General features: G+C 42.3%; 8 protein-coding genes and 1 long non-coding RNA gene across 13 annotated transcripts in view; 4 read left to right on the top strand and 5 right to left on the bottom strand.

Annotated features, from left to right (window-relative positions):
• The first annotated feature begins 72,580 nt into the window (after positions 1–72,580).
• Positions 72,581–73,979, top strand: LOC307091426. The gene is made up of 3 exons (XR_013812735.1): positions 72,581–73,082; positions 73,306–73,447; positions 73,664–73,979. It is a non-coding gene; the product is annotated as an uncharacterized lncRNA (long non-coding RNA).
• Positions 73,980–85,473: 11,494 nt separating this feature from the next.
• On the bottom strand, positions 85,474–219,028 carry clasp1a (cytoplasmic linker associated protein 1a). Its single transcript, XM_079757971.1, has 39 exons — positions 218,940–219,028; positions 215,613–216,313; positions 198,882–198,960; positions 195,154–195,257; positions 194,865–194,956; positions 193,171–193,246; positions 192,091–192,188; positions 190,367–190,437; positions 172,390–172,527; positions 172,112–172,185; positions 171,448–171,540; positions 170,817–170,962; positions 166,531–166,666; positions 163,598–163,668; positions 163,422–163,481; positions 158,348–158,425; positions 157,823–157,990; positions 156,841–156,887; positions 156,436–156,609; positions 153,267–153,377; positions 152,155–152,181; positions 150,408–150,572; positions 147,297–147,455; positions 144,890–144,993; positions 144,369–144,392; positions 142,963–143,207; positions 141,935–141,998; positions 141,421–141,584; positions 137,256–137,334; positions 136,651–136,794; positions 124,062–124,211; positions 123,586–123,692; positions 116,711–116,858; positions 116,174–116,420; positions 103,568–103,758; positions 90,813–90,941; positions 89,424–89,630; positions 88,417–88,533; positions 85,474–87,997 (listed from the first exon to the last, which is right to left on the bottom strand). The coding sequence occupies exons 2-39, from the start codon at positions 215,805–215,807 to the stop codon at positions 87,911–87,913; spliced, it is 4,569 nt and encodes a 1,522-aa protein (XP_079614097.1). The 5' UTR covers positions 215,808–216,313; positions 218,940–219,028; the 3' UTR covers positions 85,474–87,910.
• A 371-nt stretch (positions 219,029–219,399) lies between these two features.
• nifk (nucleolar protein interacting with the FHA domain of MKI67) lies at positions 219,400–225,695 on the bottom strand. The gene is made up of 6 exons (XM_079758456.1): positions 225,458–225,695; positions 225,228–225,356; positions 224,807–224,915; positions 220,918–221,129; positions 220,662–220,718; positions 219,400–220,021 (listed from the first exon to the last, which is right to left on the bottom strand). Exons 1-6 carry the CDS (start codon positions 225,575–225,577, stop codon positions 219,821–219,823), a joined length of 828 nt encoding a protein of 275 aa, XP_079614582.1. The 5' UTR covers positions 225,578–225,695; the 3' UTR covers positions 219,400–219,820.
• Positions 225,696–228,019: 2,324 nt separating this feature from the next.
• On the top strand, positions 228,020–252,408 carry LOC307091274 (high affinity cGMP-specific 3',5'-cyclic phosphodiesterase 9A; the record flags this gene model as incomplete). The annotated part of the gene is made up of 15 exons (XM_079758224.1): positions 228,020–228,107; positions 228,926–229,075; positions 229,246–229,297; positions 229,973–230,075; positions 230,559–230,701; positions 230,895–230,954; positions 233,486–233,663; positions 234,175–234,297; positions 234,649–234,741; positions 235,016–235,083; positions 235,182–235,284; positions 235,376–235,480; positions 235,671–235,817; positions 250,646–250,804; positions 252,214–252,408. The coding sequence occupies 15 exons, from the start codon at positions 228,020–228,022 to the stop codon at positions 252,406–252,408; spliced, it is 1,767 nt and encodes a 588-aa protein (XP_079614350.1).
• On the bottom strand, positions 237,839–242,388 carry LOC307091423 (uncharacterized protein). 2 transcript variants are annotated; one of them, XM_079758397.1, is made up of 14 exons: positions 242,307–242,388; positions 242,038–242,157; positions 241,903–241,950; positions 241,723–241,806; positions 241,425–241,490; positions 240,016–240,067; positions 239,840–239,890; positions 239,666–239,710; positions 239,511–239,575; positions 239,328–239,408; positions 238,853–239,006; positions 238,655–238,765; positions 238,352–238,471; positions 237,839–237,884 (listed from the first exon to the last, which is right to left on the bottom strand). In XM_079758397.1, the coding sequence occupies exons 1-6, from the start codon at positions 242,346–242,348 to the stop codon at positions 240,020–240,022; spliced, it is 408 nt and encodes a 135-aa protein (XP_079614523.1). In that variant the 5' UTR covers positions 242,349–242,388; the 3' UTR covers positions 237,839–237,884; positions 238,352–238,471; positions 238,655–238,765; positions 238,853–239,006; positions 239,328–239,408; positions 239,511–239,575; positions 239,666–239,710; positions 239,840–239,890; positions 240,016–240,019. The 2 variants fall into 2 exon arrangements, with proteins under 2 accessions (XP_079614523.1, XP_079614524.1); XM_079758398.1 differs by lacking the exons at positions 237,839–237,884; positions 238,352–238,471; positions 238,655–238,765; positions 238,853–239,006 and adding an exon at positions 239,123–239,142.
• Positions 252,409–252,671: 263 nt separating the features above from the next.
• Positions 252,672–267,558, top strand: LOC307091009 (glycerol kinase-like). Of its 2 annotated transcripts, XM_079757836.1 has the most exons (19): positions 252,672–252,915; positions 255,778–255,851; positions 257,012–257,118; positions 257,303–257,380; positions 258,509–258,588; positions 258,854–258,991; positions 259,451–259,560; positions 260,209–260,275; positions 261,764–261,799; positions 262,118–262,185; positions 262,617–262,659; positions 263,004–263,084; positions 263,341–263,419; positions 263,741–263,837; positions 264,218–264,302; positions 264,532–264,652; positions 265,130–265,273; positions 265,599–265,685; positions 266,433–267,558. In XM_079757836.1, exons 1-19 carry the CDS (start codon positions 252,844–252,846, stop codon positions 266,444–266,446), a joined length of 1,581 nt encoding a protein of 526 aa, XP_079613962.1. In that variant the 5' UTR covers positions 252,672–252,843; the 3' UTR covers positions 266,447–267,558. The 2 variants fall into 2 exon arrangements, with proteins under 2 accessions (XP_079613962.1, XP_079613961.1); XM_079757835.1 differs by lacking the exon at positions 266,433–267,558 and having other exon boundaries at positions 265,599–265,723.
• Positions 267,559–267,635: 77 nt separating this feature from the next.
• Positions 267,636–279,352, bottom strand: ddx18 (DEAD (Asp-Glu-Ala-Asp) box polypeptide 18). Its single transcript, XM_079757834.1, has 14 exons — positions 279,201–279,352; positions 278,629–278,808; positions 278,301–278,525; positions 277,678–277,813; positions 277,352–277,452; positions 276,880–277,079; positions 275,766–275,880; positions 275,406–275,545; positions 272,569–272,730; positions 271,850–272,002; positions 269,304–269,417; positions 268,721–268,777; positions 268,413–268,590; positions 267,636–268,117 (listed from the first exon to the last, which is right to left on the bottom strand). The coding sequence occupies exons 1-14, from the start codon at positions 279,298–279,300 to the stop codon at positions 267,972–267,974; spliced, it is 2,007 nt and encodes a 668-aa protein (XP_079613960.1). The 5' UTR covers positions 279,301–279,352; the 3' UTR covers positions 267,636–267,971.
• Positions 279,353–281,198: 1,846 nt separating this feature from the next.
• On the bottom strand, positions 281,199–285,014 carry LOC307090993 (uncharacterized protein). Of its 3 annotated transcripts, none has more exons than XM_079757815.1 (4): positions 284,875–285,014; positions 284,516–284,752; positions 281,811–282,173; positions 281,199–281,689 (listed from the first exon to the last, which is right to left on the bottom strand). In XM_079757815.1, exons 2-4 carry the CDS (start codon positions 284,747–284,749, stop codon positions 281,405–281,407), a joined length of 882 nt encoding a protein of 293 aa, XP_079613941.1. In that variant the 5' UTR covers positions 284,750–284,752; positions 284,875–285,014; the 3' UTR covers positions 281,199–281,404. The 3 variants fall into 3 exon arrangements, with proteins under 3 accessions (XP_079613941.1, XP_079613943.1, XP_079613942.1); XM_079757817.1 differs by having other exon boundaries at positions 281,199–281,671; XM_079757816.1 differs by having other exon boundaries at positions 284,866–285,001.
• A 2,266-nt stretch (positions 285,015–287,280) lies between these two features.
• The window catches only part of LOC307091147 (actin-related protein 3), a 14,964-nt gene continuing 13,886 nt past the window's right edge, over positions 287,281–288,358 (top strand). Inside the window, exon 1 of the mRNA XM_079758048.1 lies at positions 287,281–287,439. Within this exon, the coding sequence (XP_079614174.1) occupies positions 287,396–287,439 (44 nt within the window). The 5' untranslated portion in view covers positions 287,281–287,395. The remainder of the gene's footprint in view (positions 287,440–288,358) is intronic.

Below are 288,358 nucleotides of genomic sequence, written 5' to 3'. Positions count from 1 at the left end.
ACATCATTCTGCCCTTCACACAGTGTCAATTAATAAATTGCAACAAATACAAATAACGTGTTAAATGTTCGAATTGCAGGGTTACAAGGCTTCAACTTTTTCAAATCTCAGTAAAGGATCGAAAATACCACAGTGTTTTCCAGTAATCATCAACCTATGCTGAAGGAATAGTGTCAATGAGGCTATAATATTTGAAATGCCGCCTGAACAGGGACTTGAACCCTGGACCCTGAGATTAAAAGTCTGATGCTCTACCGGCTGAGCTACCCAGTCTTCAAAACATTAAAAATATTTGCACAGTAAAAATGGATTTCAATTTTCCATTAAAAGCACCTGTACCAGCTACAGAGTATTGAAGCCATGAGCTATCCTTGTTGCAGGAAAGTGTTTTTTATCTTATGATCAGACTTGCACAAAGGGGAATTAGCTCAAATGGTAGAGCGCTCGCTTAGCATGTGAGAGGTAGCGGGATCGATGCCTGCATTCTCCAATGTCTTGCGATTTTCAAACAATTTCCATTTCAATGATTGTTAATCAGAATGGAACTAGAGTTTTTTGGAGAACATATGGTTCTTTGCCCCCAACTGCTGCAGCTGAGAGGTTAAACCAAATGACACATCATTCTGCCCTTCAGACAGCATCAATTACTAAATTGCAACAAATACAAATAACTTGTTAAATGTTCGATTTGCAGGGGTAGAAGGCTTAGAATTTTTTAAATCTCTGTAAAGAATAGATAATACCACAATGTATTCCAGTAATCATAAACCTATGCAGGAAAGTGTTTTTAATCTCATGAGCAGTCATTCATGCAGGGGAATTAGCTCAAATGGTAGAGTGCTTGCTTAGCATGTGAGAGGTAGCGGGATCGATGCCTGCATTCTCCAATGTCTTGCGATTTTCAAAGAATTTCCATTTCAATGACTGTTAATCAGAATTGAACTAGAGTTTGTTGGAGAACATATGGTTCTTTGCCCCCAACTGCTGCAGCTGAGAGGTTAAACCAAATGACACATCATTCTGCCCTTCACACAGTGTCAATTACTAAATTGCAACAAATACAAATAACTTGTTAAATGTTCGAATTGCAGGGTTACAAGGCTTCAACTTTTGCAAATCTCAGTACAGGATCGAAAATACCATAGTGTTTTCCAGTAATCATCAACCTATGCTGAAGGAATAGTGTAAATGAGGCTTTAATATTTGAAATGCCGCCTGAACAGGGACTTGAACCCTGGACCCTCAGATTAAAAGTCTGATGCTCTACCGGCTGAGCTACCCAGGCTTCAATGTATCACAAATATTTTCACGTAAAAAATGGATTTCAATTTTCCATTAAAAGCACCTGTACCAGCTACAGAGTATTGAAGCCATGAGCTATCCTTGTTGCAGGAAAGTGTTTTTTATCTTATGATCAGACTTGCAGAAAGGGGAATTAGCTCAAATGGTAGAGCGCTCGCTTAGCATGTGAGAGGTAACGGGATCGATGCCTGCATTCTCCAATGTCTTGCGATTTTCAAACAATTTCCATTTCAATGATTGTTAATCAGAATGGAACTAGAGTTTGTTGGAAAACATATGGTTCTTTGCCCCCAACTGCTGCAGCTGAGAGGTTAAACCAAATGACACATCATTCTGCCCTTCACACAGTGTCAATTACTAAATTGCAACAAATACAAATAACGTGTTAAATGTTCGAATTGCAGGGTTACAAGGCTTCAACTTTTGCAAATCTCAGTACAGGATCGAAAATACAGTGTTTTCCAGTAATCATCAACCTATGCTGAAGGAATAGTGTCAATGAGGCTATAATATTTGAAATGCCGCCTGAACAGGGACTTGAACCCTGGACCCTGAGATTAAAAGTCTGATGCTCTACCGGCTGAGCTACCCAGTCTTCAAAACATCGAGAATATTTGCACATTAAAAATGGATTTCAATTTTCCATTAAAAGCACCTGTACCAGCTACAGAGTATTGAAGCCATGAGCTATCCTTGTTGCAGGAAAGTGTTTTTTATCTTATGATCAGACTTGCACAAAGGGGAATTAGCTCATATGGTAGAGTGCTCGCTTAGCATCTGAGAGGTAGCGGGATCGATGCCTGCATTCTCCAATGTCTTGCGATTTTCAAACAATTTCCATTTCAATGATTGTTAATCAGAATGGAACTAGAGTTTTTTGGAGAACATATGGTTCTTTGCCCCCAACTGCTGCAGCTGAGAGGTTAAACCAAATGACACATCATTCTGCCGTTCATACAGCATCAATTACTAAATTGCAACAAATACAAATAACTTGTTAAATGATCCTTTTGCAGGGGTAGAGGGCTTCAAATTTTTTAAATCTCTGTAAAGAATAGATAATACCACAGTGTATTCCAGTAATCATCAACCTATGCAGGAAAGTGTTTTTAATCTCATGATCAGTCCTTCATGCAGGGGAATTAGCTCAAATGGTAGAGTGCTTGCTTAGCATGTGAGAGGTAGCGGGATCGATGCCTGCATTCTCCAATGTCTTGCGATTTTCAAAGAATTTCCATTTCAATGACTGTTAATCAGAATTGAACTAGAGTTTGTTGGAGAACATATGGTTCTTTGCCCCCAACTGCTGCAGCTGAGAGGTTAAACCAAATGACACATCATTCTGCCCTTCAGACAGCATCAAATACTAAATTGCAACAAATACAAATAACGTGTTAAATGTTCGATTTGCAGGGTTACAAGGCTTCAACTTTTTCAAATCTCAGTAAAGGATCGAAAATACCACAGTGTTTTCCAGTAATCATCAACCTATGCTGAAGGAATAGTGTCTATGAGGCTATAATATTTGAAATGCCGCCTGAACAGGGACTTGAACCCTGGACCCTCAGATTAAAAGTCTGATGCTCTACCGGCTGAGCTACCCAGGCTTCAATGTATCAAAAATATTTGCACGTTAAAAATGGATTTCAATTTTCTATTAAAAGCACCTGTACTAGCTACAGAGTATTGAAGCCATGACTTATCCTTGTTGCAGGAAAGTGTTTTTTATCTTATGATCAGACTTTCAGAAAGGGGAATTAGCTCATATGGTAGAGCGCTCGCTTAGCATGTGAGAGGTAGCGGGATCGATGCCTGCATTCTCCAATGTCTTGCGATTTTCAAAGAATTTCCATTTCAATGACTGTTAATCAGAATTGAACTAGAGTTTGTTGGAGAACATATGGTTCTTTGCCCCCAACTGCTGCAGCTGAGAGGTTAAACCAAATGACACATCATTCTGCCCTTCACACAGTGTCAATTACTAAATTGCAACAAATACAAATAACGTGTTAAATGTTCGAATTGCAGGGTTACAAGGCTTCAACTTTTTCAAATCTCAGTAAAGGATCGAAAATACCACAGTGTTTTCCAGTAATCATCAACCTATGCTGAAGGAATAGTGTCAATGAGGCTATAATATTTGAAATGCCGCCTGAACAGGGACTTAAACCATGGACCCTGAGATTAAAGTCTGATGCTCTACCGGCTGAGCTACCCAGTCTTCAAAACATCAAAAATATTTGCACATTAAAAATGGATTTCAATTTTCCATTAAAAGCACCTGTACCAGCTACAGAGTATTGAAGCCATGAGCTATCCTTGTTGCAGGAAAGTGTTTTTTATCTTATGATCAGACTTGCAGAAAGGGGAATTAGCTCAAATGGTAGAGCGCTCGCTTAGCATGTGAGAGGTAGCGGGATCGATGCCTGCATTCTCCAATGTCTTGCGATTTTCAAACAATTTCCATTTCAATGATTGTTAATCAGAATGGAACTAGAGTTTTTTGGAGAACATATGGTTCTTTGCCCCCAACTGCTGCAGCTGAGAGGTTAAACCAAATGACACATCATTCTGCCCTTCAGACAGCATCAATTACTAAATTGCAACAAATACAAATAACTTGTTAAATGTTCGATTTGCAGGGGTAGAAGGCTTAGAATTTTTTAAATCTCTGTAAAGAATAGATAATACCACAATGTATTCCAGTAATCATAAACCTATGCAGGAAAGTGTTTTTAATCTCATGAGCAGTCATTCATGCAGGGGAATTAGCTCAAATGGTAGAGTGCTTGCTTAGCATGAGAGAGGTAGCGGGATCGATGCCTGCATTCTCCAATTTCTTGCGATTTTCAAAGAATTTCCATTTCAATGACTGTTAATCAGAATTGAACTAGAGTTTGTTGGAGAACATATGGTTCTTTGCCCCCAACTGCTGCAGCTGAGAGGTTAAACCAAATGACACATCATTCTGCCCTTCACACAGTGTCAATTACTAAATTGCAACAAATACAAATAACGTGTTAAATGTTCGAATTGCAGGGTTACAAGGCTTCAACTTTCGCAAATCTCAGTACAGGATCGAAAATACCATAGTGTTTTCCAGTAATCATCAACCTATGCTGAAGGAATAGTGTCAATGAGGCTATAATATTTGAAATACCCTGGACCCTCAGATTAAAAGTCTGATGCTCTACCGGCTGAGCTACCCAGGCTTCAATGTATCATAAATATTTGCACGTTAAAAATGGATTTCAATTTTCCATTAAAAGCACCTGTACTAGCTACAGAGTATTGAAGCCATGACCTATCCTTGTTTCAGGAAGGTGTTTTTTATCTTATGATCAATATTTTAGTAATGGGAATTAGCTCAAATGGTACAGCGCTCGCTTTGCATGTGAGAGGTAGCAGAATCGATGCCTGCATTCTCCAATGTCTTTCGATTTTCAAAGAATTTCCATTTCAATGACTGTTAATCAGAATTGAACTAGAGTTTGTTGGAGAACATATGGTTCTTTGCCCCCAACTGCTGCAGCTGAGAGGTTAATCCAAATGACACATCATTCTGCCCTTCACACAGTGTCAATTACTAAATTGCAACAAATACAAATAACGTGTTAAATGTTCGAATTGCAGGGTTACAAGGCTTCAACTTTTGCAAATCTCAGTACAGGATCGAAAATACCATGGTGTTTTCCAGTAACCATCAACCTATGCTGAAGGAATAGTGTCAATGAGGCTATAATATTGGAAATGCCGCCTGAACAGGGACTTGAACCCTGGACCCTCAGAATAAATTTCTGATGCTCTACCGGCTGAGCTACCCAGTCTTCAAAACATCAAAAATATTTGCACATTAAAAATGGATTTCAATTTTCCATTAAAAGCACCTGTACCAGCTACAGAGTATTGAAGCCATTAGCTATCCTTGTTGCAGGAAAGTGTTTTTTATCTTATGATCAGTCTTTCAGAAAGGGGAATTAGCTCAAATGGTAGAGCGCTCGCTTAGCATGTGAGAGTTAGCAGGATCGATTCCTGCATTCTCCAATGTCTTTCGATTTTCAAAGAATTTCCATTTCAATGACTGTTAATCAGTATTGAACTAGAGTTTGTTGGAGAACATATGGTTCTTTGCCCCCAACTGCTGCAGCTGAGAGGTTAAACCAAATGACACATCAATCTGCCCTTCAGACAGCATCAAATACTAAATTGCAACAAATACAAATAACGTGTTAAATGTTCGATCTGCAAGGTTACAAGGCTTCAACTTTTGCAAATCTCAGTACAGGATCGAAAATACCACAGTGTTTTCCAGTAATCACCAACCTATGCTGAAGGAATAGTGTCAATGAGGCTATAATATTTGAAATGCCGCCTGAACAGGGACTTGAACCCTGGACCCTCAGATTAAAAGTCTGATGCTCTACCGGCTGAGCTACCCAGGCTTCAATCTAACAAAAATATTTGCACGTTAAAAATGGATTTCAATTTTCCATTAAAAGCACCTGTACCAGCTACAGAGTATTGAAGCCATGAGCTATCCTTGTTGCAGGAAAGTGTTTTTTATCTTATGATCAGTCCTTCATGCAGGGGAATTAGCTCAAATGGTAGAGCGCTCGCTTTGCATGTGCGAGGTAGCAGAATCGATGCCTGCGTTCTCCAATGTCTTGCGATTTTCAAAGAATTTCCATTTCAATGACTGTTAATCAGAATTGAACTAGAGTTTGTTGGAGAACATATGGTTCTTTGCCCCCAACTGCTGCAGCTGAGAGGTTAAACCAAATGACACATCATTCTGCCCTTCACACAGTGTCAATTACTAAATTGCAACAAATACAAATAACGTGTTAAATGTTCGAATTGCAGGGTTACAAGGCTTCAACTTTTTCAAATCTCAGTAAAGGATCGAAAATACCACAGTGTTTTCCAGTAATCATCAACCTATGCTGAAGGAATAGTGTCAATGAGGCTATAATATTTGAAATGCCGCTTGAACAGGGACTTGAACCCTGGACCCTGAGATTAAAGTCTGATGCTCTACCGGCTGAGCTACCCAGTCTTCAAAACAACAAAAATATTTGCACATTAAAAATGGATTTCAATTTTCCATTAAAAGCACCTGTACCAGCTACAGAGTATTGAAGCCATGAGCTATCCTTGTTGCAGGAAAGTGTTTTTTATCTTATGATCAGACTTGCAGAAAGGGGAATTAGCTCAAATGGTAGAGCGCTCGCTTAGCATGTGAGAGGTAGCGGGATCGATGCCTGCATTCTCCAATGTCTTGCGATTTTCAAACAATTTCCATTTCAATGATTGTTAATCAGAATGGAACTAGAGTTTTTTGGAGAACATATGGTTCTTTGCCCCCAACTGCTGCAGCTGAGAGGTTAAACCAAATGACACATCATTCTGCCCTTCAGACAGCATCAATTACTAAATTGCAACAAATACAAATAACTTGTTAAATGTTCGATTTGCAGGGGTAGAAGGCTTAGAATTTTTTAAATCTCTGTAAAGAATAGATAATACCACAATGTATTCCAGTAATCATAAACCTATGCAGGAAAGTGTTTTTAATCTCATGAGCAGTCATTCATGCAGGGGAATTAGCTCAAATGGTAGAGTGCTTGCTTAGCATGTGAGAGGTAGCGGGATCGATGCCTGCATTCTCCAATTTCTTGCGATTTTCAAAGAATTTCCATTTCAATGACTGTTAATCAGAATTGAACTAGAGTTTGTTGGAGAACTTATGGTTCTTTGCCCCCAACTGCTGCAGCTGAGAGGTTAAACCAAATGACACATCATTCTGCCCTTCAGACAGCATCAAATACTAACTTGCAACAAATACAAATAACGTGTTAAATGTTCGATTTGCAGGGTTACAAGGCTTCAACTTTTTCAAATCTCAGTAAAGGATCGAAAATACCACAGTGTTTTCCAGTAATCATCAACCTATGCTGAAGGAATAGTGTCAATGAGGCTATAATATTTGAAATGTCGCCTGAAGAGGGACTTAAACCCTGGACCCTCAGATTAAAAGTCTGATGCTCTACCGGCTGAGCTACCCATGCTTCAATGTATCAAAAATATTTGCACCTTAAAAATGGATTTCAATTTTCCATTAAAAGCACCTGTACTAGCTACAGAGTATTGAAGCCATGAGCTAGCCTTGTTGCAGGAAGGTGTTTTTTATCTTATGATCAATATTTTAGTAATGGGAATTAGCTCAAATGGTAGAGCGCTCGCTTTGCATGTGAGAGGCAGCAGAATCGATGCCTGCATTCTCCAATGTCTTGCGATTTTCAAAGAATTTCCATTTCAATGACTGTTAATCAGAATTGAACTAGAGTTTGTTGGAGAACATATGGTTCTTTGCCCCCAACTGCTGCAGCTGAGAGGTTAAACCAAATGACACATCATTCTGCCCTTCACACAGTGTCAATTAGTAAATTGCAACAAATACAAATAACGTGTTAAATGTTCGAATTGCAGGGTTACAAGGCTTCAACTTTTTCAAATCTCAGTACAGGATCGGAAATACCACAGTGTTTTCCAGTAATCATCAACCTATGCTGAAGGAATAGTGTCAATGAGGCTATAATATTTGAAATGCCGCCTGAACAGGGACTTGAACCCTGGACCCTCAGAATAAAAGTCTGATGCTCTACCGGCTGAGCTACCCAGTCTTCAAAACATCAAAAATATTTGCACATTAAAAATGGATTTCAATTTTCCATTAAAAGCACCTGTACCAGCTACAGAGTATTGAAGCCATGAGCTATCCTTGTTGCAGGAAAGTGTTTTTTATCTTATGATCAGTCTTTCAGAAAGGGGAATTAGCTCAAATGGTAGAGGGCTCGCTTAGCATGTGAGAGGTAGCGGGATCGATGCCTGCATTCTCCAATGTCTTGCGATTTTCAAAGAATTTCCATTTCAATGACTGTTAATCAGAATGGAACTAGAGTTTGTTGGAGAACATATGGTTCTTTGCCCCCAACTGCTGCAGCTGAGAGGTTAAACCAAATGACACATCATTCTGCCCTTCACACAGTGTCAATTACTAAATTGCAACAAATACAAATAACGTGTTCAATGTTCGAATTGCAGGGTTACAAGGCTTCAACTTTTGCAAATCTCAGTACAGGATCGAAAATACCATAGTGTTTTCCAGTAATCATCAACCTGTGCTGAAGGAATAGTGTAAATGAGGCTATAATATTTGAAATGCCGCCTGAACAGGGACTTGAACCCTGGACCCTCAGATTAAAAGTCTGATGCTCTACCGGCTGACCTACCCAGCCTTCAAAATATCAAAAATATTTGCACATTAAAAATGGATTTCAATTTTCCATTAAAAGCACCTGTACCAGCTACAGAGTATTGAAGCCATGAGCTATCCTTGTTGCAGGAAAGTGTTTTTTATCTGATGATCAGACGTGCAGAAAGGGGAATTAGCTCAAATGGTAGAGCGCTCGCTTAGCATGTGAGAGGTAGCGGGATCGATGCCTGCATTCTCCAATGTCTTGCGATTTTCAAACAATTTCCATTTCAATGATTGTTAATCAGAATGGAACTACAGTTTGTTGGAAAACATATGGTTCTTTGCCCCCAACTGCTGCAGCTGAGAGGTTAAACCAAATGACACATCATTCTGCCCTTCACACAGTGTGAATTACTAAATTGCAACAAATACAAATAACGTGTTAAATGCTCGAATTGCAGGGTTACAAGGCTTCAACTTTTTCAAATCTCAGTAAAGGATCGAAAATACCACAGTGTTTTCCAGTAATCATCAACCTATGCTGAAGGAATAGTGTCAATGAGGCTATAATATTTGAAATGCCGCCTGAACAGGGACTTGAACCCTGGACCCTGAGATTAAAAGTCTGATGCTCTACCGGCTGAGCTACCCAGTCTTCAAAACATTAAAAATATTTGCACATTAAAAATGGATTTCAATTTTCCATTAAAAGCACCTGTACCAGCTACAGAGTATTGAAGCCATGAGCTATCCTTGTTGCAGGAAAGTGTTTTTTATCTGATGATCAGACTTGCAGAAAGGGGAATTAGCTCAAATGGTAGAGCGCTCGCTTAGCATGTGAGAGGTAGCGGGATCGATGCCTGCATTCTCCAATGTCTTGCGATTTTCAAACAATTTCCATTTCAATGATTGTTAATCAGAATGGAACTAGAGTTTGTTGGAAAACATATGGTTCTTTGCCCCCAACTGCTGCAGCTGAGAGGTTGAACCAAATGACACATCATTCTGCCCTTCACACAGTGTCAATTACTAAATTGCAACAAATACAAATAACGTGTTAAATGTTCGAATTGCAGGGTTACAAGGCTTCAACTTTTTCAAATCTCAGTAAAGGATCGAAAATACCACAGTGTTTTCCAGTAATCATCAACCTATGCTGAAGGAATAGTGTCAATGAGGCTATAATATTTGAAATGCCGCCTGAACAGGGACTTGAACCCTGGACCCTCAGATTAAAAGTCTGATACTCTACCGGCTGAGCTACCCAGTCTTCAAAACATCAAAAATATTTGCACATTAAAAATGGATTTCAATTTTCCATTAAAAGCATCTGTACCAGCTACAGAGTATTGAAGCCATGAGCTATCCTTGTTGCAGGAAAGTGTTTTTTATCTTATGATCAGTCCTTCATGCAGGGGAATTAGCTCAAATGGTAGAGCGCTCGCTTTGCATGTGCGAGGTAGCAGAATCGATGCCTGCGTTCTCCAATGTCTTGCGATTTTCAAAGAATTTCCATTTCAATGACTGTTAATCAGAATTGAACTAGAGTTTGTTGGAGAACATATGGTTCTTTGCCCCCAACTGCTGCAGCTGAGAGGTTAAACCAAATGACACATCATTCTGCCCTTCACACAGTGTCAATTACTAAATTGCAACAAATACAAATAACGTGTTAAATGTTCGAATTGCAGGGTTACAAGGCTTCAACTTTTTCAAATCTCAGTAAAGGATCGAAAATACCACAGTGTTTTCCAGTAATCATCAACCTATGCTGAAGGAATAGTGTCAATGAGGCTATAATATTTGAAATGCCGCTTGAACAGGGACTTGAACCCTGGACCCTGAGATTAAAGTCTGATGCTCTACCGGCTGAGCTACCCAGTCTTCAAAACATCAAAAATATTTGCACATTAAAAATGGATTTCAATTTTCCATTAAAAGCACCTGTACCAGCTACAGAGTATTGAAGCCATGAGCTATCCTTGTTGCAGGAAAGTGTTTTTTATCTTATGATCAGACTTGCAGAAAGGGGAATTAGCTCAAATGGTAGAGCGCTCGCTTAGCATGTGAGAGGTAGCGGGATCGATGCCTGCATTCTCCAATGTCTTGCGATTTTCAAACAATTTCCATTTCAATGATTGTTAATCAGAATGGAACTAGAGTTTTTTGGAGAACATATGGTTCTTTGCCCCCAACTGCTGCAGCTGAGAGGTTAAACCAAATGACACATCATTCTGCCCTTCAGACAGCATCAATTACTAAATTGCAACAAATACAAATAACTTGTTAAATGTTCGATTTGCAGGGGTAGAAGGCTTAGAATTTTTTAAATCTCTGTAAAGAATAGATAATACCACAATGTATTCCAGTAATCATAAACCTATGCAGGAAAGTGTTTTTAATCTCATGAGCAGTCATTCATGCAGGGGAATTAGCTCAAATGGTAGAGTGCTTGCTTAGCATGTGAGAGGTAGCGGGATCGATGCCTGCATTCTCCAATTTCTTGCGATTTTCAAAGAATTTCCATTTCAATGACTGTTAATCAGAATTGAACTAGAGTTTGTTGGAGAACTTATGGTTCTTTGCCCCCAACTGCTGCAGCTGAGAGGTTAAACCAAATGACACATCATTCTGCCCTTCAGACAGCATCAAATACTAACTTGCAACAAATACAAATAACGTGTTAAATGTTCGATTTGCAGGGTTACAAGGCTTCAACTTTTTCAAATCTCAGTAAAGGATCGAAAATACCACAGTGTTTTCCAGTAATCATCAACCTATGCTGAAGGAATAGTGTCAATGAGGCTATAATATTTGAAATGTCGCCTGAAGAGGGACTTAAACCCTGGACCCTCAGATTAAAAGTCTGATGCTCTACCGGCTGAGCTACCCATGCTTCAATGTATCAAAAATATTTGCACCTTAAAAATGGATTTCAATTTTCCATTAAAAGCACCTGTACTAGCTACAGAGTATTGAAGCCATGAGCTAGCCTTGTTGCAGGAAGGTGTTTTTTATCTTATGATCAATATTTTAGTAATGGGAATTAGCTCAAATGGTAGAGCGCTCGCTTTGCATGTGAGAGGCAGCAGAATCGATGCCTGCATTCTCCAATGTCTTGCGATTTTCAAAGAATTTCCATTTCAATGACTGTTAATCAGAATTGAACTAGAGTTTGTTGGAGAACATATGGTTCTTTGCCCCCAACTGCTGCAGCTGAGAGGTTAAACCAAATGACACATCATTCTGCCCTTCACACAGTGTCAATTAGTAAATTGCAACAAATACAAATAACGTGTTAAATGTTCGAATTGCAGGGTTACAAGGCTTCAACTTTTTCAAATCTCAGTACAGGATCGGAAATACCACAGTGTTTTCCAGTAATCATCAACCTATGCTGAAGGAATAGTGTCAATGAGGCTATAATATTTGAAATGCCGCCTGAACAGGGACTTGAACCCTGGACCCTCAGAATAAAAGTCTGATGCTCTACCGGCTGAGCTACCCAGTCTTCAAAACATCAAAAATATTTGCACATTAAAAATGGATTTCAATTTTCCATTAAAAGCACCTGTACCAGCTACAGAGTATTGAAGCCATGAGCTATCCTTGTTGCAGGAAAGTGTTTTTTATCTTATGATCAGTCTTTCAGAAAGGGGAATTAGCTCAAATGGTAGAGGGCTCGCTTAGCATGTGAGAGGTAGCGGGATCGATGCCTGCATTCTCCAATGTCTTGCGATTTTCAAAGAATTTCCATTTCAATGACTGTTAATCAGAATGGAACTAGAGTTTGTTGGAGAACATATGGTTCTTTGCCCCCAACTGCTGCAGCTGAGAGGTTAAACCAAATGACACATCATTCTGCCCTTCACACAGTGTCAATTACTAAATTGCAACAAATACAAATAACGTGTTCAATGTTCGAATTGCAGGGTTACAAGGCTTCAACTTTTGCAAATCTCAGTACAGGATCGAAAATACCATAGTGTTTTCCAGTAATCATCAACCTGTGCTGAAGGAATAGTGTAAATGAGGCTATAATATTTGAAATGCCGCCTGAACAGGGACTTGAACCCTGGACCCTCAGATTAAAAGTCTGATGCTCTACCGGCTGACCTACCCAGCCTTCAAAATATCAAAAATATTTGCACATTAAAAATGGATTTCAATTTTCCATTAAAAGCACCTGTACCAGCTACAGAGTATTGAAGCCATGAGCTATCCTTGTTGCAGGAAAGTGTTTTTTATCTGATGATCAGACGTGCAGAAAGGGGAATTAGCTCAAATGGTAGAGCGCTCGCTTAGCATGTGAGAGGTAGCGGGATCGATGCCTGCATTCTCCAATGTCTTGCGATTTTCAAACAATTTCCATTTCAATGATTGTTAATCAGAATGGAACTACAGTTTGTTGGAAAACATATGGTTCTTTGCCCCCAACTGCTGCAGCTGAGAGGTTAAACCAAATGACACATCATTCTGCCCTTCACACAGTGTGAATTACTAAATTGCAACAAATACAAATAACGTGTTAAATGCTCGAATTGCAGGGTTACAAGGCTTCAACTTTTTCAAATCTCAGTAAAGGATCGAAAATACCACAGTGTTTTCCAGTAATCATCAACCTATGCTGAAGGAATAGTGTCAATGAGGCTATAATATTTGAAATGCCGCCTGAACAGGGACTTGAACCCTGGACCCTGAGATTAAAAGTCTGATGCTCTACCGGCTGAGCTACCCAGTCTTCAAAACATTAAAAATATTTGCACATTAAAAATGGATTTCAATTTTCCATTAAAAGCACCTGTACCAGCTACAGAGTATTGAAGCCATGAGCTATCCTTGTTGCAGGAAAGTGTTTTTTATCTGATGATCAGACTTGCAGAAAGGGGAATTAGCTCAAATGGTAGAGCGCTCGCTTAGCATGTGAGAGGTAGCGGGATCGATGCCTGCATTCTCCAATGTCTTGCGATTTTCAAACAATTTCCATTTCAATGATTGTTAATCAGAATGGAACTAGAGTTTGTTGGAAAACATATGGTTCTTTGCCCCCAACTGCTGCAGCTGAGAGGTTGAACCAAATGACACATCATTCTGCCCTTCACACAGTGTCAATTACTAAATTGCAACAAATACAAATAACGTGTTAAATGTTCGAATTGCAGGGTTACAAGGCTTCAACTTTTTCAAATCTCAGTAAAGGATCGAAAATACCACAGTGTTTTCCAGTAATCATCAACCTATGCTGAAGGAATAGTGTCAATGAGGCTATAATATTTGAAATGCCGCCTGAACAGGGACTTGAACCCTGGACCCTCAGATTAAAAGTCTGATGCTCTACCGGCTGAGCTACCCAGTCTTCAAAACATCAAAAATATTTGCACATTAAAAATGGATTTCAATTTTCCATTAAAAGCACCTGTACCAGCTACAGAGTATTGAAGCCATGAGCTATCCTTGTTGCAGGAAAGTGTTTTTTATCTTATGATCAGACTTGCAGAAAGGGGAATTAGCTCAAATGGTAGAGCGCTCGCTTAGCATGTGAGAGGTAGCGGGATCGATGCCTGCATTCTCCAATGTCTTGCGATTTTCAAACAATTTCCATTTCAATGATTGTTAATCAGAATGGAACAAGAGTTTTTTGGAGAACATATGGTTCTTTGCCCCCAACTGCTGCAGCTGAGAGGTTAAACCAAATGACACATCATTCTGCCCTTCAGACAGCATCAATTACTAAATTGCAACAAATACAAATAACTTGTTAAATGTTCGATTTGCAGGGGTAGAAGGCTTAGAATTTTTTAAATCTCTGTAAAGAATAGATAATACCACAATGTATTCCAGTAATCATAAACCTATGCAGGAAAGTGTTTTTAATCTCATGAGCCGTCATTCATGCAGGGGAATTAGCTCAAATGGTAGAGTGCTTGCTTAGCATGTGAGAGGTAGCGGGATCGATGCCTGCATTCTCCAATGTCTTGCGATTTTCAAAGAATTTCCATTTCAATGACTGTTAATCAGAATTGAACTAGAGTTTGTTGGAGAACATATGGTTCTTTGCCCCCAACTGCTGCAGCTGAGAGGTTAAACCAAATGACACATCATTCTGCCCTTCACACAGTGTCAATTACTAAATTGCAACAAATACAAATAACGTATTAAATGTTCGAATTGCAGGGTTACAAGGCTTCAACTTTCGCAAATCTCAGTACAGGATCGAAAATACCATAGTGTTTTCCAGTAATCATCAACCTATGCTGAAGGAATAGTGTCAATGAGGCTATCATATTTGAAATACCGCCTGAACAGGGACTTGAACCCTGGACCCTCAGATTAAAAGTCTGATGCTCTTCCGGCTGAGCTACCCAGGCTTCAATGTATCACAAATATTTGCACGTTAAAAATTGATTTCAATTTTCCATTAAAAGCACCTGTACTAGCTACAGAGTATTGAAGCCATGACCTATCATTGTTGCAGGAAGGTGTTTTTTATCTTATGATCAATATTTTAGTAATGGGAATTAGCTCAAATGGTAGAGCGCTCGCTTTGCATGTGAGAGGTAGCAGAATCGATGCCTGCATTCTCCAATGTCTTGCGATTTTCAAAGAATTTCCATTTCAATGACTGTTAATCAGAATTGAACTAGAGTTTGTTGGAGAACATATGGTTCTTTGCCCCCAACTGCTGCAGCTGAGAGGTTAAACCAAATGACACATCATTCTGCCCTTCACACAGTGTCAATTACTAAATTGCAACAAATACAAATAACGTGTTAAATGTTCGAATTGCAGGGTTACAAGGCTTCAACTTTTTCAAATCTCAGTAAAGGATCGAAAATACCACAGTGTTTTCCAGTAATCATCAACCTATGCTGAAGGAATAGTGTAAATGAGGCTATAATATTTGAAATGCCGCCTGAACAGGGACTTGAACCCTGGACCCTCAGATTAAAAGTCTGATGCTCTACCGGCTGAGCTACCCAGGCTTCAATGTATCAAAAATATTTGCACGTTAAAAATGGATTTCAATTTTCCATTAAAAGCACCTGTACCAGCTACAGAGTATTGAAGCCATGAGCTATCCTTGTTGCAGGAAAGTGTTTTTTATCTGATGATCAGACTTGCAGAAAGGGGAATTAGCTCAAATGGTAGAGCGCTCGCTTAGCATGTGAGAGGTAGCGGGATCGATGCCTGCATTCTCCAATGTCTTGCGATTTTCAAACAATTTCCATTTCAATGATTGTTAATCAGAATGGAACTAGAGTTTGTTGGAAAACATATGGTTCTTTGCCCCCAACTGCTGCAGCTGAGAGGTTGAACCAAATGACACATCATTCTGCCCTTCACACAGTGTCAATTACTAAATTGCAACAAATACAAATAACGTGTTAAATGTTCGAATTGCAGGGTTACAAGGCTTCAACTTTTTCAAATCTCAGTAAAGGATCGAAAATACCACAGTGTTTTCCAGTAATCATCAACCTATGCTGAAGGAATAGTGTCAATGAGGCTATCATATTTGAAATACCGCCTGAACAGGGACTTGAACCCTGGACCCTCAGATTAAAAGTCTGATGCTCTTCCGGCTGAGCTACCCAGGCTTCAATGTATCACAAATATTTGCACGTTAAAAATTGATTTCAATTTTCCATTAAAAGCACCTGTACTAGCTACAGAGTATTGAAGCCATGACCTATCATTGTTGCAGGAAGGTGTTTTTTATCTTATGATCAATATTTTAGTAATGGGAATTAGCTCAAATGGTAGAGCGCTCGCTTTGCATGTGAGAGGTAGCAGAATCGATGCCTGCATTCTCCAATGTCTTGCGATTTTCAAAGAATTTCCATTTCAATGACTGTTAATCAGAATTGAACTAGAGTTTGTTGGAGAACATATGGTTCTTTGCCCCCAACTGCTGCAGCTGAGAGGTTAAACCAAATGACACATCATTCTGCCCTTCACACAGTGTCAATTACTAAATTGCAACAAATACAAATAACGTGTTAAATGTTCGAATTGCAGGGTTACAAGGCTTCAACTTTTTCAAATCTCAGTAAAGGATCGAAAATACCACAGTGTTTTCCAGTAATCATCAACCTATGCTGAAGGAATAGTGTAAATGAGGCTATAATATTTGAAATGCCGCCTGAACAGGGACTTGAACCCTGGACCCTCAGATTAAAAGTCTGATGCTCTACCGGCTGAGCTACCCAGGCTTCAATGTATCAAAAATATTTGCACGTTAAAAATGGATTTCAATTTTCCATTAAAAGCACCTGTACCAGCTACAGAGTATTGAAGCCATGAGCTATCCTTGTTGCAGGAAAGTGTTTTTTATCTGATGATCAGACTTGCAGAAAGGGGAATTAGCTCAAATGGTAGAGCGCTCGCTTAGCATGTGAGAGGTAGCGGGATCGATGCCTGCATTCTCCAATGTCTTGCGATTTTCAAACAATTTCCATTTCAATGATTGTTAATCAGAATGGAACTAGAGTTTGTTGGAAAACATATGGTTCTTTGCCCCCAACTGCTGCAGCTGAGAGGTTGAACCAAATGACACATCATTCTGCCCTTCACACAGTGTCAATTACTAAATTGCAACAAATACAAATAACGTGTTAAATGTTCGAATTGCAGGGTTACAAGGCTTCAACTTTTTCAAATCTCAGTAAAGGATCGAAAATACCACAGTGTTTTCCAGTAATCATCAACCTATGCTGAAGGAATAGTGTCAATGAGGCTATAGTATTTGAAATGCCGCCTGAACAGGGACTTGAACCCTGGACCCTCAGATTAAAAGTCTGATGCTCTACCGGCTGAGCTACCCAGTCTTCAAAACATCAAAAATATTTGCACATTAAAAATGGATTTCAATTTTCCATTAAAAGCACCTGTACCAGCTACAGAGTATTGAAGCCATGAGCTATCCTTGTTGCAGGAAAGTGTTTTTTATCTTATGATCAGACTTGCAGAAAGGGGAATTAGCTCAAATGGTAGAGTGCTTGCTTAGCATGTGAGAGGTAGCGGGATCGATGCCTGCATTCTCCACTGTCTTGCGATTTTCAAACAATTTCCATTTCAATGATTGTTAATCAGAATGGAACAAGAGTTTTTTGGAGAACATATGGTTCTTTGCCCCCAACTGCTGCAGCTGAGAGGTTAAACCAAATGACACATCATTCTGCCCTTCAGACAGCATCAATTACTAAATTGCAACAAATACAAATAACTTGTTAAATGTTCGATTTGCAGGGGTAGAAGGCTTAGAATTTTTTAAATCTCTGTAAAGAATAGATAATACCACAATGTATTCCAGTAATCATAAACCTATGCAGGAAAGTGTTTTTAATCTCATGAGCCGTCATTCATGCAGGGGAATTAGCTCAAATGGTAGAGTGCTTGCTTAGCATGTGAGAGGTAGCGGGATCGATGCCTGCATTCTCCAATGTCTTGCGATTTTCAAAGAATTTCCATTTCAATGACTGTTAATCAGAATTGAACTAGAGTTTGTTGGAGAACTTATGGTTCTTTGCCCCCAACTGCTGCAGCTGAGAGGTTAAACCAAATGACACATCATTCTGCCCTTCACACAGTGTCAATTACTAAATTGCAACAAATACAAATAACGTATTAAATGTTCGAATTGCAGGGTTACAAGGCTTCAACTTTTTCAAATCTCAGTAAAGGATCGAAAATACCACAGTGTTTTCCAGTAATCATCAACCTATGCTGAAGGAATAGTGTCAATGAGGCTATAATATTTGAAATGCCGCTTGAACAGGGCCTAGAACCCTGGACCCTCAGAATAGAAGTCTGATGCTCTACCGGCTGAGCTACCCAGTCTTCAAAACATCAAAAATATTTGCACATTAAAAATGGATTTCAATTTTCCATTAAAAGCACCTGTACCAGCTACAGAGTATTGAAGCCATGAGCTATCCTTGTTGCAGGAAAGTGTTTTTTATCTTATGATCAGACTTGCAGAAAGGGGAATTAGCTCAAGTGGTAGAGCGCTCGCTTAGCATGTGAGAGGTAGCGGGATCGATGCCTGCATTCTCCAATGTCTTGCGATTTTCAAACAATTTCCATTTCAATGATTGTTAATCAGAATGGAACTACAGTTTGTTGGAGAACATATGGTTCTTTGCCCCCAACTGCTGCAGCTGAGAGGTTAAACCAAATGACACATCATTCTGCAATTTTGACAGCGTCAATTACTAAATTGCAACAAATACAAATAACTTGTTAAATGATCGTTTTGCAGGGGTAGAAGGCTTCAAATTTTTTAAATCTCTGTAAAGAATAGATAATACCACAGTGTATTCCAGTAATCATCAACCTATGCAGGAAAGTGTTTTTAATCTCATGATCAGTCATTCATGCAGGGGAATTAGCTCAAATGTTAGAGTGCTTGCTTAGCATGTGAGAGGTAGCGGGATCGATGCCTGCATTCTCCAATGTCTTGCGATTTTCAAAGAATTTCCATTTCAATGACTGTTAATCAGAATTGAACTAGAGTTTGTTGGAGAACTTATGGTTCTTTGCCCCCAACTGCTGCAGCTGAGAGGTTAAACCAAATGACACATCATTCTGCCCTTTAGACAGCATCAGATACTAAATTGCAACAAATACAAATAACGTGTTAAATGTTCGATTTGCAGGGTTACAAGGCTTCAACTTTTTCAAATCTCAGTAAAGGATCGAAAATACCACAGTGTTTTCCAGTAATCATCAACCTATGCTGAAGGAATAATGTCAATGAGGCTATAATATTTGAAAAGTCGCCTGAACAGGGACTTGAACCCTGGACCCTCAGATTAAAAGTCTGATGCTCTACCGGCTGAGCTACCCAGGCTTCAATGTATCAAAAATATTTGCACGTTAAAAATGGATTTCAATTTTCCATTAAAAGCACCTGTACTAGCTACAGAGTATTGAAGCCATGAGCTAGCCTTGTTGCAGGAAGGTGTTTTTTATCTTATGATCAATATTTTAGTAATGGGAATTAGCTCAAATGGTAGAGCGCTCGCTTTGCATGTGAGAGGTAGCAGAATCGATGCCTGCATTCTCCAATGTCTTTGATTTTCAAAGAATTTCCATTTCAATGACTGTTAATCAGAATTGAACTAGAGTTTGTTGGAGAACATATGGTTCTTTGCCCCCAACTGCTGCAGCTGAGAGGTTAAACCAAATGACACATCATTCTGCCCTTCACACAGTGTCAATTAGTAAATTGCAACAAATACAAATAACGTGTTAAATGTTCGAATTGCAGGGTTACAAGGCTTCAACTTTTTCAAATCTCAGTACAGGATCGAAAATACCACAGTGTTTTCCAGTAATCATCAACCTATGCTGAAGGAATAGTGTCAATGAGGCTATAATATTTGAAATGCCGCCTGAACAGGGACTTGAACCCTGGACCCTCAGAATAAAAGTCTGATGCTCTACCGGCTGAGCTACCCAGTCTTCAAAACATCAAAAATATTTGCACATTAAAAATGGATTTCAATTTTCCATTAAAAGCACCTGTACCAGCTACAGAGTATTGAAGCCATGAGCAATCCTTGTTGCAGGAAAGTGTTTTTTATCTTATGATCAGTCTTTCAGAAAGGGGAATTAGCTCAAATGGTAGAGCGGTCGCTTAGCATGTGAGAGGTAGCGGGATCGATGCCTGCATTCTCCAATGTCTTGCGATTTTCAAAGAATTTCCATTTCAATGACTGTTAATCAGAATTGAACTAGAGTTTGTTGGAGAACATATGGTTCTTTGCCCCCAACTGCTGCAGCTGAGAGGTTAATCCAAATGACACATCATTCTGCCCTTCACACATTGTCAATTACTAAATTGCAACAAATACAAATAACGTGTTAAATCTTCGAATTGCAGGGTTACAAGGCTTCAACTTTTGCAAATCTCAGTAAAGGATCGAAAATACCACAGTGTTTTCCAGTAATCATCAACCTATGCTGAAGGAATAGTGTCAATGAGGCTATAATATTTGAAATACCGCCTGAACAGTGACTTGAACCCTGGACCCTCAGATTAAAAGTCTGATGCTCTTCCGGCTGAGCTACCCAGGCTTCAATGTATCAAAAATATTTGCACGTTAAAAATGGATTTCAATTTTCCATTAAAAGCACCTGTACTAGCTACAGAGTATTGAAGCCATGAGCTAGCCTTGTTGCAGGAAGGTGTTTTTTATCTTATGATCAATATTTTAGTAATGGGAATTAGCTCAAATGGTAGAGCGCTCGCTTTGCATGTGAGAGGCAGCAGAATCGATGCCTGCATTCTCCAATGTCTTGCGATTTTCAAAGAATTTCCATTTCAATGACTGTTAATCAGAATTGAACTAGAGTTTGTTGGAGAACATATGGTTCTTTGCCCCCAACTGCTGCAGCTGAGAGGTTAAACCAAATGACACATCATTCTGCCCTTCACACAGTGTCAATTAGTAAATTGCAACAAATACAAATAACGTGTTAAATGTTCGAATTGCAGGGTTACAAGGCTTCAACTTTTTCAAATCTCAGTACAGGATCGGAAATACCACAGTGTTTTCCAGTAATCATCAACCTATGCTGAAGGAATAGTGTCAATGAGGCTATAATATTTGAAATGCCGCCTGAACAGGGACTTGAACCCTGGACCCTCAGAATGAAAGTCTGATGCTCTACCGACTGAGCTACCCAGTCTTTAAAACATCAAAAATATTTGCAGATTAAAAATGGATTTCAATTTTCCATTAAAAGCACCTGTACCAGCTACAGAGTATTGAAGCTATGAGCTATCCTTGTTACAGGAAAGTGTTTTTTATCTTATGATCAGTCTTTCAGAAAGGGGAATTAGCTCAAATGGTAGAGCGCTCGCTTAGCATGTGAGAGGTAGCGGGATCGATGCCTGCATTCTCCATTGTCTTGCGATTTTCAAAGAATTTCCATTTCAATGACTGTTAATCAGAATGGAACTAGAGTTTGTTGGAGAACATATGGTTCTTTGCCCCCAACTGCTGCAGCTGAGAGGTTAAACCAAATGACACATCATTCTGCCCTTCAGACAGCATCAATTACTAAATTGCAACAAATACAAATAACTTGTTTAATGTTCGATTTGCAGGGGTAGAAGGCTTAGATTTTTTTAAATCTCTGTAAAGAATAGATAATACCACAATGTATTCCAGTAATTATCAACCTATGCAGGAAAGTGTTTTTAATCTCATGATCAGTCCTTCATGCAGGGGAATTAGCTCAAATGGTAGAGTGCTTGCTTAGCATGTGAGAGGTAGCGGGATCGATGCCTGCATTCTCCAATGTCTTGCGATTTTCAAAGAATTTCCATTTCAATGACTGTTAATCAGAATTGAACTAGAGTTTGATGGAGAACATATGGTTCTTTGCCCCCAACTGCTGCAGCTGAGAGGTTAAACCAAATGACACATCATTCTGCCCTTCACACAGTGTCAATTACTAAATTGCAACAAATACAAATAACGTGTTAAATGTTCGAATTGCAGGATTACAAGGCTTCAACTTTCGCAAATCTCAGTACAGGATCGAAAATACCATAGTGTTTTCCAGTAATCATCAACCTATGCTGAAGGATTAGTGTCAATGAGGCTATAATATTGGAAATGCCGCATGAACAGGGACTTGAACCCTGGACCCTGAGATTAAAAGTCTGATGCTCTACCGGCTGAGCTACACAGTCTTCAAAATATCAAAAATATTTGCACATTAAAAATGGATTTCAATTTTCCATTAAAAGCACCTGTACCAGCTACAGAGTATTGAAGCCATGAGCTATCCTTGTTGCAGGAAAGTGTTTTTTATCTTATGATCAACATTTAAGTAAGGAGATTTAGCTTAAATGGTAGAGCGCTCGCTTTGCATGTGAGAGGTAGCGGAATCGATGCGTGCATTCTCCAATGTCTTGCGATTTTCAAAGAATTTCCATTTCAATGACTGTTAATCAGAATTGAACTAGAGTTTGTTGGAGAACATATGGTTCTTTGCCCCCAACTGCTGCAGCTGAGAGGTTAAACCAAATGACACATCATTCTGCAATTTTGACAGCGTCAATTACTAAATTGCAACAAATACAAATAACTTGTTAAATGATCGTTTTGCAGGGGTAGAAGGCTTCAAATTTTTTAAATCTCTGTAAAGAATAGATAATACCACAGTGTATTCCAGTAATCATCAACCTATGCACGAAAGTGTTTTTTATCTTATGAACAGCTATTCAAAAAGGGGAATTAGCTCAATTGGTAGAGGGCTCGCTTAGGATGTGAGAGGTAGCAGGATCGATGCCTGCGTTCACCACTGTATTGTGATTTTCAAAGAATTTCCATTTTAATGACTGTTAATCAGAATTAAACTAGAGTTTGTTGGAGAACATGTGGTTGTTTGCCCCAAACTGCTGCAGCTGAGAGGTTAAACCAAATGACACATCATTCTGCCCTTCAGACAGCATCAATTACTAAATTGCAACAAATACAAATAACTTGTTAAATGTTCGATTTACAGGGGTAGAAGGCTTAGAATTTTTTAAATCTCTGTAAAGAATAGATAATACCACAATGTATTCTAGTAATCATCAACCTATGCAGGAAAGTGTTTTTAATCTCATGATCAGTCCTTCATGCAGGGGAATTAGCTCAAATGGTAGAGTGCTTGCTTAGCATGTGAGAGGTAGCGGGATCGATGCCTGCATTCTCCAATGTCTTGCGATTTTCAAAGAATTTCCATTTCAATGACTGTTAATCAGAATTGAACTAGAGTTTGTTGGAGAACTTATGGTTCTTTGCCCCCAACTGCTGCAGCTGAGAGGTTAAACCAAATGACACATCATTCTGCCCTTCACACAGTGTCAATTACTAAATTGCAACAAATACAAATAACGTGTTAAATGTTCGAATTGCAGGATTACAAGGCTTCAACTTTCGCAAATCTCAGTACAGGATCGAAAATACCATAGTGTTTTCCAGTAATCATCAACCTATGCTGAAGGATTAGTGTCAATGAGGCTATAATATTGGAAATGCCGCATGAACAGGGACTTGAACCCTGGACCCTGAGATTAAAAGTCTGATGCTCTACCGGCTGAGCTACACAGTCTTCAAAATATCAAAAATATTTGCACATTAAAAATGGATTTCAATTTTCCATTAAAAGCACCTGTACCAGCTACAGAGTATTGAAGCCATGAGCTATCCTTGTTGCAGGAAAGTGTTTTTTATCTTATGATCAACATTTTAGTAAGGAGATTTAGCTTAAATGGTAGAGCGCTCGCTTTGCATGTGAGAGGTAGCGGAATCGATGCGTGCATTCTCCAATGTCTTGCGATTTTCAAAGAATTTCCATTTCAATGACTGTTAATCAGAATTGAACTAGAGTTTGTTGGAGAACATATGGTTCTTTGCCCCCAACTGCTGCAGCTGAGAGGTTAAACCAAATGACACATCATTCTGCAATTTTGACAGCGTCAATTACTAAATTGCAACAAATACAAATAACTTGTTAAATGATCGTTTTGCAGGGGTAGAAGGCTTCAAATTTTTTAAATCTCTGTAAAGAATAGATAATACCACAGTGTATTCCAGTAATCGTCATCCTATGCACGAAAGTGTTTTTTATCTTATGAACAGCTATTCAAAAAGGGGAATTAGCTCAATTGGTAGAGGGCTCGCTTAGGATGTGAGAGGTAGCAGGATCGATGCCTGCGTTCTCCAATGTCTTGCGATTTTCAAACAATTTCCATTTCAATGATTGTTAATCAGAATGGAACTAGAGTTTGTTGGAAAACATATGGTTCTTTGCCCCCAACTGCTGCAGCTGAGAGGTTAAACCAAATGACACATCATTCTGCCCTTCACACAGTGTCAATTACTAAATTGCAACAAATACAAATAACGTGTTAAATGTTCGAATTGCAGGGTTACAAGGCTTCAACTTTTGCAAATCTCAGTACAGGATCGAAAATACAGTGTTTTCCAGGAATCATCAACCTATGCTGAAGGAATAGTGTCAATGAGGCTATAATATTTGAAATGCCGCCTGAACAGGGACTTGAACCCTGGACCCTGAGATTAAAAGTCTGATGCTCTACCGGCTGAGCTACCCAGTCTTCAAAACATCAAGAATATTTGCACATTAAAAATGGATTTCAATTTTCCATTAAAAGCACCTGTACCAGCTACAGAGTATTGAAGCCATGAGCTATCCTTGTTGCAGGAAAGTGTTTTTTATCTTATGATCAGACTTGCACAAAGGGGAATTAGCTCCTATGGTAGAGTGCTCGCTTAGCATGTGAGAGGTAGCGGGATCGATGCCTGTATTCTCCAATGTCTTGCGATTTTCAAACAATTTCCATTTCAATGATTGTTAATCAGAATGGAACTAGAGTTTTTTGGAGAACATATGGTTCTTTGCCCCCAACTGCTGCAGCTGAGAGGTTAAACCAAATGACACATCATTCTGCCGTTCAGACAGCATCAATTACTAAATTGCAACAAATACAAATAACTTGTTAAATGTTCGATTTGCAGGGGTAGAAGGCTTAGAATTTTTTAAATCTCTGTAAAGAATAGATAATACCACAATGTATTCCAGTAATCATAAACCTATGCAGGAAAGTGTTTTTAATCTCATGAGCAGTCAATCATGCAGGGGAATTAGCTCAAATGGTAGAGTGCTTGCTTAGCATGTGAGAGGTAGCGGGATCGATGCCTGCATGCTCCAATGTCTTGCGATTTTCAAAGAATTTCCATTTCAATGACTGTTAATCAGAATTGAACTAGAGTTTGTTGGAGAACATATGGTTCTTTGCCCCCAACTGCTGCAGCTGAGAGGTTAAACCAAATGACACATCATTCTGCCCTTCAGACAGCATCAAATACTAAATTGCAACAAATACAAATAACGTGTTAAATGTTCGATTTGCAGGGTTACAAGGCTTCAACTTTTTCAAATCTCAGTAAAGGATCGAAAATACCACAGTGTTTTCCAGTAATCATCAACCTATGCTGAAGGAATAGTGTCTATGACGCTATAATATTTGAAATGCCGCCTGAACAGGGACTTGAACCCTGGACCCTCAGATTAAAAGTCTGATGCTCTACCGGCTGAGCTACCCAGGCTTCAATGTATCAAAAATATTTGCACGTTAAAAATGGATTTCAATTTTCCATTAAAAGCACCTGTACTAGCTACAGAGTATTGAAGCCATGACCTATCCTTGTTGCAGGAAGGTGTTTTTTATCTTATGATCAATATTTTAGTAATGGGAATTAGCTCAAATGGTAGAGCGCTCGCTTTGCATGTGAGAGGCAGCAGAATCGATGCCTGCATTCTCCAATGTCTTGCGATTTTCAAAGAATTTCCATTTCAATGACTGTTAATCAGAATTGAACTAGAGTTTGTTGGCGAACATATGGTTCTTTGCCCCCAACTGCTGCAGCTGAGAGGTTAAACCAAATGACACATCATTCTGCCCTTCACACAGTGTCAATTACTAAATTGCAACAAATACAAATAACGTGTTAAATGTTCGAATTGCAGGGTTACAAGGCTTCAACTTTTGCAAATCTCAGTACAGGATCGAAAATACCACAGTGTTTTCCAGTAATCATCAACCTATGCTGAAGGAATAGTGTAAATGAGGCTATAATATTTGAAATGCCGCCTGAACAGGGACTTGAACCCTGGACCCTCAGATTAAAAGTCTGATGCTCTACCGGCTGAGCTACCCAGGCTTCAATATATCAAAAATATTTGCACGTTAAAAATGGATTTCAATTTTCCATTAAAAGCACCTGTACCAGCTACAGAGTATTGAAGCCATGAGCTATCCTTGTTGCAGGAAAGTGTTTTTTATCTGATGATCAGACTTACAGAAAGGGGAATTAGCTCAAATGGTAGAGCGCTCGCTTAGCATGTGAGAGGTAGCGGGATCGATGCCTGCATTCTCCAATGTCTTGCGATTTTCAAACAATTTCCATTTCAATGATTGTTAATCAGAATGGAACTAGAGTTTGTTGGAAAACATATGGTTCTTTGCCCCCAACTGCTGCAGCTGAGAGGTTAAACCAAATGACACATCATTCTGCCCTTCACACAGTGTCAATTACTAAATTGCAACAAATACAAATAACGTGTTAAATGTTCGAATTGCAGGGTTACAAGGCTTCAACTTTTTCAAATCTCAGTAAAGGATCGAAAATACCACAGTGTTTTCCAGTAATCATCAACCTATGCTGAAGGAATAGTGTCAATGAGGCTATAATATTTGAAATGCCGCCTGAACAGGGACTTGAACCCTGGACCCTGAGATTAAAAGTCTGATGCTCTACCGGCTGAGCTACCCAGTCTTCAAAAAATCAAAAATATTTGCACATTAAAAATGGATTTCAATTTTCCATTAAAAGCACCTGTACCAGCTACAGAGTATTGAAGCCATGAGCTATCCTTGTTGCAGGAAAGTGTTTTTTATCTTATGATCAGACTTGCAAAAAGGGGAATTAGCTCAAATGGTAGAGCGCTCGCTTAGCATGTGAGAGGTAGCGGGATCGATGCCTGCATTCTCCAATGTCTTGCGATTTTCAAACAATTTCCATTTCAATGATTGTTAATCAGAATGGAACTAGAGTTTGTTGGAGAACATATGGTTCTTTGCCCCCAACTGCTGCAGCTGAGAGGTTAAACCAAATGACACATCATTCTGCCCTTCACACAGTGTCAATTAGTAAATTGCAACAAATACAAATAACGTGTTAAATGTTCGAATTGCAGGGTTACAAGGCTTCAACTTTTGCAAATCTCAGTACAGGATCGAAAATACCATGGTGTTTTCCAGTAACCATCAACCTATGCTGAAGGAAGTGTCAATGAGGCTATAATATTGGAAATGCCGCCTGAACAGGGACTTGAACCCTGGACCCTCAGATTAAAAGTCTGATGCTCTACCGGCTGAGCTACACAGTCTTCAAAACATCAAAAATATTTGCACATTAAAAATGGATTTCAATTTTCCATTAAAAGCACCTGTCCTAGCTACAGAGTATTGAAGCCATGAGCTAGCCTTGTTGCAGGAAGGTGTTTTTTATCTTATGATCAATATTTTAGTAATGGGAATTAGCTCAAATGGTAGAGCGCTCGCTTTGCATGTGAGAGGCAGCAGAATCGATGCCTGCATTCTCCAATGTCTTGCGATTTTCAAAGAATTTCCATTTCAATGACTGTTAATCAGAATTGAACTAGAGTTTGTTGGAGAACATATGGTTCTTTGCCCCCAACTGCTGCAGCTGAGAGGTTAAACCAAATGACACATCATTCTGCCCTTCACACAGTGTCAATTACTAAATTGCAACAAATACAAATAACGTGTTAAATGTTCGAATTGCAGGGTTACAAGGCTTCAACTTTTTCAAATCTCAGTACAGGATCGGAAATACCACAGTGTTTTCCAGTAATCATCAACCTATGCTGAAGGAATAGTGTCAATGAGGCTATAATATTTGAAATGCCGCCTGAACAGGGACTTGAACCCTGGACCCTGAGATTAAAAGTCTGATGCTCTACCGGCTGAGCTACCCAGTCTTCAAAACATCAAAAATATTTGCACAGTAAAAATGGATTTCAATTTTCCATTAAAAGCACCTGTACCAGCTACAGAGTATTGAAGCCATGAGCTATCCTTGTTGCAGGAAAGTGTTTTTTATCTTATGATCAGACTTGCAGAAAGGGGAATTAGCTCAAATGGTAGAGCGCTCGCTTAGCATGTGAGAGGTAGCGGGATCGATGCCTGCATTCTCCAATGTCTTGCGATTTTCAAACAATTTCCATTTCAATGATTGTTAATCAGAATGGAACTAGAGTTTTTTGGAGAACATATGGTTCTTTGCCCCCAACTGCTGCAGCTGAGAGGTTAAACCAAATGACACATCATTCTGCCCTTCAGACAGCATCAATTACTAAATTGCAACAAATACAAATAACTTGTTAAATGTTCGATTTGCAGGGGTAGAAGGCTTAGAATTTTTTAAATCTCTGTAAAGAATAGATAATACCACAATGTATTCCAGTAATCATAAACCTATGCAGGAAAGTGTTTTTAATCTCATGAGCAGTCATTCATGCAGGGGAATTAGCTCAAATGGTAGAGTGCTTGCTTAGCATGTGAGAGGTAGCGGGATCGATGCCTGCATTCTCCAATGTCTTGCGATTTTCAAAGAATTTCCATTTCAATGATTGTTAATCAGAATTGAACTAGAGTTTGTTGGAGAACATATGGTTCTTTGCCCCCAACTGCTGCAGCTGAGAGGTTAAACCAAATGACACATCATTCTGCCCTTCACACAGTGTCAATTACTAAATTGCAACAAATACAAATAACGTGTTAAATGTTCGAATTGCAGGGTTACAAGGCTTCAACTTTCGCAAATCTCAGTACAGGATCGAAAATACCATAGTGTTTTCCAGTAATCATCAACCTATGCTGAAGGAATAGTGTCAATGAGGCTATAATATTTGAAATACCGCCTGAACAGGGACTTGAACCCTGGACCCTCAGATTAAAAGTCTGATGCTCTTCCGGCTGAGCTACCCAGGCTTCAATGTATCAAAAATATTTGCACGTTAAAAATGGATTTCAATTTTCCATTAAAAGCACCTGTACTAGCTACAGAGTATTGAAGCCATGACCTATCCTTGTTGCAGGAAGGTGTTTTTTATCTTATGATCAATATTTTAGTAATGGGAATTAGCTCAAATGGTAGAGCGCTCGCTTTGCATGTGAGAGGTAGCAGAATCGATGCCTGCATTCTCCAATGTCTTTCGATTTTCAAAGAATTTCCATTTCAATGACTGTTAATCAGAATTGAACTAGAGTTTGTTGGAGAACATATGGTTCTTTGCCCCCAACTGCTGCAGCTGAGAGGTTAATCCAAATGACACATCATTCTGCCCTTCACACAGTGTCAATTACTAAATTGCAACAAATACAAATAACGTGTTAAATGTTCGAATTGCAGGGTTACAAGGCTTCAACTTTTGCAAATCTCAGTAAAGGATCGAAAATACCACAGTGTTTTCCAGTAATCATCAACCTATGCTGAAGGAATAGTGTCAATGAGGCTATAATATTTGACATGTCGCCTGAACAGGGACTTGAACCCTGGACCCTCAGATTAAAAGTCTGATGCTCTACCGGCTGAGCTACCCAGGCTTCAATGTATCACAAATATTTGCACTTTAAAAATGGATTTCAATTTTCCATTAAAAGCACCTGTACTAGCTACAGAGTATTGAAGCCATGAGCTAGCCTTGTTGCAGGAAGGTGTTTTTTATCTTATGATCAAAATTTTAGAAATGGGAATTAGCTCAAATGGTAGAGCGCTCGCTTTGCATGTGAGAGGCAGCAGAATCGATGCCTGCATTCTCCAATGTCTTGCGATTTTCAAAGAATTTCCATTTCAATGACTGTTAATCAGAATTGAACTAGAGTTTGTTGGAGAACATATGGTTCTTTGCCCCCAACTGCTGCAGCTGAGAGGTTAAACCAAATGACACATCATTCTGCCCTTCACACAGTGTCAATTACTAAATTGCAACAAATACAAATAACGTGTTAAATGTTCGAATTGCAGGGTTACAAGGCTTCAACTTTTTCAAATCTCAGTACAGGATCGAAAATACCACAGTGTTTTCCAGTAATCATCAACCTATGCTGAAGGAATAGTGTCAATGAGGCTATAATATTTGAAATGCCGCCTGAACAGGGAGTTGAACCCTGGACCCTCAGATTAAATGTCTGATGCTCTACCGGCTGAGCTACCCAGTCTTCAAAACATCAAAAATATTTGCACATTAAAAATGGATTTCAATTTTCCATTAAAAGCACCTGTACCAGCTACAGAGTATTGAAGCCATGAGCTATCCTTGTTGCAGGAAAGTGTTTTTTATCTTATGATCAGCCTTTCAGAAAGGGGAATTAGCTCAAATGGTAGAGCGCTCGCTTAGCATGTGAGAGGTAGCGGGATCGATGCCTGCATTCTCCAATGTCTTGCGATTTTCAAACAATTTCCATTTCAATGATTGTTAATCAGAATGGAACTAGAGTTTTTTGGAGAAAATATGGTTCTTTGCCCCCAACTGCTGCAGCTGAGAGGTTAAACCAAATGACACATCATTCTGCCCTTCACACAGTGTCAATTACTAAATTGCAACAAATACAAATAACGTGTTAAATGTTCGAATTGCAGGGTTACAAGGCTTCAACTTTCGCAAATCTCAGTACAGGATCGAAAATACCACAGTGTTTTCCAGTAATCATCAACCTATGCTGAAGGAATAGTGTCAATGAGGCTATAATATTTGAAATACCGCCTGAACAGGGACTTGAACCCTGGACCCTCAGATTAAAAGTCTGATGCTCTTCCGGCTGAGCTACCCAGGCTTCAATGTATCAAAAATATTTGCACGTTAAAAATCGATTTCAATTTTCCATTAAAAGCACCTGTACTAGCTACAGAGTATTGAAGCCATGACCTATCCTTGTTGCAGGAAGGTGTTTTTTATCTTATGATCAATATTTTAGTAATGGGAATTAGCTCAAATGGTAGAGCGCTCGCTTTGCATGTGAGAGGTAGCAGAATCGATGCCTGCATTCTCCAATGTCTTTCGATTTTCAAAGAATTTCCATTTCAATGACTGTTAATCAGAATTGAACTAGAGTTTGTTGGAGAACATATGGTTCTTTGCCCCCAACTGCTGCAGCTGAGAGGTTAAACCAAATGACACATCATTCTGCCCTTCACACAGTGTCAATTACTAAATTGCAACTAATACAAATAACATGTTAAATGTTCGAATTGCAGGGTTACAAGGCTTCAACTTTTGCAAATCTCAGTAAAGGATCGAAAATACCACAGTGTTTTCCAGTAATCATCAACCTATGCTGAAGGAATAGTGTCAATGAGGCTATAATATTTGACATGTCGCCTGAACAGGGACTTGAACCCTGGACCCTCAGATTAAAAGTCTGATGCTCTACCGGCTGAGCTACCCAGGCTTCAATGTATCAAAAATATTTGCACTTTAAAAATGGATTTCAATTTTCCATTAAAAGCACCTGTACTAGCTACAGAGTATTGAAGCCATGAGCTAGCCTTGTTGCAGGAAGGTGTTTTTTATCTTATGATCAATATTTTAGTAATGGGAATTAGCTCAAATGGTAGAGCGCTCGCTTTGCATGTGAGAGGCAGCAGAATCGATGCCTGCATTCTCCAATGTCTTGCGATTTTCAAAGAATTTCCATTTCAATGACTGTTAATCAGAATTGAACTAGAGTTTGTTGGAGAACATATGGTTCTTTGCCCCCAACTGCTGCAGCTGAGAGGTTAAACCAAATGACACATCATTCTGCCCTTCACACAGTGTCAATTAGTAAATTGCAACAAATACAAATAACGTGTTAAATGTTCGAATTGCAGGGTTACAAGGCTTCAACTTTTTCAAATCTCAGTACAGGATCGGAAATACCACAGTGTTTTCCAGTAATCATCAACCTATGCTGAAGGAATAGTGTCAATGAGGCTATAATATTTGAAATGCCGCCTGAACAGGGACTTGAACCCTGGACCCTCAGAATAAAAGTCTGATGCTCTACCGACTGAGCTACCCAGTCTTCAAAACATCAAAAATATTTGCACATTAAAAATGGATTTCAATTTTCCATTAAAAGCACCTGTACCAGCTACAGAGTATTGAAGCCATGAGCTATCCTTGTTACAGGAAAGTGTTTTTTATCTTATGATCAGTCTTTCAGAAAGGGGAATTAGCTCAAATGGTAGAGCGCTCACTTAGCATGTGAGAGGTAGCGGGATCGATGCCTGCATTCTCCGTTGTCTTGCGATTTTCAAAGAATTTCCATTTCAATGACTGTTAATCAGAATGGAACTAGAGTTTGTTGGAGAACATATGGTTCTTTGCCCCCAACTGCTGCAGCTGAGAGGTTAAACCAAATGACACATCATTCTGCCCTTCAGACAGCATCAATTACTAAATTGCAACAAATACAAATAACTTGTTTAAAGTTCGATTTGCAGGGGTAGAAGGCTTAGATTTTTTTAAATCTCTGTAAAGAATAGATAATACCACAATGTATTCCAGTAATTATCAACCTATGCAGGAAAGTGTTTTTAATCTCATGATCAGTCCTTCATGCAGGGGAATTAGCTCAAATGGTAGAGTGCTTGCTTAGCCTGTGAGAGGTAGCGGGATCGATGCCTGCATTCTCCAATGTCTTGCGATTTTCAAAGAATTTCCATTTCAATGACTGTTAATCAGAATTGAACTAGAGTTTGTTGGAGAACATATGGTTCTTTGCCCCCAACTGCTGCAGCTGAGAGGTTAAACCAAATGACACATCATTCTGCCCTTCACACAGTGTCAATTACTAAATTGCAACAAATACAAATAACGTGTTAAATGTTCGAATTGCAGGATTACAAGGCTTCAACTTTCGCAAATCTCAGTACAGGATCGAAAATACCATAGTGTTTTCCAGTAATCATCAACCTATGCTGAAGGATTAGTGTCAATGAGGCTATATTATTGGAAATGCCGCCTGAACAGGGACTTGAACCCTGGACCCTCAGATTAAAAGTCTGATGCTCTACCGGCTGAGCTACACAGTCTTCAAAACATCAAAAATATTTGCACATTAAAAATGGATTTCAATTTTCCATTAAAAGCACCTGTACCAGCTACAGAGTATTGAAGCCATGAGCTATCCTTGTTGCAGGAAAGTGTTTTTTATCTTATGATCAACATTTTAGTAAGGAGATTTAGCTTAAATGGTAGAGCGCTCGCTTTGCATGTGAGAGGTAGCGGAATCGATGCGTGCATTCTCCAATGTCTTGCGATTTTCAAAGAATTTCCATTTCAATGACTGTTAATCAGAATTGAACTAGAGTTTGTTGGAGAAGATATGGTTCTTTGCCCCCAACTGCTGCAGCTGAGAGGTTAAACAAAATGACACATCATTCTGCAATTTTGACAGCGTCAATTACTAAATTGCAACAAATACAAATAACTTGTTAAATGATCGTTTTGCAGGGGTAGAAGGCTTCAAATTTTTTAAATCTCTGTAAAGAATAGATAATACCACAGTGTATTCCAGTAATCATCAACCTATGCACGAAAGTGTTTTTTATCTTATGAACAGTTATTCAAAAAGGGGAATTAGCTCAATTGGTAGAGGGCTCGCTTAGGATGTGAGAGGTAGCAGGATCGATGCCTGCGTTCACCACTGTATTGTGATTTTCAAAGAATTTCCATTTTAATGACTGTTAATCAGAATTAAACTAGAGTTTGTTGGAGAACATATGGTTGTTTGCCCCAAACTGCTGCAGCTGAGAGGTTAAACCAAATGACACATCATTCTGCCCTTCAGACAGCATCAATTACTAAATTGCAACAAATACAAATAACTTGTTAAATGTTCGATTTGCAGGGGTAGAAGGCTTCAACTTTTTCAAATCTCAGTAAAGGATCAAAAATACCACAGTGTTTTCCAGTAATCATCAACCTATGCTGAAGGAATAGTGTCAATGAGGCTATAATATTTGAAATGCCGCCTGAACAGGGACTTGAACCCTGGACCCTGAGATTAAAAGTTTGATGCTCTACCGGCTGAGCTACCCAGTCTTCAAAACATCAAAAATATTTGCACAGTAAAAATGGATTTCAATTTTCCATTAAAAGCACCTGTACCAGCTACAGAGTATTGAAGCCATGAGCTATCCTTGTTGCAGGAAAGTGTTTTTTATCTTATGATCAGACTTGCAGAAAGGGGAATTAGCTCAAATGGTAGAGCGCTCGCTTAGCATGTGAGAGGTAGCGGGATCGATGCCTGCATTCTCCAATGTCTTGCGATTTTCAAACAATTTCCATTTCAATGATTGTTAATCAGAATGGAACTAGAGTTTTTTGGAGAACATATGGTTCTTTGCCCCCAACTGCTGCAGCTGAGAGGTTAAACCAAATGACACATCATTCTGCCCTTCAGACAGCATCAATTACTAAATTGCAACAAATACAAATAACTTGTTAAATGTTCGATTTGCAGGGGTAGAAGGCTTAGAATTTTTTAAATCTCTGTAAAGAATAGATAATACCACAATGTATTCCAGTAATCATAAACCTATGCAGGAAAGTGTTTTTAATCTCATGAGCAGTCATTCATGCAGGGGAATTAGCTCAAATGGTAGAGTGCTTGCTTAGCATGTGAGAGGTAGCGGGATCGATGCCTGCATTCTCCAATGTCTTGCGATTTTCAAAGAATTTCCATTTCAATGATTGTTAATCAGAATTGAACTAGAGTTTGTTGGAGAACATATGGTTCTTTGCCCCCAACTGCTGCAGCTGAGAGGTTAAACCAAATGACACATCATTCTGCCCTTCACACAGTGTCAATTACTAAATTGCAACAAATACAAATAACGTGTTAAATGTTCGAATTGCAGGGTTACAAGGCTTCAACTTTCGCAAATCTCAGTACAGGATCGAAAATACCATAGTGTTTTCCAGTAATCATCAACCTATGCTGAAGGAATAGTGTCAATGAGGCTATAATATTTGAAATACCGCCTGAACAGGGACTTGAACCCTGGACCCTCAGATTAAAAGTCTGATGCTCTTCCGGCTGAGCTACCCAGGCTTCAATGTATCAAAAATATTTGCACGTTAAAAATGGATTTCAATTTTCCATTAAAAGCACCTGTACTAGCTACAGAGTATTGAAGCCATGACCTATCCTTGTTGCAGGAAGGTGTTTTTTATCTTATGATCAATATTTTAGTAATGGGAATTAGCTCAAATGGTAGAGCGCTCGCTTTGCATGTGAGAGGCAGCAGAATCGATGCCTGCATTCTCCAATGTCTTTCGATTTTCAAAGAATTTCCATTTCAATGACTGTTAATCAGAATTGAACTAGAGTTTGTTGGAGAACATATGGTTCTTTGCCCCCAACTGCTGCAGCTGAGAGGTTAATCCAAATGACACATCATTCTGCCCTTCACACAGTGTCAATTACTAAATTGCAACAAATACAAATAACGTGTTAAATGTTCGAATTGCAGGGTTACAAGGCTTCAACTTTTGCAAATCTCAGTAAAGGATCGAAAATACCACAGTGTTTTCCAGTAATCATCAACCTATGCTGAAGGAATAGTGTCAATGAGGCTATAATATTTGACATGTCGCCTGAACAGGGACTTGAACCCTGGACCCTCAGATTAAAAGTCTGATGCTCTACCGGCTGAGCTACCCAGGCTTCAATGTATCAAAAATATTTGCACTTTAAAAATGGATTTCAATTTTCCATTAAAAGCACCTGTACTAGCTACAGAGTATTGAAGCCATGAGCTAGCCTTGTTGCAGGAAGGTGTTTTTTATCTTATGATCAATATTTTAGTAATGGGAATTAGCTCAAATGGTAGAGCGCTCGCTTTGCATGTGAGAGGCAGCAGAATCGATGCCTGCATTCTCCAATGTCTTGCGATTTTCAAAGAATTTCCATTTCAATGACTGTTAATCAGAATGGAACTAGAGTTTGTTGGAGAACATATGGTTCTTTGCCCCCAACTGCTGCAGCTGAGAGGTTAAACCAAATGACACATCATTCTGCCCTTCACACAGTGTCAATTAGTAAATTGCAACAAATACAAATAACGTGTTAAATGTTCGAATTGCAGGGTTACAAGGCTTCAACTTTTTCAAATCTCAGTAGAGGATCGGAAATACCACAGTGTTTTCCAGTAATCATCAACCTATGCTGAAGGAATAGTGTCAATGAGGCTATAATATTTGAAATGCCGCCTGAACAGGGACTTGAACCCTGGACCCTCAGAATAAAAGTCTGATGCTCTACCGACTGAGCTACCCAGTCTTCAAAACATCAAAAATATTTGCACATTAAAAATGGATTTCAATTTTCCATTAAAAGCACCTGTACCAGCTACAGAGTATTGAAGCCATGAGCTATCCTTGTTACAGGAAAGTGTTTTTTATCTTATGATCAGTCTTTCAGAAAGGGGAATTAGCTCAAATGGTAGAGCGCTCGCTTAGCATGTGAGAGGTAGCGGGATCGATGCCTGCATTCTCCATTGTCTTGCGATTTTCAAAGAATTTCCATTTCAATGACTGTTAATCAGAATGGAACTAGAGTTTGTTGGAGAACATATGGTTCTTTGCCCCCAACTGCTGCAGCTGAGAGGTTAAACCAAATGACACATCATTCTGCCCTTCAGACAGCATCAATTACTAAATTGCAACAAATACAAATAACTTGTTTAATGTTCGATTTGCAGGGGTAGAAGGCTTAGATTTTTTTAAATCTCTGTAAAGAATAGATAATACCACAATGTATTCCAGTAATTATCAACCTATGCAGGAAAGTGTTTTTAATCTCATGATCAGTCCTTCATGCAGGGGAATTAGCTCAAATGGTAGAGTGCTTGCTTAGCATGTGAGAGGTAGCGGGATCGATGCCTGCATTCTCCAATGTCTTGCGATTTTCAAAGAATTTCCATTTCAATGACTGTTAATCAGAATTGAACTAGAGTTTGTTGGAGAACATATGGTTCTTTGCCCCCAACTGCTGCAGCTGACAGGTTAAACCAAATGACACATCATTCTGCCCTTCACACAGTGTCAATTACTAAATTGCAACAAATACAAATAACGTGTTAAATGTTCGAATTGCAGGATTACAAGGCTTCAACTTTCGCAAATCTCAGTACAGGATCGAAAATACCATAGTGTTTTCCAGTAATCATCAACCTATGCTGAAGGATTAGTGTCAATGAGGCTATATTATTGGAAATGCCGCCTGAACAGGGACTTGAACCCTGGACCCTCAGATTAAAAGTCTGATGCTCTACCGGCTGAGCTACACAGTCTTCAAAACATCAAAAATATTTGCACATTAAAAATGGATTTCAATTTTCCATTAAAAGCACCTGTACCAGCTACAGAGTATTGAAGCCATGAGCTATCCTTGTTGCAGGAAAGTGTTTTTTATCTTATGATCAACATTTTAGTAAGGAGATTTAGCTTAAATGGTAGAGCGCTCGCTTTGCATGTGAGAGGTAGCGGAATCGATGCGTGCATTCTCCAATGTCTTGCGATTTTCAAAGAATTTCCATTTCAATGACTGTTAATCAGAATTGAACTAGAGTTTGTTGGAGAACATATGGTTCTTTGCCCCCAACTGCTGCAGCTGAGAGGTTAAACAAAATGACACATCATTCTGCAATTTTGACAGCGTCAATTACTAAATTGCAACAAATACAAATAACTTGTTAAATGATCGTTTTGCAGGGGTAGAAGGCTTCAAATTTTTTAAATCTCTGTAAAGAATAGATAATACCACAGTGTATTCCAGTAATCATCAACCTATGCACGAAAGTGTTTTTTATCTTATGAACAGCTATTCAAAAAGGGGAATTAGCTCAATTGGTAGAGGGCTCGCTTAGGATGTGAGAGGTAGCAGGATCGATGCCTGCGTTCACCACTGTATTGTGATTTTCAAAGAATTTCCATTTTAATGACTGTTAATCAGAATTAAACTAGAGTTTTTTGGAGAACATATGGTTCTTTGCCCCCAACTGCTGCAGCTGAGAGGTTAAACCAAATGACACATCATTCTGCCGTTCAGACAGCATCAATTACTAAATTGCAACAAATACAAATAACTTGTTAAATGATCCTTTTGCAGGGGTAGAGGGCTTCAAATTTTTTAAATCTCTGTAAAGAATAGATAATACCACAGTGTATTCCAGTAATCATCAACCTATGCAGGAAAGTGTTTTTAATCTCATGATCAGTCCTTCATGCAGGGGAATTAGCTCAAATGGTAGAGTGCTTGCTTAGCATGTGAGAGGTAGCGGGATCGATGCCTGCATTCTCCAATGTCTTGCGATTTTCAAAGAATTTCCATTTCAATGACTGTTAATCAGAATTGAACTAGAGTTTGTTGGAGAACATATGGTTCTTTGCCCCCAACTGCTGCAGCTGAGAGGTTAAACCAAATGACACATCATTCTGCCCTTCAGACAGCATCAAATACTAAATTGCAACAAATACAAATAACGTGTTAAATGTTCGATTTGCAGGGTTACAAGGCTTCAACTTTTTCAAATCTCAGTAAAGGATCGAAAATACCACAGTGTTTTCCAGTAATCATCAACCTATGCTGAAGGAATAGTGTCTATGAGGCTATAATATTTGAAATGCCGCCTGAACAGGGACTTGAACCCTGGACCCTCAGATTAAAAGTCTGATGCTCTACCGGCTGAGCTACCCAGGCTTCAATCTATCAAAAATATTTGCACGTTAAAAATGGATTTCAATTTTCCATTAAAAGCACCTGTACTAGCTACAGAGTATTGAAGCCATGACCTATCCTTGTTGCAGGAAGGTGTTTTTTATCTTATGATCAATATTTCAGTAATGGGAATTAGCTCAAATGGTAGAGCGCTCGCTTTGCATGTGAGAGGTAGCAGAATCGATGCCTGCATTCTCCAATGTCTTGCGATTTTCAAAGAATTTCCATTTCAATGACTGTTAATCAGAATTGAACTAGAGTTTGTTGGAGAACATATGGTTCTTTGCCCCCAACTGCTGCAGCTGAGAGGTTAAACCAAATGACACATCATTCTGCCCTTCACACAGTGTCAATTACTAAATTGCAACAAATACAAATAACGTGTTAAATGTTCGAATTGCAGGGTTGCAAGGCTTCAACTTTTTCAAATCTCAGTACAGGATCGAAAATACCACAGTGTTTTCCAGTAATCAACAACCAATGCTGAAGGAATAGTGTCAATGACGCTATAATATTTGAAATGCCGCCTGAACAGGGACTTGAACCCTGGACCCTCAGAATAAAAGTCTGATGCTCTACCGGCTGAGCTACCCAGTCATCAAATAATCAAAAATATTTGCACATTAAAAATGGATTTCAATTTTCCATTAAAAGCACCTGTACCAGCTACAGAGTATTGAAGCCATGAGCTATCCTTGTTGCAGGAAAGTGTTTTTTATCTAATGATCAGTCTTTCAGAAAGGGGAATTAGCTCAAATGGTAGAGCGGTCGCTTAGCATGTGAGAGGTAGCGGGATCGATGCCTGCATTCTCCAATGTCTTGCGATTTTCAAAGAATTTCCATTTCAATGACTGTTAATCAGAATGGAACTAGAGTTTGTTGGAGAACATATGGTTCTTTGCCCCCAACTGCTGCAGCTGAGAGGTTAAACCAAATGACACATCATTCTGCCCTTCAGACAGCATCAATTACTAAATTGCAACAAATACAAATAACTTGTAAAATGTTCGATTTGCAGGGGTAGAAGGCTTAGAATTTTTTAAATCTCTGTAAAGAATAGATAATACCACAATGTATTCCAGTAATCATCAACCTATGCAGGAAAGTGTTTTTAATCTCATGATTAGTCCTTCATGCAGGGGAATTAGCTCAAATGGTAGAGTGCTTGCTTAGCATGTGAGAGGTAGCGGGATCGATGCCTGCATTCTCCAATGTCTTGCGATTTTCAAAGAATTTCCATTTCAATGACTGTTAATCAGAATTGAACTAGAGTTTGTTGGAGAACATATGGTTCTTTGACCCCAACTGCTGCAGCTGAGAGGTTAATCCAAATGACACATCATTCTGCCCTTCACACAGTGTCAATTACTAAATTGCAACAAATACAAATAACGTGTTAAATGTTCGAATTGCAGGGTTACAAGGCTTCAACTTTTGCAAATCTCAGTACAGGATCGAAAATACCATAGTGTTTTCCAGTAACCATCAACCTATGCTGAAGGAATAGTGTCAATGAGGCTATAATATTTGAAATGCCGCCTGAACAGGGAGTTGAACCCTGGACCCTCAGATTAAAAGTCTAATGCTCTACCGGCTGAGCTACACAGTCTTCAAAAAATAAGAATATTTGCACATTAAAAATGGATTTCAATTTTCCATTAAAAGCACCTGTACCAGCTACAGAGTATTGAAGCCATGAGCTATCCTTGTTGCAGGAAAGTGTTTTTTATCTTATGATCAACATTTTAGTAAGGAGATTTATCTTAAATGGTAGAGCGCTCGCTTTGCATGTGAGAGGTAGCGGAATCGATGCGTGCATTCTCCAATGTCTTGCGATTTTCAAAGAATTTCCATTTCAATGACTGTTAATCAGAATTGAACTAGAGTTTGTTGGAGAACATATGGTTCTTTGCCCCCAACTGCTGCAGCTGAGAGGTTAAACCAAATGACACATCATTCTGCAATTTTGACAGCGTCAATTACTAAATTGCAACAAATACAAATAACTTGTTAAATGATCGTTTTGCAGGGGTAGAAGGCTTCAAATTTTTTAAATCTCTGTAAAGAATAGATAATACCACAGTGTATTCCAGTAATCATCAACCTATGCACGAAAGTGTTTTTTATCTTACGATCAGCCATTCGAAAAGGGGAATTAGCTCAATTGGTAGAGGGCTCACTTAGCATGTGAGAGGTAGCAGGATCGATGCCTGCGTTCACCACTGTCTTGTGATTTTCAAAGAATTTCCATTTTAATGACTGTTAATCAGAATTAAACTAGAGTTTGTTGGAGAACATATGGTTCTTTGCCCCCAACTGCTGCAGCTAATAGGTTAAACCAAATGACACATCATTCTGCACTTCAGACAGCATCAATTACTAAATTGCAACAAATACAAATAACTTGTTAAATGTTCGATTTGCAGGGGTAGAAGGCTTAGAATTTTTTAAATCTCTGTAAAGAATAGATAATACCACAATGTAGTCCAGTAATCATCAACCTATGCAGGAAAGTGTTTTTTATCTCATGATTAGTTCTTCATGCAGGGGAATTAGCTCAAATGGTAGAGTGCTTGCTTAGCATGTGAGAGGTAGCGGGATCGATGCCTGCATTCTCCAATGTCTTGCGATTTTCAAAGAATTTCCATTTCAATGACTGTCAATCAGAATTGAACTAGAGTTTGATGGAGAACATATGGTTCTTTGCCCCCAACTGCTGCAGCTGAGAGGTTAAACCAAATGACACATCATTCTGCCCTTCAGACAGCATCAAATACTAAATTGCAACAAATACGAATAACGTGTTAAATGTTCGATTTGCAGGGTTACAAGGCTTCAACTTTTTGAAATCTCAGTAAAGGATCGAAAATACCACAGTGTTTTCCAGTAATCAACAACCTATGCTGAAGGAATAGTGTCAATGAGGCTATAATATTTGAAATGCCGCCTGAACAGGGACTTGAACCCTGGACCCTCAGAATAAAAGTCTGATGCTCTACCGGCTGAGCTACCCAGTCTTCAAAACATCAAAAATATTTGCACATTGAAAATGGATTTCAATTTTCCATTAAAAGCACCTGTACCAGCTACAGAGTATTGAAGCCATGAGCTATCCTTGTTGCAGGAAAGTGTTTTTTATCTTATGATCAGTCTTTCAGAAAGGGGAATCAGCTCATATGGTAGAGCGGTCGCTTAGCATGTGAGAGGTAGCGGGATCGATGCCTGCATTCTCAAATGTCTTGCGATTTTCAAAGAATTTCCATTTCAATGACTGTTAATCAGAATGGAACTAGAGTTTGTTGGAGAACATATGGTTCTTTGCCCCCAACTGCTGCAGCTGAGAGGTTAAACCAAATGACACATCATTCTGCCCTTCAGACAGCATCAATTACTAAATTGCAACAAATACAAATAACTTGTTAAATGTTCGATTTGCAGGGGTAGAAGGCTTAGAATTTTTTAAATCTCTGTAAAGAATAGATAATACCACAATGTATTCCAGTAATCATCAACCTATGCAGGAAAGTGTTTTTAATCTCATGATCAGTCCTTCATGCAGGGGAATTAGCTCAAATGGTAGAGTGCTTGCTTAGCATGTGGGAGGTAGCGGGATCGATGCCTGCATGCTCCAATGTCTTGCGATTTTCAAAGAATTTCCATTTCAATGACTGTTAATCAGAATTGAACTAGAGTTTGTTGGAGAACATATGGTTCTTTGCCCCCAACTGCTGCAGCTGAGAGGTTAAACCAAATGACACATCAATCTGCCCTTCAGACAGCATCAAATACTAAATTGCAACAAATACAAGTAACGTGTTAAATGTTCGATTTGCAAGGTTACAAGGCTTCAACTTTTTCAAATCTCAGTAAAGGATCGAGAATACCACAGTGTTTTCCAGTAATCATCAACCTATGCTGAAGGAATAGTGTCTATGAGGCTATAATATTTGAAATGCCGCCTGAACAGGGACTTGAACCCTGGACCCTCAGATTAAAAGTCTGATGCTCTACCGGCTGAGCTACCCAGGCTTCAATCTATCAAAAATATTTGCACGTTAAAAATGGATTTCAATTTTCCATTAAAAGCACCTGTACCAGCTACAGAGTATTGAAGCCATGAGCTATCCTTGTTGCAGGAAGGTGTTTTTTATCTTATGATCAATATTTCAGTAATGGGAATTAGCTCAAATGGTAGAGCGCTCGCTTTGCATGTGAGAGGTAGCAGAATCGATGCCTGCATTCTCCAATGTCTTGCGATTTTCAAAGAATTTCCATTTCAATGACTGTTAATCAGAATTGAACTAGAGTTTGTTGGAGAACATATGGTTCTTTGCCCCCAACTGCTGCAGCTGAGAGGTTAAACCAAATGACACATCATTCTGCCCTTCACACAGTGTCAATTACTAAATTGCAACAAATACAAATAACGTGTTAAATGTTCGAATTGCAGGGTTACAAGGCTTCAACTTTTTCAAATCTCAGTACAGGATCGAAAATACCACAGTGTTTTCCAGTAATCAACAACCAATGCTGAAGGAATAGTGTCAATGACGCTATAATATTTGAAATGCCGCCTGAACAGGGACTTGAACCCTGGACCCTCAGAATAAAAGTCTGATGCTCTACCGGCTGAGCTACCCAGTCATCAAATAATCAAAAATATTTGCACATTAAAAATGGATTTCAATTTTCCATTAAAAGCACCTGTACCAGCTACAGAGTATTGAAGCCATGAGCTATCCTTGTTGCAGGAAAGTGTTTTTTATCTTATGATCAACATTTTAGTAAGGAGATTTATCTTAAATGGTAGAGCGCTCGCTTTGCATGTGAGAGGTAGCGGAATCGATGCGTGCATTCTCCAATGTCTTGCGATTTTCAAAGAATTTCCATTTCAATGACTGTTAATCAGAATTGAACTAGAGTTTGTTGGAGAACATATGGTTCTTTGCCCCCAACTGCTGCAGCTGAGAGGTTAAACCAAATGACACATCATTCTGCAATTTTGACAGCGTCAATTACTAAATTGCAACAAATACAAATAACTTGTTAAATGATCGTTTTGCAGGGGTAGAAGGCTTCACATTTTTTAAATCTCTGTAAAGAATAGATAATACCACAGTGTATTCCAGTAATCATCAACCTATGCACGAAAGTGTTTTTTATCTTACGATCAGTCTTTCAGAAAGGGGAATCAGCTCATATGGTAGAGCGGTCGCTTAGCATGTGAGAGGTAGCGGGATCGATGCCTGCATTCTCAAATGTCTTGCGATTTTCAAAGAATTTCCATTTCAATGACTGTTAATCAGAATGGAACTAGAGTTTGTTGGAGAACATATGGTTCTTTGCCCCCAACTGCTGCAGCTGAGAGGTTAAACCAAATGACACATCATTCTGCCCTTCAGACAGCATCAATTACTAAATTGCAACAAATACAAATAACTTGTTAAATGTTCGATTTGCAGGGTTACAAGGCTTCAACTTTTCCAAATCTCAGTAAAGGATCGAAAATACCACAGTGTTTTCCAGTAATCATCAACCTATGCTGCAGGAATGGTGTCAATGAGAATATAGTATTTGAAATGCCGCCTGAACAGTGACTTGATGCCTGGACCCTCAGCTTAAAAGTCTGATGCTCTACCGGCTGAGCTACCCCTGCTTCAATACACCAAAAATATTTGCACATTAAAAATGGATTTCAATTTTCCATTAAAGGCACCTGTGCCAGCTACAGAGTATTGAAGCCATGAGCTATCCTTGTTGCAGGAAAGCATTTTTTAAATTATGATCAATATTTTAGTAAAGGGAATTAGCTTAAATGGTAGAGCGCTCGCTTTGCATGTGAGAGGTAGCGGAATCAATGGCTGCATTCTCCAATGTCTTGCGATTTTCAAAGAATTTCCATTTCTATGACTGTTAATCAGAATTGAACTAGAGTTTGTTGGAGAACATATGGCTCTTTGCCCTCAACTGCTGCAGCTGAGAGGTTAAACCAAATGACACATCATTCTGCCCTTCACACAGTGTCAATTACTAAATTGCAACAAATACAAATAACTTGTTAAATGTTCGATTTGCAGGGGTAGAATTTTTTAAATCTCTGTAAAGAATAGATAATACCACAGTGTATTCCAGTAATCATCAACCAATGCAGGAAAGTGTTTTTTATCTTATGATCAGTCTTTCATGAAGGGGAATTAGCTCAAATGGTAGAGTGCTCGCTTAGCATGTGAGAGGTAGGGGGATTGATTCCTGCATTCTCCAATGTCTTGCGATTTTCAAAGAATTTCCATTTCAATGACTGTTAATCAGAATTGAACTAGAGTTTGTTGGAGAATATATGGTTCTTTGCCCCCAACTGCTGCAGCTGAGAGGTTAAACCAAATGAGACATCATTCTGTCCTTTTGACAGCGTCAATAACTAAATCGCAACAAATAAAAATAACATGTTAAATGTTCGATTTGCATCGGTAGAAGGCTTCAAATTTTTTAAATCTCTGTAAAGAATAGATAATACCACAGTTTATTCGAGTAATCATCAGCCTATGCTGAAGGAATAGTGCCAATGAAGCTATAACATTTGAAATGCCGCCTGAACAGGGACTTGAACACTGGACCCTCAGATTAAAACTCTGATGCTCAACCGGCTGAGCTACCCAGGCATTTATATACCAAAAATATTTGCACATTAAAAATGGATTTCAATTTTCCATTAAAAGCACCTGTACCAGCTACAAAGTATTGAAGCCATGAGCTATGCTTGTTGCAGGAAAGTGATTTTTATCTTATGATCAGTTTTTCAGCAAGGGGAATTAGCTCAAATGGTAGAGCGCTCGCTTAGCATGTGAGAGGTAGCAGGATCGATGCCTGCATTCTCCAATGTCTTGCGATTTTTAAAGAATTTCCATTTCAGTGACTGTTAATCAGAATGGAACTAGAGTTTGTTGGAGAACATATGGTTCTTTGACCCCAACTGCTGCAGCTGAGAGGTTCAACCAAATGACACATCATTCTGCCATTCAGACAGCATCAATTACTAAATTGCAACAAATACAAATAACATGTTAAATGTTCGATTTGCATCGGTAGAAGGCTTCAAATTTTTTAAATCTCTGTAAAGAATAGATAATACCACAGTTTATTCGAGTAATCATCAGCCTATGCTGAAGGAATAGTGCCAATGAAGCTATAACATTTGAAATGCCGCCTGAACAGGGACTTGAACACTGGACCCTCAGATTAAAACTCTGATGCTCAACCGGCTGAGCTACCCAGGCATTTATATACCAAAAATATTTGCACATTAAAAATGGATTTCAATTTTCCATTAAAAGCACCTGTACCAGCTACAAAGTATTGAAGCCATGAGCTATGCTTGTTGCAGGAAAGTGATTTTTATCTTATGATCAGTTTTTCAGCAAGGGGAATTAGCTCAAATGGTAGAGCGCTCGCTTAGCATGTGAGAGGTAGCAGGATCGATGCCTGCATTCTCCAATGTCTTGCGATTTTCAAAGAATTTCCATTTCAGTGACTGTTAATCAGAATGGAACTAGAGTTTGTTGGAGAACATATGGTTCTTTGCCCCCAACTGCTGCAGCTGAGAGGTTCAACCAAATGACACATCATTCTGCCATTCAGACAGCATCAATTACTAAATTGCAACAAATACAAATAACTTGTTAAATGTTCGATTTGCAGGGGTAGAATTTTTTAAATCTCTGTAAAGAATAGATAATACCACAGTGTATTCCAGTAATCATCAACCAATGCAGGAAAGTGTTTTTTATCTTATGATCAGTCTTTCATGAAGGGGAATTAGCTCAAATGGTAGAGTGCTCGCTTAGCATGTGAGAGGTAGGGGGATTGATGCCTGCATTCTCCAATGTCGTGCGATTTTCAAAGACTATCCATTTCATTGACTGTTAATCAGAATTGTACTAGACTTTGTTGGAGAATATATGGTTCTTTGCCCCCAACTGCTGCAGCTGAGAGGTTAAACCAAATGAGACATCATTCTGCCCTTTTGACAGCATCAATAACTTAATCGCAACAAATACAAATAACTTGTTAAATGTTCGATTTGCATGGGTAGAAGGCTTCAAATTATTAAAATCTCTGTAAAGAATAGATAATACCACAGTTTATTCGAGTAATCATCAACCTATGCTGAAGGAATAGTGTCAATGAAGCTATAACATTTGATATGTCGCCTGAACAGGTACTTGAACACTGGACCCTCAGATTAAAACTCTGATGCTCTAACGGCTGAGCTACCCAGGCATCAATAAACCAAAAATATTTAGACATTAAAAATGGATTTCAATTTTCCATTAAAAGCACCTGTACCAGCTACAGAGTATTGAAGCCATGAGCTATCCTTGTTGCAGGAAAGTGTTTTTTATCTTATGATCAGTCTTTCAGATAGGGGAATTAGCTCAAATGGTAGAGCGCTCGCTTAGCATCTGAGAGGTAGCGGGATTGATGCCTGCATTCTCCATTGTCTTGCGATTTTCAAAGAATTTCCATTTCAATGACTGTTAATCAGAATTGAACTAGAGTTTGTTGGAGAACATATGGTTCTTTGCCCCCAACTGCTGCAGCTGAGAGGTTAAACCAAATGACACATTATTCTGCCCTTCAGACAGCATCAATAACTAAATTGCAACAAATACAAATAACTTGTTAAATGTTCGATTTGCAGGGGTAGAAGGCTTCGATTTTTTTAAATCTCTGTAAAGAATAGATAATACCACAATGTATTCCAGTAATTATCAACCTATGCAGGAAAGTGTTTTTAATCTCATGATCAGTCCTTCATGCAGGGGAATTAGCTCAAATGGTAGAGTGCTTGCTTAGCATGTGAGAGGTAGCGGGATCGATGCCTGCATTCTCCAATGTCTTGCGATTTTCAAAGAATTTCCATTTCATTGACTGTTAATCAGTATTGAACTAGAGTTTGTTGGAGAACATATGGTTCTTTGCCCCCAACTGCTGCAGCTGAGAGGTTAAACCAAATGACACATCATTCTGCCCTTCAGACAGCATCAAATACTAAATTGCAACAAACACAAATAACGTGTTAAATGTTCGATTTGCAGGGTTACAAGGCTTCAACTTTTTCAAATCTCAGTAAAGAATAGATAATACCACAGTGTATTCCAGTAATCATCAACCTATGCAGGAAAGTGTTTTTTATCTTATGATCACTCCTTCATGAAGGGGAAGTAGCTCAAATGGTAGAGTGCTCGCTTAGCATGTGAGAGGTAGGGGGATTGATGCCTGCTTTCTCCAATGTCGTGCGATTTTCAAAGAATTTCCATTTCATTGACTGTTAATCAGAATTGAACTAGAGTTTGTTGGAGATCATATGGTTCTTTGCCCCCAACTGCTGCAGCTGAGAGGTTAAACCAAATGAGACATCATTCTGTCCTTTTGACAGCGTCAATAACTAAATCGCAACAAATACAAATAACTTGTAAAATGTTCGATTTGCATGGGTAGAATGCTTCGAATTATTAAAATCTCTGTAAAGAATAGATAATACCACAGTTTATTCGAGTAATCATCAACCTATGCTGAAGGAATAGTGTCAATGAAGCTATAACATTTGAAATGTAGCGTGAACAGGGACTTGAACACTGGACCCTCAGATTAAAAGTCTGATGCTCTACCAGCTGAGCTACCCAGGCTTCAATATACCACAAATATTTGCACTTTCAAAATGGATTTCAATTTTCCATTAAAAGCACCTGTACCAGCTACAGAGTATTGAAGCCATGAGCTATCCTTGTTGCAGGAAAGTGTTTTTTATGTTATGATCAGTATTTCAGAAAGGGGAATTAGCTCAAACGGTGGAGCGCTCGCTTTGCATGTGAGAGGTAGCAGGATCGATGCCTGCATTCTCCAATGTCTTGCGATTTTCAAAGAATTTCCATTTCAATGACTGTTAATCAGAATGGAACTAGAGTTTTTTGGAGAACATATGGTTCTTTGCCCCCAACTGCTGCAGCTGAGAGGTTAAACCAAATGACACATCATTTTGCCCTTCAGACAGCATCAATAACAAAATTGCAACAAATACAAATAACTTGTTAAATGTTCAATTTGCAGGGGTAGAACGCTTAGAATTTTTTAAATCTCTGTAAAGAATAGATAATACCACAGTGTATTCCAGTAATCATCAACCTATGCAGGAAAGTGTTTTTTATCTTATGATCAGTCTTTCATGCAGGGGAATTAGCTCAAATGGTAGAGTGCTAGCTTAGCATGTGAGAGGTAGGGGGATTGATGCCTGCATTCTCCAATGTAGTAAGATTTTCAAAGAATTTCCATTTCAATGAGAGGTTAAACCAAATGAGACATCATTCTGCCCTTTTGACAGCGTCAATAACTAAATCGCAACAAATACAAATAACTTGTTAAATGTTCGATTTGCAGGGGTAGAAGGCTTCAAATTTTTTAAATCTCTGTAAAGAATAGAAAATACCACACTTTATTCGAGTAATCATCAACCTATACTGAAGGAATAGTGCCAATGAAGCTATAACATTTGAAATACCGCATGAACAGGGACTTGAACACTGGACCTGCAGATTAAAACTCTGATGCTTAACCGGCTGAGCTACCCAGGAATTAATATACCAAAAATATTTGCACATTAAAAATGGATTTCAGTTTTCCATTAAAAGCACCTGTACCAGCTACAGAGTATTGAAGACATGAGCTATCCTTGTTGCAGGAAAGTGTTTTTTATCTTATGATCAATATTTTAGTAAGGGGAATTAGCTCAAATGGTAGAGAGCTCGCTTTGCATGTGAGAGGTAGCCGGATCGATGCCTGCATTTTCCAATGTCTTGCGAATTTCAAAGAATTTCCATTTCAATGACTGTTAATCAGAATTGAACTAGAGTTTGTTGGAGAACATATGGTTCTTTGCCCCCAACTGCTGCAGCTGAGAGGTTAAACCAAATGACACATCATTCTGCCCTTCACACAGTGTCAATTACTAAATTGCAACAAATACAAATAACTTGTTAAATGTTCGATTTGCAGGGTTACAAGGCTTCAACTTTTCCAAATCTCAGTAAAGGATGGAAAATACCACAGTGTTTTCCAGTAATCATCAACCTATGCTGAAGGAATAGTGTCAATGAGGCTGTAGTATTTGTATTGCCTCCTGAACAGGGACTTGAATCCTGGACCCTCAGATTAAAAGACTGATGCTCTACCGGCTGAGCTACCCAGGCATAAATGTACCAAAAATATTTGCACGTTAAAAATGGATTTCAATTTTCCATTAAAGGCACCTGTACCAGCTACAGAGTATTGAAGCCATGAGCTATCCTTGTTGCAGGAAAGTGTTTTTTATCTTATGATCAATATTTTAGTTAGGGGAATTAGCTCAAATGGTAGAGCGCTCGCTTTGCCTGTGAGAGGTAGCAGAATCGATGCCTGCATTCTCCAATGTCTTGCGATTTTCAAAGAATTTCCATTTCAATGACTGTTAATCAGAATTGAACTAGAGTTTGTTGGAGAACATATGGTTCTTTACCCCCAACTGCTGCAGCTGAGAGGTTAAACCACATGACACATCATTCTGCCCTTCACACAGTGTCAATTACTAAATTGCAACAAATACAAAAAACTTGTTAAATGTTTGATTTGCAGGGGTAGAAGGCTTAGAATTTTTTAAATCTCTGTAAAGAATAGATATTACCACAGTTTATTCGAGTAATCATCAACCTATGCTGAAGGAATAGTGCCAATGAAGCTACAACATTTGAAATGCCGCCTGAACAGGGACTTGAACATTGGACCCTCAGAGTAAAACTCTGATTCCCTACCGGCTGAGCTACCCAGGCATCAATATACCAAAAATATTTGCACATTAAATATGGATTTCAATTTTCCATTAAAAGCACCTGTACCAGCTACAGAGTATTGAAGCCATGAGCTATCCTTGTTGCAGGAAAGTGTTTTTTATCTTATGATCAGTCTTTCAGAAAGAGGAATTAGCTCAAATGGTAGAGTGCTCGCTTAGCATGTGAGAGGTAGAGCGATCGATGTCTGCATTCTCCAATGTCTTGCGATTTTCAAAGAATTTCCATTTCAATGACTGTTAATCAGAATTGAACTAGAGTTTGTTGGAGAACATATGGTTCTTTGCCCCCAACTGCTGCAGCTGAGAGGTTAAACCAAATGACACATCATTCTGCCCTTCACATAGTGTCAATTACTTAATTGCAACAAATACAAATAACTTGTTAAATGTTCGATTTGCAGGGGTAGAAGGCTTAGAATTTTCCAAATCTCAGTAAAGCATCGAAAATAACAGTGTTTTCCAGTAATCATCAACCTATGCTGAAGGAATAGTGTCAATGAGGCTATAGTATTTGAAATGCCGCCTGAACAGGGACTTGAACCCTGTACCCTCAGATTAAAACTCTGATGCTCAACCGGCTGAGCTACCCAGGCATGAATATAACTAAAATATTTGCACATTAAAAATGGATTTCAATTTTCCATTAAAAGCACCTGTACCAGCTACAGAGTATTGAAGCCATGAGCTATCCTTGTTGCAGGAAAGTGTTTTTTATCTTATGATCAGTATTTCAGTAACGGGAATTAGCTCAAAATGGTAGAGCGCTCGCTTTGCATGTGAGAGGTTGCGGGATCGATGCCTGCATTCTCCAAGGTCTTGCGATTTTCAAAGAATTTCCATTTCAATGACAGTTAATCAGAATTGAACAAGAGTTTGTTGGAGAACATATGGTTCTTTAACCCCAACTGCTGCAACTGAGAGGTTAAACCAAATGACACATCATTCAGCCCTTCAGACAGCGTCAATTACTAAATTGCAACAAATACAAATAACGTGTTAAATGTTCGATTTGCAGGGTTACAAGGCTTCAACTTTTCCAAATCTCAGTAAAGGATCGAAAATACCACAGTGTTTTCCAGAAATCATCAACCTATGCTGAAGGAATAGTGTCAATGAGCCTATAGTATTTGAATTGCCGCCTGAACAGGGACTTGAACCCTGGACCCTCAGATTCAAACTCTGATGCTCTACCGGCTGAGCTACCCAGGCTTCAATACACCAAAAATATTTGCACATTAAAAATGGATTTCAATTTTCCATTAAAGGCACCTGTACCAGCTACAGAGTATTGAAGCCATGAGCTATCCTTGTTGCAGGAAAGTGTTTTTTATCTTATGATCAATATTTTAGTAAGGGGAATTAGCTCAAATGGTAGAGCGCTCGCTTTGCATGTGACAGGTAGGGGAATCGATGCTTGCATTCTCCAATGTCTTGCGATTTTCAAAGAATTTCCATTTCAATGACTGTTAATCAGAATTGAACTAGAGTTTGTTGGAGAACATATGGTTCTTTGCCCCCAACTGCTGCAGCTGAGAGGTTAAACCAAATGACACATCATTCTGCCCTTCACACAGTGTCAATTACTAAATTGCAACAAATACAAATAACTTGTTCAATGTTCGATTTGCAGGGTTAGAAGGCTTAGAATTTTTTAAATCTCTGTAAAGAATAGATAATACCACAGTTTATTCGAGTAATCATCAACCTATGCTGAAGGAATAGTGCCAATGAAGCTACAACATTTGAAATTCCGCCTGAACAGGGACTTGAACACTGGACCCTCAGATTAAAACTCTGATGCCCTACCGGCTGAGCTACCCAGCCATCAATAAAGCAAAAATATTTGCACATTAAAAATGGATTTCAATTTTCCATTAAAAGCACCTGTACCAGCTACAGAGTATTGAAGCCATGAGCTATCCTTGTTGCAGGAAAGTGTTTTTTATCTTATGATCAATATTTTAGTAAGGGGAATTATTTCAAATGGTAGAGCGCTCGCTTTGCATGTGAGAGGTAGCGGGATCGATGCCTGCATTCTCCAATGTCTTGCGATTTTCAAAGAATTTCCATTTCAATGACTGTTAATCAGAATTGAACTAGAGGTTGTTGGAGAACATATGGTTCTTTGCCCCCAACTGCTGCAGCTGAGAGGTTAAACCAAATGACACATCATTCTGCCCTTCACACAGTGTCAATTACTAAATTGCAACTAATACAAATAACGTGTTAAATGTTCGATTTGCAGGGGTAGAAGGCTTCAACTTTTCCAAATCTCAGTAAAGGATCGAAAATACCACAGTGTTTTCCAGTAATCATCAACCTATGCTGAAGGAATAGTGTCAATGAGGCTATAGTATTTGAAATGCTGCCTGAACAGGGACTTGAACCCTGGACCCTCAGATTAATAGGCTGATGCTCTACCGGCTGAGCTACCCAGGGTTCAATAATCCAAAAATATTTGCACATTAAAAATGGATTTCAATTTTCCATTAAAGGCACCTGTACCAGCTACAGAGTATTGAAGCCATGAGCTATCCTTGTTGCAGGAAAGTGTTTTTTATCTTATGATCAGTCTTACAGAAAGGGGAATTAGCTCAAATGGTAGAGTGCTCGCTTAGCATGTGAGAGGTAGCCGGATCGATGCCTGCATTCTCCAATGTCTTGGGATTTTCCATTTCAATGACTGCTAAACAGAATTGAGCAAGAGTTTGTTGGAGAACATATGGTTCTTTGCCCCCAACTGCTGCAGCTGAGAGGTTAAACCAAATGACACATCATTCTGCCCTTCAGACAGTGTCAATTACTAAATTGCAACAAATACAAATAACTTGTTAAATGTTCGATTTACATGGGTAGAAGGCTTTGGGTGGAAGGCTTAGAATTTTTTAAATCTCTGTAAAGAATAGATAATACCACAGTGTATTCCAGTAATCATCAACCTATGCAGGAAAGTGTTTTTTATCTTATGATCAGTCTTTCATGTAGGGGAATTAGCTCAAATGGTAGAGTGCTCGCTTTGCATGTGAGCGGTAGGGGGATTGATGCCTGCATTCTCCAATGTTGTGAGATTTTCAAAGAATTTCCATTTCAATGACTGTTTATCAGAATTGAACTAGACTTTGTTGGAGAACATATGGTTCTTTGCCCCCAACTGCTGCAGCTCAGAGGTTAAACCAAATGAGACATCATTCTGCCCTTTTGACAGCGTCAATAACTAAATCGCAACAAATACAAATAACTTGCTAAATGTTCGATTTACATGGGTAGAAGGCTTCAAATTTTTTAAATCTCCGTAAAGAATAGATAATACAACAGTTTATTCGAGTAATCATCAACCTATGCTGAAGGAATAGTGTCAATGAGGTTATAGTATTTGAAACAGTCCAAGTTCAAGTTCAAGTCCCTGTTCAGCCGCCTGAACAGGGACTTGAACCCTGTACCCTCAGACCCTTAAAACTCTGATGCTCAACCGGCTGAGCTACCCAGGCATGAATATAACTAAAATATTTGCACATTAAAAATTGATTTCAATTTTCCATTAAAAGTAACTGTACCAGCTACAGAGTATTGAAGCCATGAGCTATCCTTGTTGCAGGAAAGTGTTTTTTATCTTATGATCAACATTTTAGTAAGGGGATTTAGCTCAAATGGTAGAGAGCTCGCTTTGCATGTGAGAGGTAGCGGAATCGATGCATGCATTCTCCAATGTCTTGCGATTTTCAAAGAATTTCCATTTCAATGACTGTTAATCAGAATTGAACTAGAGTTTGTTGGAGAACATATGGTTCTTTGCCCCCAACTGCTGCAGCTGAGAGGTTAAACCAAATGACACATCATTCTGCCATTTAGACAGCGTCAATTACTAAATTGCAACAAATACAAATAACTTATTAAATGTTCGTTTTGCAGGGGTAGAAGGTTTCAAATTTTTTAAATCTCTGTAAAGAATAGATAATACCACAGTGTATTCCAGTAATCATCAACCTATGCACGAAAGTGTTTTTTATCTTATGATAAAGCTATGAAAAAGGGGAATTAGCTCAAGTGGTAGAGCGCTCGCTTAGCATGTGAGAGGTAGCAGGATCGATGCCTGCATTCTCCAATGTCTTGCGATTTTCAAAGAATTTCCATTTCAATGACTGTTAATCAGAATTGAACTAGAGTTTGTTGGAGAACATATGGTTCTTTGCCCCCAACTGCTGCAGCTGAGAGGTTAAACCAAATGAGACATCATTCTGCCCTTCAGACAGCGTCAATTACTAAATTGCAACAAATACAAATAACTTGTTAAATGTTCGTTTTGCAGGGGTAGAAGGTTTCAAATTTTTTAAATCTCTGTAAAGAATAGATAATACCACAGTGTATTCCAGTAATCATCAACCTATGCACGAAAGTGTTTTTCATCTTATGATTAAACTTTCCAAAAGGGGAATTAGCTCAAGTGGTAGAGCGCTCGCTTAGCATGTGAGAGGTAGCAGGATCGATGCCTGCATTCTCCATTGTCTTGCGATTTTCAAAGAATTTCCATTTCAATGACTGTTAATCAGAATTGAACTAGAGTTTGTTGGAGAACATATGGTTCTTTGCCCCCAACTGCTGAATGAATAAAGTCAATGAGGCTATAATATTTGAAATGCCGCCTGAACAGGGACTTGAACCCTAGACCCTCAGATTAAAAGTCTGATGCTCTACCGGCTGAGCTACCCAGTCTTCAAAAATCCAAAAAATTTGCACATTAAAAACGGATTTCAATTTTCCATTAAAAGAACCTGTACCAGCTACAGAGTATTGAAGCCATGAGCTATCCTTGTTGCAGGAAAGTGTTTTTTATCTTATGATCAACTTTTTATTAAGGGGATTTAGCTCAAATGGTAGAGAGCTCGCTTTGCATGTGAGAGGTAGCGGAATCGATGCCTGCATTCTCCAATGTCTTGCGATTTTCCAAGAATTTCCATTTCAATGACTGTTAATCAGAATTGAACTAGAGTTTGATGGAGAACATATGGTTCTTTGCCCCCAACTGCTGCAGCTGAGAGGTTAAACCAAATGACACATCATTCTGCCATTTTGACAGCGTCAAGTACTAAATTGCAACAAATACAAATAACTTGGTATTTCAAATACTATAGCCTCATTGACACTATTCCTTCAGCATAGGTTGTTGATTAGTGGAAAACGCTGTGGTATTTTCGATGCTTTACCGAGATTTGGAAAAGTTGAAGCCTTGTAACCCTGCAAATCGAACATTTAACACGTTATTTGTACTAGTTGCAATTTAGTAATTGACGCTGTCTGAAGGGCTGAATGATGTGGCATTAGGTTTAACCTCTCAGCTGCAGCAGTTGGGGGCAAAGAACCATATGTTCTCCAATAAACTGTTAAATTCTGATTAACAGTCATTGAAATGGAAATTCTTTGAAAATCGCAAGACATTGGAGAATGCAGGCATCGATCCCGCTACCTCTCACATGCAAAGCAAGCACTCTACCATTTGAGCTAATTCCCCTTACTAAAATACTGAACATAAGATAAAAAACACTTTCCTGCAACAAGGATAGCTCATGGCTTCAATACTCTGTAGCTGGTACAGGTGCTTTTAATGGAAAATTGAAATCCATTTTTAATGTGCAAATATTTTTGATATATTTATGCCTGAGTAGCTCAGCCGGTAGAGCATCAGAGTTTTAATCTGAGGGTCCAGTGTTCAAGTCCCTGTTCAGGAGGCATTTCAAGTGTTATAGCTTCAATGGCACTATTCCTTCAGCAGAGGTTGATGATTACTCGAATAAACTGTGGTATTATCTATTCTTTACAGAGATTTAAAAAATTTGAAGCCTTCTACCCATGCAAATCGAACATTTTACAAGCTATTTGTATTTGTTGCGATTTAGTTATTGACGCTGTCAAAAGGGTAGAATGATGTCTCATTTGGTTTAACCTCTCAGCTGCAGCAGTTGGGGGCAAAGAACCATATGTTCTCCAACAACCTCTAGTTCAATTCTGATTAACAGTCATTGAAATTGAAATTCTTTGAAAATCGCAAGACATTGGAGAATTTAGGCATCTATCCTGGTACCTCTCACATGCTAAGCGAGCGCTCTACCACTTGAGCTACTTCCCCTTTTTGAAAGCCTGATCATAAGATAAGAAACACTTTCGTGCATAGGTTGATGATTACTGGAACACACTGTGGTATTATCTATTCTTTACAGAGATTTAAAAAATTATAATATAATTATAAGATAATACCACAGTGTATTCCAGTAATCATCAACCTATGCACGAAAGTGTTTCTTATCTTATGATCCGTATTTTAAAAAGGGGAATTAGCTGAAGTGGTAGAGCGCTCGCTTAGCATGTGAGAGGTAGCAGGATCGATGCCTGCATTCTCCAATGTCTTGCGATTTTCAAAGAATTTCCATTTCAATGACTGTTAATCAGAATTGAACTAGAGTTTGTTGGAGAACATATGGTTCTTTGCCCCCAACTGCTGCAGCTGAGAGGTTAAACCAAATGAGACATCATTCTGTCCTTTTGACAGCGTCAATAACTAAATCGCAACAAATACAAATAACTTGTAAAATGTTCGATTTGCATGGGTAGAAGGCTTCAAATTTTTCAAATCTCTGTAAAGAATAGATAATACCACAGTTTATTCGAGTAATCATCAACCTATGCTGAAGGAATAGTGCCATTGAAGCTATAACATTTGAAATGCCTGCTGAACAGGGACTTGAACACTGGACCCTCAGATTAAAACTCTGATGCTCTACCGGCTGAGCTACTCAGGCATAAATATACCAAAAATATTTGCACATTAAAAATGGATTTCAATTTTCCATTAAAAGCACCTGTACCAGCTACAGAGTATTGAAGCCATGAGCTATCCTTGTTGCAGGAAAGTGTTTTTTATCTTATGAACAGTCTTTCAGATAGGGGAATTAGCTCAAATGCTAGAGAGCTCGCTTAGCATGTGAGAGGTAGCGGGATCGATGCCTGCATTCTCCAATGTGTTGCGATTTTCAAAGAATTTCAATTTCAATGACTGTTAATCAGAATGGAACTAGAGTTTGTTGGAGAACATATGGTTCTTTGCCCCCAACTGCTGCAGCTGAGAGGTTAAACCAAATGACACATCATTCTGCCCTTCAGACAGCATCAATTACTAAATTGCAACAAATACCAATAACTTGTTAAATGTTCGATTTGCAGGGGTAGAAGGCTTCAAATTTTTTAAATCTCTGTTAAGAATAAAAAATACCACAGTGTATTCCAGTAATCATCAACCTATGCAGGAAAGTGTTTTTTATCTTATGATCAGTCTTTCAGAAAGGGGAATTAGCTCAAATGCTAGTGCGCTTGCTTAGAATGTGAGAGGTAGCGGGATCGATACCTGCATTCTCCAATGTCTTGCGATTTTCAAAGAATTTCCATTTCAATGACTGTTAGTCAGAATTGAACTAGAGTTTATTGGAGAAAAAATGGTTCTTTGCCCCCAACTGCTGCAGCTGAGAGGTTAAACCAAATGAGACATCATCCTGCCCTTTGGACAGCGTCAATTACTAAATTGCAACAAATACTAATAACGTGTTAAATGTTCGATTTGCAGGGTTACAAGGCTTCAACTTTTTAAAATCTCAGTAAAGAATCGAAAATACCACAGTGTTTTCCAGTAATCATAAACCTAGGCTGAAGGAATAGTGTCAATTAAGCAATAACATTTGAAATGCCGCCTGAACAGGGACTTAAATCCTGGACCCTCAGATTAAAAGTCTGATGCTCTACCGGCTGAGCTACCCAGGCTTTAACATATCAAAAACATTTGCACATTAAAAATGGATTTCAATTTTCCATTAAAACTACCTGTACCAGCTACAGAGAATTGAAGCCATAAGCTATGCTTGCTGCAGGGAAGTGATTTTTATCTTATGATGAGTCTTTCAGAAAGGGGAATTAGCTCAAATGGTAAAGCGCTCGCTTAGCATGTGAGAGGTAGCTGGATAGATGCCTGCATTCTCCAATGTCTTGCGATTTTCCAAGAATTTCCATTTCAATGACTGTTAATCAGAATTGAACTAGAGTTTGTTGGAGAACATATGGTTCTTTGCACCCAACTGCTGCAGCTGAGAGGTTAAACCAAATGAGACATCATCCTGCCCTTTAGACTGCGTCAATTACTAAATTGCAACAAATACAAATAACTTGTTAAATGTTCGATTTGCAGGGGTAGAAGGCTTAGATTTTTTTAAATCTCTGTAAAGAACAGATAATACCACAGTGTATTCCAGTAATCATCAACCTATGCTGAAGGAATAGTGTCAATGAAGCTATAATATTTGAAATGCCGCCTGAACAGGGAGTTAAACCCTGGACCCTCAGATTAAATGTCTGATGATCTACCGGCTGAGCTATCCAGGCTTCAATGTAACTTAAATATTTGCACATTAAAAATGGATTTCAATTTTCCATTAAAAGCACCTGTACCAGCTACAGAGAATTTAAACCATAAGCTATGCTTGCTGTAGGGAAGTGTTTTTTATCTTATGACGAATCTTTCAGTAAGGGGAATTTGCTCAAATGGTAGAATGCTTGCTTAGCATGTTAGAGGTAGCGGGAGCGATGCCTGCATTCTCCAATGTCTTGCGATTTTCAAAGAATTTCCATTTCAATGACTGTTAATCAGAATGGAACTAGAGTTTTTTTGGGGAATATAAAGTTCTTTGCCCCCAACTGCTGCAGCTGAGAGGTTAAACCAAATGAGAAATCATTCTGCCCTTTTGACAGTGTCAATTACTAAATCGCAACAAATAAAAATAACATGTTAAATGTTTGATTTGCAGGGTTACAAGGCTTTAACTTTTTTAAATCTCTCTAAAGAATAGATAATACCACAGTGTATTCCAGTAATCATCAACCTATGCTGAAGGAATAGTGTCAATGAAGCTATAATATTTGAAATACTGCCTGAACAGGGACTTGAGCCCTGGACCCTCAGATTAAAAGTCTGATGCTCTACCGCCTGAGCTACCCAGTCTTCAAAACATCAAAAATATTTGCACATTAAAAATGGATTTCAATTTTCCATTAAAAGTACCTGTACCAGCTACAGAGAATTTAAGCCATAAGCTCTGCTTGCTGTAGGAAAGTGCTTTTTATCTGATGATGAATCTTTCAGTAAGGGGAATTAGCTCAAATGGTAGAGCGCTCGCTTAGCATGTGAGAGGTAGCGGGATCGATGCCTGCATTCTCCAATGTCTTGCGATTTTCAAAGAATCTGCGTTCGTCCAGCCTGTGGCAAGCACAATCTAATAGCAGCAGGACTCTACCAGACAGTTCGCCAGATGTTTGACATTGACGGGTGGTATGACCTTGCCACTGTGTACCTGGAGTGAAAAGGTTGCTCAAAGAAGTATCCTGGTTGGTCCGAGGACATCTTAGGACAGCTGGACATGGGCCATCGCAGCCAGTGTCCAGCTTAGCTGACGTACGGCTAATTCATAATAATGAATGTCAATTATATGGTGCTTCTGTTTGTGTTGTTTGTGTTGCTGTACAAGAAGCTGCGGGAGCCACACAGCGAGGCACGGCTGCAGCGTGTCCTGCAGTCCTTGACGGCTTGTGAGCCTTTCACAAGGATTTCTCTCATGCGCCCCCCTGCCTTCGCTAAGCCTCCCGAGCTCCCTGACCTTCCCAAGCCTAAGTGGCTGTTGGCCGTGTATGCCAGGGATTTTCTTGGCAGACTTCATTTGGTGAAGGCCAAAATTACTTCCTTCTTTGGATCTGTGCTCAAGATTGACTCCACCAAAAAAGTCACCAAGAAACTGGCTGCTGCTGCTGCAGGTACAGCTGCTTGGTGCACAAATGTGAGGAACGAGCACCGTCAGGTTCTTGTCTCCGTTATGACAGCCGGCGAGGGACAAACACTTGACGCCATGGCAGCTGGCCTAGTTAAATTTCATAATCCCTGCTTGCCAGTCAACATAATAGATTTGGAGGAGATTATGAAACAGATAGGGGCACCGGTTATTTGTCTAGGTGACTTTAATAATAATCCTCACTTCCTTTGTGGGGAAGCAGAATGAAAGATACTAGTGAGAGCACAGTGGAGGACTTTATGGACAAATATGGGTTAGTATGTATGAATGATGGCAGGCCAACTAGGTTTGAAATTAAGAAGGGGGCAGTTTCATGCATAGATTTAGCACTAGCATCCAGTGAATACGCAAGAGTAGGAGACTGGGTCAATATGGACAGGTATTCAATGGGTACTGATCACTTTCCAATACTTTTGAAGTTTGGGAAAACATTGTTAACTGATGATCAGACTAGACCAACATACTTTAACTATGGGAAGGCAGACTGTGAGAAGTTTTCTACTAAAGGTGATAGTGGACATGACAGTGTGAATGGAGAGGGAACAATAGATGAGTGGAACAATAGTTTATGTTCAATGATATTAAGAAGTGCATATGAGTGCATCCCTTTAAAGAAAAAACCCTAAAGCTAGAGTAAGTCTGCCATGGTGGAATAGGGCTTGTGATAAAGCTGTTAGGGATAGGAACTGTGCATATTGACTGGTTGCCCGACAGAGAATAATGTAATAGAGTACAAAAGGCTGAGGGCTAAGGCAAGAAGAGTAATTAAGGTTACAAAAAGAGAGTGTTGGAGAAGATATTGTGGAAAATTGGGCGTGGATACATCAGTTGGAGAAATATGGGCAGCAGTTCACCGTATGTCAGGAGTGGTAAGGAAAGGAGAATGCCATTGGAGGAAAGGGGAGTTTTAGCGAAGAGTGATATAGAGAAAGCCCAAATTTACATTTACATTTAGGGCATTTAGCATACGCTTTTATCCAAAGCGACTTACAATGAGTGCATTTGTTACAATAAGTACATTTGTCAAAAGAAGTGAAACAATATATCGCTGTCGGTACAGTAAAGATGTTCATAGAACCAAGTGCAAGTATTACAATCGCTAGGCTAACCCATTCCCCGTGTAAAGAAATGATAGCAGCTACTGTAAATGCTAGACAATGCACTTGCACTTATTCAAGTACCTTGAATAAGTGCAATATACAAGTGCCAGGACGTACAACATTCAATGGTGCCTGTGCATTGGTTTCTATGCAGAGTCGAGGTGAACTCTGAACAGGTGAGTTTTGAGTCTTTTGCGGAAGCTGGTGAGCGACACTGCGATCCTGACATCGGTAGGGAGCTCGTTCCACCACTGAGGTCCCAAAACAGAGAAAAGTTGTGACTTCGCTGAGCGACCTTTGCTTGCTCTTAGCGATGGCGGTACCAGACGTCCAGCTGAGGTAGTTGAGCGGAGGGATCGAGCTGGGGTGTGTGGCTTTACTAATGCTTGGAGGTAGGCAGGGGCAGTGCCATCGACTGCCTTGTATGCCAGTACCATCATCTTGAATCTGATGCGAGCTATTACAGGGAGCCAGTGGAGGTCTCGGAAGAGGGGGGTTACATGTGAGAACTTTGGTAGGTTGAACACGAGGCGCGCTGCCGCATTCTGGATGCGCTGCAAGGGTTTAATCGCAGAGGCAGGGAGTCCAGCCAGGAGCGAGTTGCAGTAGTCGAGGCGGGAGATGACCAGTGATTGGACTAGAAGCTTAGCTGCTTCCCTTGTGAGGAAGGGCTGGATCCTGCGGATGTTGTAAAGTGCAAATCTGCAGGATCGGGCCACCGCAGTGATGTTTGCGGTGCAGCATAACTGATTGTCCAACACTACACCAAGGTTTTTGGCAGTTGGAGAAGGAGATACAGTGATGTTCTCAACAGTGACCAGTAAGTCCATGTGTGGGCAATCTTTCCCTGGTATTAGGAGGAGCTCAGTCTTGTGGAGGTTAAGCCTCAGGTGATGGGCAGTTGTCCAGGTGCTGACTTCTGCCAGACATTCAGATATGCGTGTTGCAATCAGGGCTGATAAGTGCGATCCAAATGTGTGAAAGTAAGTTTAAGGATGTACATAGGGGAGCAAACATTGGGGAGGAGGGTATTAGAAAGAGGAATGAGACACTAGGACAACACATATTTAAACTTGGGGTGAATGACGATAAAACTGATTGTGTTAATTTGTACTTTTCAGTGGAAGAGCTGCGCAGAGCCATTAATAATGGGGGTAAAACAGCACCAGGGAAGGATGGCATTAGCTAACAGCAGTGATGTGTAAAATAATGGAAAGAAAGGTGACGGATAGATAAGTATACAAACTGGAGAAGGAGGGGTGGTTCACGCTAATGCAAAGTGGGTTACGCAGAGGAAGAAATACCATGGATTCTATGATCTTCCTGGATTTGGTTGTAAAGAAAGCCATGGTTAATAAAGAGGGAGTAGTTGCAGTGTTTTTGGATATTGAAAAGGCTTATGACATGTTGTGGAAGGAGGGGCTGATCATTAAGCTGTACAATGCAGGGATTCAAGGGCGTATGCTGAACTGGGTACAGGACTTTTTAAAGAACAGGTTAATTCAGGTTAGGGTAGGGGAGGCGATGTCGAATTCAACATGCATTGAGAATGAAACACCACAGGGAAGTGTAATAAGCAGTGTTGGAACTAACGTGTTATTAAGTAATGCGTTACAGTAACTACGTTACTTTTGCGGTAACGAGCACTGTAACTAATTACTTTGTCCAAATCAGTAACGCGTTTATCATTACTGCAATTTAAACAGGCTCGTTACTCGTTACTTCATGTGCATAACCCAGGACTACAGTTTCCGTGGTGGACGTGAAGCGGACGTGAGTCACATGACGCAGCGACGCGCAAGTAAATGAATTAAAACAATGGCGGCAGTCGACGACGGTCCAGACATTGTATTTCTCTCATGGAAATATGCACATTATTTTTCCTTTCTGACAGTAAAAGACTTAAGGAATATTTTGGTGACCTGTCATCTTTGTGGAGGTTCGAAAACTCTAGCCACATCAAAAACTAGCAATTCTAATCTGATGAAACATCTTCAGAAACAACAGGCATCTACCAAGCTAGTTGAAAAAGACCCTGAAGGTAACACAGGTGATGCTGCTGCTAACGTCAGCTCCGTCGATGCTAAAGGAGAAGCCACTACAGCCAAACAACAAAAGCTTGATTTTACAAAGCCTGTTGCACAGTCTATAACCCAGACACAGCTAAACAAATGATGGAGATGTATGGACAAAGACTGATATAGACATAGACATACTAACATAGACTACTAAAGCACTTTATCCACCATTATTGATTTCATCAGTTGTTTTATTTATCTAAACGGCCAGAGTGGACGAAATATTATTTTTGTTGAACATTAACTATGTTTGTGAGGCTGAAAGTACTTTTTATTTATTTAGTTTCTCTTTGTGAGGCTGAAAATACTTTTAAGTTTGCCCATCATTATTGATGATGAGGTCTCCAGTTGGTGGAGTTTAGCTGCTTTGAGTTAAGGTTAACTTACAAAGATCGGATAAACCTCACAGTGTTTACATTGTAAACATCTATTGTATCAGTTTTGCACTATTTATTCCTACAGTTGCTAAATCTAGCAGTCTGAGGCACAGTTTAATTTTTGCACTGCCAAAACTATACCTCGTACCTGTTTCAATGGCTACAATAAATATGCAAAAGTTTCAAAACATACTGTATGTTGTGTTTTGTTGATCCACTGTTTCATCATAGTGATACTGGGTACAATGATCAAATTTTACTGTTGTTTTGTCGAACACTATGCCACATCAACCCCAAAATAATTTGTGTGTATTTGTAGAGGGTTGGAAACAGTTGGAAACAATGGAAATATTTCATTTATTTGCACTCACACTACTACACTGCTATGGCACGTTAAGGTCACTAGGCGGCGCATTGTGCTTGTGGTAGGATAGGACTTACGTGTAAGCAAGCCAGAGGACTGGCAGCCTCCCTAGCTATCCAGTTAGGGAGGTCCTTTGCCAAATTAACACAATAAGATAATTTAGAAAAAAAAAAAGTTACTTTCCCTAGTAACTAGTTTCCTTGAAAGTAACGAGTAACTTAAAGTAACTGAGTTACTTTTGAAAGAAGTAACTAGTAACTGTAACAAAGTTACTAATTTAAAGTAACTTGCCCAACACTGGTAATAAGTCTGGTTTTATTTAATGTAATGGTCAATGACATTGGTTTCTCATTGTTTGCAGACAACGGAACAGTGTGGAAAAGAGGCAAGAACATCAAACACATAACAGAGAAAATACAGGAGGCATTAAATAAAATAATGGACTGGGGAAGCAGGTGGGGATTCAAGATATCAACGGAAAAAAATAAATAAATTGTATTTGGCAATAAGAAAACTGAGTGTCAAGGTTTATTAATGTATGGGCAAGCAGTAGAGAGGGTAAAATAATTTAAATTATTGGGAGTAGTTTGTGATGAAAGATTGACTTATAAAAAGCATGTAGATAGCATTGTGAGCAAGTGTGAAAAAGTAATTAATGTCATGCAGTCCCTATCAGGAAGTCTTTGGGGTGCTGGCCGGGATACCCAGATAATGATTTACAGGGCAATGGTCAGATCAAGGAAAGATTATGGGTGTTTGTGTTACGGGACGGCAGCAAAATCAATTCTCAAGAGACTCGATGTAGTGCAGGCAAAGGCACTGAGAGTCGTCTGTGGGGCCTTCCGTTCCACCCCAATCTCAGCCTTGTAGAAATGGGGGAGACCCCATTGGGTATCAGAAGGTCTAAGCTGGCAATGTAGTATATCTGTAAATTAAGGGGACATCAAGGGGAGAATGTGGGGCAGCTGGCTTTGGAAGGTGCATGGGAGTGGGGAGTAGCAAGAGTGAAAAGGGAGTGTTTCATTTTTAAAGTCAATGAGGAGATGGGGAGGATGGAGTTTAGGGAGGAGGGGGTGGCCCCTATAGATCACTGGCCAGCTATACAACCATGGATTCTACCAGTGCCAGGGATAGATCTAAGTGTGTTAGCTTATGAGAGAACTGCAACATTTGGGGGCATTGTAAAGGAAAGGCTAAATAACACTTGGGGACAGTACATACAAAATTACACTGATGGGGCTCAAGACCCAAGAACCGGGAAGTCTGGGTTCGCTTTTTGCATCCCAGATTTGGATGTTAGCAAGTATAAGCGACTGTCTGAGGGGGTTTCAGTTTATACTACAGAGCTGCTTGCAATAATCTGGGCTATGCAGTGGGTGGAGGAGGTCAGACCAGGGCCAGTTGTGATATGCTCTGACTCTGCATCAGTGCTGATGACATTGAGGGAGGGAGGGCTTTGAGCCAGGTCAGACCTCATGGTGGAGCTTCTTACCCTGATGTACAGGATTGAGCAGGCGGGAGAGTCAGTGGGGTTCATGTGGGTCCCAGCTCATGTGGGGATAGAGGGGAATGAGCTAGCTGATGGGGCAGCGAAAAGGGCTTTAAGAAGGGAAGAGGTGGATGTAAAAGTGAGGCTGGGGTTAACTGAATGTAGGTCAATCATCAAAAAGAACATCATGGCTGTGTGGCAGGAGGAGTGGGATCGGGAAAAGAAGGGGAGGCATTATTACAGCTTGCAGAAAACAGTCACAAAGAGCCACAAAAACACAAGGAGGCATACAGTCATGATGACCAGACTGAGGCTGGGGCATTCTGGACTACCATGGGACCTACAGAAAATTGGGAAACATGAGGATGGACTGTGTGGGGAGGGAGGCAAAAAGCAAACAGTGGAACATGTCCTGATGGAGTGTGCAGGACTCGCGCTAGAGAGGGAACGGCTGTATGCAGCGGTGGGCACACCACCTGTTACACTGAGGAGCCTTCTGGCTCCCATCGAGAACTAGCCTGGGACTGTAAAAGCTGTTCTGGAATTTATGGCGGCCACTCGACTATTCCTATGGAAATAAAAATGGACTAGGGTTTGGAATATTTATTTATTTATTTAAATTATTTTTTTTGTCCTGTGGGTGGCAGCAATGTGCAGCAAAGGCATACAGGCTGCCGGAAATTAAAGGAAGAAGAAGAAGCGCATAGGGCCTTTTGTGCCATCAAGCAGTCTATGATTGTTTGTGTGTGGGAGCTAGTGATGGAGCGCCGTTGTTGGTGTGATCTTGTGGATTGGGTAGTGAGTTATTGGTTCTGAGTAGTGGAGTGTTCGGTTGGTTTGTAGTTAGTTCCTTTGTTTTGTGCTTTCCTCTTTTGGGAAAGTGGTTCTTAGTTCTTTGGCACATCAATAAACCTTTTTGCTAACCGTTACCTCTGTCTGTGTCTCCTCCTTGTCCCGCTCAGCCTCTAGTTGTAATGAAACCCATAGCAATAATGTGGAAACACCAGTCAATAATGTAACATATTTCTGAGCACATAATATAACACAATTTTGTCATTTTACAACATATTACATTCGTTCACCACAAATGACTTAAAAGCAGTGCAAACATTGAAATATTTTTTAACCATTCAGCGAACAAAAGGCAACAGGCGGATTATCATTTAGAGGGCCACTCAATGACATGCAGAAGCATCATCAACACGCACACTGAAGTGGTGTGAGAAATACTGTTACGTATTTTAAGCACATAAGCTGCCCCCACATAGCCACAGGGAAGCAGGATCGAACATATAAGCTGCAATAACTACTCCAGCCACAGATGGCAGCACCTTTAGACAGGTGAGGAAGCTGGGGCCAATACGTCACATAGGCCACGCCCACTTCACATAGGCCACGCCTACTTGATACGAACAGGGAGCGGGAGTCAGATGAGGTCAGAGACATATGGCAGAGCCGTTGAGAGCCCCGGGGAAAGCCCCCTGGGGCTGGAAGATAGCTCTGCGGTATCTCTCTCCACGCGTGTTAAATACAATTTCCTCCTTTTGCTTCATAGTTACCATATCGAAATACTTTAACAAATAAAGTGAGTTAAAAGCGACCCGGATTGAACTACTTTCTTCAAGAACACGACAATTTGGTGACCCCGTATGTGTTTCTGAGAAAGGCCGAGGCCCGGGGCTCGGAGACGCACGGCCACTGCGACGCTCAACAACTCTTCACAGGTCACACAAATGAATCTGCATAGGATTAGGTGTAAGAGTTTAGAACTTTACTTTTGTGGGAAGATAAAACAACCACGAACGTATTGTTGCGTTCTTCTTCAAGGAAAGTAGTCTAATCAGGATCGCTTTGAACTCACTTTATTTACTTAAGTATTTCGGTATGGTAACTACGAAGCAGAAGGAGGGGAATTGTATTACGCACGTGCGGAGCGACAAACAGCAATCCTCTCTACCTATCTCTCTCTATGGCTTGCCGGATGTTTCTCAAATTCCTCGGGCTTCAATTCTTGCTTTTATACTGAGTATGCGTGGCCTATAAAACGCACCGGTTTCGCTATTCTCACCTTTCTAAAGGTGCTGCCCTCTATGGCTGAAATAGTTATTGCAGCTTATGTGTCCTGCCCCTTGTGGCTATGTATAGTAATTACAGCTTATGTGTTCTGCCCCCTGTGTCTATGTATAGTAATTACAGCTTATGTGTTCTACCCCCTGTGGCTATGTATAGTAATTACAGCTTATGTGTTTAAAATACGTAACAGTATTGTAACGTGAGGAGGTTCCATGTTCCATGCAATTTTTTGTTATTTATTAGTACCGTAACCGGCTTGGGATCAGTGTTGCCAACTCTCGCGAGACAAATAAACAACTCTCACATAAAAAAAAAGCCCAAAAGAAGCTCAATGCCTAAAAAGGCGCCCAAAGCCGCTGTAACCTGTCACAGCCTTAACAGCATAGCCTATTTGTATAATGAGTGAAATAATTACTATTCCAAAGCCAAAACTTATTTTATTTTTCAAGTTTTACAAAAAAAAATCTAAACATCATTGTACAAGACACACATTTGTGTGTGGAGAGAGAGAGAGAGAGAGAGATCCTCCTGTACTACTCAGAATCCAATATCCGTTAATCTTGATGAGAATGGTTTAGCATTCCTTCTATGCTTTTCTGTGCTAGCATGCTGCTTAAGGTCTGCATTGTGTGCTCGAATTTCTGCCTTACAGAACCTGCAAAGAGCCTTACTGTTATCCCCTGTAACGGGACGAATCCAATCCTTGAGCTCTCTCTCCCTCTCCCAGTCAGGATTGTATTTTTTTCCATACTTCGACCACTTTGTGGGCATTACGCCAATTCTCACTATGAACCGCTATCGCTAAAACAAACTCCGTAACTTGCATGCTATGCCAGCCAGCTTGACTTTGTTTGTTGAGATTTACCCGCGTCACGTTAGGTATCATGCACGAGCGAGTTTGCGTGCGCAGTAACGCGCGAATGAGAACTGAATAGATGGATGGATAGATAGATAGATAGATAGATACTTTATTGATCCCCAAGGGATTCAATCCTAATCTAATAAATATGCCTACTGTTCACCAGCCTACAAAAATGTGAAGCACCGAGTTGCGTATTATTTTTGGCTTTAAGCAACCAAGTTTCTAAAAATAAGCCCAAAATACCCCAACCCGCGACTCCACATTTTTCCAAGCGACTTCTTTTAAATACAAGCCCAAAGTCGCGTATTATTAGCGGACTTGGCAACCATGCTTGGGATTCATTTCCCCAGGGGCGGTTAGACATGCTCTATCGGCGGTAAGAGTGCGAATGCAATCGGTGCCCCCAGCACAAAAGTTGGAACACCAATGTACATGAATGGTAACAAACTTTTGTAAATAACCTTATTTCCATAGGCTAGGTGGAGGACTGCGCGTTTTGCCCTAATTGCAGTACACGCCCCACTGACGCTCTGTGGGAGATAACGATTTTTTTCCCCACAGGAATTCAACGCAATGTCTTGTTACGTATTTTAAACACATAAGCTACCTCCACATAGCCACTAGGAAGTATGATCGAACACATAAGCTACCCAAACATAGCCACTAGGAAGTATGATCGAACACATAAGCTGTAATTACGGTACATAGCCACTAGGAAGCAGGATCCGACATAAGTTGCAATAACTATTCCAGCCACAGAGGGCAGCACGTTTAGACAGGTGAGGAGGGCGAAACTAATACGTCACATAGGCCACGCCTACTCGGTACTAAAGCAGGAACTGAAGCCAACGAGATCAGAAACATCCGGCAGTCCATACTAGGGAGTTAGGTAGAGGCCTGCTGTTTGTCGCTCACACGCGTGTCCATACAATTCCCCTCCTTTTGCTTCATAGTTACCATATCGAAATACTTTAACAAATAAAGTGAGTTAAAAGCGATCCGGATTACACTACTTTCTTCAAGAACAGTCTTTATCTAAGTACTAACTAGAAAAGATTTGCAAAGTACTCGGTTTTGTCCATAGGCACCATAATGTTTTCTGTAAAGACTGCATAGTCTGTTGCATGTTGCAGGTGCTCTCTGTGGCTGGAATAGTTATTGCAACTTATATGTCGGATCCTGCTTCCTAGTGGCTATGTGTGGGTAGCTTATGTGTTCGATCATACTTCCTAGTGGCTATGTGTGGGTAGCTTATGTGTTTAAAATACGTAACAAGTCTCTTATCTGGACCAATAGAAACAGACAACCTTGTTGAGGTGTTGATACCCCGACCCCCCCTCTCCCTCTCCCTCTCTCCCTCTCTCTCCCTCCCTCTCAACCTCTCCCTCTCTCACCCCCCCTCTCCCTCTCTCCCTCTCTCTCCCTCCCTCTCAACCTCTCCCTCTCTCACCCCCCCTCTCCCTCTCTCACTCCCCCTCTCCCTCTCTGTGTATAAATGTCTATATAGATATATTCCCCTAAAGGTCCATTGCAGTTTCAAGCCACAGTAATGTGTTGGCAGCAACTTATTAAGCCAAAAGTGCAACTATAATTATCGCATTTGACAAATCAGCAGGTGAACTATCATATTTAATTCGTATATTTCATTCATTCCAATATTTTTTGTGCCAATGTTACCAGATACCTGGTTCCCTACTTTTATGTGTTTGTTATAGGTCGGTTGTATGACATTACCCAGACCACCACTCTTGAGGTCTGGATTAATGACATGGCTGGACTTATGTTAGATGTTAGTGTCCCCCCCCCATCACACCTAAGACCTTGTGAGAGTCATAGTTTATGGCAAGCTCTTACAAAGTTAAATAAAATGTATAAAAAATAAAGATAACAGATAAACTTCAGAGGCAAGAATATCATAACCATATGAATTTAGTTTGAGTTTGCTTTAAATATCAATATTTTGATTATTATCGTGACTACAGTTTCAGCAAGCGCATTGTGCACACTCAACCTCTATTTTTATGTAAACCAATAGCAATAAGTTGGAAACCCCATTCGATAATGTAACACATTTCTGAGCGCCGATGAATTACTAAAGTACGAGTCTCCCCCCACCAGAGCCTTTACGCTCGTAAACCCCCCTCCCCCCTCCTGACCCCATACCCCGTATATCTCCTCTCTCTCCAACCTCTCCTCTCAAACCAAACCCAAGTCGTAAAACTCATCTTCATCTTCTCACCTTAGTCACTTTGTGAACCCACTCCCCTCGCCATCCAGGCATACAACTCTTCTCACCTTCTAACATGATCCCTTTGTGAACCCACTCCCCTCTTCTTGCAGTCTGGTCCCAGACCATAACTCTCCTCTCCACCAATACTTCTTCTCTCAATCCAAACCCAAGTCGTAAATAGGGGTGTGCCAAATAATCGTCATGACGATGCATCGTGATTCTAATTTTCACGATCTACTGCATCGATTGTTGACGCCAAGAATCGATTATTAATTTTAAAAAATGAATAATTAAAAAAAATGAATAATTAAAATTGCATGAATGGTTGGCGAACATCAAGCATTTCCGGCCGCGCGATACTGCGACAAGTCATTCTTAAACAAAACATGGAGGAGACAGAACAAATTCGCCTGGCTCCGTCACATTTCAAGTCTGATGTTTTGAAACATTTTGGCTTTAAAAACAAGGACGGTAAAAACGAAATTGATATGACGAACGCAATTTGCAAACACTGTTACATCGCAATGAAATACTGTGGAAACACAAACTTAAAGGAACACTTGCAGAGGCGCCATCCAGAAAAACAAGAGCCGCCAGCGCCACAACCACTGAACAACGCTAAACAAACAACATTCGATTGCAAGCTAGCCCCAACATCTACACGCGCAAAGAAGATTACAGAGTCAATCACCGAGTTCATTTGCCAGGATTTGCGACCATATAGTGTGGTGGAGAACCGTGGGTCTAAAAAAATGATCAGCACACTGGAGCCTCGCTATGTAATCCCGAGCCGGAAACAGTTCACTGAAGTAATGGTCCCACAGATGTATGGTGAGGTGAAACTACAGGTAAAAGAATCCCTGGACTCCGCCGAATGCATTGCACTAACGTGCGATGGGTGGACTTCGCGAGCCACGGAGTCATACATCACAATTACATCTCATCATATAAACGAGGGCTGGGAGTTAGTTTCCCATGTATTGCAAACCAGGGCTTTGTTCGAGTCTCACACCGGCACCAACATTGCACAAGTGCTTAGGGCAGCACTCGAAGAATGGGATCTGACTGACAAAGACCCTGCAATAGTGACTGACAACGCATCGAACATGACAATCGCCGCTCAGCTGGCAGATATGCCACGTTTCAGGTGTTTTGCTCACACATTAAATTTAGCATCCCAACGTGCCCTGAAACTCCCCGCTGTCAGCAGATTGCTAGGGAGAGTAAGACGGGTGACAACTTTTTTCAGACGCAGCACTGTTGCGTCCCACGTACTGCGTGAGAAGCAAGCTTTGTTGAGCCTCCCTCACCACAAATTGATAACCGACGTCGCCACTCGATGGAACAGCGCGCACGACATGCTGGAGCGCTTTTTAGAGCAACAGCCTGCCATCCACGCTGCGCTCTTGTCTACCGAGGTACGGAAGTCTGAGAAGGAAATCTGCACACTCACCGATTCCGACATAACAACTGCAGAGGAGGTTGTCGCTACCATGAAACCCATGAAAGTGGCTACACTCGCCGTATCAGAGGAGGGCAGTCCAACGCTATCGATTGTAGCACCACTCCATGCCCAACTCGTCCATGAGCTCCAAGACAAACCGAGTGATTCCACCTTCACACGGGAGCTAAAAACCACAATGTGCCAGGATCTTAACAAGAGATACTTAAACGAAAAGGAAGCTCTGTATAAAGCCTCGGCTCTTGATCCCCGTTTTAAGGCCTTGCCTTTCCTTTCCGAGGATGAGAGGGAAGATGTCTACAATGGAGTAACTGCAGAAGCCACCAGGACCAAGTGGGCATTACAGGTAACATTAACAGCAATACAGTTGAAATGTATTATAGAAATATAAAATATGAACGGATGTATTCACAGTTTATAAAGCATAAATAAGTAATAAATACATATCTTTAACTAAATTCATAAATAAATAAATCCATCATAGGTAAATGCAGTTGTCATTTGAAATGTATTGTGCAAGATAAAATAATTCATCATTCTGAAGATTGTGTTGATTTACTATTTTCTAGCAAAGCACAAGTAGACTTCAGGCAGACCCAATGGAGGACAGCAGCCCAAACCCTGACCAAGAAGACATGCCTGCTGCATCTTCATCAAAAACATCTAAACGTTGTTCTCTAGCTGACCTACTTGGACAAACTTATGCAGCAGGTAAGATAAAAAATATGCTACCACAACATACTGAAAGAAATATTCTTAGTGAGTGTTTCCTAATTTGGGGATGCCCCACAAACACATGCATATGGCATTTAATTATAATGTAATGTAACAAATATCATGGTGATGATTTAATGTACTGAGTAATATAGTGTATATATCCATTTTATTTATGTATTTTTATTATGGCCTTGTCCTCCTATACTGCAGGTCCTGCAAAGAAACTGAAAACTGCTGAAGACCAGGCGAAAGACGAGATGGCAAGATACAAGGAGGAAGCATCCCTGGCGCTTAGTGATGATCCTCTTGGCTGGTGGAAAGAACATGAGGGCCAGTATCCTTTTCTGTCTCGAGTAGCTAAAAAACACCTGAGCATTCCAGGTACTAGTGTCCCCTCAGAGAGAGTTTTCTCTACTGCAGGGGACATTATCTCTGCCAAAAGGAGTGTCATTTCCCCTGAGCACCTGGACCAGCTTCTGTTCCTAAACAAAAACATAAAGCACTAAGAATGGCATTATAGCTGTTATTGCTAATTCAACACTTGTTCATTTGTTTTTTGAGTGGATACTGGACACTGGACACATGCAGTTGATGCATTTTGCTGCGAGGGATGTTTGCAATATAAATATATATATATTTTTTATATAGTTTTATAAAGCCTATTCACTTTTTGTGGCATCAGTTTGTCCTCTTATGTTTATGAAAGGATATTGTTGTTATAATGGCAGCTACTTCCAAAAGGGGAAATGTTTGAATGTTTTCATTTCATTGGTTTAAAGGACCACTGAGGCCATGTAAACGGCACTGATTATCCTTATTTTGTTATTTTAAGTTTTATAAATCCTTAGCACTTCTTGTCAGTGTATCCAGTAATAGTCGTTTCAATAAATACAGCTATGTATGAATTGAGTTGCTTTGAGTTATCAATTGAACACACTATCCAGATCATACACAGCCAGTCAGCCACTGGTAATGGCTTAATTTTTTTTTAACAGTGTTCAGTGAAAATTCGCAATGCATCGCAATAATTCAAGTATCGCGATGCATCGTGATAGAATCGCATCGTGGCATGTGAATCGTGATACGAATCGAATCGTGACTTCTTTAACAATACCCACCCCTAGTCGTAAAACACATCTTCATCTTCTCACCTTAGTCCCTTTGGGAACCCACTCCCCTCGCCATCCAGGAGATGTACACACAGTGCAGGGAGCAGATAGTGTGTTGAACGTGTAAATTGTGATTAAGTGGTGGCCGTATGCCATAAAACTACCACATTTTTCAGCCAGACAGATGGAACTCAGAGGAGTTTCTTTTATCGATTGATAAGTCCGTTGATGAAGTTTGTAGTTTCCCCCACCGCCATATTTGGAGTTCTTCGTAGTCTCTGTAGCCAAGCCCCCCCCAACACCTCCCACTATTGGTTGAGAAGAGAACTATTCCCAGTTCTATCTCAACATCTCCCCCTGTACCACAAGAAGAGGACTATTATAAGTCCCAACTAGGTGACCCCCTGCTTTCCAAGAAGCGTACTACTCCCCACACCCTGCCCCAGAATCCCCTTAAGTGTCTGCCCCCACCAGGCGAGCCCGAGTTCGCCTTACAGCAATAGGGTAACCCATGGAACAGCCGTTCAAAACCCCACTTGACTTGTACATACTGGAACAGAACACCCCCCACCCCCAAACACCCCCCACCTGATGGGTTCCCTGCAGATCACACAGGCCTGTGACTAAGGGAGCACCACCCTTACACACCTAGTTTGTACCCTCTAACTCTCTCTCTTGATAATAGTAGTATTCATTAAGTTGAAAGAAGGAGGCCAAACCCCTTGAAGTTGTTAGTCAAACTGAAGGTTTTTTCTTATTGTTCTCTCTTCCCCTCACTCCCTTCCACCCTAAACACCTAGCGTTATGTGTTAGGACCAGATTGTCAGTCTTTGTATTTGTTTGCGTATTTGAGTGACTGTGTGTCTGAGTGCCGAGATAAGGGGAGCCCTTCCCTAGTTAATATCTGCAGAACACGCATGTATTTTGAGTATACCATAATTACTGTGTTTTTGATTCACCAACATTAATTGTTTTAACAATCTGCAAAAGTTTGCAGTTTTTTCTAAATTAATTCTCTTTCCTCTTCAGGAAGTGACAATATAAGCAGTGAAGGATGCCCAACGCTCATCATTTTAATTGTTTACATTATTCTAAATATTCTCTCTCTCTCTTCAGGAAGTGGCGGTATAAGCCTTGAATACCTAACACCCACAAACATTACTTTTTTCCAGATTGCTGGGCCCGTCTGTCTGTTTTCATGTGTTTTGTGTATCATGACACCATGTATGCAGTGCACTAGACACTGGTTGTGTTATGATCATTACTATTAGAGAACCAGAATGGTTAAAAAAGACACGGGGATTAACTACTAAAATAATTAGTTCAATTAATAAATAATGCAAATGATTTTCACCGGTGCACAAGGAGGGAGTTAGGAGCTCAACTACTATAATTCAATTATAATACATTTTTTGAAAATATTTAATCTAATTGGGTAAATTTCAGCACTAATCAGCTGCTACATACAAACATCAGAATAACACTGCATGAAATGTTCACGGGTCAACTATTGCCTCCGTTGGAGCGGTTGCAATAGATACAATATCGTACCACCATGTATGCATGGTCCTGTATTCAATAATTAGAACAGCCGGATTCCAGAACCAGAAGAGGACCTACCAAGGGAGGGACCGACCCAGGGGTAATAAATCAAGGGAGATCCCTGTACTGGAGTATTAGTGGCATGGTGATCACAGGATTTAGGGACAATTATCTAGACTCCATAACATCAACAATTAGCCTTTAAAGTTGTCCATAGCATGCATACCGCTTGTCGACAGAAGTCCAGGGGTAACCAGCGCTGGGGATTCTTGTTAAAGAATTCTGGGGTAATCCCGCCTCACAAAAGAGGGACCGGAAGAACCCCCCCCTTTAGGGGACTCTGAGGAAGCGCGGTAGAAATGCACAGTTCAACAGACCGGACGAGGTTTGAGTACCAATATGACAACACAAATGAGATATTTCCTGAGGGATAACTGTAATAACAGACATTTTATTAAAAGTGATCGTATAATCTAGAGATAATAATCGGCAATATAAAATTAGACTAAGTATGATAAAATGTAATCCAAAATCCATCCTGAGTGTGATGGAGAATCTACATGTTATGTTTTTCTTTATGAACTTAGGTTTTGTATACTATTCCGTGTATGGTCTTGTCACCGTTATTCTGCAGGGTCGTTTAAAAGGAAAACCTTTGTGGTTGGTGATGCAATCTGTTCTCACTCTGTTCCTGTGTTATCTTCTGTTGGTTTGGGCCTGTTTTCCTTTCCCCTGGGGAGCGCAGAGACGCATGTGATAAGGAACGGCCGCGACCACTTATTTATGACATCCTAAGGAACTTAAATTGATAGATTACCATCTGGTTGACAAGGTTTTGGTTTATTGGGGGACAGCTGCCCTCAAGAACCCAAAACTAGTATAAGAACTCCTGACCTTAGCCACTCAGCGGACTTCTCCATGCGAACCTTTAGAGAATGAAGTGAGACGCAGGGCGAACTCCCACCTGAGACCTCCGATTATTGTACAGTATGCCTGTTTTGTTGTTAGTTGATGCATGCTGTGATGTATCTTTGTTCGTACTTTTATTACAAATATATATATAAAAAAAATCAATAAAAAATATATATTAAATAAATAAAATACAAAACACATGGAAGATAAATATACCATGTGTGCATGTCCTCTCGTGGGTGTCAGGGCCACCGAGACAATGGAGGTTACTCCCCTGGTGGACTACACAAGGGGATATTGGAAGCATACTTCAGATAAAACAATAAGGTTAATTAGGAAATAGTCTTTATTATAATTGATTACGATAACATTTGTGTCGACCAATGACTAACATGTGAATTTTTTCTTTAGGTTCAGTTTTTGTTTTGTTTATTGTATATCACCGTACCTTTAATACCCAGATTTATGAGCAAAATTGTTGTGAGTTTGGATGACTCTTTATTCTACCTAGTTTAGATAGATTTGATTGAGCTGGCTCAGAATTCCCCCCACTGACTTGGTGTCAGAAGTAGGATTGCGGCTCTCCTCGGGAGCCTCCGAGCCACAAGTCGACTGACTGATCGTTCCTGCGGGTTCTGGAGAGGTGACGGTGGGGCTCGTGGGGGGCTCCGGGAGAGTGGCCGATCACGGGTTCATACCGTGAGAATTCAAGTCAGTCAGGATTAGAAAATTGAAATGATGTATCGATTTGATGTTGACCAACAAAAAATTAGGTAAATATAATGATAAATACTGTTCATGTAATGGTATAGGCAGGTCAGGGACTTGCATAGCTAAAAAAGCTGTTTTGGAAATAGTAATGAACATGTCGGGGACATGTATAGCTATGAATACGTAAAGATAAAACTTGGTTTTACTTTACTAGATGTTTTGGTGGTCCACCATTAGCAAAAATGTTGATCGGATAAATTACATATACCATAATCAGCAACAGTTTCTACAGTTTTCCACGGATAAGGTTAAAGGGCTATATAGATATGGATATGATATTGGCAGAGCAAGGAGGGGTCTATGGGATGATAGGCACAACATGTACTTTTATCCCCAACAACACAGCTCCGGATGAGTTGGTGGCCAGGGCGTTGGCAAGATTACAGTCCCCCAGGTTTGAATTGGCAGAGAATTCCGGCATTAGCCGGCTGATAGGAAATCCCCGGCTGAAGTAGGGAATGGTGATTGTTGATTGTAGACTGGTGTGTCAGGAGAAGGGCCACTGGCGTGAAGTAGTCGCTAGATGGAGGTATTGGACCGTGTAGCAGGACGCGGTGTGACAGTACCCCCCCCTCTACGGACGCCCAACACCAGACGGATGGTCTCGATGGAAGTCCCGGACGAGCGAGGCTTCCAGGATACTACTCCGGGGAACCCAGGAGCGCTCCTCAGGACCGTACCCCTCCCAGTCAACGAGGTACTGGTGACCCCGGCCGCGGCGTCGTACCTCCAGGAGGCGACGGACTGTCTATGCCGGGTGGTTGTCGATGACCCTGGGTGAAGGTGGGGGCGGAGCGGGGGGAGACAACGGGCTGGTAGAGACGGGCTTGACCTGGGAGACATGGAAGGTCGGATGTACACGGAGGGATGGGGGAAGACGAAGACGAAGGGCACAGGGGTTGATAATAGTCTCAATTTCAAAAGGTCGAATGAAACGGGAGAGATCTTGGGAGAAATACCCTTCAAGGGAAGGTCCTTAGCCCGAAGCCACACCCTCTGTCCGGGATCGCACTGGGGGTAGGTAGACGGCGCCTATTGGCCTGCAGTTGGGAGCGGGAGGATGCGCGGAGCAGCGCAGTGCGTGTGCGCTTCCAAGTGTGCCGGCACCTGCGCATGTGGGCCTGAACCGACGTGACTGAGATCTCCTCCAACTCGGGGAACAGGGGTGGTTGGTAGCCCAGTGAGGCCATGAACGGAGATAAGCTGGAGGAGGCGTTGACCAGCGTGTTGTGGGCATACTCGACCCAGGGAAGCTGAGAGCTCCAGGAGGAGGGACTGGCGTGGGAGATACAGCGGAGCGCTGCCTCCATCTCCTGGTTGGCCTGCTCCGATTGTCCATTGGACTGGGGGTGGAACCGGAGGAAAGGCTGGGTATGGCCCCTAGGACCGCGCAGAATGCGCGCCACACCTGCGAGGTGAACTGAGGGCCCCTGTCAGAAACGATGTCTGCAGGGATGCCATGAAGGCGGAACACGTGCCTGACCAGGAGGTCCGCGGTCTCCCTTGAGGACGGAAGCTTGGGAAGCGCGATGAAGTGTGCGGCTTTGGAAAAACGGTCGATCACGGTGAGGATGGTGGTGTTACCCTCGGACGTGGGCAGACCGGTGACGAAGTCCAGGGCGATGTGAGACCAAGGTCGGCTAGGAATGGGTAGAGGCCGAAGCAGACCGGAACGGGGGCGAGTCGAGGTCTTATTCCGGGCGCAGGTTGCGCACGCTGCAATGAACGCACGGACGTCCGCATCCATGGATGACCACCAGAATCGCCGGTGGAAGTCCAAGATGCGGGTGACTCCTGGGTGGAAGGTAAGCTTGGAGGAGTGGGCCCAAACCAGTACCCTGGACCGTACCGCGTCTGGGACGAACAGGCGATTCGGAGGACCGGAACAAGAGTCTGGCTGCTGCTTCTGTGCCAGGCGTACCGCGGCCTCAATCTCCCAGGTGAGTGTGCCGATCAGACAAGTGGGAGGCAGGATGTTTTCAGGATCAGTACAGGGGTCCTCAGGGGAGTGCAGACGGGACAGGGCATCCGGCTTACCGTTCTGGGAATCGGTACGGTAGGTGAGGGAGAAATTGAATCGACCAAAGAATAAGACCCACCTGGCCTGTCGAGAATTCAATCTCTTAGCCGACTGAATGTAAGCCAGGTTACGGTGGTCGGTCCAGAATATAAACGGATGGTCTGCGCCCTCCAGCCAATGCTGCCACTCCTCCAAGGCGAGCTTGACGGCCAAGAGCTTGCGGTTACCAACGTCGTAGGGAGAAGAAGGCACAGGGGTGGAGCTTGTGGTCGGAGGGAGAGCGCTGGGAGAGGACCGCGCCCACTCCGGTGTCAGAAGCGTCAGCCTCCACCACGAACTGGAGAGCGGGATCTGGTTGCACGAGGATGGGCGCAGATACGAAGCTCTTCTTGAGGTCCCGAAATAGGGTCTCTGCCTCCGGAGTCCACGAGAAAAGGCTCTTGGTAGAGGTCAGGGCTGTGAGGGGTGCCGCGACTTGACTGTAGCCTCGTATGAACAGTCGGTAGAAGTTGGCGAATCCCAAGAACTGCTGCAATCTCTTGCGGGTTGAGGGGGAGGGCCACTCGGCCACCGCAGAGACCTTGGAGGGATCCATCCTTTTCTGGCCCTGACCGATTATGTAGCCCAGGAAGGAGACGGATGGCACGTGGAACTCGCACTTCTCCGCCTTGACATAAAGTCGATTCTCCAGTAATCGCTGTAGAACCTGCCGGACGTGATCCCGGTGCTCCTCCACGGATCTCGAGAAGATCAGGATGTCGTCGATGTATACGAACACGGAGCGGTTCAACATGTCCCGGAGGACATCGTTGACCAGGGACTGGAAGACAGTGGGGGCGTTGGTGAGTCCGAAGGGCATGACCAGGTACTCGAAGTGGCCCAAAGGTGTGTTGAACGCAGTCTTTCACTCGTCTCCCTCCCGGATGCGGACCAAGTGGTATGCGTTACGTAGATCAAGCTTGGTGAAGACCGTGGCTCCGTGGAGGGGGACGAAGGCGGAACTAATGAGGGGCAAGGGGTACTTGTTCTTCACAGTGATGTTGTTCAAACCACGGTAGCCGATGCAGGGACGAAGCGAGCCATCCTTCTTCCCCACAAAGAAGAACCCCGCTCCTACCGGTGAAGAGGGTGGGCGGATGATCCCAGCGGTGAGGGATTCCCCGATGTACTCCTCCATAGACTCGCGCTCGGGACGAGAAAGATTGAACAGGCGACTCCCAGGGAGAGGAGCCCCGGAAAGGAGGTAGATTGCGCAGTCATAAGGACGTGGGGGGGCAAGGAAAAAGCGTGGGCCTTGCTGAACAACTCCCCAAGGTCGTGGTACTCCTCCGGAACGGAGGATAGGTTAGGAGGTGCGGCGGCAGACTCGAGCTCTGGCGCCCGAGGTGACTGAGCGGACCGCAAACACTGGGACAGGCAGTGTGTACTCCAGGTCATTACACAACCTGTTCCCCAATCGATCTGGGGGTTGTGTGTTTTAAACCAGGGGTAACCCAGAACGACCGGGGAGAAGGGGCTGGAAATCACCAGAAGCGAGATGGACTCGTGGTGATTACCTGAGACGAGTAGGTTGACCGGAACGGTACGGTGCTCCACCCGCGTGAGTGTCCTCCCGTCTAGCGCCAGGGTCTCGATTGGGGGGTCAAGCGGAACAGTGTCGATCTTCAAACGAAGAACCAACTCCCGATCAATAAAACTCATCAGCTCCGGAGTCCAGGAGGATAGAGAGCGGGAGGGTTTGATCCTGCCACAGGAGGACAGCTTCCAGGAGGCGACGGAAGACCAAGGGGTTACGGTAGTGGCTCGCCAGGATCCCTCGGGTTACTGGCAAGCCCGTTCTTTTCCCGAAAGCGAGGGGCAGGCTGCCCGGAGATGGCCCGGAAGACCACAGTGAAGGCAGGAACCGGGGCGCATACGGCGTTCCCTCTCCTCGGGGGAGAGATGCATGCGTCCGATTTGCATGGGCTCGGGAGAGAGTCCCCGCTCGGGGCAGGGTGGAGTGGACAACAAAGGACAGGGCTGAGGTGTTGCAGGTGGTCCGAACGGGTGCGCAAAGGACGAGCGTAGACCTCTCTCTCTGCGGCGTTCGCGCAAACGATTGCCCAACCGAATGGAGAGAGCGATCAACTGATCCAGACTTGTGGATTCCTCCCGATAAGTCAGCTGGTCCTTGATGTCCTCGGAGAGCGCATTTAGGAAAACCCCCTGCAGAGCTTCCTCGTTCCAGCCGCTCTCGGCCGCAAGGGTGCGGAACTCAACCGCGAAGGAGGCGACGCCGCGGGATCCCTGGTGAAGACGCTGAGAGGCCTCCTTTCCCCGGACCGGGTGATCGAACACCTTGCGCATCTCTTCGGTGAAGGCAAGGAATAGTCCAAACACACCGCGGAACCACGTTCCCACACGGCTGCCGCCCAGGCGAGGGCCTCACCTCGCAAGGAGCCGATCAGATAGGCGATCCGTGACTTCTCGGTGGGGTAGGTCTGGGGCTGTAGCTCGAAGACCAGAGAGCACTGAAGGAGGAAGGACGGACAGGAACCCAGGTCCCCTTCGTAGCATTCGGGAGCTGGGATAAACGGCTCCCGGGAGGAAGCCGATGGACCAGGGGCAGGGAATGGGGGTTCCGGAGAGACGGGGCGCTGGAAGTGTACTGAGATGGTCAACTCACAGAGGTTGGAAGTGATCTCCTGCAGGATCTGGTCATGCTGACCCAGCGGAGTCCAATGACGGGAGATCACCTGGCGGAATGCCTCTGTGTCTGCTGGGTCCATGTTGGCCAGTTCGTACTGTTATGGGAACAGAACGTGGGGACCCAAGTGCTGAACACGGAGGCAGAGGCGGGGTAAGGGAAACGAGATTTATTGGTAGGCAGGCGGGTAGTCAAGCAGGCAGGGGTCTGGTAACAGGCAGACAGTCAGGCAGAAAGGGGTTCAACGACAGGCGGGTAGTCAGGCAGGCAGGGGTTCGATAGCAGGTAGGCAGTCAGGCAGGCGAGGACGAGACGGTATGCGGGTAGTCAGGCAGGCAGGGGTCCGGTGGCAGGTGGGAAGAGGAGAGATGGTTACCACGGGGACAGGCTACGAAACATGTTCAAGAATGCTGGTAGGACCGATACTAACTGGGTAGACGTAACGACGAACTGGCGCCGGCTGATAGGAAATCCCCGGCTGAAGTAGGGAATGGTGATTGTTGATTGTAGACTGGTGTGTCAGGAGAAGGGCCACTGGCGTCAAGTAGTCGCTAGATGGAGGTATTGGACCGCGTAGCAGGACGCGGCGTGACATTATTGTGTAGTATTGTTTGGTTGCGAGTGCAACCTGTTATTTCTTTATCACTGCACTGATAATGGGACTGTTGAATTTCTTTGAGACAGTTGTTTACATGTTTCTTGCTGCTGACACGACCGAGTAGACGACTGAACGCCTGAAGGAGGCTCACATGATGTGCTAGTAACCTCTCTATGTGAGCCGCGCCCTTGACAAGGAGGGACGAACGTTGGGTTCATGAATAAGAGGTCCTGAGGACGACAGAGGAAACGAGAGCTGTGACTGCAACAATGTCCAAAACCCCCCACATGTACCAGCGCACCAATACATGAAGATCACCTGAGCCATTCCGTTCTGTTCGAGCCTACAGACTATTTTGACTTTTTATGTTGATTGTTATGTCACTATTTTTGTACCTTACACTTTTATAGCGTGTTCAAAATTGATAACTTTGTCACTTTTTTGTACCTTTCACTTTATAGCGTGTTGAGAATTTATAACTTTATGTCACTTATTTTTGTACTTTTCACTTTAATGCATGCTGAAAACCATATGACTTTGTCACATATAACCAGAAGTATTAGTTTGAGTTTCTATGAATGCATTTATCTATGTGCCTTTTTTACTATATGATTGTATGATTACCACGGTATACGTTTATTGTTGTGTTGTTGACAATGACCTGTATTGCCGTTGAGACCCACCAAGGCAAATGCCGTTTCAGAATTAGGGAGACGCGTTGTGGTTTTATCTGCCCTATGGAGTTTTTTCCACCTCGGTCGGTGGTGTTGATGATTTTGACTTCCTATTTTGACTATGTTTTCGGTGTGGTAAATGGTGCTTATGGCTTAAAATCTTATAGAATGTTCATCTGAGATGACCAAGGAGGGATTGTTACGTATTTTAAGTACATAAGCTGCCCCCACATAGCCACAAGGGGAGCAGGACCAACATATAAGCTGCAATAACTACTCCAGCCACAGATGGCAGCACCTTTAGCCAGGTGAGGAAGCCGGAGCCAATACGTCACATAGGCCACGCCCACTTCGCATAGGCCACGCCTACTTGATACAAACAGGGAGCGGAAGTCAGATGAGGTCAGAGACATGGCAGACCCGTTGACATCCCCGGGGAAAGCCCCCCCGGGGCTGGAAGATAGCTCTGTGGTACCTCTCTCCACGCGTGTTCAATACGATTCCCTCCTTTTGCTTCATAGTTACCATATCGAAATACTTTAACAAATAAAGTGAGTTAAAAGCGACCCGGATTGAACTACTTTCTTCAAGAACACGACACTGACAACCCGACATTTCCGACAGTATGGCAGTAAAGCTAGACTACCTTATTCACCCGGATTAATTGTGTATTGTACAAGTAAACCAGGGATATTGAAAAAAAAATTGCTTGTTTGAATGACTTAAAAAAATTAAGTTCTGACTTTATTCTCAGAATTCTGAGAAAAAAGTCAGAAGTAAAGTCAGAATTTGACTTTAAACTCAGAATTCTGACATTAATCTCAGAATTCTGACTTTAGTCTCAGAATACTGAGGAAAAAGTCAGAATTCTGACTTCAAAGTCAGAACTACGGGTACCTTTAAGGACCAACCTCCGTGGGAGAGACACTTTTCTTTATGCAGTAGGAGGAAAGGTGAGTGAAACTGGAATATGTGTTGTTTTGGTGTCAGTTTCACTCACCTTTTGGTCTTCCATTAACGAAATGGCTTCTGGAACCCCTCGAACCCGCAAGAAGTCGCTAAGGGAAGACATCTTAGCACAAGTAGGCTAGGGCTACTGGCTTCGCTGCGTGTGGTTTCCTCCTACTGCATAAAGCAAAGTGTCTCTCCCATGGAGGTTGGTCCTTACAGGTACCCGTAGTTCTGACTTTTTTCTCAGAATTCTGAGATTAATGTCAGAATTGTGGCTGATTGTGGTGAGTTCTGAGTTTAAAAACAGAACTTATTTTTTTTTAATGTGTGGCCCTAATCCTCTTCCGTAAATTGAAGATGCACATACAAAAACCTAAAAAATCTAAAAAGATCCGTAGTAAGCGCCATACTATTTTTTACAAATGGCCTTGTTTCCGAAGGCGTGTGTGTATGGACACCCAGCTGGTAATGTCTACGGTTTAGGTTAAAACGGATCTCAATCCATATGCCTACCGACAAGACTTATGTGTTATTAGTAATATAGCTATTGGTTGAGGCCAATAGCTATGTTAGTATGTTAATGTTAGTATGACTTGTGAGTGTTTTCATAACTCTTTGTGATGTATGCTACTTTGAGATGGTTGCGTATATGTGCAAAGTTAGTATAAGTTAGTTCATTTCAAAGCTACTGTGTGCAAAACGTTTTTGAGTGGCACATAGCCTATTTGAGGCAACAACTGTTTAATTTCTTCGGTCAGTTTAATTCTAAAGCAAACATATTTTTGTACATTGTTGCAAATCAATCACAGGTGGATGTTAACCAAATGCTTCTGTACAGCTGGTCATGAAAAATAATGACCAACAATAAAATAAAATAGAATCAAAATTAAACAAATGTATAAATAAAGATATAAATCTTACATTAAAGGACAACTCATAAAATGCAGTGATCAGCTTGCGAGGAATACCATATTTTTGTTTATATTACAGGGATGTATCAACAGCAGAGAGGTGCTCTGATTGATCATTGTGGGTTTTGTTGGGTGACCCCACCCTGAAGTGAAACAGTCGTTGCCAGCAGGGGGAAAATAGAGAGACATAAAAGGTAGCAATCAATCTACAAAAGAGAAAACGGCCGATAAAACCTGTTCCCTGTTCAGGACTAGGTATTGCCGACAGTCTTTCAACAACCGTATCAATCACTGATGCTTCAAAATAAATACCAACTTGGCAAAAAAAAACATCTTCCTCCTGTTTAACCTGACAGCCTCAATTTTGTGGCACAGCTAGCGAATGAGATTGGGGCCTCTATATTAATATGTATTTCAGTACAAGCCTCCAGGCTCTAAAATAATACAAGAAATTATCAATTAAAGGAATTATAAATATAAATAAATAAAAACCTGAGGATTACTCTTCAGAATTCCTACTAACTCTCACCTTAAATTATATGGCAAAACATTTCAAAGCCCCCTTTAGAAAGGGTTTTTCAACAAAGTAGTATTTCTTTCTGGAGCAGATTGTCATGGACATTAGCTAGCTCAAAGAACAAAAGAGTTTAGTGTTTAGTACATTTCATCATTACATACCTCACCTCACTTAAAGGGGAGGGGGAGGCATTGGGATGGATTTGAGAAGAGGTCTTTGACACAGAAAATACAGAATGACCGGAAGAAAAAGGAAATTGTATGGAACTCTATACAAAGTTATGTTTTAATAACACTCAAACACGTACCCTTAGTTATTCATTTTCAAATACCCAGCCCTGATAGTGCACGTTTGCATTGTGACGGCCCATAGCACAAGGCGGGGACATGGGAAGCGTAGTTTATTAAATTACTTATTACATCTTACTTATTACACCTACTGAAAGAAAACCAGGGATGACTAAATGGATGTTGTCACAGATGCACTTCTACAGTAGAGTCCCCATGGGCCAATCGTCACAGCAGGTTTTAAAAGTGTGTGTGTGTGGCCTAATACCATGCAAGCCAGTGAGTGTGCAAAAGAAACGTTAAAGTAGCCAGACTTTTTTTGTCTTCTTAGTACATCAAGGAAGGCTTTTGCGAAGCGGTTCTAAAAAAACTATGTACAAAAATATCTGTTGACTTGCTGTGTTTTGGGGGTAGAGAAGCCCCTCTTCTATACCTCGAAAACACAGTACAGCACAGAAACCTTATTGTATGAACTAATACTGTGTTTTAGTTAAAGAATCAGTAACACCATCAGTCTTTAATTCCCCTATTTGAAAGAGCGATATACGTTTTCCAGCCAAGATTTGTGTGTGTGTGAAATGTATAAGGCTTTTGACTTGTCTGGGATGGCCACTCACCCGTAGACAGGCATTGGCGGAAAAAAAAACATTCAAAGTATTTACAAAGGAAAATACCTTTTTCTTCCTCGGACTGAGGGGTTCAGCCATTGTTCTTTGACTTAGCAGCATCATCATCCTCACCACAAATGATCCGGACAGACACCATTCTTTGCCACACAACAGCAGGTTGACTGTTAGTTACTGTAAATTGAAATGACACCTCGATCATTAAGGGTCACTCACTGTCTTGACTGAGGACCAACACTTTGGTTGTCCTGTTGTTGGCGGGGGTTTTCTTTTATCAGATTTTGACTTAAAAGGTCAGAATCCTTTGCCGAGGATTGTCTTTTGAAACGCCTCTGTTAGAAAATTAAGATTAGATTGAAACTATTTTTTGTAGATTGTAAATTTTTCTGCAGTTAGAGGGAAGGGAAAAACAGGAATAGGTTGCATTTTTGAAAATTATTTAGCTATAATGGGGTTGAACTTTTATAATTTATAACATAGAATTAAACAATTGAAGCAGTGCTTCTCAAAAGCCTTAATAATGATGACAAACATAAATAAGTAAAACAAACAAAACATCATTTACTTTTTACATAATGTCCCTTACAACGATGTTTATCTATTTTTAAATTACCATGTTTAATTCAAATGTTTAATATTTGGTTTTCCATTGGACTTCCATAAAGAAAACCTCCAGAACCTCCAGAACCAGAAGCTTTCCATCTGCCATCGAAAGCTTTCCCCCTCAAAACAAGTTTGAACCAGCCTTGAAGTGGGAAGCATTGTGACATGCAGGTCTGCAAAACGCAAAAAACGAAATTGTGGAGGGGGGGCGTCATCGGTGTGCAAGGAACAGGGAGGGCCGGGTGGTCCATTAGCTGTGAGAGGAGACATCAGAGGAGCTGCTGCTGTTGCTGTTGGTAGTCTGGGCTCGCTTGATGTACAGGTTCAGCAGCTTCATCTGCAGGCACACAAACAGACCTGTGCTCTATTCTATGTTCAACGCTTCACTACAGGGCTCCCCTTAAAAATAGATATTTGAGTAAATTCAACGACTTCAATAAAGGATTCCAATAAAACAGTTGTGTTGAGTGAGTGTGGGTATGTGGGTGCGTGTACGTTTATGCGTGTGTGTATGTTTACTTGTGTATGTATATTTAAGAGTGCATGTACGTTTATGTGTGTGTGTGTGTGCATGTTTACGTGTGTATGAGTGTGTGTTGGTACGTGTATTGTGCGTGTACATTTACATGTGTGTGTGTGTGTGTGTGTATCTACGTGTGTGAGAGAGAGAGGGAGAGAGAGAGGGAGAGGGAGAGGGAGAGAGAGAGAGAGAGTGAGAGAGTGTGTGTGTGTGTGTTTGTATGTGCATTGGGTCACCTTGCTGCCTGTGAGCTGTGCCAGGTGTGGCTTCAGATCTTCTCCTATCACAGAGTAGATGGCGACCAGGCAGAATACGCTGGCCTTCCGCACGCTGCTCTCTGTGTTGTCATAGCCCTGGACCCAGAGAGAGTAGCATCACACACACACACAGCTGGAGACATCGATACAAACATAAACACACGCACGCACCAACGGATGTATACACACACACATAAAATACAAATCCATGAATACGAGATTAATTTATATACAGATGGAGAATTCTTTTTGGAGAAAGCCCTCTCACACAAAAACCCACACCCATATAATAACAAACTAACAGACTATAACACAGCCACACACACTAACACACTAACACATTAACACACCCACACACTAACACAGCCACACACTAACACACTCAGTATTAGAGCCTAGGAGGTAGAGGTCACAGGTTCAAAGTCCACATAAGGCCTGGAGTCGTCCCTGGTCCTAAAGAACTTCATCTGGACAACGTGTACAACACTCCGTTCAATAACTAACTATTAGGAGTTAACATAGATACATGTTCATGGGACAACAAAAATGTTTGTCTTTATCTCATCAATTTGTTACAGAATACTTTTGTTTTTACATGTATTAATGCTGAGTAGAAAAAAAGTAATTATTTGTACATTATAGGTAAAAAATGTATTCGATTTCCTTTGAAGCACAAAGATAATATGTTAGATATATGATATACTACAAATTTCAAACAAAGTATACGATACTATGATGATATATAGGTGGTATCACACGATATATACATGTAAATTCATACACTGCTCAGGGTTACTTTAGCTCACAGGCCGCCTGCCATCGGAAACGCTGCGCATTACTTTAGAATGCGATGGGAATCTTGCCGTGCTGTTAACTGACAATAATGAACACCTCTCACCCCTAGAATGACCCCGGCCATGGTTAAGGATAAGACGTCTGATGTGAACCATACTGACATGACAGCGGAGGGGCTAGTTCTACTCTACCTGCAGCAGGCCGGGGATGATGTCCACCAGGAGCTGGACCAGGGAGTCCTTGGCGATGCGTTCAATCACCTTGGTCTGCATCTTGATGGCGGCCAGGTTGATGGGGTAGTCGGCCGTCTGCACGATGGGACACAGCACCTTGATGCACTGCTCTGGGTGGATTGAGCCGGCCAGGGTGGCAGACGCCTCCTCGGCCGCCCTCACCACCTGCACACACAGACACCAGACCGTTGAGAGGGAGAGAGAGAGAGCGAGAGACGTATGGGCCCTATTCTAACGCTCTGAAACGCAAGTGAGAAGCGCCAAGCGCAAGTTGCTTTGTGGGCGGTTCTATGGCGAAGTTGCTATTTTACCGGCGGATAAATGACTCTTGCGCCCGGCGCAAATCTGAAAAGGGTTGGTCTGATGTAGCCTAATTACCCGTAGGTGTGGTTTGGGCGTAACGTGCAGTAAACCAATGAGAGTGCCAGCTCCCATCCCCTTTAAGAGCCATGAGCGCATTTGAATCTGACGAGTTGATATTTTGACAGCGCGTCTGCAGTCTCCGATGAGACAGATGCATGACCACATGAATTTCAAACTTCAAATGGCTCAGTTTATGGCCAAATAATATGGCCTAATTCACACATGGAATAGCGTTTTCTTCCACAACGTCCTCAAAAGAATTTCGGCAAAGAAAACTTAACACACATATGATATGCGGTAACTGTGGTTCTATTTAATGATATACGCAATACATTAACAAACATCGTTTCTTACCAGTATTGTATGCATTATCATTGTGTTCCTAGTATGCATGTGTCCCCCCGTTAATATACATTGCCATGGACTGTATTATGCGTTACGTGTTTAGTTTGCGTGTGTTTAAACAGATAGACGCACACACGCGCGCCCGCATTCATTCATTCTTTTACACATACACACACGCGCGCCCGCATTCATTCATTCTTTTTAACACTCACTCGCGGTAAAACATTGTTTTCTCACAATCAAATACTCATCAATCCTAAAAGTTATGGGCTTGTACACGATGTCTGTGTCAAGAAAATGTTTGCTGTATGTTGCTGTTCTTTCCCAAATAATTTAGCAAGAATGTCAGGCTAGGTAGATGAGAGAAGCAAAGTGTATGCGCGAGGTTCACAAGCAACATTATGCATGCGCCCTTAAAATGGAGACGCCTCCTCCTTTCGCCAAAGATCAATTGCCTAATTTACAGACACGTGCAGTGGAGGGAAAAGAACGCTCTGCGCCAGTTGCAAACTAGCAACGACACATGTGGAAAGTCAATTGCGCTGGATGCAAGATAGGGCCCATAGAGAGAGAGAGAGAGAGAGAGAGAGAGAGAGAGACATAGAGAGACAGACAGAGAGACAGAGAGAGCGAGATGACCTCCTTGTGCGAGTCCTTGTGTGCCTCCAGGGTCTTCATGATGGTGAGCTCAGCGTAGTTCTTGAAGCGTGCCGGCTGGTTCCTCAGGATCTCCTTCAGGACACGAAGGGCCAGTGCCCTGATGGTGTGCTACATGGGGGGGAGAAACAGAGTGAGCGAGAGAAAGAGGGAGAGAGGCAGTGTGGGAGAGGAAAAGTAGAATTAACAGGACATAAGGCACACTGGGCTGTGTGCGCATGCTTGTCTGTGTGCATGTGTGTACTGTATGCATGCGTGTTTGTGCGTGTGTGCATGTACTTGTTCTTGCTACTTGGTGGGGACTTGAACCTGATTGCACACCAAACCCGTGGGGACCTCGTGTGCGGTGGGGACCTGAGTCCAGGTCCCCACAGGCACAAGCATTGCAAATGATAGAAAACACTATTTTAACATGCTTGGCAATGTACCCCTCAAAAAAAAAAAGGTCCTCTTCGGGTCGGTTTCACTGGATTTTTGTGTGTATGTGTGTATCTGTGTGTATCGATTTTTTCGGAGTGCACCCCTAGTGGTCATTGCTAGAATAACTGTGTGTGAACTGTGTGTGCACCTGACATATCAGGTCCCCACCACACCCACCCCGCCCCCTTCCACGCCCACCCCTCACCCGCCTCCAAGAGATCATCGAAGGCCTGATGAACTTACTGGAAGTTTTAAGAACTGTGTGTGCACCTGACATACCAGGTCCCCACCACACAAATTTAAATTACACTATACAACATGTTTCTCACTGAAATAATTATTGTTATTATTATTATTATTATTATTATTATTATTATTGAATATATAATATTAATGAAATCCTCATAGTGGAGATATTTTAACGGAAATGTGAGAGTAACGTCACACAGTGTGGCCGGCATTTTAGTTTAGAACATTTTAAGAACTGTGTGTGCACCTGACATACCAGGTCCCCACCACACCAACCCCTCCCCCACCTCCAAGAGATCATCGAAGGCCTGATGAACTTACTGGAAGTTTTAAGAACTGTGTGTGCACCTGACATACCAGGTCCCCACCGCACAAATTTAAATTACACTATACAACATGTTTCTCACTGAAATTATTATTGTTATTATTATTATTATTATTATTGTTATTATTATTATTATTATTATTGAATATATAATATTGGTGAAATCCTCATAGTGGAGATATTTTAACGGAAATGTAAGAGTAACGTCACACAGTGTGGCCGGCATTTTAGTTTAGAAAAAACTTAAGATGAATTGAAGAGCAGAACTGACATACAGCCATTTCGAAGGAGCCAGGACACGTGTGACTTCGTGTAATGGAGGAATGATGGAAGAAATAAGGTAAGATTGGCATCTATTTATTTATATGTCCATACCGCGACAAGCGCCGAACCTATTTTTAGCCTAAATACATATATATATATAAATGCATATATATATATGATATGTCATCCTCGCGTTTGAGTGCAGCAGCACAACGTCACGGGCAGCGGGACAACGTGGCGTGTGAGGCCGAAAGGGTTCACCTGCTCGGACTAGGCCCTAGTCCTACACTACGTGGTCCCGCTGCCCTGGAGGGTCCACCAGACCTCCACACTCGGGGCCACTCACTGCTTACCCTAGTTAATAGGGTAAGGAAACCCCGAGTGTGGAGGTCTTGTGGACCCTCAAGGGCAGCGGGACCACGTCGGGTCTGAGGCCGAAAGGGTTCACCATGTCTGACTAGGGGGAGAAGAGAGTGACCTCGAGTGTGGAGGTCTTTATTTCATGCATTTGCATTTATTTGATTTATATTCATTTATAGAATGAGATGAGTCCCTGTAGCAACCAATAACGTTATAACGGCCAATAATGTAATAACGGCCAAAAAAGCACGACTCCGTCAAAGCATCTGCGTGGTCACGGAGTTTGGAGTAGCCTACTAAAATGGAATGGAACCCTAAAGGTACGGCCACACCAAACGTGTTACTCGCGTTGGATAACGCGCCCAACCCGCCGCTTGATCATTGTGGGTCACAAAAATGGTTCAACGCGCCTAAGCAGCCACCATCGCTGCGCTGTATTTAGGAGTCCGAGGTAGGAAACCCAAACGCCGCCGTGTTTGGGTGCATGATAGAGATTAGATCGGGTTAGATTAAATAATCTCGGATATAATTAACAATAATCGGGTTAAATAACTTCACATGGTATGTCTGGTGTGTTTCCTGCCTTCGTAGTGTTGATCAGCAGAGAAATAGTCCGCCAAAGACGTTGAAGTTGCTTAGCAACCCAAGACGCTGCCCATGCAAGTGAATGGAGCGTTCCCTCTTCGTCATAACTGTTAAACCAAACATCCTACACATTCACAGAGCGAACATTATGAAAGTAAAATGCACATTTCTCGCTAAAAATATTTACATAAACACTTTTAATGGCGTAACTATGTACCATTTCCACCCAGAATAAAGAGTAAGATGTCCGCCATGTGCTTCTGTGCAAGCGTCACGCGTTACTCACGTTAAAAGTTCAATTTTTTTAACTCGGCGCGCTGGTGCGTTTACGTGTGTCATTACGTGCGTCTGCCGCGTCTAACGCCCCTAACGCGTCTACGCGCCTAAACCAATGGTTCCCTATGCAAAAATGCCGTTTTTCGACGCCGCTAACGCGAGTAACGCGTTTGGTGTGGCCGTACCGAGTTAGCTACATATACATCCAAATGGACTCTTTGCTCATTTAAGGCATCCTGTTGAGGGGGTTATGAGAGGGTGGAGGAGCATGTGTTGCAAGATGCAGTATTAACGCGATATTAATACATATTAATATATAATAATGCAGTAGGCTATTAATTAATATTAATATTAGGTGGGACAGTTTCTCTCAAGAAATTTGAAAATAAAGTAATACTTCATTTATTACATTATTGTCAAATGTAAATTATGAAGATTATGCATGTTCCTTCTACTTCAGGTAGATTTAGGTGACAAAGAAGGCTACTTTTAGGTAGGCCTTAATGTCAACTAGCCAGCATTTTGGTTTCTGCTGTAATTAGTCAGGACTAGCTACAATATTTCATGATTTCGTTTAAATTGGACTTGGATGTTTTCACGAATAGCTAATAGTTAACTATGAGAGATTTATTTTGAATGTATTGACCATTGACACGACAGCACACATGCTTTCAATGAAAATGCTAGCTTAAGGTGGCTCAAAGCACATGGGGAGCAGGTGAGGAGCGACGGCGAGAGTGCTCAGGCAGGCTACCCATCTGGCAGGCTCGTTCTGGCGACGTGCTATGAATCGCTTTCAATTTGGATGGGTCATCTGCGCTGCGACATTGCTCCCTTGTAGTTAAAACACGATTACTGTCTGTCATGTTGTCTTTATGTGTAGCCTACATACAATCGTTAATTTATCTTTACATTTTCAATAGACCAAATAAACGCAAGATGACTGGAGGCCTAAGCAAGGAGGCAATGGCGGTTCTACACGGGGGCCCACGGGGGCCCGTGCCCCTGTGGACATGTCCCTGGCCCCCCCTGTGGCCCCACCGTGCTGACCAAATAAAACAATTATGAATTGATTATGATTTTACACGCGAGTGCCAAAAGCGGAACTAATGCGACGCAACGTTCTACACGGGTAAATTAGAGCGGCGCACCCAAACGGCGCACCCAAACATTGTTGCTGCACGTTCTACACGGGTAAATTAGAGCGGTGCACCCAAACGGCGCACCCAAACACTGTGTTGCTGCTGCTCGGTGAATGCGAGCTCAGCAAATACTCCTGGAGAAAGAAAGGAGCTACGATTTCTCCTGTTGCAAAAGTCGAAGGTAAGCAAAACGATTTAATCTTTTATGTGACTTGTTGTTCTTGTTGATCTTCCCGTGTTAAGTAGGGAGAGATGGTTATGCAACGAAGTGTAATGCATGCCCCTACGATTTTTTCTTCTAATAGCAGCTATCATGAAACGAGGAAAGAATATAGCATCCTTTTTTGCCCCAGTAAACAAAAAAGTGAAAGAAACAGCAGTGAGAGAAACAAGTCAAGGTATTGAGAGAGCTGAGGAGCAGGAAGAGGGAGAGTCGGAGGAGGTTGGAGAGAGGGCATGTGATGAACGTGAGGGCTCTGACACAGAGAGGGAAATTTCAGAGAGTGAGAAGGATGAAGAAGAGGGTGAGGAGGAAGAAAACATACAGAGACAGAGAGAGAAACAGCCAGAGGTACAGCAAGTAAATCCATGTGGATCAAGTACTGCAGGTTTGTGATGAAGAAGGTTATTTCTGTTTGCAAAGTAGTGCAATTACAATTTCATTGTAGGTCTACTGTGTATCCTTAAAATTATGCTTTCTGCTGTAAATTCAATTTGTGCCAATATGGCACAAACTTGAACTACATGCAGATATACATGCGTAAGTAAATAAATGTTGTAGTTGTGCTCTATGTTTACTGTACATCTTTCTACAGATATCAGCAAGTCCAAGAATGATGCACCAGTACAGCCAAACTTGAATATATTCCCAACCACTTTGATGGGGGACAGAAGACGGTGCTTCAGGCAAAACTGGTATACTCTTCATCCATGGCTTGAGTATTCTGTCATAATGGACTCTACATATTGCTATGCATGTAGAAATTTTAGCACACCAAAGGCCCCTGACACTGTTTTTGTTTCAACCCCTGGGTTTAGAAACTGGAAAAATGCAACTATGAGAAAGGCAGGGTTTTCAGTTCATGCAAAGTCTGAGCGACACAAGTGTGCGATGATAGCATGGCGGGATTATCAAAGTGCTGTTAAAAATGATGCAACACTAGCAGATATCCTTAACAAAGAACACACTAAACAAGTACAAGAAAATCTGGCATACATTAAAACAATTGGGGAAGTGCTGTTACTTACAGCTACACAAAACATAGCACAAAGAGGGCATGATGAATCTGAAGAGTCCAATAACAAAGGAAACTTTAGGGAAATTCTTAGCACAGTTGCTAACCACGACCCACTTGTTAAGAGAAGATTAACTTCTATTAACAATGCAAAGTACACAAGCAAGATCATCCAGAATGAGGTTTTGGGTTGTTTGGCAGAAATGGTTCGTTCTGAAATCATAGAAGAAGTGAAGAACAGTGAGGTTTTCAGCATCATGGCAGATGAAACAAAGGATGTTTCAAAAAGTGAACAGATTTCTTTCACACTCAGGTACTATTACAATGGGGCCATTAAGGAGAGTTTTCTCCATTTTGAATCTGCAGAGAGGTTAGATGCAGCAAGCCTAACTGGAAAAATAGTGAACTTACTGGAAAGTTACGGCCTGAACTACAAAAATAACCTTGTAGGCCAAGCATACGATGGCGCTGCCGTTATGAGCGGTAAACATTCAGGGGTTCAGGCAAGGATCAAAGAACAGGCTAAATTTGCCTTCTACATTCATTGTAGTGCACACTGTCTCAATTTAGTGTTAGTTGATGTAGTCAAAAATGTCCCAGAAACAGAGGAGTTTTTTTCTTTGTTACAGAGCCTTTATATTTTTACCTCTGGCTCATATGTGCACCCAAAATGGCTGTCTCTCCAAAAAGAAATGTATGGCAAAACAAGAGAGTTGCAACGTTTAAGCGACACATGTTGGGCATGCCGATTTCTAGCACTACGCAACATAATTGACACTCTACCTGCCCTTAAACGACTACTGCAACAGATTGCTCAAGAACGCCACGGTGAAAGAACTGTTGAGGCCCGAGGTCTTCTGCCTCAAATTGACCTACAATTTGTTGTGCACCTTGTCACTCTTAGTAAGTTGTTTGGGGAGACAAAACTACTGTCTGACATGTTACAGTCACAAACTGTTGATCTGGCTAGAGCTGTTGACTTGGTAAATGCTTTAGTCCAGACATTGAAAGACCACAGGCAGGAGTCTTTCTTTGATAAGTTGTGGGATGAAGCATTGACTATTTGTGAGCACTGTGATTCTGCACCATCAGTGGCAAAACGTCAGACAATGCTGAGCACCAGGCTCAGTGGCTACTGCACACTAAGCACTGTTGGTCAGAGGGAGGTAGAACGTGACAAAGCTATGTTTTGCACATCATTTTTCTATCCTGTAATTGACAGCATGCTCAAGGAGTTGAACAGACGTTTCTCCAATACCAACTGTGAGCTCATGACAAGCATACAGTCTCTCAACCCCCAGAGTGATGCCTTTTTAAAGGAGACAAATGTTTTTTCATTTGGCCGTTCGACAATGCAGACATTGATGATTTAGGGCATGAGCTCCATCAATTTAAGAGAGTTTTGGACAGAAAAATACAGAGTGGTGAAATTACAAATAAGTTGAGCTGGTTTGTTTTATTGAGCCATACAGGGAAGTTTTCTTTGAACTCTTTAGACTGTGCAAGATTGCCGTAACCCTTCCTGTAAGCTCAGCCTCTTGCGAACGCAGTTTCTCCACACTGAAACTGATCAAAACCTTCCTGCGGTCCACCACTACTGACATGAGACTCAGTGATCTTGGTGTCCTGAGCATAGAGTCCAGAAGGGCCAAGGCTCTGGATCTGGATGCATTTGTGGACCGTTTTGCCAGACAGCACAACCGCCGTATCCTGTTGTTGTAGTGTAGTGTTTACATTAATAGGTAATGTCACATTTTTATACCCTTTGTTGTACCCTGGAGGTTTGTTCACATTGAATTGAAACACTGTATTTGTACCCTGTACTGTATTTTTCATTTTTCTACGGCCCTACCTCCTTTAGCTTCAGGATTTAGGGCATGAGCTCCATAAATTGAGTGGTTAAGTTAAAAAGCCATGCAGTACAGTTGAGCTGGTTTGTTTTATTGGGCCATACAGGGAAGTTTTCTTTGTATTTTACTGATTTGAAAATAAAATAAATAAATCTTTAAATATCATTTTGTGCCTTTTTTTTGTGCCCCTCTGGTTGAACACCGGCCCCTCTTTGGCCCCCCTAGTAAAATTTGTCTAGAACCGCCACTGCAAGGAGGCCAAAGAAAGGCTTAAATGTCGCATTGAAGGACTCAGGAGACATTCACGACTGAAGGTGATGCACTTTAGGCAGTTTCATGGCATGCTTTCATTTCAGTAGCTTGTTAAGAAACATTCACAAAATCTGGTGGATTAAATTAATATATATAAAAAACAGACAAGGTAAATATCCATATTAAATCTAATATTTCATGCATTACACATTTGTTAAAGCAGAACTATGTATTTCATGTACTTAACACTTGTGTAGCTTAGTTAAGTGAATATAAAGGATTTGTATAACTACATTTACGTTTCAAATTATTTCAGGCAAAGGAAAGTCCAAAGCAATCAAGGTTTGACACCATGACACCTCCGCAGGACCAAGATGCTGAAGCCCCACCTCCCCATGATGAAGACGCCTTTGTTAATGTGCGTTCAGATCTGAATTCTTATGTTTATTTGTGAATGATTTTCTTGCCTTTTTTCAAACTACTTTTACTCTTTATTAATTATGTTAATTGATGTCAGTTTGTTAAAGCAATTAGCTTAACACAAGTAGTAATATTTCAAATTCAATTTTTTTGCACGTTGAGAATGATGATGGTAAATTAATTAATTTTAAGAGGGTATGTAGTCACAATTGGAACAGGCTGGTTGAAAAAAAGTACTTGATATTGGTCGTCTCTTTCCAGGACACAGACAGTGATGCGGATACCATCATTCTGGAATTGCCCGTTTCTTCTGCACCCTCAGGAGCCCAAGAAGTTTCAGAGCTAGAGAGGACTGAGAGTGTATTTGTAAGTGTCACTCTCCCTCTCCCCTTCTCTATCTCTTCCTCTCTCTGTCTCTCTCCTCTCTCCCTCTCTCACTCCTTCTCTCTCTCTCTCTCCCTTTCTCCCTCCCTCTCCATCGCTCTCCCTCTGTCCCTCTCTCTCCTCTTTCTCTCTCTACCTCTGTCCCTCTCTATATCTCTGCTCTCCCTCTGTCCCTCTCTCTGTCTCTCTGTCCCTCTTCCTCTCAGGTAATTTGTTTAACTGTATTGTTCTTTGTATCTTGCTATGGTTAAAACCATTTAAACAGCAGGTCTTTAACAGGTGATGCTGCACAACGTGTTTCATTGTACATTTTCTGTAGGCTTGTTTGGATGTTTAGGAACTTAAACTGAACCCTACATATATCAACTTTTATGTTTTTAAACTGAAGCCAGTTTTTTTATTTACAGCTAACCAGACAATCATTACAGATCAGTTCAGCTTCAGATGACAGCTTTGCAGCAGAAGTTAGCAGCATTGAAAACAGCGACAATGATTTTGTGCCAGATTCAGAAGAATCAGACTGTTCAGAAGAATCTGAAGAGGGGAAAAGCAGACGTCTGTCATCGACCCGTCTCTCATCTCCCAATGTGACCTTAGACAGCAGCGATGATAATTCATCTTCCATGATTGCAGCCCAACAGTCTTCCCCTCCCGAAGATAAGGAGACATCAACTCAGCCAGTAAATGATGACAACAGTGATGTTTCTGTAATGAAGTTGAAGAAGACTGCATATGGCCAAAGGGTGTATAACAAAAAGCAGTATTGCTTTTCCTGCCACAAACCATTCAGCAAAATGGCAAGGCACTTGGCCCAAGTGCATAAGGATGAGCTTGAGGTAGCAAGAGCACTTTCTTTTCGTAAGGGGTCTAAAGAAAGAAAGGTTATTCTTGATCTTTTGAGGAATAAAGGGAACCGTGACCACAACATAGAGGTTCTGAAGGCAGGCAAAGGTGAATTGGTGCCACGTCAACAAACAGCTGCCAAGCATGTGGACGTGAAGGACTACATGCATTGTTTACATTGCCATGGGCTGTTTCGACGAAAGTCTCTTTGGAGGCATATGCAAAGGTGTAATTTGGCCAAGAAGTGCCAGCCCACAAAGCCAGGCAGATCTCAAGTTCAAGCACTCTGCGCCTATGCACAGCCCGTCCCTGAAGGTGTAAGTAAGAAGCTATGGAAGCTCATAAGTGACATGAAGCAAGACGAAATAACACAGGCAGTTAAAAGTGATGTATGCATCATCAAATTTGGAGAACATTTATGCAACAAAATGGGCAGTGACAAAACTAAGCATGAATATATCAGAACTAAAATGCGTGAGGCTGGAAGGCTGTTGCTAAGTGCAAAGAAAATGGGACCGCTTCATGGAATCAAAGACTTTTTCACGCCCTCAAACTTCTGTCATGTAATTCAGGCTGTTAAAGATACAGCAGTATTCCAAGAAGACGAAGAGGTCTACAAAGTCCCCTCTTTGGCATTGAAACTGGGCCACACCCTCAAGAGAATGGCTGATATTGCTGAATGTGAGGCAATGATGGCAGGAGAGGAAGACAACATCAAAAATGTGAAACGGTTCAAGGAAATGTACACCACTAAATGGAATGAATGTGTGTCAGCATCAGCCCTGAAAACACTTAGGGAAGCAAAGTGGAACTGCCCAGAACTTCTCCCTTTTACAGAGGATGTCAAAAAAATGCATGTGCATCTGAACAACAATACTAAACTCTATCAAGAAAAAATAAAATCAGAAAAAAATCAAAAGAACTGGTCACAGCTTGCCAAAGCGACATTATGTGATCTGATCCTTTTCAATCGCCGGAGGCCTGGAGAAGTTTCAAAATTGAAGTTGAACACCTATCTTCTTCGAAACAATTCAGTCGTTCATTCCGATGTCGCTGATGCCTTATCGGAAGTTGAGAAAAAGCTCTGTCAGCATTTTCAACGGATTGAGGTCAGGGGCAAGCGAGACAGAAAGGTCCCAATACTCCTTACTCCAGGCATGCTGGATTCCATGGAGCTCCTTGTAAATACTCGTCAAACATGTGGTGTACTGGATGAAAACATTTTCTTTTTTGCAACGCCCATGACTGAGAAATCCTACTTCCACGGCGCATCCAGCATCAGAAAAGTTGCCCAGGAGTGTGGGGCCAAATTTCCAAAGGCTCTGTCATGCACAAAGCTGCGTAAACATGTGGCTACCGTCTCAAAAGTTCTTAATCTAAAGGACACTGAGATGGACCAGTTAGCTGATTTCATGGGACATGACATCAGAGTACATAGAAAGTTTTACAGGCTGCCTGAAGGGACGCTGCAGCTAGCCAAAATCAGCAAGGTGCTGTTAGCCCTGGAACAGGGAAGAGTTGCAGAATTCAAGGGTAAAAATCTTGATGAGATCAATCTTGAGCCTAATGGTAAGACACAAGACATTGCAGTTGTTATTGTACACTATTCACAGCTGTTTAGTACAGCTACAAGTAAAGCATGCATTTTTCTCCACATTGCAGAGAAGGTGGATTTAGGCAGTAACGTGTCTGAAAGTGACGATGAAGAGAGTGAGAATGAGGCGCCACAGCCAAGGAACGACACCAGTCTCCTTCAACATCTAAAGGTAAGGTAGTCTGGTATGATGAAAATTCACACATTGCAATTCTAGGCCCAATTGAAACTGTCTTGTTCCTGCAGACTTACAAGTATACCATTGTTTATGTATGTCTTTCAGAGGAATGTTTGGTTAACAGCCAGTCGTCAAGGGTGAATGAAAGGCAACAGCCAAAGAAGCAAAGCCAATCCCCTTCAAATTCTACAGGTAATGTAGTGGCTTGAGGATGAACTTGCCTGCTTCATCATTGAAAGCTTAATTGCATTAAATCTCCCTCGTATTATTCCTCTGTTTAGTTGACTGCCAGTCTTCAAGGGTGAGTGAAAGGCACCAGCCAAAGAAGCGAAGCCAATCCCCTTCAACGTCTACAGGTAATGTAGTGGCTTGAGGACGAACTTGCCTGCTTCATCATTGAAAGCTTGATTGCATTAAATCTCCCTCATATTGTTCCTCTGTTGAGTTGACTAAAACAATATTACAACATTTACAACATTACATTTTATCTTTCTTGTTTAATTTTATCAAGGTCTTACTGTGCAACCTTTGTGCGGTATCAATAGGCTACTGTTGCTACGTGTTGAATGCTTTTATTTTTTTATATTTATGTTTTGTGTATGGTGTGCCAAAAATCATGAAGTGTTTCTTTTGATTTGATTTCCAGAGGAACTTCCAAAAGCCCAGATGTCTACAAAAGGAAGAAAGATGCCTTCAAAGTCAGGTAAAGAGTGAAAATCGCTGAACTGAGAACTTGCCTGTGTCGCCATAGTAATGAACTGAAAGATCTTTTAGTAGAATTTTGGCCAAATGTTTATGTGATGTTTTCTGATGCCTAAAACTAAGAAAACTATGAATTTATCTAAAGTTAACATATTCTTTGTCATACAATGCTAACTTACCTTTGCACTTTGATAAACAGGTGCTGAATCTGACAAACATAATCTGAAAATGACATTTTCACTAAGTCCCACAGTGTCTGCATCTGTAATCACGCACCTGAAATTGTAGGTCTCCAGAGTTATGGTGGTTTCTTAGCTTGGTATTAAATGCAGGCCAGCTTAACTATAACAGACAATGCTCAAGCACAGTGTTTCTCAAACTATGGGCCGGGGAACGGCGCCGGTCTGCAACGAGGTGCACACTGGTCCGCAGGGCAAAGAAAAGACAAATATATGTTTCAGGCTAAAGATCTAAAAGGCATGAAAGTCTAAACTAAGGTAATGACCTTTATGGTTTACTGAATTGGTTGGGTTCTTCCCACAGAATCTGCCAAATAGTATGTATGATTCTTTTACATACTGTATAGGCTATATCAAATTGTTTTATATTTTCAATGGGGGGTGGGGGTTTGACGAGAGTGCGACGATGTCCAGGTTGGCCCTGTGACCCTAAATTCTGACATGACTGGGCCCTAGGCCCGAGAAGTTTGAAAAACCCTGCTCTTGCATCAATTGCTTGTATAGCATATACTCAAAATGTTTAAACGATGAGAAAAATTACCATTTTAAAACTAAATGTTGTGATTTTATGTGTAATAAGAAAGTGGACAGAAGAAGAGGTGAAGGCGGTTGAGGACAAACTCTTAGATTGCATCACATCTGGCAGGGTACCAGGGAAAAGACAATGTGAAGACTGCATCAGGTCAGCTCCTTTAGTTCTCAACCATAGAACCTGGGAAACAGTGAAGTTTTTCGTCAAGAACCGAATAACAGCATACCAGAGGGACTTTGGTAAAAGAAAATGAATGTAATTGAATGACTATTTAAAGTGCTTGGAGTTCTTGAAGTCTGTTAAATCGTTTCTGTTGTGATTGCATTCAAGCAAGCACCCATTTCAATGAGTTTCATTGTGGCTTAACTCAAATGTTGGCTGTTACACTTCTGTGTATGTTCAACAGCTATGAGGAATAAAGTTGAGTAAGAACTTATTTTGTCAAATGATTCATTTGAATGTTGCAATGCATTATTATAGCGGCAGCCACAAACACCTGCTGACATGTATATGAATTTGTTTATTTAAAGATTTTGAGGTGAGGTCCACATTGGTAACCTTTGAAACACACACAGTCGTATGTGTGTGTCATATGCTAATACAAATTAGCATATGAAAACATTACGTCACAGGTCCCCTCGAGGGTGTTCTACCTGACGGGGTCCCCAGCAGTTGGTCAAATGTCAGGTCTCACTTCTGAGGGTTATACTGAAGTTTTCAAGTGATGGCTGTTATAACAGCTGCACATGGTGTGTGGATCAGTTTCTGCCTTGTATGTAGACCACTCAGAAAGGGTGGTTCCCACCAGGCTACAATTTGTCATGTGTCCCCACCAGGTAGCAAAAACAGGTATGCATACGTGTGTGTGTGTGTGTGTGTTTGCGTACGTCTCTGTCCCCCAGGGTCTCCAGCAACAGCAGCAGGATGGTCTTGAAGTGCTCGTTCCATAGGGCCAGGCTGTCCTCCCTGGTCAGCTTCAGCAGGTCCACCAGCGCCCCTTTGCGCTCCTCTGTCCGCTCGTTGTGATTGGACAGCTCCTTGAGCAGGTCTGCCACCAGCTCAGAGTGGTCCGGCCCAGCTGAAGGACAGTGGAGACGTGCGTTGGACATTCGTTTCATTTTGTTGCACTTATAAAAATAAATAAGCCTTTCTCAACTGACTGTCTAGCTAGCTCTCTGCTATCTGTCGGTCATGTACAAGGCTGTAGTGTTAAAATCAGAGGTGGGTAAACTATGAATTCTATGATCAGATGGACCACGATGCAGTAAGACAAGGCCGCATGGTGTCCGCACGGCGTAGGCCTATAATTTGTACCATACCGGGCCGGTGTCATCAGTGTCAAAATTGTTGGTTATGGTTATGATGATATTGTGGTTAAGGTTGAATGTTCATTTTGTGAAAAGAAATGGGATACTACCTGCAATAGATTACCCAATGTTTTTATCCAATGCACATGTGTGGCAATTAGAATGTACCAAGGACATCATTGAGTGCTCTCTCATGCCTTCACACAGTCACTATATCCAATTCTGTCCACTGTCCTTCTCTCCTGTCTGTTTCTTATCCTGCTCCATCTCCTCTCTCTGTTTCTTCCCTTCCTGTATCTCCTCTATTTTCTCTGTATCTCCTTTATCCGTCACTTCATTATCTGTTCCTCTTCTCTCTGTTCCTCCTCTCTCCTTTTCTCCACTGACTGGTGCACCTCTTTCTTTATTTCCTGTTGTACTATCCTCCTCTTTTTCTCCTCCCTTTCTTTGACCTCCTGTTCCTCCTTTGAGAATTATGCCCTTGGTACACCTGGTAGGCAGCCTCACACTTTTAGCTTACTGGCTAATCTACCCCTTGCTAAAAGACATACCAAAGCAAGTCTGAATGTCTAATCAGCTGCTACAGCCAAGCTTCACGTTCACAAACGTTTCTGTTTAGAGAAGCATCTTAAGAAGGGCGAAGGGGAGAGGGAGCTTTCTGAGAAAACTTTCTGCCAAAGTAAGCGTGTCTTTTACCTCCCTACGAAGTGATGACATGCACCAACATCATCCACACCTATTAGTTGTGACTTTTAACCTGAGATTGCATTGTAAGAGAAAAATAAGCTTTGTTACACGCTGTACAGCAACGCAATAAACATAACTCAGCAGCAAAGAGCTGTGTACAATTAGTGCTATCCATTTGTATGGTACGCCGGTAAGTCCGATCTGCTCTAGCGAGAACGTGACGTCATTACCTGGCTTGCAGTACTTATAGCTTTCCCGTTTCTCATTGGCTAGTAATTTTTATTGTTAGCTACATTAGCCTCTTTAGCAAACCAGCTTGAAAACAAGCAACACAACTTTACATTGTATTGCACGCACAGCTTGATCTTGCAATGCATAAATTGGTGACCGGAATAAAGTAGCAATGTAATCAAGTGTGTGAGAGCATTTAAAATCTACATCAAAATGACCAAGATGATAGAAATACAAAGAGAATAATGGTGTTATCCATTGGTATGGTACGCCAGTATGTCCTAGTTGTAAGGCGTAAATCTCCCAGCTTTCTTGCGGCATTTCACGGAGGAACTTTTGGTCGGTCCCACTTGCTATTCGGAAAGTAGAGCGAGTTCAGTGAGGCTGACTCTACGACTCGACAACAAAAATGGCTGCGCCCTTGAAGAGATTTATTGTATTTGTATTTGTATCATGATGGTCATTTTAATTTAGATTTGAAATGCTCTTACACATTGCTACTTTATTCCGGTCACCAATGTATGCATTGCACGGTCTTGCTGCGTGTGCAATACAATGTAAAGTTGTGTTGTTTGTTTTCGAGCTGGTTTGCTGAAAAGGCTAATGTAGCTAACAATAACAATGACTAGCCAATGAGAAACGGGAAAGCTCTAAGTGCTGCAAGCCAGGTATGTCACGTTCTCGCTAGAGCAGGTCGGACGTAGCGTCGTACCATACAAATGGATACCACCATAAATCTCTTTATAGGGCGCAGCCATTTTTGTTGTCCAGTCGTATGGTCGGCCTCACTGAACTCGCTCTACTTTCAGAAAAGCGAGTGGGACCGACCAAAAGGGGGCGTTCCTCAGTAAAATGCCGCAAGAAAGCTGCGAGATATACACCTTACGACTAAGACGTTTCGGCGTACCATACAAATGGATAGCGCCATTAGTGGTAACGTTATCTTCACTGACTGAATGCGTCATCTTATGCGAACCAAAACAACCTTAAAAATAACGTGAAGTATTGCTCTTTGGACATACTTTGTAATCGAGGCCTTGTGTTTGCATTTTTTTTAGGAGAGACGCTGCAGGGACACTTCAGAAATCACCTAATATCTAATTTACGACTCAACGTGCCACAAACCGCATCAAGGTGTATCAAGCCACTGATCAATAGAGACAAACTGCCGATTCCTGATAGCCGGCGCAACAGGCACTGATTGATCAAACACACACATGTACCATAATGCAGCGCAAAAATGATACAAATAAATTGTTTGTGCTTGTGTAGGCACGACACATGAAATGTTGCCAATTGTAAAATTACACCAAAATATTTAGAAAGACGTAAAAGGCATGTAAACGTAAACGTGGATAAACTACGCACTAAGGTGTAAACGCTATTTGGAGGTGCGTAAACGCTATTTCCATGAGAAACACTGTTTTTTCTTTATATTTAAAGCTTTCATTGGGAAACAGCCACCTTACGGAACATGCTTGATTGGGACCCAGAGACCTGTTGTACCCTGTCCAGTGAGCTGCTCCTCCTAAAGGTTCCTGAGCTCACTCCAGCCTAGGAATGACTGCCTTTTCATTCAGTGCTCCTAACTCATGGAATACTCTCCAGAGCAACTTAAAAATTACTGCTCTTCCTACTTTTGGTTTAATTAAATCTATGATTTCTGAATTGTACACATCCCGCTGTAATTGTTCTAGCTGATTTAATTCTCATTAAGTATTTCATCCTATTTTATTCCTGCTCTTTTGTATTATATATACATTTAATAGATATATTTTATCGTAATTGTTATATGTTATCCTTGTTGTTACGTTAGGCAAGGGTTAATGAAGTAGACCGAGACGGAGCTGCAAACAACGTGTTTACTCTTGAACCGCAAGACCTCTGTGTCCCCCTAAATGGGTCTGTGCAACAACATACATATAGCTCCGCTATATTCTTTACACAACATCTCCCCCTTAAGTAATAAGTCCCTCCAATAACAAACAGGGTTCACTGTTAACACTCGAACAGTTATCTCAACCTATATAACTATATATTACCTAAAGCTTAATATTGTAGGTTCCTTAGTAACACTCTTGTAAGGTATCACATAAAGCACAAAACTGTAAACATAAACAAAAACTTAAACCCTCTTACAGGTATCACATAAAGCATAGAGCTGTAAACATAAACAGAGAACTTAAATCTAACAAGTGCACAACTTTCCGCTGTTTTTTCTCTTCACCAGCTCATACTACAGTCCAACAGCCCTTAGAGATCTAGACGCCCCGGCGGCAGTGAGACACGACCTGAAGAGGTCACATATGTGTTATTTGCCTCTGTATGTGTGTGGCTCTTTGATTCCCTAGTAGTGTCAGTGGGTGTGTCTGTGTTACCTGGATTTTGGCCTGTATCAGGTGTTTCGTCTGTGTCTGGTGTTGTCTGGGGCTGTGTATTTTGTACTGGGCGCAAGTGGGTGCGATTACGCCTGAGCTGTCCTTCATCAGTGTGAATGAGGTAGGACCTAGGTGTTACCGCCTTCTGAATGACAGTGCCCTGCTTCCTCTCTCTTGTCAGCCACATGTCCTGACCTGGCTGCAGCTGTGGCAGGGAGCGAACTCTGTGACGCAAGTTGTAACGGCGTTGTTGGTCCTCCTTCGCCTGCTTTTCAGACCTTCTGAAACCCTTGATGTTCGGCCACCGAGGATGGAGCGTTGCTGGATGTTGTGGTATGTCGGAGCGAATTTGTCTTCCCATAAGAAGTTGTGCTGGGGAGTAGCCACTCTCCAACGGCGTAGCCCGATATGTCTGTAGCGCTTTTGCTTTGTCACCTCCTCCTTTCCACAATCCTTTAACTGTGGTCACCGCCCGCTCTGCCTCTCCGTTTGCCTGGGGGTATCTGGGGCTACTTGTGACATGAGTAAACCCATACTCCATGGCAAAGGTCTCGAACAGTGAACAACTGTATTGCGGCCCATTGTCAGAAACGACAGTCTCTGGTGTTCCATGGCGACCAAAAACATCCTTGAGGGCAGCTACAACAGTCACAGCTGAAGCTACCTTGAGACGGGCTACCTCTATGTACTGTGAAAAATAGTCCACTACAAGAAGATATGTCTCATTTTCCCAGAAAAACAAGTCTGAGCCAACTCGTTTCCAGGGTCTATCTTGCACAGGTGTGGTCAGCAACGGTTCTCGCTGTTCTGCCCTATGCTGTGAGCACGTGCTGCAGTTTTCCACCATCTGACTGATTTGGACAGATAGTCCTGGCCACCAGACTGACTGGCGGGCCCTCGCTCTGCATTTTATGATCCCTTGGTGCCCACAGTGGAGATTATGAAGAATCGTCTCATGTCACGTGGGATCACAATCCTTTGGCCTCTGAGAAGTAGCTGTCCAGTCAGTGTGATGTTACCCTTTTCAGAAGGGGGCTAGCTCTGGGGGGAGCATATGTCTTTCTGGCCACACCATCTCACAGTACCTGATCAGCTTCGCACAGACCGGGTCAGTTTTCTGTCACTCTATAATTTCTTTCAATCTGGGCTCTGTGGCAGGAAGACTTTGAGTGGGGCCCTTGACAATGTGTCAGCAGTTATCAAGCTTTTACCCGGCACATGTACAATGTCATAAGTAAACCTCAGCAGCCTCAGTCTAAATATCAGCACTCTCGGGGGAAGTTCGTCGAGAGCCTTGGTGCTTAGCAATGGCACTAGTGGCTTGTGGTCTGTCTCTAATCTGAATTTCAGTCCGATGAGATAGGAGGACAGACGCTCACATGCCCACGTAGCTGCCAGAGCTTCTTTCTCTATTTGTGCATAGTGTTTTTCGGTATCAGACATACCTCTCGAGATGAACACAATGGGTCTCCATGTTCCATCTGGCTGCTGTTGAGTTAGGACCCCCCCTAGTCCAAACGATGAGGCGTCCGCCGACACGCATGTTTCAGCTGTCGGTGAGTATGCAGCCAACACCTGTGTGGAACTCAGTTCTGCTTTGAGCCTTTGAAAGGCCTCCTTCTGTGGCTCTTCCAAACACCACTCGTTCTTTCCACATAGCAGGTCTTTGATCGGGCGTGTGTAGGATGCAAGATGGGGCAAAAACTTACTGAGGTAATTGGCCATTCCCATCACTCTCTTCACCCCTTCGATATCTGTTGGTGCAGGCATCTCTTGTATTGCTTTAATCTTCCCTGGGTCAGGTGTCACCCCGTCCACAGTGACACAATGGCCCAGAAACATCATACTGTCTTTTGCAAACTCAAATTTTTCCCCATTTAGTGTCAGTCCCTCTTCCTTGAGTTTTCGTAGGACCTGACGCAGTCTCTCATTGTGCTGGGTCTCGTTCTCGCCATACACAAGTATGTCATCTGCGAGACACACTGCACCTGTGCATCCTTCCAGCACCTGAAACATGCTACGCTGAAAGTGTTCGGGCGCCGAGCTGATTCCAAACGGTAGCCTATTGAACGCATACCGCCCGAACGGGGTAATGAAAGTCGTCAGCAGCTTGCTTTCATCTGACAATGGGATCTGCCAGAAGCCCGACGTGGCATCCAGCTTTGAGAAGATTTTCGCCCCAGCGAGCATTCCCAGAGTATGATCTACGGCTGGGAGAATGTGTCTCTCTCTCAGAACCCACTTATTTAAGTGTGTTAAGTCCACGCTCAGCCGTATTTTTCCATTGGGCTTGGGTAAAACGACAAGGCCAGCACACCATGGTGTAGGTTGTGTCACTTTGGAAACCATCCCCATGCTTTGCATACGGTCAAGCTCTGTTCTCACCTTATCACGCAGTGGGAGAGGCACACGCCGTGGAGAAGACAGGGCGTATGGGACAGCATCCGGCTCCAATGCAATCGTGTAGGGCTCCTTTAATTTTCCCAGACCCGAGAATACAGTGGGGAACTGAGCTTTGAAAACCTCCTGTTGCACTTCCACTGTATGGACACGCTTCACTAGCTTGAGAGCCATAATCGCTGGGAGACCTAAAAGAGGCTTTGTCAGTTCATCAACAACATACACTTTAAGTTGCCTTCTCTTTACTGGTCAGGTACCCTTCAAAACATCCTTTAACGTCCAGTCGGTGATGCCCTGGTCCATACAACACCTTACTAGGCTTTAGTGTTCCACGTATTTTACTGGAATAAGTGCTGCTCGGAATTGCAGTAACTGCAGCTCCTGTATCTAGTTTGAATGCAGTCTCCTCACCGTTCAGCTGCAGCACTCCCAACCATTCTTCCTCTTCACCCGAGCGTACTTCTCCCAAAAACGCAAACTCCTCGTCTTCCGAACTAGTGTGCCCCTGTGTAATGTCATGCACACTCTTGGCTGACCTCGTTTTTTAGCGAAATGTCCTTTTTTATGGCACTTCCTACATTCCTCATTACGGGCAGGGCAGTCTTTCCAGAGGTGTCTCTTGGCATAGCCACAGTTGCCACATTCTGTGGGCTGGCTATCCGCTGTGTCATGAAATCCTTTATGCCCTTTGATGTGTTTTTTGTGTATCGCTTCAACATGCCCTGCTGAAGACTCTGCCCCTCTCAGCACAGGCTGTTGCTTTTTTACCGCTGCACTTTGTCATTGCCTTAGCTAATGTCAGTTCTGCGTCTAGCTGTAGACTCTCCGATAGCTTAGCATCTAGAATGCCGACCACTATTCGATCCCTTATCAGCTCTTCCCTCAGAGCCCCGAACTGACAATGTTCTGCAAGCGTGTGCACCGCTGTGATAAAAGATACCACTCTCTCACCCGGCTGTTGACTTCGGCGATTAAAGCATGCCCTTTCATAGATCACGTTCCTCTTGCTGACGCAGTGCTTTTCAAACGCATCAATCACCGACTCATACGACTTCTTGTCGTTATCAGACAGAGGTAAAACACTGAGGATGTCTTCTGCATCGTCACCAGCTGCATACATAAAAGCGTTCACCTGGAATTCCTCTGACTGTTTGTCCAGCCCTGATGCAATTCTGTAGCGTTCGAACCGCTTCATCCATCTCGGCCAGTCATTTGTATTGGAGAAGTCGAATTTATTGGGCGGGATTAGCTGTGGTGCTGCATGTTGGTGCTGCTGCTGCTGTCGGTCTTGCATCTTGTTTCTTTTTTTTTTTTTATTTCTTCCCCGTATTTCCTTACTGCCCCACTTCTGACACCATGTTACGTTAGGCAAGGGTTAATGAAGTAGACCGAGACGGAGCTGCAAACAACGTGTTTACTCTTGAACCGCAAGACCTCTGTGTCCCCCTAAACGGGTCCGTGCAACAACATACATATAGCTCCGCTATATTCTTTACACAACACTTGTTATTGTGTTTATTGTGTATGCTTGTCGCCACTGTAAATAAGGGAAACCTCATTATGGGATTCCGCATGGGAAGTGTTATCGTTTTACAGAAGCTACCCTGGGAATCCAGAGTTCTCGCGTGAGCACAATTTGAATTTACTCAGAGAGTCACTCTGGGAATGAGTTCAACCCCCCGATTCCACTGGATCCAAACTTTTACCAATCACAGAGGTGTATTTAATATAGGCAGGCCAGAAGCAAGCTAAACAATGACGACAGCGCTGCGAAGGAATCAGTCCAGAATCAGTCAGTAAACATTGCAGTTGGCTACGGATGAACAGCAGTTGTTTGAAACGGCTTTGGCTGCTACAATAAAAGAGTTAGACTTGGCTTTTCCTAGAATAGAGGAACAGAAGATGGCGCTCTGAGCTTTCCTTTGCAAGAATGACGTTTTTGCTGTTTTACCAACCGGTTACGGCAAAAGTCTAATCTATCGGATGGCTCCGCTGGTAGCTTAGCGTATGGGGCTCTGGATACGTCACCTTGTGTATTCTTCTGATTGTTCGTAGTGTTATCCAATTGCGTCAGTGATATTTTCAAATGCATGCTTGGTGCCGCCCCTCAAGTTGGGGCATTTTCATTACTCATTGCCAGCTTTCTAGATGTGGGTCTGGATTTCCAGGCTAGTTCTTCTGGGTGTTAAAGTTATTCTTGTTGCTCCATGACTGTATTAGTGAAGTGGGTCATATTCTGAAGTCGGTCGCAAACTTGAGGACAAATCCACTTAAGTGAAGCCATGCATCTCTTTGAATACTGGAACATCATAACTTTTCCAATACACCCCCAAAAAACATTGAAAAAACCTGACCTTTCACTTTAATTTAAAAAACTCTAATTTCAAAGGAATCATAATTTCAACCAAAAATGAAACACAAAATGGAGATTGTGTAAAATTGCAGACTGCACAGGATGATATCAATGCTGGTTCCGTAGGAAGAGTAAGTGGAGGAGGCTGTGATGGAGGAGGTGAGGGGAGGGAGGGAGGGAGGGAGGGAGGTAGGGTCTATGTATCTTTACCGGGAGCAAAGACTTTGGGGAGCGTAGCCTTGTTTTCTGCACCCTCGTTTCGGTGGGCTGGAGAAGAGGAGAAAGAGGAATGGGGGGAGGTAGAGGGATGGGGTGAGGTAGAGGGGTGGGGGGAGGTAGAGGGATGGGGGTGAGGTAGAGGGATGGGGTGAGATAGAGGGATGGGGGTGAGGTAGAGGGATGGGGTGAGGTAGAGGGATGGGGTGAGGTAGAGGGATGGGGTGAGGTAGAGGGATGGGGGGAGGTAGAGGGATGGGGTGAGATAGAGGGATGGGGTGAGGTAGAGGGATGGGGTGAGGTAGAGGGATGGGGTGAGATAGAGGGATGGGGTGAGGTAGAGGGGTGGAGGTGAGGTAGAGGGGTGGAGGTGAGGTAGAGGGATGGGGTGAGGTAGAGGGATGGGGTGAGGTAGAGGAATGGGGTGAGGTAGAGGGATGGGGTGAGGTAGAGGGATGGGGTGAGATAGAGGGATGGGGTGAGGTAGAGGGATGGGGTGAGGTAGAGGGGTGGGGGTGAGGTAGAGGGATGGGGTGAGGTAGAGGGATGGGGTGAGGTAGAGGGGTGGAGGTGAGGTAGAGGGATGGAGGTGAGGTAGAGGGATGGGGGTGAGGTAGAGGGATGGGGTGAGGTAGAGGGATGGGGTGAGGTAGAGGGATGGGGGGAGGTAGAGGGATGGGGTGAGATAGAGGGATGGGGTGAGGTAGAGGGATGGGGTGAGGTAGAGGGATGGGGTGAGATAGAGGGATGGGGTGAGGTAGAGGGGTGGAGGTGAGGTAGAGGGATGGGGGTGAGGTAGAGGGATGGGGTGAGGTAGAGGGGTGGAGGTGAGGTAGAGGGATGGGGTGAGGTAGAGGGATGGGGTGAGGTAGAGGGACGGGGTGAGGTAGAGGGGTGGAGGTGAGGTAGAGGGATGGGGGTGAGGTAGAGGGATGGGGTGAGGTAGAGGGGTGGAGGTGAGGTAGAGGGATGGGGTGAGGTAGAGGGATGGGGTGAGGTAGAGGGACGGGGTGAGGAAAAGGTTGGATGGAGTTGGGAGGGGTAACAGAGAGTTAATAATGAGAGATTTGATTGCCGAAACAACCGCACGCATTCACAAACACACATCTTTTATTTATTACGAGAGTTTTTACTCAACCTCTAGTTGTAATTAAACCCATAGCTAAAATGTGGAAACCCCAGTCAGTAATGTAACAAATTTCTGAGCGCATATTATAATAACATTTTGCCTATAATGTTACAACGTCTAACATGTTGGTTCACCTATTGCGTAATGAAGCAAGCATAATAATTTTCTCCTTACATTATGAAGCAAGCATAATCATTTTCTACTTATGAGCCCTTTTCACACAGGTGATTCACGCTTGATGCTTTATATGCGGACATCAATGTCATTTAATAATCAGTATAATCAACGGGGGGTTTAGGGGGGTGAGCTTGCAAGGGGCGGAATATGACTTAGGGTCTAAGTTCGCACGAGGCGGGATAAGTGTGGCCGCTGTCACTGTAGTTTGTTTTGGTTTGAACACAGATACAATGGAGGCAGAACGGGCAGAAGTCATCACGATCATCTTAAATTTGGCTAAAATTATGCATCATATATTCCGTTGCATCCACAAAGTCTGAAGCATCGATCGATGAAAGATTAGAGCATGAGTTAGAGACAAATAGAAGAAACGATGAAGAAGAAAGGCATCGCGAACGACTGCGTAACCGGAGAAATTAATTAATTTCACAAATAACAAACACTGGGACAAATGTAGTTGATTTCTGTGTTTAACTGAGAAAACCGAGTGGAAGGACGGGACCCTATAATGTTCAGCTAACTGTTAAAAAATCTATATATAGTGCAGCTGTGAACTAATGTATTGTCATTTCTTGTATGATGTGTACTTTTAGGGTTATGATAATACCTATCTTTAGCGTTTACCAAAAATGACTCAAGTGCCAAAGCAGTGCCAAAATTTTTATATTTTTTTAACCATTCAGCGAACAAAAGGCAACAGGCTGATAATCATTTAGGGGGCCACTCAATGACGTGCGTCATCAACACGTCCACTCAAGTGGTTTGAAAAATACAGACTTTCTACTCCTCATTCACGTATAATGTAATTTACATTTCCTACGTAGAAAATACTACCTCTGGAATAGTATTATTCAGGAGATTTTCAGGGTACAAAAGGTCAGGATATGTTGTTCACACACACGGCCCATCAGGAGAATAGCAGGAGAATAACAGGACTTACACGTGTGTCTGGAAGCAGCTAGTGTGTGAGCATTTGATTATATTATAAAATGAGTCAATTTATGGTTTACAGGGGTGATTGTTCAAAGGAAAGTGTAGTTTAATATGCATGCAAATCAATTATTCAATAGCTTTTACTGTTATTCAGGGCTCAAAGTTCATTGACATTTAAAAAATGCATGGCAACTACTATTGGTTAGTTAAAAATAATAATAACAAACAGCTGAAAATTGTGTTCATTTACAGAAGACCTTAGTGAAATAAACCAAGTGTAACAACAGCTAAGGCAGCAACCTACCTTACTGTAGTGAATTAAAGCATAGGCTTGTGTGGGGGAGGGGGAGAAGGGGGGGGGGGGGGGGGGTGAGGGCAAGATTGCTGATTCTACATTGGTTGCCTGACTTGAGATATTTTTTTTTTTTTACCAGAAGAATACGTCATTGAGATTAAACATCTCTTCAACTGAGCTGGCCAAGACAGGCAGCACTGTAGCCTACAGTCACACATAGCCTACACACAAAACATTAGAAAAATAAAACAACTAAAACAGACAGCAGGTGGGAGGGGGGATATCAATATCGCAAGACATTTCTGGAGGCTCAAGGAGGCGAGCAATATTACATTTTAGCAACAATGTGTAGTCTTGTGGTGAACTCTATAGAAATAATTCACCATGCTGTATTATTAACATGTTTTCGTTCTGTGTTATAGGGCATCTGTCTCTTAAAGATCCAACGACTTGTTTGTTGATATGCCGGTTGGTGCGATGTTTGAATTTAACAGTTTTTTTATGATAAAATAACCGACCTGCCGTTGGGTTGACGACGTGAGAAATTGTCTCTTGACTTCTTATATCGCAATTTCTACAGTCTATAGACAGAATGTCCTACCTGGGAGAGTTTGTCGACGGCAGGGCGGGGACAAACTCTCCCAGGATATCGCAAGACATTGCAAACACTCCCATCAATATCGCAAGACATTGCGGGATGCTCAAAGAGGTGAGTTATGTTTAAAAAGTTTAGCAAAAAAGTGTAGTCTATAGACATAACATCTCAGCTGGGAGTTTGTCGACGGCAGGGCTGTTATCTTGTTGTTGCCGTAGTCTTGCAACGATTGTGTCCGCGCGCGTGTGTGCGGTGTGTATCTGCACGTGCATATGTGTGCGTGCGTGTGTACATGCGTGTGTGTGTGCGTGCATGCGTGCCGTGTGTGCGTGCGTGCTGTGTCTGTGTGTATGAGCTGCAGGCTGCCTGGCACATGCACACTTGATCAGGTGTGGAGGAGTAACTTGTCCGACAGGCCTGCTATTATATAGTAGTATGATTTTTAAAAGTCCCCTGGTTTCTGATTATGCTGTCTAGTTTCCTTACTTCCCAATGAAATAATTGGGATGACGTACATTTCAAATGTTTAATGGGCACGCCTGCCCATTAAACCGTGTACATCTCATTGAGTAAAACAACCAAACAAACAACAAACAAGCCTGCAAACACTGACAACCGTTTCAGTAGCCTTACAAAAAGATTTACTTTCACATCAATATATGTCCTATCGGCATCAGGGTTCGGGAGGATTGCGCATTAATAAACATCTTTCATTACTAACATATTTAGGAACATATTTAGGAACATAATAACTTAAATATTTAACAGTTCAAAGGTAGGGCGTGTACTCACAGTCCTTGAAGGTCTCCACATCGTCGTCGAACACCGCCTCCTTCAGGGCGCTCTTGTCGTAGGTGCTGATGGTCTCGCCGTAGCCGTACGGGGCGAACTCTCGGCCGCGTGGCCCCGAGAAGGAGCGTGGCGACGGGGTGTTGAGCAGCGACGTCTTGTTGTCCAGCGCTGTGCGACCCCCTCCTCCGTCCACCGCGTCCAGACGGGCGTCTGACCCCGGGACAGACGCCAACCCTTCCCTTCCGGCCTGGCGGAGGAGGGGAAGGTAGAAACATGTTGAACAGACCATGGGACGATTGACTTTATTCAGTAAAACACTTCAAAAAAATATGAAACAGTATCATTGACATTACATTTGACTTTCTCTCCAAAGGTAATAGTATTTTATTACTTTACACTTTCATGTCATCCCAGAGGACCTCTCCTTCTCTTTCCGTGCTGAATCCTTCCTTACATTGGGAAGGTGATTTAGTGGTGACAGTGTTTCCACTGCCAGCCAGAAGGGACTGGGTAAACTGGTCCCAGTAGTGGACTCACCGTGTCGTCCCTCTTGCCTTCTCGGCGGGTGGCTTCATTCAGGTCCTCCTGGCTGCGATAGCTGAAGCTCTGGATTGCTTCAGTAACACCGCGCAGCGAGCTGTAGATCTCCTCAGAGTTCATGTTCTCTGTGTCGTACTCTGTCATGCTGAACATACACAGACAGACGGACGGACACACACATTTTGTTCATTTCAGATGACTGGAAAAACACAAATCATGCATTGTCTAAGTTATCGTATCCTCTACTACTAGATACTAGCCTGAGTAATGCAGAATTGAAAAGTCGCTTTAGTTTGGCTGTCACTGTGAACACTGTGCTGTACCATGTTGTTTCATGCAGGCTGTATAAATGTGGAGAACCCGGTGAAATATACCCCTTCTTTATGAAGGTTGAAAGTATGTTTTTTCAATAAAGGCTCCAAGTCACAAAAATGAAATAAAATAGTTGAATGGTTGCTCATGCTCAAACTCCTGTCCACTCATATTTATGGAAATTCATCCCAATTCGTATCAGGGGTGCAAACTGGTGATGGCCCAAACAGGTGACAATTTTCGGCAGAAAGAAAATGAGCAATGCACGGCGCCCATACCCCCTTCTATTATTCATCCTTAAATTTGGAAGTTTCAAAAGACCATCATATCATGATAGTTGGTTGTTATAGGCCTCCAACTGCCAATAGGTAACTCGATGTCCACACTGGTGAAAAGTCTGTCACAAATGCAGTATAATGAAATTGTTGTGGTTGGTGAGCTTAACTGGGATTGGTTGACGCCTGTGTCAGATGCATTTAAGGCACAGTGTGATTCTTTAAATTTAACACAAATAATTACCTCCCCCACCAGACCGAACCCAAAATGTCCTGAGACGTCTTCACTTATTGAGCTACTTTTGACTAATGTCCCTTTTAAATATTCTGCCACAGGTGTTTTCCCAAATGATGTAAGTGATCACTGTGTGATAGCAGCAATAAGAGACACCAAGATTGTTAAGTGTAAACCTCGTTTAGTAGAAAGGCCTAATTTGAAGATGTTTGTTGTGCAGGGTTTTCTATATGACGTATATCTTTTTGACTGGACTAGAATTGCCCTTATTGATGATGTTGAAATGGCTTTGTCATTTTTCCATGATACCTTTCATGCAATTCTAAACAAACATGCTTCTATGCAGAAGTTTAGAATTAAGGGTCGGGATAACCCTTGGTTCACAGCTGAGCTTTCCGGCCTGCTTCATGAACGTAATGCGGCCTGGGCAAAGGCAAGAAAGTCAGGCACTGAGGCGGACTGGCTTCTCTTTCGGCAGCTGAGAAACAAATGTACTTCTCTCCTCAGAAAAGCCAAATCTGAGTATTATCTAACTACACACACTACAGAAAATTTGAATGATCCGAGAAAATTCTGGAAAGCAATTAAGTCATTATCTGCTTCTAAAACCTCATATGAATAACCGTCTTGTATAGTCAAAGATTCCATTGCTGTTCATAACATTTTATTTATTCTGGGTTCCTCTTCAATTCTGCCCCACATTCTGCTGTTAAATCTGTAAATTTCAGTAACAATGCTAGTGATGTACACAACATTTTCAATCTTACCCCTTTTACAGTTGCTGAGGTTCACAAAGCCTTTCACAAAGGTTTTTAAAATTAGCAGCAGACTTATTAGCTGAACCATTGACACATCTTTTTAATCTCTCATTGGCTTCAAACAAAATACCTAAGATCTGGAAGGCTGCTTATGTTCGACCCCTACTAAAAGAAGGGGTTCCAACAATTTTAAATAATTACAGACCACTCTCAAACCTCTCAGTGTTATCAAAAGTGCTGGAATCCCTGGTCAGTGAGCAGGTTAAAGATTATCTCAATACTCACCAAATATTAAATGTGCATCAATCAGGGTTCCGAAAAAATCATAGCACCACTACTGCTGCCACGAAAGTTTTAAATGACATCATAGGAGAACTAGATAAAAAAGAACATTGCGTGTAACTCTTTATTGATCTATCTAAAGCGTTTGATACTGTGGACCATCATATTCTAATACAGCAACTTATTAATATTGGATTTTCTGATCATACTGTGGGATAGTTTGTTAACTACCTCACTGAGAGAACTCAGGCCACTCAGTTTGATGGTTTCACTTCTTGCATTCTTACAGTGCATAAGGGAGTCCCCCAGGGTTCACTACTTGGACCGCTTTTATTTACTTTATATATTAATAGCCTTGGACAAAATGTCCCAAATGCAGCTTTTCATTTCTATGTGGATGATAGTGTAATTTAATTTATTGTTGTGCATCCACGCTCAATAAAGGCTTTTGAGTACATGCAAAGTACTTTTGATAGAGTTCAGGCTCAGCTTTGTCAACTGAAGCTTGCTCTCAATGCTGAAAAGACCAAATTTATGGTATTTTCAAATTCCAAAAAGAAGGTGCTAAATCAGCAAATTTTAACATCTCATGGTAATGAAATTGAATCCATCTACAAGTACTTGGGATTTATGATCGATGAGCACATCACTTTTAAAACTCAAATACAAAATCTGGTGAAAAAGCTGAAACTAAAGGTAGGTTTTTACTTTATGAACAAATTATGTTTTTCTCTTGAGGCCAGACGACGTCTTGTCGAAGCTACCTTCTTGCCGGTTCTTGATTATGGTGATCAGTTGTACATTAATGCATCAGCTCACTGTCTACATATGTTGGACACTGTGTATCATGGAGCCTTGAGGTTTATTAGAAACAGCAGAGCCTTATCTCACCACTGTACGCTGTACTCAAAAGTTAACTGGCCTTCTCTGTCTATGCGACGTCTTAGTCACTGGTATGTTTTTATCTACAAGGCAATTTTAGGTAAGCTTCCCTGTTATTTGTCACTGCATATGTCCCGGAAACGTGTCCCCCATGGGTTACGGTCTCAGGACATGGTCCTTATGAGTGTTGCTGAAGCACGAACTGGGAAAAAAGGCCTTTAAGGTTTTTGCACCATCTTCCTGGAATAACCTGCAGAAGCAGCTCAAGCTGCAAGACCTAGTTACTCTCAGTGAATTTAAAGCTGTTGCAAAGAATTTGATGTCGGACTCCATCGGAAAATGCAAATGTTTTAGTCAATGATCTAAATGTATAATTACTATTGCACTTAGTATTGAACTTGTACTTTGTCTTGTGTTTTATCTTGCAACTGTGTACTGCTGTCCATGTTGGCCAGGTCTCTCTTGCAAAAGAGATTTTTATCTCAATGAGACTCAACCTGGTTAAATTAAGGATTTAATAATGCTACCTTTTTCTAAACAAACTCTGTTTAAGTGACACGTCTGTCAGCGATGTTCAGTGCTAACAATAAGAAAAACTCAGTCGCATCTATATTCATTTTTTGATGTGTTTTTTTGCTTAAATTACAAATAAATAAGAAAATAAAAAAAATAACATCAGTGTTTCCCCCAGCACTGTATGGTTAAGGCGGCCTTAACAAAAAATGGTCCCCGCCTTGACTACCAATGTATTGAAAACATTTTTATATAAACTTAGCACAAAAAGTAAGGAAAATTATGTTTGGCTGATTATTTCTCTGTGGTAACAATGCTTTTTGGCAATAAATCTTATACCGTCGGAAAGCCTGTATAGTTCCCTTTCAAATGGTTCCCATTTGTAAGGAACATGCACTTGTGGGATGAGAAGCAGAGCTGAGTATATGGGTTGCGCCCATGAAAAATTTGCCAAATCTTCTCTGCCAATGCCAAACAGCTTATACTGCCATTGATTTGTTTGGTGTTTGGTGGATTGGATGATTGAAGTTTGAAGAAACAAGACATATTGGCAATTTCATTTTTTTTTCATTTCACAAACAGGAGCCTCAGTGGCGTGTGGAAGAACCATACAAAGCCACAACAGCCTGTCACCTCCTCCTTATGCTGGTCACCAGCCTGATCACACACTGCTGTGGGAGGGCATCCCATTCTTCAACCAGCATTTGTCAGCCAACGTGGTTGTGTTGGTCACTCTGGCACGAACAGCACGCCCAAGCTGATCCCACAAGTGTTCAATGGGGTTGAGGTCAGGACTGCTAGCAGGCCATTCCATCCTCTCCACTCCCACATTCTGCAGGTAGTCTCTGATAAACCCCGCCCTGTGGGGGCGTGCGTTGTCATCTTGGAGGATAGAGTTCGGTCCCAGACTGTGGAGATATGGGATTGTCATTGGTTGCAGAATCTCATCTCTATATCACTCTGCATTGAGATTGCCTCCAATGATGACAAGCCTCTTTTTTCCAGTGAGCCACCCCACACCATCACACTGCCTCCACCAAAAGTTGTTATTCTATCGGTGCAGCAATCAGCATAGCGTTCTCCGCGCCTTCTCCACACTTTGACCCTATGATCCAACTGCCGTAGGCAGAATCTGGACTCTGCCTACGCACGTGTTACCGACACCAGCGCAAACGGGCCTGACGGTGAAGGGCAGTCATGGCAGGACTCCTGGCAGCCCTATGAGACCGGATATTGGCTGCGTATAGTCTGTTCCGGATTGTCTGCGCAGAGAGCCGGCGGCCATATCGTCCTGCAAACCTTGACTGCAAATCTTTAGAAGACAGCCTATGGCACCTAAGTGCTGACAGGGTGATGAAATGGTCTTCTTGGGGTGTCGTCTTCTTGGGACGCCCACTTCGCAGCCTGTCTTTGACATCCCCCGTTATATGGAACTTGGCCTTCAGTTTGGAGAGGGTACTAGGGCTCACTCCAAATAATGCTGCAACTTGGTTTTGCGGAACACCAGCTTGAAGTTGCCCTATCGCAAGGGCCCTATCCAGATCAGTCAAACGCAGCATGCCGATTCTTGGAGCAAACACTTACTGTAGCTGTACTTACAGTAGTAGGGTCCATGCTCACAGGTGCTGCCAATCAGGTGGGGTACCAGAAGCTCAAAACAAGTGTCAATAGCAACAGCAAAATAACCTGTTTGGCAATGGCAGAAAAGATTTGCCCAATTTTTCATGAGTGCAACCCACATACTCAGCGCTGCTGCTCATTCCACAAATGCATGTTCCTTACAAATAGGGCACCATTTAAAAGGGAACAAAACAGGCTTTCCAACGGTATAAGATTTACTGCCAAAAATAATTGTTACAACAGAGAAATAATCTACCAAACACAAATTTCCTTACTTTTTGTGCTAAGTTTATATATTGGGTTATATTAAGGGTTTTATATATATATATATATATATATATATTTAAATTGTTATGCATTAACAAAGTACAAAACTCTCGTAGGGAAAGAAAACATACTTCCATCAGGTACAAAAAATAAAGATAAATAATGCATTGGTAATACTGTTCACAACAATAGTCGTGGCATAAAGCTATTCGAATGGAATTGAGACAGCGGCATCTGGTGGTTGTACATATTCTTGCGAAATGAAACCCTCATCGAAGACCGAAGGGCCACGAGATAGACCGTTCTTTGGTTTTAAAAGGAGTAATTTATCTTATATGATTGTCAACATAGTTATCTATGCCTTTTTTTATCACTATGACTGAAATAGGTCCCCAATTTAGAGATAAAAAAGGGGTAAAAAAAGGGGCATGTTTTTGCGTCATCCTCATCTTCATCTTCATCTTCAATCTGCCCAACATGCGGCCTCAGATCGGATGACACGATCGCTGTAGTCTCTTCCGGCAATAGACCTCATGCTCCGTGTGAGATCTCGTGTGACATTTCAGTGCTCTTTAGAAAGCTGCTGGGACCTTTTACAAACTATTTCAAAGTTTTTACAAACTACTTAGACCAAACTGCCAAAAACATCAAAGTATACGTGTTTTTTGCCTTCCTTCTGTATTGCATTAGATAATTGAGTATTTTAAAATAAACTCCAGGTTTGCTACCTACATTGTTGATGCTTCGTTTTCATGTGTATGGACCCTAGTCATGCTACTGCAGTGGTTTGGAGCTATTTTTAGCAACATTAGTGGTATAAAAATGCCAGTTTGGTTAGCCATTTGGGCTGTTAGCGTTGCTCCGGGGATGCTCTCTACTGGTTGATCAACGAAAAAATGTCTGGAAGGCTTATTTGATCTGTTTTCATGCAGAAAAAGACCCTGGGTTCAATTTTCGCTGGACTTACACATTAAATGTTGCCTGTTAGACGTGGTTAGCGGAGAGTGGATTCAAACACTTGAATCACGTTTGGCCTTTCAAACAAAAAGGAGGTGTTGGAGGGTTCCGTGCATCCCGGAGGGCTATGACCCGCCCCCTACACACACACACCCTCAGTTACCTGGGTGAGTAGGCTCGGCGCAGCACCCTGTTGGAGGGCGCAGCAGGGGTGGACTGTGGCTGAGGAGGAGGGAAGGGGGGAGCAGGGGCGTTTGGCTTTGAAAGCCCGTCGACACCACAGCCCCACAACCGACTGTAGTGGTGGGGGGGAGATGGAGAGGGGAGAGGGGGGGCATTGGGGAGACACCACCAAGGGGATCACGGATATAGACAGGGAGAAGAAGAAAAGGAAAGGGGCAGAATGCGAAGAAGAGGCGGAGAGAAAGGATGAGGAGGGAATAGAAGAAAAGTTTCAGGATTGTCCAGCCGCTTATAGAGAGCATCAGAAACAGCAGAAGAGGAGTAGACATGCAGTGACTCAGGGTTTTAGTGTGAGACCTCCAGGGTGAAAGCCAGTGTGTAGTGAGCCATTCATCACCCAGCTGGGGGCTAAGCACGCACATAAACATACACGTACAAACATACACAATAATAATAACTAATAATTAAAGCCTTGGACAGAAAATGCCCCCCCCCCTCGTTCCTAGCAAATTTATGATATCTATTTAACACAGGTGGTCAAAGCCATGCGCAGGGACCTTGAGGATGGAATACAGAGGTGGTGGATACCTTGGTGACAGGCCGCCATGGGAACAGTTGGTAGGAGATGTAAGGGGGCTCGTTCTGCTGGGGGTTTGGCGTTGCGGCTGCCGGCCAATAGTGTTGCTTGGAGAGCCCTGAGTGACAACCAAGGAACCAATGAACCAAGAGGCTATGTCTACAGATCGGTATTGTTAGAAAAATTATTGATGCAAATAACATTTGCATGGCCACTGTAAAACACCATTTTGGAGGTTTTGTGATTAAATAGGATATATCCAGGCAATTATCATGTGCTTCTGTTACCCTGGAAAACAGGAAACAATGACCATGCAAAACAATTAAAAGGTTAACTGAAAGTCCAGCCTGGCCAAACAGTCGGCTGCACTCTCAGAGAACAACTTTGTTCCAAGTTCATGGAGATATCAATGACCAAGTGTCACTCCCTCGATAAGACAATCAATAATATAACATCACTATCACCAGACTAGGTTCCAGGCTCTTACCACACTGCTGCTGGTGTTGCTGGAGTTCTTGAGGTGGTTGTGCAGCAGCTTGGTTGCTCCATCCTGGAAGGTTTTGGGTAGCGCTCCCAGCAGCATGGTGAACTCTGGGGTGTTGAGCTCGAACAGGGAGATCAGCACCACCTGGGCCGCCTGTCCAAACAGATCATAGATGATTACCAAAGCAACAGACCAATGGCTAGGGGCATTTTCTTCGCAGAGGTTATAGTAGTATTTTGAGCATTGGTTGTATCATCTGAGTGAGAAACACTTGGTTCTGGCCTTTGGGGAGCTCTACATTGCAGAGTGATTATACAATGCTTTAGAATGGAACAGACCGATTAGATATGGCCAAAACCAAAAGGGATTTCAAATAACCATTTGACTTAATTTTCTTGTAATGAGAAATGTATATTTCAAATATAAAGGACCACAGAAATGTCGAGAACCAGGTTGGAAAGAGCTCATAATACTTCAGGTAACAATACAACGATTCATCTCCACGCCAGGCTGCATTTTAACCTGTTAGGGAGACCAGGACACAGGACAGTCTGGTTCGAGAAACAGCTAGTTAGGACTTTAAAAATGAGTATTAGAAGGTGCAGGCTGGGCTCTGTACAAACATTGAAGCTTTATACGTGCAAACAAATTAAAGAAAAATAAAACAATATCTTTTCACTGGTATAGCATATTTACTTAATATTATTAAACTGTGGTTGAAATAAATAGTCAACATTCATATTAAGATTTATTTCAGTATTACACAATGACATTGGACGGCTTCCTTCTCCATTCACAAAATCTAAACATCACTTTGGTGGAAAATAGCGCCAAAGTGATATTAGGAGTAGACTTATTCTTTTTCTTTTTTTCAGGGGAGGGTTGGCAAGGCTAAATTGTTATTTTCACTCGGCGGTGAGTTGGCAGGCATTGTAGATTGATATCAAGGCTTTAAGGACACGGTGTTAAAGTAAGGATAATAAAGGCAGAGATGCCACACACAAGAATGCAACACTCTTCAAGGTAGTAGGCAGACGAAGAGGGTGAAGTGGGCGGGGCCGTTGGCATGCTTGGCATGTGCCCATGTTGTTGTGGAGGAGGAGGGGCGTTCTACCTGCTTACACCTCTCTTGCTGGCTGCCCTCGGTTGACAGGGAGGCTGCATTGCTGGCCCTGACAGCCAGCTCCTCGCTCACCCAGCTATGCACGGTCTGGGGCACATTGTCAATGGGAGACTGTGTCAACCGCTAGCCTTTCAAGCCTTTGCACCACTGCATTTTACCAATGAGGTCAACCCAACGGTAAAAACAAACTTTTTTAAAAATCCACAGCCATAACACTAAAGTTCAGCTGTTAAAGACCCGGCCGCCTCCAGAGAGATAGGGCGGCCTTGTCTTGAGTGAAAGAGGACAGTGGTAGAAAAAACAAATGGAAGGACAGAGGGAGAGAACAGATTACATCTTCAGACCACAGGAAGATAATGATGTGCAATGTAATGTTGAAAATGATTATGAAATAGCATTGATGTTTTTTATTTTGCATGATATGAACGTATTATTTGAGTCATATATCAAATGAAAAGGCAATCATCCAATTTGCGTTTGCATTTTCTAAACATGTCTGCTTTAAAGTGGACAATATTCAAATCCACAGTTTAGGGGCAGCAGCGGAAAAGGCCAGATCACCCATGGTGCGGAGACCTGTTCTTTGGGCTTGGAGGGTGTGTGTGTCGTGTTTGCGCACCCTCAGCAGGATCCTGGCAGCGCTGTTCTGGTGCAGGTGTCGTGTGGGTGTGTGACTTTGCTTTGCCCAGGGCGATGGGCTCGGTTCTGCCGGTGAGGTACGAGGTGTTATGCACATTTCCTGAGAGTCCAATGGTGTATTGCAGGCGGTGGAGGAGGATATTGTGGTAGACTATATCAAAAGCAGCTGTTAGGTCCAAGAGGTTAAGATGAGTGTGTGCGACTGTGCGTGTCCTTTCCAGCTTCGGCAAACTGCATGGTTATGAAGGCCTTGTGGTTGGTTGTGGTCTTAGTGAAGCAGCCTAGCCTTGGAGTTGGAGAAGTTGGAGTGATTGTTTACGTGCATGCGAGAGAGAGCGCACCTGCCATGGTGATGTTTGGCTTGTTCTGTAAAATATTGTCAATGTCCGCCGTGGTTGGACGAATGTGCTTTGTGTATGTGTTCAATGATGTATCTGTCTGATCGTATTTGCTGTATATGGATTGTTAAATAATGTCACATGATCGGTCATACTGCAGTCTCTGAATTGCAAATGCACTGGTTGCGTGCCAGCCTCCAATAGGCTATACCTGGCATTTATTCAGTTGTTGATTGCTCTTCTAAGTGCGCCATATTGGTGCCAATTATTGTCGTGTTTGCATTGTAATGCACAACTTTGCCTCTCCTTGAGGCAAATATTGTAATGTTATAGGCCTACTGCATATTGAGATAATTTAGATCAGTATTGCGCAACAATCGGGGGATGTGGACCCCCCGGAATATTGACCAGTATTTCGCACACTGAACCTTGGATCTTAGGTTTTTATATGTTTCTTTATGGCATGGGGAAAAAATGGAAGACAAATGTATCAATTTAGAACTACATGTCTATTTGTTTATTTATAGACATGATCACTGTCCTACACAATTAAAAAATAGCGAGGCAGTTGTCAATATTCCCACCCTTTTTATAAAACCAAAAGGACTTCCACACGTTTGATTTCAGATTCACTGGTGCACTGAAAATCGTTTCACAGTTTTCAGACATGTTGTATTGTTCTATTTTTAATATGGCTGTTTCTCCGCATGAGAGACGCGAGCGCCAACATACACAAACACACACACGGATCCGCCCACTTCATTAAATCCCATTTTTCAACACTTCTGAAAAAAAAATCCCATTTTTCAGAAGTGTTGTTGGAAACTGAATGAAATGAGTTGACAATGCTGTCTTGATATCAATCTAAAGCTTCACTCAACTGATTCGCAACGTTTAAATCGGTGCACCGGCGGATTCTTGGTCATTTTAAATCAATTCAGGGGCCCACCTATCGATGTAGTCGCATCTATGTTAATCCAACCGGAAAGCGATTTGTGTATATATATATATATATATATATATATATATATATATATAGATATAGTGTAGGGCTGTCAAAAGATTAAAAAATTTTATCAGATTAATCACAGGGTAGCTGCGGATTAATCACGATTAATCACCATTTGTAAGTATGCCCGGAATTTCTCAATTTCTCTGTATATTGTTGTAGGAACGGAAAGATAAATGACAGAAGGCGGATAGATAGGCATTTAGCATGTTCTTTTATTCATGAAAAAATCCAGATGATGGTGTTATTAATAATGAAAAATAAAATCAAACTTTAACATACCACACCATCTTTCAATTTATGTTTTGTGTCAGTCTCTTTGCAATGCCTATGAGCATATAACATTTTTTTTTTTAAATCAAACTTAAAGGTAACCGTCATTCCAAACGTTATGGGCATCTTAGCCATTGCTCTCATTTTTTTTTTTTTTTTTAAAGGAGTTTAGAATGGTTAAACATTGGTTGAACATATTCCCTTTTTTAAATTAACAAACTACCACACCTTCATACAATAAAATGTGGCTCTCTTGGCTATTCTTCTTTTAGCCAGTTGCTGAGACAAACTAACTGGTTGACATTTTCTGAAAGTAAGGCTGACCGTTTCTTTTGCACGATGTGGCCTGCCACTGAGAAGAGTCTTTCACATGGAACTGTGGATGCAGGAGCCGCTAGATATTTGTGAGCCAGCAGGGCCAGCTTCTCATTGGCTCCTGAATGAGCAGACCACCACTGCAAGGGACAGTCCTCCATACTAATGCTGGGCTGCCCTGTACCTGTGTATGTCTCTGCCAGGCTGCACCTCCTCATCAGAATCTGAATCTGAGCACAATTGTAAGAGCAGGCTCATTTTCTTCTTGGGTGGCCCATCTTCAGAAGTCTGTGGATACCTTCTTGGTGATTGTTCATGCAGCATGCCTCCCAGTGTGGTCCACAGCTCTTCTCTTTCACTCTTGGGCAGGGTCTTCAAGTCTTTGAAGCGTGGATCCAGGGCCGTTGCAAGCTTAAGCCATGCGTTGGTCTTTTCTTGGCAGGAGGCTAGGTCTTCTTTGAATGCTGTCCTAAATCTCACCACATATGCAGGGTAATCATCAGAGACCTCCATTACATGACGCAAGTGGCAGAGGGCAGGCAGTACAACGGTTTCAGTCTCAGTTACATACCTGCAGTTTAATAACACACACACACACACAAGAGAGAGACATCATTAAGTTATTACAACAGAAGTTGGTAGTTTACAAAAAGGTAATATATCATTTCAATTTAATCAATTACATTTTATTTCAACCTATAGGCCTATTCATAATTAATATTTGGATTACTTACCGACAGGGCTCTAGAAGAGTCTCAAGTCTTTGCAGCTGATATGATGTGCAGTTACACCCAGGTAATTGTTGTTACTCACAGAGGTCCAGTGGTCTCCTGTCAGGGCGACATAGTCAGCTACAGCCAAATCCTCTTCTTTCTTTTTCTTTTATGTTTTGTAGAGGTCGGGGATTTTAGTCATTACTGTGCCTCTTGATGGTGGCTTGTAGAATGCGTTGCGTGAAGCAACTTGTAACACTTCCGCGAGGCCCTTGTCCTCAACAATATTAATCGTCCGACAGTCTTTTGCAATCCATTTGGCAATTTTTTGGGTCAAGTTCTCCGAAATAGACTTACTTAATGCACGGCCTACGGTGAGCGTTGTCTGAACTAAGCCCCCTGGTCTTGCCCCAGAATTTGAAGCGCAGACAAACGCATGCTTAGCGATGATATGGTACTTTAGCCTGGAAGTGCTTCGGTGAAACGAAAACTCCTTCTTGCAGAGTGTGCAAATCACTGCTTGTTTATTAAGTGTTCCATCTTTGTTTTTTTTATACTCAAACTTTCCATCCAGAGGGCCACAAGCATCTTTCGGTTCTGTATCCATCTTGTGTCTCAGCCAAAACTCTAGAGCGGCGACTAGCGGCGACTAGTGCAGAGTGGCCGCTAGAATTCGCTGTGTGAAATATTGGGGAAGTCATTTTACGCATGCGTTAATGCGTTAAAAAAATTCACGCGTTAATTCCACAAATTAATCACCCTTCGTTAATGCGTTAATTTTGACAGCCCTAATATATAGATATAGATATATGGATACTTACCAGAGCTGGGCGTTGGGGGGATTTCCAAACAGAAATGTAGCTCATTGTTCCACATGTTTGAAATATGTATTGAGTAAAGCCACCCTCATTCTATTCTCTCAAAACACTGAAAGAGCATAAAAACAAGCAATTTAAACCCATACGTTGATATACACGTATATATAAATGTTAACTCAATCACAATGCAATACATCGTTAGCCGACATTTTCTACAAGGCATGTTTACTTTCTCACTGTCCATTGTTGATCATGATGGAATGAAAAGTTAATCGAAATGAATGCTGCTGTTTAAAGTCATCAGGTAACCTATAAAGGTGACATTAGGTGGAGTGGATTGAGGTGGACTTACGGGAATAATTACTCTAAAGAGGTTCTTGACTGATACCAAGAAAACCAAGAACACCTCCCCACAAGGCCCAGCCTCTAGAGCAAGGGTGTCAAACACATTTTGGTTCAGGGGCCACATACAGCCTATCTGATCTCAATTGGGCCGGACCAGTAAAATAATGGCAAAATAACCTACATCAACTCCAAATCTTTAGCTTTGTTTTTCAGTACTATGCTTTATCATTCAGCCTACATTTGTAGCCTACATAATCACGGATCACAAGGATCTATAGTAGCACAACACATTTATTCACAGATAGGCCAATGGAATTGAAATAAAATGCATTTCACATTCATTAACAACTGGTTTATTTTTATAGAGCTGAGTGAATACATTTTTTACATCTGAATACCTGAACCAACTCGACACACTAAACAAACTCAAGTGGGAGCTATGAAGAAAGCTATCATACTGCCTTGAAATTGTAAATGTGCACATATAAATAAAATAAACAAACATAAAAGTTAAAGCAGTGCATGAGCAATGAGATTAGGCTACATCAGATCAAACTGTTTTGTAGGCTACTGAAGCTGAGAATGATATACTGCACAATATTCATTATCTTTAAACATGAAACCTGAGTAAACTTATTTTCAAAGATCTGCATTCATCAGAGTGCAAACATTTCTGAAAGAGCATCACAAGAATTAGGCCCAGGCCTACTTGCTGATTAATTTTTTTTTTCTCACTGCATTCTATTTGCTGCTGCTGGCTCCTGAAACTTGGCATCTTTTAGCCTAATATTGATGCACTCGTGTGCATCAATATTAGGTGTCAAATCCTGAGTGGCAGCACATTTCACAATGTCATTCAAGTGTGTGTTTGTTAACCTTGAGTGGTGCTTTGTTTTATTTAGGTTCATTACAGAGAACACCTGTTCACAAAGATAGGTAGTCCCAAACATGGATAAAACCTTTGCAGCGAGGGATGTTAATTTGGGGTACCCTGGCAAGAGATATTGATAAAATGTGTCCAAGCCCACCGACGCAAATTTCTCCTTCGTATTGGTATCACACTGCAAGTCAATTATCTTGAGTTGGATGTCAGCTGGCATGTCAGAAGGCTTGACTGTAAATGGCCAGCGAAAAACAGCAAATTCCTTCTCTAGTTCACTGAAGACCTGAAACCTCCGTTCGAACTCCTGCAGCAATCCTGTTATCTTGTCTTTGTATTGATCAATATCAGCATTACGTCCGGTCGCATGCACAGCTGTTAGACATGGCAAATGGGCGGTGTCACCGCTAGATATCTGCGTCTCCCAGAGTGATAGTTTTACCTTGAATGCGCGTATGCTGTCGTTATACTGAGTGACAATTTTTTTACGGCCCTGCAACATTTTGTTACAATTATTCAGGTGCTATGTAATATCCACCATAAAGGCAAGATCCTGCACCCACTGCGGACATTTAAGTTCCTTCACTGGGCTACCCTTTTTCTCCATGAACTGTCCAATTTCCTCTCGTAGCTCAAAGAAACGCTTGAGCACGGCACCTCGGCTTAACCACTGTTCTTCAGTGTGGTATGGTAGGCCAGCCTGAATGTCATTATCTCTGAGAAAAGGGTCAAACTGACGGTGATTCAGACCTCGCACTCTGAGGAAAGTTAGTTTTTACAACCACACTCATAACATGATCCATTTTTAGTGTTTTGCAACACAACGCTTCTTGATGCAAAATACAGTGAAATGCCCAAAAATCTTGTCCCTCGTTTGCCGTCTGTACTTTCTCTCGGAATTTTGTCGCAACGCCTGCCTCTCTTCCGACCATTGATGGTGCACCATCTGTAGCCAGGCTGACGGCACAGCACCAGTCCGCTCCGACCTTGTCGAGCTCCAACGAGAGAGCTGAATATGTCATTTGCTGTTGTATAAGTTGGGTTGCCTAGTAACGGGGATGCTGGCGAGTCTAACACCGCTCTGTCTGGCTTGTTTTTATTCTGTATTTTTAATATTTTTGAACTTTTTGTTGATTTTTTTTGTCTATAGTAGATTACCTAAGTTTACTAGTTATATATAGTCACTTTTCGCTATTGTCAGGGCGGCAGTTTTCTTTTTTTACGTGTTTTATGCGTGGAGTCGTACAGTTGCTTGACAGGAGGTGGACGCTGGCGTGTTTTGGCCGCTGTTGCTCACCGAGTCTATCTGTCTCTTACCGTTTTAGATACCAATTTTTTCTTTCTCTAACTTTTCTAAAGCAATCTGGACCTTACCTCTACTTTAGATTACAGCCCTACAGTCCACGAACTTCCACGAGCTTGGCTTGAGTCCACCGTGAGAGGTTTTTCTGACGTTTGGCACTGGCAGACGGGCTACCGGCTGACTAGCTGCTGGCTAGCGGGTCAGCTGTTGGCTGGCTGCTAAGTGGCGCTAACCTTGTTTGGCCAGCGGCTAGCGAAGCTAGGTGGCATCCGTCCTTGGTTGGCATGGCGTGTAGTTATTCCTCCTCACAACTCCACAAACTCAACTCTGCAATCACTCTTGGACTTAACATCCCCCTCATAAATGAACTATTTATGAGAGAACTAGGTCTATTGCGTTGCCCCCGTTATGCCAACCGGAGTACACACAGACATTTTGTTGACCACCAGCAGCCTGAGCAGTACATTCCCTCCATCTGGACGGCCGTCGCACAACTGGTACGTCATCGCACTGCCACCAAGAGGCTATTTCATTCTAAGCAGGACAGAAAACGAGTGGATTACAGCCTACTGCGGCCCCTACAGAGACACTCTGCTACCACCACCCTTGCATCCCCGGTTAAAATTGAACTTTTAAATGCACAATCCCTCAATAATAAGGCGTCTTTTATTCATGATCACATCATCAATGAGGAGATACACTGCATGTGCCTAGTTGAGACCTGGCAACAACCAGATGTCTCTAGTCTTAATGAAGCCTGTCCCCCTGGCTACACCTACCTCAGCCACGCCCGCACCACTGGCCGCGGTGGTGGCCTTGCCGTTGTTCACCGGGGAGACTTTGAGTTGTCCCCCCTGTCCCTGCCTGTCCACTCCATATTTGAATGTCTTGCATTTAAATGCAAACCGCCACTTTCCACTACAATTCTCCTGATTTACCGGCCCCCTAAACCAAACCCAGCTTTCATCCCTGAGATACATGACCTCCTCACCACACTCTACACAACCCCAGGGAATATCATCATACTCGGTGATTATAATATTCATGTTGACAACCCCCCCTTCCTACTCTGTAGCTGAATTCCTTAATCTTCTTGACAGTCTCAACCTCACCCAACACGTCAATGTCCCAACACACTCCAGAGGCCACACTGCAATCTCTCGCTGCACGATCTGGGCGTGTCCGACCATAAGGCCATCTCAATGGAGCTACCCACCCTGTCCCCCCTCAATAAGCCCGACAGACAAATCAGTTTCAGGAACCTTAAAAACATCAACCCAGTCACCATGACTACTGACCTCCTCCATCTCTCCGCTGCCAACCCCCCTTCAGTCACTGAATCTGTGGATCTCTACAATTCATCGCTCAGCGCCCTCCTGGAGCGCCATGCCCCAGCCCAGACCCGTCACCTTCACACGCTCAGCCCCCTGGTACACCAGGGAGCTACGACTGCTGAGGAGAACGGGGAGCGTCCTTGAACGGCGTTTCATGGACTCAGGACTTGCTGTTCACAAACTAGCCTACCGGGAACATCAGAAGGCCTACAGCAAGTCCCTCAGTGACACACGGCCCCGGTTCAACTCCCACATAATCAACAATAGCCCTGGTAACTCCAAGCAGCTTTTCTCAACCATCAATCATCTCCTCAAACCTCAGACCCCCCCACACTCAGAACACAACACGCAGGAGCGGTGCAACAGCTTCATCTCCTTCTTCAAATCCAAAGTAGACAACATCCCCTCCCCTCTCTATAGCCCCCTGCCCCTCTGCCCCCCCTCTCTCCAGCCCCCCTGCCCCTCCCCCCTCCCTTCTCTCCAACCCCCCTGCCTCACCGCCCTCCCCTCTCTCCAGCCCCCCTGCCCCTCCCCCCTCCCCTCTCTCCAGCCCCCCTGCCCCTCCCCCCTCCCCTCTCTCCAGCCCCCCTGCCCCTCCCCCCTCCCCAGCCCCCCTGCCCCTCCCCCCTCCCCTCTCTCCAGCCCCCCTGCCCCTCCCCCCTCCCCTCTCTCCAGCCCCCCTGCCCCTCTGCCCTCCCTCTCTCCAGCCCCCCTGCCCCTCCCCCCTCCCCTCTCTCCAGCCCCCCTGCCTCACCGCCCTCCCTCTCTCCTGCCCCCCTGCCCCTCTGCCCTCCCTCTCTCCAGCCCCCCTGCCTCACCGCCCTCCCTCTCTCCTGCCCCCCTGCCCCTCTGCCCTCCCTCTCTCCAGCCCCCCTGCCTCCCCCACTCCCCTCTCTCTTCTCCCCCGCCCTCTCTTCTCCCCAGCCCCTCTGCCCCTCCTGCATCTCCAGTCACATCCGCCAACCGTCAGTCCAGGACCCCTCAGCTCCTCTGCTGTTTCACCGACATCACTCAGCATGAGTTTGAAGACATCCTGAAGAAGATGAAGCCCACCACCTGAGACCTGGACCCATTTCCCTCAACCCTGATAAAAAGTCACTCCTCTGCAATTAGTCCCATGATCACCAAAATCATCAATCAGTCTCTCCGGTCCGGCCATGTCCCCACGTCTCTGAAAACTGCTGTCATCAAGCCATTACTCAAAAAGCCCAGCCTTGACCCTGAAACACCTGCCAACTACCGCCCCATCTCCAACCTCCCTTTCCTTTCAAAGGTGTTGGAAAAGGTAGTTTCTGCCCAACTCCACAACCACCTCATAACAAACAGTCTTTATGAGAAGTTTCAGTCTGGTTTCCGCTCTGGCCACAGTACGGAAACTGCCCTGGTCAGGGTCACCAATGCCCCGCTGATGACTGCTGATGCTGGCTCTCCATCACTTCTCATCCTTCTCGACCTCACTGCAGCATTTGACACCGTCGACCACCACATCCTTCTCCACCGCCTTCACTACTCCATCGGTCTCTCTGACACTACCCTGGCATGGTTCACATCAAATCTCTCGTACAGAACAGAGTATGTATCACTGGGTGATGCTAAATCGTACACGCACTCCGTCACTTGTGGTGTCCCTCAAGGATCAGTCCTTGGCCCCACCCTCTTCACGCTATACATGCTCCCCCTTGGTCGTGTCATCAGCCGGCATGGAAGATCTTTCCACTGCTACGCTGATGACACCCAACTCTACATAAACACAAACCCAAACCCTTCTGCAGCCCTATCCACACTTTCCACCTGCCTGGAGGAGATAAAGGTGTGGATGGCAGCTAACTTCCTACAGCTCAATGGCTCAAAAACAAAAGCCATTCTTGTTGGCACTCCACACCAGACCCGGTCATCCACCATCACCAACATCAGCTTCTCCGGCAACGACATCCACCTCTCATCCTTAGTCACTAACCTCGGTGTCAGAATGGACCCTCACCTGACCTTTGAGGCCCACATTCACCATCTTTGCAAAACCTCCTTCTTCCACCTCAGGAACATTGCAAAACTCTGTCCCATACTCACTCTCCCCGATTCCGAAAAACTTGTCCACGCCATTGTCTCCTCCAGGCTGGACTACTGTAATACACTCCTCATCAGGATCCCCAGCAAGAACATCCAGCGGCTGCAGTACATCCAGAATTGTGCTGCCAGGATCCTGATGGGGGTGCAGAAGTACCACCACATCACACCCACCCTCAAATCCCTCCACTGGCTTCCTGTCTAGTACAGGATCGAATTCAAGATCTCCCTTCTGTCCCACCAGTACCTCCATGGCACTGCCCCCCTATACCTCAAAGAACTCATCACTCCCCATTCCTCCTCACGCCATCTCCGATCTGGACAGGCCAACCTCCTCCAGCTTCCGAGGACAAGGCTCAGAATTATTGGTTGTATTTCTTTTAATGTGCATTGTAGCACTTTGAGGTCATTAAGTTGATGTTGATGTTGAAAGCGTTATAAATAGAATTTATTATTATTATTGTAGTGTCCTTCATAGGCACCAACTCAAGGAACTCCTCGGTGATTGTCAAAGTCTCATCAACACCCCGAATAAATATGGCCAGTTGAGCAATATCTGTTACATCAGTGCTCTCATCAATTGAAACCGAAAAAGCAATAAATTACCTGATTTATCATTCATTTGGCTGCCCAAGTCTCCTGAGAGCTCTGTTACACTATCTGTGACCGTGTTTCTCGACATACTAATGTCGGCAAAAGCAGATTGCTTTTCAGGGAACATGACTTCTGCAGCCTTCAGCATGCATGTTTTCACAAACTCACCATCAGAAAATGGCTTGGATGCTTGCACTATCTCGTGAGCAATTAAGGTAGCTGGCTTTCACTGCTGCATCACTGACCCTGCGGCTGAAAGTAAAAGTAGACTGCTGTTTCTTCAGACCAGCTAACAATTTGTCTATCTCCTCTTTTCTTAGTTGTCCTTTCAAATGGTGATATTTTTCTTTATGATGAGTCTCATAGTGGCGCCGAATATTATATTCTTTGAACACTGAAACTTGCTGATTACATACCAAGCACACTGCTTTTGTATTCACCTCTGTGACTAAACAATTCTCAGTCCATTTTTCCTGGAAAACTCTGCACTCTGTGTCCACTTTTCTTCTTTTTGACAAAGAAATTTTGGTAATTGGGATGTCACCCTTGATAACTTCTTAATTGTGGTGAAACAAGTACAAGTGTGGAATTCCATAATTTATTTTTTTATTTTGGCTGCCCCTTAGTGGCTGGAGTGAGCATTTTGGTTATTTCTTTGAAAAATCATAACTCATCACAGGAATGGGCTAGAGACTTTTTTTTGACATGTGTGGACATGTATGCTCTACAAGTCGCGGGCCTGATCAAATCATCTCGCGGGCCGGGCCGTATGTTTGACACCCCTGCTCTAGGAGAAGAGGTGGAGGCAGTGTACAACCGGCTGCGACCGGACGCTTTCTCCTACCTTGCGGACGTCGGAGCTCTTGGGTTCGGTGGTCCAGGTGATGATACGGGACACGGCCAGGCGTGTCTCGCTCGAGTTGACAAAGTCCCCAGGATCCATGTGCCGTGCCAGCGACTCAATGTACTTGAGGATGGCCACCTTGACCTGGGGAAACGACACACTAGCTCAGCTCACCACATCACAGGTCCCACACCAAGAGTCTATCTTCAATATTGGGGTTCAATTTTCATTCCCCATGCTTTGTGATACTGTTTGCTGTATTGATTCATTTAAAATGCGCTTTTATCCCAGGCAACTAAGTTTACTTTTCCAGAGGATTCAGATTCACTTTAGTAACAGGCAGGGGTAAGGGGGAATCAGTCACATAGGTAGGCGGATATGGGAGCCCCACTGCCACTACATCAATAAAATGGGCTAAACAGAATAAATGATCAAAATACTATAATTAATAGGGGACTGAAAAACAGCTAATACATTACACAAATCAGCTTTAAAATTAAATCAAGTTTTTGTGTAGGCAAACCTTAGTGTAGGCAAACCTTATGACAGATAAATTGCTATTATACAAAACATTGAAACAAACAATACTACTAAGTCGGCCATACCTTGAGGTTAGGAGTCTGAGTTTGGTCCACGATGAACCTCATCAGAATGTTGAACTGTTGATCGAAGGGGAAAGAATCCCTGAAGAACACAAAACACACAAGCAATGTTTAATAGTGTCATAGTGCCATGAACCTCATCCTCATCGTCAAAATCGCTTATCCGGGGTCAGGTTGCGGGGGCAGCAGCTCCAAACTTCCCTTTCCTGGGCCACATTGACCAGCTCTGACGGGGGTATCCCGAGGCATTCCCAGGCCAGTGTTGAGATATAATCTCTCCACCTAGTCCAGGGTCTACCTGAGGTCTCCTCCACACTGGTCGTGCCTGGAACACCTCCCTAGGTAGGCGCCTAGTGGGCATCCTTACCAGATGCCTGAACCACCTCAACTGACTCCTTTCTAAGTACCTCACGGATGGCTGAACTTCTCACCATATCCCTAACGGAGACGCCAGCCACCCTCCTGAGAAAACCCATCTCGGCTGCTTGTACCCGCGATCTCGTCCTTTGGGTCATCACCCATCCCTCATGACCATAGGTGAGGAAAGGAACAAATCAACCGGTAGATCGAGAGCTTTGCCTTGCGGCTCAGCTCTCTATTCGTCACAACGGTGCAGTAAAGCAAACGCAATACCGCCCCCGCTGCTCCGATTCTCCGGACAATCTTGCGCTCCATCGTACTCTCACTCGCAAACAAGACCCTGAGGTACTTCAACTCCTCCACTTGGGCTAAGGACTAATTTCCTACCCGGAGTAGGCCATCCGCTGGTTTCCTGCTGAGATTCATAGCCTCAGATTTAGTGGTGCTGATCCTCATCCCAGCCGCTTCACACTCAGCTGCAAGCCGATCCAGTGAGTGCTGAAGGTCACAGGCCGATGATGCCATCAGGACCACATCATCTGCAAAAAAAGCAGTGATGAGATCCGACTACACCTTGATATCCTGGCCATGAATATCACAAACAGGATTGGTCACAAAGCGCAGCCCTGGCGGAGGCCAACACCCACCGGGAACGAAGCTGACTTGCTGCCGAGAAAGCGACACAGCTCTAGCTTTGGGAGTGCAGAGATAGGATGGCCCTGAGGAGTGACCCCCTCACCCCATACTCCAACAGTTTCTCCTGGGCCACCCAGTCATACGCCTTCTCCAGATCCACAAAACACATGTAGACCGGATGGGCATACTCCCAGGCCCCCTCCAGGATCCTTGCAAGAGTGAAGAGCTCGTCCGTAGTTCCACGTCCAGGTTGGAAACCGCATTGTTCCTCTTCAATCTGAGGTTTGACGATCGGCCGAACCATCCTTTCCAGCACCTTGGAGTAGACTTTACCAGGGAGGGTGAGTAGTGTGATACCCCAGTAATTAGCACTCTCTCTGGTCCACTCTTTTGACAGGGGAACCTTTGGCACTGTACCAGACTCCCACGCAATGTTGAATAGCATTTCCATCTGGATCTCATCATTTCCTTGGGCTTTGCCACTGAGGAGATGTTTGACTACTTCAGTGACTTCCACCAAGGAAATTGAAGACAAACCCACATCAGCCTTAAGCTCTGCCTCCATCATAGAGGGTGTGTTAGTCGGATTCAGGAGTCCTTAAAGTGTGGAGGTCAACAGAGTCCCCTCCTTACTGTACATAGCTTGGATGGTTCCCCATTTCCCCCTCCTGAGGTGCCGGATGTTCTTCCAGAAACACTTTGGTGCCGACAGAAAGTCCTTCTCCATTGCCTCTCCAAACTTCTCCCACACCCCCTGCTTTGCCTCCGACACGGCAGTGGCTTCAGCCCTTCGAGCCTGTCGTTACCCTGCTACTGCCTCAGGGTCCTCCGGGATAACATATCCCGGGTGGCCTCCTTCTTCAGTCGGACGGTGTCTCTGACCACCGGTGTTCAACCTGGTGTCCGAGGGTTACCGCCCCTTGAGGCACCTAAGACCGTGCCAGACTGAGGCCATAGCTCACCGTCGCAGCTTCAGCAATGTAGGTCTTGAACACCAGAAAAGCTCTGCCAGAGGTGTGAGTTGAAGATCTCTAGGACTGAGGCCTCCTCCAGAGGTTCCCAATTCGCCCGCACTACCCGTTTGGGCTTATCAGGTCAGTCCAGAGTCTTCCCCCATTCCCTGATCCAACTCACCAGATGGTGGTCGGGAGACAGTTCTATCTCGCACAGAGGTCTTTACAACAGACGACCACTCTGTTTTAGATCAGGGAGGCCATTTCTCCCCACCAAGCCTCTCCACGTGGGCGCTGAAGTCTCCCAGCAGAACTGAGGAGTTCCCTACTGGAGCCCATACAGGACTCCATTCAGGGTCTCCAAGGAGGCAGAGTGCTATGAACTGACGTTCGGTGCATTTGCACAGAAAGGCAGTTCGGTGCACACAGCAGTGCTTCTTTGACACACAGACCTCCTCCCTGTCCCTGCCTCAGATAAGAAGAGGCCGTGCAGCAGGCGTCAGGACACGGCGACAGTCTGCGTTTTCCCCCCCACCACCCTTAGGCATGGGGAGGCGTCCCTCTCGTCCATTGGTGTAAACTCCAACACCGCGGCCGGGGATTAATGATTATCCCCACACCTGCCCAGCCCGTGAGGCACCCTGTGAGGCAGCAACTTCGGTGAAGAGAGTCCAACCCCTATCCAGGAGTACGGTACCAGAGCTGAGACTGTGCATATAGGTTTGCCCCACCAGATCAAATTGGTAGCGCTCTCCACCTCTCTCCCAAGCTACGGTTCCTTTCCCCACAGTGAGGTGACATTCCACATCCCCAGAGCCAGTTTCTGCCGCTCGGGTCTGGTCCGCTGAGACCCCTGACCTTCACTGCCACCCATGTGGCAGAGCACCCGACCCCAGCGGATCTTCCTGCAGGCGGTGGGCCCACAGGACAGAGAGGGGGGGTTGCCACATCGCATTTTCGGGCTGTGCCCGACCGGGCTCCGTGGCAAACCCGGCCACCAGGTGCTCGCCGACAAGCCCTCCAACTGGGCCGCTCCAGACGGGGGCCCCAGGCTTCCTCCGGGTAGGAAGCCTCCAGACAACACAGCCCTCAGGTTCACAATGATACGAAAACCTATCCACCACGATAAGGTGATGGTTCCAGGAGTGGTGCCATGAACAGTTATTGAAATTAACCTTGAGGAAATAGAGCAAGTAGAACAATCTTCAAATCATTTCCCAATTAGGGATGTTAACTGATTACCGTTTGACCGATGGTTGACCATATCAACGTTAACCGATCAATCTTGTCACTTGTCGGTTAAAAAAAATTGGGGTCAGTGTGGACTGTGGAGTGTGTGTTGGTTTCACTTCACACAAAAAGATGATCAGATGAGGTGGAAGTTGGACGGACACCGCGTCTCTAGCCCACTGTTTAATCTCTCCTCAAGTCTTAATTATTCCCACATGCGAGCGGCGGAGAATATGATATCTAAATTATTATGGACAGTAGACTAAACGCCAAGATCTTCCAAGATCTTTTTGTGTGAAGTGAAAAAATTATCCCTCCCACTCAATTTTTCTGTCTCCTCAAAACTAAACAAGCGGCGTCTATTCGGAGCTGTCATTTTCTTAAATGAGCCGCAGCAATGTTTCAAATGAGCTCCTAACGCTGCCCTCTTCCGATTTGCCCCTGGTGAATCCGTCGCAGGGTCTCAACGAGGTGGGCGTTTGATCCCACTCTCTACACACGGTCAACTTGCAGTAAGCATGCCTCGTGTTTCAATTCAAACACAGGTCGTGTGGCGGTTAGAGCCACTGCCTCTCACTCGGTGAGTGTGTGTGTGTGTGTGTGTGTGAGTCGGAGGCAGAACGGGAGAGAGATAAGCAGAGTTATGAAAAAGCAGGCGGTTGGCGCGGCTCGAAATGGCTGTTATTTCAAATAGCACATTTTAATCTGATCAGGTTTCAACCGGTTAATGAGCCTCGGTGGTCAGTCATGAATAATTTCCATTTTCGCCATCCCTATCCCAATATTAATAATAATCCCAAAATAATACTTCCTATTCTTTTAAGGTAATGAGAGTCTTGAGAACTGGTTATTACAACAAACCAAAAATCTTTGGTTTGGAATTGTAATTACACTAATAAAAAAACAATAAACAAAATGATAATAAATAGATAACAAAACCAAAATGATTAAAAGATTGCTGACTGTCTCAGCGTCAGGGTGGTCCTCACCGCGTGATGTCCAGGGCCTTCTGGACTTTGGCCTGCACAGAGCCCAGCAGGTCGGCGCCCATCTTCTTCAGCAGCTGGGTGAGCAGGACGAAGAGCCAGTCCTGGAGGTCGTCCCGGTGCACCGTCACAAAGTCCACGAGCGTCTCCAGGAACATGCTGAAAACCTGGGGGGGGGGTTACTTTATTTATTTGTTACTAGCAGGAGGAGCTATTCTGTATTTATTTGCGAATGTGCTTCATGGTAAATAAAAGGGCCTTTTTGGGTGGAAACTACACACACACACACACATACACACGGACACTTACCCTCTGTGGTTAAATCCACACCATGGCAGGCAACAAGCAACGATTGAGAGAGAGAGACACATTTAGTTTCAAGTCACTGCATGGTTGTTATGCGACAGGTGCATCATGATAATGAAAACACATGCTTATTGTTATGATTGCTAACCTAAAACACTGAAGAAGATGCGTATGTGTGTTGCTGGAAAATAGCATTGGCTCGAGATCATACCTTGCTATGGGGATCGGCAAACATCCTGGTGAAGATTTCACAAAGCCTCTTCAGTTCTACGCGGCTGCAGAAAAACATGGTAACAAACAAAACATTAAAACTCATGATAATAATAATAATGGATTGAATTCATATAGCGCTTTTCTAGACACTCAAAGACGCTTTACAGTGAAGGGGGGGCCTCACTCACCACCACCAGTGTGTAGCACCCACTGGGGTGATGCACGGCAGCTATTCTGCGCCAGAACGCTCACCACACACCAGCTTGAGGTGGAGAGTTAGGGAATTAATGAGTCAGCCAATTATACAGGAGGATGATTAGGGGGCCAGATTGAATGGGCCTGGTTGGGCCAGGACACCGGGGAAACCCCTACTCTTTGCGCTAAGTGCTAACTGGGATCTTTTATGACCACAGTGAGTCAGGACCTCGGTTTTTTACGTCTCCTCCGAAGGACGGCGCCTTCCACAGCACAGTGTCCCCGTCACTGCACTGGGGCATCGGAATTGATGTTAAAGATAAATACCTCTTGCAAATCTTGGGTTTAAAAATGTATATTAATGTATAAATATACTTAAGTCTTGCCCAACTAAACTTGTACATCGTGACGGCAAATCACAATGGCCGCCACAATTTTGGAAGCCCAGAAACAATTGAATGTTAGTTACTATGTTTTTTAGGTCATTGTTTATTAATTAATCATGAAAGGATTTTCATAATGGGGAGACATTGTTACGTGTGGATCTGCCACAGAGGTTTTCATGCAAGATGCGGCAAAACAACGTTTTGATTAGCATAGGTGACGGTTATTTACGTTTCTTTTGGATTCTCCTCTAACTATGGTCCAGTATCGCCGACAAAATCGCTCTCTTATATTTGGTCATCACTGAAGCCAGACATGGAGAATGGGGTATTAAAGAGATCAATCAAATAAATTAATTAATTAAGTTTCATTAGATAGGTGCTGTCAGTTCAATCACAGCAGAAACAGCAGCACCAGAGCAGTGTATCCCACCACAGGCGACCCCACCTCAGTATTCTCTGGCTCTTGAGCAGGTTCTGCAGGCCCAGCAGGCCCTCCTTCCTCTCGGACCAGTTGGAGCTGGCGCAGTGGTTGAGGACCTCCGCCACGTCCTCCGTCTGACGCAGGTAGTGGGGAATGCTGCCGTTACGGGAGCCATACGAGCGCTCCGAGCAGGCGCTGGACGCGTCGCTGTTGGCGTCGTCGTCCGAGTACATCCCCGGCGACTCATACCGCCGTCTCATTGGCTTCCTCTGTGGTGAGGGACGAGGGTTAGTTGTACATACGTTTATCTTACGATTATTGTGAGATTAAAACAGAACTACACAATGGTAGAGCGTAGTGCAGGTTTGATATCCATGAAGATCCACCATGGTGGGACATGTGGTAGGGTTAATTACGTCAAAACTAAACAATGGTGGAAATGCGAGGGTACTGCAAGGTAACATGTGACGTAATTAATGAAATAGATAAATTTACAATAATTGTAAAAGCAATATAGATAATTGTGAATAATGACATAAATATTGTTCAGTAAATATAGTTTCTTGTTATTATTTCTTTAGGATATACATATACATATTTTGACTGCGTGTGTAGTTGTGTACTTATAATTATTTGCATGAGGTGGACCGCGAAAGATCTTAATGATAATTTAGTGGTACTAAAGTAAAAGATTTAGAACCACTGCGGTACAGTATAGTGCAGGTTCCATTGCAACAAGCTTAGAGGTAGGAATTTGACCTAGGTACTATCACAATAAAACTCCAAGATTTCAGGGTAGGGTTGCATAGGGTTGATTACCAAAAAACGACACAATGGTAGAGATTAGACTAGGTTTGATTATGACAAAACTACACAATGGTAGAGATAAGACAAGGTTTGATCACAACATAACTAATCAATGGTAGAGATTAGCCAAGGTTTGATTATGACAAAACTACACCATGATAGATATTAGACTAAGTTTGTTTATGACAAAACTCCTCAATGGTAGAGATTAACCAAGGTTTGATCACAAGGTTAGAGATAAGCCTAGGATTTGTTGCAAAAACGTTCCACGATTGCAGAGCTCAGAGTTTGATTACAACAATGTTTTAAAATGCACAGCTGCAATTAAAGTAAATAAAAACTTAACAATAGTATGCATGTGTCTTGATTATAAATGGTGTGATATGGCTGAATTTAAACAATTCACAGAAAAACTAAAAAACATCACAATGTGTGAACAGAATCACAAAACACACTGGTTTGAAAAGCAGGGAGTGGGATGGAGCTAAGGAAAAACTAAAGTGAAAAGAAAAATTTGGGGGTAATGAAACAAAAAGTTGGGAAGCTGCCAGTCGGTGAACTGAGTGAAGAAGCTAACATGTTTGAGTATGTGCGCAGCGACGGAGAGAGAACTGGACAACTACCTTATTCCTGGAGTCGCCTAATAGCTGAACATCCAAGGGGAGACAGAAAAGGGGGGGGGGGGGGGGGGGGGTGGAGAGGTTTTAAAAGGTAAGGATTGAACAGTTTAAACAGGAGAACGTTGTTTAAGATATCAGTTTCAAGTGATCTATAGCAGGTATATGGGTGAAATACAGCCATTTGTTAAAAATACTAAGGTTGCAATTTTCCCAAGTAATTCTAATGTCCCTATGAACTAAAAACACTGTTCTTATTTACCATAAGTTAAAAAGCTGTGAACAAATACAAATGCCAATCAACATGTAGACTCATAACATGATATATATTGGCAAAGGATTCAAAAACACGATCTAAATTCAATCATTCATATCAAAGCTAAAATGACTTGTGACTATAGTGAATCAATCAATGTCTGAATAGAAACTCAACATCCTCCAGTGGTTCGTCACTAGTCACCTTGTTAGGTGAATTCCAATTACGTCATCACAGATCAGTACATCATGGGAGCCTCGAGGTGACCTACCAGAGCGTCTGCCACGGCTGCCTCCACCTCGGTGCCGGTGTTCAGGACCCTCATGGCGTTGACCGACGCAGAGATTCTAGCCTGGTGGAGCAGACCATAGCGATCTGGAGCAGAGAATGGGGGATGGATGGTGGTTTTTAAAAAGTGTGACCACATAATGTTCTACCACTCATACTACGTGTATGTGAGACATGTTTTCTGTATACGTTTTTGTAGTTTTACTATTTTTTTGTTATTTATATCTCCTATTAAATCGTATACTTTCCTGTATATCCCGTCTGGGATTATGTAGGGGATAGTACATTCTTATCTTGTCAACAATGCATACTCATGTCAAAAAAAGCATTTTAAGGGATCCTTTGTTAAGCAAACTCTTCAATCCAGAAACATAGGGGCATGGAGTAAGAGAAAATCCATGTTTCCAAGTACCGAATACACAGGAATAAAAAATAAATAAATAAATAAACATTGAGAAAGGAAAGTTAGACCCCAAAATGAAGAACCTGGATTGCTTGGAGGTCAGAGAGGGACAAGTGAACCCATCCACCAGACAAGAAGAAACCATCAAGAGGGCGTATGGAAGATGACCATTTTAGAGGTTCAAATGAACAAATCAACCTTAAAGGAAGCATTCATAGCAATACCAAATAAGTCCCAATGATAAATAAAGAGGCCTGAGCCAAAGTATGAATTTGGAGAACATAAATACAGAGAATAACCCATTCCTTGTTACAAATGTGGGAGGCTGACTCGTGGGGAATTAAATAAAAGTTAACCAACGACACAGACAACATCCACAAGCAACACCAACAAAGATCACATTAGCTCACCAACAACACAAGTCAGGTACAGTTCTCTTAACAGCTAAACAATATAAAAATATATATACATAAAGAAATATATATATATATTCTAATATAAAATAAATATATATACTTCTATACTTCTATATATACGTTTGTATATATATACATATAAAAAAATATATACAAATGTAAATAAAGAACTAAAAAAGCAACATCACGCGTCTCTTTTTAAGGCAAATATATGAAAAATATCAAATAAAATATACAAATATAAAGAAAGTGAATCATAGTTTTCTACTTGGTCACAGACTCGTGCTTGGGTGCATGCAGGCGGCTCATCAAATCTACGGCTCCACTGAGCCTATCACAGGGAGGGACGGGGTGAATGAGACTAGGAGGACGGGTTGAAGTGGCGGAGGGGTGGGGATACTCTGGGGCATGCAGGTCACCTGACTGGCTGTGGGGGTCTGCTGTGGACAAAGCACTGGTGGAGCGAGACTGATGTCGGGAAGCTGTAGGGGAGAGGGTTCACCCGCACAGGGTGGGGGGTTAAAACTGATAGACAGCAGCACAGGGGCTGCAACAGGGATTGGTACAAGTTAAAGGTACTGACACAGGTAACATTGTTACAATTAAAGGTGCTGTTAAAAGTACGGCTACAAGTACTATTACAGGGACTGTTACAAGTCACAGGTGATTTTACAAGTGCTGTTACAGGTCGTGTTACAACTGATGTTATAAATTGCAGGTACTGTTAAAAAGGTACAGGTACTATGACAATATATATTACAGTCTATACACAGTCACAGGTTAAATGTACTGTTAAAAGCTACTATTTCTGTTACAAGTAATGTTACATACATGGTTATAAGTTACATGTCCTGTTACAAGTTACAGATACCGTAACAAGTACCTTTACAGGCACTAATACAAATTACAGGCACTCTTACAAGTTACAGATACTTTTACAACGATTTCAGAACCAAGCTTTTCACATCCAAATCAATGTGTAGAACTATGTGTATTAACGTGGGGTTGACTAAGGACATTTGAAGCTGGATATGCTAAAGAGAAAATAAATGCCATAGATTCCTAGATATCGTAGCCACCTGGATTTCCAACTGTGACATCACTTCCTCTGCTAGTTCAATAATACATATAGATAATACATGTTCTTTCTTTCTGAAGTGGCACTCACAACCCACCACAAGGTGGTTTGAGGCATCCAATGCACATGACATCTTAATGTAATCTAAAAACACAATGGCAAACCTCCACTCTATATTTATAATATTTATAAATTAGTCCATGCAGAGACAGGATAAAGAGAGAGAGAATGATTGGCATGACTGACAGACAAGAGAAACAGCAAAGGTAGAAAACAGGATCATTGACCATAGATGAGACAAAACAATATCTCATGGTCACCAAGGAACACATCCGTCACAGAAACATACAACAGAGGCATGCAGTTGTATCAGACACAGAAAGACAAAGTCACATGCAGCTGTTCGGTTCAGTGTGGATTATCCTCTCCTCTTTTTGGACAGCCTCTGGGCTCCATACCGGGGGGTTGGGAGGGGGTTCTGGTCAGTACTCACCCAGAGACGTGAAGCCCCGTGCAGGGCTGGTGTCGCGGCTACTCTCACGACTGGTGTCGCGGCTGCAGCCCTGTGACATGCTGGGACGGGGGATGCGGCTCCGGGCTAGCGTACGATAGGGGGAAGCAGCAGGAACAAGAGCTTTACCACACAGCCTGGCTGTCAGGACCACAGGGTAGGGGACAAGGTGTCAGGGTTAGCAGGCCTCAAAGAAGGGGGGGCCAGGGGTCGGGGGAAGAGAGAGAGAGGGGCGATCCAGGGCGACACACACACGGAGGAGAACGAGAGAAAGAGAGAGAGAGTGTAGGGTGACGGTGGTGAACAATACTGCTTGTTAGGAGGAGACCAATGTCTCAGCGGGTTGAACATACAACGGTTAATGCACACATGTTATTCCATAACTGTGATGATTCCTTTCTTTCTAAGAATGAACATAATTTAAAAGGACTAGGCCCACCCTCCCTGTTGAGGATTTTCAACAATTGATCCAAATAAAAACAGAATAAACCGGCAAATCTTGTAACTAATCTGTTAGCAACCAAGCAAAAGCATCTCAATCAACAAAATAAACATGTTATCCCAATCCAGAAGAAGCCAATGGCACTTCCAAATGCACCACTGAGAGATTGTCCAAATTAAACAGTTGCAAAGATGGGGAAATGATTGGTCATTGAGAAGATTGACCCCTAGCCGATCAACCTATCCCAGGAGGAAGAGGAGATTGAGGAGGCGACAGTAGGAATCCTACGCTGCTATGATTTTGCTTCCATGGCAAGGTTTTATAGGATTTTTTGTTCTGGTATGGAAGATGGGATGTTGCCATGGAGGAGGAATTCCAATGTCGACCATCTCTCTATAAAAATCTACAATTATCATATTAAAAATATTATACATTTTACATACATTTGAATTTCTTATACTAATGATAAAATGTATATAGTTAACGTCACTGTCATTCATTCGTCATATATTTGAAGTCTTAACAGGGCAAACCAGCAGAGGAATGTGTGTGTGTCTGGTAACATGTTTTAGATTAACTCATGTACACACGTGGACAAAATTGTTGGTACCCCTCTGTTAATGAAAGAAAAACCCACAATGGTCACTGAAATAACTTGAAACTGACAAAAGTAATAATAAATAAAAATTTACTGAAAATTAACCAATGAAAATCAGACATTGCTTTTGAATTGTGGTTCAACAGAATCATTTTAAAAAACAAACAAAAATGATGGTACCCTTAACTTAATATTTTGTTGCACAACCTTTTGAGGCAATCACTGCAATCAAACAATTTTTCTAACTGTCAATGAGACTTTTGCACCTGTCAACAGGTATTTTGGCCCACTCTTCATTAGCAAACTGCTCCAGTTGTCTCAGGTTTGAAGGGTGCCTTCTCCAGATGGCAGGTTTCAGCTCCTTCCACAGATGTTCAATAGCATTTAGATCAGGGCTCATAGAAGGTCACTTCAGAATACTCCAATGTCTTGCTCTAAGCCATTCTTGGGTGTTTTTAGCTGTGTGTTTTGGGTCATTATCTTGTTGGAGGACCCATGACCTGCGACTGAGACCAAGCTTTCTGACACTAGGCAGCACATTTCTCTCCAGAATGCCTTGATAGTCTTGAGATTTCATTGTACCCTGCACAGATTCAAGACACCCTGTGCCAGATGCAGCAAAGCAGCCCCAGAACATAACTGAGCCTCCTCCATGTTTCACAGTAGGGACAGTGTTCTTTTCTTGGTATGCTTCATTTTTTCGTCTGTGAACATAGAGCTGATGTGCCTTGCCAAAAAGCTCCAGTTTTGTCTCACCTGTCCATAGGACATTCTCCCAGAAGCTTTGTGGCTTGTCAATATGCATTTTGGCAAATTCCAGTCTTGCTTTTTTATGATTTGCTTTCAACAGTGGTGTCCTCCTTGGTCGTCTCCCATGAAGTCCACTTTGGCTCAAACAACGACGGATGGTGCGATCTGACACTGATGTACCTTGACCTTGGAGTTCACCATTAATTTCTTTGGAGGTTGTTCTGGGCTCTTTGGTTACCATTCTTATTATCCGTCTCTTCATTTTGTCATCAATTTTCAAGGGAGGTTGGCTACAGTCCCATGGACCTTAAACTTTTGAATAATATGTGCAACTGTAGTCACAGGAACATCAAGCTGCTGGGAGATGGTCTTATAGCCTTTACCTTTTACATGCTTGTCTATAATTTTCTTTCTAATCTCCTGAGACAACTCTCTCCTTCGCTTCCTGTAGTCCATGTTCAGTGTGGTACACACCATGTCACCAAACAGCACAGTGACTACTTTTCACCCTTTAAATAGGCAGACTGACTGATTACAAGTTTGAAGAAACCTGTGATGCTAATTAGAGGACACACCTTAGTTTAACATTTCCCTATGGTCAAATTATTTTCAATCTTTTCTAGGGGTACCATCATTTTTGTCCAGGCCTGTTTCATTAGTTTGTTTTTTAAAATGATTCTGTTGAACCACAATTCAAAAGCAAAGTCTGATTTTCATTGGCTAATTTTAGGTAAATTTTTATTTATTATTACTTTTGTCAGTTTCAAGTTATTTCAGTGACCATTGTGGGTTTTTCTTTCATTAACAGAGGGATACCAACAATTTTGTCCACTTGTGTAACATACTACCAAGGTACTGGAGTTTATCTCTTTCAGGAAATAAAGTTTAGCACGGGTTGATAGTTCCTCTTTGCATCATCGCTGTCACAAACCTGTGTCATCAGCGCCAGACACGGTTTAATCAAATAAGAACAGCACATCAGGAATATCATCAAATCTAATCTACAAGCAAAACCCGGCTTCTTTCCTGCCCATCTATGAAAATTCTGATGAAATGCATGAAATATACATTTTCATTAGCAACCTACTGCTCTCCGCGACTATAACCTTGAACAGGTCCTCCCAATCAGCATTATCTGTAGTATGTCAATTACCACGACTGTAAGATTGACCCTCAAGCACGACCTTCAGCATGTGGCTTAGCAGGACTTATTTACTGAACATACACGCAACAACATAAGCACGTTATTTTGCCAGTCCGTTAATAAAGACCTGAACCATGTGACCTTTGACCTGTGACCCACCGAGGCCCATGCGGTTGGGGCTGGGCTCGCGACTACAGCCGTGGCTGTGGGGTATGCGGTTGCGCTGGCCGGTTGGTGCTGCAGCGCTGGAGACGCTGGTCCGGGGCGGCCGCCCATAGCTGCTGTGGCCAAGCAGCTTCCCCGGGGAGCTGGAGCGACTGCCCGCTGGAGACACACACACACACACAGTACAATACACACACACACACAAACATATACATGTTGATATAAACAAACAGGAGAAGACACATACATATATTCACTCACACAAACACACACACACACACACACAGTACAATACACACACACACACAAACATATACATGTTGATATAAACAAACAGGAGAAGACACATACATATATTCACTCACACAAACACACAAACACACACACACACACACACACACACAGTACAATACACACACAAACATATACATGTTGATATAAACAAACAGGAGAAGACACATACATATATTCACTCACACAAACACACAAACACACACACACACACACACACACACACACACACACAGTACAATACACACACACACAAACATACATGTTGATATAAACAAACAGGAGAAGACACATACATATATTCACTCACACAAACACACAAACACACACACACACACAAACACACACACACAGTACAATACACACACAAACATATACATGTTGATATAAACAAACAGGAGAAGACACATACATATATTCACTCACACAAACACACAAACACACACACACAGTACAATACACACACACACAAACATATACATGTTGATATAAACAAACAGGAGAAGACGCATACATATATTCACTCACACAAACACACAAACACACACACACACACACACACACAGTACAATACACACACACACAAACATATACATGTTGATATAAACAAACAGGGGAAGACACATACATATATTCACTCACACAAACACACAAACACACACACACACACACACACACACACACACACACACGCAACCAAGGCGTCTCCATTAGATGGTGACCCAGTTAGGCTGGTGTGTTATGTTGAGTCTGACTGAAGAAAAAGATTCCCTGCTATAAGCTGTTAAAAATAGAGCCCTTCCAGCCCACTGAGGAGGGCAAACGGCACAGAGGATCCACAACGGAAATGCAGTAGACAAAATACGAAAGAAGGTGGAATTTCAACTGTGAATAAGAAAAACTAAACCAAAAACCAAACATAAAGTGTGGTGTGTTTAGAAACAGGGAGCGAATAAAGATCCTGTCTGGACCAAGGCTACACATAGATAATGTGTGTGTGGTGTGAGTGTGTGTGTGTGTGTGTGTGTGTGTGTGTGTGTGTGTGTGTGTGTGTGTGTGTGTGTGTGTGTGTGTGTGTGTGTGTGTGTGTGTGTGTGTGTGTGTGTGTGTGTGTGTGTGTGTGTGTGTGTGTGTGTGTGTGCCTGTCAGCGTGTCAGTGGCTGGGTTCTGGACGCTATTTGGCATACAAAATGTTTTGGTATGTGCAACACCGTTCAAAATTCAGTCAGAGAAAACAGTGGCTAAATATAGACACAATATAAAAAAACGTATATTTCTAAAGTTGTGAGTGGAGGTAATAGGGAACCAAAGCTCATGCAGGGATAAAATGTGAATATTAAAAGGACAGAAAACAAAACAAGACGACATGCAAAGCTCTTTTTGAAGGCGGGGTTTAGGGAGCAAGTGCTGGCTTATGCATGACATGTGATTGGATGAAGCTGGGCCTTACCACTGATGGGATTGGCTGATCTTGATCCTGAGTGTTGAAAGCGAGCACCAGGATAGGTGAAAATCAACAACGGTCAACTTGAGACAAGAAAGTGCTGTGTCTATTACCCAGCATGCACCCTGGTCAGCTGGACAATGTTAGTTGAGCGTCACTCAGATCTCATCAGAATATCCTACAGTATAGACCACCAAGTGTGACACTAAGTGACAGTTAGATGCCAACTAAAATGGTTATAAAATAATTTCACCAATTACCAACACAAAGTACAGTTACAAAAGTACAGAATGATGGTTAAACACCAAATCTTCCTCAAAGGGAAAAAAGGGATGATACCTCAGAATTGAAAATATATAGATTTTTTAACACTTTGGTGGTCTATATATGCAAACATGGACACACATGCAAGCAAGTTAGTCCCGATGCATTAGAGTCATACACACAGAGGAGAGGGGCACAGGTCAGTGCATTTAGTTTAGTATGACCTCATCACAAAGAGCATATTAAAGCAGAGGTGACATGAAGATGGAGCAGAACGCTTAATGTGCAGTTACATTGACTGTATCTAATGTAGCCCTGTCACTTTTAGACAGGAAGATCACAGAGGTCGCCTGTTTGAACGAGATTAACATCACTGTCAGCTCTTCTTGTCTTTTGTGTTTGTATGCATTAGAAAACAATAATTCAACCCTCTTGACCAACATGTTATGTCACTCTTGGTAAATTACGCCAAATGATGTATGGTGTACTTACGTATCTGTGTGAAGGTGTCTGTGGGTTTTCTATGTGTGTTATTTCCATGTGTGTGTGTGTGTGTGTTAGATAGATTTCTAAGTGTGTAATGTCTGTGTGTTTGTGTGTTTGGTGTCTATGTGTGTGATGACTGTGTGTGTGTGTGTGTGTGTGAGAAGTCTTCATGTGTAATGTCAATGTTATGTGTGTGTGATATCAAGTGTGTAATGTGTGTGTGTGTGTGTGAGAAGTCTTTATGTGTAATGTCGATGTTATGTGTGTGTGTGTGTGTGTGTGTGTGTGTGTGTGTGTGTGTGTGTGTGTTGATATCAAGTGTGTAATGTGTGTGCCTTTGTGTGTGTGTCTGTGTGTGTTTCACTCACGCTGGGACTGGGAGACCACTTTGGCCCGACTGCGCCCCCTGCTGTCCACCAGCACCGTGCTGCTGGAGCCCCCGGTACTGCCTGAGCTCTGCCTCCTGGTCCGCACACGACCTGGGAGAGAGAGGGAGAGGGAGAGAGAGAGAGAGAGAGAGAGAGAGAGAGAGAGAGAGAAGGGAGAGAGAGAGAGAGAGAGAGAGAAAGGGCGAGGGAGAGGGAGAGGGAGAGAGAGAGAGAGAGAGAGAAGGGAGAGAGAGAGAGAGAGAGAGAGAGAGAGAAAGGGCGAGGGAGAGGGAGAGGGAGAGAGAGAGAGAGAGAGAGAGAGAGAGAGAGAGAGGGGGGGGGAGAGGGAGGGGGAGAGGGAGAGAGAAAAAGAGAGAGAGAGAGAGAGCGAGGGGGGGAGAGAGAGAGAGGGAGGGAGAGAGAGAGAGAGGTAAAGTAAGCAAGATAGTGAGGAGATAAGAGGCGGGAGACAAAAAGAGGGGGAGAGAAAGAGATATAGACAGATGGAGGAAGTGAAAGTGAGAGAGATAGACCACGAGGGACACAGCAAGAGAGGAGGGAGGGAGAGAGTTGGATATCACAAGTTAGATGAACCAGTAGTTCTCATCACAGACTGTAACCACCACCTCCACAGCCTGGGAGAGTGATGCTGGAGAACACAGAGGGATGAGGAAGACCTGGATGAGGGAGGGAAAGAGAGACAGCGAGTGAGAGAGGGAGAAAAGGAACACACAGAGGATGAAACGGACGAGGCCCAATAGAGGATGTAGTATAGAATACTATACGTTTGTGTGTCCTGGATTCAGTGGTGGAGATGGTTTTATTGACTTTCATGTGCTTTACCCTGACTGTTCAGGAACAATATCACTGACTGAAATCCGCCCGCTGGCAGGTCACCCACATAACACGTCATCAAACCAGCCCGTTCCCGCCATTCAACCCTTTTACACAGACGTCCGATGAGTCGGCTCTGTTACTACCGTACCACTGGCAGTCGTAAAGATCTGCAGAAAGGGAGCGCTTGATTCGTCCATTTGGCGGCTTACCACATTGTGACGTCAAAGAAATAGAAAACTGGAGTCCTTAGGTGACAAAGGGAAATAGTAGGTTCCCAAAGTTTGTAGAGAATAATAAAGAAAGAAACAAAGAATAAAACCTAAGAAGAACAATAGTTGAGCGCTGCATGCAGCACTCACCTAAATATACGAAGTGATTCCGAGCTAATCTGAACATTTTAAAATTTGAATGGAGTCTCTAGGTGACAAATTGTGGAAGGAGTAGTTTCCCAAAGTTTGTAGAGAATAATAATGGAGAAAGAAGGAACAAATCCTAAGGAGAACAATAGGTGAGTGTTGCATGCAGCACTCACCTAATAAGGAAAGCGATACAAATAAGAGAAAGACAGATAGCAATAAGAAAAGAGAGATAAAACAATCAAAGATAAGAAAAAAGAGGAAGTGATGGAAAGAAAGGAAAAAAGAAATTAGAAAATGAAAAAAGAAAGAAAGACATACATAAATACAAAAATAAAGAGAAAGAGAGAGAATAATTAGAGAGACAGTAAGAAAAAAGTAAATGATGTAAAGAAAACAACAACCCAAAAATGTAAAAGGTTAAATAAAACATTGGGAACAGTTCTCTATACGAGCATGACATTGGCCTTGGTTTGTTGGTGTGAGGGACAGAGGTGGACACAGCCGTTCAGAGCTGGCATAGGGAACCATGCAGACAGCCCATGCAGTCACCGACAGAACCCACAACTACTTAGGGAGGAGAGGAGAGAAAAGTACCACACATTAAGACAGGGCCAGGAGAGAGGGGTCAGGTGTGTGAGAAGACACACATCTGATGCACAAACACTCAAACACACTTGGCTCTGAATAGCGGTGCAGACTGTGAACTTGGACATCCATTAAACAAACACACCGAACACAGATCTTACCATCCAGTCTACCGGGCGTGCCATCTTTTGGGCATTTTAAGAAATGCATGGAAGCAGAGAGGAAGAGGAGGAGAGGTGTAGAAGTAGACATTAGTAGCAATATTAATATCGACGGTATGAAGAGTGTGGATGCCGGAAATTCCCATTAGTTCAACGTCGTTATGAGGTCGAACAGAGTATATTACTGATTCACAGTTGGAGAAGAACATTAGAGAAGCACAGGAGGTTGGCAGATGAGAATATAAGATACCTTTTGACGTGCGTGAACAACGCCAACATTTGAGGGAGAGAACTCGTTCCTCACTTTGACAGAAAAGGTTCTCAAAGTGGCAGCACTAAGCGCCAGCATGTTTCATGACTCTGGAAGCTCTTCAGGGTGTGCTGGTCCATGTCTGTTCCTGCTGAAGGGACACTTTAATGGCCCTCTTGTGATAGTTCATTGATGTTTAATCCATCATAAAGGACAGCAGTTTTCAGCAAGAAATAGACATTGAAAAATATCAACTGCAGTCTATTTTTTAGGGAGCAGGCTGTAGTACAAACTGTTGGGGTAACGGCGCCTGCTAGGGGAAATGTCACCACACAAGACTGATCGGCATTATGATGTTTGCACTGTGATGTTAGCACTGTGATGTTAGCACTGTGATGTTAGCCCTGTGATGTTAGCACTGTGAAGCTGGCATTCTTCTCATTGGCCCCTTCTTTTTAAGACTGTATAAGAGGGTTGGTATAAACCTAAACCATCGAGAAATTTAGACAATACATCACTTTTATTGCTCATATTTATCTTATTCAACCAACCCCAACCACCACATATTAGTAGTATCAGAGTGGTTTGTCCAATGTTATCGACGGTGGACCTAGACAAGCAAGCTGTTTTTTGTATCAAAGTGTTGTGTACTGATTTCAGTGCAGGGTGTGACGCAGACTGATGCAGGTGTGATGTCATCAAGCAGTGACTGAAAAACACAAATCAACCTCTTGATGTGTTGACATTCACCACTTTGATGGAGCATGTTCCTTCGGCCAACCAAAGGTCAGTTGGTGACACCATGTAGAGCTTAAATTTAAGCACTAAAACCTCTAGAAGCGTTCCATTGTTAAGCAACAGTTCTAGAACATTCTAGAACGCTGCAAGGGGTTGACTACCGCTTCACTCTTCCTTTAATTGTACTCAGGAAGGAGGATTGGGGAGAGACAGAGAGATGGGCATGATGGGTAATTTACCTAGCGACGCGTAGGAGCCAGGGGGCAGGGCTGCTGCCGAATTGAAGGGGGAGGAGGAGGAAGGGGTGGTTGAGAGGCGGGACTTGGCGGTGGAGGCTGCGTTGACATCAACGTCGCTACGGGAACGCTGCAGCGAGCTGGGCGTGCTCGGGGCTCTGGTGCTCACCAGCTTACCTGTCGCCGCACAGTAGAGAGAAGACTCATGGTCACATACAGCGGCACACAAGCGCCAGGGGACACATACACAGACATATGACACACACACACACACACACACACACACACACACACACACACAGATAAAACCGTCACAGACACGACACTGATAGCCAGGTCATTGATTGGTTTCGATTGAAGACAGTCAACAGAGTGAAGTGTCAGAGCGACATGGAAGAGATGACTTACTCCTTGTCATGCTTCCTCCGATGACACTCTTCACAGAGAGAGGGCGACTAGAGGGGCAGGAGAAAGAAATGAAGTAAGATTTCGGCCAAAAGGTTACCTCTCTGTTCCCTCCCTATGTTTCACTCACCTAGCATCAAATGGCAAACTTGCAGCACCTCTACGTTAATTTTCATTTCTAAAGGGCGTCAAAAGCGGGCGCAGACCAAAAGGCCTCTGGACACCATTGGATAGGCCCTTAACCAATCAAAGCAACAAAACGGGCCACACAGCACTGAGAATATTCAATATTTCTTCTTTCTCCCAGGCTAACGTTTCACCTCCATCCAGAAGTCGGGCTATGACCATGCTGTATGTGAGAAGGTGATTGACATGCAGGAAGGATTCCCAGATTAGAGATCTACCCTGGTCGGTCAGAGAGGAGCCAGGAGCAGTCCAAAATCCCTTATTGTCTCAAACAGAAGCAGGCGCTCAGTCCACCAGAACAGCTATCCTCCAAGAGCATTTCACTTACTAATAGCTGACAGGTGGCTAGGCATTTTTTACACAACTACACTCAATTAAAGCTTTTTAATCTTACCCAAAGGAACGTAAAATAACAAGCAAACAACACGGACTAGAACTAGCTAAGTTTTTAAAAGCTAGTGTATTAAAAACATATGGATATCACGGAATAGAACTATCTAAACTTTTAAATTGAGTGTATTTAAAACATATAGATGTAACAAGATATAACACAAAAGAATGCATTTGTTTTCTTTTTTTTCTCTTTTCTATGCCTATGTTTGCTCACAATACCTTTTTAACTCCCTAACCCTAACCCTAACTCTTGATATCTCTTAATCATGCATGCAAACTGTGATGTCCACCCAACAACATTGTCTTGCCCAAAGTTCCTCCAGGAATCTGACCAGCACCCCTCCCTGTCCAACCGATGTCCCTATGAGCTCAAGATCACTCAATAAACAGGTTGTTGTTTCAGTACTTCAGGCTCTCCTGCGAGGAGGACGAAGAGCGGTCCGACTGGGGGAGGGACACGATGCTGTCGGAGCCCTTCAGGTGGGACTGGAGAGCCTTCTGATAGGACGATTCCAGGGCCTGGAACAAATGCTCCGCCTCCCGGCTGTAGTGGCCATGGAAGCCCCAATAGCATCTGTCCGGCAGTAGTGAGGAAGAAAAACGCGGGAGAGAGAGAGACGTAAGGGGTGGAAAATAAAGACATAGGTTGAAAATAAATCCATTTATGCTACTAGTCAAATTGATAACTGGAGGAATTGTTCAATTCATTCAGAAATATTAATGAATGATTGATGAAGTTCAGTATATTACTGTAAAATGCCTAAGAGTATTGAATCAGGATATGTGCATACAAAACTTTTTTTGCTGAATCTTGTACATTTTACATCCTTGTGTTTGAGAAAGAAAAAAAAAGTCTTAGACTCTGCAACTCACATATGTATGAACTTTAGATGATGGACCATATTAACACCAACCAATAAGCGGGACTTACCTCCTAGCGATGTAGCGAGCTTCAGAGTCTGCGTCGTGGATGCCTTTCCGGATGGTCTCGGTCAGGACGGCCACGTGTCTGGGGTAGTAGGGGAACATGGTGATGAGGCTGATGCGAACACCGAGCCAAGCACACTCAGGCAGGGAACCACAGAGAACCAGGGACACTTTCTGGGAACGGGTCAAAGAGGGCGAGGGGGAGCAATCGGGAAAAACCTGACGCATAGAGTGTGCAAAAGCGTGAAATTGCAGTGAAGGAGGAGGATTTAGTCTTCTTCTTAGATACAAACGCATCCTCTTCTCCCGCGGCCCACAAAGAATGAAGAGAGCACACTGTGCCACAGGCCTTTTAAACCGCTGTTGGTTGTACTGTGGCCATGGTTACCAAATAACCCCTAATGATGATGGCTATTCTGATGCTGACAGCGCCGTACCGGGGCTCATCAATTCACACCAACCTCATCAGCCAATCGGTGGAGCTAGAAGGCAGTAAAGCAAAATGCCATCATGGGATAGGCTGGCTGCTTCCATCTATTCAGCATGTGTGCAACCAAGCGTGAAGACTTCAAAACAACAAGCCACTCGCCGCTCCCACCCACCCAGCCACAAACTACAGTTGGTATTTAGTTACTTTCAAACATACCATCAAGTCCTGCTATTCTCCTGCTATACTCCTGATGAGCCGTATGAGTGAAGAATATCCTGAAATTGGTATCCTGAAAAGCACCTGAAAAAAAGATTACCCCTGAGGTTGTATTGTCTCTGTAAACGTACTTTAGTAGAAATTGTTTAATTGTATGTCTATGTGTTTAATGCTAACTTATTAACTTATAGGGCCCTATCTTGCATCCAGCGCAATTTACTTTCTACACTGACGCATGTATCGTTGCTAGTTTGCAACTGGCGCATAGCGTTCTTTTCCCTCCACCGCCACGCGTCGGTAAATTAAGGAATCTTGCGCTCCAAGGGGCGGTTCGGCGAAAGGAGGAGGCGTGTTCTGGCGCAAACGTTCCCTGGTGCTATTTTGCAGTTTCAGAAAACAATTCCGCCACCAACCAGGAAATACCTGGTTTAAAGTCAGTGGCGCGTTGTTCAGATGCTATTTTAAGGGCGCATGCTTAATGTTGCTTGTGCACCTCGCGCATACACTCTTCTGTCATCTACCTAGCCACACATTCTTGGTAAATTATTTGGGAAAGAACAGCTGATACAGCGGTAATAAGTTGTACTTTTAAATCAATGCATCTGCAAACACTGTTCAGCATCAACCTGGTCTCACAGGAATCCCTGAAATGATCACGGACGCTTAACTCAAAATCTGTGGAATCCTCACGGAAACATGCCAATTTCCGTGATATGGCCACGGATTTTGCTCCAATGCAAGTTGATGACACTCATATTCCATGGCACACACACAGATCCCCGTTTCAATGAATGGGTCGACCACAGGTGCTTAACTCAAAATCCGTGGTGGCCTCACAGAATCACTTAAATTGTCCGTGATATGCCAACAGAATTTGCTCCAATGCAAGTTAATGATGCAAGTTACTCATATTCCGTGGCACACACACACAGATCCCCGTCTCAACGACCGAGTCAACCTGGTCTCACAGGGATCCGTGAAATGACCATAGCCTACATATATATATATGAATGAAATTCATATTGACGGTATGGCACTATATCCCTGTTCTCGCCCATGCACCCACCTTGAATTTAATAGACAATTTTAGTTGCTTCAAGGAGGTCTGGTGGTCCCTGTATATAATAAATAAATAAATAAATAAATAAATAAATAAACATCTATATATAACGAAATTAATAAATATCTATAAATATGTATGTATATATATATATACATTTATACATAGACCTATATATTTATTTATTTTGTTGCTTCGAGGAGGTGTGGTGGTCTCTGTATATAATAAATAAATAAATAAATAGGTATGTATATACCTATTTACATACATACATATTTATATTTATTTATTTATTATATACGGAGACCACCAGACCTCCTCGAAGCAACGAAAGTGGTCGATTATATTCAAGAAGGGCCAGCGAGAATAGGGATATAGTCCCATACCGTCAATATGAATTTCATTCATTTCCAAGAGGAAATGAATGGTCAGAGACAGATCTCGATATAACAATAATTTATATCGATGTAACGAGAAAGGATGTAATGATAACGCCAAGAAAATAAAGGCTACATGGTTATAATAATTTAAATATAATTAACTTATAAAGCGTATAACTAGACAACGAGACGATCTAGTTGTGGGCAAGCAGAGGCTGCATTTTAACCGAATTCGGCCTATAACCTTATACATATAAAAGTCTAACTCTATATGTCCAATGTATGATATGCTGTAGGCCTACGTATAGGCTAGTTTTTTTATATTATAAATATTTAAATATTGTCATGCCTGAACCACATTCCCCATAGAAAAAGTACACTGTTTTACAACTCTCTTTGTTGATTGGATTGATGGAAGTGGATTTACAATGGTCAGATACAGATCTTGTTATAACGATAATAGCTACATGGTCTACTACTAATTAATTCAATATTAAACCAATGCATTTCAATCTGGAGATTATTTTCGACTTCAGAAGGGGTGGCGGGCTGGGCAGGATTCGTCAAAACAACAATCCTATGTTCATGTTATATGCAGAATATTCTGAACAAAGCCCCGAACATATTGATTCTAGATTCCTGTGATTGGAGCGGGATGCTTTGATGAGGAACATTAATGTACACAATGTATGCACCGTTCACTTTGCAAACGACTTCAAACATCTTTGCTCCATACCACGTTAATGACGTTAAGGGAGGCAACTGAGTTGCCGTCAATTGTGTTGTTTTTGTCGTAAACTAGGGTCCGCTGACTAGGAAATGGAAGGACACCTTGGAATATCTTTCCATTTTACGCAGTACAGACTAGTAAATTTTACAGTGGCGCATTGCATTCACATCACAAAAAAAATAAAATCAGGTTATCTCGTAATTATGACATAAAGAGCTCATAATTATGGGAAAATATCTCATAATGACGAGATCTTTATGTCCTAATTACGAGATCTTTATCTTTCTCATAATTACGAGATAGTTATCTCATAATTACGAGATCTTTATGTCATAATTACGAGATAATTATCGCATAATTACGATATATGTGGCTCGTAATTATAAGATAGTTATCTCGTAATTACACATCAGAATCCACATGTGGTTCAGTTGATTGTTTTCACTCCAGATTCGGAGTTTGCGGTTCAATAGATCATCAGTGAAACATTGTTGCGACACAAATGACTCCTCTAGCTAAATGTAGTAACCTAGGGAACCAGCTACAACCTTGTTTTCATCCAAACGAGCCATATTTAAGGATCGGTGAATTGCATTGGTTTCTATGAGCCGTCGGCTTTCAGCCGCGAGTTTAGGGACCGTCTGCAAAGTGCAAAACTGAAAACGACCACAATGGTTAAATTTCAATAGCTTCGCCATTATTGACTCTAGAGCCCCAAAACGTGTTCCATATAGGCATGTTCTCTATATGGTCTAATTACAACCTTTAGTTTTGAAAAATATATCTCTTCTTATTTTTGAGGATTTTTTATTGGGCAAAAAATTCAATAGCGTCGCCATTTCTGACTCTGTAGCCCCAAAACTTGTCCCAGATAGTCATGGCCTCTATATGGTCTTACTACAACCTATAGCTTTGAAAAATATATCTCAACTTTTTTTTATTTTTTTATTTACCAACAATTTCAAAAGCGTCGCCATTATTAACTCTAGACCCCAAAACGTGTTCCATATAGGGATGGCCTCTATAATGGTCTTAGTGCAACCATTAGTTTTGAAAAATATATCTGTTCTTATTTTTGAGGAATTTCTATTCGGCAAAAATGTCAATGCCCATTTTTTGTTAGCAACAATTTCAATAGGGTTGCCACTAATTGATTATAGAGCCCCATAACTTGTTCCATAGAGGCATGGCCTCTATATGGTCTTACTACAACCTTTAGTTTTGAAAAATATATCTCTTCTTATTTTTGAGGAATTTTTATTTAGCAACAATTTCAAAAGCGTTGCCATTATTGACTCTAGAGCCCCAAAACTGGTTCCATAGAGGCTTGGGCTCATTATGGTCCTACTACAACCTTTGGTTTGGAAAAATATGGGCCATGCCTATATCGAACAAGTTTTGGGGCTCTAGAGTTAATAATAGGGACGCTATTGAAATTGTTGCAAAATAGAAAATCCTTTAAAATAAGGAGAGATATATTTTTCAAAACTAAAGATTGTAGTAAGAACATATAGAGGCAATGACTATATATATACTATAGGTCTTATCATAACCCTTAAAGTACACATCATACAATAAATTACAATACATTAGTTCACAGATGCACGGGTATAGAAAATGTTTATTTATTTATTATTATTTACAGTTAGCTGAACATTATAGGGTCCCGGCCTTCCACTCCCTGTTTTCTCAGTAAAACACAGAAATCAACTACATTTGCCCCAGTGTTTGTTATACGTGAAATGAAGCAAAAAATACACTCTATTTCTCCGGTAACGCAGTCGCTTGCGACACCTTTTTTTCTTTGTCATTTCTTCTATTTGTCTCTAACTCATGCTCCAATCTTTCATCCATCGATGCTTCGGATGTTGTGGATGATACGGAATATATGATGCATCGTTGAAGATCGTTGAACATTTCAGATGAACGCAATGAGTTCTCCCTGTTCTGCCTCTGTGCTGCGATCAATCCAAAACAAACTAGAGTGACAGCGGCCGCACTTGTCTCTTGCGAACTTAGACCCAACGTCATATTGCGTCCCTTGCAATGCCGCCCCCTAAACCCCCCGTTGATTCTACTGATGTCGGAACGACATCACACTATATAGTGATTCACCCTATAAAGCTACAAGTGTGAATAACTCTCAGGGTCGAACCTCCTGATATACAAATGCGGTGAAAAATGCAGAGGACATGTGTGAAAACGGCTATAGATGGCCATCCATACACATGGTTTGTGGGAATGTGTATGTGTTCAGCTTACCTCTCCAGTGTGTTGGTGGGCCACTCCAGCAACATGAGCTCCAGGAACTCATAACAGCGTCTGGTGGGGGAAGAACACCAGAGGCTACATGTGAACTTTGCTCTCAACGACAAGGCACTCAATCTACATCTCTACCGAGATGTACATCGACAGAAGGGTACAAGGGCACAGCTTACCTTCGGACAGCCACAGACTTGGATGTGCAGTTACTGGTGATGATGAGGATGAGCCGTGCGTAGTGTGTGTGCTGGAAGAGGAAGAAGACATGACATGCGATCACTTCGCCAGTTCTCTCTCTATCGCTGGGATAGATCTTAAATGGTATAATATTCCCCTAGCATTATGGAATATGTTGGGGTCCACTAGAAGCCTTCTAATGGTAGAAGTCAATAATGGTTTAATAGTTATGGCATGTCATGATGATGAATGATATTTTGCACACTACAACAAAAAGTACCTGGCAACGTGTAAATACAGTTTCTTATCAGTTATCAATGATAGCAAGTTACTTTTTATGATAGCAACACATGGACAAGATGATATAAAAAAAGCAGAAAATTGTATTTTTTTCAAAGAACTTTGGGATGTGAGGTCTTCTCTTTAAAATATGGGGTCAGTCTCATTAGTAATGAATGCACAGAGAAGGATTCACAAATGTATTTTGTGATTTATATTAGTGCTGTCAAGCGATTAAAATATTTAATCGCGATTAATCGCATTAATGTCATTGTTAAGTCGCGATTAATCCCGATTAATCACACATTTTTTTCTATTCTAAATATCCCTTGATTTCGCTAGCCTTTTAGTGAGATCAGAGAGTGTTGAGAAGGACAGTAATAAAATATATTTAGTAAGATGGATATAAGAAGAGGGACCCGCAGTGAATTCAACCCGGTCCACTTGACATCGGGTAGGTGCATGACAGTGGTACCGTAAAACTTCAATAGCCCAGGCTTTTATTTGTTTCAATCACTGAACTTTCGAACAAAACTCTTGCTCAGCAAAGATGGGAAATACTATAACACTTATTATTTAAACCAGTATGAATATTCCTACCGTACGTAGGCCTATACACATTACCAGGCTTTCGAATAACACCCACACACACACATGGTGGCGGAGTGTTAATCGGGAGAGTCGGGAGAATTCCCGGTGGGCCGTTAACGTTTCGGGGCTGTAGGGCTGATTACTGCGGGATAACAATATTGCGTTTATAAAAGTTCCTTGCAGCACCGTCCGGCAGCCTGAGCTCTGCACCCGCAACCTCTCACTCACTCAACAGCCGAAACACTCACAAGCTGTCAACGTCGCAACCAAGTCGATTTTGTCTAAAGGGGAGTAACTGAGCGGCCCCTCCCGAAGTTGTACAGCCCAGGTGGGCCTTGAACTGCGATTGGTCAGAAAGACATAACAGCTAATGACAACATTGAACTCTCGCGCCATGCTTGTTGTTTTGTTTCCGGTGTAGCTAGATCCAGTATTGTGTTGTAGTTTTTCTAACGTGACTAGTTGTTGCTAGACAGCAGGTGAAAAAACGACAACGTTTTGCCAAGCCAAAAGAGCGTTAATCGCGCAATAAAAAAATGAACGCCGTTAAAATTGGTTTGCGTTAAACTGCCAGCACTCATTTATATATAAACTACTCTCTTCTCACAAATACATTTCAATGCACACAAAAATGGATAACGGTATGTATAAATGTAAAATAAATCCATAAACAGAAATAAGTTTCACTAACACATTTCTGATCCACACACAAATGTCTCTTGTTTTAAATAAATGTAATATAAATTCATAAATATATGAATTAAAAAAATATTTGCAATTTTCATCAAAAATGTTTGGATGTTGTTACATTTATATACAAACGGTTAAACTTGAATTTACAAGACGCTTTTCATTTGTGAACTTGTTTGCATTTGTGTGTGAACTTGTCTGTATTTATATGTGGATTTTTGAGACTCCTGACGTGGCTGGATTCACAAATGCATTTTTTTCAACAAGGAACTCTGTAGCCAATCAGATGCCTCCCTCGTTTTCAGCCAATCACATGACTGCAGTGACTGGGCTTTTAGATTGTCGGTGCCATTAAAGTAGCATTAATAATCGTTTACTACTTTAACGGCACCGACAATCCCAAAACCCAGTCAAAACTACATGGAAAAAGTGTGTAGTTGAAAACGTGACGCAGCTTTTACTTCTTCGCCACGTAGAGATTGTTATGTACGATCATTCAAAAACCCCATGTTATTTCCCGTAGACATTTGACCGAGGGAAACGGGAGGCTCGGAGGCTGAACTTTTTCTTCAAAAGTTGGGACTGCAGTATATTTATGGATTTATTTAAAACAAGACACATTTGTGTGTGGATCAGAAATGTGTTTGTGAAATTTATTTTTGTTTAGGGATTTATTTTACATTTATACATACCGATATCCATTTGTGTGTGCATTGAAATGTATTTGTGAGAAGAGAGTAATTTATGAATAAATCACAAAATACATTTGTGAATCCTTCACTGTGCATTTATTATTAATGAGACTGTTCTGACCTCATATTAAAAAAGCGGCAGGCGAAGGGCTTGCCACCTAGCCTTGCAGATAGGCTGCATTAGGTCTAGTGCCTGGCACGTGTAGAACAATTCCACATGCGCCAAAACCGCTTCAGAAACACACACAGTAAACTTGACGCAGGTCTGTGTTGCTGTGTGGTACAAACCAGTACTGGGTTGTGTAAAAAATTACGTAACATGAATTTTTAGTGAAAGCATTATGCATAAGGTGAGCAGGAAGTAAAGTTGGATCATGGAATTGCTGGGGGACCACAGGGGGTGAGACAGACTGAACCCTGAGGGTGTACCCCCGGGGTGAGACAGACTAAACCCTGAGAGTGCACCCCCGGGGTTGAAAGGGACTGAACCCTGAGTGTGTACCCCTGGGGTGAGACGGACTAATCCCTGAATGTGTGTACCCCCAGGGTGAGAAAGACTAAACCCTGAGTGTGAACCCCCGGATTGAGACAGACTGAACCCTGAGGGTGTAACCGGGGTGTGACAGACTGAACCCTGATGGTGTACCCGGGGTGTGACAGACTGAACCCTGATGGTGTACCTTGAGGATGATGCGGATGGCGGCCACCCCAGACGTGGCCATGATCTTGGCGCTGTTGGGCACCAGATTGAGGAGTGTGGGCATGATGCTCTCCGCGCAGTGGTCAAATTTGTTGCCTAGCAACGTTGACAGGTACCTGGAGAGATGGGAAGCACATGGGAGAAAGTTGATTGAGGTTGTTGTTGTTAAACAATAGGAAAGACTTGTGTGTTTAACAGGATGCTAAAGAATGAGAGAAAATCGGTTTGTTATGGGAAGTTAAGGAAAAGGAAGCAACGGTTGGTAAAGGAGGTTAAAAGAGGGGGGGGAAAAGAGGAGACACAAGTAGAGAGGAAGAGTAAAGAAAAAGGGAGAAATTATAACTGCATACATCCATCCATTCATCCATGCATTGGCCGACTGACAGGGAGAACTAATGCATCTGGGTTCTAGTTCATCATCCTCACAGCTCTGCTCATTAACTAAAGTCAATGGAGGCGAGAGTGGTCAAATGCTCAACTTGCTTAATGTATAATGTGTTTATGCATTGTGGAACAGTACGAGTTGATACAAATTTGGAGCTAATTTCTAACTTCACTCCCAATCTCAACAACATAAATCTAAAATAGTGGCACTTTTAGAAGCCAACAAGCACACACCCACCCTACGTACACACATGCGTCCTCACATGTAGGGTGGGCTTTTAAGGGCATGCCCTCATAAATTTGATAAAACCAACACACACACACACACACACACAGGTACGCACACACACACACTTGCATCGCCCAAAAAGTCCTTGTATGTTAAAGGTCCCATGGCATGAAAATCTCACTATGAGTTTTTTTTAACATTAATATGAGTTCCCCTAGCCTGCCTATGGTCCCCCAGTGGCTAAAACTTGTGTTCGGTGTAAAACGAGCACTAGGTGTCCTGCTCGCCTTTCAAAAATTGGAAGCTCAAGTGGCTGATTTGGAATGTGGCCCCATATGTTGTCATAAGGGGCCAAGCTACCTCCCCTTTCTCTGCCTTGCCCACCCAGAGTATTTGGCCCACCAATGAGACAATGAGCTACGACCTTGTGAGCGCCACATGTGTGTGTGTGTGTGTGTGATTACAGACACTGTAACGCAAGTGTCCTGGACCCTATTCGTCGCTGTTTTTATGCCGAAGCTTTTATTTTATCGAGCTGTCTTTATTTGTTAGTACTTCCGGTCGGATCAGAAGTGGCTATTCCGGAAGGGATTCCGCTGACTACTGAGTTACATTAACACTATAGAAATCACATCTTCTACCATCCTAGTCTTGCTAGCTGTATGATCGCAATGTTTGTAGGTACTGCAGCTTGTTAGTTCCTTAGCTACGCTTCAGCAGCATTATTTTGGTTATTGGATCATCAATTTGTACCATTTTATATGGCGCCAGCTATGTTTTCCATATCTGTTCATTGCCTGTGGAGAGATACAGCAAAGCTCCAACTTTCGTGCACTTAGTTATTGCAATATGTTATATTGTGTTTTTGCATTTTGAGTGCATCCAGTTTTGTAACTGATATATATTTATGTTTGTGTTTCAGTTTCACTCTTTGAATTTAAGTAAACCTTCCTAATCGGCACCATGCGTCTTGGAGTTATTCATTATCAATTAGTTTAGCTGAACTGGATAGTGGGATTGCTGATCAGATCCACCCAGACCAATACAGCAAGTGTTGTACAGTTCTTTGTTATTTGGATAACCGTTCTGCTGTTGGTGTCATGGCGCATAACACGTTGGTTCTCTGACGTCTCTCGTATTTCCACAACGAGACTGTAGTGGGGGTTATCTCAGCCATCGTTGAGCCCCGCTGCCCGCCACCCACTGCTGCGAGGCACAACCACCGCAAAGCACCACCGCCCGGCATCGGGCAGCGCGCGGTTCAGTCTACTTCAGATTACATACTACACACTGTCCTATCACACCTGGACAAGAGTAAGGGGAAAGTGTTGAACTATGTGAGACTAGTATTTATTGACTATAGTTCAGCCTTTAATCCTTCCCTCCACCCTCATCAAAAAGCTCAGGAGCCTGGGGCTGAACGACGCCCTCTGCAGGTGGATCCTGGACTTTTTAACAGAGAGACCTCAGGTGGTGAAAGCAGGCCGGCACACCTCATCCTCCCTCACCCTCAACACAGGGGCCACCCAGGGCTGTGTTCTGTCCCCTCTGCTGTACTCCCTGTACACACACGATTGTGCAGCCACCGCAGACTCAAATACCATCATTAAGTTTGCTGACGACACCGTAGTGGTAGGCCTAATCCGCAACAACAATGAGACAGCCTACCTGGAGGAGGTGAGGTGCCTGACACAATGGTGTCAGAAAAACAATCTCCACCTCAACGCAAGCAAGACTAAGGAGATGCTGGTGGACTTTGGGAGGACGCAGGTGTGGGACTACACTCCTTTATCCATAAATGTGACCCCTGTGGAGAGGGTGGATACATTTAAGTACCTTGGTGTCCAGATCACTGATGATCTGACTTGGTCTACCCACCTGGACACCGTGGTAAAGAAAGCCAGACAGAGACTGTTCCATCTCAGGAGGCTGAAGAAATTCAGAGCATCCAAACCAGTCCTACAGAGCTTCTACACCTGCACCATTGAGAGCATGCTGACTGGGAACATCACTGCTTGGTATGGGAACACCACCATGCAGGAAAGTAAGGCTCTGCACAAAGTGGTGCGTTCAGCTGAGCGTACCATAGGGGGGCAACTCCCTAATCGAGGAGACATTTATATCAAGTGGTGCAAGGGAAGAACCACCAGCGTACTGAAAGACCCCAGCCATCCAGGCTACGGACTATTCTCTCTGCTCCGCTCAGGGAATAGATACTGCTCACTGGCAGCAAAAACTGAGAGACTCAGGAAGAGTTTCTACCCCCAAGCTGTCAGGTGTCTAAATGGCACTGATCAAGCCCTTTTGAGCAACTGCACTTATATATTCATATTTATTTATGTAATCCCCTTTATTCCTATGTGCAATAACCCCCTGAAATCTTGAATGTATTTGCTGTTTTGTTATGTTTGTTATGTGTCTATTTAGCAACGAGCCGACTGTGAACATTTCACTGCAATGTATTGTGTATGTGACATATAAATTCTGAATCTGAATCTGATTGATGTGGCAGTGGAAAAACCAGAGACGTCGGAGAACCCGACGCAGTCGTTTGTGATTCATAATATCGTCTGGAGGCGCACAAAGCTTTTGGCTGTGATAATATGTATTATATGATATGTAGGCCTATTAGGCTATATGATATTATTTAGATATAGAGCTCCAGGACTGTAACGCAAGTGTTGTAAGCCTACTATTCTTTATTTGGATAACCGTTCTGCTGTTGGTGTTATGGCGGATAACACGTCAGATTCTCGTCTCTGGTATTTCCACAACGAGATTCGCAGTGGGGGTTATCTCAGCCATGGTTGAGAAGGTATTGGGGGAAAGGAACTTTGGCTTTGACTCCCTGAAGTACATGAACCAAGACATGGAGGAGAAAGGGATTGTTGCCGGCGATTGTCTCCCGCTTGAGCCCCGCTTCCCGCTGTCCGGTGCCGAGGGACCACCTCCTTGGCGTTGCCCGCTGCCCGCTGCAGGAGGCGGTGGTGCCTAAGCGCTGCCAAAGCGGGCAGCGCGGTCAACAATCGCTGGCAACAATCTCTTTCTCCTCCATGTCGTCGTTTAGTCTACTTCAGATTGATGTGGACGTGGAAGAACCAGAGACATCGGAGAACCCGACGCAGTTGTTTGAGATCCATAATATCTTCTGGAGGCGCACACAGCTTTTGGCCGTGATAATATATATGATATGATATAGATATTGATGTATAATATGATATTATTTAGATATAGAGCTCCAGGACTCCCGAATATTTACAGAACACGGTCAAAGGATGTGTTTGTCTCACCATTGCGATACATCCACTGTAAACAGAGCGCATGGTACTGTGGCTGCAGGCTGCTCAGGGCCACACCCCCACCCTCCTCCTTGACCCGCCTCTCTCCTCCTCATTTGCATTATAGCTACAGACACCGAAACGGCGAATTTGGGGAAAGCTCAATGAGCGACTCGTAGTGGCTGTAATTCTGCACCACGGCTGAATTTCGGGAACGTCTTCAAATACTGTGTTAGGGGCCCACTGATATCTATATTCAAGCATCCATAAAGTAGCATGCTATGGAACCTTTAAATGGGCTCTTCAAGTCCTCAGAAGTATAGTACAACCAAAAAGCACACACAAAAACACCCAGACAGGGCGAGCAAGCCTTACCCCAGTGTGATACAGGCCTCTCGCACCACCTGGGAGCGCAGGTCCTTGGCGGACAGCTTCAGAGGGGCTTCCATGAGTCGCAGCTGCTGGGGGAAGCCCTCGTACTCCGCCGCCCCGGCCATCATGAGGGAGCGCACCTTCTTAACCTTCAGTAGGAGGCAAGGAGGGATACACCACTTTATTGGTCTAGGCAGTAGCATATTGAAGAGTGTAAGGTCGGGCAATGTGGAGGAGCACTGTTTAGAAAAGAGCTCCTTGTGTGCATGTGTGCAGGTCTGTGTGTATGAATATATACCCTTGTGTATGTACGGGAGAGTTTGTTTGTTTACATACATGTTTGTGGGTGAACGTGCGTGTGTGTGTTTTTGTATATACGTGTGTGTTGTTCCATGTGCGTGGGTATACATATGTATGTGTGTGTGCGTGTATGTGTGTATATACATGTGTCTGGTTGTGCGTGTGTGTGTGTGTGTGTGTTTGCGTATATACGTATGTGGGTGCGTGTGTGCATGTATATACATATGTATGTGTGCGTGTGTGTTTCTGTGTGTATATCAATGTGTCGGTGAATTAACGTGTGTGTATTTTTTGTTTATACATGTGTGTGGGTGCGGGTGTGGGTATATCTTACCGCAACCACCCTATGCTCCCAGTCGTGCTTTTCATCAGACAAAACTTCTCTGATCTTTGACATTTGATCCTCCATCTCTCTGTTGGAGTAGATCTGTAGGGCAGAGTTTTGATTGATTGATTGATTGAAAACTTTATTGAACAACAATTAAGTTTTACACTTCTTAATTAACAATTAACAATTATTAATTAAGAAGTGTTCAAAAGGATTAAAAAAACACAATAAAGCCCAAAGGCTTGTTTCCATTGTGGTCCTTTCAATTAACATCAATCAAGAACATGTCCAGGTTTTTCAAGGAAGGCAGGAAGGAAGTGGGAAATAACTGTCAGGTGTTGCATTGGGGATATTAACAGACCTCATTTTAGCCATGGAAGTTTGTATATCTTTGTATCTATCAATAGGTAATAGGTATAATTGCCCATTAACCAATAGCAGTGTGGGTGTCATTGTCCCTCAGCCAGTAGCAGTGTGGGTATCATTATCGCTCAGCCAGTAGCAGTGTCGGTATCATTGTCCCTCAGTCAGTTTAGTGTGGGTATCATTGCCTCGTAGCCTATAATGGTGTGGGTATCATTGCCTCGTAGCCTATAGTAGTGTGGCTATCATTGTCTCGTAGCCTATAGCACTAGCAGTGTGGCTATTGTCTTCAGGGAATAATGTGCACCTGGACAGAGGGAGCGTCCTCAAAGGCTTTGACAAAGTCTTCTTCATCTACAGCTCCTGCAGCTGCCTCTTTACCTGGGGAACACACACACAAACACACACACACAGAAACACACACACACACACACACCCACACACACACAAAACCAAACATGTGTCACACACACAAATAATTAAGAAAACAACAAATGTAGTCTAAATATTCATTTCGATTTCTGGTTGTAATGTTGTCATCCAGCCTGCGGGTGGCGATACAAGAGTGCTCGTCTAGCCGCTCACTTGTGATCTTGCTAGCAGAGGCGGCACTGGGCCTCCTGACCACGCTGACCACGGTCCTCCGGGCACTCGAGGGCTTGGATGAGGAGGACGAGGTGGAGCGACCCCCGTCAACCGAGTCCTCATCCTCAAAGTTCTTATCTGGAAACACAAGAGAAGAACAAGAACAGTAGTTGGGGGAGTTAGCAAGCTGCTGGCCAATAATGACACACATGTGGTGGCAGGTGGATGATAGACATGTGGCCTGTGTACATGAGACAGATTTCCAAATTCCTTGAAAACCATCCGTTTCTACAAATGATCAAAGAGCTGTTCATCAATCAATCAAACTTTATGCATGTAGCTCTTTGTGCGCCAAACTGAAATACAAAGCACTAAACAAGAAAAAAAACACTTTCACTGCTTTCACACATACACGTTAGTCCTGCTCTTCTCCCGCTATCCCCCCGATGGGGCGTATATGTGAACGACATATCCTGACACTGGTATCCTGAAAAAATAATACTCCTGAGGTAGTATTTTAGCCGGCAGTAATGTTAATTCCTTCATATGTGAATGAGAAGTAGAAAGCTGGCATTTCACACCATTTGAGTCGGCGTGTTGATGACGTTTCGGTCTGCATTTGCATGTGATTGAGTGGCCCCCTTAAACGGTAATCAGCCTGTTGCCTTCTGTTCACTGAATGGTTAAAAAATATTTGAATCTTGGCACTGCTTTTCATAGTCATTTGTTAAATGATAGGTCTTATCGTAACCCTAAAAGTACACATCCTACAATAAATTACAATACATGAGTTCACAGCTGCACGCGTATATATAGAAAAATATTTTTTTATTATTATTATTTACAACAGTTAGCTGAACATTATAGGGTCCCGGCCTTCCAATCCCTGTTTTCTCAGTTAAACACAGAAGTCAACTACATTTGTTCCAGTGTCCCAGTCGTTCGCAAGGCAATTCTTTGTTGTTTCTACTTTTTGTTGTCTCTAACTCATGCTCCAATCTTTCATCAATCGATGCAGATGTTGAGGATGTAACAGAATATATGATGCATCGCTGCAGCAACATTTAAGATGATCGCAATGAGTTTTGCCCATTCTGACTAGAGTGACAGCGGCCGTCCTTATCCCGCCTCTTGGGAACCTCTACCCTACGTCATATCCCGCCCCTTGCAAGTCCGCCCCCTAAACCCCTGTTGATTCTACTGATGTCTGAGTGACACCGATGCATATCGGCCATGAAGTGTGAATCAGTGTGAATGACCCTCATGGTCAAACCTCCTGATATACAAATGCGGAGAAAAGACGGAGGACAATTGTGAAAACTGTCTGTGTCTCCTTGCTTCTCCTGCCAACTTGCCCCAGAGTGCTTATGGAAAAGGTCTCCATCATTCAGTTCAACCTCAACACCCTCCATCATCCTCACACTGTAAATAATCCATCTGACCCGTGTGTGTGTGTGTGTAGGTGTGTGTGTGGTTGGGGGGGGTGTCACTGAGTCCCCTTAGTGCAGTGGTCTGACCTCTTGAGCTATTGATATGGCTTCACCACCAGTCATGGAGCACGCCTGATCCCTCTCTCCCCCATCCCTGCCATGTGACTCTTATCTGGGTGGACGTGCTTGCTCCCGTCCCTCTCCCCAGCCAAGCACCAGGGCTTATGGACTCAACGCCAGGGCACATACAGGGGCCTGGATGGAAAAAGCCCTTTTGTGTATTTTGTATAGCAAAGCCACACTGGGACAGAAAGGAACACCTGTATACTCGGATGTCTTTCACCATGCTTTATTAACACACAGACAGACACACAGGCAGACAGACAGCAGCTGTTAGCTAGCAAGAAAAATGAGAGACAGACGGGCACAAAGTAAGCCGTTGTATTAAGTCACAAAAGGTCAATCAACGAGAACATGAAATAAATGAAAGACTTGCACAGTTGGATGTCTGCAAACACAAACGAACGCACACGCACACACACACACACACAGACACACACAGCTACGCTACTAACATCCCAGTGTCACTAACATCAGAAAATACAGAAATTAGACACAGGCAAAGAGACAGAAATAAAGGCATGGACACAGACAGTGAGACAAAGGGAAACAGACAGTGAGTAAGATGGAAGAGAGACAAAATAAAGGCAGAGAGACAGACACAGAAAGAAAGAGCAGGGAAAAAAAGAGGGACAGGGAAAAAAGATTTAATGAGATACAGTCACCATAGATATAGAGGAATATTGACTATAACAAAGCAAAGGTTCACATCAACACAGCAATAAAGCACAACAAGAGCAGAGAGAAATGAGAAAGGCGGAGGAAGGGAAAGGGGGAGGTAGAGACACACAGAGAGATGAAAATAGTCTTACGAGCGCAGATTTTCTTGCACACCAGTCTCCTCAGCATGGCTCTCTATTAATCTCTCTCTCCCTCTCACTCTCTCTCTCTAACACGCAGTCTTCGTCACCACTGCAACTCAACCCCCTGGTCTACCACCTCCACTAGACTGCGTGTGGGTTGCCCATGTGTGTGTGCCTGTATGTGTGTGTTTTCAATGTCTGTTAATGCCAAATTAATTGTGTCCTTTGCCCTTTCCATCTGATCTCTGCCATAAAACACTACTACATCCCTGTTCTCCAATGGAGTGTGTTTGTGTGTGTGTGTGTGCGTTTATGTGTGTGTGTCTGTGTCTCTGTGTGTGTGTGTGTGTGTGTGTGTGTGTGTGTGTGTGTGTGTGTGTGTGTGTGTGTGTGTGTGTGTGTGTGTGTGTGTAGTGTGTCCCTCAGTGCCACTGTAATGTGGTTGGCCAGAGGGGTGATGACAGCCGTAGATGGAGGAATAGGTCGCTGACATCACTTCCTGTGTTTGGTGACATCATTTACCACACTCTGCCACCTCTGGAGATTAGCATCAGCACTCGCATCAAAACTAACCACAGCTCCCTAACTAGCAGACTAGATAACACTAGTCCTCACATTGGCTTTATGATTCTACGGGGTGCTAACACAAATTCGTTTTTTTCAGACTGAACACAAAACAAAGCCATGGCTCAATTCTAGGTAGTTAAAAATTAATGAAGTTAACCAGTGTATATTGATTCTGTAAACTATTTCAATAATTAGACTGTAAACTACTAGTGCTGTAGTACATAACAAAATGTGTTCAATGCTGGGTTTTTTTTGCTGTTTTTTTCACAAAACATGAGTCTTCGAAAGATCAGTGAAGCCCTACATACAGCCACCAACCACAGAACAGAAAGACAAAAGAAAAGATTTACGGAAAGAAGGAAGGATGGAAGGTTTTCTTCCATCCTTTCTACCTTCCTTCCTAAGAAACAAACAACAAACAAACAAAGAATGGTGAACAAGCAAGCGAACATGAAAGAAAGCAGCAGGTTTAAAAGAAAAGGGGCAGGATGGCTAAGGAGTGGTTCGGTTGTTTGACACCCAAATCTTCTGGGTTTTAAACCTGAATACTGCAGCGAACACTGCAACAACCCTAAAATAACCCTAACCCTAAACAACAACACATAAGCTTGCTCATGAATGACTCAGTATAAGACATGTTGGAAGCAAGCGTATGCTAAAGACTAAATAACCACAAGTGTAGTAGGCGGAAGCAGGTTTAACAGCAGGCGGCTCAGAGAGGGCGGTCAGGCGTATAGTCACAGTATTGATCACATTATTGATGACAGAACCATGCCACAGCTGACTCAAATGTCACTCTGATGGATCTGCTGTGTGTCAAGGAAGCAATTAAAACGCAATGGAACATAACGAAAGACGTCCCCGTGGACAAATGATTTAAATACACATGCAGAACAACACATATACATACATGAGTATGTGTGTGTACATGGTCTGTGAGTCCAAATTATATATGTGTGTGTGTCTGGTGCATTTGTAAATATACCTAGGTTATCCTGCATACACACACACACACACACACACACACACACACACACACACATACACACACAAAAAAGAGTCATTATTCCAAGTTAAATGTCCAGCTAGGGGTGTGTGTCAGCGTTAACTAATCCTTCAGATCTGATACCATTTGAGCCCCACCCAAGCAGATTGGATCATTGTGAAGGAAGTATAGAAAGGCCATGACTAGTCTGAGAGAGAGAGAAGGGATGATATTTATCTCACTTGCTTAATCTGGGAGGCAGAAATCTCCTCTCAGAACATAACCATTATAGTATTAATGGGCCCTGCGAATTAATAACTTTCAGATGTGACAGAGCACTTCCTTTAACGGCAGTGATAAAAGGTTGAAAGGGCAATTACGTACAATAAACTGACTTGTTTAGGCCATTTGTAACTCTATGAATCAGTTTTAATTGCTCCTCTCTAACACGAAATGATACGGGAGCAAAGGGATAAGATGCGCAGTGCCCCCTTCGTCCACTGGGGGGCAGCAAAGATCATTCAACACATCGCTCTAAGAACAGCGGTTCCCAATAACATCAACAAAGTTTCAATAAAATGCAACAAAGCAATGCACAAGCTTCAACTTTTAAGAGGATGAGTGACACACACAGGCTCAGTAACAGAAAGCACGGTTATTTTCAGCCGCGTAAAAGAAAAATTGCAGCAATAGGCCTATTAAATGACCGTGGAGCTAGCATCATCATCATCATCATCATCATCATCATCATAACCAGTGTTGGGAATGATCTGAGTAGGTTTATAGTTTTTTGATTTAAAATAAAAGGGATTACAAAGGACATGTTTACTGTTCATGTTTTTTTTATTTTATGGAAAAATCCCACTTAAAAAAACAGCACTGTAATTGTGTAATAATACACCAGACCGCCATTACATTTTTCATCTCGCGGACCCCCTGGTGGCAGCTCTCGTACCCCTTGGTGTGCACGTACCACACCTTGGGAATCCCTGCTCTAGAACATTATCATATCCTAGCTGAAGCTGCATCCTTCCCAAACTTTGAGATTATATTATAGCAATTATTTGTATATCCTTGTTTATTCCTCAAATACATAAAAGAGAGACAAAAAAGCTAAAGAATGAGGATTTGGTTCGGAAGAGATTCTGAACAATCAAATGTTTCTACAGATTGGACCAGACATCATAGTGCTGTTCCTAAATGCAGAGGTAACGACTCACTCATTCCCTTCAGCTCTATTTTCCTAACATACATTTATCTGGCTATTTTGGTTTCTCAGAGGCTCTGCCTCTGTCATCCCCCACTCTTTGGTGCTTTATCTGATGTGTCTTACTACATTTCTGTTTCTCGTTGTCACTTTCTTTCTTAACACTCTTTTTCTGACATCTTACCTTCTAAACCTTCCATTTCTCCAATGTATTCTCACTATTTGTTCTCTCCAAAAATGAGAGAGAGAAGCCTCTGTATGAAATAGTGTGCATGGATATAACATCAAGGTCAATATCCACAGAGACGATTCAAGACTATCTCTGTCTGCCAATGTTGGGATATAGTTTGATTAGCTCACTCCCTATAACTACCTTGTTTATTTTCTATTGTAGTAATTATACATTCACTTTTAAACATATATGACAATGTAAATATTTATTTTTCAGGCCAATAAAGCTATTTTGAATTGAAAGAAAGCGCAAAAGAAATAAAGAGCAATTCCTCTCTCTGTCTGCGCTATGCTCCCCCAGGTCTCTGTCCCAACAGTTAGGGGCTTAGCTCGCAGCCAGAAGCCTTTCATACTGTAATAGATGAGTGGTGATTAGCATTTGGATTATGTCACATCAATATGGAAGTATATCTGTCTCATCGGATTTTAAAAATAAAAAGCCATTGAATTTTAAGCACTGTAAATCTATGCATTAAAATAACGTATTAAGATTTTTTTGCGACTGAGTTAAAGCCATTGAACTTTTAGCACTGAATATTTATCCATTGAAATAACGTATCTGAATTTTTTGCCTCTGAATTTAAAACTTTAAATTTTCAACAAATCCTTTTTACTTTTATTTTTCAATGTTCACAAATTTAAAATTCAACATTCCAAATTCAGCTGCAAAATTCAACGTATGAAATTCAGTGTTATAAGGGGACCCAAGGAAAAGCAACCAATCCTCAATAGAGGATTGGTTGCTGGAACAGGGAATGAGCTATGGGCGGGGCAAGTGGGGCCGCCACCCCTGGGCCTAGGCCCTCCGCAGGGTCCCAGGCGGACCCTCCCACGCTAAACGGGCCCCTGCTCAACAACAAGTGAAGAAGAATAAATTGTGTATATTGGTGGTACACGAATCACAAGGCATAACCAACTTTAAATTTAATGAAGAAGTCGACATCGTCAAAATTTAGAAAAACAAAATCTGTGAGATGAAATCCCTGAAACAATTTTCAAAAGGAATAAATTAGTGACTTATTTTGTTGATCTATGTTGTTGTTTTACGTATTTATTCAAATAAATCCATGATGTGATACCCAAATGCATGATGGGTACCATATCTGCCACATCTGACGTCAACCAAAGCCAACAGATTGTAGGCTGATCGTTCTCTCTCATTTGACAATACAATGTCAATGACTTTGCTGAATGCCTTTTCAATCAAATGCTCTGACCGAAACAGAGCATTTTGTCATTTTAGTCTTAAGGCAATTTAGAGCAGTGCCCATACTCTAACAGCTATTCAACCTGTAGGTTAATTTAAACTTGAACCAAGTTAACTCTAAATCTCATTGCCTATAGGTCTACCGTTAATGACGGTTGGATCATGTTGGGTAAATGAGCAAAATAAACAAAAGAAAATAAACAAAACCTTAGATTGCGGTATGTGTTATACCTTCTCTTCTTCACTCTCCTAATTGTTTTGTGGCGAATACACACATCAGTCATTCAGCTCTCTCTCTCTCTCTGGTTTAAATAGTGGACCTGGATGGTCCCAAATCTATAATCTATCTACAATGTGGCTCCGAGGAAAATATGTGTTTGACTTTTATCAAATGTATTATTCTATATTTTTATGTTATATCTGCAGTTTCTTCATCACCTCCTTAAAGTGTAATTCCTGCGAAAATTGAACCCAGGGTCTTTTTCGGCATGAAAACCCATAAAGTAAGCCCTCCAGACACTTTTTTTCATTGACGATCAAGTATAGAGCTTGCCCAAAGTGCCCCAGTGCAATATAACTGTATAACATGCAGTAGCATGATTAGGGTCCCTAAATAGACTGTTTTCAAGTGTGTGCCTTACCGGTAGGTCCATGCCAACAAATTAACTTAAAAATCTCCCCTCTTGATATTTGGTTGTTTTTAATTTTTTGACGAGGAGGACGAAGACCAAAAGGGGCCAAAGAGGAAGAGTTGGGGAGCCGCATTGAACAACTACAAAGCATGCCGTGTGGGGCGAGAACGAGTAAGAGAGAGTCAGGGAGACAGAGAGAGAGAGACAGAGAGACAGAGAGACAGAGAGACAGAGACAGAGACAGAGAGAGAGAGAGAGAGAGAGAGAGTTGACATAGACAGAGAGAGGGAGAGAGAGAGAGAGAGAGAAAGAGAGTTGACATAGACAGAGAGAGAGAGAGAGAGAGAAAGAGAGTTGACATAGACAGAGAGAGAGGGAGAGAGAGAGAGAATTGAGTTTAGACGGAGAGACAGGGCATCTATCGCCCTGAGGAGAATGCATGTACACATGCACTAAAAGTGAGCAAAGAGAGGTAGTGAGTGTAGGCGACGATTGAAGAGTGTGTGTGTGTGTGTGTCCTGCCCAATGGATATACACACACATTATCATAACCATATATTATCATATATGGTCAAAAAAATTTGACCATATATATGGCATGATTGTGTAGTGGTTTAGAAAGAAGACCTGTACTGCACTGTCCTGTCCGATGTTAAAGGCTACACTGATTGATGTTCCATCTTAATGGTTTGACGAGGCATGAGGCTACCCAGAAAACCGGCAACATGCTGAGTGTTTACATAACAGCAAGCACCGGAGAACTGAGGACAGATAGCTTAGTCACGCACGCACGCACGCACGCACACACACACAAACAAGCATCCATATAAACAAAGACCTCAGGGATCCAAGCAAATATAAACACTTACTGTGTTAAAGACGCCATTGAACAGCAGGCTGGCAAAGCTTAAAATCATCTTGATAAGTCCACCCCCTTATGGTGTATTTACAATCTTTACACATTGCCGTGGGGATCAGCCCCCTGCTCCTCTTCTGGTGGGGATCCAGCCTCTAGGTGCAGAGCTAGACTGCATTGTGCATGTGCCTGCCTGCTGTAGAAAGGACCCACGCTTCGCTTCAACCTAACCCCGGTGGAACTGAACTCTCTGTTGGGGGTGGGAGAGACAGAAGCAGGTCTTCTTGGAATCTATCGGCGAGAGTTGTCGCTATTATGAGAGAGCACAGAATACGAGTTTGTTCAGGAAACCCAAGCGAACTATAGCGAGGTGAAAAGACGAACATGCTTCATATTATCAATTGACCCCTTGGCAATGCATGGTACAGCGTGATCTTAATGCTAGACGGTGAACGTTTTAGAGCTGTCACAATGCATCTGTGGGGCATACAGTACATTGAAGCGCGCTGAACATACCCAGGCTTCCTTGGGATAACCTTGATCTACAAATACGAAACTCGCAATCAGAGTTAAATGGTACCACAAAGCTCACTTACGAGTAGATTTGTCAAGCCAGGTTGATGATGCTGATTTTTTGCTGATTTAGTTTCAATGTACGTTCCCGTAAAAAGGGCGTTTATCGCGTCATTTTACTCACCTTTAGAATATACCTCAGAATATTTCACTCAAGAGGAACAGATAGTCATAATGAACTCCTATGAGGAGTTAAATAATCAAATAATAGATATAATAAGGCTAGGGAGGGGTTATGGCACAAAAAGCCGATCATTTAAATTCGTAAGTGAAAAGATTCTGCATAATGTCTAAAAATGTCCTATGTAAGAAATGTATAGCATATGTTTTCAACTGCTAAGTTGTAGCGGCGGTGGCGTATTGGATTAGTATGAGATCCAAACGCCAACGACCGGGGTTCAAACCTCATCATGCCTTTTACCCCCATCTAGATATGGCGCCAGCACGGCCTTGAGAACATGGGTTCAAGTTCAAAATAAGCAAAAAAAGCCCTAACCCTATAATTCCATAACCTTTAGTATTAAGTATTCCATATGATATGACATAAGAATTGGGACTTTTGAAGCTACGCAAAAATGCACATCACTTGGGAGATCAACCCTGCACGCAGAAATTCAAGACTGACGCGCTACCTCCACTCTACCACTCTTTCAAGGGGGCGGAGGTTTTAGGTTTATAAAATCCTTCCTTGACAGTTTGAGTGGCCAAAAAAGCTAGGAAACACACACACAAACACATTTAGCAATGTATTGAGCGCAGCTACAACCTTGCGAATAGAACGGCACACCCTATTTTTTGGCAACAGTAAGTGCACAGCATCTTTGTGTAGCATTGCATACATCAGGTCCAACAAGGACCATCAAATAGCGAATACCCTCTGATGAGAACCTTTCTCTCATAAAGACTATTCTCAAGCAATGCCAAGGGATCGGATCTGTCCCAAAAGACCCTCTGGCTTCGGAGTGACCCCTGTACGATACGGGCTCCGAGGTCCACTGGAACACCACAAATGGTGACGCCATTGTCAAATGAGGGGCTAGGAAAGAGCGCTTAGCTTTAAGTAGCCGATCTAACCCCAAAGTCTTAATTGATAACCTCCTCCCAACCAGATTTGGTTGGCAGCATTAATCACCATATTGATACATTGACGCTAAAAGAGAGCGACTTTCATGTCACAGTTAACCCAGGCTTTGAGCGGAACATAACTCGCTAACCCACTAATCGAGCTTCATAGTATACCCCACCAGAAGATATTGGGCCTGTCCTCGCCTCAAAAGTAAATAAACAAGCAAAATGGAGGCAGGGGAATCAGAGCTTGTGTTGAGTTCATAAATAGCTGACATTCTCAGAGGACAGAGAAGGTTGTCAAAGAGCGGGAGATAAAGCATGTGTTTGTTGGTGGTTGTAGGGGGTGGACAGTGTTGAACTGTTCCCATACAATAAACAATTTGTTTATTTGTCCCGCACATGCAGATGGTTTGCAGTAAAATAGTTAAGTGAATGGGCGAAGGAACATACCATTGCTGTCAAACTGTCATGAGAGTATGATTGAGGGATTTGTTCATTTACAAATCTCTGATCACCTGAACCTAAGGTAAGCAGGTTATTTCGACGTAACCTGAACCTAAGGCAAGTAGGTTACTTCAACTTAACTTGGAAGCTACATTCAATACAAAGCAAAATACCAGATTGTATGTGTTGAATTCATGTGTTGTATGTGTTGAACTCATTCAAAGAAGTGAGAGAAACACAAATCAACCATGAACAGCATGAAGCAATCATTGCTATACCTAGAGTCTAAAATTACAACCACAACAACAAATGACGAAAACCCTGCTGGGTTGCTGAATGCTGCAGGATCTCTGATCTCCGCTGAGTGGGGGAGGGGGAGACCGAAGAGAGGAAGAGCAGGTGGTGGTCTCCCATGACTTCGGTGGTCAAGAGCCAGCACAGTGCAGTCACTGTGTGACTGCTGTAGCATGTCCACCTCTCAGCTACACCAACACCCACCCACCATCTAGTTATCTTGCCCAACAGCCATGACCCGTGATTTCAATAAAAAATCCCAAAACAGAAGAAGTAAAGTTTTCAATGAAGAAGGTAGCAGGTAGCAAGACTGTAAACACACACCAGCAATCAGTAAGAAAGATCTGCAGGAGAACGCACATACATCCCTATGCATACTAGATGGCAGAAAGTGATTGCAAAGCAATATGCTCTACATCTACCCGTGTGTGTGTGTGTGTGTGTGTGTGTGTGTGTGTGGCGTACCTTCTCCTGCTGTCATGGTGCAAAGCCTTCCTTCTACGCAGAGAGGAGCTACTGCAAGACTAGCGTTGCTACGCAATTGAATATTCTGCTCTCTCTCTCTCTCTTCTTTCTCACTCTCTCGCTCTTTGTCGCTCACTATCTCTTACTCTCTATGTTTTGGCACTCTCTCTCCATCTGTTAGTCTCTTTGCATTTCTCTCGCCCTGCTCCTATGTCTAAATACCTCTGTGTGTCCTATATACAAATCCCTGCATATGACTATTCAATGCCGATCTAGAGTTTGTTTTGATTAATCCCCTCTCTCTCTCTTTTTTACTCATGTGCTCGCTATCTCTCTCCCCCTCCCTCCTTCACTCTCTCGCCTTTACTCTCCGTTTGTGTTTCTATTCCCCTCACCCCCCTCCTGCCCTGTGACAACTTAATAGGACCCCCTCCACTCCCTCTCTCTTGCTGTCATAACTGGATAGGTGCGCCGTGGAATGAGCGTAAGTCCTAGTCTTCAACTAGGACCTCAGACAGGGTCCTCTTTGATGAAATCAGGTCTCTGCTAGGACATTGGCATGCTGAATGCATTCAATAGATGACAATTATATTCAATTGTTTAGATGGTACACCGTAAGACTTTGATGTTAATTTACAGTGAAATTCTATCATTGAAAAATAGTGCATTGTGAGAGTCTCAATGATTATTCAAGAATTTCATCAGTCAATGTTTACATTTACAGCCATATACTGCAAATAGCAAGGAATCTTGGGAAAATAACATTTGCCTTGTTGTAGTTGGGGGGAATCGGGCACCGCCACCGAGGTACTTACGGTGGTGGGATAACATCTGTGTTGGTTGTGTGTCAGGTTGGTGATGAAATAAAAGCCTGCTCTCGTAGTCGAGCGGTGTTAGGGGCGAGAGAGCGCCAATCAATTAAAAGTTGTAGTATTTAAAGTAGATAACTGAAAAATGACAGCGGTATGTTGAGATTACATTCTCAGTGAATTTGTAATTTTACAGTAATATTACTGTAAATAGTAATAGAAAAAGAAAAGTTATAGAGTGAAGTAACATTTATCAAAGCCACCATAGCTTTGGCTCATCTGTTCCCTTGAATTCTCAACTGCTCTCTTGCTCATTCACCTGTACACCTGTAGTATAATGCTACGGTTAGTAAGTTCATCTCATTCATTTACTAACAAGATGGGCAACAAACCATATGTGGATTCTCTAGACATTCTAGAGAGTTATGAGTAAGAGTTATGTTGTTCGAAACCATGGGCCATAAAGAGCCAGCCACTGTTACGGATGGAATTTCAACACTATGGGCCCTATCTTGCATCCGGCACAATTGACTTAATCACTGGCGCATGTGTCGTTGCTAGTTTGCAACTGGCGCAGAGTGTTCTTTTCCCTCCTACGCCACGCGTCGGTAAATAAGGGAATGATCTTGCGCCCCAAGGGGCGGTTCGGCAAAAGAAGGAGGCGTGTTCTGGCGCAAACGTTCCTTGGTGCTATTTTGCAGTTTCAGAAACCACTTGCGTCACAAACCAGGAAATACCTGGTTTAAAGTCGGTGGCGCGTTGTTCAGATGCTATTTTAAGGGCGCATGCATAATGTTGCTTGTGCACCTCGCGCATACACTTTGCTTCTCTCATCTACCTAGACACACATTCTTGGTAAATTATTTGGGAAAGAACAGCTGATACAGCGGTAATAAGTTATAGCAAACACATATTTTCTTGACACAGACATCGTGTACATGCCCAAACCACATCTACGGGTAATTAGGCTACTTCAGACCAACCCATTTTAGATTTAAGAGTACTTTTTCGCGCCGGTAAAATAGCGACATCGCCATAGAACCGCCCACAAAGCTACTTGCACTTGGAGCTTCTCACTTGCGTTTCAGACCGTTAAAATAGGGCCCTATGTGATAAAAAAAAAGTGTTTTAGGCTGAGAGTAGGATTCTTGTTTAGTACCTTCATTGTGTAACTGTTATGAGCGTTATAATAAGCGATGTTCTACGATAATCGATGATAATCTGCCAAACACCGTAGTGTTATACTACAGGTGTCCGGAAAGCATTTGCCTCGGAAGCGGGTATTAAATACATCACTGCTCAAACGGAGCTTCACAATCGACACCCACCGTAGCGCTATACTATTTGTGTCTGGGAAGCCTTATCCTCGGACGCTGGTATTAAATAAATCGCTATCAATCCAAGTGTTCGAAAAGGCTTACTTTCTCATGGACACCAAAGTCAACCGCTGCCCATATAGAGCTCCAAGTGCCACACAAAGACAAAGCTCCACGCGTCCACACACAGACAGAGCTCCACGCGTCCACACACAGACAGAGCTCCATGCGTCCACACACTGCCCAGACAGAACTCCACGAGTCCACACACACCGCCCAGACAGAGCTCCACGCGTCCACACACTGCCAAGACAGAACTCCATGAGTCCACACACACCGCCCAGACAGAGCTCCACGCGTCTACACACTACCAAGACAGAACTCCATGAGTCCACACACACCGCCCAGACAGAGCTCCACGCGTCTACACACTGCCAAGACAGAACTCCATGAGTCCACACACAACGCCCAGACAGAGCTCCACATGTCCAAAAACACACCACCCAGACAGAGCTCCACACGTCCACACACACACCGCCCAGACAGAACTCCATGAGTCCACACACACCGCACAGACAGAGCTCCACACGTCCAAACACACCACCAAGACAGAGCTCCTAACTGATGGTAAAACGTACACTATGCAGGATATAATACCCCAAACCATGGAGCTCTGTGTGTGTGATTTGATTCTCTGGACAGTTTTCTCCAAAGCCCCACCAAAGTCAAGTCACATGCATTCAAAGTGAAATGGCAGCATAGCGAAACCTTTTATAGTAAGGAAAGCATCAGCAGTCTACAGTACATGTGTATACTTAGAGGAACCGGGGGATTTGGGGCTCGTTATTGTACATGTTCGTAGGCTGTATTCATGGCGTAAATATGGAGCCTTTGGTATTGTGGCAACCCGGTCCCAACACCTCGATGAAGGCGGCCCAGAGGAGCGATGGTGGACGGAATTTAATAAATGCCTCATTTGGCTTAAACCGGACCCTGACATGTGGTGATTCCAGAGTGACAGAGACATTCCTGGGGCCAGGTCGCCACATATGGTTGAGGATGCGGGCAATTTGACCACGTTACGGACTATTTTGGATTACCAGCCCACTTTCAATGCAGAACCCGGACGGAGCCACAGCCGTGGCCGCTGCCCAGCGTCAGCAACGGGACCAAGCAAACAGGAAGCCGCTACCCAGAGAAACATCGCCCAGAGCCTCGTCCTTCTCCGGGAGGCGGTACTATGACTCACCCAGCAAGCATTGCGCGAATCCCCGACCTCCGCACCTACCAGCCGCCTCACCAAACTCGGCCCGGATGACGACGTGGAGGCCTACCTGGAGGTGTTCGAAAGGACAGCCCGTCGGGAGAGGTGGCCGGAGGACCAGTGGGCTCACATACTGTCCCCCTTCCTCACCGGACCCACACAGCAGGCGAGCCAGGATCTGACACCGGAGCGCGCCAGTCAGTACCCAACGTTAAGTATGGCTCGCAGCCGGTGAGGGACCCAGCCTCCTGGATCGGGTTTTAATAGATAACACCATCCGTCAGCTCCCGCCAGACGCCCGGAGAGCAACTGGAGAACTGGCAAGTGGCTCAACAGCTGAGTTTCAACATCCGTCCCCATCGCGGCCCGCTGTAGGGACAGGTGAGGACCGAATTCCTCACAACCATCACCCCCACCGAGGCCGCCGAACCTCTCCCCGAGAGGATAGAGACGGTGCTTTAGCTGCGGACAGACAGGTCACCTAGCCAGACACTGTCCCGGAAACCGGGATGTATCCATGCCTTCGGCCTTCACCGACGAGGGACGGACAGGACTGTATCTCCTGACAACCTGTTGGGCTGATCAGAAGCCCGGGGCCCCAAATCCCCAGCGGGCGTACAAGGACACTCAGGCCCTCCTGGATACAGGCAGTGTCGTGACCCTCCTACGCCCCGACCTAGCTGGGGGAAGGTGGGGGGAGCTCCTTGGAGCTGCAATGTGGTCGTGCGGACCCCCCGAGGGGTGTTTACGGCACGGGTCGGGATCGTGCCCCACCTCCCTGTACCCCTACTCATTGGTAGGGACTGTCCAATATTCCACAGGCTGTGGAACCCCGAACCGGGTTCCCGACCACTAGGGGACCCGCCACGACTGCACGGACGACCAGGCCGACCCGCTTATGGTGCTCGTGTGGCCCACTCACCCCCAGTAGAGTCGTCTGCAGAGGACGACTCTACTGGAGGAGCTCCAAAGGGGATGGCCCCTCCCTACTGGGTACCCCAGCCCACTCGACAGGAGGACCCCACCGAGCGGACTCTACGTGGCCACCCCTAGACACCCCGGACACCCTGACGGCTACCGAGCAGACCGACTCACCAGCAGAATCTGAGAGCTCCCCTCTCAACGAGTTCTCGGATTTCTTTCCAATAGGGGGGGAGGAACAGATCGACCTGGACAGTTCGCCAGCGCCCAGCTACAGGACGATGTCTTGAAACGCGCCTGGGGTCACGCCCTGGCCCATGATGGCCAAGCTTGGGAGTCGGTGTGTTGCTTACCACAACCTCACTTCAGCACCAGGGCGGGCCTGCTGTCGGATAGTAGAGAGGGGGGGTGGGGGGGTGGTGACCGAACAACTGGTGGTACCTCGCCCTTACATTAGAAAATTCCTGTTCATGTCACACTCCCATCTGCTAGGGGCCCACTGAGGCATGGATAAAACCAGGGAGAGGATTTTAGACCGTTTTTATTGGCCCGGGGTGAAAAGAGACGTCATCCAGTACTGTCAGACATGCCCCGAATGCCAGCGTACTGCCCCGAGACCCTCGGTCCGAAACCCTCTAATCCCCATGCCGATTATTGAAGTACCGTTTGACCGGTTAGTACTTGACATTGTCGGGCCTCTCCCGAAGACCAGCCGGGGTCATCGGTACATTTTAGTATTGGTGGACTACGCCGCCAGGTATCCTGAAGCCCTGCCCCTCTGCGCCGCCACCGCCAAGGCTGTAGCTAAGGAGCTCATGGCTCTGTTCAGTCGGGTAGGGACAGCCAGGGAGGTACTAACAGACCAGGGGTCCTGCTTCATGTCACGGGTAATGAAAGAACTGCTTAGCCTCCTCCAGGTTAAACAGCTCCAAACCTTGGTGTGCCACCCCCAGACAGACGGGCTCGTGGAACGTTTCAACAAGACCCTCAAACAAATGCTCAAAAAGGCCATGCACACCAATGGGAAGAATTGGGACCAGCTCCTGCCACATGTTCTATTTGCAGTCCGCAAAGTGCCCCAAGCCTCCACGGGTTTCTCCCCCTTCAAGCTCTTGTTTGGGAGAAGACCAAGGGGACTCCTCGACCTCGCCAAGGAGGCGTGGGAGAGTCGGCCATCTCCTCATCACACCATGGTGGACCACGTGGAGCAGGTGCGGGACCGCATGGCGCAGGTCTGGCCCATCGTCCGGAACAACTTCCGACAGGGCCCATTCCAGCGGATGATGGACCAACTCCTTCGGCCACACCAGGCGTACGCAGCAGCATACAAAGACGATATCATAATCCACAGCACCAGCTGGGATGTCCACCTCTGACAGCGGCGGGCGGTCCTGGGGGAGTTGAGGAAGGCCCGTCTCACGGCCAACCCAGCACAGAGCCGCCTGGGTCTCGAGGAGACGTCATGCCTGGGTTACCAAGTCGGACGTGGGAACTTCCGACCCCAGGAGGGCAAGGTTGAGGCCATCCGGGACTGGCTCCGCCCCACCTCCAAAAAACAGGTGAAATCGTTTCTTGGTCTGGTAGAGTACTACCAGAGGTTTATCCCCGGCTTCGCCACTCTGGCCAGCCCCCTAAATGATCTGACCCGGAAGTCCCTGCCAGACCGGATAACCTGGTCGGAGGCAGCAGAGAGGGCATTCGGTAACCTTCAACAAGCTCTCTGCTGGGAACCCATCCTGATAACACCTGATTTCTCTCTGCCCTAATAGTCCACACCGATGCGTCCGAAGTGGGACTGGGAGCGGTACTCTCACAGGTCCGGGCGGGAGAGGAACACCCAGTGACCTACATCAGTAGAAAACTCCTCTCCAACGAGAAGAACTACTCCACCATGGAGAAGGAGGCCCTGGCCATCAAATGGGCCATGGACAAGCTGAGATACTACCTCCTGGGCCGGAAGTTCACACTCGTCACCGACCATGCGCCACTCAAGTGGATGGCCAGTGCAAAGGACACGAATGCATAGGTGACGAGGTGGTTCCTGGCCCTTCAGGATTTTAGGTTCCAGGTGGACCACCAGCTGGGCAGGGAACACGCCAATGCCAACGCTCTGTCTCACCGAGATACTTGCCTCTGGTCGGTCAGAGACAACCCGAGGTTTCAACCAACGGTGGAGGAGTGTGGCAACCCCGTCGCAACACCTCGGTCCAGGCGGCCCAGAGGAGAGGTGGTGGACAGCGTATACCGCCAATACCCACCAGCTGGCACCAGAGAGCGTCCATCACGTAACACTAATCAGCGCAATGGAGAACACCTGCGGCAGAGCAAGAGGAAGGCCAGGTGACATTAAAAGGCTGTGTTTTGTTTTCTTAGGCAGAGAAGCTGGAAGCACGTTGCGACCAGGGAACCTCCAGGACCCGATTTTTGACGGATGACGTTTGGCGACACTGAACGCGACACCGGAACGGATCGCCAGATGGGAACGAACTCCCGCATCCAGGGAGGCGACCGGCCGTGCCGGAAAAACAATTGCCCTGACTCTTCCGTGGCTCACGGAGTCACCAGTATTATTTTCGTTTTTCCTCGCGTTGGGAGCAGACCCACGCGGTTCCCGTTTGACATTGGTGTGGTGATTCCAGAGTGACAGAGACATTCCTGGGGACGGGTCGCCAAAGTATCAAACAACACACACAAACAACCACGCGCACACACTCAACCGCACACATTAGACTAGGTTAACACTCTAGCAGAAAGCTTAATAGAGAGTTCCATATTAAACACTAACCTGAACCCGGGGTCGCCACCATGTTCCCAGATCTTTGGACTTCATCAAATTTATTGAAGATTACATTCAACCTGCAGAGAGAGAGAGAGAGAGAGAGAGAGAGAGAGAGAGAGAGAGAAAACTGCTTCATCATGGCAGAACAGAACCAGAGAGGGAGCAGGGAAACAAGGAACGAGCACAGTGGTGGAGTGAAATTGTTCATAACTGTTACCATCAAGGTCTGGATGGATGGAGGAAAGGTTGTAGCAGAAGACCTCAGGGGCTAGGTGGTATAGTTCAACTGAAGGACTAGGAGGTGGTGGTTATGTAACAAATCTGAATCTGGCCATAAAAAAACTAATTTAGGCAGTACACTGAGCTTGCAAGTGTGTATATGTGTGAGCGTGTATATGTGTGTGTGCCTGTGTGTTTGTACGCGTATCACATTCAATCACGGATAATTACTTTACATGGATGGAAGGATGGATCAAATTTAGTTTATAATCCTAACTAACAATAATATTTCCTAAAAAAAGGATATGTGGACACAAAGGACAAAAGTATGTGAATAAACTAAATCAATTGATTAAAAATGTAATTAATTGAATTGTATAATAATATAATTGTATAAATATAAATACATATACTGTGTTTCTATTTTTTATTGTATAAAAAATAGAAATACTGATAGCGAGCTAGCTCACACGGGCTAGCTTGAGGCTATGGCTGAGATAACAGGGGAATTAAAAGATTGAGGTTTCGATCTATCCTCAGCCTCGTCACCCAGCACCCAGCAGAGAGCCAGTCATCTCCTCTGATAAAGAAAGCCAACTTTAGCACAGGCCGAATTATTATGCCTTGGAGCATTTCACTTTTTCAAATTGAAGGATTTTTGATTTACCCATGTCTAATCCTCATCTAGACTCACAAGTTATTCAGACTCTGGCCAAACGTAAGGGTTCCAAAGAACATGTCATTGAATTGTGGATGCATTGATTGATATAATTTACTTCTACTTTCATCCAATGTGATTAACAGTGGATTAGGTAATTGAGGAGCAGGTAGGGTTGAGGGCATCTTGCTCAAGGATTCCTAAAGGTCAGCTATGTATATGAAGAATTGAACCTAGTGCCTTTGCCACACTACCATACCCTTCTATCTTTCTTTAGATACTTTGTACTCTATTGGCATTGGATGAATATGCTATGATCTATGATGTACGGACTACCATTAAACTAGTAAAAATGTACTGTGTTTGTATTATATCCTTTAGACACCACAGAAAGGCGTTGTGGGAGTTAGGGTTAATTGAGGATGAGAACCAAATAACTCCTCTCTGAGGCTGTATACAAATCTTTGGATACTTTGTAATTGGTGGCCTGTGGCAACATTGCAGTTAAAGTATTCAGCGCAACAGAAGAACATTCAGACTCCCTGATGTATGGTGCGGTACGGTTAGGTGCGGCTCGGAGCGGGAAAGCTCGGTTACAGTTCGTATTTCCACCTCCGACAGTTACCTTATGGTAGATAGCGGTTTAAGCTGAATGGCGATAGCCGCGGCAGCTACGTAAGCATCGTGACATCATAGCAGCGCGACACATTGTAGCCTGCCAATAAATTCAATGAAAAAGAAGGCTGACGGACTTAACAAAGAGAGACAAGAGAGACACCAGCAGGTTTTCCCAACGGCCACCCATTGCCTATGTGTGTGTTTGTGTGTGTTTGATAAGGTTTAGGTGAAGTACCGTGATTGCGGCAGACCCTTCTTAGTGAGGTCCATCCTGACTCTCTCTCCCACGTGTTTGTAGATCTCCACCAGACTGCTGATTGCTCCATCACGAACCTGCTCACCAAACACACGCATTCACGCAAACACACAAGCACACACCACCATTACTGTCTGCTCTCGCCCCTTTTCCTTCCCCAATTCTCTTTCTTTGTCTCTCTTTTACTCCATCTATCTTTAAAAGGTCAACTGATCCTTAGATTTATTCAGTGGGGACGGTGTTTGTTCTGGCAGCTACTTATAGTTAAACAAAATGGGAACTAACGGAAAGGAACCAGTCTTGTATTCAAAGTCTGAAGCAAAAGTCTCGTCCAAACTAGGTGACGGTACTTGAGCATTCTTGCTTTATGTTGTTCAACCAGTCAACCTCAATGTGACCTTCTTTGTAGAAGATCTCTGCTTTTACAAGCAGAGAAGATTATGAAGTAAATGGACTGCATTTATATAGCACTTTTTCTGTAACCATTGGCCACCCAAAGCGCTTTACAATGTTCCCTTACAATCACCCATTCATACACACATTCACACACCAACGGCGGAGTCAGCCATGCAAAGGTGACAGCCAGCTCATCGGGAGCAGTTAGGGTTAGGTGCCTTGCTCAGGGACACCATGACACTCAGCTAGGAGGTGCCGGGTATTGAACAATACATATACAACATCCTCCATGTAGATGTGCATGTTCTTAGGTGCAGTTCTGAAACCGGGCACCAGGGGGCTCTATTGTCCATATGAACCCCTCTTACCAGGCTCTGCTCCTTTGTGTCTGGGCAGCAGATATATTGGCCGATCCATGACACTGCAAACTAACTACAACTCTGTTATTTGAATGATGAATGATTAGCTGTTTTGTGTAGAAGCCTTTGTTCATTGAAATCTTGCTGTTTCAATGAACAGAGTCAATGTTCTTGTATATGATTATACAATTGTTAAATAAGGCTATTTATTAGCCTTGTCATTAGCCCAGACCGCTGTAAATGTTGGAAAACTGAAGTATCAATTGTCGTTCCTTTTACTTTTTTCTAACAGTCACAGTCCTACCTGGCTGGTTGGGTCCCCCAAGAGGTTACATATGTGGGGGACGATTTTACTGAGGGTAATTCCCTGGGCACCGTACCTAGAGGGGAGAGGAAGAACGTTTTTGGTGTTAACAATATATGAACTCAGATCAGTTAAGAGCCCAAACGTCTGAAATGGCTAAATGTTTACTTCATTTGAGGCCTTTAATGCGTGTGTTCATGAATTAAGTTGGGCACCCACGTTACAGGTGGCTGCTTAACGTGGTGCACTGTTATATAAAAGAATAGAAGGGCTCAACTCAAAGGCAAAATTGACCATGGTGCTTTGTGCGGACCAGCTGAAAGTAGGAAAGATCAGTGAGAGCTTCTCTGTTGAATGTGTCTCTATATCAATTTTCTTCATATATTCCTTACACAGCCCTTCTAAAAGCTAGTGATGGGCAAATGAAGCTTTGGCAAAGCACTGAACCACTTAGGCACATACTTTCGAAAATGGGTTCATTACTTGAAGCTTCACTAACAGTGACCTCTCCTGGTGAAGAACCAAGGCTGCAACTAAATTATACGGGCTAGATAGTGGCCAGGACGCTTTAAGACAGTGACATAAATCTAGTGCGTACACACACACACACGGTGTGTGATTATACACACATGCACACATATACAAAGATTGAGATATCATTATATTTACAAATGGAGATTAATGAATTTGTGTTATTGAGCAGAGAGTGCTTGGGGAAAATTAGGATATGCTTGGAAAATATGGCACGGTGTGGTTGTGTAACCAGGGGGTATGTGGAATAGGGAATATTCAAAGGTTTTGATTTAGGAACATTCTTTTTTTCAACACTTTTTGGACTGAGCCCGTTTCTTTTTTATTTGCTCTCAACTTCTCCACATTTGGAGAACACTCGTTTAGAAGGCACAGATGAGGCCGTTGTACCTAAAAATTGTTGCGTCAGTATGAAGTGATGAGGGTACACATTTTTGTGATTGATCCAGTACCAGTATGGTACTGGATTGAATGCAATGTAGTTGAATGAAGTTGAATGCAATGTTGTGCATTCAACTTTTTATGCTTTAAAGGCGCTACAATTCAAACTTGAAACGAGGCGGTGCCAGTTGCAGTGGCAGAACCTGAGTGGTCTGTGTGTGGCGCCCCGAACCACTCAGGTGATTCATTCAGAGAAACAAGCGTTTGCTGTTTCTGACGTCATATCTCAAGTGATTTTTCCGTACCAAAGCAACCTTCGAAGCAGTGGTTTTTATGGCTAGTGTAGTTAATGGTATGAAGCACGTATCGGCGCTTCAGTGTCAGACTGCCATCACTACCTGGGTGACATCAGTAATCCTTAAATCAGGAGTAATGCGGGCTAGGGTCTGCCTTTTAATGAATTTTTTAAACAACAAATAATTATTATTGTATGCTTTGATTGAATTAAAAAATCATGTATAGTAAGAATACTTTAACTCAAATCGATCAAGAGCCCAAACCTCTGAAACGTTGCAATGTTTACTTTATGTGAGGCAATAAATGCGTGATTTCTTGAATTAAGTTTGGCATCCAATGTTAAAGTGAGCTGCCTAACACATTATGTGGTGCACTGTTATATCGGGAATCAAAGGTGCTCAACCCAAAATGCAAAGTTGCCCAAAGTGCTTCGTAGGGAACGCCTGAACTAGGAAAGATCAGTGAGTACTTCTACCTATACGTACGTGCTGAGCGTTGTGATGAGACAAAGGCACACTCCCTCTCTGGTCCTGGTGTTCTTGTGTTTGAATCCTCCCAGCATCCGGTCCCATATGTACTGCACAGCCACATGCAAACGCACACACGCGTACAAACACAAACATATAGAGGCAGATTTTATTATACTACACAAAATAATAATACAATTTTCAGATCAAAAACAAATTAAGAACAAAAACATCATAGGTTGCATTGGAGCCCAAAAACAAAAAAAAAGGGTTTTGTGTGTGTGTGTGGTTGAGTGCGTTTTTTTACCTGTGGGCTGGCGACCTGCTCCATGATCTTGAGCAGCAGGATCTGGTCCTGGTCCCGAACCTGGTCTTTGGAGTCCCCCAGTCTGTCTATGAGGCTGGGCAGGACTACAAGACGACACAACAATGTTATGCAGAATGAATATTGCAGAGCAACTGACGGCGACCCCCCCCTCCGTGGCTGGGTTACAACTATCTGCAGTCCTGCAGATTTTCTTAATTAATTTCTATTAGTGTGGTTTTATTTATGTGCACGAAGGTTAGGTTTTCATTTTCAGGAGGATGCTAAGATGCCAACTATCCAGTGGCAGTTCTAGGGCCGGGGCCACAGGGGCCCTGGCCGCTTCTGAAATCTGATTGGCCCCCTGACGTGGCCCTACTCCGTCAATCAATTGACGAGAAGAACTACCGGAGAATTCAACGATCACAGATGGAATTTCACACCCAAACTATTGGCGGCAGTAATGTTTCAATGCAACTTAGGAGTAGAAGCTTGCAATAATTTTTGCTTGCAACTTTTACTGTTATTGGCTGAACGTTACCAGAGCCTAATATTCTCGGATGTTATGCGAGGCGGGAGAAAGAATCCATCCGTCCATCCAATAAGAAGACAATTCTTGGTTAGTCACAAATCCTCGTGTTGGTTGTCATTAATATATGAATGATTTTTTAGCTGCTGCTCTCACAAATTTTAGGTTTGTTAACTAAATTGTGAGCACTAAAGTAAACTACTAAACTTGTAAGTCACTAAACTTGTTTAACCCTTTTTTTTATTCTGAATTTGCTGTGCTGTGCTGTACTTGGTGTGTGTGTGTGTGTGTGTGTGTGTGTGTGTGTGTGTGTGTGTGTGTGTGTGTGTGTGTGTGTGTGTGTGTGTGTGTGTGTGTGTGTGATGCATTGCATTCAATGAGTTTTATGCATTGTATCCTTTATGCATAGTATACATAAATTAGAAAATCATTAAGAACCTAACTGGCTGATCATTTTTTATTAGCGCGTTTGATAAAGGTATGACTGCCAAATTAATTTGCATACTGAATAAATTATTTGTGTGCTTGGATGTACCCTGTACTTGGCCCCTGAGTGTAACTTGTGGCCCCTTAATAGCCCCTGTTTCAGAAAAATCCTACAACCGCCACTGCAACTATCCTAACATACTCAGCAGCATAAATATTAAGTAATAAAGGACATAACAAGCATGCTAAGTAGGGCTGCTTGATTATGGAAAAAATCATAATCACGATTACTTTGGTCAATATTGAAATCACGATTATTCAAACAAATTATTTTTTGAGTATGAAAACATGATGCAGTTATTCAGCATGTCTCTGTCAAAAACACTTTGTAAATGAGAACTTTGAAATTTCGCCTTAAGAAAATACACAAAATGGTCCAAAAGAAAATGTTCAAATCTAAAATAATGCACAGATATGTATCCAGCTGTTCTGCACTTTCTATAAAATATTTTTTAAAAAAAAACTTAAAAAAACTTGATAAGGGGAATTTTGTGATCGTTTGATGCTAAAATCGAAATCGAGATCGAAATTCAATTAATCGCCCAGCCCTAATGCTAACCACTTAGCCTTCGGGCCATTTTTGACCTTTTTTTAGGTTTTGCACTGAGCCTACTCTAGAGAGCTCTGCTCCTTCATAGTATGACCTCTAATCACATGCTTGATCTCTTTGGAGAGCTGAGAACCAGTGAATGAAGTCTCCAGATCCTTTTATGTAATGATATGTCCATTCGTTTTGGTCAGGGTCCTTTTGGAGACTCCAAAAAAGACCTTTGGCTACCCAAAATGCATACTGTAAACAAAGCATAATCTTGATCTCAAATGAAAGGTTACCCTCTGGGCTTTCTTGGGAACCATTTAGATAGCATACCAGATGTTCTGATATGTAATGAGACACACACAAAAATCCCATTTTTAGCTATTCCACCTATGCAATTTTGACAAAAAAAAGTGGTATAAAACATCAATACTGAAATAGTAAAATACTATAAATAAGTATGTACAAATAAACAAAAAAAAGTAAAATTATAATAACTATGTACAAATAAACATAAATAACTATTTACATGATTCTCTCCCTCCCTCCCTTCTTCTCCGGGCGTTTAGCCATCTTTTAAAATGTCCATAAAACCACACTCCACAACAAAAATAAAAAAAAATAAAACCACACACGAGTGCGCAAATCAACCACCTGCTCCACACTGGCACTCTGGCGACGAGCCTGCTACTTTACGCACACCCCTTGCGCATTTGTTTTCTTAGCCACACGTGAGACGGTGTTTGACATGCTGGATATCGTCAGAAAGGTCTTTTCATTAGCTATTAGGATATCTAGGCCCGTCCCCGACACTTGCTGTCTGCTGGTGAAGCTGTCAATCAAAGTATACATGCCCTGTTTTGATAGTGATCCCCTCATTGGCTTGTAAGGCTTGTTTACAAGGAAGTATTGGTCTTACAGACATGTGTGAGGGCTCTACGTCATCGTGAGACCCTGGCGAACACAGTGGACGACAATAGCGGAATTTAAACCCCAAATAGCAGTTTTCTACCAGAAAACATTGCAGCGTTTCGGTTTTCTATTTTTCGGCTGCTTTGTATAAGATTGCTTGTGCATATACACAATGTAATTAGATTAAATAAAATTGATATTCGATTTCTGTAGACTCTTAAGAACATTTCAAGACCCAACATGAAGTATCAACTCATTGCTACACAACGACGGTAAAGTAAGAATGCACCAAGGGAGGGGGAGGGTGAGGGGAGCTACTTTGACCTAAGACACTAGGATATATTTGACCTATATTCGCTAAACATATTTATTCCACCGAATGGTTGACATTGGTTGACATTCCTGAGATTCTAATCTTTCAAACGGTGTATGACATGACTACATCACTCAACCTTATGATGCCGAAAATTGACCTAGCATGTTGGGGGAAAGGGGTGGTGTAACTAAAACTTGCCCGCCGGCATGATTTGACGATTAAGTGGCTAAGTGCCCTACCATGCTAAGTGCACTACAATGTTAAATAACCTAGCATACCAAGTACCCGGCCACTGCTAATTACCAAACCAAGCAGCGTTAAGTAACCTAGCACGCTGGCCTAAGATGCTAACTACCCTAGCATATTAAGTACCCTAAAGTGTGAACCAAGCAGCATCCTTATATACTAAGTCCAAGGTGGGACAGAACCAGATAAAAAAGAAGAAACATATTCTTTTGTAGTAGTTGTCACAGCAGTGTATTCAAAATATCGTGCAATAAGGGATACCTGATGGCTTTTGCAGTCCCAGGGCTCCTTCCTTTTCCTTTAATGTCTGCTCTATGGGACTATAGGAAGGGACTAGGGAGGTGGATGTAGGATACAGCTTGTATTTGGTTGTAAGGACCAGTGCCAGGACCCGCGCCAGGGCCAGAGCCACTCCCCCCTTGCTTGAACACACCCCTGACCCCACCCACAACCACACCCCTGACCATGCCCCCCAATACCACCACATCCATCTCATACATAGTCTGCAATGTACAAGTACAATGACTTCAAAATAGGATGAACTTAGTTAGGTGACAATTTAATCACAAACTTCAATCCAGTTTAGTTACATTTTGTGAAATAGGGGTCAATTTAGCTCAACCAGGTTTACACATCCTTCCTTTCAGTGGAGTCAAACAATATAGCTACGGTATCGTAGGAAGCATTAAAGATGACGGGGATCTCACCTGTTCCCACGTGGGACCTAAATCTCTCCTGTAGCCTGGTCACTAAGGCAGAGAGGAGGTCCAGACCCAGCAGTGCCACCTAGTGGAGGAAATTAGAAAAAAGATATCCAACAATATTATTGTCTGTTGTTTACCTTAAAAAAAAAAATTGTAATTACATTTATTTGTTAATAAATGTAACAAATAAATGTACTCCCAATTGGAAAGCTGCAATTGGGAGTCTTTCGTTTAAGATTCAGTTGTTATTATGAAAGGATAAGCACTTCTCCAATATCCACCACACCAATGTTCAACTAGTTAGAGAAAGGCCTGTGAATAACAATAAACATCACATAAACAGAACAGTTAGAAGTTGACAACATGGTTGTAATCTGTTGTACTGCTGAAAGTACCCCTGGGATGGGCACCGGAAGGCTATCTATCCTTGTCATGGGGTGAGGAGCTGATGGACGTAAGGTGAGGACAGCCCTGCTAACAACCACATCGACACTTTTCGCATCACCTGGGAGACTTCCCAGGACCTGGTGCGATTTTTGGAAATCCGAACCTGTTTTATTATAAAGAAATTGACAGCACTAATCGTAAAAGTAGGAATAATACGTGCTAGGCTGTGCTGAATTCATTTTTTTAGTATCTACAGATCATTTTTATTCTATGCTGTGATTAAATGACTTATTCGTAATATTAAGTGAAAAATTCTTCAATAGATTAACATGTATGCATTGATGGGGGCTTGGATTAGGGGGTGTCATAAATATTTGGCCTGTTAAGCCCTTAGAGACTGTAATGGTGATTAAGGGCTAATCAAATAAATTTGAATTGCACCTATACTAGGGATGGGCATTCGATTAAATTGTCTTTGTCGATCGTCGGTAGAATTAAAGATCAATTTTTGATGAATCATTGATATTTTTATATTAAAATGAACTATTCATATGCTATATTCAAAATGCAATGAAAAATGATCATTAATTCTCCCGCATTTACATGGACACTTCTGGTCCGAAGTGTTAAATTTAGAAGTGGAAGAACAGCTTAATCGGAATAGAAAATGATCATATATACGCGTCAATCAGAATACACGAGAATGCGTAAGAGTACACTTACCACTTTTGTAAATGCCATATATACAGTACATTCGGATTGCATGATAGGAATAGATCTATTCCGATTATAAATCTAATCAGATCAGAAGTGTCCATGTAAATCGGAATAAAATCAATAAAACACTGATTGGAATAGAATTCCATGCGGAATAGAAGAGGTGGTTTAGTCCGCTATAATCAACCTATATACACATATTTACTTTTAAACTTAAAGAGATGGCATCAGCAGTTGCAGTAGTTCGCAATTGGTCCATCTGTACTTTTATGCACACCAAACTGGACCGCTGTCAAGGAAAGTGGATTTTTTGCCTGGTTAACGTCTTTATTATCAACGTCAACGTCTTTGGCAGATTATTTCTCTGCTGAACAACACTATGAATGGTAATTGTAAAAAGACACACCGTGTGATGATATCTTTTAGCATTAGTTTTGTCTATGAAAAATGTACATCGTCTACGAAATTCTTATTGATCAATTAGTCAATCGTCGATTAATCATGCCCATCCCTAATCTATACTGTGTGTTACAGAGACTTCCACAGCTTTCATCAAGAGCTTTCTGGGGTAAGGCTCAGAAAGCTGTCCTCTGTCCCCTGTCCTCCGGACCAACAACTCTTACTCAACGATGAACAAAACCTAAAATTGCAGCGGAGCTCAGTGTATCCATCAATGTGATCATTGTTCGAGATGCCTTGTACACCACTGGCACAAGTTGAAAAGGGGGAAATCTCCAAGCTTTCTTGCAGCATTTCACTGAGGCACGCCCCCTTTGGGTCGGTCCCACTCTGAATTCTGGGTGTCTACCGAGTTCAGTGAGGTTTACCGTACGACTCGACAAACAAAAGTGGCTGCGCCCGTAAAGAGATGTATATTCTTTGTATTTGTACCACGTTGGTCATTTTAATGTAGATTTTAAATGCTCTTACACATTTGATTACATTGCTGCTTTAATCCGGTCACCAATGTATGCATTGCACGGTCTTGCTGTGCGTTTGTTTTCGAGCTGTGGGGTATACTTTGAAGCGCGCTGAACATAGCCAGGCTTTCTTTGGAAAACCTGTATCGACAAATTCAAAACTCACAATCAGAGTTAAATGGTACCACGAAACTCACTTACGAGTCAATTTGTCAAGCCAGGTTTTCCGCTTTAGTTTCAATGCGCGTTCCCTCAAAAGGGGCGTTTATCGCGTAATTTTACTCACCTTTTCAAAAAAGATAGATCAAGAGCAGTATATTTCACTCAAGAGGAACAGATAGTCATAATGAAATCCTATAAGGAGTTCAAGAAACAGATAACAACGGCGTGCTGGCAAAAAAATCATATCATGTAAATTCTTGTGTGAATATTGCATAATGTCTAAAAATTAAGTAAGTGCAGAATTGTTCGCCATTAATCCCAATAGTGATGAAAATGCAAATCCGGATGTTTTCTTTTATCTGAAAGTGTATAAAATCCTTCCTTGCAGTTTGAGTGGTCAAAAGGCTAGGAACACCAAAAACATATTTAGCATGTATGACCAGCTACAACCTTGCGAGAAAATCACAGTGAAACACAGAGACACTGCGCAACAGTAAGTGCACAGCTTCTTTGTGTAGCATTGCCTACATAAGGTCCAACAAGGACGATCAAATAGGGAATACCCTCTGATGAGAACCTGTATCTCTCATAAAGAATATTCTCAGGCAATACCAAGAGATTGGATCTTTCCCGGAAGACCCCCTTTCTCTGGAGGGACCCCTGTACGATACAGACTCTTGAGGTCTACGGGAACACCCACAAATGGTGACAGCATTGTCAAAGGAGGGGCTAGGCAGCTGCGCAAGCCGATATAACCCGATAGACTTAGCTGATAACCTCGTCGCGACCAGGTTTGGTTGACAGCATAAGTCACCATGGTTATACAGCGACCCTTAAAGAGAGCGGCTTTCATTAAACAGCTAACCCAGGCTTTGAGCGCAACATATCTAGCTAAGCCACTAATCGAGGTTTGTAGATTTGTAGTGTCCCCCTAGGTCGGAGAGAACAATGCCAAACACCTTAAGACTGTTACCCTATAGACAGAAGAATAAGTCCCGTCTCCGAGACTCCGGTTCCCTTGGTCAAATATCTATGGGAAATAAAATGGGTTTTTGAATCATCGTACTTAACAAACTCTGTAGGGGGCGAAGAAGAAAAAGCTGCGTAAAGTTTTGAACTACACATTTTTTCCATCTAGTTTTGACTGAGTTTTTGGATTGTCGGTGCCGTTAAAGAAATAAACGATTATTAATGCTACTTTAACGACACAGAGAATCCGAAACTACAGTGGAAACCAGATGGAAAAAGCATGTAGTTCAAAACGTGACGCAGCTTTTACTTTTTTGCCACCTACAGAGTTTGTTATGTACGGTCATTAAAATAAACATGTTATTTCCCATAGACATTTGACCGAGGGCACCGGACCCTCGGAGGCGGGGCTTATTCTTCAGATGTCTATTGGACCCGCAATTTACATGTCACGTGTTTAATACATACGCCCACCACTCCCATGAATGCGTTGATGATGTACACTCCCTGTGATTACTTCTCTGTATGAGGGCAACACTGTGGCTTTAAAGGTGACATACCACCAGGTGTGAGTATGATTAGCCATTGCAAGCCGTTTTGGAATTCTACCACTTCTGACATCACAAGTGGGCGTGTCCACCTAGATGTGTGAAGAATAGATCAGTCTACCAGCCTACCCAGTGGACTGTAGCAAACATTGCTCATCTATCCGTCATACATCTAGGAGGATACGCCCACTTGTAATGTCAGAAGAGGCAGTTTTCCAAAACGGCTTGTTATATCTTACCACTATAATAGCAGGCCTGTTGCAACCAGTACTGATGGTATTGTGTGTATAAAATGTCCTTTTAATAAACTATCTGTACACTTACAAAGTTATCAATGCTAATTTTTATATGTTAAGACCCTTATTATACTACCAAAGATGTGTCGGGCTACTTCTAGCCTTTTAAGTGGTTTAAAATGACGATTTAGTTTTTACCATAACACATGCCCCCATCGTTCCAAGTTTATAGCGTTTCGGTAGAATCGGCTAAAAACAGCCAACTCACTCCTTATCTAAACCTTTTCTGGATTGGATTTTCGATAATATCCATTTTCAACAGATTATGTACTTTCAATAGCTCCCTCAATTTGGATTGGATTGCCTCAAAACACTTTTATATATTCAGTAATACTCAAAGATTATGTCAATATCACTTTTCCTTTATATTATCCCCTAGATCGTAATATTGTGCGTGAATATGTTGCTTATGGTTGCTTGTTTGTGGGTTGCAAACTCATCCACAATTTGGATTAGATTGACCTCAAACAGCGTTTTTCTGACTTTCTTCACATCGTATTTCCGTATGTCATTCATAGATACAATTTCAGAAATGGATCAATGGTCAAAGAAAGATCTTGTTTTATAACCAGAATTTGAGATATAAAAAAGAAAATGAGATATAAGGAGAAAGGATGTTTTAACAACTAGAAAATAAGAGTTAATTATAATATTATAACTATATCATATCTAAAAGAAAGTTAAAAAATCTGCAAATCCAGGCCGCGCCCACTTATCGCATTATTGTATCCAAAAACAACAACAAAATACTTCTGACCATAGGCATTAGGGCTGTGCAATTAATCAAATTTTGATCACGATTTCGATTCTTGGGTCAAACGATCTCCAAATTAATAAAATCGAGTTGGAACGATTCTTTTGGAATTTTCCGTTGTCTATGAGGTTTTGTGAAAGAGCGTGCGCAATTCAGTCCCTCCCCCCAGAGCATTCAACGCGGCCCGCGAGCTGTGTGTGTGTGGTGACTTTATTCAGAAAACAGCGCCAGCGAGATGGCAGAGGGAGGACAGCCGCGTTTACTTGATAAAAAGAGTAAAACGAGTTCTCTAATATGGCAACACTTCGGATTCGAAGAAGCCGACGAGGCACAGGCCCACATAATGTGCAAAATGTGCTACAATGTTATATCTGCACCCCTTGGAAACACGACAAACTTGTTTAATCAAAGGCCCCGTCCACACTAACCCGGGTAAATCTACAAACGCATAAATATTTATCCGTTTAGCCCTTCCGTCAACACTAAAACTGAGAATTCTGACACTGAAAACGATGCTTTTCGAAAACGATCGCTGAGGTGGATAAATGTGAAAACGCTGGGTTCGCGTTGTAGTGTGGACAGGGTAGACCAGGCCTATTCGACTAGCGGCCCGCGGGCCGGATACGGCCCGTTTGAAAAATTTTCTGGCCCGCGAGACTGCCAGTAAATAACAGTGATGAAAATTATTACAAAATATAAAAAAAAAAAAATTAAAAATTAAAATATTTAATTATTATTATTTTTTTTTAATTTTCTTAAAATTATTACATCAACAACGGCTCTGATCTGGATCTAACCGGATCTAACTCATAAATATCTATGTCACGCACGTGAACTAGGCGTGTGATGCGTAGCCAATCACGCAGCCAAATGCAGCCAATCGCACCAATCACAGCGCTGCTCTGCAGTTGCCGCGCTGCTCTGCAGTTGCCGCGCTGCTCTGCAGTTGCCGCGCTGCTCTGCAGTTGCCGCGCTGCTCTGCAGTTGCCGCGCTGCTCTGCAGTTGCCTGAGCTCATGGGTGACAGGGTTCGGCACCAGCATGGCGCTCTCTAAACCGAAGAAACGGAAAATTGACTCGGAAAACCGCCAGTTCCAGAGCGAATGGACGGACAAATATTTATTTATTTTGCCTGCCGTGACCAGTACGAAACCGGTCTGTTTACTGTGCAACGAATGCATGTCTGTGATGAAAGAATACAACTTGAAGCGGCACTACAAGTCAAACCACGGCTCGTTTTCGGCTCGTTTCCCGGAGGGCTCGGATGAACGGCGAAGCAAAATACAGTGTCTGCTAACATCATTTCAACACGGTCAGGCCGCCCTTGGTCGCTTTTGCACGGAGCAGGAGAGGGCTATGATAGCATCCCTTCGTGTAGCCTGGACACTAACCAGACAGAAGAGGCGTTTTACCGAGGCGGAGACGGTTAAAGATTGTATGCTGGCTGTCATTGACGAAGTGGTTGTTGATGAAAAAGTGCGGGAAAGCGTCACCTCATCCATTAAAAAAGTGTCTCTCTCGGATACATCAACTCTTCGCAGAGTGGAATTACTCGCAAAGGATGTATCAAGGCAGCTTTTGGATAACCTAAAAAAAACTGATGTTATGAGCATCGCTGTGGATGAATCAACCGACTGTACTGACATGGCTCAGCTATGCATTTATGTCAGATTTCATGATGGAGTGCGCTTTAGAGAAGAACTTGTGGGGCTTATTCCGATGGAGGGACACACCACAGGTGAGGCGATATTTCAAAAGATTGTCGCATTTTTTGACGAGCGTGAACTGGATTTACAGAAAGTTTGCCTTTTGGTCACCGATGGCGCTCCAGCAATGATTGGTAGATTACAAGGGCTGACAGCGAGGCTATCAACCATAGCTCCACACATGCAGTTTTTACACTGCATCGTTCATCAGTCTGTGTTGTGTGCAAAGTTGAGCGGTGATCTGAAAAACACCATGGACACTGTCATGAATATTGTGAATTTCATCCGCTCAACCTCCAGCCTACAACACCGCCTTTTCCGTATGATGCTTGCCGACATGTTTGCGGAACACAAGGACTTGCTTGTTCATAACGATGTCAGGTGGCTTAGCAAGGGGAATGTTTTGGACCGTTTCTGTGAGCTCCACCAGGAGATTGTGTCTTTCCTTCGCGTGTGTAAACACAAACGGGCAGCAAACCTCCTGGAGCGCATGCTGGATGAACAGTTCATGGCAGAAGTGTACTTTCTGTGTGACATTTTCAAACACTTGAACACCCTGAATCTTGAACTGCAGGGACGAGAAAAGTCTATTGCTGATTTGGTTGAGAAGCTTTGTGCTTTCAAAACAAAGCTAACCATTTTCACAACAGACTTATCAGCAACAGGACTGCTGCACTTTCCAAGACTGCGTGGATTCATGAACACAGCACCGGAGGCACGGATAACGCCCGTCATGACAGATTTCATGACAAAACTGACTGAGAACTTTACTGAGAGATTCAAAGGGTTCAACATTCCCATTGAGGTATTGCACTTTGCTCGTGACCCCTTTTCTATCAAACCTGAGGCAGACTTTTGTGCAAAAGTAAAAGAGGTAATGTCTTCTATTGATGAGAGCATCTTTCAGTTGGAAATGGTTGATGTGCAATCCTCCTTTGCTTCAAAACAGTACTTGCAGTCTGAGGGTGCAGAGAGCTTTTGGTCTAACCATGTGAACCAATACCAGTACCCCACAATGAGGAAAGTGGCCTTGCTAATAGTGACAATGTTTGGGTCCACTTATACATGCGAGTCAGGTTTTTCACATATGAATGCCATAAAAACAAGGGCACGTTGCTCCATGACCAATGAAAAGTTGCACGAGTGTCTGAGGATTGCCCTGACTACATATGAGCCAAACTATGTTGAAATAGCAAGGTCAAGGCAGTGCAATTTTTCACATTAACCTGAAAAGGCTCAGAATGACAGCAGTGTGATGCTAATGGTAATGTCTTCTATGACAGCATCTCTCAGACTTAAAGGGGACATATTATACCACCAGGTGTGAGTGTGATTAGCCTTACAAGCCGTTTCTAAAATCTGCCCCATGTGACATCACTAGGGGGCGTGTCCACCTAGATCTGTGCTGGATAGATGAGCAACATTTACTTCAGTCCAATGGGTAGGCTGGTAGACTGATCTATCCAGCACGGATCTAGGTGGACACGCCCCCTAGTGATGTCACATGGGGCAGATTTTCGAAATGGCTTGTAAGGCTAATCACACTCACACCTGGTGGCATAATATGTCTCCTTTAAATGATGAATGTGCAATTACTTTGTGTTAAAAACTTGCAGTCTGAGGGAGAACTTTTGGTCAAAACATGTTAAAAAACAATATCAGTCTCTGTGAAAACAGTTCAGTTTTATGTTCATTATTTTGTCTGTTTTACTGTCCAGCTCAAATTTTAACTGTGAGTATGGACTGCTATGTTTGAAATTGTTTATCTCTATCTATGTTGTGAACAGTCCCATCTATGGTCAGATGGCTTTGCTTTGTTAATCTTGAATGTAGCATTCATATAAATATGGACCTTGGTTATAAAAGCCCTTTTGTGAAAGTATTAAAGTGGGGGAAAAAGTGGATACTGTATGTGTCATTCGTTCTCTATTATCAAGAGTTATTTTTTAGCCATTAGTTTACAAATATTCTGTGCGGCCCACGAACCCCCAGTGATTTTCATATTTGGCCCACTTGCTATTGAAGTTGAATAGCCCTGGGGTAGACGGAGGCTTTCAGAAACGATGACGTTCGGTTGCCATGACGCTGCCACAAGCTTGCGCTCGAGACCGAGACGCATATCAAAAAAAATGGCAGACGAAATGCAAATGATGATCTCTCTGTACAATGTACTAATTTATCTCTAGATACTACTCGACATATTGGCTCAAACATATTCTTTGCTCCAACGCCGGAGGTGAGCGCTGTACTTGATGTTCTTAAGTGATGGTAAAAAACCCGAAAGACGGCAGTTCAAACCGTACTTGAAGCGGCGTTTCTGGACAAGACCGGGTCGAAAATGATTAACCAGCTGATCAACTGTAAATATCAGATGATCGCGCGACTGTAATCTAAACAGAGAGGCGTGGCGGAGTTGCGTAACCATGACAACAACGGTTTATCAAAATAATTTCAGTGTGGAACGTGGATGCAAAACATTCCGAAAACGATAGTGTGGAAGGAGATTGTTTTCATTGCAGATGTGCGTTTTTACATTTACCCGGGTTGGTGTGGACGGGGCCTGAGACGCAATCACAAAGCGCTTACGACGAATTGGCAAAGAAACAAAAACACAAGACCACAACCCCGACGACAGCAGGACAGACGTCGATTACAACCGATTGTTGTGTCTCATTTAATTTTCTAGTATATTTATTTTATTCATTGAAAGTTTTATAGAAATTACAGAACAGCTGGACACATATTTATTTGTACATTATTTTCAATTTCAACATTTTCTATTTTTTTATTTGAACAGTTTGTGTACTGTGTAGTTTAAGAATTATGAAAACTCAGTTACCGTGGGTTTATTTTTGAAATGCCGAATAAATACATTTCATTTTCAAACTCAAGAAGAATCGTTTGAAGAATCGTGATATCAATCTTGACCAAAAAAATCGTGATTCTCATTTTTTCCAAAATCGAGCAGCCCTAATAGGCATACATATAAAGTTGTCCTATCAAGTGACAACTGTATATAAATGTCAGCTGTTGATTATGATCAACCCAGTCGATATGCACAATATTGACCCCATCCAAACATTATTCTGAACAAACCCTGAAACTATGATTCATGGTTCCTTTGATAGGACCGGGACGCTGTGATGATGTACCTTAATGTATACAATGTGAGCACAGTTCACCTTGCTTACCAGTTTATGAGTTCTATGCATAATGTTATTTACACAAACCCAGATGAGGCTTCCATTTCTTTTTAACAGACGTTTTTAACCAAAGCGACAATGGTTAATTCATACATTAACGGCGGAGTCAACCACGCAAGGCAACAGCCAGCTTGTCGGGTGTAGTAAGGGTTAGGTAGCTTGCTCAGGGACACCTCGACACTCTAGCTAGGAGCAGCTGGAGATCGAATACGCAACCTTCCGGTTACAAGGCCGCTCTACCTCCTGAGCTAAGCCGGGACAGCTATTAAGATGACAGCTTTTAGTGCACAAGTCATTTAGTAATTGAAAGACAAATGAATTAGTCGGTTTTTAATCCAAACCATAGTGCACTCGTTGCAAAAACAACGTAACGTGTAATAGCTGGGCTGCCATAAACTGTTTTGCTTTTGGGGTAAGCTAGGTTCTGCCGGCTCATATTCTAAGGTGCGCCAGACAGAACAGCACCTCCCTGGGCTGTCGAGGCCATGACCCAGGCCATGTCGAGGCCATATTATGAGAGGTTATGGCGGCTAACCAAATACCACCAGCTACTGCTGTAAAGAGCTTTGTTTGAAGGTATGGCAAACGGCCGGGAGGTGGGACTTCTGCACTTCAGCACCACCCACTGCACAATCTGACGTCACACAGAAGTAAAGTTTGAGCACAAAACATAGTTATGTTATTATAACTCTAGTTCTATGGTTGTAGGCGTGGCCGTCTAGGCTTCGCCTTATGAGCTTGTCCCGTGCGCGTGCCCACTGAAAATTTCAGACAGACAGACAGACAGACAGACAGACAGACAGACAGACAGACAGACAGACAGATCGGTGGTTCGTCAAACCACCGCAAGCCACCTATAGGCCGTTGAAGGAACTCCAGTTTAGTCGCTTCCACTAGGGTTTCACAAACAGGCAGTCTTTCATCAATTCTTGCTTGGTTTATCTATATACAAGCACATTCTGTCTCTCTCTTGATAGAGAGAGAGATGGTTGCGGTTTCCTGCTAACCACAACATCCTGCATTATTAGGCAATGTATTAATATTAGTATTATTAAAGCTCTATGTGGTTACAGCTTGACAATTCCATTACAGCAGTGAAGTTGCCCTCAAAGAAGCATATCAAACATGAAACCACAGGGGTAGATAAACAAGATCACAGAAGGAGTTATCTTTTGTTTATGCTCTGCTGTCCCAAATCATGTTTATTGGAGTCTTTATTTAAATCCACTCTAGTGAATTGTTACCTTTAGATTTTGTGAATGAATATATGAAAACAATTCGATCTATAAAATATATCAAGGAACAGTTGAGCAGAGAAGTTGGAGCAAGATCTTCAGGGATTATACTTTTGACTGCTCATGACCACTGATCATGTTGAGGGGCTGACAACTTTGTGTGTGCAAAGGTTACAGGGCTGTATTGTTAATGATTTCTTCTTGTTGATTAAAGAAGACAAGAGACTGCACAGCGCCCCCTAACTCTAGGTCAATTGAACAAGCAGCTCCAGTATGTGAGCACACCGGAAAGGAGGACAACTCTCAAAAAAAAAAAAAAGTGCCGCAGACTAGCGCAGAGACTTGACACCTGAGCAGGAAGCAAGGCACCATGCGGAAGGAATACTTCAGTGTAATACGCCCAAAGGAAATCTGGTTTGGTTTCATTCATGGTGCGGGTAATGTGACAGAAATAGGTGTTGGGAATCTTTGGACTTTATGTCCAAACCTTGCAAAATCCCTTGCTTGGTTTGATCAGAAAGTGTGCAAATGCGATTTCTATTGTTAAATCGCCATCGCAGTGTTATTACGTTGTTGTGTAACTGTTCTGCTAGAGGTCAACTTGCGCTGAGGGAAAATAAGGACAAACAAAAAGGCACGTCACAGACCATTGGTTTGTACTGGAGATGAGAGTCTTATCTGGGGGCAACGTGCAGAGAGGTTATTATTATGCTATTATCTTGTGATGGGTGACTAGTTGTATAAATTGTACATACAGTCGTGTCATAGATAGAAGTGGCCTCGCTGCAGAGCTACACCAGGAAGAGAATGAGAGCTCTGATAGGAAGGGGAATGAGCAAGGTATCGTAGGACCTGGAGGATCAGACAAGCATTTAAGTTTGAGGCTAACTCTTGTTTTGTGGTCAAACATGCACATATCAAAACACACACACACAAACCAGTGTTCAGGCAAAACACACACTGATCTCATTGGCCTGTTGGATCTTTGCACACACACACACACACACACACACACACACACACACTCACACACACACACACAGACACACACTGTTCCCCTCTGTGTGTAAGGCAGAGTAAATATGCAGGAAATAAACATCAGAGACTGGTCTGCTGCCAGCTGTGTAGGCCCAGCGGAGCTCTGTGAATCGTTTTCATACACGACATAGACTTCTATGCCAAAAAAATCATAAAAGGAATGAAAGCTTAGCAACTACGTTAAATACCAATAAAATAGTATCTACTATATACTAATATAGCAACCCCTCACAAAAGTCAAGGTTAAGATTAACTTGCAGTGATGCCAATCAGCAGGCAAAAACACAAGGAAAAGATTGCTGTTGACAGAACTGTGCTGCATGTGTTTGCATTTGTGGACAAGCATGTGCATGCGTGTGTTTGAGTAGACAACACCCTTAGTACTAATGCAAGCTGTGTAAGAAGGTTAAGCAGATCTCCCCCCCCCCCCCACACACACACACTAAATGACTAAATATACAAAACACACTGAACAAAAGGGCAGCATCTTTTGACAATGAGTAAGAGAGGGAGAGAGATAGAAAAAGAGGTCTGGCAGCATGTTCTAAGCCAACATCCAGACCCAAACTCAAAGCAGCCGACAACAAGGTTTGCTGCTACAGGTAGATTTATGTTTGTCTGTTACACAAGAAGGGACATGGGTAGATGGAAAGAGAGAGAGGGAAAGAGACACACACACACACACACACACACACACACACACACACACACACACGCAAACTAAGACAGAGAGACTCACAGAAAGAGTAACAACATCAATCAAATACAATCATCAGGAGAATGAGTGTGTTTCCCAAAACTCTCTGACAGGGATTGCAGTTAAATGTTCCAGGAGGCTGAGATGGCCAGCAGCCAGGTGAATGTCTTCATAATGTCACCCCGTATTTACCCCCAGCTAGTGTTATGATTGTACCTTGCTTTGCCAGCAATACTACTACACTTCCTAAACTCAACTTCAACCAAGCCAATAGGGAAAAGGCGCCTGAACCGCTAGCTTTTCAAATTGATGTAGCACAGTGAGGAGCTACATCCCTTTGCACACACAAACACTGACACAGATTTGTATGTACAGTACATTGATGTAGCTGTTGTCAACCATTATCTCCTAGCTAGCATTAAGACTGTAATTGCTTCCACTATGACTGATCAATTCTAAAGGGAGTGTTGAGAGTGTTTACATGGCCTCTGCTGCTTTTTGCTGAAAGGACAACACTGTTTGTCTGCAAGGAGGCAGCAACAGCTGTCTAATCAGTGTCCAGATTGAGACTGCAGCCTTTAAACCCTATGCTACCTGAGGTACACCCACACCCCACATTCAGACATCACAACACTCACATCATTCAACCAACATCAACTCAAAATAGTGAAAGTGTGAAACAAAAACAATACAATAGGACGATATAATGTGGATATTGATCAATCTTGATTATCCTTGTCTGTCTCAAATTCACAAAAAAATCACAAATGTTCCCTTTAATGAAGTCTAAATATATAGCACCTCAAGTCATTCATTGTGTCTGGGAGGGAGACGCTTTATTCAGGTCAACACCCTAATAATGCGCATAAGTGCTCATGGCATACTGCAGCAAGCAAACTCCTGGAATGGGCATGGCCGACCATATTGTTAGAGAAGAAAGGCATGGGTCCTCATGGGTAAAGTGTCGGGTAGCTGAATGTGAGTACATGGAGACTCTCCCTAACACACACGCTGCAAACACACAAACACATACGTCACATCATAGATAGACACAAACAGACACCCACACTCACATACACACCCACACACTCTCACAAACACTGCTAACACGTATATCCTTTCAATGATACACATGTACACCATTTCATAGGCACACACACACACACACACACACACACACACACACACACACACACACACTATATATTGTAGATCCTTTTAGATAATCTTTCCCACTGAAAGTTCTTCCACAACATGACCAGAACGAATTGTTGAGATCACACAGGCTTGTTAAGGAATGATTCACTCTCTGACATGACAGCAGCTGGGGGGGAAGGGATGGAGCCTATTGACTGTAGACACACCGGCCTTAGCTGGAACCACTGAGGAGGGCTAGAAAGTAGTTATCAGACAGAGACAGAGAGAGAGAGAGCGACATTAACGTGTCAGTGTGGATCGGCCTCACTCAGAACTCATGAATCATGACATGTCCCTACTCAACAAGAGCATCAGGCAGGCTTTTTCAGGAAAGCACATGCTTACCCACACATTTGTAGCACAATTTTAATAATTAAAGTTAATTTGCAATTAATTACATTTATGGCCGCTTCAGGTATAACACCATGTGGTCTTGTGGATTCAGAGCCACATGGTGGTAATAGTAGCCCTGTGACATGTTATGATCACATGATCAAATGTAGCTTTTCAGAACATACTATCGCTAACTATATTTCATTGTCAGCACAGCATCATTTCTGTGTGTTTCGTGCAAATACTCTGTGGCACATGAATTCAGCCAACTTGTAAACTTGACAGGTCAATTAACTACCGTGAGAGCAGAATGAGCTTGGTTTTCTTACTGAACAAAAGACAACATTCTTGGGAGAAGACCATTCATATGAGGCTATGATCCTACAATTTAGCTGTTTTTAGGTATCAACACAACAAATACAATAGTTTGTTTAATAGGTGGATAGTGTTCTGGTTTTCTACTGAATAACAGATAAGTGGTTACATGCCTCCTCACAAAGCTCCTCAGTTTATGGAGGATAAATCCAACCCAATTCCCCCACTCCCCCTCACTAGTACTAAATACTTTCCACGTTAGGTGCCGGCTGAATCCTGGCATGCTCTTAAGGCCCTCATCACTCCGCATTAATACACTCTGTGTAGTCCACCTGACCACACTGAGTGGCACTGTGTTTCAGAAATTCTATTGCTGTATTAATTTGTTTGTGTGTTTGTTTGTTCTGCCCGGTTTAGTTCAGAGCCACTTGGCCTTCCTGCTGGCTATTTGTCCTTGAAAACAGGCAACATCATCGCCCGCTGTGACTGAATGACCCAGAAAGGGGGAACCCCTGAGGTCCCCAGAGGAGGGAGGGACTGAGGGGAAGGACAGACAGACTAAGGCTGCTCGATTACGCGAAAAATCATAATCACGATTATTTTGGTCAATATTGAAATCACGATTATTCAAACGTTTTTTTTTGAGTTTGAAAACATGTTGTATTTATTCAGAATGTCTCTGATTTTTTGTTTTGTAACTGAGAACTTTGAAATTTTGCCTTAAAAAGAGAAATAAGAAAATGTTCAAATCTAAAATGATATACAGATATGTATCCAGCTGTTCTGCCCTTTCTATAATAAAAAAAAATCAAAACTGCGATCAAAATTCGATTAATCGCCCAGCCCTAAGACAGACAGACAGACAGACAGACAGACAGACAGACAGACAGACAGACAGACAGAGAGAACAAGAGAGAAAGACAGAAAGAGAGAGAGAGTGAATAAGACAGTGATAGAAGGAGACAGAGACATAAATAATGACAGGAAAGAAGAGATTTGAAGTCAAATAGAAAGGGGAGAGAGTGAAAGACTTAGAGGAAGTAATGCACATACAGGCTTTTCTTTTCCTCAGAATTATCCTCTTCACGGTGGAAAACTATGAATAGGCTGCATTTGAGTTCAGGGCAGGAAATAGACATTGGTCCAGACAGTAAGCACATGCATGGCATTTAAATGCTTTCCAATACTTCAACTTAAAACATTTCAGCTTTATCCCACCCAACCTAGTTTGTGGTGACACAAGGACACAATGTTCCCAACGACACAGTCAATACATAAAAACATTATAACAAAATAATAAAATAATGACAACAATAATAAAACCAATAAAAAGTCTGTGCAGTCTCCCACCATAGTTAGGTCTCATATTGTAGGTCTCATATTTGGAACTGGCAGTCAAAAGTCAATGATCTCAACATCTCAATCTTTGGTCCATTCAGGACTAAAGGACTACGTGCAACAAAAAAAACAGTGATGTTGTCTACTACAGTATTAATGGGAGATCACATTCAACCTATGCTTCAACACTTACAATTAAATGCCAAAAAGACTAAAAGTCCAAGCCTATGTGTGGGGCATTGAGTGCATTTTGCTCTGCAAGATAAGGATATGGGATAATTGTGATATTCAGACAGACATGCAACAAAAGCCAGTGTATCCTGACATTAGTAGAATAGAGTGTTCACATACCAGGCAGACACTAAGAACAGAGAGAGGGCAGTGGTTGGTCATTGTCAAGACCACTCATCTAATCCAAACGTCGGTGCTGATGAATTACAGACGGAGAATCCTTTGGTTTTATTCCAAATATGGTCCAATCAATCGCACTGGGAGAATGTGAGGCCCCCACTTCTTGTTTCTGAACAATGGAAATCTTTATCCATCCAAAACTCTGCAACAATATCATGATTGCATTATTTGGTTTCAGAGTTCAACATCACTGCCCTGATGTTCAACCACTATTATTTTTCCACTACAAAAATCTTATCTCTTATCTGGGGAGCCAAACAAGGATTTACATTTCTTCTAGGTTCATTCTCTTGAACCACAGATGTGTTTTGGACTATAAAATGTTGAGTCCCTTTGTGTAAGGATTTCTCAGGATAACAATATCAAACACTTTCCAATGAAAACAAGCCTGAACCTTAAATCCTAACACTAATAGCGAAGCACAACCACCATCTTTTTCGACTGCAACGCTACTTTATAAAATGCAACAATGATTATTACTTTTTTTAACATTTCTCCAAGGATCTTACCTTGAAGTTGCTTGAGTTAACCCAGGAGGTGGCGATGCCGTCCACCAACTTGTCCAGGTTGGTCTGATCATGCTCCAGGTCGCTGGACTTGTCCTTGTCGGAGATGTAGTCAATGATCTCCTGGCCCACTTGCAGTCTGCGCCCAACATCCTTCTGCAGAACCTGGTTCAGACAGCTATCCATGTTGGCCTCCATGCTGAGCCCACCACCTCCCTCAGTCTGTATGCCTGTCCCAACTGCCTCGCTTAGTAGCTCACCAATTACAGGATGACTGGGGACTGGCCTGGCTGCTAGCTAGCTTACCTGCAATGCCCCAGTAAGCAGTGAGAAAATTATAGCAAGAGTTGAGTTCAGCCACAATAGTTAGCTTGGTATCTGTACCGGTGGGCAATAGGGGGTGGGGATTGGGCCTTTGTGCCGTACTGATGAGTGCTAGCTAACAAGCTTGGAAACCGGGTGTCTGTGGCTGGATGATGGATAAAGTGGGGCTAAGGCAGCAATGTAGCCTGTGTGGTGTCTGGAGAACAGCTGGGAGAGTTGACTGGCTCCCTCCTACTTCCCTGTGGGGAAGAGTCTGAGTTAAACAACCTCTGGGCTGGTAGCAGAGATGGTTGCTTCAGAGAGGCTGGCGAGGGACAGAAGAGGACTTGTCTTATAGCCTAGAGGTCCATATCCTGTCCCGGGGTCTGCTTTGGAGATTCCTGGACCAATCAGAATCAGAATCAAATCAGAAGGATGCTCCAATGCAAGGGATTTGGTTGTTCATACAATTTGGAAATATTCTAAATAAATGAACAAGACATCCAGCAAAATAATAAGATATTTAGACATACGTAAAATATAACTATAAAATAAAATATGGTGAAATGGAAAGACAAGGTCAACAACGACAGGAGTTCAAATCATATCCTTCAAGCGTACAGTCTCCCAGAAACCCAAACCATACTGTTACTACTACATAAGTCCACTGTTTGTCATGCTTGTTAAGGAAGGCTCATTTGTTGAGCATATGATGGGTTTACATGAGATGAGCTGAGAAGGTGAGAAAAAAGGCCATCCCATTTCCATATACCTTATGTTTGCATGTCCTGCATTGCGTGGCTGAGGACCAATAAGAGAATTACTCTTTCATCCCAGATACACTGACTGGTTTTGGTCCTAATCAAGTATGATTATGGATATGGGGGTTAAACCATAAGAATATAATCATCATTTATATAGATGTATTATAATTTCCAGGTTTTATTTGAAGCGATACATCTTTGGGATTTTGATCACCTTTTAAACTAATGTTTCCAATGAGGGGCAGAAGAGTGCCGAAAGTGTTCATGTCCTGGTCAAGCGGTCCTTGGTTTGATCCCAATGCACCCTACCTGTAGGCCATCTAACCCCTACCTGCTCCTTCAAGACGTTTCTGTATTCACTGTTAATAGATTGGGATGAAAGCATCCCCTAAATATAAATCTTACCTGAAGCTAATATTAGCAAAGAGGTATATATACATGTTGTTCATCCATAGGGAATGATTTATTTGTGGAAAGGCAAATGCAACCTTACAATAAGCACTTTCTTTACTAGTGCGTTAAGGAAGCTTGCGTTGCCATGGAACACCATTCAGCAAATGAAGCCCCAGTTGGGACCAATGCGACAAAGGATAATATTTAATTACCAGCCTGATTTACATAATCTAACCTGTTCCATTGACTCTGTAGATAGATAGGGCGCACAGTGACCTCAAAGGGACAAACCGCCAATGCAATAAATGTTCTGGTTTGATAATTGGCTACCATGGAAACCGGAAAGGAGAGTGGTTGTGGGTGTTTATGATTGGGGGTCAGCTCTAGCAGTATCAACCTAACCTGGTTTATCATTTATTACGCTAGTAGCATTTTAACTGTTTCCACTTCAAAACAAGACCTGTCACATGCTGACCTAGCTCCTTCTGTCGATAACTTGAGGGCTTTCCTTTGTTCCCCAGTGAGAGAGCTGAGGACACCTCAGCTAAATGTGTTCACTTGTTTCTACTGACTCGGAGGCTTTTTCTATTCTAGGCAAATCATAAACTACAAAGATCCCAATGATGCAAAAGGCAACACAGTGACTAAGCAACTGGTAGAGTACAGCCTGAACACGGCCAGAGTACAAGAGTCCCGCTGCAGAAACCTTATGCTAATAACATGCCTTCAAACTTACGTAGGTTGATTTAGTTAAAGCATCCACTAATATATTTATTGAGAGAAACACATTTATTGAGTGCCAAGTTTTGACTTGGGCATGCTTTGTAGCAAAACTTAGAATTGGTTCTTATGTCCATAATATTTCCTTTCGATCACATTTCAGAAATATGTTTTTTTCACTTGAACAAACATTGAATTGGACAATATTTGAATTTGTATAAATTTTGGGGCGAGAGTAGTCTCACTCATTTTTTAATAGCCACTGCCAGAAAACCAAAGTTGACAATGTTTACATTTTTTATCGTAGTATTGTAGGTCCAGGTGTGCAGATTCTGCCTGCCACACAACAGTGAGCATGCCTAGATCATAACCCTTCCTCTGGAATGGTCCATGTGACTTATACTGGTAGTGACTATCCTCACACCTTGGGGCGTTTCATTTTTCTATTTTCATTTTAATAAGTGTTATAGCAGCATGACATTTTATTTTGTATGACTTAAAAGCTGCGATGAGATTACAAATGCATTATTATTGTGTATGACTAAGACTTAAAGAAAGTCCCTTGACACACTGTCAGAATCCAGGGCAGAAATAGAGAAACAATATAAACCATATATAATGCTTTTAGGAACAATACTAATGCTGAATAAAGTCAATTTACAAATTATATTGTAATATATAGGAACATATAACGCCTGTTCAGCAGAACTTTTGCTAATTATTAGTAATTATATTTATATTCTGACAGGCAATGCTGGCTTCACAGCCAGGGATCTGTGCTTTTGTATGGCGTTAGCGGCTAGCTTTCACAGCCCAAATAACGCAACTAATCACACAAAACCACACAAAAGCCAACCCTGACAGCACTCACACAATGGGTAACACAACGTCCGCTATCACAGCGAATATCTAGCACTTACCAACCATTCAGTGCGTCACATTGTAACATGATACACACATCTGGGGGGGGGATTATAGGTAGGTGTGTAGGTCTACAGCTATAGGCTATAGGCTAGCCCCTAGCAGAGCCCTGCCTTTCATTGAAACGTCAAATCTAGACAGACACCAGCACATCACAAAGAAACACACCAAGTCACCTGCACAGGGTCAAAAATATACTGCATTCATGTACATTGATATAGCCACTCACCACATTATTTTTAAACAGCGTAGCTGTTGAATAAATATAACTCCAGGGTCTTTTTTCTCAGAGTATTCGTCAGTTTCTCTCCACCCCGGAATTCTAGAGAAGAATGAGAGCCATGCGCATGCGCGGTGCACCTAGGGATGATGTTGGCACTTGCAGCGTTGTCGCATAGAAGGCCCTTACTTTATGTTTAGAGCCCTAGCGACATCTTCTGGACACAAACCAGGTAACTTACTTCTAATCATACGACTTACTAATTGAACTTATGCTGTGAGCGTGTCAATCACAAAGCATAAATATAAAACATTAAAATGGAAATCATAAAAAAATTCTGGTTTAATCTGGCATTAATGATTCAAAAGTAAAACGTATGATTTCTTGCATTAACTATGAAGACATACAGATGTTGTAAATACATCTTTCCAAAGGATACTTAATTGTTTCTTATCCATCACACATGGAAAAATGTGCAACACATTTTCTTTTATTGTTATAGCGTAAGGTTTTTATGACTGAACAAGAAGCTGTAACCAAGTATGATGAAAGGTGTAGGTAAAGGAAAAACAAACTCCAACATACTTTAAATGAGACTAAAACCTTTATACTTCAACTGTTTTCCCAAAAGGTTTATCTCAGGCCCAAGAAGTCTTACAAAGGACAAATTTCTTCCTTAATACCTAATTACCTATAATGGGAGGTTCATCATTGGTTTGTGAAATTATTTACACATGTAGAAGACCGACATAATAAATCAATAGTCCATTTATAAGTTGTATTGGGGGCCCACCCTTCAAAGCCTTGTTGACACATGGAGATCATGTGGGAGTCCATGCTCTGATGGTGGTGGTGGTGGGTGGGGGGGGCGATGATGTAAAAGAGAGTCCTCATTCAGCTTTTTCTCCTTCTGATGGCTTCTTTGTCTCAAGGATTTTATCCATTTCCTCCTCACTGATGTCTTCCTCATATTCATCGCCCAGGGGCAGCTTTACGGTTACCTCTTCATCTTCCTCATCTGTGTCGTTGTTTGGTCGGATCTGAGACTTCCTCCGCTCCAGGACTGAGGGTGTGCAGAGCGGGGTGATGTCCTGAAGAGAGAAAATGGGGTAGTCATTAGAGAGAAAAAAAAAATAAAAAATCAATTTCAATGGCACAACACCAACCATTTAGCCCAAAATTTGAAAACTTGTGATATGGCAAGCGCAAACACAGAAACAGCATCATTTGATATTTACAAGACTTCAACCAAAACATTACTGAGGCTTTGAGAACCAATCATAATAACCCATTTAGGTCCTTCAACTGTTTCTCTCTAGGTACTTGGCGTATGGGTTTTATCTTGCTGCCACAGAAGGCAGCAGGTGGTTAGCATTTACACCCCACATTATGGCTGCTCGATTATGGATGAAAAAAATACAAAAAATGGTCCAAAGGAAAATGTTCAAATCTAAAATAATGTAGAGATATGTATCCAGCTTTTCTGCACTTTCTATAAAACATTTAAAAGAAAAAAAAATCAAAAACTCAATTAGGTTAATTTTGTGATCGTTTTACGCTAAAATCAAAATCGTGATCGAAATTCGATTAATCGCCCAGCCCTACGCCACAGTAATGTAGGCACCAGTTTCTGACGTAAGGCCACTGGTACACCTGAAGTCATTTTCAGTCTGGGCAAGACAGTAACAGGAAGAGAAAGATATAGAATTGATAAATGGCTGTATGTCTTACGCTGCAAGTGGAGACGTCAGCATTCTTGGACCTCTCCTTCTTTGGAACCTGAGAAAACTGAAACGAAAATAAATACCAAATATTACCATTCTCATCCAGCTAAACCACGAGAGAAAGTTCTAAGTCAATACTGAACCTATTGATGAAATAATGGTGTAACTACACCCTTAAATCTCGGAGTCAATCTGTGGACATAATGGTGTCCGCACTCATGAAACATGCTAGACTGCCTGGATATTATGAAGAATTAACGTACATAACCGGGGAATTCATAGTCGATGCCACTAGCCGACAGCCTCTTGCGGAGCTTGGACTCCTTGCGCAGAAGTTTTCCGGTCATCTTGGCTATGCCGTCCTCTGTGTGGACCCTGTTGTACCGCTTCACGGCAGGAAAGATGGGCTCTTTGAACTTCCTCTCTGATCCCGTAAACAGACTCATGTGCACCTTCTCTGGTGCAATCAGTTGACCTGGAACATCACATGGATATAAGATTAACTATGACTGGTTCGTTTAATGCATGACATTGTTAGTAGGGCGCAAGATTTTGACTGAAATAATTGCTATTATTTGGATTTATTTTTTTTACAATTAACAGAATATCAATTTAATTCATTTTCTCTGTGTTGCCAATCCAAGTTCCCTTAATGGCAATTACTGATTTGTTATGAGCAGCTGAGTCCTAATGATTTGTAATTTTATTTTAACAAAAAAAATGTGTTGGATTAATTGATACCTTCAGTGCTAAAAATCTAAATATCGATAAATATGCAATTAATTGTTGAGCCCCAACTCTTATCATGGAAACCAGATGAGATTAAAATAAATCAATTTGAAAATAAATGTTCACCTGGGAAAAAAAACACAAACATTTACATAATCACATTCAGATGTTTTGATTCAACAAAAAAAGAATATGGTGGAGTAATGCCTGGTTTCCTATTTCGATATGGAGATATTCTGCTGAACAGAAACTAAAAATGTGAGTGGATAGCCTTTCGGAAGGGCATTTACAGGGTTTCAAGTTAGATTTAAGACTTTTACGACCAATATGAATGCATTCTAAGACCTATTTCCTTTCCATACTGGCAAAAAAGTATGAAGGAAAATCAAAGTCCCAGAATTACTTCAAATGTAAATAAGTCTACGCATTCAACAGAACTGTGTTTAGAGTAGTAAGAGTACAATATACAATGCTTCATTAAACAAAAACGTATATCCTACTAGATACATTGTAGACAACATAACATTCCTGCAGTTAGTGGTAAATCGAAAGGTTGAGTAAATCTGTATCTCTGGACAGTCAGAGAATGTTGTCAAAACAGGTGACCAGATGCCTTAAAAAAGCCTCAGCCAAAAATGAGCCTCCATATTAAAGTGGGTTATTAACATAACACGCACTAGGTGTATTAAGGCTGTCTCGTGGTGTAGGACAACCTGTAGGGGCCCAGAACATTATACCCCGTATCGGAGCGGGTGTTTGAATAAAGCTTGCGGCATATTTATTTATTTAAGTAGGAAGACAAATCATTTATATAATCACGTGTAACAGGTGCCTTTAATGCAGTACTCAGTGTTTCCCCTATATGCACCTAGCAGTGGTGGTACGCCACTGCTGAAATATGACCGCCGCTGCTGAATTTCTTTTTTTAACAAGAGGAGAGGAGAGCTTCAGCTTATCTCTTTAAATTACGAATGTTATATTATTTTGCGCTACAGATGTTTCATATCCAGGTCAATTCCCGCTGTGAGTAATGCATATAAACGGAGAGGAACTTCCGTAAAGTTGGAAATAAATTGGCAGATTCAGAGTTTGCGGTTCAATAGATCATCAGTGAAACATTGTTGCGACACAATTGAGTGTAGTAACCCAGAGAACCCGCTACAACATTGTTTTCATCCAAACGAGCCGTCTTTAGCAAACGGTGAATTGCATAGGCTTTCAGCCGCGAGCTTAGGGACCGTCTGCAAAGTGCAAAACTGAAAACGACTACAATGGTAAAATTTCAAAAGCGTCGCCATTATTGACTGCTTGGTCTCTTTGGAAAGCTGGGAACCTGTAGAATTGTATAACATTATCAGAATAACTATCATGTACTGACACAGTGCTGGGAAAGGCTACAATATTGTTTTGCCTTCCAGCCGGTTACACACCAAACCAAGCTGATTGTAGTACCCTGGGTAACTCCATATCCCTTGGAAACACTACTGATCCCTTGCCCTAGGTCTTGTGATGCTGTGTGTAAAAGCAGATCAACAAAGCATAAAAGATGAAGTCTCCAGCTCCTTTTATGTAATGATATGTTCATTCGTTTTGGTCAGGGTCCTTTTGGAGACTCCAAAAAAGACCTTTGGCTAACCAAAATGCATACTGTAAACAAAAGTGAACCCAAACATGTAGAAGCATAATCTTGGTCTCAAATGAAAGGTTACCTTCTGGGCTTTCTTGTGAACCATTTAGATAGCATACCAGATGTTCTGATATGTAATGAGACATAATCACACACAAGGCATAATCAAACACAAATCCAATTTTTAGCTATTCCGCCTATGCAATTTTGACAATTAAAAAGCTAAAACAAAGTGTTTTGGCTATTATTTTTACTTAAAAAGTGAAAACTGCAATGGTATGAACACCAAAACTGAAATAGTAAAAATACTATAAATAACTATGTACAAATAAACAAAAATAAGTAAAATTACAATAACAATGTACAAATAAACAAAAATAACTATTTACATGATTCCCTCCCTCCCTCCCTCTCCCTCCTTTCTTCTCCGGGTGTTTAGCCATCTTTCAAAATGTTCATAAAACCACACTCCACAACAAAAATAAATAAAAATAAAACCACACACAAGCGTGCAATTCAACCACCTGCTCCACACTCCGCACACCCCTTGCGCATTTGTTTTCTCAACCGCACGTGAGACGGTGTTTGACATGCTGGATATTGGCAGAAAGGTCTTTTTATTAGCTATTAGGATATCTAAGGCCCGCCCCCGACCCTTGCTGTCTGCTGGTGAAGCTGTCAATCAAAGTATACATGCCCCGTTTTGATAGTGATCCTCTCATTGGCTTGTAAGGCTTGTTTACTAGGAAGTATTGATCTTACAGACATGTGTGAAGGCTCTACATCATCGTGAGACCCTGGCGAACACAGTGGATACCATGAATCAAACGACAATAGTGAAATTCTAACCCTACATCGCAGATTTATACAAAAAAAACATTGCAGCGTTTTGGTTTTCTATTTTTCGGCTGCTTTGTATAAGACAGCTTGTGCATATACACAATGTAATTAGACTAAAATAATATTGAGGGAGGGGGAGGGTAAGGGGGCTATTTTGACCTAAGACACTAGGATATATTTGATTTATATTCACTAAACATATTTATTCCACCGAATGGTTGACATTGGATGACATTCCTGAGATTCTAAGCTTTCAAACAGTGTATGAGATGACTATATCCCTCAACCTTATGATGCCGGGGTGGTGTAACTAAAACTTGCCCGCCGGCGGGATTTGACGATTAAGTGGTTAAGGACCCGCAGAAACCCTGATTTTTGTGTATTTCTCCAGAAGCCAGTCTACACCTTGTTAAAAGGTTTACATGGGCTGTATCCAAGAATGTTGGCATTCTGTTTTAGCTTATCTTCCTACCAAGGAAATTTTACTGGCGCTTGCAGAGTTTGTGTTTGAACAAAGTCGAAAGTGCGCTTACAGATTCCATTATCCACCAATAAGATTTGTCCAAACAAACTGGAATTAAATTAAACTGAAATGCCTTATTCACCCAGATTTGAGATTATCTGCTTGTCATACTTTTGATTATTAATATTAAATCCGATTTGTGGGACTAGATGCTGACTAACCTGCATAATTGTTCCGAAAAATACAACCATTACGACCGGTTTCCATTTAGGTTCCTTTTAGATTTTTGTGGGGGTATTGGTTTAACCAGCCAGTGGGTAGACCAGGTGATAAGCATTAACACCCCTAACTTCACTGTAGGCACAGTAATCTGCTCCCAGGTGACTGCCACACCAGACTTCATTTGCAGTTTGTTCCACGAAATATTTTTCTCCTGGAACTACGACTACAATGCACATTCAGTTCACTCTGGGTTGTATACTAAAATACTCACATTTGATCAGCCGCTCTCGCATGAGGTAATTATTCATGGTCTCAGCGACGATCTTGGCCACCTCATCGCATTCATACTCAATGAAGGCGTATCCTTTGCTGCCACCCGTCTAGCACAGAGAAGAGAAACCAGCAGGGTACATAAAGGGGTCAGGCTCAACCATTCAAAACTGAGTCAATACATGCATATGACTTTATGCTGGGAGGGTTGGAACGACTACGCTTCATATACTATATGTCCCACAATCTCCATTGGCTCTTGTGTCGAGTAGAAACGTGAGGGGTGGATAATTTGAATAAACCACCATGATACCCAATGCAGTGGCTATAAAATAAGATTTTTGAATTTAAAAAGTTTACTGCAGAGATGATGTGGACTAATTCCACAACTGAGTAAAATAAAAAACAATGCTGTCTTTCACCTTTTTACTTCTTGACAGGCGCAATCTCAAGATCTTCCCAAACTGCTGGAAGTATATCTTCAGTTCCTTCTCTCCAAGAGATCTGGGCAGATGTGCGACATAAACCACACCTGGACTCAGACCGCTGAACTGTGGAAACAGACACATTAAACATTAAACATTAAACGACCAAACAGCGATGTTTAACTGGACGTCATTAGAGTGTTACAGTAGGCCTGTAACTAACCGACCTGTTTTGGTCTCTTCTTCACCGCCCGGACCTTCTTCCTAAACGCAGACTCCTCTTCGGGGTTCAGGGCCAGAAGCTCCTTGGGAGCTTCAGCCGTCGCGGCTTTTCCACCCTCTGTCATGTTTCCTGATGTTTGATTATTTCAAGAAAGTGGTAAATGTAGAGCACGTTTTAGTAAAACCACAACAACCTGGGAGAACCACGTTGGTGTGTTGAATGTTCATCCGGTGGCCCATGTGGTGACAACGGAGACCAGGAACCCAGGAAGCCAGGGTTTAACTAGGGGGGGATGAGCGCTCTCACAGCGCCCCCTATCAGCTCGGAGGTAGACATCAGCCTTCACGGAAACGGGAAATGTGTCTTTGGTCTCTTTTTAAACGAATTTAATAGATTAGTATGTAGATTCTATCCAGTGTTTGATTATATAAATTAGAACCACAAACTCTGCTCAAATCGTCTTTAGCATCCATGCCATGAGTCCCTGATATGACCCTTTTAGAGGCAACAGGAGGTCTGTTGACTGTAAAAGGCATAAATGGCAAACTATGATAATCAATGCTAAAATATCAGTTTTAATTAGTTATTTTAGTGCATAAAAGTACTTTTCATGGTGTCAGTGTCATTATAGAATTGTGTTAACAGGTGCTTCCTGTAGGTAACATTAAGAGCTATTGTTTTAGGGCAATTTGTGAGAAATTGCATATTGTGGACTATATACATAATGCACCATGTGTTCTTGGCATGTTATCGCTGTGTTATAGGGCCACTGTCTCTTTAAGAGCACGCGACTATTTGTTGATATGCCAGTCGGTGCTATGTTTGAAGTTAACTTTTTTTTGTTGATAAGAAAACGACACGCCATTGCATTGTCGACGTGAGAAATTGTCTCTTCATTCGTTTCATGCAATTTCCACACTGGTGACCCCGAATTTTTGTTTACTGGATGCATTCCAAAAACTTAAAGATCAACTATGGCGACAAATGCTGTTTCTTTGAAACTTCCAGAGTTCTGGGAATCGCTTCTGCTTGGTTCGCTCATACCGAGGCGCAGATCGCATTGCGTGAGGTTGTCATAGACACCACAAAATACTACTATGTAGTGTCACCCCTCGGCACATCAACAGCGACAATAGTGGTTAGTCTCCCATGGGGCCTCATTACAGAAACTTCCTAACTCTGAAATCCTATCCTATCTTGAGATAGGAAGGCATTTAGGGGTTTTGGTATATCAGAAGGAGGTTTCCTAACTTAACTTAGGAAGAAATCCTATCTGATCTTTAGATAGGAATTTAGCCATTACAGAACTATCCTAAATTAGGAATTTCTTAAGTTAGGATCCCTAAATTAGGTGGCCATACACCCTGTCCTAAATTCAAAATAACTGTCAAAAACTGAAAGAAATGGCAGCAGCACTGCTAGTAGGTCAATATGACAATGAAGACGAGGAACATCACAACAGAAATGTGATGGCTGAAAGGCTACCGAGGCCGCATAATGATTTGTTAAAATATTCCTGACAATATTTTAATTTCATTTTATCGCCTGCAAAGACACTTAATTTTTAATTTGGTGGAAGAATTACTTTACTACTTCATTACTTCTCTTCTTGTTCTCTGTACCAATATCCGCCATGACCGTAGTAGGCCTACTAGTGCTACAAGCTTGCCGTTATTAACAAAGATCCTTTATCGACAGTCTCTGTTAACGTTAAAAGTAGCTCGTTCTATCAATCTCATGCAAATTCTGAGTGCAGAAACAGACGATTGCCGTTCGAAAAAAATCTGATTGACAGAACAGTTAGGATTACCTAAATTAAGATAAGATAAGAGGCCACAGATAATATAGGAAACGGCCAACAGGTTAGGGACTGCTTCTGTAATATATGTTAGGATTTTTCCTATTTTTGAGTCTCTAACTTAAATTAGGATGAGAAGTTAGGATTTTTTCTGTAATGAGGCCACAGGTAGCCATGGTAGTCACGTGAATGCAAAGTATGAATAGGTCCATGGCGTCGACGGATAGTTATAAAATATTGGATGCGCACGTAAGCTACTGAGAGGGTCTCCGACAGGCTCTCCGGCTATGGAGAGGGCTCTTCGTGTCTACGTACAGCACTTTAACATGCACACGCATTTGAAAAGGCCCCATCCAGGTGTTACTATCACCGTTGCTGTGGAAAAAGAAACGAGCTGTGCAAACCCAGCTCACAACACTATTTAAACAACCCGTCTGGGAATTCAGAAATGTAAATGCCATAACCAAGTTTATTGGTGCTTATCTACGGGTTGAGAAACAAGCAGTTTTCTTTTACATTTTCCCCTTAACTATTAACCGTACCGTACTTAAAAACCGAGGTACGTACCGAACCGTGACTTTTGTGTACGTTGCACCCCTAACGGCAACGGAGAGGGCTTTCTGTGTCTACGTACAGCACTTTACGGAGGACTATAAGCAACAGCTAGGAGGGGGCAGGAGGAGGGCGGTGCTCCGTGGAAGTCCTCCTCATCACGCACGGACGCGCTCTTTGTGTTCACAACTTACAGCAGCATCAGCAGCACCTGATATGGCTACGAAGGTCATCTACTTCACGGTGAACGGGAGGCCCGAGAGAGCCGAGCTCCCGTTGGATTGTCCAGCGCAGGACTTAAAAGGTAAGTAAAATAACAACGCTCACAGATCACTTCTAACGTGTTATTTTGGTGTATACATGTAAGCTCCATATCATGGTGTTTCTATCGGTGTTAAAAGAGAAGTTCAAGGAATAAAAAACCTGTCAAATTTAATCTTTGCTCAGAATAAAATAAACACTTTCTTCAAATATTAAATATGTCTGTAGGCCTAGCTCAAAACCACCCAATATTAATGTTTAAATAACTAGCATTCAACTTCATGTGAGGTTGTGCCCATTTTAAATCCAAACGCGACAGCGAGTCAAACCAGCATAAACTAGAACAAAAACTCATTGGTCTTATTTTGGTGTTATTAACGCGATATGGAAATAGTCCACTATTGCACATGGAAGAGAATATTTGAGTAATTTCACAGAGACCAGTTCCGTGGGTTCTAAAGGGAGGAGGTGGTCCAGTTGAGACAGACGCTCCTGACAGCTCCAGGAATATATCTTTCAGTTAAATTTGAAGTCTAAGTCGCGTTTCAAACGTAAGCCCTCCCGGTTCAGATATACTTACTGTTTTATTATATCTCGATTTTTTTTTAAATTATATAAATGTTATTTATATTAAGACCAATGTCACCATTTGATGCACCGCATCAGATTATAGCCTTGAAATAGTTAGCATTTGTAGTACAGTCCATTTAACATCACATCAAATTAAATCATAATGATCCAAGATTAAATAGTAAATAGTTGTAACATTTTATAAGCAGGCCCTTGGCCTATACATCGTCACAACAATAACAATATCATGACATACCATTTATGTATCCTTTGTGTCACATTTTTGTCTAGACTTATTCCGCTCTGCGGCCGAGGCAAGACCCCACGACATCCTGAAGCTGTACAACCCCAAGGGCAACCTCATCAACATCTCCCCCCTCCTGGAGCCTAACGACCCCAGCTCCTGCTACAAGCTGGAGGTGGTGGCCGCAGACTGCACCAGTGAGCTGTTAGGTATCTCTATCGTTGGCACCGAGCGGCATTACTGGTTCTTAACAATAGAACCAATAAGGCTGCTAACTAGGTGTAAAAAAAGGCCAAAGAAAGAACCTAGGCTAAAGCCGGTGTTCTGACGGTTTTGTTTTTGTCTTTTCTTCGTACATATACTGTAGGTGTGGAGCTTGCTGTGGCACTCGGATTTGACCTCTCCACCATGGAGAAAAGGTAGGCCCATTTTGTTTTTGTACTGTTGTGTTTTGGGACTTGGAGGCTTCTCAGACTATGCATCCAACACAGGGACTTTTTTAATTAACAAAATAGTTTGATTTACATTAAAATCCAATGTGTGTTTCAAGAAAAGGGAAAAGAAAAATAATGACCAACTGATAGTTATTTCAGGTGGAAATGTAATCTTCCACTTATGACGTGTTCCAGCTTTATTCACTTTAACCAAGTAGTATCCACATTGAATATTTCAATTGCAAAACAATCTAACCACACGTACATGTGTGGAAGCTAACATTCAGCTTCAGTCTGAGCTAGGATGAGCTCTCCAAAACCAGACCAGGTGCCTGGCAAAAAGGGCCCCGTTCACGATTCTGATTTTAATTTGGGCAAGTGAACATGACATTTGGGCAAGTCGAACATGACCTGTACTTGCCCAATGGGCAAGTGCTTTTGAAACCTTAGTGTCAACCCCTAGAATATATAAATTGTAGAGAACGAATTCTGCCTCTGCTTCTGTCCTTTCGTTTATTCATACAAATGGATATTACCAATTGATCAATTATTTCCAGCGTTCATACTTGTATTTTAAATAAATGGTTTGGTCAACTGTGAAAGTGGCAAGCCTGCACTTCTGTTCTGTAGTTTTGATTGAAGTGGCGTTTGATGGATCAGACTGCAGGGTCTGGAGAAGAAGATCTTGACCCAGGCGGTGGAGACGCCTGCAGTCGTGTACGAGATGAAGAAACAGGTGGACTTGTTCCGGGAGAAACTGGAGGTGAATGTCAAAGCTTCTAGGTTTGTTGTTGTATGGTTGCATTTTGATTTATGATTATAAAATATAAAATATGGACGATTATAGTTTATAGTCAGTAGATTATAGTCATATATATAGCCAACATTATTTATTTAAATATATATTTTTTATCTTTTTAATTAGATTATATTTAACTCAAATAAAAAAAAATATATATATATAATGTAACTAACTAATGTAACTAAAACAGTACAGTCCAGTGAGTTATTTTCATCTTGGTTTGAATGGGGAAAACAGAAGCCAACCACCACAGTGAATATTCGGTATGGTTTTATCATCCAAAACTTAGCATCATCTACATTTCTCAATTTCTTCTTTTAGATTTTGATCTGCTTCTTCTTTTTAATGTCATCCATGTCTGCTGTGACAGAATACCTAAGTACATATTAACTCATTCATGAGGCGACGCCAGGTTAGTTGACCCGGTGTTTATGTTCCACAAAGAGTGTGGAGCACCTCAGCTGGCTGGGGCTGTTCAAGGAGCTGTCTGAGGGACCACACAAGCCTTCCCCTTTCTACCACAAGAGACCTCTACTCAAAACCTGTGATCAGGTCAAACACGTACGGGACAAGTTTCTCCAGATGAGGCAAGATATACTTATCTGTCTTACCAATGGAGATATGTGTTGTTGAACTAGTTCAAAATATTACAATATATCTTCTAGAAGCCATAAATCAACATTTAGTTTCCTCCACCAGCTACCGTTTCGATATTATATGGCTGCTAGCCAGCGTAAGTGTCCTAATAGTTTATTAACTTTGTGTTTCATATCTATATAGCTCTCTTGAGGTTTCCGAAGAAGTGAGACAGTATTTAAAGACCCCGTCCTTTGATAATTGGTGAGTAAAAACAGACCATTTAAAATGATCAATGATGTTTGTGTGTGTATGCTTGTTGTTTTGTTTTGCTGCACCTGTCTCCTCAATAGAGAGAGAAGAGAGAGAGAGAGAGAGAGAGAGAGAGAGAGAGAGAGAGAGAGAGAGAGAGAGAATTGTGCTTGGGTTCCCAGTACCTCGGATGAATTTATGAAGAGGCTAGGGTAGCTCTCCCCTGCTTTTCAAGTGAACCAAGACACACTCTCCATACGAATATGAATAGGAGCCCTAAAGGGTATGCAAATCAAAAGGAAGTCTAATTTACGAAGCGCTGTGTTTGAATGCTCTGCTTGTTGGATAGGAAGAGAAGTGTACGCAGATTTTAATTGGTTGTTTTATTCATTTGTTCTGATGTCGTTGTGTTTTAACCAAAAAACCCAGGAGCTAGATAGATAAAGTGTTAATTTAGCCTCTGACGAAAAGAGCTTTTCCTTCCTAGTTAGATTTGCTGCATTTCACAAAAGATGTTCTTTTTTATATTTTACCTAGTTATTTGTATATTGTTTATTTAGTATATTGTTGGTTTTACAATACAATCATCCTTGTTTAACGGATGTCGACTCTGATTATGTCACGGCATAAGAAGAGATGGGATGTATGTGAACTAATTGATCAATTCAGGCAATTGGTTGTGTGCTTTGATCATATTTGATTAGTCTCTGCACCTAAATACAGAATTCAAGCTCTGTCCAATGCAGATGTTGGCTTAAGTACACTAGACAATAAGAACGCGTGTATTATTAGGACAGAAACCATCTAATTTTTTCCAGGGTGTTATGTCACCGTAGTACACATATCATCCAATTTTTAAATAAGTGTCTTAGGTGTGAGGTGGGTTGGTTTTTGGTAACAATTATTTAAAATCTAAACTGTAATGGTCTGAATTGTTACTTTTTTTTTAAAATTATTATTAAGACTCATGCGTTCCACTGCTCTGTGATGGGTTACATGAAGACACCAAATATCCCATGCAAGGTACAAGGAGGAATGCAATGAATATAGTTGACTTGCTTTCCTAATTTGTAACAGTTCCTGAAAAAATCAGAATGTTAATTCATTTCAACAGTGTTTCAATGTGAGCCCATCATTTATTGTCAATTATGGCATGTCTAGACTAGCTTAATGAGACGAGTGTTCTGCTACGCAAAGAAGATCAGTTTGGCCACGGCTTGTCAGAAATTGTTATGCTGCAGTCTTACGTTGTTCAAAAAAAACCAGCCAAACCCTGGTGAATCCAGTTGAACCAATGGGATCTCCAACATAATAGGTTTATTGTTTAGGTCATCTAAAATATGCATGTTTAGCCCCCTATCGACTGCGTTGGAAGAACCTGCAATAAATGACGTATGTCAAAGTTCTGTCCTGCCAAAACAAAATGGTTGACATTGGTTTTATTAAAATGTTGTACATTTATTATTAGGCGTATCTATCTCACTCCGAAGTCATTCTGTGCCCCCACATACAATAATTGTTTGCTTCTCTTATTGTTATTGTATTACCCCCTTGTTGATAATTTTAGTAGCCTTTGAGAATGTTTTTTCTTTCTTAACATTTAAAGAAGCTCTATTTGTCATAATTATCTTGATAAATTAAATGTATTTAAGGAACCGTTGGAATGGACCCTGGGTCACTCTAAAAAAGAATATGGAAGACCATCACTTACATAAAATAGCACTGAACAGCTCAGATGACCATAAAGCAAAGAATTTGATTTAACAAGATGCAAGCTGAGCAGCATCCTTATGAATCACCATGGCGACAATAAAAAACTTTGCGTTGACTAACATACTAAACATCATGTACATTCATTGACTAAAGATACCATTTTTTTGCGAGAAATGTTATCAAAATGCATTTTTAACGCTGAAGCTATCTTAAATGTCACAATTTCCACTCAGAGTAAAAAAAAAAGCCTGAGAAAAGCCCTCAATGGCAAATGTCTGTTCCCTATTACAGTTGTTAAACAAGAGAGAACGGTCCTTAAGGAGCAGGACGGTTGGACGGTGAACACAGAGAGAGAGAGAGTTTTAAGGAGGATTTAGGCATTAGAGACAGGTCAAAAGGAGCAGGTAGGAGTTAGACAGTGGATATAGAGACAGGTCATTAAGTAGCAGGTAGGGGTTAGACAGGTGATATAGACACAGGTCATAAAGGAGAAGGTCAGGGTTAGTAATTGGATACAGAGAAAGGGCATAAAGGAGAAGGTGGGGGTTAGAGAGTTAATACTTAATAGCGTTAAAATTCACCGCAGTCAACCGCTTCCCAGACAGAGCTCCACAAGTCCACACACACCGCCCAGACAGAGCTCCACACATCCACACACACCACCCAGACAGAGCTCCACACGTCCACACCCACACCACCCAGACAGAGCGCGATCCTTCCCATGAGTCCTTGCGTCCACCCGGGATATGGGCAATTAACGGCCATGAACGCCATAATGCGCTCAGAAATGGCATTGGGGATTGATCCCAGAACTACACGTGTATCCCCAGGCAATGGGAGGACGCAGAGATCATGGTACTTCTTCAGGTGATGTACACAGACCTGGACTTCATAGCCACTTTCAACATCGAGCCTGAGGTCCTGCAACATTTCCTGTTTGAAGTGTACCGCAGATACAACAACATCCCCTTCCACAACTTCAAACACTGCTTCTGTGTCACCCAGATGGTGAGTGTGTGTGTGTGGCCTCAGCTGAATGATGATTGGGTGTACGTTGACTAATAAAGGTGTGTTTTGGTTGTGGTCTCTCAAGAAATTGCTCAATTTGTTGATCACCTCAATGGCTGAGTGGTGTTTGTGCCAGATCAATAGGGATTAGCCAAATGAGCACTTAAAGCAAGATACTGAAGTGGCTTCCGTTGATCTGCTGCATTTGGGAATAATAAGGTTCAGTTGAAGAAAAATGAACTTACCTGAACTAAAAAAGGTATTATTCTACCATATACCACTATTACTAAAAAAAATCATTGAGTCGACTTTTTATCCAAAAGACTTACAGTGAATTCAGATATAAGGTATGCCTCCAATATGGCTGTGTGGACATTGAACTCAGGACCCATACACCCAAAATGATCACCCGAACCACTACTTTATCGAGCGCCCTAAGTTTAGTGTCTGATGATATTTATCCGCAGATGTTGATCTGATTTAGATTTTGCACCTTTTTTCCCTTCTCCAGATGTATGGGCTCATCTGGATGACTGACCTAAAGAGTAAGATAGACAGTATTGACCTGCTGACTATGCTCACCTCTGCTGTCTGTCATGACCTCGACCACACCGGGTATAACAACGCCTATCAGGTACCTTCCCGTTATGGTGGAAACCATTACTGTTTTCATACGTGAAATCCTGCAATGTTTTGCTTCAGCGCCACCTTATGTTCATAGCCTGACCCACATGTAGAGGTCATCAGAAATTAAGGGTTTTCTTTCTGAATATTAAAGCTTACTTCTGCAAACAAAACCCCTATGGAAATCTGTCACTGGATGTACAATATGTATGTGTTTTTTAAGATGTATTTCAACTGTTTCAACTGCATTCTATATTATTAAAGTAATCCCCATTTGATCTTTATGTCAATTACTATTTAGCCTATGGAGCAACAGTATGTTGTACTCTTTCCCCCTACAATGAATTTTTCACACTGTCAGATCAATGCACGGACTGAGCTGGCTTTGCGCTACAATGACATCTCTCCATTGGAGAACCATCACTCCGCTGTGGCCTTTGAGATACTGGAGAAGGTAAGACCTGGGCAGCTGGATCAAAGCACTGATTAAACACATTTAAAACAAAGATTAAACACAGTTAAAACACTGATTAAAAACTGTGAACACTGATTACACACTGTTAAAACACTGACCACACACAGTGAAAACACTGGTTACACACTGTTAAAACACTGATTACACACTGTTAAAACACTGATTAAACACTTAAAACACTGATTAAACACTGTTAAAACACTGATTACACACTCTTAAAACACTGATTACACACTGTTCTTCACCCTCACAGACAGAGAGCAACATCTTCAGAAATCTGACGATAGAGCAATACAAGCGGATAAGGGAAGGAATCATTAAGTAAGTCTGTCTGTAGCCTATGTATGTGATTGAAAGTGACAAACACACTTTTCTGTGTAACACTGTTCCTCCAGCTTGTGGTCATTCCTTCAATACAGATGCATCCTGGCAACTGACATGACGAGACACAATGAGATCCTCAGCAAGTTCAAGACGATCCTGCCTGTGTTTGACTTTAAGAACAAGGACCACAAAGATGTGGTAATAACAGTGAGGAATTTATGTGGAAACATCTAATGGAGTGTGTTTTTGTCCTGATCTAATGTGGTTTTGTATTTCTTAATCCACACAGCTGATGATGATCCTGATCAAAGTGAGTGACATCTCCAACGAAGCCAGGCCGATGGAAGTGGCCGAGCCGTGGCTGGACTGTCTTCTGCAGGAGTTCTACAACCAGGTAATGTCCATCACCAGTTACAAAGGTATTCAAAGAATTCACATCATTTATAAGCAGGTAGGGTTAATGGCATCTTGCTCTTGGGCACTTGGATGCGGACAGGAAGTCTCCCAGAAGCATGAATGTGGTTTGAATTAGTTTTAGACAGCGGGTTGTTTCTGATTTGGTTTCCTGCTGCTGTCCTCCTCAGAGCGACATGGAGAAGCTGGAGGGACTTCCGGTCACGCCCTTCATGGACCGGGACAAGGTGACCAAGCCTTCCTCTCAGACCGGCTTCATCCGGTTTGTCCTCCTGCCTCTCTTCATCGAGCTGGCCAACCTCTTCCCCTGTCTGGAGGTAGGCCCTTATAGCAGCTTTAATAATCTATAACTCTTATGTAACGTTATAAATGTGGGCTGCCGGAAGCTATTATGTTAACATAAATCCATATGAGTTAATATTCATATAACTACAATATAAACTTCTGACTCTATAATGGACTGCCTTTAATACAGGCCAGTGCACTATGCTGTTCAGACAAACACGCCTGTGCCATTATTGGTTTTACGGGTATGATCAATGTAACATTAGCTAGCAATATAGCTCATCTGAATGTGTAAATGGCAGGCATAAGCGTTAAACAGTCTGTGTGTTTAGTGCTTATGCCTGAGGTGGTAATTACAGTCTGTTCAGGGTTTTAAACCTTTATTCTGTTGAGATGATGGCTAGACATTATCTTTGTTGGAACAACATTCTTCCAAGGCATCTGTCACAGGGCTAGTGGTTTGTGTTAGTGGTGTAAAGGATTAAACTCCAGAGATGGGACAAAGTCACTGTTTGGCAAGTCCCAAGCAAGTCCCAAGTCTTAGCAGTCAAGTCCAAGTCGAGTCCCAAGTCAAGACAGGGAAAGGCAAGTCGAGTCCAAGTCAAAGTCACACCAAAGCCAAGTCGAGTCCAAGTCCAAGTCACAAACTTTTTCAAGTCTTGGAACAAGTCATCATTTATTTTTACTTAATAATGTCATTATTAGGCTATTGATCATAATTTCAACATATCACTCTAATGTACAGTCATTTCTTATCAATACAGTTATAATATGTTCGTTGTTTCTGTCTTCAAAAGTGTTATGATATGCGCATGCGGTGAAATCGTATATTTTTAAAAGTAGCCCAATAGCGTGGGAAGACCGCCAAATCTGGCAACACTGCTTGAACTTCCTCAAAACGTAGGCCAATAGGTGGAGTGGGTAACGGCTGCGGCCTGCTGCAATACAATCGTCTGCAGCGGGAGGCGGGGCTTGACCGTCCAGCAGGTCAAGCCCCGCCCATGACACACGCGTCACACGCCAAGCTCTGCGTAGAAGTTCAGGGACAGTCGGGATTTCGGAAACTCAGTAGAAACAGCGCCTGGGGAGGATTTTCCCCTACTACTACCCTATAAAAACTGTCTTTGCAATGTCTTTTGCAGCGACATATTGTGTTTTTGCTATTAATAGATAGGTTTGTCATTGTTTGTCATTAACGGAAACCCGAGAACAGCAAAATGCAGAGAAGTGAGTGATTATTTTATAGGCTACATCAATTATATAGGCTATAAAAATTAGACTGTGCAACAATCAAAGAAAGCATTATATAATTTTTCTATAATTTTACTATCTTCCAATGATGTAGGTCTGCATCAGTCTAAAAAACATACCTTGAAAAACTTTTTTTCACCCCTTCTCACCTATACAGCATCATGACCTGTATTGATGTGTCACTGCCTTTGTTACTGTATGTGCCCGTTTATGTGGAGTGTATTTTGGGACTTGTCCAGGTAATCAAGGGCAGTGGTTCTCAGTTGACTGGTTAAGTAAAAAAGTGCAACCCTTTTCATGGAATATCATAATGATAGATGATTGGAAAAAGCCAGTGATAGCAAATAATGCAAATCATTACCAAAAGAAATGTTTCAGTAGGTCAGGCAAAAAAAATAAAATATACATCTATATATATATATGTATACACACATATAATATTGGTGCAGCATTCATGCAGACCAAGTTATTTCAATGCCTTTTTTCTTGATCCATAAAGATGTTATGAAGTGGATGATCCTGGTGGTTGTTCTGAATGGCCTCTCATCTTCAGTGTACATCTCTCCACCACCAAGTAGTTTTCCCAGTTTTTTTGCCTTGCATCCTTGTGTCTGATGCCACCTCACCAGCAGAATGAGAAAAGAAAACGACAATCTTGCCACCACAGACTGAAAAATCATCTGCAGCATCTAACTACAGATAAAATGACTCAAGGACTCAAGAAAATTATTTTCATTTATTGGCCTGTTAAACATATCAACATATAACTGACCAATATAAGCAGTAGAAAACAAATAAATGAAGCATGAATGATGAGAGCGGGTCATGTCCTGTCATCTCTGTCCCTCCTGAAAGGAAAGCATAACATGTTACTCGATTTGCCGTAGCATATTCTTGAGCATGGTTGCACAGCACAGGCATCCTTGAGCATAGCTGCAGCAGGTTTGGCGACAGGCTCTGCCTTGGTTATTCGTTCCTTTAATGATCTGCTTTGCAGACCCATCCATCGGGAAACATAAAAACAGAGCCCACAGGTGGATGCTAGGTAGGAGGTGGGTTTCCAAAACCCCATAGGAGCAGCAGCAGCAAGATCTAAGCAGCAGCAGCATAGCCTGGGATGAGCAGGTAAGCTGGGGGGGGTTTAAATAGCACGCCTTATTTGAATGAGGAGAGCATGTGACTGATCAGTTCATCACGATGGGCGCAGCATGAGTCGTCTGCCTGAACTAGCCTTGCAGGCTTCGTATCATGAAGGATGAAAAAAATCAAATATTGTCAGAGCTTTGAAAAATGTTTTGAGATAAGACACACTCACCGATAAATTCACAACTCTACTCAGGGAAGCACATCTGGCAGAAGTTGGGGCAGAAGGCCGGGTGTGAGCTCTCGCTGTAAATCCCCTGCAGCTCCCCTCTCTTCCCCCTTCCTGCGTAGCCTGTGGGTAAATAAAAGATTTATTAATTTATTAAGAGTTATTTTTTGAGTCCCCACTTAATTTTTAGAATTTGGTGCTTATCTTGAATATCATTACTGACAATTTCAAATGTTTCAAAATGTGCTCTACTACAATCTCTGGAGGTAATAACAAAAATATCTATCATATTAACATTTTGCTTACCTGGAATGCATTTTTTTTATGTAATGTTACACTCTCTGCACGTATCAAGTGAATACATTTTATAGTACTCAGCTCGATACCCTGCCGAGAACCTGCTCCAAGATGCCACACCTGTAAGACAATTTTGACCAATTCATTCAACTTGGAAAAAAGTGCGGTTTATGGGTATAACATGAGTTTGGTGTTTCAAAATCTTACTGTTCAGCCACAGAAAATGTGCCTTCCTCCTAAAAACCCTGGTGGACACCACTTCTCTGAAGTGGTGACAAACGAGGGAGAGGGTCAGGATGGCCACGTCTCCTTCACTGAGGACAACCAGTGCAAAAATATCCTCCAACACTAGAGGTGGCAACTGAAATAATGAACATTACATTTTTATATTTTCTTTTGGAAAAGACATTTATAGAACAATGCAAGACATTTATAAAACAATTTAAAGGGTGAGTAATTACTATTATGTTAATTTTTCATGCAACCGTCTTCTCTTCCTACGTGGAAATTTTCATATTATTTCATATTACATTTTTATATTATATTTCATATTAATTATACTAGATCCTTCTAATATAACATTTTAAACTGAGAAACGTTTAACAAACAAAATTAGAAAGTACTGGACAAGAATTCACGGTTGGGTTCATACCCTGATTTAACAGTCACTTTTGTACAGTACCTTTCCTTTTTGGCCTCGAACTCAGGCAGCTGATGGGCTGGGGCTGTGAAGGATTGTGGGGGATGGAGGGAGTTCTTCTTCCTAAAAGAAAATATTCAGATATCAGACCAGTGAAAAACAACCCTCCCAAAAGAAAAGATTAAAAAAAAGAAGAAATTAATAAATACATGAATAAAAACACACATGCATTGCTGGATGTTCTCCAGGAGGAGCTGGCACCACCACCTCCTCAGATGTGGCATATCTCCCTATTAGATGATGCAGACAGATATGTCATTGCAATTCCAAACCTTAAATACAGTATGGCCATTAGTAACTCACACTTAAATATTTCTCACCTGGGAGAAGTCAAAGTGCCACTCCAGTGCCATGTATAGTGCATACTGCAATCCAAAAAGTCATTATTATTCAAAGTATGACTATCGTATTAGTTTTTTCTTGGGGCCTGTGTACGCTATAAGTGTTGATGATGAGGTGCAAAATCCCACCACTTCATTAACTTCAGAACTCACCATTAGCATGAAGACACCACAGTCAAGGGTTGCTCCTTGTGTTGGGACATTCTGAAAAAGAAAAAATAATAATAATTAGATTACATATTAATTCATTTATTTAAATAAATTAAATAGTAAAATGTAAATACATAGCACATTTCACAGGGCATATCAAATTTAAGAACAGCCCTAACCTTTTTATTGACAAATGTCCATGGTCCAGGTATTACTTGTTTTGCAATTGAGCTACGAAAAAACATAAAGCAACACACAACACACCATGAAATTATGTTAGGATGTGACATGATATTTGTGGGCAATATTTTAAACACATGACTCCAAACTTAGTCTTCCATTTATAATTTTGGAACAAGATAAGATAAGAGTGACTTGATTACTCCCCAAACAGAAATTCAGTTGTCTTGCAGCTCATCTACCATTTGCAAGGGAATTAAAAAGCCTGATGGCTGTGGGTATGATGGATCTATCAATCTCTCAGTCATGCAACAAAGACAGAGGAGCCACTCACAGCTGTTTTTTTTGTCAATCAAGATGTTTGTTATGAAATGGTTGATCTAAGATGTAAGAGTAGCCTCTACCATCCTCAGTGTACATCTCCACCGCATTACTAGTGAATCCATCACGGACAATTGATGAAATGCTCCTGATATGATTGTCAGTGCCTCAGGATTTTTGTCTGTATCCTAGCAATAACTTAAGAGTACATGGAACCTCAGCATTACATATGTATAGATATTTATATGTTTTGAATAAATTGACATCTGCAATGACTATTGATCATCTTTTTTTCTGTGTCAACAGTAGGTCTGCAGATTGCCACCACAAATAAAATGAGCACATCACCAGACAGATAAATCATGTACAATACAGTCTATGAGCGCTCCCTTACAACACTGCACAAGAATTATGTGACTCTACTAGGAACAGTGAACGGTTCCCAAAACATGCAACTCTAATAGGAACAGTGAACGGTTCCTAAAATATGCAACTCTAATAGGAACAGTGAACGGTTCCTAAAATATGCAACTCTAATAGGAACAGTGAACGGTTCCCAAAATATGCAAATCTAATAGGACCGGTGAACGGTTCCCAAAATATGCTACTCTAATACGAACAGTGAACGGTTCCCAAAATATGCTACTCTAATAGGAACAGTGAACGGTTCACAAAATATGCAACTCTAATAGGAACAGTGAACGGTTCCCAAAATATGCTACTCTAATAGGAACAGTGAACGGTTCCTGAACTTCAGACGCAGTGACTGGAAACCTGAGCATTGATAAATAGTTCAAATCTCCAAAACCCGTAGGCTTGGTAGAGTCAAGCACACATATCTTCCGTTGTTTAGGCTGGAGGGTCTGTAAAATATTTAATAACACGGCAATGGAAGCACATTTTTAATTATGACATCTGCATAAGCACAGCTTTCATATTAACACAGTCGTGATAAAAACTGACCAACTCTTATGCTTTTGTGTGGCTGTCCAGTGGAATAAAAAGATGTTAAGATGTGACAATTTGATAAAATAGTACAAATTTATTATGAATACATGCACTCTGATCTAACACCTTTAACACTTACGCCTAGTATCCAGTGTCCCGGTATCCATATTGGGAATAAGATGCAGTCTTTGGAGGCTGCGTCAACCTGCATCATCGCCATGACAACAACAGCTTGTAGTTTATGACTTGATTTGATTTGATTAAGATCCCCATTTGCTGCTACACCTGGTAGCAGCTACTCTTTCTGGGGTTCATAAGACATTTAAAACACCTAACCTTAGTCACAGGTGATCAATATGTACACGTTCAATACAATAAAAGTGTAGGTACAACAGATAGATCACTTCATTGTTTATTTAGGCAAAGTAAAAACTTACTGGCCGTGCAAGAAGAGGTATCGCAGTGAAGGGTTGTTTCCACGTGGAAATGACATAGCCATCTACAGCAAAAACGGCCTTTCCCTGTAAAGCAAAGAGGACAAGTTTCTATTATGTATCTTTAAAAAAGTATATTCACTTATCAAATATTGTACTACATAACAAAAAAAACATGCATACCCTGGATCCTGCAATTTGTGACATCAGCCACAAACAGCAGTTGATGATCTGTAACAGAAGAACATTGTATTGTTTGATGAATTATAGACCATTACACCTGGAAGACAGTCAAATAACTCAAAAAAGTGTACTAACATTTGCCTCCACTTCTCTGTTTAACCCAAGTCCCAGGAAGTCCAGCCTTCTTAAAACAAAGGGGCCCACAACACCTATAACCTCATCCTTTGGTTTTTGGATATCCAACACATTGTTGAGCTGAAAAATGACAGCATGAATAGCACCAGATGGCAAATCATAAAACAATTTCAGAATTACTTTATTACAATTAAACAATAAACACTTTGTTTAATGTAGTATATATGAAATACATATGGATACCTATAGAACCTGGCCTTCATTCTTACCTGGATGTCCGTCACACTGCTTCCAACAGTTGTGTGGAGCATGTGCTTGATGCCAACACAATTTTCATTGCACTATTGAAAACGACCTGCAAAATAAGCCCAATTACCTGAATGGCAGCATAATACATGTAGGAACAATCTACATTTGTTACAAAATGCATTAATATCCATACTTAGTATGGGGATGGAAGTGGTCATGCTCTCAGAGGCACCCAACGGTGTGATGATGGGAGCAGCTGACTGTGTAGTTATGAGAGCAGCCGACGGTGTCGGAGCAGTCAGTGGCCTGGTCATGGGAGCAGCCGACTGTATTGTGATGAGAGCAGCTGACGGTGTCGGAGCAGTCAGTGGCCTGGTCATGGGAGCAGCCGACTGTATTGTGATGAGAGCAGCTGATGGTGTGGCCGTGGCTGTTGCTGTTGATAGTCAAGGGAAACAATTAAGATCACACCAGTATGCATTTACCTATACTGTACTAACTGGATTAAAAATACTTAAAGCCACGATGTACTGTTCAACTACATACCTGCAACTGTTTGCCCATTTGAGTTCAACTGTATTTCCAGTTGACTCCCCAATGTTTTCTTCATGTCATCAATCCTTTTTGCATTGCGTCGATTGTTGTAATGTTGCAAAAGGTTTCTCATTAGGAATATATGGTTAGAGGGTGTCATCATATTTAAAAAATGATTATTCTTCCTCATTCCACTGAAGAGCTGCTCTGCGCATTGGCTATTGACCCAGCCACATAACTCAGAAACAAGGTCTATTTTCCGCAACACATCCTTTTTGTCCTTTGTGTTTGCCTCATGGAAGCGGTCGTAAAGAGCATAATGTTCTTTAGATCCAGTCAGAGGGTGGCCGCCTTCATCTGGTACTGGCTTCTTTGATGCTAGCCATGGCAAGCTGACTTTCACATGACCTGCAGAGGCCAATCTGATATTCTCCTCAGTAGCATCCATCAGTCTACCTTCGTGAGGACTGAAAGGCAATGACTGTGGTTTCCTAATGTTTGTATGTGTTGCAAGTCCTCTTGCGAAGTCATACAAAGTCACATTGGGGAAGTGTTTCATCGATAGCAGCAAATCAGCGAAGTCTCGAGGGCTCTCAGCTCTCAAGTTAAACTTCACACCATATACAACAGCGCAGGGGCACGTGACAACAGCCCATCCACCTTTTGAAAGAAGGTTATCATCATTAGGAGTATATTCAAAGTAAAAACTAATTCAATACTGATGGAAATACTTGTGAAAATGAATCAACTCACCAGAGGCCCCCCAGACCTTTGAAAACACTTTATCATAAGTTGAGCGATCCTGCATTTCTTTTCTCAACCTCATAACTAGGTCCATCCTGGAGCCCTTGGAGTCTATGCCACATTCCCTGCAAAGACTACGCACAGCTCCCATCTAAGATGTTTAATAGAAGATATTATGGTCCTTATCGATTCAACAATGAGCTTACCTATTTAAAAAATATGTTACAGTATGAATACCTTAAGTTTGAGAATCTCATCAGTGAGTCTTTCCTCTGTAATCAAGAACTCCGCTGCTTCATTTGGGTGACTTGATTGATGGATTTTGTTGAATTCAGTGTTCAAGACCACATCTGAGCCTCTCGTTTGTGGACCAATCCATGGTGCCCAATTATGGAAACTGGGTCGTACCACAAAAGGGTTCTGCCTGTTGCCTGCAGGAACATTTTAGAAAATGTAAGTACATACTGCATGACCAAGACACTTGACCTCACTCTCAATAGCTTTATTTCAATAATCTGGATTATGGCAGTGAAAAAAGGGGAAAGGAAAAACACTCAGGGTGTCAACACCGGTAACATAAGATTAAATTTAAACTAATCAATTAACCGTTATGTCTTTATGGGGTTAATTAAGCTTCAAATTAACTAGGTAAAATATGAACTAAAGAAAATGGTTACCAGATCTGCCACCCCATGTTAAGGAAAATAGAGAGTAAAAGGGGTGCTGTCTTGAGTGTAGGTGTGTTAAATCAAAAAATCTAAGGGTGAAACAACCAACCAACCAGAGAGAAAGAAAGAAAATAGGAAGTGATGTGGGGAAAAAGGAAGTGGATAAGCAGAAAAATCTTCACAGCATACTTACTTGGCACCAGTCCACGACTGACCATTTCCAGGGACACTGACTCCCAGAACTCCTCCACATTTACTTTTCCATCATAATCAGGGGGCGGTTGCTCAATGCTGCTTACTAGAAATAAAAACCAGAACAACAAATTCCAAGTGTAATAAATAGTTATAGGCAAACAGTGTCCATGAAGTTCAAGTTTAAACAACTTTATTAGCCCCCAGGGGGCAATCTGTTCTGATGTAAAAAAAAAACAACAACAAAAAAACAAACACCAACAACAACCATGGCATGACAACAAGCCTCAGATGACAGACAGGAGTACAAACTTCATTAAAATGTCGGGAATGAAAAATAAAGACGAGGATGTAAAGTGTTTGCTTACCAGGCATACTGAAAACCCCTTTCTTATGAAGATCCATGACAACTGTGACAGGATGGTAACCACATGACACACATGAATAGGTATATGTGTGATCTGTCATGGCTTCATAATGGAGGTATGCATTCAAAATGCTCTGTTTGGACGGGAAGGATTTTCCACAGGTCCTTTCCAGCACATCTACTGCGCTTCCAATGGACTGGTGGGTCTATAAAAAGTAATTTCAAATGTAAAACAAATCAGTCTTTTATTAGTTTGTTAAGGCTTCTGAAATAATTTTACTTTGTACAAATGTTTTCTACCTGGAGAGAGTTTTGAAGGAATACACAAACATGCAATGACAGAATAGTATGGTCATCAAAGTTATGCACTCCATCCCTCCACTCCTGGTAGCGGTAGACCATACCACAGGTAGAGCAATGCTTGCAGTATGTGGATATTCCTAGATAGAAAAACAAAACACACAAGCATAAAAAATGTGAATCTGTCAGCATAGTTTCAATCAGTTTGAATTATACATGTTTGCTGCATGCTGTGGACAACATGTAATATTAAAATTCATTACTATAAATGTTTCAGGCTGTTTCAGCCAATTTGTACATTTTTCACAAAACTGTAATATACACCTATTTGCGCTGCTTTTAACATCACACAGGGTTATGTAAGCCACAACCGTCAAATATGCATTGGTTTATGAAAAACAAGGAAGAGGAGAATAAAACCTTCTATTATTTCAGTCACAGTCACAATTCTGGCTTGGGAGGTGATAAGTTGCGGTTCTCCAAGTTGTGGCAGGCCTGTGCACTCTGTGCAGTTGTTCTCATTTGGAATCAAATGTTGTGGAAAGTCATTTTTTGACTTTAGAAGATCGGGAGGCAGATCAGCAGGGATTTTCTTCCGGAAGATGTATCTGACCATTTTGGTCAACACTGGATCCTCAGGTGGATACTGCGCTTGTTCCTGTGTCAGTTGTTCCACATCCTCGGTAGCATTTTCGATTGATTCATTGGCTTCAACATCAGGGATATTCTTAAAAAGGTTTGGGGTTATTTGAAACAAATGCCACTTGGCAATGCATTTATGGGTGCATGTCTGCCTTGGCTTTGCACATGGGCAGCACCATTCAACTTTGTTGCTGTCATATGACACCATCACACGTCCTTATCTACTATAGTAAGAAATGCGCGGCTCATATACAGAAACGAAGATTTTGCTGCATGGTCCTCCAATATTAACCAGACACGACAGAGGCACTCCCTTATTGTTTGCTTCTGTTTGTAGTTGCTGGCATGTTTGTTTTTTGGCCACACCAAACCACCTTTCCTGGACCATTTGGTTTAAAATGTTTTCCTCAAGTGCAATGGTGACACTACCAGGTGGGCAATATGTGAGTGACCGCAGGTGATCACATTCAAATGCCAAACAATTGCTTCTTTCAGCAAACTCAGCACTGGCCTTGCACAAGTCCAATTCACACCTAACTTGTAGGTTTGTGCCGGATGTTTTTTTAATTACATGAATTGGATTGCTTGGACCAGTGAATGTTTTTTTAACAGCAAAAATACCATTTTGTGGGTCAATACACTGACAAGCTTAAATGGCGTTCAGCGGTGATGTCTTTTTTCCCAGGGTGTTTCCTCTTAATATGCACCCTCAAATTGCGTCTGTTGAGTTGAAGGCCACAGTGTACACACTTGATCTTAAACTGCTTTTGTCCACGCACATGTATTTGTGGCTGATCAGCGGGAGCTGGGGCTGCTACAGGGCTCTCAGTGACAGTGGCTGCTATTGGGCTCTGAGCAACAGTGGCTGCTATTGGGCTCTCCGTGACAGTGGGTGCTACGGGGCTCTCCGTGACAGTGGGTGCTACGGGGCTCTCCGTGACAGTGGGTGCTACGGGGCTCTCCGTGACAGTGGCTGCTATTGGGCTCTCCGTGACAGTGGGTGCTACGGGGCTCACGGTGGATGTTTTTTGGCTCTTGGGAACAGATCTTACAGAACAGACTTTCAAGTGAGCAATGAAATGGTTCCTTCTTATGATAGTTGTCTCACAGGTGAGGCAGTGAAAATGGTGAGTGTCTCTGCATTTAAAGCTGCATTTGCAGATACGGTATTCTGCAAAACAAAATATTTATTACATTAGAGTTATTGACAGCCTAACACAAGTACAGTATGTGCTTCTGTAGACCACACAAAGAGTGACAAAGAGTGACAATACCTCCGTGGCGGACTGCTGCATCTAAATGGTTTTTCATATGGTTTTTCATACTGTGATGCTGTCTTGTCTTAAAGGAACAACAAAGACAGTTATATGATTCCCCTGAGGGAAAAACTGGCTCCTCGCTGGCTCGGAAATGGGTCGGATGCTGAACAAAAACAGAAGACCAAGTGACCATTAGATTCAAGATACACAAGGCATATTAGCATTAATATTATTATAAGTCTCAAGTCTTTAAAAGTATATCTATAAAAGTCATATGTCTCTTCTAGTTGTAATGAGCCTTCTCTCATATGCCTTTTTTCCTAAGAATACTGCACAGCTATATCTTAAGAAAAATTCAAAGCATTTACTGTGGTATTGTCACTCCTTTATCTATTAGCATATAGTATCAGTGCTGATTAGTTGTTTGCTGCATATATGATCGCTTTAAACAGGCTATTGCAATGCAATATGAAGAAAACACACAATGAATGTTTCCTTTAAAGGAAACTGTATTATTGATCATGAACATACAGTTACAGAATAGCTTGCCCCCTATTGTACAGGCTTAGTGGGAAAGAACAAATACAGAAAATGGTGCACCTCACCCAGTCAAATATATTGTAATTAACATCATTGCAACAGGGTATCTGCAAGGTTTCAGCAAGTCAAATGTAAGACTTTTTAAGACCTTTTTAATACCACCTTGAATGAAATTTAAGACCTAAAACACGCGATGGTGGGGGTTGGCAACAGACGCGAGCCAACTCCGGAAACGGACGTCTTCCAGCCAACTGTCCTTGAATTTGCACCTACCCATTGTCGCAGACTAGCTAGCAAGCACGCAGATAATCGTTTATATATGCAGCTAGCAAGAAAGAAGCCTCTCTACATGTCCTTCCTGAAAAGTCCCACGAGAAAAATAAAAAAATATAGTCCTGCCCCGACAAATTTAAGACCTTGAGCAACAGTATTTAAGACCAGCATATGACATTTGTAACAAATTTAAGACTTTTTAAGGATGCGCGGACACCCTGTGCAATTAGTGCAAAACATCCCACTAGAGACATTTCACTGCATGTCAGACGTTTCAAATGAAAACATAGTGATTGTTCACGAGTCGAGTCGAGAGATGTGAATAAAGTTTTTCATTTAATGCATTTATTGTAGCAACGTAATTTCACTCACCGACATCATTTCTCCTTGATGAAATCTACCTATTTAATACTTGCAAAAACGCAATATCCTCCATCCTGAGTTTCCGAAATCCCGACTGTCCCTGAACTTCTACGCAGAGCTTGGCATGTGACGCGTGTGTCATGGGCGGGGCAAGCGTGTGTCATGGGCGGGGCTTGACCTGCTGGACGGTCAAGCCCCGCCTCCCATTGCATTGCAGCAGGCCGCAGCCGTTAGTACTTGCAATAGGTCGGTAAAAACGCCCAATCTGGCAACACTGCTGAACGTCTTCACCTCCAGCGTCAACATAAATCAATAAGACCAACTGAAACGAAGCCGATATGAAACTTTAACTGTGATTCTGAAGAAAGCATTAATTATATCAAAATTCAGTTTAGATATTATTGAAGATACGAGTGTGTAGATTTGTTATATTTTTTGAATGAAGGTAAATGGTTGAACAATGATTAAGTTACGATCAGTGTTGTGCCTGAACGCGTTCACTGAACGAAAGTTCATGAACTCGTTCATATTTTGGGCGAACGTGAACTGAACGTACTGTATTACTGCCTGATGAACGTTACTGTGAACTCGTTCATTCTGGTGTCAGTGAACGGCACGCTCACTCGGTTTAACTTCGTTCAATGGGGGGGTTATTTGTTTATCAACACGGCGGATGCGCGCGCAGATCGCCGTGTTGTTTGACCGGTTGCCATGGTAATCTCCGTGCGGTTCATTTGCAGTTGAGGTGTTGCCAGCTAACTGTTACATTAAACTGTAATCATTTTCATATTACATTTCATATTATAAATATTTACACTTTATTTTGAAAGTATAGACCAGCGCGATTCCCATTGAAACAAATGGCGCGGTAATTATTCTTCGAAACGAGAGCTGTTCAATTGTGGAAAATGAATTAAACTGTAATCAGACAACGTGGTTATATGCTGTAGACCGTTAGTGTATCTGTGGTATAAAGGCTGAGACGAATTTCGAATTATAAATATGTACAATCCATAACGTTAGCTCTCTCTGGCTCATAGCTCAGCGGACTAGAATATCTCATAGAATCATTGCTTGTTGGCCGGAAACGGAAACGGGGGCTGTTCACGTTTGGTTGTAGTCTTTTCGCTCGGTTCTCCGTCTCATCAGTAGGGATAGAACCGAGCGAAAAGACTACAACCAAACGTGAACACTCCCCCCTTTCCGTTTCCGGCCAACGAGTAATGAGTAATGAGTCTTCCAACAGAAATCAATGGGATTTACAAAATGCGCTAAATGTGCAATAAAACACGATAGAAACCGTATTTCGCTACGATACTTGATTCAACCACTCTATATTATCCTAGACAAACCACAAAGGGGGCTCAATGTTCAAAATACCAGAAAAAACGAAAAGCTCACAGCAACATATTGAAAAAAAGAACTATGAACTAGTTCATTTTTTGGAACTGTGAACTTAGTTCAAAATTTTGAATTATGAACGTTTAACTGAACTAGTTCATTTAAGGATTTGTGAACTGAACTTTGAACTAGTTCACGAAGAAAGTGAACTTTCCCAACACTGGTTACGATGTCTTAAGTGTCAGAGGCTGGCCAGACGGCTTCAATGGGACCAACTCAAAACGCAGCTGATATGAAACTAAAACTGTTATTCTGAATAAAGTATAAACAATATCGAAATTTCTTTTTAATATTATTGAAGTGTAGATTTGTCTTTGCTCGCTGTTTTTTTTTTCCATCTTCACGGAAGTGAATGCGTCTTGGGTGTCTAGCCCTCTAGGCGGGAAACAGGTTAGATATCTAAAACAATAAATGTTTTTGACTCAAGACATGTCGAGTCATTACAAGTCAAAGAGGCAAAGTCCGAGTCAAGTCTCAAGTCAATAGCAGTCAAGTCTAAGTCGAGTCGCAAGTCATGCGTAATTTTGTCAAGTCGAGTATGAAGTCAAAATCAAAATCATGACTCGAGTCCAAGTCATGTGACTCGAGTCCACATCTCTGTTAAACTCCATTTAAGATGTTATGTCATATGTATTCAGATTAAATTGCTTCAAGAAATAACACAATGGAAATATATATTCAATTTTGCCAACCTACATCATACTTTATTAGGACTTACCTCAGTATTACAGTACAATACAAAATATGGTAAATGGACTGCATTTATACAGCGCTTTTATAACCGGTGGTCTCTCAAAGCACTTCACAATATTGCCTGACATTCACCCATTCATGCACAGATTCACACAAAGACGATAGTGTCATACATGCAAAGGGACAGCCAGCTCAGGTGTATAGCTCAAGAACACCTCAACACTCAGCTAGGAGGTGCCGGGGATCGAACGCTCTACCTCCTGAGCCACATGCTGTCAAAATACTTCCCAGTTCCATACTATACATACTACCATACTTAGCAACAATTTATAAATATTAGACAAAGACTACTCACAAATCCTACTTTTCCATTGCTCCTGCAGCAGCACATAGTAGACCCTGTACGGAAGGCTCTGGACTACTACACTGAGATGGAAAAAGCTCTGGAGCGGGAGAAACAGAACCGGGCCCACGAGAAGGCTACCAAGAGTAAAGAATCACCTTCAGGCTCCCATGCCGCATCAGACGCTCAAACCGCATCTGTGCAGGAGTGCTCAAAGACAGCAGCACAGTGAGCAGCCCAGGCCATATACACACATAGGAACCTATATGCAGTCATAACGGGCCATACACACATATAGGAGTCTATCTGGAGTCATAACGGGCCATACACACACATAGGAGCCTGTATGGATGAATAACGGGTCAATATTTAACAACATTTTGTATATAGAAATTGATTGGGTTTATCATTGTTATTCAATTTGTATTGTCTTTGTTTGCCGTTTCTTATCCCAGTTCAGCTTGTGGGTAGAAGTAAACTCTCAATGTGATTCATAAATGGTGCGTGGGTTATGATAAAATGTAAAACAAAGGAAGAGTATGGCACCATCTATTGGACATTGACATGCTATTACAAAGATGACTCTGAGCAAAACATTTTTTCTGTGGGGTCGTTTTTATTTTCCAAAGGGGACACCTGGTGGTATAATATGTCCCCTTTAATGTTGTTTGGATGTTAAAAAAAATATCTGATTGAAGGAGTATTTAACACAGTCATATTTGTATTACTGGCAAAAAAACATTAGTGAATCGAAAGACCAAAAAAAAAGATCAGGATTTAAACGGAATTAGAAATAAACATATTCAAATTTTATTAAATGTGTATTAAATATGCCTTCTGGCCCCAATGATGTTTTTTACTTAAAATATATGAACAATTTTCATCTAGATTCCATAATAGGCCTACTCGGGACAGAGAATATGTCCAACAGTTTTTATATACTTGCTTATCTGGTTCAACTTTGTTATCTTATTGCATTTATTAACGAAAGGACACGTCTTGTTTTTGATTGTGAATACCGCACAAATATTGATATTTGCCCTGTAGAAAACCTTACATTTGTTCAGTTTTAAACAATAAATAAGTTGCGGGCAATTAATGATTTTAAGTGTGATAAAGACCTAACCGATTTGCACATTGTATGTGTGTGTGTGTGTGTGTGTGTGTGTGAGTGTGTGTGTGTGTGTGTGTCAGTGTGTATATGTGTATGTGTGTGTGTGTGTGTGTGTGTGTATGTGTGTGTGTGTGTGTGTGTGTGTGTGTGTGTGTGTGTGTGTGTGTGTGTGTGTGTGCTAAGATGGAGGACCAACCCTAAATTCCTGGGATTCCTCTTGACCTCTCCTGTCTGATCAGCTGGAAGTCGACTCTAAATTGACATGAAAACCTTGAAGGAGTCTCGAGCTCTGATTCCCTCCGTCGAAAATTCCTTTGCCGTTCTGTGTGGTAATTCTAAATAAAGTATCATGTCAGAATGATCTCACACCCCTCAATACTGGAACGATCCAAATTAAACATGGGTGTCATCTATAGTTAGCTTTTGATCTTATCTGTATCTGAAATAAGAGAAAGGGTGACCCCCCGGGTCCCTTCCTCCCCTCCCCCGAGCAGGGTGACCCCTCCCCCGAACAGGGTGACCCCTCCCCGGGTCCCTCCCTCTCCTTCCCCCGGCAGGTCGACCCCTCCCCCGAGCAGGGTGACCCCTCCCCGGGTCCCTCCCTCTCCTTCCCCCGGCAGGTCGACCCCTCCCCCGAGCAGGGTGACCCCTCCCCGGGTCCCTCCCTCTCCTTCCCCTGGGCAGGGTGACCCCTCCCCTAACCCGGGTCCCTCCCTCCCCCGGGCAGGGTCACCTCTCCGCTGGTTCCCTCCCTCTCCCTCCCCCGGGCAGGGTGACCCATCCGGCCCGGGTCCCTCCCTCTCCTAACCCGGGTAGGTTGACCCCTCCCCCAGGTCCTCCCTCTCCTCCCCGGGTCCCTCCCTCTCCAAACCCGGGCAGGGTGACCCCTCCCCCAGATCCTCCCTCTCCTCCCCCGTTCCCTCCCTCTCATAACCCGGGCCACACCGGTTGGCCCAGCTCGTCTATTTTTCTCCGTTGTGATTGCGTCTGCCCACGCTGGTTTGTATTCATTGTAAAGAAGTTGTCGAGTCGTGGTCCCAGCAGTCTGTTTCCCAAAGGCTGTGTGCCTCCACCGAGTATCGCTGATCATTTTGATCTAGTGAGTGTCCTGGTATACCACCAGAATGAAAGCCAACGCTGGGACGGACCCGCTGGTCGCCGCGGTGGACCAGGGCACCAGCTCGACCCGCTTTCTGGTTAGTGATCGACGCTATAAACCTAATGCTTTTTTACTCTAATCAGTCGGTGTATATGTTTTTTTAAGGTGGATACGATATGAAAATGTACATGGGCTTAATACGTTGTTTGGATGTTGTTTGTAATGTATGCTATGTATGTATGTATGGGGTCTGTAGGCTATTGTCCATGGGTCTATTTGGTGGGTGCGAAAAAAGTTCACACATTGACATTGAATTGCTAGTAACGCGTTATGTGTTGAATGTCAAACCCCTACACACACACATCCATGGTGCAATCCGCCGACCAATTTAGTCCGATCTGTATATAATTTTCCAAATCCACGACGAGACGTGGATTTGACACCAACATTTTGATATTGTGAAATCTAAGGTTTCCAGAAGCGCCTCTGGCGGTGTGTGAGGAGCAGTACAGGCTGGTCTGTGGTCATATGAGGTCAGGAATAAAATATATTTTCTTCTTCCTTTTATTTATAGATTAACCAAAGTAAAGCTTTCAAACTAACTTGATCTGGTACCTCCTAAATTAAAACTTTAAGTCCTTATAATATTTTATGTAAAAGTATACTTCCTTTAACAAACCATCCAATGAAGTAGTAGTAGACATATATCCTACTGTGTGTGTGTGTGTGTGTGTGTGTGTGTGTGTGTGTGTGTGTGTGTGTAATGTCTACAGGAAACAATCCAACCTTGTTTTGTTAGATTAAAATAAATACAGCCAAAGGGACCAATTAGAAGTGTTTTAGTATCTTTATTGGTCCATTTCTGGGGCTTGTATATCGTTTTATGGCGATGATAACACATGGCTGCCTCCCTGTCGTATAAGGAGTAGCATTTAGCAGGTCCCAGGTCAGTGAAGCATGATCATGAGAAATGGTATCCAACATGTAAACTAGAACACAGTGTAATAATAGTGTGTTAACTCGAATGTTACATTCTAGAAATGTTGGATCAAAATGGACGATGAGACATTAGAAAGATGTATGTTGTAGACTCAAGTTACAGGACATTTCCCAGAAAAAGCTTGAGTTTCTGTTATGTAATACATGACTGTGGGTCACAGGGTCACTTTCTACAGAACCTCAACGAGCCTGCCGCTGTAATCTAAAGACACTCTGGCCAAAGAGCATAACTGGTTATACATTAACAGGACGAGTTGTTTTGTAAACCTACCTAAAACAGGCTAACAGTCGCAGGGCAACAAGGCCCACAATACAAAACAAGTTGCCAATGGCAACAGCCGCTGGTTATGATTAACCAATAGTTCAATATTTCAGATGAAAGCAGGGGGATAGACAGTTCTCTGTATGACCTCTGTCCTTCCCCTCTGGAAGTCAAGCATGAGTCACTTTGGATGAATAATATCAGTGGTCAAGTAGTCTGCAATGTCATCTAGTGAGAGGTGATTGTGTCACAGTCCTTTAGGAGAAAGACCTCCCTGTCCACTCCCAAACTTTGACCTTGTGTGTGTGTGTGTGTGTGTGTGTGTGTGTGTGTGTGTGTGTGTGAGTGTGTGAGTGTGTGTGTGTGTGTGTGTGTGTGTGTGCAGCTTCATGAGGAATATAAGTGAGATGAGGTAAGAGCACAGACAACCGTGTTTCGGTGTGTGTGTTTGTATTTGTGTGGGATGTCTACAGGAAACGACCCAAACTTGTTTCGTTATATTTAGGTGATCCAGCCAAAGGGACCACTTAGAAGTGTTTTAGTATCTTTTTCGGTCCATTTCTGGGGCTTGTATATCATTATATGGACGAGGTATGATAACACATGGCTACCCCCCTTTTGTAGAAGGAGTAGCATTAAGCAGGTCAGAGGTCACTAAAGCATGATGATGAGAAATTGTTTCCAACATGTAAACTAGTGTGTTAACTTGTATGTTACATTCTAGAAATGTTGGATCAAAATGGATGATGACACATTAGAAAGATGTATGTTTAGACTCTAGTTATAGTATATTTCCTATAACGTGTGTGTGTGTGTGTGTGCAGCTTCATGAGTTAAATCAATGAGATGAGGTAAGCACACACAGATAGCAGTGGAAGCATGTCTCTGTATGGGACATCACAAGCCAGCTGAATATGTTTAGAATAGAACAGCCTGACAGGGACAGCTAGAACCATACGCAGGAACTCAAAGTGCACACTAGTGCAGAACACCTCACATTAAAGGGAATCGTCGTGCTATGCCGTTTTCTAATATAAAGTAGCACCTCATACATGTGTTCTGCATCATCAACTCTGTTTCCAATGGGAAAAAGAATAGTTGTACTTGTTAATCACACCGTCATATGAAATATCGGACCAATCAAACCGTTAAATCAGGTCATGTGTTTTAAGAAATGTTGAAGCTTTACGAGGATCCAGATTTTGATCCAAGCGCCTCTTAACCACAAATTGATGTATGGCTGTACTGCTCGGGCCCTCTCTGTGTCCATCTGAGCGCAGATGGGCACACCTGACTGTTGCTTTGACTCTCTTGAGCTCGTTAGGAGGAAACCGCATCTCCAGTAGGATATAGTAGGAGAATGGTAGAAGAAGAAGGTTGCCAAGTTGATATTCCTTCCCATGTCAAAAAAACAAGGAAGCAATAGTTTGGTTCCCCTCTAATATATATTTTCAATGCCCCTTGCTTCATGTCTATTTCTCTGTGTCTCTGAACATCCACCACATTCCTACACCAAAAGCAATCATACAGCTTTCTTATAACCTCAATCCAACATAGAATCAAGGTTATCAACCTACACTAACATTTGTACACTATGGTAGATGTTTTATCTTCTCATGCAATGTGAGTGTGCTCACTGGTTGATATTGCAGGTGGACTGTCACAGTCTTTCAAAATGTGTGTATCTGTCCTCCACAGGTGTTCAACACTAGAACGGCCGAGGTTGTGAGTCAGCATCAGGTGGAGATCACACAGTTTTTTCCCAAAGAGGGGTGAGTCAACTTTGCCCTTTATGGCTTTTCCCATTAGTGGTACTCTGTGACTCTCACATACAAATAACCGTTAAAAAACCCTTTCAAACTCTAAGGATATATCAGCCCTGTCAGTCTCCCTGGATCGAGTCAAGATGGATATTAAGAAATGGAGTGCATTTATAGAGCGCTTTTCTAACCAGTGGCCATTCAAAGCGCTATACAATATTGCCTAACGTTCACACATTCATGCACACATTCACGCACCGATGGCGGTGTCAGCCATGCAAAGCGACAGCCAGCTCGTCAGGTGTCTCGCTCAGGGACACCTCGACACTCAGCTAGGAGGAGCCGGGGAACGAACTAGCAACCTTCCGGTTACCGGCCAACCCGCCCTACCTTCTGAGCCACATGACACCCATATAAAGTAAAATAATGTGTGAAATAAAGTAAAGCAATGTCCTGGACGATGTACATTCTTGCGGTTTCTTGAGTCCACATCGAAACATAACTTTCTCAAGGGTGCTGGTGGTTGTATTTAAAAAGCACTATTTCCTCATCACTAGGAGATAAAGGAGAGACTATTGGTTTGTTGACTCCACATCGTCCCATGATGTCTCAAACTATAGAAACCATCAATTAAAATGGCGTGGCAACATTTCTTTACTACATTTGTGACTGCTTGGTTTACAATTTAACGATATATTTTTAGTATGATTCACTTACCTGTTTAACAGGTTTAAGTTCCAACCCTCTGGTTATGATGTATATAAAACAAAATCCCATCGCTGTAAGAGCTGGTTTGGTTGCTCCCCCCAGAGTTGTGTTGAATTCATCAGTCCATTTTTATTTTCCGAAATGTGGAGTTTATTTAGCAACAATGCAGATCTTTTAAAGCAACAGAAACTATGGAGGCGCCAATGAAGTCAAGACAAAATGATACAGAATTACATTTAACATTGGGTGAGATTTCCCTTTTTAAAATTAACATCGTACCTTGTTACCTTTTTGGCTCATCTATCGGTTTGTGTGTGCCACGTGTAGAGGTTTTATTTTAGGATCATTCTGTCTTCTTCCATAGTGTAGGAAGACATGGGATGGAATTCCTTTTTAAACTGCTGTAGTTGACCTGTAACAGAAGTAGCACCATGCGTGGAACATGTGTTCTGTGTGTTCCTCAGCTGGGTGGAGGAAGACCCCAAGGAGATCATCCGGTCGGTGTACGAGTGCATAGAGCGGACGTGCGAGAAGCTCGGTCAACTCAACATCGACCTCTCCAACATTAAAGGTGCTCACCCCAACACACACCAAGACACACTTCCATTTCGGCAACTGGTGAGATTATGTTTATTATAACCCTAGCAGTGTTATTGCCGTGCTCTACTAGTTTAGGTAGAGTACGTGTGTGTTTGTGTATGTGTGTGTGTGGACAAACCGCTTTAAGTTTCTTGTTTGTTATTTTGTTACTGCAGCGGTGGGCGTGACCAATCAGAGAGAGACAACAGTGGTGTGGGATAAGGCGACCGGGGAGCCACTCTACAATGCCCTGGGTGACTACACCACATCCCATTATAAAGTATTCTCTTGAAACAAAATACCAAATAACTGGGGGAATCTGCCTGAGAGCCAAAATAAATCCTCGTTTAATAAACGTGTCTGGGGGCAGCCAATGGTGAAGTTATTCCCCCTCTGTGTCACTCACTGCTGTTCCCCTCACGCTAACCGTCATGACACAAATGGCCACCAGGGGTAAAGGATTCAGAGCAGTTGTGAACCATGTGAGGCATGTGGTTCTCCTTAAAGCAAAGGACATGCTTTTGCTCCGCATCCTGATGACCCTTCACACATGTCAAATCAAAATGTATTCATATACCGTTTTCCGTGATGGTAAAGTAGGTAAAAAATAATAGGTATCTCTTTACAATAAGGTTACCTTTAAAGAAGAATTTCAGCGGTGGAGACATGAATCTGTATTGAAAGTGGGTCATATATGTTGTCGAATAGTAACATAACTTTCCAATTTTGTGCATTGTTGACTGAGAAAAGGCAGACAGTGACTTTTTGGCCCTTGTGGATTGAAGACGACAACTCCCACAATGCCAATCAGCATTTACTCCCTCAGGGACGTAACTTAACAGCCAATCAGCGTTCACTCCCTGCAGTCCAGAGGGAACTGCAGCATGGAGGAGAAGCTATGGTTGCCGTTTGCTTTATATCTAAATAAGTGTTAGGGTTCTTAGTTAACATGGACACCATGCCCTTAGTCAACATGAACACCATACCCTTAGTTAACATGAACACCATGCCCTTAGTTAACATGAACACCATACCCTTAGTTAACATGAAAACCATGCCCTTAGTTAACATGAACTTTATTACCTTAGTTAACATGAACACCATTGCCTTAGTTAACATGAACTTTATTACCTTAGCTAACATGAACACCATTACCTGGGTTAACATGAACACCATTACCGTAGTTAACGTGAACACTATTACCTTAGTCAACATGAACACTATTACCTTAGTCAACATGAACACCATGGCCTTAGTTAACAGGAGCACCATTAGTAAAATATTACTAGACCAGTCAGTTAACTGTTCATTAACTGTTGGTTAATGCATATTACTGCATTAACTAACGTTAATTCATGTTTAATGTGTGTATGTGTTTGTAGTTTGGCTTGATCTGCGTACACAGTCCACGGTGGAAAGACTCATCAACAAGTCGCCGGGCAAGAACAAAAACCACCTCAAGGTGAGCCAGAAAACCCTGATAAGTTAATATCTGTTATTTACTATTATCCAGTCATTGAGCAGATTTCAAGCTACTTGCAGCTCATTCAGATCCCTGTCATTCTGGCAGATGTAACTTGGCTAACGTGATACACACCGAGTGTCAGGGGCCCTTTAGGTGGGATATGTGTTATTGCGGAGCTCGATCAAAAGCCGGGGTTAGGGTCAGGGGGTGTGAGTCTCAAACCGCTGGCTGATTGACACACGGCTGCGGTGTCTCTCCACAGCACAAGACGGGCCTGCCCATCAGCACCTATTTCAGCGCGGTGAAGCTGCGCTGGCTACTGGACAACGTGGAGGAGGTTCGGCGGGCGGTGGAGGAGGACAGGGCCATGTTTGGTACGGTGGACTCATGGATCATATGGGTAAGCTCCACACACACACAACCCCGTGATACATGGATTTAAGATCTTAAATTGCATAGTATTTCCTTGCATTACAGTAAAACCATTCAATTTGATTAGACCACTCACAGGAAGTATATGATGAATGTATATATATTGGGGTGTATTGGGAAACATTAGATGAGTCGATTTTTTTATAATGGCTAACAAAAATATTACGTCTACGTAGAGTTTATATAATCCAAACCCTGTGGTATTAAATTCAATGGTTTAATTTTCTCTCTATTTCCCCCCATTTATTCTAAGCATACATTTTACCGAATTAACCTTTACCTAATTAGCTATGATTTGGTTGAAACCTAAATTCTTGTTGTTGCATTAATCCCTTGTCAAGCAAATATTATTGCAGCTTTGAGCAGAAGTACTTTTTGTTTAAAGGCTTTAGATAACGTAAAAAGTAAAGAATGGTACCTCTCACAGTGTCTGACTGGGAGAACGGACGGAGGCGTTCACATCACGGACGTGTCCAATGCCAGCCGCACCCTGCTCTACAACATCCACACCCTTGACTGGGACCTCGAGCTCTGCAGGTCCAAGCACACGCTGACAGACAGACTGACAGACACGCTGACAGACAGGCTGACAGACACGCTGACAGACACGCTGACAGACACGCTGACAGACACGCTGACAGACAGGCTGAAAGACACGCTGACAGACACGCTGACAGACACGCTGACAGACACGCTGACAGACACGCTGACAGACAGGCTGACAGACAGGCTGACAGACACGCTGACAGACACGCTGACAGACACGCTGACAGACACGTTGACAGACACGCTGACAGACAGGCTGACAGACACGCTGACAGACACGCTGACAGAGAGATTGACAGACACGTTGACAGACACGCTGACAGACACGCTGACAGACAGGCTGACAGACACGCTGACAGACACGCTGACATACATTAGTGAAAGACTCTAATTAGTGAAAGACTCAAAACAAGACTCTTGTTTTGCCCTTAATGAATGTTTAAAATTGTTACCATGTTTATATATTTTTTAGGGGGAAACTCAAACAAAGGGCTTATCCTAATCCTAAACATTGATGACATTCTCCCCTTTTCCACATAGAAATATTCCTTGCCTCCATTTATAGTAATAGTTGAATCTGATTGACCTTTCTGCTGATGTGAACCTGAATCTCATCGGTGGATGTCTTGCTTCCTGTAGGTATTTTGACGTCCCCATGGATATTCTGCCCAAAGTTAAGAGCTCGTCGGAAATATATGGATACATGGTAAGCTCAGAGTGTGCGTGCGTGCGTTTGTGTGTGTGTGAAACAGTGTTAAGTCAATTTATAAAAGACCACATTTAGGAATGATCAATATATAGAGAGCTTTAATTTGAAGTCCTTAATTAGATAGAGATGAAAGCATTGTATACACATTTTGATACAAATGACCTTGATATGAGATAATATAGGATGTAATATAGGACATAGTTGCTGGATTAGAAGATAATGTCTTGATAACAGGGATTCTGAAGAATTTAAATGATTGGTGTCTTCAAGCGCAAATGGATTATTGAATGAATCTCACATGCTTGTTTGAATGCAGTTTAGTTTTATATTCATTGTGAAAAGTGCAACCGATGAGATAATACAGAATGATACTGCATGGAAAAAACACATTGTGGTTCTCAATTGGTACATAAAATAGGTAGAGCAAAATAATTCCACAACAGATTTGGCTTGTGTATTCTATCTTTGTTTGTTGTGTGTATCTTATCTATCTTGAAGTAGAGCAGGTTTAAAAAGCCCAACATGAACTTTGTTCTCGGGGTCATAGGTCACAGGGGGAGATGGTTCGCTTTACATCATCATTATGTTTTACACGTCCAGACGTTACCACTCTTTAACTTCCTATCTGAGCGGCTTGCTGTACGAGCAGGTACAAGGTGTTTATGTAGTCCCTGTCCCAAACTGTTTCTTTTCAGGAAATAGTGAAAAATTGTCTTTCAATTATTTCCACACCACTGTGGAAAAAACCTGGAATTTTGTTTTTATATATGGGATAGTTGAACCGGTCATTCAATTATTATTTTACATAAATCCAGGTCAAACCGAGTGCTGAGGTTTTGGAACAGTTAGTCCAGATGGGTGTTTTGTCATTTATTAGAACGGCCACTGAGGCAGTAAGTGCATTACATCATGTTATCATCAACCTGCAGGTTATAATGTCTATTGTAGCTTTGTGTGCATTCAGTTTTTCCTGTTGTTGTCCAAAATATCTCTTTATCAATGATTCAGTGCTATGAATAGGCTATGGAAGACGGTATTGTCTGTGACTAGACAGCAAGAGATAGACTAAACTACACTCCTTTCAACTCCTTCCATCAGGCCTGAAAAACCTTGGCTTTCAAAGACCTAGTGTTTCTTGAGTAAATAAAAGGGTGTATTTATTCAAACAACCAGTTCTTTATGCAGCTCTTACATTGATACAAACCAGACTCAGCAGCGGTGGAAATACCTCTTAATTTTTTTTCAAAAACTTAAGACTCAATACCGCCTCGTTGGTTGGTCATATTCAATAGGCTCTGAGAGAAATAGAGCTCGGCCAAACCAAGCTCATGAAACACTGTAGTGGAACTGGACACACAAACACACAGCCTCTGCTCGTCTGCAGGTACTTTACTGTACTTTATATTACTGTAGTGATCAATGTTTTCTTTTTTGTTAAATGAAATGTTGTGTGATATCCATGGCCTCTTGTTCCCTGTCTTGTAGAAGTCCAGCTCTCTCTCAGGGGTGCCGATCTCGGGGGTAAGCGGGCTTATAAAAAGTCTCAGTTTCCCCACTTCAGTGTTTGTTTTGTTTAGTCAGGTCTTTATTCTTTCACATTTGTGCACATACTCTTCTCGCCTCTTTCCCACTTTGGCTCATCATTTGAATGCTTTTAAATGTTTTCATGTATAAATAAAATACATTATTATTATACTTAAAAAAAAAAGAAAGTGTGATGCAGTTGTGGAACTAGAGATGTGACATGTGGTGGATGGATGGATTATGTTGCTATCAGCAGGGTATTGTAATATTATGGTCTATCACGGGGTAACTAATGCCAACCTCTGTTTACGTCAGTGTCTCGGGGATCAGTCTGCTGCCCTGGTTGGACAGATGTGCTTCAAGGAAGGCCACGCCAAAAACACGTAAGAGACACACACACAAACATGTCAAGTTTGGTGGGAAATGTCTGGGGGAGAGAGAGAGAGAGAGCTGCTGTGATGAAACTTCTATTTCATGGGATGCATTCATTCATGCACAGTATTTGTTAGCTACTTTAAGTCAATTTTAGCTCACTTACTTTTAACCAAGTCATTGGAAAGTTACTCCAGCCATGTTGAGTTACACACCTCATCTGCACTCTCAGTAAGCCTGGAGCTAAAGCTAGGACTATGTGTGTGTGGAGAGGGAGAGAGGAGTGTGGTTGAACGTGAACCCGTTGGCACATCAGTTACCTGCGCGTTAAGAGAGATGCTGCAGTTCTAATGCATTACTGTGGGTTTATTGTGGGGTTACTTTTCCGTCGTAAGTGTAATTACTCACTTATTGCTCATTCTTGTGATGTTGTTTTCTTAAGGTACGGAACGGGCTGCTTTTTGCTACGGAACACTGGATCCAAGGTAGGAGAGTTGCCACCGACTCTTATTCAATGGTTGGACACTGAATGGAAACATAGAGATTGTACAGAATGCAAAGTAGCTGGCCCCTAGTAACTTGAAGACCAAGTGGGCAGGAAAACGTTTGTGTTGCTCGGCAACACTCCAGTCCCAGTTCAGTTTTCTATTTAAATGATTAACTAAACCAAAAAATCATAATCGGTCGCTTTTTAATGCTCAGTAATAAATTGTGCTTGTTGTATAAAACAGTTGTATAAAAGCGTCATCACACGCATAGTATATATATCAGCACAGCTGTGGATATCACATGCCGCCAGCCTACTAAAGGTTTTAATGTTGTTCCTCAGCCGGTGAAGTCTGAGCACGGGCTCCTAACCACTGTGGCCTATCAGCTGGGCCAGGACCAGCCCGCCTGCTACGCTCTCGAGGTGAGACCACGTCTCTGCTGCTACGTGGAATGCCTTCAAGACTTCTGATGGATGCTGACATTTATTTCCTTTTAGTTGTACTCTTTTTTTTTTTGTAGTTGTTTCATTATCTCCAAACAAACAAAGAACAGTTTTTTGTAGTTTGTCTGATATGTTTGTTGGTATCTTGTTATCAGGAAACATTGATGTTATTGGAGTCCCTTATCGGTCGTGATTGGTCAGCAGAGTTGTGATTGGTTGCTCTGTGTCCCATCAGGGGTCGGTTGCCATAGCAGGGGCGGTTGTCCGGTGGCTGAAGGACAATATGGGAATTGTCAAGTCAACTGCCGAGATAGGTACATTGAACTATGATATATACACGCACACACACATACATACATATATATATATATATATATATATATATACACACATTCTTATCAATCAAACCCTATTTTTATTGTTTTCCTCTTTGGATGTGAAAGCATGCGTTATTTTATAGGCACCACGTTCATTTAGCAGTATTACTATTAATCTGATTGTGTCATTGTTTATATTTCTCCTTCTTGTGCCTTTTCCTCTGGTAAAAGAAGTGCCACTTCTACAGAAATGTCTAGTTTTTAACAATTTCAATATTGATTAATTGATTCATTTATTTTCTCATCTTCTAACTCCAGAGAAACTGGCAGCTGCCGTGGGCTCGTCTTACGGCTGCTACTTTGTTCCGGCATTTTCCGGGCTCTACGCCCCCTACTGGGAGCCCAGTGCACGAGGGTGAGAACATTAAAAATATCTAAATACTATGATACCAACACTACAAAAAGCTACACTAAAGCTTCCCTTGCTGCAGTAGCTAAATGTTACACTACATAGACTACAAAAAGCAAAACTTTTAATGTACACATGCTATGGTAGCTAAATGTAAGGATATTAACACTACAAAAAGCAAACTTTTTAACAACACATGCTATGATATCTTAATGTTATGCTTTGTACATTACAAAAAGTAAAGATTTTACTTATCCAAGCTATTGGAGCTAAATGTTACGCTACATATGCTGCATAGCAATCTCTATATTGGTTAGAAATTACGGTACGTTCTCTAAGGTATTTAACTTGTGCCTTGATATTCTGTGTGTGTCTGTGTGGAACAGAATCATCTGTGGGCTGACTCAGTTCACCAACAAAAACCACCTGGCCTTCGCTGCCCTAGAGGCGGTCTGCTTCCAGGCCAGAGAGGTGAGCTTTCAAACACTTTTAAGTTTGTTTTTCGTTACTTCACCAAGTAAAGGCATTATTTTAAACTGTAGATGCAGTTCAGTACAATGGTGTTTCTCGTATCCGAATTGAAATATATGTCATGTCATGGGGGCCCAATACTTTGTTCAGGGTCTATCATTGCAAGTTTTGACAAATTAGGCCAAATCCAAGCTGTGCTTGAACTTCTCTCTCCTGCTCTGTGATCCAGGTCCTGGATGCCATGAACCAGGACAGCGGTGTTCCTCTAGACCGGCTCTGGGTAGATGGAGGGATGACCTCCAACCGACTGCTGATGCAGCTGCAGGCCGATATCCTCTGCATCCCCGTTGGTAAGAGAAGCTACACAGTACAGGGTCGAGCTCTCAGAACGTAGAGCTCTCAGAGCGTAGAGCTTTCAGAATGTAGCGCTCTCAGAGCGAGGAGAACGTAGAGCTCTCAGAGCATAAAGCTCTCAGAGCGTCGAGCTCTCAGAAGGTAGAGCTTTCAGAGCGCAAAGCTCTTGGGGGGTTAAGCTCAGAAGGAGAGCACCCAAAGAAGAGCTATTGGGGGTGTAGAGTATTGTGAAATGTTTCACAATAAAGGTCTCCCAGTAGCTCTCCCACTCATAGTTTTGCGGGCTGTAGCTGTGTTACAGAATTAATGTCTCTCAGTATTTTTCAAATAATAATTTGGGTAGAGCTCTCGAAGTAGAGCTCCCCGGGTAAATGTTTCACAATATCGCTCTCAAAGTTAAAGGGTTTGACGGTAGAGCTCTCTGCTCACAGTAAAGAAGGGAGCTATTTCTTGTGTTTTGTTGCTTCCTCCAGTGCGCCCCACCATGGCGGAGACCACGGCCTTGGGGGTCGCCATGGCTGCAGGCGCGGCTAAGGGAGTGGATGTCTGGGACCTGACCGGCGATCATCTTCCCCAGGTCGTCTCGGAGACCTTTGAGCCCCAGATTAACCCTAACGGTAGGTTGACCAGAAGAGCTGTGTTAAAGCAGGCACTATTAAAGTTGATATTTGCATTATCTTTTGGTTGTCATATATCTTTAGAAGCAAAAAATAACAAAATATTTGTGTTATTTAAAAATATATACAAGCTTTAAAATATGCCTTATCGCAGCTAACACCATTTATGGAAATTGCAAAAGACTTTCCATTTTCAGCAGAGATGCAGTTTGATTCTAGAGTTTATTTACCCTTCACACACGATTGCTCGTGTCAGTGCTTAGTTACACTCAAAGCCCCATTGACCTACGAGGCTCATCACTAACCCATGTCCTGCCCCTTACAGAGAGTGAGTTCCGCTTCTCCCGCTGGAAGAAGGCTGTGCAGAAGGCCATGAACTGGGAGACCATAGAACCTGTCAGCCTCTCAAACGGTAACCTAGGGAACGCTACGTAACATCTACTGTTTGGTGTTCTAATGTTAATCAACAGCTTAATTTATTGAGGGGTGGCACCGCTTTGCAACCATGTTGATTCTCTTTTAATTAAATCATCTTTTGACATGCTAAAATCCGACCGCTGTCCGGTGCTTGGGGCTTTTCTTCATCTCGGCCGACAGGATTAGAGAAGAAGATGAAGGGCCCTCCCTGGGGGGTCCCACCAAGCCCTCCACCGAACCGAGCCGCCCCCTGAGGTCCGCGTTACTGCTGTATGCTCGACTTGATCTGAATGCTGTTCACGTGGACCCTCTCAAAAAGTTTTGGTTCCTGAACTTGAAGTACCTGTTGAACGGTGTAGATTTTCACCGTTGGTTTTGCACTTGAACCACATGACTATTTTTAAAAGATGTGAAATACATTCATACCAATCTCGGTATGGATGTTTTGTATTAAGGATATATTTAGCTATCAATGCCTTTTTAAAAAACACTTTTGTATGGTTATTGGGTGTTCCTTGTTACAATAATAACAAAATCAAATAAAAAACAGTTTGGTTTTAATTCACTGGCTGTTTCTATCTAAAAAGTTGCGAATAATAAAGGAATGAGTGTTCTAACTAACCCTATCCATTTCCAACTGAATTAACGAAGCCTTCGCTCTCATGTTTCTACTTTTTTTACTTGTGTTTTCTCCGGTGCTTTCTTGTCCTTTTAATTGTTGTTTCACATCTTCAACCAACAGATCAAAAGCAATAGCTGAACTTTGGAGAACCTTTGGTGGCCAAAGGCAACAAAGAACGCCATGTTGTGAGCAAACGGAAGACAAAATTGCAGTTTGACCTCGACACTCACTGCTGTCAAAACAGCATTGAAAATCTCAATTGGGATTTCTTTCTTATTTTTGTGAAAGTTTGAATGTGAATACGATTAAATTGGTACTGCAGTCCAAATGCACAATATTTAAGTTATCTCCTCCCACCCCCTCCTCCCCAGACTCTGCCCACCCAATCCTTCCCAGAATGAACACAAGCCCAATTGTAATTTTAAATGTCAAGCGTTAAGTCCTACACTAAGTTTATCGGCTAATGTTACATTTGCCATTTATGTATCGTTCGCCAATTTTAAACCAGCACATCACGGGAATTTCAAAGAATATTATACATTGTCTGAGGAAACATTTTGCATTTTGTCATTAACGGTTAAAAGGGAAATCTCATGTTTGTCATTTCCAGTAGCAAAACAAACTGCCATGCTCAGTTAGGTTCACAATTTATTCCTCCTATTCTTAAGAAATACTGTATATTTGACCACTGGCCATAACCTTATGCGTCATTTTCCACTTCATGGAAGCAATAAAGGTTTTCATTTTCCTCAAAGAAACTCAAATTTAGTAACTTTAGATGACTTTGAGGCTTTAACATTTTATTATCCTTTGAAGGCTTTTTACTATTTCTCAGAATGTGATGGTTGAGAAACTGAATTTCTCAACCAAATGTTTGCGCATGCTCTGTCAGCTCTGGAACGCACTTTATCAATGTGTCGAGCATGGGCTGATTAAAAGGGATTTCATGAGGGAATGTGAAATGGGGCTTTTAATCATTCCATTTAATTGACACATCTATGCAGTACTGTCAATTCAAAATATTCAGATCAGAAACTGTATACATGTATTGGGGTCTTGGTGATCAGGTTTGGTTACTTCCACTAAAATATCAGACTGATGATTCATTTTAAGAAGGTCCACATTCAGAGCAAACGACAAATCAAGCTATGTTATTTGTTGAAACATGTACATATGTTCAAATCCTATTTGTCTGAGATGTGATTTCAATGTGAGAGCCCCTCTACTGAAATGTACAGATGTTTTAATAAACCTCTTGAAAATTGAAGTGGATAATGTTAATCTCCTTGCGTTAAGAGTAAATAATGCACAATAGTACTCCAATCGCATGGACATATTTATTGCAGAAAAGGGGGAAATATTAACACTTGATGAGAATGTGTTATATAATCACAAGCAGAAAGGAAGGACAGGCTTTTCTTACTACTACATAAAATGCCACCTCAAAGTTGTATACATTTACAATTCATCCAGGAATAAAAAAAATAAACGGAGGATCTCATGACCTCATATAAAGTGGCAGTAAAAGGCCACCTAAAAACACCTCTCCCTGTCCACGACTTGGGTTTCATCAACACCCGGGGGGAGGGAAAAGGGGAGATGAAGAGGCAGGAGGGGAAGAAGAAGCCATGGCCTCTAGTCGTTGAACCTGGTACAGACTTATCGGGAGAACTGCCTCTTGTCTCCACGTCCCTTGTTGACGTGTTTGAAGATCCTGGACTTGTCGACGCCCTTGGACTTGTTGTAGCCGAAGCCACCGCTGCCACCGCGCTTCTGCATCTTCATACCGTGGCAGCTGTTGACGTCTGAGGGGCAGGGGTTAAGGAGAATCGCTGGCGGAGTAGGAGTGAGAATCAAGTCCCTCCAAAAAGTACTTTTCAGCTTGGAAACCATCCAACGGCAGTAAAGAACAGAAAGAACCAGTTGCTTAGTTGCAGAAAACGTTTCAAGTGCAAGAGTACAATAGTAAAATAGTATTGTTGGCATCAAACCAAGACATTAAAAGGGCATAGCTGAAGAAAAAAAAGAACAAGGCCTTTTCTAATAAATAGGTTGGTCGGCGGTTTACAGAGCAATAGAACAAGCGGTAGGGAAGGATACTGAGGTCGACGAAGGGCGGGACCTTGAAGCCGAAGGATAGCGCCACCATGGGGAGATTAAGGGTCCCCACGCTGTAGATCTGCTTGAGGGAATGAGAGTCGTACGCCCGCACGTACGACTTGTAGGCCTCCTGGCCGGACTTGTGGAGGTAGTAGTTCTTCTCTATCAACTTGTCCAGCTGAGGAACCACCACAGCAGCGTTATATTAAGGCTGCGTAGAACTGGTTTATTATTATATCCCTAACTTTCCATCTTTTAATAAGGAGTTAACTACAATATTGGGATCAGAGGGTTGAGGGTTACTTTACCTGGGACTGGATGTCAGAGATTTTACTCCACGAAAATTCAAATTCGCTCAGCGGAACCTGAATAAGACCAGAGCAACATGACCATTACATCGGAAAACCGGCAGGAAAGGATTCATGCCCAATTGGGCCGAGCACACAGCCAGCTCATCAGGAGACACTTTCCATACAACTACCTTGGGTTCAGTTCCACTTCCACATCAATACTAGTTCTGGTACCTAATTTGAGCCTAAACATTCTTCTAAAATACATATAATATAAAAATATAAATAACCATTTTGTGACGCGTCGAGTGTAAATATGTGAAAACTTTAAAAACGCGAATACACCGTAATTTAGGCTAGTTTCAACATCTCCCCAGAATGACACAATGACCAAACTACCAATAATATTGGTATGCTCCCGAAAACGGAGGCGTTCACTGCAATGTCTGATTTGATAGATTTTCTCTTCTGAAGACCAAGCTGTATGTGTAGTTTTGGCTCTCTTTAGTACAGCCCTGTTACGGTGGGTGCCTAAACACGGACAGAGCTTCTCCCTACTGAAGTCCAGACGCCATTCCACAGCGGCGGTTGGAGGACCTACCCGGGCCTGCTTGAGGAAGCGCAGGAACCCCAGCTCCTCGGGGCGCAGGATGAGGAGGGCGTGGCCTTTACCGTCGATGCCACGGGCCGTTCTGCCCACGCGGTGGATGTACTCCTGCAGAAGACAACACGCTGGTTAACGCCATTTCCTCCACTGTCACAGACTAGCAGAGACATCAGATACCGGATTTTTGCCATTTTAAGAAGTAGTTCAGCTGGGACTCTTTTCAATGCAAATCTTATTACCTAATATATTTCTACAGTCTGCATTCTGAAGTTATCATTGTTTACAATAACTAAATAAATTAGTGCTGTCAGTTTAACGCGTTAACGCAAACCAATTTTAACGGCGTTTTATCACGCGATTAACGCTCTTTTGGCTTGGCAAACGTTGTAGTTTTTTCACCTGCTGTCTAGCAACAACTACCGGGTCTAGCTACACCGGAAACAAAACAACAAGCACGCCGCACAAACTTGTTGGGGCAAGCAAGGATATGGAGCGGGTGAAAAACTCCTTAAAAGTGTGTGTGTGTTTGTGTGTCACTGTTCGAGCCTGCACGAGAGTTCAATGTTGTCATTAGCTGTTACGTCTTTCTGACCAATTGCAGTTCAAGGTCCACCTGGGCTGTACCACTTCGGGAGGGGTCGCTCAGTTACTCCCCTCTAGACAAAGTCGACTTGGTTGCGACGTTGACAGTTTGTTGCAGCTGTTGAGTGAGTGAGATGTTGCGAGCCTCGAAACGTTAACGGCCCACCGGGAATTCTCTCTCTCTCTGTGTGTGTGTGTGTGTGTGTGTGTGTGTGTGTGTGTGTGTGTGTGTGTGTGTGTGTGTGTGTGTGTGTGTGTGTGTGTGTGTGTGTTATATTCCGATCAGAGAATTGTATTCCGATTGACCCGTATATATATATGATCATTTTTTATTCCGATTGAGCTGTTCTTCCACTTTTAAATCGGATCAGAAGTGTCCATGTAAACGCGGCAGTCTACCGGTCACGCCGCTCTCGCGGTAACGTCAAAATCCATACCGTAGTGCAAATTCACACCAGTGTACGTTCTACAGAGGGATTATCAGTGTACGTCACTCCCCGCTCTACGCGCATGTCATATGCAGAAAGAGACGAGGGCGACAAGAGCCGCAATCATGTCTTGTTGTGCGGTTGACTGATTATCCCATTTATTCTACTTCTTGCTTCCCAACATAAAACAATTCAAATACTTTACTAATTATGCTTTTCCTTATTCGTATTGCATGCTTATTAAATGTATACTCTGAGTTAATCTCCCTCAAAAAGTAGTGCCCTTTAATTACGATCGATCAAACATGTTTTTGACACCTCGAAGGGCATTATCCCAGTTATACCATGGTCACTTGCCAAAGAAAAGGAATTAAGATCATTCATTTATATTTTCATGCGTTTTACAATCCAAATATACAGTTTTTCACATAAATAGGATGGACCTTAGCTACGACTTGGCAACGGGAGGTATTTTAGTCAGCTGAGCTATGAGACAGAGAGCTAACGTTATGGATTGTACATATTTATAATTTGAAATTCGTCCCAGCCTTTATACCACAGACACTATAGGGTCTATAGCATATAACCGCGTTTTCTGATTACAGTTTAATGTAACAGTAAGCTGACAACATCGCTAATTAACACCGCAACTGCAAATTAACCACACAGAGATAACCATGGCAACCGGTCAAACAAATGTTCTTTTTGCGATCACTTTAAAGATTGATTCCTCCAGCCAGAGGTCCGACAATATGCATTTCCCCATTATTGTCTTTCAAATGACTTTGAACTAACAGAAGCAAACTCGCGAAGTGGGTATAACTAAGCCAGCCGGGTATATCCAGTTAGTTTCAGCGCACGCACCACGTGACAACATTGTAATCGCTCAGGTCCTACTCGCAACATAAAAATAAATCCACGCAGGTTTTAGTCATTTTAGGAGATAGGCCTGCACGTAAATTACACCAATTGAAAAACTCATAGGCCTTGTTGGAAATTTAAAACCTCGTCAGATGACGTCTATTACTTTTTAATACTTTTTATTGGCCTTAATTTGGGCTAATTTCATTTACTACCTTTTAATACCTTTAACAACCCCGCGGAAACCCTGATACCGGTTTAAATAATAAATGTTATAGTACTTCCCATCTTTGCTGAGCAAGAGTTTTGTTCCAAAGTTCAGTGATTGAAACAAATAAAAGCCTGGGCTATTGAAGTTTTACGGTACCACTGTCATGCACCTACCCGATGTCAAGTGGACCGGGTTGAATTCACTGCGGGTCTCTTATATCCATCTTACCAAATAAATTGTATTACTGTCCTTCTCAACACTCTCTGATCTCACTAAAAGGCTAGCGAAATCAAGGGATATTTAGAATACAAAAAAATGAGTTTAATGAGCAACAATGACAATGATGTCGACAATGAGCAATTAACTATGACAATGCGATTAATCGCGATTAAATATTTTAAACGCTGGACAGCACTAAAATAAATAAAAGGGAACCCATTATGAATGGCGGAGGGTACCTTGGGGTCATCTGGGGGGTCATACTGGACGATCCAGTCCACCTCCGGGATGTCCAGACCCCTGGCGGCCACGTCTGTACAGAGCAGGATGCCGGTGTCCGCGTTACAGAACTGGAAGAAGGTGGTGGTGCGCTTGGTCTGCTTCTGTTTACCCTGGAGACGCAGGTAACATGGTGGTGAGATAGGCCCGAACACCCCGTGAGTTGAACCTCAAGATCAGTAGAGTAAATAGTACCACCACTGCATGGGCTAAAGATATAGAGAACAGGTGTGAGAATGGTGTGCAGTGTGATTGTTGATAATGATCAGGTGGATACTTCTTGATTAGAGTGAATAAAGCTAGACCACAGTGTGTGTAAAAGATTTAAGTTTGGCCTGAAATAAATGTTAACTTTAGAGTGAATACCACATGACCACTTCCTTGTGTTTAAATGTCAAATGACCGCCAATAACAAGCCAGTATTACTTGATGCCTACCAGTTGCAGGAAACTACAGAGCGCAGTCCCCCCGAACCACCACCCCTCACAAGAGGGTGTGTTGTGGGTGCAGCAGGTCCTTCTGATATCTGTCCAGTATTAAGTATTTCAGCAGCCTGTAGATTTCCATGCAAACCAAGTATCCAAATCCATAGCTGAGCGGATCAGGGGCCATCCCACTCTCAACAGTACCAAGCCGCTGTGAACTTCACCCCCTCACCAGTACCCGTCTCTGTGCTTACGTGGATGGCCATGACAGGCAGGTCGATGTAATTGAGCAGCTCATAGTGGAACTTGACGGACATGCAGGAGGAGAAGAACACCATCATCTTCTTTTTGCGGTTCTTCTTGAGGAAGGTGAACAGCAGCAGGAAGCGCTTCTCCGAGGGGCACACCACGTAGCCCTGGAACAAACACCATCAACCATTGAGTTATCGAGGGGAACACCACCCTGGAACAAACACCATCAACCATTGAGTTATCGAGGGGAACACCACATAGCCTGGACCAAACATAAACAGCCCCCTTTCCGTTTCCGGTCCCCGTTTCAATGGGATTTACAAAATGCCAAATAAAAACACGACAGAAACTGTATTTCACTACGAAACTTGATAAGGAACATCAACGAACACCACTAACCACACGGTGAGTTGCACATTTCTGAAAACAAACGTTTAAGGTTGTTTTAAGGACAGGTTTGTGAATTCCCATAGCCAGCCCTTCTGAAGCAGGCAGGGGCGATTCCAAATGAGCCAAACACCCGAGACAGCACCAATAGTCAACATTTCGGTGTCAACCACTATATTTCATCCTAGGCAAACCAGAAAGGGGGCTCAATGTGCTAAATACTGGAATTGTCCTTTAAATATGCACCGATCACGTGAACGCGCATTTATTATTCTTTTGCATAGTCAGCCGATCAGCGGATCACTTGGGTCCCAAACCGTGAGGGTTGATCCGTTGCACCACTATCTAATACGACGGTATATCAAGGTTGTACAATATCATGACAGTGTCTATATTAATGCCATGATCATAAAATATGCACTCATTAGAGCTTGTTACATTTTTATACCACTTATTAAAATGTCTCTCACTGCGGCCGATCTGGGGTCATGCTCACTGTCATTTGAGGCTTGAGAGTTTGATCTGACTCCAGCCAATCAGTAGGATGAGCTTGAGCGCGAGGCATGAGCCGACAATAGTTAATATGCTAAAACGACCTTAAAGGGGACATATTATGAAAACAACACTTTTCCTGGGATTTGGGGTGTTGTTTTGGGTCTCTGGTGCTCCCACACGCATACAAACTTTGAAAAAAGTCTGTACATGACGTTTTGAGTGAGATATGCATTTCTGAAAGTACCCCGCCTACAGTTACCAAACGAGCGAGTCAGTTTCGGCGCCCCCTCCTACGTAGGAAGGGGGCACACTTGAATATCACCTCCCACTTCCCCACTCCCCTCCAATCAGAGCCTAGCTAAGATTTTGTTGATCAGCGGACGAGCAGCTCCGTCGGGGGGAACTCGGCGGCAGTCCGGCAGCTCAGCTCCCGGAGTACAATCCCTTTTTCCACCATGTCGCTGTTCATGGACTTCAGAGAGTCAAGGCCAAAGTTCCTTTCCCCCAATTCTTGTCAACCATGGCCGAGATATCCCCCACTAGGAATCTTTACTTGTAGTGGAAGTACCAGAGACGTCAGACGCAGTCTTTATGATCATAATATCATCCGAGGCGCACATAGCTTTTGGCCGTGATATTAGATATATTATATAAATACCCATATATAATATTATTATTATATAGATAGAGCTCCAGGAGTTCACAAACAGTAACAATCCCTTCTCCTCCATGCTGTGGTTCAGTCTGACAGCTCATAGCGGTAGGCAAGCTATTTCCAGCAAACAGCTTCAAAAGCATGTTTTCTAGAACTCAAATAATATGTTTACTTGTTGGGAAAACACCATAATATGTCTCCTTTAACAAACATTGACGTTATACGACTTTATGATCGATTGATACCCAAAGCTTTGGCTATTAAAGTAAGAATGTACGCCAGGTATATTAAGTGCTGGCAGACAATTTTCTTACTCCAGGTCCTTAGAAATAAGGCAAGACATTAGCCAGGTCAAATGGTCTTCAGCAAACATGCAGAATAATCATGAATTATGATGCTACTGCAGTTTAAGTTTACAACATTGCTACATCTCCAAGTCAACTGCTTGTAAAAGTGACCAGTTAAAGAGACAGATATAATGCTGGTTTATTTATTCCTTTCAGCTTCTAAAAAAGGTGTAATTCATCCCTAGTCTGTTACTAAAACACCCCAAAAGTATACTAATAGAACTTCACTGGGTTTTATATGAAACAAGAATGAGGAACCAAAAAATTAGCAGATAATGGCTTTCGTCCATGGCGTAGGAGCTTCTAGCTTATTTGAAATAGACGTTAAACCTAATTATAAGAGTGAATTTTCAGGTTTTATGTCAAGGTTTAAAAAAAAAAAAAAAGGATATCGCCCATCCATTAAGTCAGACACGTTTCCTTAATGAGCAGGTACAGGTTAGGAATATTGCTCATGGGGATAGCTACACGCCTAATAGATTGAAACCCGTATATTTTTGGCCAAATCCACAGTCCTATCTGATCCATGGACCCAATTACCATTCCTCATTATGTCCTTGCAATTATTTTGACAGAATTAATGATAAAATCTATCAATAAGATAACTGCAAGATATTACTGTATGCCTTAGTTGACACCCAATCCACTACGAAAGAAATGAATTGGCAACACATAAAGGCAAAATAACATCAGTACCAATGAGACCATTGAGAGTTTTAAAGAAGCCCCCATTGCTGCCATTGTAGAGCTGTACCCCCTTACTACAGTACTATTACGACACACAAAACACTTGTCCAAAGAGAGTGATACATTTCAATGCCATTAATGAACAGGTAGGATCTAGGCCCCATGCTCAAGGACGCCTTACGAAGAAGACGGCAGAAAAAGGGGTTTGAACCCAGAATCTTCAGGCTAGCAGTCCCCCTGACCAGCAATAGCCTCCTCTTGTACTAACCTGCTCGAGGCCGTCCACCGTGGCCCTGTCCTTGTCGTCGTCCACGCCCACGTAGAGGGGCTCCTTCTTCAGGGAGATGCGGGCCAGGTCCTCCACCTTCCTGGTCTGAGTGGCGGAGAACAGCATGGTCTGTCTGCGCTCTGAGGAACGTACACACAACCAGTTACTGCCATGCACCCACTTACAACTTCAGTTTAAATTCAACGCGGTGCATGGAACCTTTTCTATCTGGCTTTGTTGGAATCCTTTGAAAAACAAAGTCTTACAAAGAAGATGACTCAGGGAGGGGGGGGGGCACTGAGAAGTGGGTTGGTGCTAGAAGAAACCTACATAAAGGGGGTCGGGGGGGCAGAAACTTACTGGGAAGCAGTCTGATGATCTGCTTCAGCTCCTCCTCGAAGCCCACCTCCAGGATGCGGTCGGCCTCGTCAATCACCAGACACTGCAGGTTCTTGTACATGAAGCCAGTGGTATTCTACACACAAAAACACATTTTAGCCAACAAGTCCCACAGACGTAAAGTCCACTGGATTGGCAATCCATTACAGTTCTTGGTCAAGGCTGGATTCCTGGAAAACTACCAACTTTTTCCTACTTAGAAACACAGCTCGTGTTTGCTGTTTGGAAACAGCATGTCCATGCCATTGTTCTAAAGAAATTACAGAAAATTCCTTCCAAAGACAACAGCAAGTTACTGTTTGCCTTAGTTGACACCCAGTTCACTATGAACGCAGTGAACTGGCAACACATAAAGGCAATTTCCTATCCATTCAAATGGCAACAGGACAAGAATAAACATGTGCATACAACAAAGACAGGCCCCAAGGCTCTATAAACCAGAGAAGTGATTAGGACTGAAACAATCATCGCAAATCGCAAAGGCTGCGATAAAAAGAGTATGTTTGTTTTAATGTTACAAAATCGAACCAATCAGAGGGTCGGATAAACTGGCGGGCAACATGGGTCCCATGCCACGTGACGCTTTGATTAGTTGAAAAACTGTTCGTACAGGAACGAGCAGTTTTTATTGTGACTATCCAATGACAAATTATTTATTTCTTGTCTTTAGTGAATAATACAGAAGAAAGGAATTTTAAAAAGAAAAATCACATGCCTATCGCAATATTTGTCTTAAAAAAAAACAACACTATTTGATTATTTTCCCAAATAGTAATAAAAACAAGGGTAGTATATGTCGGTTGTTGGCCTTTTTTTTTTAACCAGTTTCACCTAGCCCGAGTTAAACAGACTAGATTCTTGGGCTGGGTGAGGCTGCACACCTGTGGTGCACTGAGCTATCAACGCACAAGTTAAACCAGCCATCCTCATCACACGAACAGAGAAGGGGTCAGTGTGTCAGAGATCAATGACAGCTGCGCATTGAACACCAGTAGTAGTACACGCATAGTAATGCGTGCTCAGTGCTGGTCGTCTCGCTGGCGTGTGGCCACAGCATACCAACAGAAGTGCTCACCTGCAGATGGTCCAGCAGACGGCCCGGCGTGGCCACCAGGACGTTGACACCGTTGGCGAGCCGCTGGGCCTCGGCCGAGCGGTTGCTGCCACCCATGAGCAGGCCAAACGTGTGCACGTGGTGCGCCATGAGCTCCTTCAGCACGCCGTACGTCTGCATGGCCAACTCCCGTGTTGGCGAAAGGACCAGCACACCGGCACCTGGATGGTGGGGGATTGGGTGGACATGTTTGACATTGTGATGCGTTTGGAATCCTTTCATTTGACTTAAAATGGAAAAATATGGGATTCATTTAGAATCCTGTCATATCATTTCAAATGCACAAAAGCTTATATTCAACCAGACTTAAGAAGGACATGAATGGTTTTCATCAATGGTCAAGCAGCGTAGGTAGGAACCAAATAATCCAGTAGGAACTATTTGGTCTCACAGCAGACTGAAGACCATCAGTGGGAAGAAGAAAAACATGTACCGTTTCTGGGCATGAACTTGAGTTTGTGGATGAGTTCGATGCAGGGGATGAGAAAGGCCAAGGTTTTGCCACTTCCTGTCCTGGCAGCGGCAAGAATGTCCCTTCGGATATGAAAAATAATAAAAGTAACATTCAAAGATGTTCTCAATCCTCCCGGTGTGATTGAAGAAGACCCAAGATACCTCAAACTAGGCCATCACTGCTGTGAATCATTGTTGATACAAAGATATTCCTTTCCCAATATCAGCTATGCTTAAGTTTCCTTTGACCAGCCGTTGTTCATATCGTCAATATGATGAAACAGTGACTGATGATTCAGGTCTTACCTTCCCTCCAGAAGAGGACGGATGCTTTTGTGCTGGATTTCAGTCATGTGTTCAAATCCCATTTCCTTGACGGCCTTCAGCGTGTGCTCACTCACCAACGTGGTTAGAGACTCAAACGTGGTGTCCTCAAATGCTCCTGGGTTGCAAAATAATGTAGTGGAAAACCTCATTCGAAGAAACGGCAAAATGACTTACAGAATACCAGCATGCACACTGCACATTTCAGCTGCAAATTCTGCAGCTAAAATACAATATAGTCCATCCCAAGAACCAAGCACTCATTTAAATAATTAGGATTTCGGTCAGATTTCCTAACTGCATGTCCATGCCAATCATCTTTCAGAGAGAACTGACAACTCAATTCAAAGACAACAACAAGAGTTTCTTTATGCCTTAGTTGACACCCAGTTCACTATGATGGCAATGAACTGGCAACACATGAAGGCAAGTTTTCATAAATTCTAATGAGAAAAGGGTAGAAAGGCATTGATTCTCCTAAAGGATTGCACAGCCTTCTAATAACTTTTGCGTCGACCTGCTGCTTTAAATCTTCATTCAAGCAGTTGAATGATTCACTACAAGCTTTTGCTTGACATAAACTAATAACATCCTGAGTCCAATACCTGACAAGCCCATTGGTAGTTCAGCATTTTCGTCCTCTGCATCAACATCGTTTTCATCTTCCTCCCCGTCATCATCGCCTTCTTTGTTACTCCCTGCATCATCTTCATCACTGTCTTGTTGATCAACTGTTGGTTCAGCATCTTCCTCCTCTACCTCCTCCTCATTGGCCTCCTCTTCCGCCTCTACTGCTTGGTTCTGGCTTTTTGTTTTTGCCTTTTTGCAACCTGGAAGGATTTCATTGGCATTAAGAGTCTTTTTACCTTAAATGCCGTTTTAACAATCAACACTCGTTTATCAACCATTAAAATGTTATGTAAATATAGTTACCTGACGTTTCACTGTCATTTGCCAGCTTCCTTTTCTTCTTCTTCGTTAAGAGGACTGTTTTGGTTTCTGGTTGTTTGGGTAACTTCTGTTTCTCTGGTTTTATCTTTGGTTTAATGGCTGTCTCGGAAGAGACGGAATTAGGGGTCTCCTCGCCTTTATCTGACAGTCCATTTTCTGGAACTGAGGTAAACGAAAGAACAATAAGGACGTGCACCATATAATCGATACAAAATCTGCCCATTCGTGGGATTACGAGTGTTTAAAACCAAGTGATCCTTTAAAACGGACTATGATCTTATTTTACCTGAAGACGATAACTGCACATTGTCATTAATAAAACCGATAATCCACTGCTATATCTGTATAATATATGGCTCGGTTTATAGAGTTATCACGTCTACAGAAGTGGTTTTAACGTGTTTCAGACCGTCTATAGGTCTGGTTTTAACGTGTTTAGGAATCTGGTCGTATAGAATAGAGCCATGCTGTGGTGGGAGCATGGCTGATGCTAGTAACCAACATTACGAACAATAAACATTCATCAGGTCTCATGGATTCATTACAATACATACCTTCATTCTTTTTTTTTTTAGAGAGAACTTTGCGTTCTTTGGTCTTTTCGTTTCTTTTCTCGATCTTCTTGCGAAGTATTTTCATCGGCAGGTCCGACATGATTGCAGCTCTGAAAACACGTGCCGTCAGTAGGACCCCTGGAGACGATGGCCCTGCCTGAATGGAAACCCCGAGAGGTCCTCGCATAGGTGGCGACTGCAGTGCCTGATTTTGAATAAAGAGCCACTTTGTTTTCGGGACATTCTTTTGGGCTCTTATCGATTACTCTAAGTGTAGGCTTAATACATTATGGAATACATTACATTAATGGGGCTTTCATATTGAAATGCTTCATGGGCTCTTTTGCATGCGATACTGCGTATTGCTCTCGGACCTCTCAGTACATTATTGATCCAAGTGGAGTCACAGCAGCGCAGCTCGGAAGGCTGGTGTCCGAGGCATCTGGAAAACACCCTAGCTGTGTTCGAAATCGTTACCTATCTCGGATATAGTGCACTATATAGGGTTGATCGCCATTTTGTAGTGGTGTTCGAATTCTCAGTGGTTAATTTCATGCACTATATAGTGGACTTAAAATACCCAAAATTTGAGTGTACATGTTACTACATGTTACTTCTGTATACCACAATGCACTGCGGTCGTGTTTTTCCGGAGAAGCTGAATAACCGCGAAAACGAATACATTTAACGATAGTCTCTGGCTTTCGTATAGAAATGTCAACAATTTATTTGGGATTTAACATAGAAAATTTTAAATTAAAAATGTATTTAAAAAAACCCTGATCAAGGAAATGTAACATTCAACATCAATATAATCTCCAGCTTTCCTCGTGAGTGCCCGGTTTGTTTACATGTTGTGGGCGCATCTGTCTGCGTCACACAAATACCCGGCGCATTTACTGACGCAAATGTCGTTCGAAATGTTCAGCGTAGTCTCCAAATTCTCGTTTGTTCGTTCCCTATACAGTGCACTATATCATGAACACTATATAAGGAGTAGTGAGTGAGTGAATAGGGAACGATTTCGAACACAGCTCCTGAATCTTCAATCAGAGCAACGTGTTACACATAAGCGGAAGCCAGTGACCGCCCCCTTTTTGAACAGCTCTCCGGAAGTTAATTCCCCATTCTTTTTCCCCATTGACTTTTCGTGAAATCGTTATATAAAGAGTATTCATGCTGGAACGAAGCCAATCACCTGTCAGGCTAGTTGTGACAATACAAAAAATATTTGGGGCAAAAAACTAATTTGGAAAACGGAAGAAAAGGCAAAGGTACAAGACTGTCTATATTATTTCTGTGAACGGTGACGGAACTGAATTGACGGAAACGTTGATGAACGGTGTGGCAATGCTAATTTTTAATGTGAAGAGTTTGGCCGTTTATTGTGCAATTGTTCTGTATAGAAAAAACAATGAGAAAGACCACGTCTCGTATATGACGTCACGCTCCCTACGACAGGCGTGGACAAGACCGACCATCTCCCCATCGGCATAACTGAAACTCTCCACATGCCCCGACTTATAATGGTTTTCACCTCTTTCGACGCTTTTATCCTCCCCTTGGAAAAAAGCAGTGAAGTGGAGCAGGAAGATCGCCATGTCTGTACCGGAGTTCCGAGTGCAGTTGCTGACGTATCGCTCAATCGCTTCGAAAGCAGCCAAGAGCTGTAGTTCACAAAGCGGCCTCACACAAAACCTAACATTATCAAACTTCTTTACGAAAATGCTTAGTTTTCTTTGCATGAAAAATTATCACTTAAATCTACAAACAACATATGTGTAATCCAGGGCATATAAATTATTTTCTGGTCCCATAAAGAATGGGACCAGAAAATAATTACTTTCTCTCCATTGAAACCCATTAATATTTTTCGATCTCATAGGACCCATGGGCTCTACCGGAAGAGGCGTGACTTCGCCTCTATATAGTTGCAAACTCTGGCCACATCCAACAGGAGAAAAAAGAAAGATACACAAGACGGCCAAATTAGTTGCCATCTCTTACTTAGCCTACTCTAGTGGACCATCAAGGAACTTTGCACATATATTTCCACATTGGAAACCCATGAGAAAAAATGAAAGAAATTAAGTTCAAAGCACCCACTGAAGGAAAACTTTATTGGGCAGGTAGCCCTACAAAAATAATTTACCCCTAAATGTTTTCTAAAGGTTTTTCTTTCCAAACCATTAAAAAAAACTGATTTAACCTTCGTTGGTTCCCTCCAAGTTGATGGGAGAGAAATACACCGGTAACTCCATCTCTTCTAGCGGCTCAGTCTCTGTCTTAACCAGGTGTGTCTGAAGGGTGGCAGCGCTATTTAACTCGCACATGCTCGCCCTCCACTCGTCCCCCGTTGCTCCTCCTCCCCCAGCTGGCATCCTCCGACTCTTACTGGCCCTCCTCTGCTTCCGAGAGTTCTTTATATACGAGCTCGGGCCGGCCCCGCTGCTACAGGGCTCACTGGACATCTGGAAGCGAGGGAGCATCTGTTGTGAAGGAGGAGCGAGGAGCCAAATTCATTTTTTTGTATTTTCATAGCAGTTCCTTCCTTCACTGCACCAACATATCAATAAAAAAAACAATCCTTGTGCAAGTGTAATCACTCACCTGGCAATAAAGCTCTTTTCTGTTCCCGATCTGACTTCTCTTGGCATCTTCTTCTACAGCTTTGAACACCAGGTCGGTGACATCTCGTCTGAGCTTCATCAGCAGCAGAGGGTCCTGGATCTGCTGCATGTCTGCCAGCATGATGTCGGTGAACTGCTGCAGTACCATGTCGTGCCTCAGGGCGTGGGGCGGGGGAAGGTCATTGGACAAGAGGTCTTCGTCGTTCTCGCCTTTCAAGCGGAAAGAGATGGCCTGCTCTGTGATCTCCGGCGGTGTGAGAGGATGGTAGTGTGAGAAGAGGTTTGAAGTGGACGCAGCAGAATCATACTCCGGAGCACCCTCCTCTTCTTCCTCACCCTCTTCCTGAAAATCATATGTTCTTTTAAATGCATGATTGAAATATCCATATCTTTCTTGAGCTGGGACTGTGTAATAGACTCTTATTATATCCTGTCATTAGGTCTGTCTACCTAGTCTGACCCAATGTGGTCTAGCCCCCTCATTTCTGTTTGTGATTTGATTCGTGTTTGCAACCAGAAGTTTGTCCCTGAAGCTTTTTCTGCCTTTCGAGACTGTAAGCCAAGGATACCGTCTACCTAGTCTGAAAAAAAAGAAGTCAATAATCTGGGCCTCGTTTCCTGATAACGATGGATCCACGCTCGTACGATCATTCTCACGATGGATCTTGCGAACGATCGTAAATTTCTTCGGAGCGTTTCCTGAAACTCTTCTTAACATGAACGCTCGTGCACTGCACTAACGACGTTTGTAGGATTGTAACTGTCTACTGACACGGTGCTGAAATGGGCTCTGTAGGAGGGGGAGACGCAGGAATGTCGCAGGAAAATGGGGTTAAAAAGGGTTTAAATATCTCCCCATCAAGGCCAACAGCAGAGTAGCCTACAAAAAGTATAGACTGCAATAATATGAATGCTAAAGATATTAAAACACAATTGATTAGGCTTAGGGCGACATATGCTATATCAGTCCTAATCCTGAACACACTGCGTACATTTTTCAAGGCATTTTCCCCCCTGAAATAATTCCACATTAAAAAAATCTAAAATAGGTTTTGTGACAACTTTATCTTAATGTCCTGATTTCTGAAATATGCTTTGTGCAGCAAAGAGAGCTGACTTTATCTGATTCCGCATAAGGTTTCATTGATTGGCGCGCATTCTCTAGTCTAGAATATTTGTAGACATTAAAAATGCAACGTTCCACTTATTCATTATCATTCAGACGAAGAGGCTAGGCATTGACACACGGTTATGGCTGAACCGATAAGGAGAGCTTGGTCTAGATCCTGCCCTTGTTGTTGGGCAGGGTGATATATGGCTTATTACACTGCCAAGCCCGTTCGGTCGCAGCTTATCAAGTTTCCTGTGTAAAACCGAGGGGGTCAAATCCCCCGTTCGTCACGGCGCAGGCTTTTTTGGTTCATTGGAGAAGGCGGGGCTGCGCAAGGAGTCTAGACCTCTTTAGAATAATTTGTATTATTGCATACTCCCAAACGTTTAAATTTTTTAATGAATGAAGACACCTGCATGCAATAATGATTTCACCTCTGAGTGTAGACAGCAAACGCGATTAACTATGGTCAGGGATGTTCGTTACTGTCTAGACACGGTCCAATAAATAGTGAACTTCGTCACAGCCTCACCGAAGCGCCTACAGTGCTTAATGCAAACAATCGCAACAAAAAACGCCTGCAGAAATGATCCGAAAACCGCTGGTCTCAGCGTGATTCATGTCTACAGTAGCCTATGTCTTCTTTCATTGATCAATGAGGACATTTTAACCATGATGGTTGAATTAAAATCAGAGGGAGACAGCAAGTGCAGCTCGAAAGCGACCTCCCACAGAAGAGCAATAAAATCATTTGATTTTATTATATGCCTTGTGACGTGGCGTTTGATCGGTTCATTTCGGCTCCGCATGTATTTTTGGAATTTTTAATTGCTGCAATAAATTATGCTGTTGTTGACTTCTAACATGTCTCTATCTTTTCTGTTTAAATCTAACAGTAGTCTATGAGTAATATATCGGCGGTAACCACTGTTTTTGTTTGCGAAATTGCGCCAGCTGGGCATTCCGTGGTATTGGATGTGTTTTAATAAAACGCATCCAATACACGGAATGTCCGCTGGTGACGCCACTGAGGCTATAGTAGGCTAACGATGCTCTGAGCATCCTACGAGAACCCCTGGAGTCCTCGTTAGCTACGAGCGTTTTCACGAAGTTCGTTACCAACAATGCTTTCGGGAAACGGTGTGAAAACTGTACGATGCTCGTACGACGCACTTCACGATCCACTTAGGCTAACGATGCTTTCGGGAAATCACATTTATGATCTAAAATCACATACTTCATATAGGGAATTTTGGTTGTACATACTCCATATTTTACAACCCAACGCTATGTTGAGAAGACTCCATTGAGTTGTGGTACTGTGAAGTCCTCCAACAACTATCAGAAACCATGAACACTAACATCCCAATCAGTGTTGCCAGATTGGGCCAGGAAAATCAGGCCCAATATGGCAACACCGATCCCAATGCCCCCTATGCTTCCAAAATGGAGGCGGTCATGTTGATGTGACGTCTTCATGTACAAGGACATTGATTATCTGCAGGAAAAATAAATGATATCGAAACCGATCATATTGGCCGTCCCAAACATTACGTTCATAAACCGGTTCTTACAACTGAATGCAGCGCCGTGTGACCTCCAACCCCCGCGGTGTGTCTCTTCAGGCCGGGCTGCCCCAGCAGCTCCCTGTACACGGCCGGGTGTTTCTTCTCGATGTGCCGCTGCAGGTTGCCGCCGTGGTTGCCGGCGATCCTCGCCTCACAACCCACAATCTGGCACAGGGACTTGTTGGATGCGGGCTCGAAAGTGAAATACTTTCGAATAGGGTTCACTTGATATCTCCCCATGGTCTGAATGATGTAGAAACACAAATACATTTGTTATGCATGGTTTCCTTAACCATCGACATTGTGATGATCACAGAGTTGTATAACAGCCTCATTGTATCTTAAGTAGAGCATACTGAATACACCTTCGGTCCTCCGAGGAAAGGTCAATCACAGCCAGTGACAACGATGTTCCTGATACATATATAATAATAATAATAATAATATAAAGACACGGGAACAGAGTGTTGTTGATGTTATCAGCCAACTAGCTGTTCTTCTTCTGTTTGATCATGACGATGCACTGCCGCCCTCTATTGGATTTACTCAGTTAGAACTAATCTCAACTGGATTCACTACTATCTTTCTAGTACTATCCAACCCTGTGCAAACCCCGTAATAAACCTTGAAACAAATACACCCCCACGATCTCTAAAATACATCGACACTCCCGTTCTGGTTTATACTGCAATTTGTTTAATTTTAACTCCCACATGGCCACTACTCCAGTTTAAACCACACAGTGGGTCAGACGCTTCACAATCAGAATCCTCCCTCTTTTCTTTTCACCTTTTCATTGTGCATCGTCTTTATCTTTGTCTCTGTTCGTCCAGTTGTATATCAGTCTCCATAAGCGTTCATGATAAGAGTGGCGAAGTCACGGCCCTTCCGGTAGAGCCCATGGGACCTATGAGATCGAAACATATGAATGGGTTTCAATGGAGGGAAAGTAATTATTTTCTGGTCCCAGTCTTTATATTCCCCGGATTACACATATGTTGTTTGTGGATTTAAATGATACTTTTCATGCAAAGAAAACTAAAAATTTTCGTGAAAAAGTTTGATAATGTTAGTTTTTTTTCCCAAGTGGAGGATAAAAGCATCAAAAGAGGTGAAAACCATTATAAATTGGGGCATGTGGAGTGTTTCAGTTATGCCGATGGGCAGATTGTCGGTCTTGTCCGCGCCAGTCGCAGGGATAGGAGACATATGTAGTCTTTCTCATTATGTTTTCTCTACAGCCTTTAACTGAACAATTGCACACTAAACGGTCATACTCTTGACATGAAAAATTATCATTTAAATCCACAAACAACATATGTGTAATCCGGGGCATACAAAGACTGGGACCATTAGATAATTACTTTCTCTCCATTGTAACCCATACATATTTTTCGATCTCATAGGGCCAATGGGCTATATGAGATCGCCACTCTATTGTTGCCTTAAGATTCTGTCAACTATTCTACCCATGAACAATTATTTCTCTCTTTCGTTTCTTTCATTTGAGGATCCAGGGCCTTCTCTGAATATCTCGGAGGTCCTGAAAGGTCGCCTCTGTCTCTTACCCAGATCTTTTCTGCATTATATAAAATTATAAAAACAATTTCTACATCTTGAAACAGGCCTAATTTAATTTAAATAAATGGTTATATGACAGTATTTTGCATTACAACGTATAGCTAAATACAGCAATATAAGTGTTATACTCCATAATGCATTCGTATGTCATCCTCATTTTCTTTTCCTTACTCTACTCCGCACCACCATATAGGCACTGCAGCCATCTATACTGATATACATTTGGAATGACTTTGGCCTCTGGTTATAAAAACACACTACAGTAAAGAAACTTGAAAATAATCTAAGAGGTACTTCGGGAAATGTTGTACAAGAATATGGTGGAGTCTGCTGATAACAATCGAATTTAATTTTCATATTTGTAGGCTACATGCTGTTTCCCGTCCACTTATTGTTAGACCTACAACTCACCACACTTCGGTAACTTTGTTAAATAACTCTTTTGACTTAACAGCACGAACGAAGATGGAGACAACAGCATAGTCTTACAACATTGTATGCCTGCCACCCTTCACACACACAAGCACACGCACACACACACACACACACACACACACACACACACACACACACACACACACACACACACACACACACACACACACACACACACACACACACACACACACACACACACGTGTGCGCGCGTACACACGCACGCACATGCACACGCACACGCAGGCACGCACATCAATGATCATATGTATATTATGTTTATTGCCTTACTATATGCTGTCTTCCTATTTGGTCTCCTATTTTATATAATCTATTTAATTAATTCCTATGCTGAGCAGAGACAACGAAACGTTTAAATGAAAACCAAGCCGCTGGATAGGCTTGTATTATTTAATAATGTATTAGTATGACTGTTGGACAGGATATACTTGTATTATTTAATAATGTAATAGTATGACTGTTGGAAAGGATATACTTGTATTATTTCACAATATATTAGTATGACTGTTGGATAGGATATACTTATATTATTAATAATTTATCTGTATGACAGTTGGATAGGATGTAGTTATATTATTTAACCATGTGTCTGTATGACTGTTGGATAGGATGTAGTTACATTGTTTCATCATGTATCTGTAGGCGGTTGAATAGGATATAGTTATATTATTTAGTCATGTATCTGTATGACTGCCAATTGCCCTGTCAGCCATCTTGCCTCTCCCTGCTGCAGAGTGCGGAAGTAGAGGCTGTGGGTTCAGGGTTCCGCCTGTGGACGCTTTGCAAGATCCAGACACAGACTGTTATCCATCAGAAACATTCACCCTCTGTAGCTATCACAGCCGAGACATGGCAGGACGGCTACCGGCGTGCGTGGTGGACTGCGGCACAGGGTAAGCTCTCCAGATAGGTTTTAATGTTTAGGGTCTAATGAGGAACAGAACCGGGTGTGTGTCTGTCACCGTGTGGCTTTACTAGGGCTCCCACTGTCACCAATAACTGGGCGTGTGTTTTTACATATAGCCGTGGATCTATTCAACTGTGTGGATGGCCGTTTGCCTCCATAATATCACATTTTCCCCCCCCAGTCGGGATATTTGCAAGGAGGATGTACAATTGGACCTTTCTCTGAACAGACCCAACCTGACTTTATTGCGATCAAGGCATTTGCAACCGGTTTCATTCATTCGGATTGACGGTAATACATCCAATACGAGTCACACGCCATTTTCTCGCCATATTTTACACGTTTAATGTACAATGGCCCCTGAAAAATATGATTTTAGGCTTTGCAATTCATAAATCAGGCATAACCCTGTTATTCTGGGCATGCGCAGATCCACTTCCTCCACGGCCCACACTTCCTCATTTAGGCTCTTTAGTCCATATATGGTCTTATATCGGCATCACTGGAGGCTTCCTGAAGTCACTTCTCTAATTGATCGATTATGTATATTTGCCCAAACTGGTAACCATCATAGAGATGCCATTGACATCACTGACCAGGTTATTCAACATGCCGTATTAACGGCATTCCGACGTGTCCTCGTCCTTTTTATTCTCAATCAGGTCAATGCATACTAGTCGTCCATTCCTTTCTCATAGTGCATTTATGTGGCAATTTCCTCAAAATAGTTTAGTGATCTGCAATGTGTATCGATTCAAACTATTTAAGGTAGCCTAGATTAGCTTAAAATAAATTGTCTACAAGACCTTGATAGATTGATGGATGTAGCCTATTTGAACCGACTAAAGATACATAATCATGGTAGTCATGACATGTTATTGGTATATTTGCAGGGTAGAAAGATT

The sequence above is a fragment of the Pollachius pollachius genome (genome assembly GCF_949987615.1).
Source record: "Pollachius pollachius genome assembly, chromosome: 20".
Lineage (NCBI taxonomy): Eukaryota > Metazoa > Chordata > Actinopteri > Gadiformes > Gadidae > Pollachius > Pollachius pollachius.
The sequence above is the reverse complement of the archived record's forward strand: the minus strand, read 5'-3'. Positions and strand labels throughout refer to the sequence as shown.

Bases quoted from the DNA above. Each gene is read 5' to 3' on its own strand.
- clasp1a (XM_079757971.1), bottom strand. From the start codon at position 215,807: ATGGAGGCCAACATGGATAGCTGTCTGAACCAGGTTCTGCAGAAGGAT. The intron at 137,335-141,420 runs GTGAGGACCACC...TGTGTTCTTCAG, and splicing joins AAGGCCCTGGACATCACGCG to GGATTCTTTCCCCTTCGATC. The intron at 87,998-88,416 runs GTGACCCAATGC...GTGTGCCTGCAG, and splicing joins CACAGCTCACAGGCAGCAAG to ATGAAGCTGCTGAACCTGTA.
- nifk (XM_079758456.1), bottom strand. From the start codon at position 225,577: ATGACAGAGGGTGGAAAAGCCGCGACGGCTGAAGCTCCCAAGGAGCTT. The intron at 225,357-225,457 runs GTCGGTTAGTTA...CTGTTTCCACAG, and splicing joins TGAAGAAGAGACCAAAACAG to TTCAGCGGTCTGAGTCCAGG. The intron at 220,022-220,661 runs GTAAGACATACA...TTCTCTCTTCAG, and splicing joins CTGACGTCTCCACTTGCAGC to GACATCACCCCGCTCTGCAC.
- LOC307091423 (XM_079758397.1), bottom strand. From the start codon at position 242,348: ATGCTCCACACAACTGTTGGAAGCAGTGTGACGGACATCCAG. The intron at 241,951-242,037 runs GTTAGTACACTT...CTTCTGTTACAG, and splicing joins ACAGAGAAGTGGAGGCAAAT to ATCATCAACTGCTGTTTGTG. The intron at 241,491-241,722 runs GTAAGTTTTTAC...GCGATGATGCAG, and splicing joins TACCTCTTCTTGCACGGCCA to GTTGACGCAGCCTCCAAAGA.
- LOC307091009 (XM_079757835.1), top strand. From the start codon at position 252,844: ATGAAAGCCAACGCTGGGACGGACCCGCTGGTCGCCGCGGTGGACCAG. The intron at 262,186-262,616 runs GTAAGAGACACA...TGTTTTCTTAAG, and splicing joins GAAGGCCACGCCAAAAACAC to GTACGGAACGGGCTGCTTTT. The intron at 263,838-264,217 runs GTGAGAACATTA...TGTGTGGAACAG, and splicing joins TGGGAGCCCAGTGCACGAGG to AATCATCTGTGGGCTGACTC.
- ddx18 (XM_079757834.1), bottom strand. From the start codon at position 279,300: ATGTCGGACCTGCCGATGAAAATACTTCGCAAGAAGATCGAGAAAAGA. The intron at 277,453-277,677 runs GTAAGACCTGAA...TCATATCCGAAG, and splicing joins CGTCCTCTTCTGGAGGGAAG to GGACATTCTTGCCGCTGCCA. The intron at 272,731-275,405 runs GTTAGTACAAGA...TGTTTGTTCCAG, and splicing joins CGGTGGACGGCCTCGAGCAG to GGCTACGTGGTGTGCCCCTC.
- LOC307090993 (XM_079757815.1), bottom strand. From the start codon at position 284,749: ATGGGGAGATATCAAGTGAACCCTATTCGAAAGTATTTCACTTTCGAG. The intron at 282,174-284,515 runs GTAAGAACCGGT...TATGATTTTCAG, and splicing joins ACACGGCGCTGCATTCAGTT to GAAGAGGGTGAGGAAGAAGA. The intron at 281,690-281,810 runs GTGAGTGATTAC...CCTTCACAACAG, and splicing joins GAAAAGAGCTTTATTGCCAG to ATGCTCCCTCGCTTCCAGAT.